The sequence below is a fragment of the Mercenaria mercenaria genome, chromosome 10 (genome assembly GCF_021730395.1).
Source record: "Mercenaria mercenaria strain notata chromosome 10, MADL_Memer_1, whole genome shotgun sequence".
NCBI lineage: Eukaryota > Metazoa > Mollusca > Bivalvia > Venerida > Veneridae > Mercenaria > Mercenaria mercenaria.
In genome coordinates, this window is record NC_069370.1 from 27,021,499 (window position 1) to 27,309,856 (window position 288,358).

General features: G+C 36.3%; 3 protein-coding genes and 1 long non-coding RNA gene across 6 annotated transcripts; 2 read left to right on the forward strand and 2 right to left on the reverse strand.

Annotated features, from left to right (window-relative positions):
* Positions 1-8,157: 8,157 nt before the first annotated feature.
* Positions 8,158-226,509, forward strand: LOC123559584 (SH3 domain-binding protein 5-like). Of its 3 annotated transcripts, XM_053552560.1 has the most exons (8): positions 8,158-8,273; positions 58,124-58,186; positions 87,435-87,563; positions 176,843-177,004; positions 216,252-216,382; positions 217,749-217,814; positions 218,098-218,140; positions 223,743-226,509. In XM_053552560.1, exons 1-8 carry the CDS (start codon positions 8,196-8,198, stop codon positions 224,985-224,987), a joined length of 1,917 nt encoding a protein of 638 aa, XP_053408535.1. In that variant the 5' UTR covers positions 8,158-8,195; the 3' UTR covers positions 224,988-226,509. The 3 variants fall into 3 exon arrangements, with proteins under 3 accessions (XP_053408535.1, XP_053408537.1, XP_053408536.1); XM_053552562.1 differs by lacking the exon at positions 217,749-217,814 and having other exon boundaries at positions 8,159-8,273; XM_053552561.1 differs by lacking the exon at positions 58,124-58,186 and having other exon boundaries at positions 8,181-8,273.
* Positions 119,311-121,781, forward strand: LOC128559839 (uncharacterized). The gene is made up of 3 exons (XR_008372674.1): positions 119,311-119,560; positions 120,407-120,513; positions 121,101-121,781. It is a non-coding gene; the product is annotated as an uncharacterized LOC128559839 (long non-coding RNA).
* Positions 226,510-246,481: 19,972 nt separating the features above from the next.
* Positions 246,482-281,664, reverse strand: LOC123559583 (perlucin-like). Its single transcript, XM_045351523.2, has 5 exons — positions 281,504-281,664; positions 281,132-281,223; positions 252,318-252,408; positions 251,091-251,313; positions 246,482-246,570 (listed from the first exon to the last, which is right to left on the reverse strand). Exons 1-5 carry the CDS (start codon positions 281,547-281,549, stop codon positions 246,540-246,542), a joined length of 483 nt encoding a protein of 160 aa, XP_045207458.2. The 5' UTR covers positions 281,550-281,664; the 3' UTR covers positions 246,482-246,539.
* A 5,083-nt stretch (positions 281,665-286,747) lies between these two features.
* Positions 286,748-287,938, reverse strand: LOC128546374 (uncharacterized). The gene has a single exon (XM_053516835.1). The coding sequence runs from the start codon at positions 287,936-287,938 to the stop codon at positions 286,748-286,750; it is 1,191 nt and encodes a 396-aa protein (XP_053372810.1).
* Between the last annotated feature and the right edge of the window lie 420 nt (positions 287,939-288,358).

A 288,358-nucleotide genomic window follows, 5' to 3' on the forward strand; every position in this document is an offset into this window, starting at 1 on the left:
GTGCGTGTGTTGTTCGTTTTGTCCTGATGTGTAAGCTTTGTGTGTGTGTGTGTGTGTGTGTGTGGTGCACGCGTTTGCGTGCTGGGGGGTTCGTTTTGAGGAGGCTGCGCTTTTGGTACGTGGCATTCCCTGTTTGATATTTTTCTTTGTTTTCGAGAAATCACAAATTGTAACTCGAACGACGCTCGCTTTTACAGCTTTCTTCAACCAAAGCATTTATCTTTTCACAACATCCGGTTTTATTTATGTTTTAAAAATGTTACGCAACAAAAAAAAATGATTGGTCCAACTTGTTAGAAAGAACTAAAAGATTCTATTTAAGACCAATGTAATGTGACGACTGAATGCGTCATGCGGAATTCAGAGCTATTACTGTAAAGACGCATGTACGCGGCGTGCGGTTTCCAGATGTAGATAACAACACCGCCTAGAAGCGGCACGCAGTATTCAGACAACAATTGGTCGACGCATTAATGCGTCGCGCGGGCAGAATGAGTTAAGACTGAAGAAATCCTAGCAGACAGAAGTAACATAAGAACACATTGCTTTTGCCATTACATGACATAATATCTTTAAAATCATTCTTAAATATTATCAATCATGAATATTTTTTATAAAAGACTAATAGAGAATTAAAATAAACCTTCTTGACGCTGCCTTCGTTAATGCACGCCCGAAAGCGACAAGAAATACGGCAGTACACGGTATTTTCTTGGATCTAATTAAGTCATTTAATTATACATAAAAAAATTTAATGGCATAATGCCATAAAATCATTTTTAAATATCTCAAGGTTTGCCTGGCATTGCCAGTACTATTGCCAGGCAAACTACGCAACCTCACTACTCGAATCGCTTGATTCCTGAAACGACTCGATCCAATCTTTTCTCTCCTTTGGAATCAAGTGATAACACAATAAATTCGAGTAACCAATAGAATAGATCGGCGGGGTTACTTCTCAATACAAAAATTGTTATCCCCGCCAAAAGCCTCCTCCACCCCTAATACAAAGGTCAAAACCACAAACAAGAAAATGCCGAAACTCAAGAGTAGTGAAAGGCTCACTCTCCTTTACAATAATTGTAGGTCAATAATAAACAAAATCCAAGACCTACACCAGGTCATCCAACAGGTAACGCCAGACATCATCCGCTGCACTGGAACCTGGTTAAAACCAGAGATCCGTTCAGCAGAAATTTTCTCAGATACGCTCAACTACCAGGTCTTCAGAGACGACAGATTCTCAAGTCAGGGTGGGGATGACTGCCATATCAAAAACCTGACCTTAAATCAAATTGCAAACAATGCTGGGTTAAACAATATAAAAGGAGTACAAGATATGTATATATTGCTCCTTTTATAAGCCACATGGAAATGACCAAGAAGCCCTCCCTGGTTATCCCCAAAATCCTCGACTTATACGCAAACAGGTCAAAATGTATTCAAACATGAAAAAGAAAGGTAAACAATCAACCATTTCCAAGTATTTAAGGCCCTAAAATGTAGGATCCATTAGGAATTAAGAACCTCCTTTTGGTCTTATTTGGAATAGGTTATTTTTACTGGCGACTCCCAACCGGGTAAGAACAAAAAGTTCTACTCGTTTGTTAAACATAAGAAAACAGAGAGTTGTGGTGTAGCCCCCTTGAAAGTCTAACTCGTACCGACCCGATCACAAAGGCAAACATCCTTAATAAACAGTTTGAATCTGTCTTTTCAAAGCCCCAACCCCTAAGCCTGAAACAACTCACACAAAAAAACGAACCCCAAATCAGCACCAGAGATACCAACAATCCTCATAACTGTTGAGGGCGTGGACAAGTTATTAATTAAGAAAATATAAATATGTCCCTATACTTTATCAGTTAATACGAGTGCGTAGCACGAGTGATTTATTACTCGCATCCAAACGACTGCCCATATTTTATTAACTGATAAAATTATTGGACCATATTTGTTATTTCGATTTTAACCACGCAAATTCTTCGCATTTTACATCACTACATTTTAGCTCGATATGTCATTCGGCTGGCCTTATGCTATTATTAAAAACTCCCCACGAATGGAAAGTGTTGCATAAAACGGAATTTTCTGATATTCAGTAAATTTTAATTAAAGTATTAAGTAGTTACTGCTGTGAAAATGCTATTTTCAATAACATCTAAGGTCGAATTATACAGAAATCAGAAGTAAATACTTCATTCGAAGTTTATATATGCAGTTTCTAAAAATAGTACACGTCACCTACATGATGGCACTGAAACATACACGCCAGAACATTGCGGCAAATAAACACGTAAACACTTGAGTCTGGAAGATTGGAACATGAATTATAATTTATTTACTGTCAAAGTAGAATCTAGTTGACATTTGTGGTGCCTACAACGCAGAAATTGCAAACTACGCACACGACCAGATATAGATGCACTGATGTTGAAGTTGAAACTTACCGGGCTGAAACAATTGCTTACGGTAAAAATATAAACAAATAAATTCATCTGTTAGAAATTGTTTGTTTCAGAAAATTTGATGTAGTTTTTATTACTACTACTTAACACTGAAAAAGTCGAGTATTTAGTCGGCATATAACGGAAGCAGAGTAGAATCTCACAGTCATGTTACAATCGATGGGTGGAATGGACAGCTATATTTTATTGTAGATTCATGTATAGGCGATTTCGCTATATGTTTATATAGCAACTGCTGCGGATCGTCTTAGAATGGGGAAGCTAAAAAATTTCAGCTCAGACAGAGATGTTTATATGCTGTTACGGATCTCTGAGCTGAAACGAATCCCGTATTGAAACCTAACCAGGAATTGTGCCAGAAGTCTGCCACGCTATAATTTCATCAAATGAAATGCAATGGACTCACCTTTTACTTTAAAATATTTCCATTCCATTTTTCTTTTGATCTGGCACAAAACAACATGAAACATAATTTGAACACAAGTTATACATACAAGTTTCAAATTGGTACCCCTGTCTGCAATATTTTGTCCGCCATTGCAGTTGTCACCTGATCAGGGTACTCTTCATTTTGAAAACAAATAGGCGGTATAGAATCGTTATTTATTGACCTTTTCTGGGAACTTAAACCTTCTAAGGTATGTTTTTATGAATTTTATTGAAAATGGTTATGTTTATGATTAAATTAAATTCATAAATAGGTAAAATTTTGATCTTGATTTTCAAAAATAACCACGTGCTCTGAACTGTTGCATGACGTCATCAGTTTCTCATGAGAGACTGTGTGAGATGTTGCGGTCTGATACTGGTTAGTAAACCAAATGGGGTTTCGCCATAACTTAATGGACGCGTTATAAGTTATGGTAGCCAGAACTAAGAATGGGGCTTAATCCAAATAAAGCCTCTGCTCATAATGAAATTTACCCAAGATTACTAAAACAGCTTCACCAAGAGATAGCCCCAATTATTACAAAGATATTCCAACTATCTCTTGAAATAGGTCAAGTCCCAAATGACTGGAAGAGAGCAGTCGTTGCACCAGTATACAAGAAAGGTCCCAAATCCAAGGCCAGTAACTATAGGCCCATATCGCTAACATCTATTGCCTCTAAATTAATGGACCATACACTTGTCTCAAATATCATGTCCCACTTTGCCAGAAATAATCTTAGCCAGTATCAACATGGATTCAGGTCAAAGCATAGCTATGAAACACAACTTATAAGTTTCAAACAAGAGGTATTTGACAATCTTAAGAATGGCCAACAGACTGGCGTCATCGTCATGGACTTCAGTAAAGCTTTTGACAAGGTTGATCACCATAAATTGATTCATAAGCTCGAACCTGGGAGTCTACCATAAGCATCCAGTGGATCAAGTCATTCCTCAAGGACCGTTCCCGAAGGGTAGTTGTGGATGTACTCAGATGAACTTCCTGTGCTTTCTGGGGTTCCGCAAGGATCAGCTCTTCCTAGCCTACATAAATGACCTCCCTGAGTCCATCAAAAGTAAGCCACGACTTTTTGCAGACGGCACTACTGTCTATCTGACGGTTAAATCCTCGCTTGATCCCAATCCCTACAAAATGATCTCAATTCCCTAGAAGCCTGGGAAAAGGACTGGTCAATGGACTTCAATCCGGATAAGTGTGAGGTATTGAGGATTACTCGAAAGAAAAACATATCATCTACAATTACACACTCCATAATATAGCAAATAACTCACTTAAATTCATCAAAAGAAATGTCAAAACAAACAAAAGAAAAGTAAAAGAAACAGATTACAACACATATGTCCGCCCGCAGCTTGAATACTGTTCCTCTATATGGCACCCTTGGTAAAAATCCCTCACATACAAACTTGAACGAGTACAACGACTATGGTCAAACAAGCAGTGTCACCCAAAAGCTTAAAGATCTCAACTGGCAATCCCTTGAACAACGCCGCATCAAAGATTCCCTCATTATATTTTCAGTCATTTCATTTTCTTACAATATTTTTTTTTCAGTTACTTATGCACAATTTTATTTTTTTTCAGTTACTTATGCACAATTTGTGATTTCTATCTCCTTAAATGTAAGGACACTTCATTTTTAATAGTTATAACTCTTTTCACATTATTTAATTGTTGTGCAATTATACTTTTAGATACCTGTTTACAAACAGCTTGTTTGATCAATTAACGCTCTGTCTTCATGCAGTTGTAACAATTTCATTGATAACATAACAACATTATAATTTCATTTAATTTTATTAATAAATAACAGAAACATCACTTTTACACAATATAAACATCAAATAATTTCACAACATATAACATTCTAAAACTAATGGTTTACAATATTCTAATTAAAATCTATGCATGTAAAACAATATAATGAACATTATAATTTAATAATGTTTACCAAATTAACTTAAATAATATGTATTTACATATATAATTTTTAAGGAGGGTGTTTTGACCTGGTAATTTTTGGAAGGGGGGCGTTTTAAACCAGAAAAGGGGGACGTTTTGACCAAAATGGGAAGTGTTTTGACTAGGGGACGTTTTGACTAACATCCCTTGTTTTCATATGTAAAACCCTGTTCTTGCAGCGCTATCAGCGCTTTGATTAATCTTAGTAATTGTAGTTCTTTTTAACTTTGCACCTAATGAGCTAGTTCTGGCTAACATAACTTAACTGACGCTGTTTTTATTTTCTGATGGTCGCGTCCGTTAAGAGTTCCTTACAGCATATAAACATCTCTGAGCTGAAATTGTTTAGCTACTAATGAGCTTGCATGCTCATCTTGTAACAGTCTGTCCCAGACAAGTGCCTCCCAATTATAATCAGAATTGATTGTTGGGCAGTAGATTCTACACAGTAAATGTAGATGTAGGGTATCATCAGTCACTTTTCTTATTAAGAAATAACTTAGAATACAAAAATAAACCTTCTTGACGCTTCGTGTTAGACCCGATATTTAGTGCTATCTAACCTGTACGGACATTAAGGTCACAATAGCTTAAATAGTTTTCCCTATATATTCTATATAAAACTGACCTTTTTCAAAGAGCTACCAAACATAGCTAGACCCATTTCAGAGAACAAATCCTTACCTCATTTTAAAGAGTTATGATAAAACTGATATAAAATGAAGAGAAAAGTAGGGGTCATTTATCTTCTAAGAGAGATTTCTCTGGTCACATTTACTTACTGTAAACTGACATCAAAATCACACTGCTGTGAACTGGAAGTACTACTCATACTAAAATTGAGCTTGACTTCACCAAATACAACCTGCTCTCCCATTTTTCCTACCAAAATGTCAACAATACATCCACAATGAAATTTAAACAAAAACTAGCCTCAATTTAGACCTCTGTTGCCATGCCAAGTGAAAAATTAGTGTTGAAATACCTGGCAGCCATATATCTGGGGAATGAGGAACGGTTAATGATTCTACATGGCGGGTGTTTTAAAATTCCTAGCTCCGTACTTCCGGTTGAGGCTAAAACATAAACATCAGAACAAAAAGTCGACCAGACGCTCGGCTGTTATCCATCCACTTTTTTCAAGTGAAAATTAGGGAAATAAAGTGGTGGTTGGGAGACACATTCCACACCACCTGGGTATGCATCTATGTTCGCACTATACATATATGCTACGAAATTGGATTTAAAAATACAAAATGGATGAATGGCAGAGTTCAAAGTGAGGGCCGGTTAGGCTAATTTTGGTATATAAAATTTGGGTGATTTGGCCAATTTTCACTACATCTGGCATGGAAAGCGACAGGTGCATAGGACCGGAGAGTCGTCTTTATGTAGTCTATAGTATCTGCAATAGTCCATAGTAGTTTCAAAGAAAAATAAGCAAAAACGAGATTTCTATGGATATCTACATCTACATCTACATCGGTACAACCAACAATCGATTTCCGATTATGACCGGTCGGCGCTGTCAGAGAAACAGTTGTTAAAGAAATTTAGTATATTACAGTATTAAAAGTAAAAGATAAAAGGACAGTATGCTACAGTTAAAATAGGACAGAATGGAAGAATTACATAGTGACCGCCGCCAGCCTCTCTGTAAAGATGCTGAGGCTGGGGCTAGCTTTGACTGATGTGGGGAGGGAGTTCCGGAGACGGATGGTTCTATGGAAATAAGAGTTAGCAAAGTATTGAGTGCTGGAATAAGGGATCAAGTAGTTCAGATTTCTAATGGGGGTCAAGTAACCTTGGTCAATAGCAACAGTCTGGGTCCTTACTTTGTAAAACAAAAGTAATGAACAGTTTAACCTACGGTACTGGAGAGTTTTCCATTCTAAGGATTTCAACATTTCAGTAACACTGCTTGTATAGTTGTAATCATTCATAACATACCTAGCTGCTGACCTTTGGACTCGTTCAAGTTGATGGGTGAGGGTTTTCTGCCAGGGATGCCACACAGTTGAACAGTATTCTAGCTGGGGGCGGACATAGGTGGTGTATGCAGCTTCTTTGACCTTTATGCTATCTGTCTTGACATTTCTCTGAATAAATCGAAGGGAAGAGGTTGCCTTAGAAGTTATGTTTTCTATGTGTTGTGACCAGTTCAAATCATTGGAGATAGTTATTCCTAGGTATTTAGATGATGAGGTGGACTTTAACTCTGTATTGTGTAACCTGTAGGGATATATAAAGGGATTTCTCTTCCTACTTACTCTAAGGACTTCACATTTGTCGGGGTTAAATTCCATTTGCCAGACTCTTTCCCATGTTTCTAATTTATGGAGATCTTCTTGAAGGGCTATGCTATCATTATTTGATTTGACAGTGAGGTATACGATGGTGTCATCTGCAAACATACGGGTTTTACATTTGACTGAGTCAGGCAGGTCGTTAATGTATACAAGAAAAAGGCATGGCCCAAGGACAGACCCCTGTGAAACTCCAGACAGGACCGGAAGTTCGCTGGACAGGTGACCTTCGACTGCGACCTTCTGAGTACGATTAGAGAGGAAGGATTTGACCCAATTAGTTATTTGGGGACTAACACCTAGGGATTGTAACTTGTAAATTAGCCTCAAATGGTTGACTTTGTCAAATGCCTTAGAAAAATCCATTACGATGACGTCAGTTTGTTGGCCTTGATCTAAATTACTATAAAGCTCCTGGGTAAAATTAATAATATTTCAACACTGGTACCCACACGTCAATGTGGAATTCGCAAATCTGCACTCCCCTGCCACCTTAAAAAAAAGAGTAATTTTACCGAAATAAAGATAAAGGCTGCGACTAAATACAGAGTTGGTGCGCCCGTGATATATTACAGACTCCGGTATATACCGGATTAACTGAATTTGAACAAAAACACCTTAAATATATATATTTTGTAACCATGGTGATTCAAACCATAACCTTTAGTCAGTATATTATGCACATTATACACTAAATGCGTGCGGACATGCAAAAAAATGAGTATTTTTGCCGTGCGTTCCATTTGATAATAATTCCGCGCATGCGCAGAACGGCTGCGCCAACTCTGCAATGAGAAACATTCAAAGATAAAACGTACAAAACAATTGTTAATCTCTATTAAATTGCAAATTATAAAAATTAATATCTTGAAGTGAAAATTCAGTATAATAGTAAAAAGACCTAAATATTTTAATTTTATGAAATATGTGATTAAAATTAGTTATCAATTGTTATTTTAGCATCCTTTTTTTTTCATTTAGAGATTTAAAAACAAAAGAAGGAAGATGGCCGACTCAGAAGGTCGGCTGTCACCTTCTTGTCTTGGAGAAATTGAAGATGAAACGCTAGATCCAAGGATACAGGTATTTAATTTTGCGGTCATATAAGCTGTTTATACATTTTGCAGTCTTGCCACAGACTTACTTTTTCTCAGTTTTCTTTACCGTCGTTTATATTAGCAATGCAAAGACATTTTTATAAATCAGACTTTTCCACTTGAAATGACATTTTTTCATAAGAGTATATACCCAAGAACAACATGGAAGTAAAAAAAAATAATTTACCATAAAATTAAGAAAAAATATGTTCATGCAAATATGGGCGTTTTTAAGGCTCATTAAGCCATTTTTAAAGCTTTTAGCCTGAAAAATGACCTGATAACAAAAAATGACATTTTATTAAAAATCTGACACAAAAACAATAGCAACTGACTTTAGTAGTATCTATAGTATGAAAAGGCACCAAAAGTCTATAACCTCAAGCTTTTTTCTGTTATTCCTTGGTAATATTAGTATAGATTCTGGTCATAAACATAGGCCTATTCACAATAGTATGTCATAAACAGTCATGTAATTCCAAATGCATGAAAAACAAGAGCTGTCTCTGTTGATGACAATTGTTTCCAAAGCATGCCTAAGAATTATAAGTTGTCTGTGCAAAAAAGTACACATCATCTCGTGACCTTGACCCTGAACCCAGAGACACGGGTCGTAAGCATGACACACCTACTCAATTTGTAAACATTTGCGTCAAATCATTTTTAACCCCTTTGATAAATGGCAAAGTTAAGGATCAGACAAGGAACACCACTGCCTTCTAAATGTGACCTTGACCTTGGAGTTAGGGGTCTTGGTCTTGCACAAGATACATCATCGCAATATAAGAAACATTTGTACCAGATAGTTTTAAAAATCCTTCATTAATGGTAGATTACAGACTGGGCAAGAATTAGATCGTGTTAACCTTTAAACTGTAAGTGTGACCTTGACCTCTGAGCTAAGAGTCTGGGTCTTGCACATGACATGTCATAGTGAACATCTATGCCAAGTTGTTTCAAAATCCCTTAATGGTTTGCAGAGTTATGGATCAGACCCGAAACAGACACTGTTAACCTTTGACCTCCATGTGAGACATTGACCTTGAAACTAGGGGTCTGGGTCTTGGGCATGACACATTGTCTCATTATGGTGAATATTTATGCCAAGTAACTTCAAAATCCTTTTGCAGATTGCAGAGTTACAGCTAAGAGAAGAATTGATACGGACGCACACATGCACAGACACAACGCATAAAGACAATGCGTTTTAATACACCCACCTCCGGGGTCATAAAAAAGCATAATTTACTTCACCACTAGCTATGAATAGCTATGTTGATTTTTGTGTACAAAAATCTAATGAAACATTCACAGCTAAAACAAGTATAAAGTCCACTATGCAGTACAGAGGGGTTCCCGTTCATGTAGTTATCCATGAGAAAAAAAGAGAGAAAATATATAATCTTGTTCAATGTATTTACATGCAAACCTGTCTTTAAAGACCACCCTTGGAACTATCAAAAGAGCCATTTATTGCAAATAAATCAAATGCTGTTTCCATTATACAATATTTTAAAATACCGGATAGTAATAATATTCAAGGAGACTGCTAGAGTAGTCTTTCTGGAAAGGTGCTATTGTTCAGGTGGTATTTAGCACAGGTTTGTCTGCAACAATGGTTTTTGTCTGAAACTGATGAAAAATTCATGCATTGTAACATGAATTTAAAACTAAACTTAAACAAGTTGAACAGCAGGGAAAATGTAACGGATGACCCGAGAACTATGTATAATTGTATATTTTAATATGGCTTTATGATATTTCATCTTCTTATGCTATATTTTGATTCTAACATATCTTTATAGACTACAGCTTTCCTTTCACCATTCAGCAGTATAGATGAAGATTCAAACACTTGAACATTGATAGGACTTTAGTACTTAGTTATATTCAGAAAGTATGTTTCACAACCGGCTACATTACTGGACCATTCTAGATTCCTGATAAAGCATACCAAGAGAGTTTATGTGTGAATGACAAAAGCAAGGGCTAGCTCAAAGAGCTAAGTGAAACATGCAAAAATCTACAGTTTTGTGGCCTGGGTCCAAGTACTTTCAAAATTCAAGTTCAACCTTTTCAAGTAAATAAATAAATAAAAGTAATCAAAGCTTGTCACTAAGATATTAAGTGAGTCCTGCTGCACAGATCAGACACCCAGGTGACCCATTCCAGTCAAGTGGGTCACTGACACTAAGTGACACTGACTGGACTTGAAACAACATTATTTTCACTCAAAATGGTAAAATTAATGGTATAAAGCATCTATGTGCCATAAATTTATGAGTTTAGAATAATTTTCCATGATTTATGCATTGCTAAAACTGTCTTAGCTTTAAAAACGTCAGCAACGTTTTTCTGTTACCTACGGCGTTGTTTTTTAAATAGCTGGGTACGAAAGGTTTTGGTTACGAAACAAGTCGGCAATTTCTAGCGTCATTTTGTTGCACTCTCACTTATTTTGTAGAATTTCTATTCACTTTTTGTAATTTATGAATGTACGACTTCAACAACACACTAACAACTAATTGTGAATGGTGTAAAATACCTCAAAATCGATTCAAGGTTTTTGCAATTATCGTACCCGGTACGAACAAGTGCGCGTTTTACGTTCGGAAAATCAAGAGTTGCCGTTCATGGCTTTCTGCACATGCTTCACAAAATGACCAAATCATAATAGTTTACGGTGGTTTACTTTGGATAATAGAGGTATTTTAAGTAAAACAATGATCAAACTACCTCACAAAGGCAGAATTTCTCGCGAAAGGCACCGTTTTTACAAATTCCGGACCTTATGAAAATTTCAATCCATGTTTTGTTTATGTTTTCGCGCAATAATTTAAAAAGGCGTACCATTTCCCATTGCGGACTTCTTTTTTCTCCATATATGGCACAGTGGTTCCCAGCTATTTGCTTGTTTTAATACCGAAATCGACCGTAAGAAATGATACCAAATATGAGGTCAGCCAAAAATAGTACGGGAAAATAGTACACCAGCGCCACCTAGCGGAGGTTGCATTGCTATTTATATGACTGAAAAAATGTTGAAAAAGACGTTAAACCCAAACACAAACACAGTTTTCTGTCGTTATACCGGAACACACACACAGTTTTCTGTAAAATTTATTCGTGCAACTGCCTTCATAATTTTGTTCATTTTGTTTTGGAAAGAGTAGACACAATCAAATATTTTACTTAATTAATATGAATTAAGGCATGGCCTTTAATGGGGATTTATCCTACAAATTAACTATTCACTACTCGAAAGAAAGTTAGACTTCGCGAGAACCTATCAAGCTGTTGTTGTTGTTTTTCCTTTATGTCAATTTTCAGCTGACAATAGACTCTGCGTATATATTCTTCTCTTTGTGGAATAATTTCTCTGAGTAAACTTAACACTTTATTAGTCACTTTGTGAAGTTGGTCGCTTTAGATTTACTTAACCGAACGCCTAGCCTGCATTCTAGTCATCCGGTAACCGGACACCGGACGACTAGCATTTCCCCTGGCGATTTTCTAGTCGTCCGGTAACCGATTTCTTAGTGAATAAGTAGTGTTCTGGTCTAATTGTACCTGTTATTTATTTAAGATATCAATACCTGTCTGCAAACAGAAATTTGAAAGTGTATTTTTAATCTTCTCGAGAAATTTACTGCCTTTTCAGCCGATAAAACAGAAGTTTGCAAAAATCAATAATGACGAAACGAATAGAAGCGGATGATTGTGTCGTTGTCATCTCGCTCTATTATTAGATGAGCACTGAACTATGCATTGTGCATTATAATGTTTTCTATTTGTTACTCTTTTTTAATTAAGAAATTTTATTATAAGTGTATGTCTGAGACATTGATAAATAGATGTATCTTTGGTATATGAAAAATGTTTGCATACAACAGTATAACAGTATGAGAGGTTCTTCTTGGCGTATGTTGTAGTCCTTAGAAGGACTTTTGTTGTCCTTAAAAGGACAGTTTATTAGTCTTAAATGTAATAAAACAGATAGCGGAACACATCTGCAATGCTACTGGCAAAGTCGTGTTCATGACATGGTCCGGGAGGTTGGTTCCGTCTTTCTGGTCCATGCTGTCATTGCCTATTAGTGAATCACCGTGGTGCCATATTTCACATAGGTGTAACTTAAACAGAATTTTGTTAAGGTGCTTGCATTTAGAACTTGTTATAGCGCCGGTGATGTCTTTGGAACAGCGAACCGAATACAACCAGTCTCACTCCTCTCGATGTCAACTCGTTGTAGATGTTTAAAAGGGATTTCATCAGCTTCTTGTTGGTAAGTGATATCATGTCATCCTCCCCGACTTGAATAGAAAAGATGTCATATTTAGCTACGTGAGTTTGCTGAAGAAGTATTTGAAGTCGCTTCACACCTAGATCACCATTCCTGTATGCATGTCGTCTGGAATCTGTCAAGTATTCCATTTTCTACAGAGACGTTTTATGAAGCTGTGTCCGAAGTATGGACCTCTTTCGCCGTATTTATTCAGCTGACCAACAGTAGCTTTCTGTGAACGTCATAGTTATGAATAATTAAGTGTTGTTTTTTTTTTTGTTTTTTTTTTATTCATATTTATTTGTTCTGCGCTGCGTAGTTTTGACCGTTTCCGGTCAAACTAATCAATCGTAGGCCCAGCGAAATTTGAATTCGGAGACTTGAACTGAAATACATGTCGATGCCTGGATATATTCTGAAATATTTAAAATGTGATTTGTATAAAAGGGGGCCTTAATTCAAGGCCCAGATGTAATTTTATAACATGTCTAGGTATTGGTGAAGGTGTTTAAATTTGTTTTTGTAATGTTTTTACTACAATTGGATCTATACCATGAAATTTTCTGCATTGCCAAAGAATTTATAAAAAATTAATTATGTCGTGAATTTGTTTGTTGGAATCATCTAAGAGAAGACCCGTGGTTTCATACCTGACTTATACACAAAGCATCTAAGGTCAAGACTGCCACTTCTCATGAACTACGCCTAAGCTCTGCTTTTTATGCCCCCAAAGGGAGGCATATAGTTTTTGAACCGTCTGTCAGTCTGTCCGCAATTTTCATGTCCGGTCCATATCTTTTTCATCCATGGATGGATTTTCAAATAACTTGGCATGAATGTGTACCACAGTAAGATGACGTGTCACGCGCAAGACCCAGATCTGTAGCTCAAAGGTCAAGGTCACACTTCGACATTAAAGGTCATTTTTCATGAAAGTGCATTCGTGTCCGGTCCATATCTTTGTCATCCATGGATGGATTTTCAAATAACTTGGCCTGAATGTGTACCACAGTAAGACGACGTGTCACGCGCAAGACCCAGGTCCGTAGCTCAAAGGTCAAGGTCACACTTAGACGTTAAAGGTCATTTTTCACGATAGTGCATTCGTGTCCGGTCCATATCTTTGTCATCCATGGCTGGATTTTCAAATAACTTGGCCTGAATGTGTACCACAGTAAGACGACATGTCGCGCGCAAGACTCAGGTCAGTAGCTCAAAGGTCAAGGTCACACTTAGACGTTAAAGATCATATTTCATGATAGTGCATTGATGGGCGTGTCCGGTCCATATCTTTGTCATTCATGCATGGATTTAAAAATTATTGGGCATGAATGTGTACCACAGTAAGATGACGTGTCGCGCGCAAGACCCAGGTCCGTAGGTCAAAGGTCCTAAACTCTAAGATCGGCCATAACTATTCATTCAAAGTGCCATCGGGGGCATGTGTCATCCTATGGAGACAGCTCTTGTTATTCTAATAATGATAATAATAAAACTGTTAAAACTATTTAAAACTTATAAAAACAGGACTTATTTATATGTCAATTCGATAAATATGCTTAACCAGTCTGTGTATTTTAACAATACCGTTTTACAGTTTTACTCTATATTTTTAAATACTTGTCATTTTGTCATTTCTTAATGTTTTTTTTTCTGATCTGTTATTTTGCAATTTCTTGCCAAAAGTCTAAATTTAATGATTGTAGCGGTATAAATTACTTAACCTTTTAAACAAAATAGTTATTTACGATCGGGCTGTGTGAAATTTTACAGTAAGTTTTATTTAAAATCAACCGTTTTTATATAATTTTGCTTCATTTTATGTGAATATCTCACTAGACTAAAAATGCCCTAGAATTCTAGCTATATATGTTCTTTATCAATATTAAAAGTTTGAAGCAAAAGTTATTAATAATAAAAGCTCTACTCGCATAAATTTCCTGTGTACGTGACATCTAATTTTCGCGTTAGAGTTCTTAACTGAAATAGAATAGTTTTAAACTTTAAAGTGGATGTATTACAGTAAGTACGTTATGCAATAGTTTTCAGAGTATTTAAATCAAACATTTTGCTTGATATTTAAGTAAAACCTGATTGTTCGAGACAAACCGAGTAGTGTTCCTCTATGATGAAAGTAATGTTTATGATAAATAGATATGTTTGAAAGTAATGCTTACTAGTAATGATAGTGAAGTTTGAGGTTTTGAAAACAAAATCATATTCACCTTAACTTAAATATTTATGTTTAAAGTCTTTGCATTATGCATTTTAAGTTTAATTTGCATTTTAAGATACGGATTTGGAAATCTGTAATTCAATAAAAAAAAAACACTGATAATGTCATATTTTGTTTTTACTTTATTTTTGTACATTTGTGTACCATTCTACCTCACAGCGCAAAACTCACAAAATATGTTTTTACCAAAATTTTCAAGCTTCATTAGCAGTTTTCAGGATGTATTAACTAAAATATGAACAGTGCGGCAATGGAAAATAACATTTGCACTCATGTTCTTTTCACGACCACTGAACTGCAATACGAATTTTAGCTTGTGGCACAATGTCCATTCCTGATCCAGAAAACCCGTTACTAGCAAAAAATGTTATATACGACATTGAATTGGCACTTTTATTTTTACTCATTTGTTCTATTCTGATTGGTTCATATTGAGATTTTCTGTGTAGCAGATTCTTTAATGCTTATCATTAAGGATGATATGAATTAGCAACGAAGTTGCACTTTTCCTATCTTTATTCTTCCTTCAATCCTCTTTGTAAGTTTATGCTGTTCCCGTCAAGATCCATTAAATGGACCATTGATTTCATAACATACATTGAAAAATATAACGCACATTCCTTGAGAACATAGGAAAAATTTGTGCTACTAAATGCGATTTCAAACAACCCTGTATTGTTTCTTAGAACACATGATAATGATAAAGATTTCACATTGTTGCTTATTCATACAATGGTTGTATACATTTTAAACATGTTAAGGGATTTTTTTTCATTTCTCTATTGGTGATTTTCGTTGTACATTGCAATGCTACGAACGTATGTTTCACTAGTATTTTTTTTTATGCCCCCGAAGGGAGGCATATAGTTTTTGAACCGTCTGTCGGTCTGTCAGTCTGTCGGTCTGTCCGCAATTTTCGTGTCCGGTCCATATCTTTGTCATCGATGGATGGATTTTCAAATAACTTGGCATGAATGTGTACCACAGTAAGACGACGTGCAGTGCGCAAGACCCAGGTCCGTAGCTCAAAGGTCAAGGTCACACTTAGACGTTAAAGGATAGTGCATTGATGGGCGTGTCCGGTCCATATCTTTGTCATCGATGGATGGATTTTCAAATAACTTGGCATGAATGTGTACCACAGTAAGACGACGTGCAGTGCGCAAGACCCAGGTCCGTAGCTCAAAGGTCAAGGTCACACTTAGACGTTAAAGGATAGTGCATTGATGGGCGTGTCCGGTCCATATCTTTGTCATTGTTAGATGGATTTTCAAATAACTTGGCATGAATGTGTACCACAGTAAGATGACGTGCAGTGCGCAAGACCCAGGTCCGTAGCTCAACGGTCAAGGTCACACTTAGATGTTAAAGGATAGTGCATTGATGGGCGTGTCCGGTCCATATCTTTGTCATCGATGGATGGATTTTCAAATAACTTGGCATGAATGTGTACCACAGTAAGACGACGTGTCACACGCAAGACCCAGGTCCGTAGCTCAAAGGTCAAGGTCACACTTAGACGTTAAAGATCATTTTTCATGAAAGTGCATTGATGGGCATGTCCGGTCCATATCTTTGTCATTCATGCATGGATTTTAAAATAACTATGCATGAATGTGTGACACAGTAAGACGATGTGTCGCGCGCAAGACCCAACTCCGTAGGTCAAAGGTCCTAAACTCTAACATCGGCCATTACTATTCATTCAAAGTGCCATCGGGGGCATGTGTCATCCTACGGAGACAGCTCTTGTTTTACATATTTTAGTATGATATGGACCTCCTTTTCGCTGTACATTGTAGCAGATTCTTTAAATGACTTATTTGTAAAATCTATGAAATTATTTGATCACGGTATAATTAATTTTCTGATACACATTTAAACTCTTTCTGTATGTTCACATGTTTATTGTTATACAAATCATCAAACTGCCAAACCCTACACATCATTATTGATTCATTCACTGTTGCTATGCATCGAACTGTTCAGTGACAATAATGCTAACATCTTGTACAGTGCTCCAGCTAGGATTAGAAAAGGGCAGGGTGCTGGCACTGAAAAGGGCACTTCTGGGGTGGTGGTCGGTCCGGGACCGTGCTCCTTCGGGAAAAAAATATAACTGGTCCATGCATACAGTGCATTTTAACATACTTTAGGCATGGAATTTGGCATAATTTAGGCATGTTTTTGGCACACTTTAGGTATGGTCTTTTAAAAGGCTATGTCTGTCATCTCTAATGCACCTATTTATTAACTAAAAATTCTGCTGTTTGTATTTTACTTGGCATTGATTTTCAACTTGTAACATTTCTTTGTAATTGCATACTGAATAACAATATCAATTTGTTAGGCCTATTTTACTTGTTACAATTTCAGTACACATCTTCTTGATGTAGGCTACTTGATATTTATAAATTTATACGTGCAACATATATACAGAAAAAAGTTTAAACTTCCACTTAAATAAATGAAATCAGGCAAAGTTTTTAACTTACAACAGTCTAAAAGCAAGTTTAGCACTTGTACTAGACATATTCCGGGTATCCAAAATTTTATATCCGGATATGGTTACACTTTTTTCTAAAAGTTGTCGAATGTCCAGTTTAAACAATATTTTTGAAAAATTATTATGATGCAAAGACAGTTTAACAGCATTTTACAGTATCTGACATTAAAGTGTACCCTGTCATTACATCTTATTAAACTAATTTCAAAGAAATCTTCATGAAAAATCGGCAAATTCACAAAGCAGACGACAACCTACTTTCGATTTCAAAAACTTGTAAAACGATAAAATCAAAATATTTTCCAATTTAAATTTGATTGTGATCGATTTTTATTAATTAGATTTAAATGTCTGTTGTCTGGACTTAAGTTTCAGTTGTGTATAAAGGGGTATTTACGACTATATTACCGAAAACGAATGTACACTTTGACAGGTGGCGCGAAATGATAATGATTTCAGACTGGTTTGCAAACTGTTTTAACTCAAAGGTTCAGTGATTTTAATGCTAGTGGAGCAGTCTAAAATATCATGGTCTGCCTCGGGCACGATTACAGCAGGTAATTGTTTAATTGTTTGCTAATTATGTCAATGCCCCCCGGCGTGTATCACTCGATAAAAAGGGGGCAATAAAGCAGTTTATTATAATCACTGAGGCAAAAAAAGGGAAGTTTGGCTAAAAAAAGAAATGAATGGTTGTAAAACGGGCAAAGTGCCTGGCAGGGCAACAGGGCGGAACGAATTTCGGAACGGGCGATGCGCCCTGCTGTAAATAGCTAGCAGGAGCACTGTTGTATTTTTGGACCGATTTTATTCAATGCAATTTTCCATTAGTTATTTTTATTAAATCAATGTCCATGTTCCAAATCGATACCGATTCCACATAACAAAGTTTTTTCATTGTCAAAAGTTCAAAAATTACTAAAGAATAACATAAAGAAACAACATGATAATCATTTCATCAGTTTAAATAGGGACATGTAAGTAATCGGGATAACAATTATGAAAAACAAGATTTTTACTTATAATAAACTTCTCACAGTTTGGAATTAAATCGTTATGCCTATTCCAAAACAGTACTAAACACTCTCTAACAGCAAGATGAGAACGACACAATCATCCGTTTCTATTCGTTTCGTCATTATTGATTTTTGCAAACTTCCGTTTTATCGGCTGAAAAGGCAGTAAATTTCTCGAGAAGATTAAAAATACACTTTGGTATGTTTTCAAACAAATTTCTGTTTGCAGATAATGTATTGATATCTTAAATAAATAACAGGTAAAATTAGACCAGAACACTACTTATTCACTGAGAAATCGATTACCGGATGACTAGAAAATCTCCAGGGGAAATGCTAGTCGTCCGGTTACCGGACGACTAGACACTTCCTTTACTTAAATCTTCTAGTGTCTTTAATAAATTGCTGAAACAGCTTCTGAATTTCTGTCCCAAACTTCCTCCTCCCCGCTACATTGCCTGTCAGAACTTTCAGATTTATCATAATCATAATTTAATTTTGTTCATTGTTTTTTTTAATAGACGAACTTAATGTAGGGAGAGAGAGAGTGATATCTAATGAGGCTACGGATCCATGGTAATGTGGTTTAAAAGGATTCACCAAAAAGAGTCATACTCCCAATCTCTGGACGTCAATCTAAAACTTTCCTTCTGTAAATACTGTGTGAAAAGACAAACTACATTTCTGAAATTTTATTTAAAGTGCATGTAATTTACATAAGCCTCTAAGTGTTGAAATCTATTCTCATATGTTATGAGGAAAATATGCACACATTTAATAAAGAATTATTCGACAACAGAAAACTTAAGACATGAAACGCACGTGTATTGTTTTCCCGCCAAAATGTAATACAGAGTGCATCAGCAATAAATTCATTTTTAGTGCTCAGAATTCAGGGTCTTTGTTTACCGTCTGTATATCAAGTCATGAAACGTGAGATTCTTAACTATTTTCATATTAACATCCAATAAATAGATGAATTTTGCGCGGCGACAATGGATAAAAATGACGGCATCCATAACGTTATCGGTGACAGCGCCTACGAGTTTAATTGGGAGAGGTGTATCGAATGAAAAAGACAGGTTATCCTTCTCATGACCAGAAATGGACAGGAAATATTAGTTCCCGCTGTAAATTCTCTTTTGATTTATATTGTAACACTCCTGTGTGTGTGTCTCTCTGTCCTCTCTCTCTATGTGTATGGTATAAATGGTAGCAGTAGCGTGTACAGGGACAGGGATGAGGTGTCTCTAAGACAGAAATATCAACCTGGGAAAATCCGATGCAAAAAGTTAACATTGGCCCCTGTGACCTTGACCTTTGACCTGGTGACCCCAAAGTCAGTAGGAGTCGTGTACTGAATAAGTACTATCAGCATGTGAAGTTTGAAGGTCCTGGGTGCAGTAGTTCACGAGTAAAGTGCCTTCATGCAAAAAGTTAGCATTGACCCCTGTGACCTTGACCTCTGACTTGGTGACCCCAAAGTCAGTAGGGGCCGTGTACTCAATAAATACTATCAGCATGTGAAGTTTGAAGGTCCTGGGTGCAGTGGTTCGCGAGTAAAGTGCCTTCATGCAAAAAGTTAACATTAGCCCCTGTGACCTTGACCTTTGACCTGGTGACCCCAAAGTCAGTAGGGGTGGTGTATTCAATAAGTACTATCAGCATTTGAAGTTTGAAGGTCCTGGGTGCAGTGGTTCGCGAGTAAAGTGCCTTCATGCAAAAAGTTAACTTTGGCCCGTGACCTTGACCTTTGACCTGGTGATCCCAAAGTCAGTAGGGGTAGTGTACTCATTAAGTACTATCAGCATGTGAAGTTTGAAGGTCCTGGGTGAAGTGGTTCCTGAGTAAAGTGCCTTCATGCAAAAAGTTAATGTTGGCCCCTGTGACCTTGACCTTTGTCCTGGTGACCCAAAATTCAGTAGGGGTGGTGTACTCAATAAGTACTATCAGCACGTGAAGTTTGAAGGTCCTGGGTGCAGTGGTTCGCGAGTAAAGTGCCTTCATGCAAAAAGATAACGTTAACCCCTGTGACCTTGACCTTTGACCTGGTGATCCCAAAGTCAGTAGGGATGGTGTACTCAATAAGTACTATCAGCATGTGAAGTTTGAAGGTCCTGGGTCAGTGGTTCGCATGTAAAGTGCCTTCATGCAAAAAGTTAACATTGGCCCCTGTGACCTTGACCTTTGACCTGGTGACCCCAAAGTCAGTAGGGATAGTGTACTCAATAAGTTCTATCAGCAGATGAAGGTTGAAGGTCCTGGGTGCAGTGGTTCGCGAGTAAAGTGCCTTCATGCAAAAAGTTAACATTGGTCCCTGTGACCTTGACCTTTGACCTGGTGACCCCAAAGTCAGTAGGGGTGGTGTACTCAATAAGTACTATCAGCATGTGAAGTTTGAAGGTCCTGGGTGCAGTGGTTCGCGAGTAAAATGCCTTCATGCAAAAAGTTAAAAGTTAACGTTGTGACTAACGAACTAACTAACGAACGGAAGGACAGTTAAAAACTAATATGCCTCCGTTTGGGGGCATAAAAGACAAAACAAAAAAAACCCCCTACCTACCTACTCACACTAAAAAGGTCAAGGTGCTGCGGGGGCATTTGTCACCATTAGTGACAGCTCTTGTTTTTAGCTCACCTGTCACATAGTGACAAGGTGAGCTTTTGTGATCACCCTTCGTTCGTTGTCTGTGCATGCGTGCGTGCGTCAACAATTTCTTGTCTGCACGATAGTGGTTTCATTTATGATTTTATTTTAACCAAACTTGCACACAACTTGTATCACCATAAGATCTCGGTTCCTTTCTTGAACTGGCCAGATCCCGTTATGGGTTCCAGAGTTATGGCCCCTGAAAGGGCCAAAATTAGCTATTTTGACCTTGTCTGCACAAAAGCAGCTTTATTTATGATTTGATTTTTACCAAACTGGCACACACCTTGTATCACCATAAGATCTTGGTTCCTTTCTTGAACGGGCCAGATTCCATTATGGGTTCCAGAGTTATGGCCCCTGAAAGGGCCAAAATTAGCTATTTTGACCTTGTCTGCACAATAGCAGCTTCATTTATGATTTTATTTTAACCAAACTTGCACACAACTTGTATCACCATAAGATCTTGGTTCCTTTCTTGAACTGGCCAAATTCCATCATGGGTTCCAGAGTTATGGCCCCTTAAAGGTCCAGAATTGGCTATTTTGGCTTTTGCAGCCATATAGAGACTTCATTTATGGTTTTATTTGATACAAACTTCCAAAATATCTTCAACAGCAATAAATCTTGGATTCCATGACAAATCAGATATAATCGTAGGTTCCAGAGTTATTTTATATCTGATTACCTCCCCTGATTGTAATCAAAATGGATTTATATCATTAAGTACTTATAGGACTTATTTGAAATTCCATAATTGTCATTAGTTGGACTGAGACAATCAGGGTAGATAACTATGGACTGATTTTATGTCAAATTACCACCCTTTATTTCAAATTAAAATGGGTATATCTCCGTAACTAATGAAGATACTGATCTGAAATTTCATTTATGTCAACAGATTTATTTGGTAGATCCATCTTTTGCTCACTTACAATAATTTTTTTATGCCCCCGAAGGGAGGCATATAGTTTTTGAACGGTCTGTCAGTCTGTCGGTCTGTCAGTCTGTCCGCAATTTTTGTGTCCGGTCCATATCTTTGTCATCGATGGATGGATTTTCAAATAACTTGGCATGAATGTGTACCACAGTAAGACGACGTGTTGCGCGCAAGACCCAGGTCCGTAGCTGAAAGGTCAAGGTCACACTTAGACATTAAAGGATAGAGCATTGATGGGCGTGTCCGGTCCATATCTTTGTCATCGATGGATGGATTTTCAAATAACTTGGCATGAATGTGTACCACAGTAAGACGACATGTCGCGCGCAAGACCCAGGTCCTTAGCTCAAAGGTCAAGGTCACACTTAGACTTTAAAGGATAGTGCATTGATGGGCGTGTCCGGTCCATATCTTTGTCATCGATGGATGGATTTTCAAATAACTTGGCATGAATGTGTACCACAGTAAGACGACGTGTCGCGTGCAAGACCCAGGTCTGTAGCTCAAAGGTCAAGGTCACATTTAGACGTTAAAGGATAGTGCATTGATGGGCGTGTCCGGTCCATATCTTTGTCATCCATGGATGGATTTTCAAATAACTTGGCATGAATGTGTACCACAGTAAGACGACGTGTCATGCGCAAGACCCAGGTCCGTAGCTCAAAGGTCAAGGTCACACTTAGACGTTAAAGGTCATTTTTCATGATAGTGCATTGATGGGCGTGTCCGGTCCATATCTTTTGTCATTCATGCATGGATTTTAAAATAACTACGCATGAATGTGTGACACAGTAAGATGACGTGTCGCGCGCAAGACCCAGCTCCGTAGGTCAAAGGTCCTAAACTCTAACATGGGCCATAACTATTCATTCAAAGTGCCATCGGGGGCATGTGTCATCCTTTGGAGACAGCTCTTGTTTTAATTACTTCCCTTTTACGTTACTATAAATAGCTTATTTTTAGTAACTTTTTAGCTCACCTGTCACAAAGTGACAAGGTGAGCTTTTGTGATCGCGCGGTGTCCGTCGTCCGTCCGTGCGTGCGTCCGTGCGTCCGTCCGTAAACTTTTGCTTGTGACCACCCTAGAGGTCACATTTTTCAGGGGATCTTTATGAAAGTTGGTCAGAATGTTCATCTTGATGATATCTAGGTCAAGTTCGAAACTGGGTCACGTGCCTTCAAAAACTAGGTCAGTAGGTCTAAAAATAGAAAAACCTTGTGACCTCTCTAGAGGCCATATATTTCACAAGATCTTCATGAAAATTGGTCAGAATGTTCACCTTGATGGTTTCTAGGTCAAGTTTGAAACTGGGTCACGTTCCGTCGAAAACTAGGTCAGTAGGTCTAAAAATAGAAAAACCTTGTGACCTCTCTAGAGGCAATATATTTCACAAGATCTTCATGAAAATTGGTCAGAACGTTCACCTTGATGATATCTAAATCAAGTTCGAAACTGGGTCACGTGCCATCAAAAACTAGGTCAGTAGGTCAAATAATAGAAAAACCTTGTGACCTCTCTAAAGGCCATATTTTTCATGGGATCTGTATGAAATTTGGTCTGAATGTTCATCTTGTTTATATCTAGGTCAAGTTCGAAACTGGGTCACGTGCCTTCAAAAATTAGGTCAGTAGGTCTAAAACTAGAAAAACCTTGTGACCTCTCTAGAGGCCATTTATTTCATGAGATCTTCATGAAAATTGGTCAGAATGTTCACCTTGATGATATCTAGGTCAAGTTCGAAAGTGGGTCACGTGCTGTCAAAAACTAGGTCAGTAGGTCAAATAATAGAAAAACCTTGCGACCTCTCTAGAGGCCATATTTTTCATGGGATCTGTATGAAAGTTTGTCTGAATGTTCATCTTGATGATATCTAGGTCAAGTTTGAAAGTGGGTCACGTGCCTTCAAAAACTAGGTCAGTAGGTCAAATAATAGAAAAACCTTGTGACCTCTCTAAAGGCCATATTTTTCAGGGGATCTGTATGAAAATTGGTCTGAATGTTCATCTTGATGATATCTAGGTCAAATTTGAAACAGGGTCATGTGCGGTCAAAAACTAGGTCAGTAGGTCTAAAATTATTAAAATCTTTTGACCTCTCTAGAGGCCATATTTTTCAATAGATCTTCATGAAAATTGATCTGAATGTTCACCTTGATGATATCTAGTTCAGTTTCTTGGTCACGTGCGGTCAAAACTAGGCCAGTAGGTATAAAAATAGAAAAACCCTGTGACCTCTCTAGAGGCCATATTTTTCATGAGATCTTCATGAAAATTAGTGAGAATGTTCACCTTGATGATATCTAGGTAAAGTTCAAAACAGGGTCACGTACCTTTGAAAACTAGGTCAATAGGTCAAATAATAGAAAAACCTTGTGACCTCTCTAGAGACCATATTTTTCAATGGATCTTCATGAAAATTGGTCAGAATTTTTATCTTGATAATATCTAGGTCAGGTTCAAAACTGGGTCACATGAGCTCAAAAACTAGGTCACTATGTCAAATGATAGAAAAAACGACGTCATACTCAAAACTGGGTCATGTGGGAAGAGGTGAGCGATTCAGGACCATCATGGTTCTCTTGTTTATTATTGGCTGTAGGGAAAAACCGAGACCACTTTTCTGTGGTACAACATAGATGGTACCTCCAACTTTTAGGTGCATTTTGACATATCTGTACCTTGTAAAATTTCTTTTTTCTTTTTGGTTAGATTTCTTCCCTTTGTTGTTCCTGTCCTTTAGACTTAGATATTTTTCTGAGGACCTTCTTGTCCTCAAGTGCAATGGTAACAGGTGAGCGATATAGGGCCATCATCGCCCTCTTGTTTTGTATGTTGTACAACACCTGCATGTTCTTTTTAACACTCTGGTATCAGGGTGCATGTACCACGTGACTTTTTCGCTAATCTGGAGTGCCAAAAAAAATGGCGGATACCTCGGTTAAAGTGACATTTTCTTAAATATCTTTTCATCAACCTGTTCAAATAAAAGGAAACATAGATGAGTGCCGTCTCATATGAAAATCCAACAGTCGGCTACAAGGTTTTTGTTTCTAAGTCCGTTCGTTTTTAGCTCACTTGTCACAAAGTGACAAGGTGACCTTTTGTGATCGCGCGGCGTCCGTCGTGCGTCCGTAAACTTTTGCTTGTGACCACTCTAGAGGTCACATTTTTCATGGGATCTTTATGAATGTTGGTCAGAATGTTCACCTTGATGATATCTAGGTCAAGTTCGAAACAGGGTCATATGTGGTCAAAAACTAGGTCAGTAGGTCTAAAAATAGAAAAGCCTTGTGACCTCTCTAGAGGCCATACTTGTGAATGGATCTCCATAAAAATTGGTCAGATTGTTCATCTTGATGATATCTAGGTCAAGTTCGAAAGTGGGTCGCGTGCCTTCAAAAAGTAGGTCAGTAGGTCAAATAATGAAAAAACGTTGCAACCTCTCTAGAGGACATATTTTTCATGGGATCTGTTTGAAAGTTGGTCTGAATGTTTATCTTGATGATATATAGGTCAAGTTTGAAACTGGGTCAACTGCGATCAAAAACTAGGTCAGTAGGTCTTGAAATAGAAAAACCTTGTGACCTCTCTAGAGGCCATACCCTTGAATGGATCTTCATGAAAATTGGTCAGAATGTTCACCTTGATGATATCTAGGTCAGTTTCGAAACTGGGTCACGTGTGGTCAAAAACTAGGCCAGTAGGTATAAAAATAGAAAAACCTTGTGACCTCTCTAGAGGCCATATTTTTCAATGGATGTTCATGAAAATTGATCTGAATATTCAACTTGATGATATCTAGGTCAAGTTCGAAACTGGGTCACGTGCGGTCAAAAACTAGGCCAGTAGATATAAAAATAGAAAAACCTTGTGACCTCTCTAGAGGCCATATTTTTCATGAGATCTTCATGAAAATTAGTGAGAATGTTCACCTTCATGATATCTAGGTAAAGTTCAAAACAGGGTCGCGTACGTTCGAAAACTAGGTCAATAGGTCAAATAATAGAAAAACCGTGTGACCTCTCTAGAGACCATATTTTTCAATGGATCTTCTTCAATGAAAATTGGTCAGAATTTTAATTTTGATAATATCTAGGTCAAGTTCAAAACTGGGTCACATGAGCTCAAAAACTAGGTCACTCTGCAAATAATAGAAAAAAACGACGTCATACTCAAAACTGGGTCATGTGGGAAGAGGTGAGCGATTCAGGACCATCATGGTCCTCTTGTTTTAAATTTTAGTGTTTTTTTTTTTTTTTTTTTTTTTTTTTTTTTTTTTTTTTGTTAGCTCACCTGTCACATAGTGACAAGGTGAGCTTTTGTGATCACGCAGCGTCCGTGCGTACGACCATCTGTAAACTTTTGCTTGTGACCACTCTAGAGGTCACATTTTTTGTGGGATCTTTATGAAAGTTGGTCAGAATGTTCATCTTGATGATATCTAGGTCAAGTTCGAAACTGGGTCACGTGCCTTCAAAAACTAGGTCAGTAGGTCTGAAAATAGAAAAACCTTGTGACCTCTATAGAGGCCATATATTTCACAAGATCTTCATGAAAGTTGGTCAGAATGTTCACCTTGATGATATCTAGGTCAGGTTCGAAACTGGGTCACGTGCCTTCAAAAAGTAGGTCAGTAGGTCTAAAAATGGAAAAAACCTTGTGACCTCTCTAGAGGCCATATATTCCACAAGATCTTCATGAAAATAGGTCAGAACGTTCACCTTGATGATATCTAGGTCAAGTTCGAAACTGGGTCACGTGCCGTCAAAAACTAGGTCAGTAGGTCTAAAAATAGAAAAACCTTTTGACCTCTCTAGAGGTCATATATTTCATGAGATCTTCATGAAAATTGGTCAGAATGTTCACCTTGATCATATCTAAGTCAGATTCGAAAGTGGGTCACGTGCCGCCAAAAACTAGGTCAGTAGGTCAAATAATAGAAAAACCTTGTGACCTCTCTAGAGGCCATATTTTTCATGGGATCTGTATGAAAGTTGGTTTGAATGTTCATCTTGATTATATCTAGGTCAAGTTTGAAAATGGGTCATGTGCCATCAAAAACTAGGTCAGTAGGTCAAATAATAGAAAAACCTTGTGACCTCTCTAATGGCCATATTTTTCATGGGATCTGTATGAAGATTGGTCTGAATGTTCATCTTGATGATATCTAGGTCAAGTTCGAAACAGGGTCATGTGCGGTCAAAAACTAGGTCAGTAGGTCTAAAAATAGAAAAACTTTGTGACCTCTCTAGAGGCCATACTTTTGAATGGATCTCCATAATAATTGGTCAGAATGTTCATCTTTATGGTATCTAGGTCAAGTTTGAAACTGGGTCACGTGCCTTCAAAGAGTAGGTCAGTAGGTCAGATAATGAAAAAACGTTGTGACCTCTCTAGAGGCCATATTTTTCATGGTATCTGTATGAAAGTTGGTCTTAATGTTTATCTTGATGATATATAGGTCAAGTTCGAAACTAGGTCAACTGCGATCAAAAACTAGGTCAGTAGATCTTGAAATAGAAAAATGTTGTGACCTCTCTAGAGGCCATACCCTTGAATGGATCTTCATGAAAATTGGTAAGGCTGTTCACCTTGATGATATCTAGGTCAAGTTTGAAACTGGGTCACGTGCCTTAAAGAATTAGGTCAGTAGGTCATATAATAAAAAAACCGTGTGACCTCTCTAGAGGCCATACTTTTCATGGGATCTGTTTGAAAGTTTGTCTGAATGTTCATCTTGATGATATCTAAGTCCAGTTTGAAACTGGGTCAACTGTGGTCAAAAACTAGGTCGGTAGGTCTTAAAATTATTAAAATCTTTTGACCTCCCTAGAGGCCATATTTTTCAATGGATCTTCATGAAAATTGATCTGAATGTTCACCTTGATGATGTCTAGGTCAGTTTAGAAACTGGGTCACGTGCGGTCAAAAACTAGGCCAGTAGGTATGAAAATAGAAAAACCTTGTGACCTCTCTAGAGGCCATATTTTTCATGAGATGTTCATGAAAATTAGTGAGAATGTTTACCTTGATGATATCTAGGTCAAGTTGAAAACAGGGTCACGTACCTTTGAAAACTAGGTCAATAGGTCAAATAATAGAAAAACCTTGTGACCTCTCTAGAGACCATATTTTTCAATGGATCTTCATGAAAATTGGGCAGAATTTTTATCTTGAAAATATCTAGGTCATATTCAAAATTTGGTGACATGAGCACAAAAACTAGGTCAGTATGTCAAATAATAGAAAAAAACGACATCATACTCAAAACTGGGTCATGTGGGAAGAGGTGAGCGATTCAGGACCATCATGGTCCTCTTGTTTTTTTAGCTCACCTGTCACATAGTGACAAGGTGAGCTTTTGTGATCACGCAGCGTCCGTCGTCCGTGCGTTCGTTCGTCCGTCCGTAAACTTTTGCTTGTGACCACTCTAGAGGTCACATTTTTTGTGGGATCTTTATGAAGGTTGGTCAGAATGTTCATCTTGATGATATCTAGGTCAAGTTCGAAACTGGGTCACGTGCCTTCAAAAACTAGGTCAGTAGGTCTAAAAATAAAAAAACCTTGTGACCTCTCTAGAGGCCATATATTTCACAAGATCTTCATGAAAATTAGTCAGAATGTTCACCTTGATGATATCTAGGTCAAGTTCGAAACTGGGTCACGTGCCTTCAAAAACTAGGTCAGTAGGTCTAAAAATAGAAAAACCTTGTGACCTCTCTAGAGGCCATATATTTCACAAGATCTTCATGAAAATTGGTCAGAACGTTCACCTTGGTGATATCTAGGTCAAGTTTGAAACTGGGTCATGTGCTATCAAAAACTAGGTCAGTAGGTCAAATAAAAGAAAAACCTTGTGACCTCTCTAGAGGCCATATTTTTCATGGGATCTGTATGAAAGCCTGTCTGAATGTTCATCTTGATGATATCTAGGTCAAGTTCGAAACTGGGTCACGTGCGGTCAAAAACTAGGTCAGTAGGTCTAAAAATAGAAAAATTTTGTGACCTCTTTAGAGACCATAGATTTCATGAGATCTTCATGAAAATTGGTCAGAATGTTCACCTTGATGATATCTAGGTCAAGTTCACAATTAGGTCACGTGCCATCAAAATCTAGGTCAGTAGGTCAAATAATAGAAAAACCTTGTGACCTCTCTAGAGGCCATATTTTTCCTGGGATCTGTATGAAAGTTGGTCTGAATGTTCATCTTGATGATATCTAGGTCAAGTTCGAAAGTGGGTCACGTGCCGTCAAAAACTAGGTCAATAGGTCAAATAATAGAAAAACCTTGTGACCTCTCTAAAGGCCATATTTTTCATGGGATCTGTATGAAAGTTGGTCTGAATGTTTATCTTGATGATATCTAGGTCAAATTCGAAACAGGGTCATGTGCGGTCAAAAACTAGGTCAATAGATCCAAAAATAGAAAAACCTTGTGACTTCTCTAGAGGCCATACTTTTTAATGGATCTTCATAAAAATTGGTCAGAATGTTCATCTTGGTGATATCTAGGTCAAGTTCGAAAGTGGGTCACGTACCGTCATAAAGTAGGTCAGTAGGTCAAATAATGAAAAAACATTGTGACCACTCTAGAGGCCATATTTTTCATGAGATCTGTATAAAAGTTGGTCTGAATATTTATCTTGATGATATATAGGTCAAGTTTGAACTGGGTCAACTGCGATCAAAAACTAGGTCAGTAGGTCTTGAAATAGAAAAACCTTGTGACCTCTCTAGAGGCCATACCCTTGAATGGATCTTCATGAAAATTGGTCAGAATGTTAACCTTGATGATATCTAGGGCAAGTTTGAAACTGGGTCATGTGCCTTAAAAAACTAGGTCAGTTGGTCAAATAATAAAAAAAAAACCTTGTGACCTCTCTAGAGGCCATACTTTTCATGGGATCTGTATGAAAGTTGGTCTGAATGTTCATCTTGATGATATCTAGGTCAAGTTTTAAACTGGGTCAACTGCTGTCAAAAACTAGGTCAGTGTGTCTAAAATTATTAAAATCTTTTGACCTCTCTAGAGGCCATATTTTTCAATGGATCTTCATGAAAATTGATCTGAATGTTCACCTTGATGATATCTAGGTCAGTTTCGAAACTGGGTCACGTGCGGTCAAAATATAGGCCAGTAGGTATAAAAATAGAAAAACCTTGTGACCTCTCTAGAGGCCATATTTTTCATGAGATCTTCTTGAAAATTAGTGAGAGTGTTCACCTTGATGATATCTAGGTAAAGTTCAAAACAGGGTCACGTACCTTCGTAAACTAGGTCAATAGGTCAAATAATAGAAAAACCTTGTGACCTCTCTAGAGACCATATTTTTCAATGGATCTTCATGAAAATTGGTCAGAATTTTTATCTTGATAATATCTAGGTCAGGTTCAAAACTGGGTCACATGAGCTCAAAAACTAGGTCACTATGTCAAATAATAGAAAAAACAACGTCATATTCAAAACTGGGTCATATGGGAAGAGGTGAGCGATTCAGGACCATCATGGTCCTCTTGTTTGTATTTTGGTACAGAAATAAACGAACTCTTGGTGCAAAATTTATCGCCCCCAGGTGCGCTTAAAAAGTAAGTAAAGTTTTTTCTTGACGAAAGTCCTCACCTGATGGAACAACTTATTTCGAGCCGAGCTCACGGCAGGCGTCATTTACCTCCCCAGCATCCAGTCTAGACTGGTACTGTTGGAAACAGTACCAAATTAAAGTAAATCACCCAGTACTGAACACTAGTCGGAATATCAGCCGCAACCGGAAATCGATCCGGGTCCGATAATCGAACGCGGATCGCTGGCGTAGTCCAAACTGCCTAACCACTGTGCCACTGACTCCCTGATTAAACGGGAGGATACGGAATGTCAATATGGTAGAATAGTCTTGTCCTTGTGTCCGATTCTGGGGTTGCGCACACTGATGACCAATATTTTAAACAGACATTGCAACCCAAATTTTACCAGATGATCATTATATATTTATATTATTAAACATATTATGGACATTATGGATTTCTTTCGCTGGTTTTAGTCATTGCATTAAAAGGATGTTTAACTTTTATAAATAAAATTTTAGGTAAGAAAATTTTGTTTGTCTAATATTTTTGACATGTTTATTGTGCTCTTTCCAAATGACTTGTGCAGTGTCACTGCAGTTTTATCCTCGGGACAGATTAAAAAGATTATGCAGTGACAAAAGATTGAAACTAAAATTAATATTTGTTTGCAAAATTGTTCGAGAAATTATGACAGAATGATATCATTTTACGATCAATCCCATCATTGATACTACAGCTTGTTTGTGAAGTTTGACAACTCCATTATAACAGGAATATAATTACATTTCCCCTCACTTTTTTGTTGGTAAACAATTGCTTCACATACTGTCTGAACATAATTTATAGGAACAGAAAAATATCCAAGAAATTTTCTATCCCAGATGTTTTACGTACGAGAAAAATAATTATTTTTGCAAATCTAAAACTCGGGGAAAATACGTCTGCAGTCTGCACAGAGAACACATCGTACCACGTTTCGTCCAAGTTTTTGCATGAATTTTTTGTAGTATACCAGGAAAACAGCAGGATGTTCGGTAGACCCGAGGTTCTGGGTTTTGACTCGCAATTATCGAGAAAAACTGGTATTTGACCTGCACAAAAAAATGCCCCGTGTGTCGGCGTGACCCGAGGAAATTTTCTTTTATAAATGCGTCTCAAGTTAGATAGTACTGCCCATTGTCAATCAAAATCCCGGTGAATTTCAATATTGTTCGCTGCCATAAGCGGAAGTATGGCAGTAGGCGGAGCTTGGTATATTAATTAGCTTCTGGCAGATGTCAATCATGCCACGCGCCGACTGACACGTGGCCTTTTCGCGGTTTGTATTTAGTACAGTAATGTCAGTCATTATCAAAGGTATTTATTGATCAATGTGTTAAAGTTAATTGATAAACAATGCATAGAAGAGCAGCCTATTATCTTGTTTGTGTCACTTGTTAATTAGCGGTATACAGAAAGCGTAACATTCACATGTTTTGTTTCTTATCGGTCATATTGATCATTCATGTAGTTCAACCTCAACGAACACTGTCTAGCAAAACGTTGTGATGCTAATAATTACCCAAAAGAAATAACAAAACAGGAAAGATCAAAAACACGGCACCGATAAAAAAATTTTTTTTCGAGTCGCGGTGATTTTCTGAGTCGGTCGTGTTACCGCAAACAAACTATTGTGACAAGGTGAGCTTTTGTGATCACCCTTCGTCCGTCGTGTGTCCGTGCGTCCGTCCATCTGTCAACAATTTCTTGTCAGCACGATAGTGGTTTCAGTTATGATTTTATTTTAACCAAACTTGCACACAACTTGTATCACCATTAGATCACGGTTCCTTTCTTGAACTGGCCAGGTACCATCATGGGTTCCAGAGTTATGGCCTCTGAAAGGGCCAGAATTAGCTATTTTGCCCTTGTCTGCACAATAGCAGCTTTATTAGCTCACCTGTCACAAAGTGACAAGGTGAGCTTTTGTGATCGCGTGGCGTCCGTGCGTAAACTTTTGCTTGTGACCACTCTAGAGGTCACATTTTTTGTGGAATCTTTATGAAAGTTGGTCAGAATGTTCATCTTGATGATATCTAGGTCAAGTTTGAAACTGGGTCACGTGCGGTCAAAAACTCGGTCAGTAGATCTAAAAATAGAAAAACCTTGTGACCTCTCTAGAGGCCATATTTTTCATGAGATCTTCATGAAAATTAGTCAGAATGTTCAACTTAATGATATCTAGGTCAAGTTCGAAACTGGGTCACAAGGGGTCAAAAACTAGGTCAGTAGGTCTAAAAATAGAAAAACCTTGTGACCTTTTTTAGAGGCCATATTTCTCAATGGATCTTCATGAAAATTGGTCAGAACGTTCACCTTGATGATATCTAGGTCAAGTTTGAAACTGGGTCACGTGGGGTCAAAAACTAGGTCAGTAGATCTAAAAATAGAAAAACCTTGTGACCTCTCTAGAGGCCATATTTTTCATGAGATCTTCATGAAAATTGGTCAGAATGTTCACCTTGATGATATCTAGGTCAAGGTCGAAACTGGGTAAAGTGGGGTCAAAAACTAGGTCAGTAGGTCTAAAAATAGAAAAACCTTGTGACCTCTCTAGAGGTCATATTTTTCAATGGATCTTCATGAAAATTGGTAAGAATGTTCACCTTGATGATATCTAGGACAAGTTTGAAACTGGGTCATGTGCGGTCAAAAACTAGGTCAGTAGGTCTGAAAATACAAAAACTTTGTGACCTCTCTAGGGGCCATATTTTTCAGGGGATCTTCATGAAAATTGGTCAGAATGTTCATCTTGATGATATCTAGGTCAGATTCGAAACTGGGTCACGTGCGGTCAATAACTAGGTCAGTAGATCTAAAAATAAAAAAACATTGTGACCTCTCTAGAGGCCATATTTTTCAAGAGATCTTCATGAAAATTGGTCAGAATGTTCATCTTGACGATATCTATGTCAAGTTCGAAGCTTGGTCACGTGTGGTCAAAAACTAGGTCAGTAGGTCTAAAAATAGAAAAATCTTGTGATGTCTCTAGATGCCATATTTCTCAATGGATCTTCATGAAAATTGGTCAGAATGTTCAGCTTGATGATATCTAGGTCAAGTTCATAACTGGGTCATGTGCGATCAAAGACTAGGTCAGTAGGTCGAAAAATAGAAAAACCTTGTGACCTCTCTAGAGGCCATATTTTTAACGAGATCTTCATGAAAATTGGCGAGAATGTTCACCTTGATGATATCTAGGTCAAGTTTAAAAGGTTTAAAAGGGTCATGTGCCTTCTAAAACTAGGTCATTAGGTCAAATAATAGAAAAACCTTGTGACCTCTCTAGAGGTCATATTTTTCAATGGATCTTCATGAAAATTGGTCAGAATTTTTTATCTAGATGATATCTAGGTCACATGTGCTCAAAAACTAGGTCACTATGTCAAATAATAGAAATAACGACGTCATACTCAGTTCAACACTGGGTCATGTGGGGATAGGTGAGCGATTCAGGACCATCATGGTCCTCTTGTTTATGATTTGATTTTTACCAAACTGGCACACAACTTGCATCACCATAAGATCTTAGTTCCTTTCTTGAACTGGCGAGATTCCATTATGGGTTCCAGAGTTATGGCCCCTGAAAGGGCCAACATTAGCTGTTTTGACCTTGTCTGCACAATAGCAGCTTCATTTATTATTTGAATTTAATCAAACTTGCACAAAACTTGTGTCACCATAAGATCTCGGTTCCTTTCTTGAACCGGCCAGATCCCATAATGGGTTCCAGAGTTATGGCCGCTGAAAGATCTTGCTTCATTTCTTCAACTGGCCCGATTCCATTATGGGTTCCAGAGTTATGGCCCCTCGAAGGTCCAAAATTGGCTATTTTGGCTTTTGCAGCCATATAGAGACTTCATTTATGGTTTTATTTGATACAAACTTCTAAAATACCTTCAACAACAAGAAATCTTGGATTGCATGACAAATCAGATCCAATCATAGGTTCCTGAGTTATTTTATTTCTGATTACCTCCCCTGATTGTAATTAATCAAAATGGATTTATATCAGTAAGTACTTACAGGACTTATTTGAAATTTCATTATTGTTATAAGTTGGACTGAGACAATCAGGATAGATAACTATGGACTGATTATTTGTCAAATTACCTCCCTTTATTTCAAATTAAAATAGTTATATCTCCATAACTAATGAAGATATTGATCTGAAATTTCATTGTCAACAGATTTATTTGGCAGATCCTTCTTTTGTCCACTTACAATATTTATTTTTTTAGCTCACCTGTCACATAGTGACAAGGTGAGCTTTTGTGATCACCCTTTGTCCATGCGTCCGTCCGTCCGTCCGTCAACAATTTCTTGTCTGCACGATAGTGATTTCATTTATGATTTTATTTTAACCAAACCTGCACACAACTTGTATCACCATAAGATCTCGGTTCCTTTCTTGAACTGGCCAGATCCCATTACGGGTTCCCGAGTTATGGCACCTGAAAGGGCCAAAATCAGCTATTTTGACCTTGTCTGCACAATAGCAGCTTTATTTATGTTTTGATTTTTACCAAACTGGCACACAACTTGTATCATCATAAGGTCTTGGTTCCTTTCTTGAACTGGCCAGATTCCATTATGGGTTCTAGAGTTATGGCCCCCGAAAGGGCCAGAATTAGCTATTTTGACCTTGTCTGCACAATAGCAGCTTCATTTATGATTTTATTTTAACCAGACTTGCTCACAACTTGTATCACTGTAAGATCTTGGTTCCTTTCTTGAACTGGCTAGATTTCATTATGGGTTCCAGAGTTATGGCCCCTGAAAGGGCCAGAATTAGCTATTTTGCCCTTGTCTGCACAATAGCAGCTTTATTTATGATTTGAATTTAATCAAACTTGCACAAAACTTGTGTTGCCATAAGATCTCAGTTCCTTTGTTGAACCGGCCAGATCCCCTAATGGGTTCCAGAGTTATCAGGGTTCCAGATAATTTTTTTGGCCTATGAGTATTTACTCATCATAATTCTTGCGAATGAGTAAAATGGTAAAATCTGAAATTGACTAGGAGTAATTTTACTCCTGAAAATTTGTAAATGAGAATAAAAAATCTGTTTTAATAACATATTTATTGGGTGTAACACCCATGAATTTGTTTACAGTTCAGTTTTAATTCAGCATTCAAGTTTTTGCTGCTTTTTCTCCATTGGCTTGCTTTGGCGGCTTCATGCTAACTGCCAAATCCAATAGATTATTCAATATACCTTTAAAGATGTTTTGGGAATCATTTTTTGTTGGTTTAAAGATTGCATAGCACGTTTGTTTACTTCATACATTCTTAGAAAGAGACATTTTGTTGTTTACTCCACACCGGAAGTTGAGCCCGCCCGCTTAGCTCAATAGGTAAGAGCGTTGGTCTACGGATCTCGGGGTCGCGAGTTCGATCCTCGGGCGGGGCGTATGTTCTCCGTGACTATTTGATAAACGACATTGTGTCTGATATCATTAGTCCTCCACCTCTGATTCATGTGGGGAAGTTGGCAGTTACTTGCGGAGAACAGGTTTGTACTGGTACAGAATCCAGGAACACTGGTTAGGTTAACTGCCCGCCGTTACATGACTGAAATACTGTTGAAAAACGGCGTTAAACCCAAAACAAACAAACAAACAAACACCGGAAGTTGATATTTTAAATTGACACCGCTTTAAAATACAGTACCTTACCATCAAAATTAATCCCCAACAATTTGATTTACGCACGCATTGAGTGTATAATGTAGTTTAACCTAGGTTTATAGAGTGCCTGTGTACGTTCAATGTGGCAGAATGAATGCCGATCATGCTCTGTTATGTAAAGTATCCAGATTCAGATTTTGTTTACGCTAGTAAAAAGTCCTTGCATGCGTTTCTGTAATTTCATGTACGTTTCTATACGCTAAAAATTTAGCAGATATGCGTATATGCATTATTTCAAAGCGTAATTTACGCTAATACGCATCTTATCTGGAGCCCTGAGTTATGGCCCCTGAAAGGGCCAAAATTAGCTATTTTGACCTTGTCTGCACAATAGCAACTTCATTTATGATTTGATTTTAACCAAACTTGCACACAACTTGTATCACCACAAGATCTTGGTTCATTTCTTGAACTGGCCAGATTCCTTCATGGGTTCCAGATTTATGGCCCCTTTAAGGCCAAAATTGGCTATTTTGGCTTTTGCAGCCATATAGAGACTTCATTTATGGTTTTATTTGATACAAACTTCAAAATATCTTCAACAACAATAAATCTTGGATTCCATGACAAATCAGATCAAGTCGTAGTTTCCAGAGTTATTTTATATCTGATTACCTCCCCTGATTGTAGTCAAAATGGATTTATATCAGTAAGTACGGACGACGGACACTGCGCGATCACAAAAGCTCACCTTGTCACTTTGTGACAGGTGAGCTAGAAAAACAAAAGAAAGAAACAATTAACTGGTATAACTGGTATTAGTGTTATTTCTACAATGACGCAGCGGGGCGCCCTGCCCTGCCCTTTTTAATTGCCGCCACGCTGCCCTTGATCTTCTGCTAAATCCCACCCTTTATCCTTTAGACATGCCTCGTTGATTTTTTGATCAGCAAATTACGTCACAGCGAGTGCACACAGGTAACGAGAATCAATGAGGTGTGCGCCAATTAATAAGTTATCCGTAAGCGACCAGCTGATTACCGAGCACGTGAAAAGCGCCCTGACCTCTCAGTCCAACTATATATCAGGCGTGAAAACATGATGTAATGCCATGAAAATCTCGGGGGAAACTATACCATTTGATCTCCGCTTCAAATGTCATGATACCGACACTACTTTTAGCTCTTTGAGGGGGTGTTAATTGATGATGAAAACAAGGCAAATTACTTAGTTTATCAACAGAATAATTACCGGTAATCATTAACGTTTTTTTTTTCGCTTTCAACACGGGTGGATGGGGGATGTTACCCGATGACGATTATTGTGATATTTTTGGGACACTTTTCAAAATAATTATTTTTCGGGAAATAAGTCTTGGGACAGTGAAAAAAATAATTATTTTATGCTGTCCCAACACTTGGGGAAAATACGGTATTGCATAACGGAAGCAGCTCTCACAGCGAGAGAGGACATAAACAGGACACATGGGGTATTTTTTACAGTAAGGCATATATTTTCTGGACTCAAAAGGGCACAGGGCGCTATTAAAAACGGCATGGCGCTTTCAGAAAGGGGTAGGGTACCGCGCCCTTCTATTCTGCGCAAGCTGGAACAATGTTATAGCCAACATTTCTTTCCAAGTGTAAAGTTCTAGTCAATGAATTCATTTTTTGAGAAAGTAGTTGCAATGTATGTGAAAGACTGTGGAAGGGAGATAAGCAACACATGCTTTTCTATGCCTTTGAATTTGAACCTCAAACTTTTGTTCAAAATTTACAGACAGAACATTGGTAAACTATACGCAAAAAAGAAAGCAAAAAAAAAAAGCAAAAAAAAAAAGCAAAAAAAAAGAAGCATATGGCGGAGTTTGAACTCCAGACCTCGCGTATATGAAGCATGTTAGCTAACCACTGGATCACATGGAACTAGGACATTAAATGTGAAAATTATTAACCAGGTTTTCGTTAAAACCTGAGTTATTAGATTGGGGTATCTCGTTGGTCGGGCGGGCGGGTGGCGGCGTCAAACTGGTGTTTCCGGTCAATAACTTTTGTTTCGGTAAAGATATTTGAATAAAACTTGGTGTGTATGTAGCTTATATCAAGACAAAGGCTGGGATTGATTTTGGGGTTTCTGGGGTCAAGGTCACTGTTACATAAAATAGAAAAAGGGTTTCCGGTCAATAACTTAACTTAGGAATGAACTATCATGATGAAACTTGGTGTATAGAAAACTTATATAAAGTTGTAGCTTGGGATTGATTTTGGGGTTTCTGGGATCAAGGTCAAGGTCATTGTTGCTAGAAATAGGGTTATGGTTAGGGTTAGGTTAGGGTTAGGGTTGTGCTTTAAAGTGGTGCACTGTGATTCAGTATACTTTTTTATTCTTATGAAAAGTGTTGAAAACCTAGTTTTGTGGCATTGCCGTGTTTCTTGTGTTTATAAATAAATTTTGTTACGCCAGCGTGTTTGGATTCATTTTACATTGAGATTTTTATAACTACTGGCTTTTCTACATTAAAAAATTAAACTGGCGATGATTTTGTTATTCAAACACTACTGTAATGTACATTTTTATTCAACATTGGAAACAATACAGTAAGTAGGACGCTTGAATCATCAATAAAAACGTTACACAAAGAGACCGAATAACACCGATTCCATTAATACTGCGAATTTTCAACTCGTTAAAATACGATAGAATAAGAAGAATATGTTTTCTTTTTCATATATCTGTAACCAGGGCTCCAGAAATTTTGAGAACTCAATCGGTCCGAAACGAAAATCACGACATAGGCGCTACCCCACCCACCATATTACCAATATACCATATTTGTAAAACGTGATAGAGTAAAGAAATAAGTATGTCATGCATTAAAAATGATTTACCTGTCACCGCGAGTTGCAATACAATGAAAACAGTTATTCAGTGTTGTATGTGATCGTTACTTTGTTTATATTTCAATGTTTTTCCGAGAATATACTTGCAAGGATAAAATTGCTGAGGCATTGTTTTCTTGACACCGTGTACCTAACTAGTGTAGAAGTCAATGCTCGGGACTTCGGTACCATTTTATTTCACTGGCGTTGTACTTCTGTAAGCAACTACATTTTATAAAGTTATATGTTCTGTTCTGATGTACAAAAAATTTCATTTTGAAACGTTCTTTTAAAGACCGATTTGAAAAATAGCGCCACTCCGGTTTTCTTTATCATTCGGGTTTGCCAGTCCATTTTTTTTTACAGTCTGGTTGCAATGACGATTTTCTGTATTTGTTTCAACTGGAGTCCCAAATGAATCATGTAATTTTTACAAATCAAGTAATTATAAAAATTATTTATATCGGTTTCCTGTGTGATGTCTCATTAAATGCAGTGATCCAGTCAGAAGCATTTGGAAACCAGTCAAAAATGTTTAATGCATTGCAGTCGGCTGCCTGCAAACATTAAAGAATGTGCCGCGCGAGCACTGTTGTGTCACATGCTAATTACGGACCGATTACCAAGGATACAATCAGACCATTTGACACGTTTATTGATTATCTGAGTGTGCGACCAACAATTTCCTGCTTGGCAAGTGATCCTGTATTGAGATTTCAGACTGAAATTGATACTTTTCTCCATTTTTACGGGACCGATTCTTTCCGGTTTTTATGCCCCCGGCATCTACTGATGCAGGAGGCATATAGTGATTGTCCTGTCCGTCTGTCCGTTTGTTCGTCCGTCCGTACGCGGTTAACCAAATGGGACCGTTTCGTCTAGCATCAATACCCCTAACTAGAATGACTTGATACTAATGCAGATGTAACCTGTGACCATTCCTCATCTTCAGACATCACCTGACCTCAGTTTGACCTTGACCTCATTTAGGACTTAGGTTGCTTTATATGGGCCATCTCTTGGTTAACCAAATGGGACCGTTTCATCTAGCATCAATACCCCTTACTAGAATGACTTGATACTAATGCAGATGTAACCTGTGACCATTCCTCATCTTCAGACATCACCTGACCTCAGTTTGACCTTGACCTTGACCTCATTTTGGACTTAGGTTGCTTTATATGGGCCATCTCTTGGTTAACCAAATGGGACCGTTTCGTCTAGCATCAATACCCCTTACTAGAATGACTTGATACTAATGCAGATGTAACCTGTGACCATTCCTCATCTTCAGACATCACCTAACCTCAGTTTGATCTTGAACTTGAACTCGTTTTGGACTTAGGTTGCTTTGTATCAACAAGGATGCCACTGGGGGCATCAAGCTTTTATTGAACGCAGCTTCTTGTTCACTTCACAACTCGGTCTGAAAAGTCAAAAATAGGTCCAAAACTGACAAACCAGTAAATTTCCGGAGCCCTGTCTGTAATGGTAATGGGCGCCGGTATCTCTGCTTATGATTGTTCATAAGCAATTTTATTTTATCGAATGTCGTCCTTAAAATTATTTACTGCGAACGTTGCGGCGCAGCAGTTCCGGGAATTATGGGTAGAAAAAAACGACAACAAAAACGGTGAAGGTATAGAACATATTCCCAACTCGAACGGTATATAAGTTTACTTTGACATATATATATTATATCATTTATATGTAACAAAAAAAACTATTCACTACTCAAAAGAATTCGCGAGAACCTATTCACTTGAAAAGTCTACATTTAGTGTCATCATACCTGTAACAGCGAATTCATACTTTGCAAAATTTACGGGAAGCCGGTGTCTTGGTGATGCATTACTTATTCCCCTTTGTTCCTTTTATACGGGTTGCCGAAAAAATGGAAAAATGTAATTTACCAAATAATTTCAAAATATTTTTTCAAAAATAACTGAATACTGTTTGATGATTTGTGTCACATGGGGAAAATCCGAAAACCCGGAAAAAATTTAAATGAAAAAACTTGACAATTGCTATATTTTACAAAGGGGCGATAACTTCCTTTGGTTTACTTCCTTTACTTATAACACTTTAGTTTCCCATTTCGTACCGTTGACTGTAAGGTCTGAAGCATTCCGAAAAATATGAAGAAAAGTACTCGGGTAAAAACGCTACTCTGACATGTGCAGAAATTCGGACATCTGTAGTTGAAATGGGGCATTATTTTTATTTGTCAAAATGGGACTAAACAAATTTTTTAAAAATGAACTTATTAAGTGCAGGGTTATCATGAAAAATTTTTGAGTGTGTATGAAAATTTCTAGGGTACGGATCCGTCCCTCTAGATTTATTCTAGAGCTTGGGACCTACCCCTAGAAAAACCCTGTTAAGGTTTTGTCTAGGGGAAAGATTTTTTTTTTTCCAGATGTTGCGTGTTATTTAATTTTAAAAAAGTTGAAGTAAAAAATCAAATAGATTTAACAACATTAACTAAAAACTTTAAATCTAAATTTTTCATAGATCCCAGAATTCCCTGATTGGAACATTTCTTTCGAACCAAACCTAACCGAGTAACCCAAATAAAAAACGAAGATCGAACGGGCACAAAATTATAACCCAAGTGACTTGAGATATTTTTTGCTGACCTTTTAAAATAACGATATTTTAGTTTTTAGTTTTCCGCACATTTGGCGAAAAAACTTAAAAATTTCACATTTTTTCATTTCCTTCAACCAGTCCTTAATGATCAAAAACAGACGGTTTTCCATGGGGATTATTATACAATAACAAAAAAAAAGGGGTTTAACAGCTTAACCAATTTTATTGTTTCTTTTGAAATTTTCAAATAGTTTGATACTCGTTGATTTTTATTAACAGGTTTTTTTTACAAAAATAATCACGGGGAATGATTCTCCCCTTTTTGGGGGCCGAATTTTTACATTTGGAAGAATAAAGTAAATAAAAAGAGAAAAAGGTGCGTAAACCATTTGATTTAGTTGCCGCTTTTTTATTGATATTTATTTTATTTTTTTAATTTTTGCACTGACGCAGTTATAATCAATGGCGATTTTCTAGCTTTTCGGTGGGGAAAACCCTAAGGGGCCCCGCCATGCATTATTTCCACGACGGGCACCTGGTAAACCAGACTTTTTTGTAAGCTAGCTGGGGACTTCCCCCATTGAAAAATTTTAAAGCTCGGCAGAAAATATAACAAACAGCATAAGCTGTATTTTTCCGTATTTAATTACCGCAATTAATGATGGTACAAACCCATAATCTAAGGGAATTTAAATTTTACACGTTTATTAAAAACACCATTTTTAATGACGGGCATTATTATACTTTAAAAAAACCGCGAAGAGACCACGTTTCTTTGACGCGTGGCTGATTGACATTTTCATTGGGATTAACAACAAAGCTCCCCCTACTGCCAAACTTGGCTTGTGCCGGGAACAATATTTATATTCCTAGGATTTGATTGAAAGGGGGAAACTTTCGAACAAGGACACATCGGCCCAAACCGGTGCACGAGGCAATTCAATGGGCAATACGATTTTTCTTTATTTTCGGGGTCAAAACCCCGAACCTCAGGTCAACCCCCAAGCCCTGAAAAATGTCTTCCCAATTTTTTAGTCGAAACAGGACTTATAACTATCGTAACATAAAAGAGTTTCAAGTTCTATCAATTAGAAAAAACTCGATTCATTCCTTGCTGTTTGGGAAAGGCATTTTTTCGTCAGACTTTTTAAATTAATGCAAAAAAGATAGTTAAATTCGGACACTTTGTTTTTTTCAAAATTTTCTTTATTTCCCTGTTTCTTTTTTTTATAAAACATTTTATTACTTTTCTAATTATGGTTCAATAAGATTTTATATGGAACTTTGTTAAAAAAAATGAAAATCATGATTGCACCCAAAGGGTTTTAAATGACCTGCCTTTTGATACGCGGAAATTCGTTAGGATGTTGTTATCACTGACTAAAGGTAAACGTAAAAGGTGTAAGAAAGAAATGCAGGTGTGTTATTAGATAAAGCAAAAAGGGGGTAAGACACTAAAAATAAGCCTTTTGGCCCGTAATGGTGGGAAATTTGTTTTGATAAACATGTTTTTCTGTAACGTCCGGGGTTCCCACGATTTTCCCATTTTAAAGGATTTACCCTATTATTTATGTAATCGATTGATTAATAAAAAGTTCTTTTTCGCTGTGAAGGAAGTATTTCCGCCAAGCCTGTCCGGGAAAGGGGGCACTTTTTTTTCAACTTCTGAGCAACGATTCAAATTTCCCGAGTAGACAAAATACCCCCAAAAGCGTGCTGACAAGCTACCACAGGTTTTTACGGAGTACTCTTATTTTTATTTAATCAATTTTAGCTAGTAGATACATTTTTATTTTCTCAATGGAACGTTTCATTAGACTGAAAATTGCGAAAAATATTATTTAGAAATATTGCTTTACCATTCATGACACAAGGGGTGATGAACAACACCTCCATAGAAAAAAACCACCTTTTGCAGCTTTTGCATTCAAACATAGTTATTCTTTTGGCCTTTTTTAATCACGGGCCACTCCAATCCACCACCTCTTTCGCGGGTGCCATGAAATTACTGCACGCACCTGCTGAGCGCATACCTACTGCACATTTTGAAAAATTCTGAGAACCGAGTACCCCGGCTGTGCAAAATCAAGCCGCCCTTGAAGAAACTTTTAAAATCCATCACCAAATTTGAAAGTATACTTGCGTTACCGTAAAGCTCGATTCTTGGCAGGCCCTTTTGGGGCCTATAGATCTTTCTCCATTTAATCCCTTTAAAATCTTTTTGTGCTGGTAATAATAAACCTTTAATGGTAAATGGGCCATTCAACGTTCATCTATAATGCTTGGTGCCAAAAAATAGTCGAAAAAATAGAGTGTTTTCAATTCTAAAATGGACTTTGGGATAGATTTTTTAGGTCCGTCTAAAGCATTCTAAACAGTCGGGAAAAGAAAGTCCATACAAGTTGACCATTTCTCTGTTCGTTAGATAAACTTAATGCAGAATGCAGTGGAAATTGGTCAAAGAGTGTGTTTGAATATGGCTTGACTGGCCTACAATTATGTTCCAGATTGAAAATACTAAATTTCAAGATAATCCATATGACATGAACATTCATGTAGGTTTAAGGACATTTCTTAGATTTTTTCCCTTCAATTTTTACATCAATTAATTCATTTAGTATGTCAACATGTTCTTTGTTACGGTAAAGAGGAATTCACCTATTAAAATTGGTATTCATATGAAGTAAATTTCATGACACATTAACTTTACTTACAATTTTTTTATATTTTTATTTGTATTTTTTTACTTCTGCAAATATGATATTACATGACTAATACGAATTACTTTTTAAAATACTTCTTTCATTTCTGAGAAGATGCCTTGTGTAATATACTAAAAATGTAAGTTTATCTAAAATATACTAAAAATGTAAGTTTATCTAACGTTTTAACCTATGGAAAACTTTTTTTTTTTTTACTGTATATGTAAGTGGCTTACATCATACATAACAGAACGACTAAATAACCAAAAAAAAAAAGAGATCCAGTAAGTAATTAAGAGGTCATTAACTACGCAAAATATTGCGCAGTAACAACACCCAGATGTTTTTTCTAAAGCTGCTTTGCTTTATATAATGACCCTTGTAAGTTTTTGGAACTGCAACAGCTATTTCGATGATACCTTAAGTTATATATATTATCTGGACAAAAATCACTCATCAGTTTTAACATTGGGAGGGACTGCTTAGAAACTGATATCTCAGTTTAATACCGTGTTCACACTAGCAGAACGGTTTTATTTTAATCAGGCACTAATTGGCTATAATTGGTATTTGACATTCAAAACCCATCAAAATAAATCTAGTTTGCGCCACACTAAGCAAAGAAATTGTTTAAATATATACAATGCAATGTTGGGGATTTTAACAAATATCTTGCAATAAGCAAACAAGTTACAAAGAATTGAGGCTAACAGAAACAAAAAAGGGTCATCAATATTTAAACTTATGTGTTCTCTAAGAATTTCTGTTCATTTCATTTATTGTCCATTTTGACGTCACATGACCCATATCGCAATTTAATGTCTCTGTTTCAACAACAGTCCAATTACTTTGCCACCCAAAGCATCAATTGTTGATACAAAAAGAAACACATGTATTCTTCCTCCAAAAGGTAAGATCTGTGATTTGGGATTGTAAAACCCATTTAAATAACCCACATTTGCGTTCACATTGTAAAATAATATAGCATTACTTTTTAATGTAGTATCAAAACCCCTCCCAGGTAGTTTTAATGCTACATTACAGAAACCACTTGACCTTTACAAAATTCACGTTTACACCACAAAATAGTGTGGACACAAACGATTTAAAAAATAACCCCAAGTAATGTAGGATTAAAAACGTAGTCTGAACACGGTATAAATGCTTAAAAAGCAGTAGGTTTTACACTTCCTGTTTCCAGTAATTTAAAAGACATCTGACCTTTAAATAGCTGACTACCGTTCTTGCAACATCGATAAATGATTGAAGCGTCTGCTGAAAGCTTAACTTGCAGAAAAGTTTATTTTACTTATGCAAAATGCATGTCACTTTTGTTCCTTTTGTTCTGTAAACCATTCCACAACATAACGTCTGAAGAAGGTAGAAATGCTGTATTGACAGAGGAAATTTCTAACTGTAAGATTTCAAGATAACTCAATCTAACTCATTTTCCTTCAACTGACTTGGAGTTTTTTAGTTGTTTTTTGTAATAATTATAAATACTGTCGACCATTTCATTTTATATGAATATCTAATATCAAGCTTTATAAGGAAGTCATAGTTCAAGATATCATTAAAGCTGTTGTTTGTGGTGTTTTCCTTCTCAGAAGAAACACTGAAAAGAAAATCCCTTCCCTTACAGAAGAAAAAGGCCTGCTGCGTACTCTTGCTGTGTACCCGTCTCTAGATTTGCCATGGAATTCTATGGAAATCCATGGAAAATATTCCATGGAGTATTCGGACTACCAATTTAAAATAATTTTTTTATGAACAAAAATAGAAGAAAAAAAATCCGTGGAGTTCCAGGGATTTCAATGAATCCCCAATTTTCCATGGAAATCCATGGCTTTCCAGGGTTTACAACACAGATGACCGTGGAAACCAGCAAAAATCCATGGCAATCCGTGGAGTATTCGGATGGCATGCCATGGCAAAAAACGGGGAAATCCGCGGAAATACCAGGGAACATTGTTGGTGACAAACTGGACTGAATGAAAATCAGAAACCATAATGTATGTCACATCTTAATTTATAATTTCATAAGAGTCTGTAGTATAACAAAACTGCTTATGAAATTTTGACATTTCTTCTCTGGGCGATAGAAAAAATAACAAACAATATGGAGCAAAATGTCACCAGTTTCTTTTCAGTTTCACTGTCATTGTATATATCAATGTTTTCCACTGTTTGTCATAATGCAGTATAGTCGGTATAAGATATCCATCATTTTCAACTGAATGTAACTATTGGTTGAGAAATTTTCTGTCACTGTTGGCCCCCAAATCATTTTTAAAATACCATGTATTTTCATTAACTGCCACAAAGCCACCCATTTGCCATCAGTTGCCTCACTCGATTAACCTGTTGAATAATAAACCAAGAATATTAAACCAAAAAGCAGTTTCTTCAAAATTTTGTCCTTACTTCATAATTTCAAAATTAAATGATTCAAGAAGTGCTTCTTTATTATACAGGCAATACTGCAGATTTAAGCAAGTAATAACATTACTTATTATTTTTTCAAGAAAATGTATTTTTCAGTTTGATTTCAAATGTGGGTTTAAATAAGGTTCCATAAAAAAAGGCATGCAGACAGATATTCAATGTTTTGGGTAGTGATCAATAGGTTCAACTTTCATTACTATTATTGTATAAATGGTGACCTAATTGAAATTCAAACCTGTTACCTGCACTAACACCAATGTGTGTTGACTGCCAAGTGATAACTTAATTTGATACTTTTTTAATCATATAAAAAAATATTGGTCTGGACTTGATATAAGGGAGATAATTATAAAACCGTCGTGGGTTTTTGCTGGAAATTATAAAGTTGATCCATTCAGTCGTGTTCAGGGAAAATTGTCAGTTGCCCACTTTCAATCAAACATAGAACAATGGTAGTGTGTACATGTATTTCATAGACTAAAGTAAATACTTACACGTCTTTTAATTGTTGGGTGGAGTCTCCTTTTAACACAATACATTGGGTCACTAAACTGAATTATCTCCATTCATTCATTCATTCATTCATGTATGCTGTTTATATACTCCTGAAAAACAGATATAGTTTAAAACCTAGATGTCCCCTAAAAAAAGTTGGTTTATTATTTATTAGGTATGTCAATGACCTGAAATTAAAACTATACACATGAGAATAATGGGCCAAAAATATCTTATCAGCAGCTTTTTTACAGATGTGGCAAATGAGGTTACATTTTCAAACAGCATAAATACCTGCACATTTAACAAAATTTCTAACTTTACCCTTGGGTAAGATTATAAAAATTTGTTTTTGAATTTTTGGGACACATTTAAAACATACAAATTTTGTATTACATACAATTTAAGTATATAATGTTAACTTTTTATTTTATTTAATTTCATGGAAAGTTTGATATTACATTAACAAAATATCTTTTTCTAAAATAACTGCCTGAACATCTTAAATATATAAAATTTTGTACTAGTATTCTGTAAGACTCCCTTAAATGAACACATACTCTGTACATTAATTATAACCAAAATTCATTTACTTGTACATTCCATTTAATTAAAGTTAGACATAGATTTTCATAAGTAGGCTCCTTAATAATTTAATTTTGGAGCCAAGGGGTCAACATCAACTTCACTGACAGATTCTCCCTTTTTTTTTAAATTTAAAAATCATATTAATATTGAAAACAACTAGGGAAATTGAATATATCAAATTCAAAAGAAAAAGTAATAGTACCTAAATAACAAATAGCTCTTAATATGTGTATTATTGCTGAATTTTTTGAAAAAAATGTTAAACAAAGCACTTTCAATAAATGCAATATCTTCGATTAAAAACAATAAATAATCCATAAACATTATTTCTTTCTACTAAAACATAATTTCATTACCTTAACATAAATGTTGCAACAAACCCAAATAAACCAGTTTAATAACAGGGTTTAAAAAAAAAAATAATTCTCTGAATTACTTAGTAAACAGGTCAGCTGACTGGGAGCATTGTTTACCCTGTAATACAGCAGTGCCACCTGGGAGATAACTCTACTGGCTTAAATTTTAATTGAACCCATTGAATAATTTCATTTAAAAAGTGTCCAATGTTCCTTTTAGTAAAAATTAAAAGCAGATAAAGTAGAAAATTGCAGCTGCTTAATAGAACTTTGCAAAAAGCTGTTAAATAAATGAACAAAAATATATATGAAGCAAAATCATTTGTTGCATAACACAATGAAAGCTAAGCTGCCGCTTCCAGTTTGAATCCATTTACTAGTTTGTTACATTGCTATAGGTACTCACATTGCTGTTGGAAAATCATGAATAAATTTATGAACTCACCTGGTGTATTCCCTTTTTGTTATTGTTAACTTCCAAGCTGCATGTAAAAACAGTAAAATAACTCCACTCCATCCTGCTCTCAAACAAAGAACTTCCTGTGTAGATTTGAAATTTTGATATTCTTGGGCAAATTGTCATTTACAGTCAGCTATTTGGGGGATACATCTAGGATGTTAAAAATATTTTTGTACCACAGGTTGATTTTATTCCATTTTCATACTCATATTTTTGAAGTTTTACCCTGATATTTAAAAAGAAAAAAGTTCAGGGATTACTTTTTGAATACATTTACAGCCCCCCGAAGTAGTTCACCCGACTTTATTTTCATTGGTTGATCTCTTTTATGAGTTTCTAAATATAAAGCAGACAAGACTTATCATGCAGTCTGGGATAATCTCCTGTTGTGAGACAAGCAACAGGTACACTACAGAAATTTAAAAAAACCAAATAATTTATTACTTGATTAATCAAATTTAAGAATCCCTTGGCCAGGTTAACTTAATGAATTTTGGGGTAAAGAAATTTTAATATTATATATGTAACTACTGTTAGTGCTGTTTCTTTTGGTGTTATTCTAGGAGAAAAAGTCATGATATTTCATAATTTTTTTAAAGATTAGTTTTAAAATGATCATCTGCAAGGTGAGTTTATATGACAAGTTTCATTACACTAAATGTTTTTACAGTAAACCTGCTTTAGCAGTCACCTCTATTAAGCAGCCAACCTGTCTTAGGCAGCCAGTGTTTTCATTTCCCAAAATGGTCATTCAAAGCTAAAATTACCTGCATGAAGCAGCCACCTGCCCTAAGCAGCCACTTTTTCCTACTGCCTTGGCTGGCTTCTTAAGACAGGTTTTACTGTAATCCATTAGTTTTTTTACCTATCTAATTAAGTTAGTTGTATTAATGGTCATAAAACATACTAATCCATTAAAATATTCTATGTTCACAAGAAAAATACCTCCCAAAAATTCTAAGTCCACGTTCACATCAATTTCCATCACAGAAAATTTCTAATTATTTCTATGCTATTTCCATCCCAAAATTTTACTAAGTCCAACTTTCCATGGCACAAGCCCCCTGTTTCCCCTGGAAATTTATCAAAATTTCAGCTGTAATCCATGGAAATCCATGGCAAACTTACTGTTCCATTTTAATTCCATGGGAAAAATTCAATATTCCACAGATTTCCATGCTAATTGTCACGGGAACCTCCATGGAAATTTCCCTGGCAAAAGCCTTATTAAACCCTGGCAAATCTAGAACGGGTACATACAGCGTAATGATGCGTACATGATGTGTACTGAAATCAAAGTAAAGCAGAAAACACCGCACATACACCGATAGTACGTTTGTATACACTTTTGAAAAAGCAAATGAGCTCTGCCGCGTACTACTTGCTGCGTACATGCTGTGGACTACATAGTACACAGGATGTACGCTGGAGGAATTTAGTATGCGAGAAATAGTACGCAGCATGTACACGGCACATACACTTTTCACATCAAATGAGCCTGCGGTGTACTACCCCTGCGGCGTACATGCTGTGTACTCCTGGTGTAAAATGCTGTGTACTCCTGCGGCGTACATCTGTGTACTTCCTGGCCCGAGTCCTGCGGCGTACATGCTGTGTACTTCTGCTGCATACATGCTGTGTACTCTTGTGGCGAAACTGCTGTGATAATGTAAATTCCTTACCCCACCAACTTTCGTATGCAAATGCTGATCATTTGGACAGAAAAAAACAAAAAAAGATAAGTGACATGCATCAATAAGTATTTACCCTTACCAAATAATGTAGATTGATGTTTTCAAATAAATTAGTATGCTTTTTCCCCCATCCACTTTTCAATGAAATAAATCAATTTTTGTACATGTAATTTGGTAAACATTTGAAGAAAATGGCGTAACTGCATCAAGGGGAAACAGCTTTAATGCAACTTAATATAATGTTTTTGATTTATTAATAGACATGTGTGCGTAGTATGTATTTATTTTGATTAAAATCCATCTGAGAACAATCTAGGACTGGAATTATATAAGCATTTATACACTTTTACGTCCATAAAAAGTAGCGCACCAAAAAATTTTGATTTTATTTTTTTCCAATGGGGCAAAGCGCAATTAGCCAAAAACGTTCTGAAAATATACGAGCGGCAAATCCGATGAACAACTTTTTAATTTGGTGAGGCCTTAATGAGTTAACATAATGACATTAAAGCCCTTTATAAAACATGATAGAGTGGTGTTTTGCTTAAGAGTATTCAAATAACAGTGAGAGCTATTAATTCTTCTGGGGCCTCCGTGGCCGAGTGGTTAAGGTCGCTGACTTCAAATCACTTGCCCCTCATCGATGTGGGTTCGAGCCTCACTCGAGGCATTGAATTTCATGTGAGGAAGCCATCCACTGGCTTACGGAAGGTCGGTGGTTCTACCCAGGGTGCCCGCTCGTGATGAAATATGCACGGAGGGGCACCTGGGTCTTCCTCCACCATCAAAGCTGGAAAGTCGCCAATGACCTATCATGTGTCGGGGCGACTTTAAATCCAAAAAAAATAAATAAAAATATTAATTCTTCTCATTCGGGGCGCTGTTGCGGCATTATCTTGGTAATTATTTCATGTATAACAAAATTATGCAACGAAGTTCAAATAAGGCTTTTCAATTATCCAAGTTAGAAAGCTCCAGGTTAATCAAAAGAAAAAGAATATATTTTTACACTGCATGAAAGGTGCAGCCAGAATCACTAAGATGTAACTTCACAAATGAACTTTGCAAATAGTTTTGGCAAATTTTTATTGTTCAGAATCCCGGGTAATCTGAACAAATTCTATGCTATTAAGATAAAAGTTACTCGGAAATAAATTTCCCTTGCTTCCAAAAAAAAAAAATGTACAAATCCTTCCTGCATGAAGTCCCTCCCGCGATAGAAGTTTCCCTTCAGACTTTAACTTAAAAAAAAAAAACAAAGGGTATAAATGCCAAAAGAAACTGTACAAGCTTTCCCGCGTATATTAAGTGTATTGCACAAATTCAAAGTATCTGCGGTGACATGCAGTGTCTATTTTCTTGTACAAGTCCCTCCTGCGTACAGCAGTTTTACTCCTTAAATTTTCAGAGTCTGTGCTGCGTACTTGAATGTACTATGACCTCCTGCGTACATGCTGTGTACTATACACGGCATGTAGGGCCATGCGGTGTATGTAAAATGTACTTCCTCGGCGTACTACTGTGTTCGCGGCATATACACAGCAAATACGCAGCATGTACGCCACAGAGGCTTGCTTCTGTAAGGGTTCTGTTTCGACAGATCTCGTGGAACAGGAATGGACTAGAATGTGACATAATTCTTTTTCCCTTGAGCAGATTCACATTGTGTCCAATTAACAAGACTTGCAGACGGCGATTCATGCTTTCTTTGTTGATTTCGATACATTTTTGAGCACTTTTTTAAAGACATCTGTCGTAAATCTGAAGAAAATGTTCAAGTGCAACTGTTAAACTTTCTGTTACAGGTGTTTTGGCAGTAAGTTCAAAACATTTTAGAAGTTTGGTTTATTATGTTTTGAGTCATCTGTTGACGTCATAGGGAAATTATATTTTGATGAACGTTCAGCTCCTTATCATAATATAAACCTGAAAATGAAAACAACTGACATAATACTTTGAAAACTAATAATGACATGTAGTAAGTAAAAAATAGACAGATCTTCAAAGAAGGTAAAGTGTTGAAATACTGCTCTGCACCAGAGTTCCAGAAGTGCTCCAGACCATAGCGTTTTTGTTTTCAGCAAGTCATTGCGAAAAGCATTTATGTTATCCAGACAAAAATCACTCATCAGTCTAACATTGGGAGGGACTGGTTGGAAAGTAGCGAATTGTAGCCTGAAGATAATTTGCAAATCATTTAGACCATTCTTAGCTCACCTGTCACAAAGTGACAAGGTGAGCTTTTGTGATCGCGCGGTGTCCGTCGTCCGTCTGTCCGTGCGTGTGTGCGTGTGTCCGTAAACTTTTGCTTGTGACCACTCTAGAGGTCACATTTTTCATGGGATCTTTATGAAAGTTGGTCAGAATGTTCACCTTGATGATATCTAGCTCAAGTTCGAAACTGGGTCACGTGCCGTCAAAAACTAGGTCAGTAGGTCTAAAAATAGAAAAACCTTGTGACCTCTCTAGAGGCCATATAGTTCACAAGATCTTCATGAAAGTTGGTCAGAACGTTCACCTTGATGATATCTAGGTCAAGTTCGAAACTGGGTCACGTGCCATCAAAAACTAGGTCAGTAGGTCAAATGATAGAAAAACCTTGTGACCTCTCTAAAGGCCATATTTTTCATTGGATCTGTATGAAAGTTGGTCTGAATGTTCATCTTGATGATATCTAGGTCAAGTTTGAAACTGGGTCACGTGCCATCAAAAACTAGGTCAGTAGGTCTAAAAATAGAAAAACTTTGTGACCTTTCTAGAGGCCATATATTTCACAAGATCTTCATGAAAATTGGTCAGAAAGTTCACCTTGATGATATCTAGGTCAGATTCGAAACTGGGTCACGTGCCTTCAAAAACTAGGTCAGTAGGTCAAATAATAGAAAAACCTTGTGACCTCTCTAAAGGCCATATTTTTCATGGGATCTGTGTGAAAGTTGGTCTGAATGTTCACCTTGATGATATCTAGGTCAAGTTTGAAACTGGGTCACGTGCGGTCAAAAACTAGGTCAGTAGGTCTAAAAATAGAAAAACCTTGTGACCTCTCTAGAGGCCATATATTTCATGAAATCTTCATGAAACTTTGTCAGAATGTTCACCTTGATGATATCTAGTTCCAGTTTGAAACTGGGTCACATGCCATCAAAAACTAGGTCAATAGGTCAAATAATAGAAAAACCTTGTGACCTAACTTGAGGCCACATTTTCCATGGGATCTGTATGAAAGTTGTTCTGAATGTTCATCTTGATGATATCTAGGTCAAGTTTGAAACTGGGTCACGTGCCGTCAAAAACTAGGTCAGTAGGTCAAATAATAGAAAAACCTTGTGACCTAACTAGAGGCCATATTTTTCAATGGATCTTCATGAAAGTTTGTCTGAATGTTCATCTTGATGATATCTAGGTCAAGTTCGAAACTGGGTCATGTGCGGTCAAAAACTAGGTCAGTAGGTCTAAAAATAGAAAAACCTTGTGACCTCTCTAGAGGCCATACTTGTGAATGGATCTCCATAAAAATTGGTCAGAATGTTCACCTTGATGATATCTAAGTCAGGTTCGAAAGTGGGTCACGTGCCATCAAAAAGTAGGTCAGTAGGTCAAATAATGAAAAAACGTTGTGACCTCTCTAGAGGCCATATTTTTCATGGGATCTGTATGAAAGTTGGTCTGAATGTTTATCTTGATAATATCTAGGTCAAGTTTGAAACTGGGTCAACTGCGATCAAAATCTAGGTCAGTAGGTCTTGAAATAGAAAAACCTTGTGACCTCTCTAGAGGCCATACCCTTGAATGGATCTTCATGAAAATTGGTCAGAATGTTCACCTTGATGATATCTAGGTCAAGTTTGAAACTGGGTCACGTGCCTTAAAAAACAAGGTCAATAGGTCAAATAATAGAAAAACCTTGTGACCTCTCTAGAGACCATATTTTTTCCAATGAATCTTCATGAAAATTGGTCAGAATTTTTATCTTGATAATATCTAGGTCAAGTTCAAAACTGGGTCACATGAGCTCAAAAACTAGGTCACTATGTCAAATAATAGAAAAAACGACGTCATACTCAAAACTGGATCATGTGGGAAGAGGTGAGCGATTCAGGACCATCATGGTCCTCTTGTTAAGTGAAATGCTGCGTGCCATAGCACAGTATTTTGTTACCAGCGAAAAACGCCTTTGCACTTCTTGCAAAAAGTATCAAATCAAGAGTGTCTTTTAAAGAAGAAGGCGTTCGTGTTTATTTCATGAAATTTCATTTAGTATTAACAAAGTTATGACCAAAAATAATACCTGAAGTGAGCCGATTTGTTTACAAAGCGGGCTCCGTACCTTACCTTCTGGTCACGTTGGTTCCCCACAGTGAAAGAGCAATGCCAAAAATCAATAAAGGAAAATATGCCGACACTGTCCCTTTGAAGTTTAGCTGCCATGTGCTGGTGTTTATTTCAGGCTATTCATCAAAATTGTCAATATCATTGCGACAGTTAGTTCTGTTGTCTTCCGACTTCGGAGCAAACAACTTACCAACTCAATCCAAGCCAAATGCATGTACTTTTTTATTATCAGCAATTAGCGCCTTCTCAACATGTCATTTGATCTGAATGCCGGTTTACATTTACAGACGGTCTCTTTATCAAACACGATGCTTTCACACTCAAACATGACATCTAAAGAAATGCCGACAGTCTTTAGGAGGCTGTCAATCATCAAGTGTTAAACCGCTTTGATTAGATACAGGACAGAGCTAATCACATCATTACTGAAATTACGTCATGGTTTATTGATTTTGTTGTCCTTCGAAATTTCGGAAGTTTTTTGTACGCCTTTGACTCTGCTGAATGTACATAAATATGGCAGAATGTTACTGAAAAGTGTGCACAATTGACATATATTGGATATAGGGATTTTAAAGGTAAAGTCATCCTGTGAAATTAACTCAACCAGTCGGGTGTGAAGGTTGGATTTTATACTTGACCGATCTGCAAATCACTCGACTCGGGCTTCGGGCTGGCGGTTTAAGTCGAAGACTGGTTATGGGACTTTGATTTTTGTCTATATACATACAGTCAGCATAATTATGCAATCTTGTGTGTGTCAAATTGCAATGTACAGTGTCAGTGCAAGTGGGGGGTACATTCATCAACCTCAGTGATAGCTTTATTTATTTTTTTTTTTTTTAGCTCACCGGAGCCAAAGGCTCAGAGTGAGCTATTGTGATCACTCGCCATCCAGGCTTATGTCAGGTGTCTGCTGTCCGTCCGTCCACACTTTCCTAAACTTTCTTAAACAACATCTCCTCCTAAACAACCTGGCCAATTTTGATGAAACTTCACAGGGATGTTCCTTTGATGGTCTTCTTTAAAAATTATTCAAAGAATTGAATTCCGTACAGAACTCTGGTTGCTATGGCAACAAAAAGGAAAATTTTAAAAGTCTTCTTGTCCAAAACCACAGGGCCTAGGGCTTTGATATTTGGAATGTAGCATCATCTAGTGGTCCTCTATGAAGTTTGTTCAAATTATTACCCTAGAGTCAAATATGGCCCCACCCTGGGGGTCACATGGTTTATATTGACTTGTATAGGGAAAACTTTGATAATCTTCTTGTACAGAACCATATGGCTTAGGGCTTTGATATTTAATATGTAGCATTTTCTAGTAGTCCTTTAACAAGATTGTTCAAATTTTTTCCCTGGGGTAAAATATGGCCTCGCCCTGGGGGTCACATGGTTTATATACCGTAGATACCCATGTATAATGCGCAGTTTTTTGACCCCCGGAACCACCCCCGAATCGTGGGTGGGCATAATACACAGGTATAGACAATTTTCCAACTTCAAAACAAGTTTGTTACCAATGTTCGCCATTTTGGTAAAGGGAAACTACTCCCTGCGCTTACTGTCTCCGCTAAAATCTAAGATTGCCGTTACGTTCCGTAAAAGATCGAATTGTTTATTTTTCTTTCAAAATTAATTTCATATAAATTTAAAAGTATTTTGACGAAAGAAATGTTTACAAATCACAAAAATTATGATAGTAATTAAAGATCGATAATTATCTTTAACCGAGATCAAACTCTGAACAACATAACTGACACGAGGTGACACGTTAGTTGCCGGTAATTACTGGCTTTATGATCCTGACAAAAAGACTATCACACCTTTTGTTATCAGTTTGAATTGAGAAGCTCATGTCATTTTGAAAGATACCATTCCGAAATATTGAATCAGCTGCTATTTATTTATTCAAAATAGTGAATTAAAAAAGGTAAAACAACAAATGTAACAATAATTTACTGGTTTTATTTTCGAGAAAACAAAAATCGATAGTACCGTGAGACCGATGCTGCTCTCCGCCGCGGAGATAAAATCTATTATCGGTGTCGATGTAAACTCTACTTTCGTTTTCCATCCACCTCAAAATTGACCAAAATTTTTTATTTATTTTTTTAAACAGGATTTTTGACTAAGATCGGGGGTGAGCATTATACACGGGTGCGCATTATACATGGGTATCTACGGTAAGCTCCTTTAGGGAAAACGTTGAAAATCTTCATGCACAAAACCACATAGCCGAGGGCTTAAATATTTGGTATGTTGCATAGTAAAGTAGTCCTTTACAAAGACTGTTCAAATTATTCCCCTGGGGTTAAAAATGGCCCTGCTTTGGGGGCACATGGTTTAAATATACTTGTACAGGGAAAAACCTTTTAAAACATTTTTGTCTTATACCATAAGGCCCAGAGCTTAGATATTTATTGTGTGGCATGCTCTAGATTGATCAAATCATGACAAACTGGGTTCAGTTAGGCCATGCCCGGGTTATCCCTTGTTTTACGTGGACATTTGTTGTTTTGAAGCAGTGGTAAAGAAAATTGCACCGCAAGTATAATGTTTGATACAGATTTTAATACTCATCTTGAATAGTCTTGATCATGACCTGATTAAGATTAAAAGTCTTAATCATGACCAGCCCCAAGTGGTTCTGGGACGGTCTGTGTATGAATAGAATTGGAACCACCCTTACCCTTGCATGATCATAAGAGGCGACTAATAGGGTCTTAACACTTGGTTTTGCTGTAAATCTGTGATTCCAGCAGGTATGCAAATTTTGATTCCATACCGCATGTTTTTATTTTGATGTAAATGAGATGTGAAACCAAAATTTGTAGTCCTGTTTGGCACCATATAACCTATAATACTGTGTTGGTGCGTGGTAAAACCCAAATAAAAAAAAATCATGACCTACTGACCTACTTTCTTGTTTTTGAAGGTACAGCTTAGAAATTTGGACCACTTGTATAACTTTAGATACAGATTTCAATACTCATCTTTAATATTTTTAACCCTGACCTACTTTTTTTTTTTTTGAAGCTACAGCAAAGAGATTTGGACCACTTGTATAATTTATCATACAGATTTCCGTAGTTATCTTGAATTATCTTTACTGCTCACATACTTTTTTGTTTTTTAAGCTTTAACAAAGAAATTTGTTCAAGCAAGCAACTAAACTCAGGTGAGCGATATAGGGCCATCATGGCCCTCTTGTTAAAAAAAAAAATTCTTTATTAATATGCACATGTTTTAATCTATATTAAATGATATCTTAACATTACTTCCCTCAAGGTCATTGTTTTAATATTTAAATTCTCATAATTGTTAAGAAATGATACAAAAACTACTATTTTGTGCCTACCAGTACATTTTCAGATCTTTCTCAGTTTCTTGGATATATTATATAATGGCATACGAATTTTGCAGGATGAGTTAGAAAGACTGAACAGAGCATCAGAGGAGATCAACAGACTGGAACTAGAACTTGATGTATGTACAAAGAACAGAAATATGGAGACTATTTAGTTTTTTGGCATAAAGATTTGGTCTTGTCTGTGCGTCCGTGTGTCTGAAAAAAGTTTGTGACGCGCCTAGCTCAAAAAGTATTTGATATAAATTGATGAAACCCTGCATGAGTCTTTATCAAGATATGAACTTGCGCACCTCCTAATTTTCGTCTGCCTCTGCCCCCTATATTCAGAGTTATGGCGCCTGAAATAGTAAAAAAGCACATTTTCACCTTGTGACATGCCTAGCTCAAAAAGTGTTTGATATAAATTGATAACACCTTGCATCATGATACGGAATTGCGCACCTCCTATTTTTCGTTTGGCTCAGCCCCATATTTCCAGAGTTATGGCCCCTAAAATAGTAAAAAATGCACATTTTCACCTTGTGATTCTCCTAGCTCAAAAAGTATTTGATAGTACATGAAAACTTGCATGAGTCTTTATCATGATATTAACTTACGCACCTCCTATTTTTTGTCTGGATCAACCAAGGTCGATACATTGTCTGGAGCATTGTTTCTTCATGCATGGAAGGTTTTTAGATTGTGATTGCTCACTGTCTGGCGTTTGTCCGTCCGTTGCCATCCATCCACACTTTATTTTAAACAACATCTCCTCCTTAACCACCAGGCCAATTTTGATGAAATTTAACAGGGATGTTCCTTGGATAGTCTTCTTTTAAAATTGTTCAAAGAATTTAATTCCATACAGAACTCTGGTTGCCATGGCAACAGAAAGGAAAAACTTTTAAAATCTTCTTGTCCAAAAGCACAGGTCAGAGAGCTTTTATATTTGGTATGTAGCATCATCTAGTAGTCCTCTACCAAGATTGTTCAAATTATCCCCCTAGTGTCAAATATGACTCCACCCGGGGAGTCACATGGTTTACATAGACATATAAATTATGGAAAACTTTGAAAATCTTCTTGTCCAAAACCACAGGGCCTAGGGCTTTGATAAATGGTATGTAGAATAATCTAGTAGTCCTCTACCAAGATTGTTCAAATTATCCCCCTAGGATCAAATATGGCCCCGCCCTGGGGGTCACATGGTTTGTTTAGACTTATACAGGGAAAACCTTTGAATATCTTCTTGTCCAAAACCACTGTGCCTAGGGCTTTGATATTTGGTATGTAGCATCATCTAGTGGTCCTCTACGGAGATTATTCAAATTATCCCCCAGGGTCAAAATTAATATGGCTCTGTCCTGGGGGCACATGGTTTAAATAGACTTGTACAGGGAAAAACCTATAAAAAAACTTGTCTTAAACCATAAAGCCCAGAGCTTAGATATTTAGTATGTGTTATGCTCTAGTGGTTTTCTACCAAGATTGTTCAAATCATGACCCTGGGGCCAATATAGACCATGCCCAGGTGGTCCCTTGTTTTACATAGACTTATTTGATTTTGAAACAGTGGCAAAGAAATTTGGACCACAAGCATAATGTTTCATACAGATTTCAATATTCATCTTGAACCGTCTTAACCCTGAACTACTAATCTACTGTCTTGTTTTGAAGCTACAGCAAAGAAATTTGTACCACCAGTTTAATTTATAAACATATTTCAGTAGTTATCTTGAATAATCTTTACCATGACCTACTCACCTAGTTTTTGTTAGTGAAGCATAAGCAAAGAAATTTGTTCAAGCAAGAAGCTAAACTCAGGTGAGCGATATAGGGCCATCATGGCCCGCTTGTTTAAGCTCACCTGAGGCAACGGCTCATGTTGAGCTTTTGTGACCGCTCTCCAGACTGGTGCGTCGTGCGTCGTCTGTCATGCATGCGTCAACATTTTCTAAAAAAAATCTTCTTGAAAACCACTGGGCAGAATTACACCAAACTTCACAGGAATGATCCTTGGGTGGCCCCCTTTCAAAATTGTTCAAAGAATTGAATTCCATGCAGAACTCTGGTTGCCATGGCAACCAAAAGGAAAATCTTTAAAAATCTTCTTGACCAAAACCGCTAGAAAAAGTAAAGCTATTGCACTTGCCCAGGCATTGCCATCGCCATTGTGTGAGTTATGCCCCTTTTTAACTTGTCTTGTCCGTGCGTCCGTCCGTCTGTCCAAAGTTCGCGACGTGCCTAGCTCAAAAAGTATTTGATATAAATTGATGAAACCTTGCATGAGTCTTAATCATGATATGAACTTTGGCACCTCCTATTTTTCATTTCGCTCCACCCCCTATTTCCAGAATTATGGCCCCTGAAATAGTCAAAAATACTCATTTTCACCTTCTGACGCGCCTAGCTCAAAATGTATTTAATATGAATTGATTAAACCTTGCATGAGTCTTAATCATGATATGAACTTGCACACCTCCTGTTTTTCATTTGGCTCCACCCCCTATTTCCAGAGTTATGGCTCCTGAAATAGTCAAAAATGCACATTATCACCCTTGTGACGCGCCTAACTCAAAAAGTATTTCAGATAAATTGATTAAACCTTGCATGAGTCTTTATCATGATATGAACTTGCGCACCTCCTATTTTTTCATCTGGGTCTGCCCCCTATTTCCAGAGTTATTGCCCCTAAAATAGGGGAAAAAAATAACATTTTCACCTTGTGATGCACCTAGCTCAAAAAATATGTCATATAAATTGATTAAACCTTATATGTGTCTTTATCATGATATAGACTTGTGCACAGCTTATTTTTTGGCTGGCTCCACCCCCTATTTTTTAAATGTTATGGCCCCTGAAATAGTAAAAAATGCACATTTTCACCTAATAATGTGCCTAGCTCAAAAAGTATTTGATGTAAATTCATGAAACATTGCATGAGTCTTTATCATGATGTGACCTTGCACACTTGGCATTCTTCTTGAGAATATTAGCGCTTATTACAGAGTTATGCCCCTTTAAATAGCCAAAATAGTGGATTTTTTGTTTGTGATGCTTGTAGCTCAAAAAGTATATGGCCTAGAATAATGAATCCCTTTTCATAAAATGTTTGTTGAGGCTATACCCCCTTAAGACTGCAAACATTTGAATTACTGACAAATGTCAGGGATCAAATTTAACTTTTTTCCCCACTAGCAAATTTTTGCTAATGCCATTTCAAACTTTTGTCACTAGCAAAATGATGGGTTCCACAATTGGAGGTCAAAGGTCAACAGGGCTTTTTTCCTGTCCGGACAATAAATCTACCATCCATGAAGGGATTTAAATATTACTTGGCACAAATGTTCCCCATGATGAGACGTCATGTCCTGCGCAAAACCCAGACCCCTAGCTCAAAGGTCAAGGTCACAATTGGAGGTCAAAGGTCAATAGGGTTTTTTTTCTGTCCGGTCCAGAACTCTGTCATTCATCAAGGGATTTTAATATTTCTTGGCATAAATGTTCCCTATGATAAGAGGACATGTCATGCACAACACCCAGAACCCTTGCTTAAAGGTCAAGGTCACAATTGGAGATCAAAGGTCAGTGGGACATTTTTCCTCTCTGGTGTATAACTTTGTCATGCAGAACAGGATTTGAATATTACATGGCACAAATGTTCACCACTATGAAACGGAGTGTCATGCACAACAACCTGGTACCTAGGTGGAAGGTCAAGGTCACACATAGAGGCCAAAGGTCAGATACTAGAATGACTTTGTCCGGAACATTTCTTCTTAATTTATAGAAGGATTTTGATGTAACTTGGCATAAATGTTCACTACCATGAAATGGATTGTTGTGTGCAAGAACGAGGTCCCTAGGTCTAAGGTCAAGGTCGCCATTAGGCCACACCAAACTGACTACCTGTTCATTGGATTTCCCGCACCAATTTGACGGGAAATGAAAAAAAAAAAAATTAATTTTTTTTGACGGCCCGCACCTGGCGTATTTTAAAAAGTTAAACAATTTTCAAAAAAATTAATGTACATATTGACTGCAGATTTATTGAAAATATAGTGTATATGTAAATTTGGTAAAAAAGTAGAATGTGTCTGTAGGACACAGGGTGTGCCCCCCATTGGTGCATTTGTCACAAATAAGGGGCAATAATTCAGATGTTTGCAGTGTTAATGGGTTTAGCCGAAACAAACATTTTATGAAAAGGATTCATTATTCTGTACCATATATTTTTGAGCTATGAGCATCACAAACAAAACAAGAGTGCCAGAATGTCACAATATACGCCCGTCACAGGCCTCGATCTTAACCTACTTTTGCTGGTAGCCAGCAGGGCTACCAACTTGTGAAATCAAGTAGCCCGACCAGGTTTCTGGTAGTCCCGTTTTGGAAAAGAGAAAAATATATTACAGTCTTAAATTCACCTTAATTTTTTTTCAGCAATAAATTGTCCTTTCGGGCAAGTAAGTTAAGAAAACCATTTGCCAGAAAACATTTTTAATTGCCCGAAATCATTTTGTTTATAAATATGATGTATTTTAGTTTATGCTTGATTCAACATTCAGTTATTTGAATGGTAGGCAACAAACCTACCCACACTATCCATGGGCAGGCTAAGCCAACGTAAGTGGATAACCATGTTACAATATTCAAGTAACTAGCAGACAGAAATTATGGGAGAAAACTGTAGAAAAAAGTAAGACCTATACCAGTATCTAGTTATATGCCAGGCGTGGGGTGCAAATTTGCACTACCCATTAAAACTTACTTTTTTAACCAGGGCCTTTAAAATCTTTAAAATATAGTGTAGCTGTTCAAATTTAACTGCAATAATGGATCAGCCTGGTTAGGCCCCCCCCCCCCACCCCTCACAAAAAAAAATGTGTTTCTGGTGGCATGGCCAAAAAAAAGTAGGGTCGGTAGGTCGGTATTTGTTTTTTTTTGCATTATGATCAAGTAAATGTAGCCTATTATCACAGTTCAGGGCGACGTGGACACAATAATCATCATCAACCCACCCGTGTTTAAAGCGAAAAAAAAAAAATATTAACAATTATCGGTAATTATTCTGTTGATAAACAAGTAATTGGCCTTGTTTTCATCATCAATTAAAACCCCCTCAAAGAGCTAAAAGAAGTGAGTCGGTATCATGGCATCTAAAGTGGAGATCAAAGGGGGTTTAGTTGCCTGAGATTGTCATGGCATTGCGTCATCTTTTCGCGCCATGTGACACATCACTGTCTGATCGTACAGCCTCGGTTCTTTAAATTGCTGAGAAGAAATCAGTAAAAAAGTATCTTCTTTAATTTTTTTAAAAGCGAATGCGCAATATCCCGTATAAACTGACAGGTAAATGTGTCAAACGATAATAGTAGATATCCTACCTCTGTGACCTATTTGCCCTCAAGGAATTTACGTTATTGTTTGAAAAGAATATCTGACATAGTGTCGAGTCAAAAAAGACATGTACAAAGATTCATTTACTTATTAAACTTATTAAAAACCACAGCAACATCATACTGCTTTATTTTAAAACAATCATTGCTTTTATTTACGTTCACGAGGTTCCGTAACCTATACATCCGCACTTGCAGAAATCTGTTTGCCAAAAATCGTTTTACTCGATGTATTTAAATTGCTGCCGCTTTTTCATTATTTAAGATTTTTTAATTCCGTTTTTTAGCTCATCTGATTTTTTGAAAAAAAATGATGAGTTATTGTCATCACTTGAGCGGTTGTCGGCGTCGGCGTTGCCTGGTTAAGTTTTATGTTTAGGTCAGCTTTTCTCCTAAACTATCAAAGCTATTGCTTTGAAACTTGGAATACTTGTTCACCATCATAAGCTGACCCTGTATAGCAAGAAACATAACTCCATCTTGCTTTTTGCAAGATTTATGGCCCCTTTTGTACTTAGAAAATATCAGATTTCTTGGTTAAGTTTTATGTTTAGGTCAACTTTTCTCCTAAACTATCAAAGCTATTGCTTTGAAACTTGGAATACTTGTTCACCATCATAAGCAGACCCTGTACATCAAGAAACATAACTCCATCTTGCTTTTTGCAAGATTTATTGCCCCTTTTGGACTTAGAAAATCAGTTTTCTTGGTTAAGTTTTATGTTTAGGTCAGCTTTTATCCTAAACTATCAAAGCTATTGCTTTAAAACTTGCAACACTTGTTCACCATCATAAGTTGACCCTGTATAGCAAGAAACATAACTCCGTCCTGCTTTTTGCAAGATTTATGGCCCCTTTTGGACTTAGAAAATATCAGATTTCTTGGTTAAGTTTTATGTTTAGGTCAACTTTTTCTCTTAAACTATCAAAGCTATTGCTTTGAAAGTTGCAACACTTGTTCACCATCATAAGCTGACCCTGTACAGCAAGCAACATAACTCCATCCTGCTTTTTGCAATAATTATTGCCCCTTTTGGACTTAGAAAATCATTTTCTTGGTTGAGTATTATGTTTAAGTCAACTTTTCTCATAAACTATCAAAGCTATTGCTTTAAAACTTGCAACAGTTTTTCACCATCATAAGTGGACACTGTACATCAAGAAACATAACTCTATCCTGCTTTTTGCAAGAATGATGGCCCTTTTTAGACTTAGAAAATCATGGGTAGGACAATATTTCTATTACACAAAAAAAATCAGATGAGCGTCAGCACCCGCAAGGCGGTGCTCTTGTTGTACTTTCTTGTCAAAAGTCTGAATTTTATGACCATAGTATGTATTATTTATTTACTTTTAGAAATAAATAAATAATTAAGATCGCACTGTTTGAAATTTTACAAATAATTGTATGAAACTTCGATCGTTTTTATAGAATTTTGCCTACATTTCTGTCGACATCTTATTAAAATCATTATAGAATTCAAACTGTATTATTTCTAAAGCGGTGCTGAAAATTTGAAGCGATTATATTAAAAAATGAATGCACTACAAGTGTTTTTTTTGTATATGTGTCGATAAACATTTAAGTAACAGCGATACGATAGGTCGCACGTGCTCGTGGAATGGAAAATTACTGGCATGACGTTTTGATATCTTTACGATTCGCGGGTAAATTCCAGTCAATCCAGGTAATTTTTAGGGATGTAATATCTGAATTTTGTAAAGTTACTTTATATATTGTAAATCTGAAGTCATCAATTCATGCATAAATATACCAAAGCTTGTATTTAGGATGTACATTTCAGATTCATGAAGTTCTTTTTGTAATTATTGTGAAAATTAAGGGATTTAAATTTCGGAAAAATGGCTGACCGGTGTTATGCGGACCGAAAATATCGTTGTCATTTAAAAGGAAACATCAGGTAAATCGGTGAAATTTCACGCTTTTATTATTAACATGTTTGAAAACTTAGTAGCCCGAAGGACTACCCAGCTTGGGAAATTCGGTAGTCGGTCTGAAAAACTGGTAGCCTCAGGCTACCAGGCTACCGTCAAGATCGAGGCCTGCGTCACAGCAAATTTCTTTACTCTAGCACCTGTATTTGCAAATGGAATTTTAATTTTGTGGTTGTTTAGTAATCATTGTAAGTCATTTGTTTTTCTAAGTCCACAAAAAAACTCCTTACCAGGTAGAGATACATTAAAATACACCTAAAATTTGAAAGTAGCATCTATGTTGTACCACAGAAAAGTGGTCTTGTTTTTTCCCTACGGTCAATTATAAAAAAGTTACAATATAAGTTATTTATAGTAACAACTAAGGGAAGATAATCTTAAAAAAAAATCCAAAAAAAAAAAAATCCAAAAAAAAATTGTAAGTCCACACAAAAATCTTTACCAGGTAGATCTAGAGATTGGTCAAAATACACCTCATAATTGGATGTAGCATGCATGTTGTACTACAGAAAAGTGGTCTCGATTTTTCCCTACGACTAGTAATGAAAAAGTTACAATATAAGCTATTTATAGTAACAACAAAGGGAAGTAATTCTAAAGAAGGGAACTGCGCATGACACTTCGTCTCATGATGGTGTATAATTGTGCCAAGTTACATCAAAATCCCACCATGCATGAAGAAGAAATGCTTCGGACAAAGTCATTCTTGTATCTGACCTTTGGCCTCTAAGTGTGACCTTGACCTTTGACCTAGGGACCTGGTTCTTGCGCACGACACTCCTCCTCATGGTAGTGAACATTTGTGCCAAGTTATATCAAAATCCCTCTATGCATGAAGAAGAAATGCTCCGGACAAGGTTTTCATTCTTGTATCCGTTGACCTCTAAGTGTGACCTTGACCTTAGACCTAGGGACCTGGTTCTTGCGCATTGACACTCCGCCTTGTGGTGGTGAACATTTGTGCCAAGTTATATCAAAATCCCTCCATGCATGAAGAAGATATGCTCCGGACAAAGTTTTCTTTCTTGTATCCTTTGACCTCTAAGTGTGACCTTGACCTTAGACCTAGGGACCTGGTTCTTGCGCATGACACTCCGTCTTATGATGATGAACAATTGTGCCAACTTTCATCAAAATCCCTCCATGCATGAAGAAGATATGCTCCGGACAAAGTCATTCTTGAATTTGACCTTTGACCTCTAAGTGTGACCTTGACCTTAGACCTAGGGACCTAGTTTTTGCGCATGACACTCCGTCTCATGATGGTGAACAACTGTTTCATCAAAATCCCTTCATGCATGTAAAAGATATGCTCCGGACAAAGTCTGTGGACGCCGCCCGCCCGCCAGGGGCGTTCCCATAATACGTCCCGTTTTTTCAAACGGACGTATAAAAACCACTATTTTGGCTATTTCAAGGGCCATAACCACTCTGTTATAAGCACAAAGATTCTCAAGAAGAATGCCAAGTGTGAAAGGTCATGATAAAGACTCAAGCAAGGTTTCATGAATTAACATAAAATACTTTTTGAGCTAGGCACATAATAAGATGAAAATGTGCATTTTTTTTACTATTTCAGGGGCTATAACTTTAAAAATAGGGGGTGGAGCCGGCCAAAAAATGAGAGGTGTGCAAGTTTATATCATGATAAAGACTTTTGCAAGTTTTCAAACATTTATATTAAATACTTTTTAAGCTAGGTGTGTCAAAAGGTGAAAATGTGCATTTTTATACGCCCGTTTGAAAAACGGGACGTATTATGGGAACGCCCCTGGCGGGCGGATGGGCGGATGGGCGGGCGGGCGGGCGGGCGGCGTCCACAGACCTTGTCCGGAGCATATCTTCTACATGCCTGGAGGGATTTTGATGAAACTTGGCACAGTTGTTCACCATCATGAGACGGAGTGTCATGCGCAAGAACCAGGTCCCTAGGTCTAAGGTCAAGGTCACACTTAGAGGTTAAAGGTCAAATTGAAGAATGACTTTGTCCGGAGCATATCTTCTACATGCATGGAGGGATTTTGATGAAACTTGGCACAGTTGTTCACCATCATGAGACGGAGTGTCATGCGCAAGAACCAGGTCCCTAGGTCTAAGGTCAAGGTCACACTTAGAGGTCAAAGGATACAAGAATGAAAACTTTGTCCGGAGCATTTCTTCTTCATGCGTAGAGGGATTTTGATATAACTTGTCACAAATGTTCACCACCATGAGGCGGAGTGTCATGCGCAAGAACCAGGTCCCTAGGTCTAAGGTCAAGGTCACACTTGGAGGTCAAAGGATACAAGAATGAAAACTTTGTCCGGAGCATTCTTTCTTCATGCATAGAGGGATTTTGATATAACTTGTTACAAATGTTCACCATTATGAGGCGAAGTGTCATGCGCAAGAACCAGGTCCCTAGGTCTAAGGTCAAGGTCACACTTAGAGGTCAAAGGATACAAGAATGAAAACCTTGTCCGGAGCATTTCTTCTTCATGCATAGAGGGATTTTGATATAACTTGGCACAAATGTTCACCACCATGAGACGAAGTGTCGTGCGCAAGAACCAGGTCCCTAGGTCTAAGGTCAAGGTCACACTTAGAGGCCAAAGGTCAGATACAAGAATGACTTTGTCCAAAGCATTTCTTCTTCATGCATGGAGGGATTTTGATGTAACTTTGCACAATTATACACCATCATGAGAGGAAGTGTCATGCACAGTTCCTTTCTTTAGAATTACTTCCCTTTGTTGTTACTATAAATAGCTTATATTGTAACTTCTTCATAACTAGTCGTAGGGAAAAATCGAGACCACTTTTCTGTAGTACAACATGCATGCTACATCCAATTTTGAGGTGTATTTTGACCAATCTCTACCTGGTAAAGATTTTTGTGTGGACTTACAATTTTTTTTTGATATTTTTTTTTTTTTTTTTTTTTTTTTTTTTTTTTAAGATTAACTTCCCTTAGTTGTTACTATAAATAACTTATATTGTAACTTTATTATAATTGACCATAGGGAAAAACCAAGACCACTTTTCTGTGGTACAACATAGATGTTACTTTCAAATTTTAGGTGTATTTTAAGGTCTCTCTACCTGGTAAGGAATTTTTTGTGGACTTAGGAAAACAAATGACTTACAATGATTACTAAACAACCACAAAATTAAAATTCATTTGCAATACAGCAGCTAGAGTAAAGAAATTTGCTGTGACGGGCGTATATTGTGACATTCTGGCACTCTTGTTTACTATTTTAGGGGCCATAACTGAAAATAGGGGGCAGAGCCAGGCAAAAAATAGGTGTGCAGGTTCAAATAATGACAAAGACTCATACAAGGTTTAATCAATTTATATGAAATACTTCTTGAACTAGGCATGTCACAAGTTGAAAACATACATTTTTGACTATTTCAGGGGCCATAACTCTGAAAATAGGGAGTGGAGCCAGACAAAAAATAGGAGGTGCACAGGTTCATATCATGATAAAGACTCATACAAGGTTTAATCTATTTATATGAAATAGTTTTTGAGCTAGGTGCGTCACAAGGTGAAAATGTGCATTTTTGACTATTTCAGGGGCCATAACTCTAAAAATAGGGGGCGGAACCAGACGAAAAATAGGAGGTGCGCAAGTTCATATCATGATAAAGACTCATGCAAGGTTTCATCAATTTATATCAAATACTTTTTGAGCTAGACATGTCATAAACTTCGGACGCACGCACGCACAGACGCACGGACAAGACTAAATCTATATGCCCCCCTACCACTCATGGGGGGCACAAAAAATGTTTCGTGATGTAGTCAAAAGAAGTCCAAAGTATACTAATTTTTCAGTGTCTGGTGCATTTTCTTGTAGAACAAGTGCTTTAACCACACTCACTGCTAAAATGCACTCTGAATAAAATGAAACAGTTTTCATGTTTATATTCAAACCATAGTAAGAACAGAAAGTAGAAAATTCAGTGTCCAAACAGAAACAATTATGCATCCTTTTTGAAGTAGCAGACCACCAGAGAGAAATTTCAAATACTCCATATAATACCATCAACTTAGATATTTGACATGTAGCATTGTATAGTGATCCTCTTCCAAGTTTGTTTTATTCAGGCCCACCTTCACAATTGCCCTTGCTCTGAAATACACTGCTATTGTACTTTTCAAGTTTAAAACTTTTTAAAACTGCTTTTTTTTTAGCGCTAGAATAACACTCATATAAAACTCTTAGAAGTCACATTTTCTACTTGATCTTCATAAAAATTTGTCAAAATGGTTGTCTCAATGAAATCAAGGCCAACTTAGATTCTAACTTATCAGGGGTTAGAATTAGGTCAGGTGAGTGATACAGGGCCTTCAGGGCCCTCTTGTTTATTTTATTTCATTTTTAATTTTCCATCAATATTTATAATCAACATGTGAAGTTTTGTACCCTCACCCCTCGTCCGGTCAGCCCCGCTGCTCTCCAAAAGAAAGCATTCATTTTCTGTTAAAATGATTTTGACTAATGAAATTATTTGCTTCTAGGTAACATCCTTAACTTTTTAAAACTGCTTTTAAGCTCACCTGAGCAATGCTCAGGTGAGTTTTTCTGATCGCTTGATGTCCGTCGTCTGTCGTCCGTCGTCTGTCAACATGTGAAGTTTTGTACCCTCACCCCTCATCCGGTCAGCCCCGCTGCTCTCCAAAAGAAAGCATTCATTTTCTGTTAAAATGATTTTGACTAATGAAATTATTTGCTTCTAGGTAACATCCTTAACTTTTTAAAACTGCTTTTTAGCTCACCTGAGCAATGCTCAGGTGAGTTTTTCTGATCGCTTGATGTCCGTCGTCTGTCGTCCGTCGTCTGTCAACATTTAGCTTGTGTATGCGATAGAGGCTGTATTTTTATGCCCCCCTTTGAAAAAGGAGGGGTATATTGTTTTGCAGATGTCGGTCGGTCTGTCGGTCGGTCGGTCGGAATGTAGACCTATCCGTTTCCAGATGATAACTCAAGAACGCTTTGGCCTAGGATCATGAAAGTTGATAGGGAGGTTGGTCATCACCTGCAGATGACCCCTATTGATTTTGAGGTCTGTATGTCGAAGGTTATGGTCACAGTGACCCTGAATAGTAAAATGGTTTCCGGATGATAACTCAAGAACACTTGGGCCTAGGATCATGAAAGTTGATAGGGAGGTTGGTAATGACCAGCAGATGACCCCTATTGATTTTGAGGTCAGTATGTTAAAAGTCAAGGTCACAGTGACCCTGAACAGTAAAACAGTTTCCGGATGGTAACTCAAGAACACTTGGGCCTAGGATCATGAAAGTTGATAGAGAGGTTGGTAATGACCAGCAGATGACCCCTATTGATTTTGAGGTCAGTATGTTAAAGGTCAAGGTCACAGTGACCCTGAACAATAAAACAGTTTCCGGATGATAACTCAAGAACGCTTAGGCCTAGGGTCACGAAAGTTGATAGGGAGGTTGGTCATGACCAGCAGGTGACCCCTATTGGTTTTGAGGTCAGTATGTCAAAGGTCAAGGTCACAGTGACCCTGAACAGTAAAAACAGTTTCTGGATGATAACTCAAGAACGCTTAGGCCTAGGGTCACGAAACTTGATAGGGAGGTTGGTCATGACCAGCAGGTGACCCCTATTGATTTTGAGGTCAGTATGTCAAAGGTCAAGGTCACAGTGACCAGGAACAGTAAAATGGTTTCCAGGCAATAACTCAAGAACGCTTGGGCATAGTGTCAGGAAAATTGATAGTTAGGTTGGCCATGACCAGCATTGATTTTGAGGTCATTAGGTCAAAGGTCAAGGTCACATTGGCCAGGAACAGTTAAATGGTTTCTGATCTTCTTGTCCAAAACCATAGGGCCTAGGGCTTTGATATTTGGTATGTAGCAAAATCTAGTGGTCCTCTACCATGATTGTTCAGATTATTTCCCTGGGGTCAAATATGGCCCCACCCCTAGGGTCACATGGTTTATATAGACTTATATAGGAAAAAAATTTGAAAAACCTCTTGTCCAAAACCACAGGGCCTAGGGCTTTGATATTTTGTATATGACATCATCTAGTGATCCTCTACTAAGATTATTCAAATTATTCCCCTAGGGTCAAATATGGCTCTGCCCTGGGGGTCACATGGTTTACTTATACTTAAATAGGGAAAAACTTTGAAAATCTTCTTGTCCAAACCACAAAGTCTATGGCTTTGGTATTTTGTAATGTAGCATCATTTAGTGGTTCTCTACCAAGTTTGTTCAAGTTATCCCTCTCGGGTCAAATATGGCCCTGCCTCAGAGGTCAAATGGTTCATATAGACTTATATAGGGAAAAACTTAGAATTTTCATGTCCATAACTTACATCATTCAAATTTGGACCACATGTATAGTTTTGTGTGGCAAGATGAACCTTGACATGAGTTGACCTTGATCTTGACCTAGTGACCTACTTTCACATTTCTGTACCTACAGCCTTCAAATTTGCACCACATACATAGGTTTGTGTACTGAAAAAAACTTTGACCTTGTTATTGACCTAGTGACCTACTCTCACATTTTTGAAGGTACAGGTTTCAAATTTGAACCACATGCATAGTTTTTTGTTCCAAAATAAAATTTGACCTTGATTTTGACCTAGTGACCTAGTTTCACATTTCTCAAGCTACAGCCTTCAAATTTGAACCACAAGCTTACTTTTGTGTACTGAAATGAACTTTGATCTTGAGATTGACCTAGTGACCTACTTTCACATTTCTGAAGGTACAGGCTTCAAAGTTTTACCACATGCATAGTTTTGTGTTCCGAAATAAAATTTGACCTTGATTTTGACCTAGTGACCTACTTTCACATTTCTCAAGCTACAGCCTTCAAATTTGAACCACATGCATAGTTTTGTGTACCGAAATGAACTTTGATCTTACGATTGACCTAGTGACCTACTTTCACATTTTTGAAGGTACAGGCTTCAAATTTGGACTGCGTGCATATTTTTGTGTTCTGAATTTAAATTTTACATTGATTTTTATCTATTACCTAATTTCACATTTCTCAAGCTACAGCCTCCAAATTTGAAGCACATGCATAGTTCTGTTTACCGAAATGAACTTTACCTTGAAATTGATCTAGTGACCTGCTTTCACATTTCTCACGCCACGGCTTTCAAATTTGGACCACATACACATTGTTTTGTACCTAAATGAAATTTGACTTTGATTTTGACCTTGAGCTAGTCTTGAAATTTGGAACATTCAAAAATGGCTCAGTGGATGGCGCCAAGATCAATCTGTAATCTCTTGTTAGGTTAATAGGTTAAAGGTCAAGGTCAGATTAAACCAGAATGGTAGTACTTTTGTTTACAGTAAGCATATAATTTCTGTTCCTTGTGCAATTACTAAATGCATCAAGGGGGGCATTTCGTGTTCGACGAGCTCTTGTTCAATTAATCTTCATGAATATTGGTCAGAATGATAACCTTGATGAAATCGAGGCCGAGTTCGAAAATGGGTCATCTCGGGTCAAAAACTAGGTCACTAGGTCAAATCAAAGAAAAACCTTGTGTATGCGATAGAGGCTGTATTTTTCAGTCAATCTTCATGAATATTAGTCAGAATGATAACCTTGATGAAATATAGGCCGAGTTCGAAAATGGTCATCTCAGGTCAAAAACTAGGTCACTAGGTCAAATAAAAAAAAAAACCTTGTGTATGCGATAGAGGCTGTATTTTTTAATTGATCTTCATGAATATTGGTCAGAATGATTGCCTTGATGAAATCGAGGCCGAGTTCGAAAATGGGTCATCTCGGGTCAAAAACTAGGTCACTAGGTCAAATCAAAGAAAAACCTTGCGTATGCGATAGAGGCTGTATTTTTCAATTATTCTTCATGAATATTGGTCAGAATGATAACCTTGATGAAATCTAGGCGGAGTTCGAAAATGGGTCATCTGGGGTCAAAAACTAGGTCACTAGGTCAAATCAAAGAAAAACCTTGTGTATGCAATAGAGGCTGTATTTTTCAATTGATCTTCATGAATATTGGTCAGAATGATTGCCTTGATGAAATCTAGGCCGAGTTCGAAAATGGATCATATCGGGTCAAAAGCTAGGTCACTAGGTCAAATCAAAGAAAAACCTTGTGTATGCGATAGAGGCGGTATTTTTCAATTGATCTTCATGAATTTTGGTCAGAATAATTACCTTGATGAAATCTAGGCCGAGTTCGAAAATGGGTCATCTGGGGTCAAAAACTAGGTCACTAGGTCAAATCAAGGAAAAACCTTGTGTATGCGATAGAGGCTGTATTTTTCAACTGATCTTCATGAAATTTAGCCAGAATGATTACCTTGATAAAATCTAGGCCAATTTCGAAAATGGGTCATCTGGGGTCAAAAACTAGGCCACTAGGTCAAATGGAAGAAAAACATTGTGTATGCAATAGAGGATGTAGTTTTCAATTGATCTTCATGAAATTTGGTCAGAGTGATTGCCTTGATGAAACCTAGGTCTAGTTTGAATATGGCTTATCTGGGGTCAAAAACTAGGTCACTAGGTCAAATTAAAGAAAAATCTTGTGTATGCAATAGAGACTGTTTTTTTCAATTGATTTTTATGAAATTTGGTCAGGATGATTGCCTTAATGAAATCTAGGTCGAATTTGAACATGGGTCATCTGAAATCAAAAACTAGGTCACTTGGTCAAATCAAAGAAAAAACTTGTGTATGTGATAGAGGCTGTATTTTTCAATTGATCTTCGTGAATTTTGGTCAGAATGATTGCCTTGATAAAATCTAGATAGAGTTTGAACATGGGTCATCTAGGGTCAAAAACTAGGTCATATCTAAGAAAATGCTTGTTTTATCGCAAGAGACCAATTTTTTGGTCCAATCTTAATGAAAATTGGTCAGAATATTTGTTTCCATGAAATCACTAGGTCAAACATGTTTTACACTGTTATGGTGTGTTTCTTAGGTGAGCGACCTAGGGCCAACTTGGCCCTCTTGTTTTTTTAGCGCTAGAATAACACTCATATAAAACTCTTAGAAGTCACATTTTCTACTTGATCTTCATAAAACTTTGTCAAAATGGTTGTCTCAATGAAATCAAGGCCAACTTAGATTCTAACTTATCAGGGGTTAGAATTAGGTCAGGTGAGCGATACAGGGCTTTCAGGGCCCTCTTGTTTATTTTATTTTATTTCATTTTTAATTTTCCATCAATATTTATAATCAACATGTGAAGTTTTGTACCCTCACCCCTCACCCGGTCAGCCCCGCTGCCCCCCCTTCCCTTCCCCCCACCCCTGAAAAAAAAAAAAGCATTCATTTTCTGTTAAAATGATTTTGACTAACGGAATTATTTGCTTCTTAATAACATCCTTAACTTTTTGCCGCGTAAACTTTTTTGCCATTCCTTACCACAAACCCTTTGGGCGGGGGATACCAATTCATTGAATTTGCTTGTTGCCCTAGGTTCAAAAGTGTGTGTGTGACGTATGTAATATAGGTTAACATAGAAGAAACCTAACTCTGTACTTATACAAGCATACTTGAAGCCTTGTACACAGGTGAGCGCTTTAGGGTCAGTGACCCTCTTGTTTGGTTAAAATTTCATAAAACTTTTACTGGCAAAGCGTTAGTTCAGAGTGAAGCACTGAGAAAAGAGTGTGCTGTCTTACGAACGACTCTTGTTAGCTCACCTACCACATAGTGACAGGGTGAGTGTTTGTGATCGCATTTTGTCCGTTGTCCGTTCACAATTTCTTGTGAACATGATAGAGACCTCAGTTTTGCAATCAATTTTAATCAAACTTGCACACAACTTGATTTGGCATAATATCTCAGTCCTTTCGAAAACTGGCCAGATCCCATCATGGTTTTCAGAGTCATGGCCCCTTAAAGGGCCAAAATTGGCTATTTTTGGCTTGTGAACACGATAGAGACCGCATGTTAAAATCAACTTTAATCAAAGTTGCACACAACTTGTATTGGCATAATATCTCGGTTCCTTTTGAAAACTGGCCAGATCCCATCATGGGTTCCAGAGTTATGGCCCCTTAAAGGGCCAAAATTTGCTTTTTGAGTCGGCTAAACGCTGAAAGCGTTTGACGAGTCCTTGCTATCGCTCGATTTCTCATTCTCATTAAATGGCCTCACAACACAGCGAATTGATGTACTTCCATTAGATTGTCTCTAATTTCAAAGAGTTCATTGATCAGATGAAGTTCAGTTATGTCAATCCAATTTGCTATGACCAATATACGATGTAATCTGTCAAATTTATGAAGTGTAATTGTGCAATACTCGAAAAAAGCCAAGTATTTTCTTCCGCGGTAACTCATTAAGCATAAACACGCATAGCGATTCTGCGGGATTTGGTAATACATTTGCGCATATGATTATGGTGACTAATTTTATGCCCTTTTGTCACAAAATAGCAATTATGATGTTCACAAGTTCAAATAAAAACTGCATATTAACTTATTAGCCAAATTATTCATTTGCTACCCTGTCCGTTTCAAAAAATAATCTTTAAAATCATTCTGCAAATAACAAATTTATTGCGCTGTGCATTTCATGAATTGCGCAGGCTTACCAAGCTTGCGTAACATCCAGCGAAAGACACAATATAGTTCCAGAACATAGTGTTAGTATTTTATTGAGTCGGGTACCTCTGAAAGCATTGGCATGTCTCTTAACAAAGAGTTTACCACATCGATGAAATTAAATTGACAGCTTCATTTTAAATGGCCCGAATAAGATATGTACAGTACGTTAATTCTTCCGCGAGACTTCGCGGATGAATCCTAATTACATTCTGGGCACTTGTCGGCGAACATGGGTTGAATTTTGCAGTCAGTAAGCGGATAAATTATCGGGAGAAGAAGCTCTTACTGGTTTGTTTAATTATGTCTCCCCCAGGAGACATATTGTTTTTGCCCTGTCAGTCCGAAGAGGTCATGAAGAGTAGATGACCCCTAATGATTTTGGGGTCACTCCGTCAAAGGTAAAGGTCACAGGGGCCTGAACATGGAAAACCATTTCCGATCAATAACTGGAGAACCACTTCACCCAGAATGTTGAAACTTCATAGGATGATTGTACATGCAGAGTAGATGACCCCTATCGATTTTGGGGTCACTCCATTAAAGGTCAAGGTCACAGGGGCCTGAACATTGAAAACCATTTCCGGTCAGTAACTTGAGAACCACTTGACCCAGAATGTTGAAACTTAATAAGATGATTGGTCATGCAGGGTAGATGAACCCTAACGATTTTGGGGTCACTCTGTGAAAGGTCAAGGCCAAAGGGGCCTGAACATTGAAAACCATTTCCGGTCAGTAACTTGAGAACCACTTGACCCAGAATGATGAAACTTCATAGGATGATTGGTCATGCAGAGTAGATGACCCCTAACGATTTTGGGGTCACTCTATTAAAGGTCAAGGCCACAGGGGCCTGAACATGGAAAACCATTTCCAATCAATAACTTGAGAACCTCTCAACCCAGAATGTTGAAACTTCATAGGATGATTGTTCATACAGAGTAAATGACCCCTATTGTTTTTGGGGTCACTCCGTTAAAGGTCAAGGTCACAGGGGCCTGAACATTGATAACCAGTTCCGATCAATAACTAGAGAACCACTTCACCCAGAATGTTGAAACTTAATAAGATGATTGGTCATGCAGGGTAGATGAACCCTAATGATTTTGAGGTCACTCTGTGAAAGGTCAAGGCCACAGGGGCCTGAACATTGAAAACCATTTCCGGTCAGTAACTTGAGAACCACTTGACCCAGAATGATGAAACTTCATAGGATGATTGGTCATGCAGAGTAGATGACCCCTAACGATTTTGGGGTCACTCTATTAAAGGTCAAGGCCACAGGGGCCTGAACATGGAAAACCATTTCCAATCAATAACTTGAGAACCTCTCAACCCAGAATGTTGAAACTTCATAGGATGATTGTTCATACAGAGTAAATGACCCCTATTGTTTTTGGGGTCACTCCGTTAAAGGTCAAGGTCACAGGGGCCTGAACATTGATAACCAGTTCCGATCAATAACTTGAGAACCACTTGACCCAGAATGTTGAAACTTCATAGGATGATTGAACATGCAGAGTAGATGACCCCTATTGATTTTGGAGTCAGTCAATTATAGGTCAAGGTCACAGTGGCCTGTTCATGTAAAATCATTTTTTGGAAATAACTTGAGAACCACTCGACCTACAATGTTGAAACTTAATAGGATGATTGGACATTCAGAGTAGATGACCCCTATTTTTTTTGAGGTCACTTGATCAAAGGTCAAGGTCACAGGAGCCTGAACAGTGACTTGAGAACCACTAGGCCCAGAGTGTTGAAATTTAGCGGGATGACTGGACATGCCAAGTAGATGATCCCTGTTGCAGCCAACCATCAGTGTCTCTTTGGCTTTCGCTCCTGACCCCTATTGACTTTCTTCCTATAGGACTTTGCATTTGGGGAGACATGCGCTTTTTTACAAAAGCATTTTCTAGTTACTACTGATTTTAAAAACGACTTATTTCTTATTTTTCGAGAAATAAACAAATCGGCGAAACATTAAATTGTAGTTTCGTGTAGTTTTCAAAATCGAAAGTAGATCGTCTATGTTAGACTGCTTTGACGAAATGGAACAATTTTTTATGAAATGATTTAAATAAGAGGTAATTTCACCGTAAACTTCAATGTCAGATACTGCCAATTGCTGCTAACCTGTCTTCGTATCATAACAATTTGTAAAACATATTGTTGAAACTGGAGATTTTGGTTGTTGTTGTTTGGCGGTATAAAGAAAAGTGTAATCGTAAACGGATATAATATTTTGGGTAAATATCGAGCTGTGTTATGAAATTCTAACATTCAAGTAACAGACATGATAGATATTATTTAACAGAAATGATTCAAGAATTTATTTTTATAACACGTACATAGAATCTATATCAGACTTATATTCTAGTCCTGATGCATGACCTAAAAGTAAAAATATGAAGTGACAGTCATTCATACTTTGGATATTGTAATACTAAAAAGAATCTAGGTTATATTTAGAATTTGAAACATAAAGTTTTCAGTTAGAAATCGCACCAAAGGCTGTATCAAGGGTCTGCATTTTCAAAATTTTCTTGTGGTGATACCCCTTCCCTACTTGCAAGAGTGGGTATCCTCCCACACCCTTCTCCCATATTGCCACTTTACAGTTTGAAACATTTGCCCTTTTACCACCTGCCACAATGCCCATTCCAAAATCTGACTGCAGTTCAAAGCGGGAAGGAACACCCCTCCCCACACCCACTCTGCTACCAACCACGTAAAAATGGCTCGAACATTTTTCAGCCCAGACTGGGCCTGTCTGTCTACATGAATCAAAATGGCTAATTGAAAGTGCATAGACTTGGGGACTACTGACATGGTTTTGAAGGGGTTAACAGGTCTGAAACAGAATAAATGATGGTTTTAACTAAAAAAGAACTGCATTTATTAATATCGGTTATCTTTTCCGAAATTGGTAGCTAATCGGAGTAACTTCCTTTAGTTTCGAATGCGCAATTTTCCTGTCAGTGTAAACATTCATGACACTATATATTGACACTCAGCAACATTTACATATCTTTAAACGCAAAAGTAAGTATACTTTAAATTCACATCCCTTATAATATGATTGAACAATACCTAGCATGTGACACGGTTATCGCCAGCCCATTATCTGTAAAATATCTGAACAGTTCTTTCGTCCATCCGTTACAAATTGTATGTGGCAATCCGCGCTATAAAATTTCAATATATAAATTGTCATATTCAAATTTTATCATGTGCGAATATATACCAGCCGATAATTGCCTGTTTTGGTAATGCCGGAGGCAAATGTTTACTGGAAAAATATTTATTATCAAGGGCAGTATCTTAGTGTCAGCTGTCAAATTGTAGTTTGTACTTTCAACATTTTTATTTTTGCGAACCACTCTTCAATTTTAGAGAAATATATTGGGTTTAAATACTTGTATAATGTCAATCAAAGTTTTACTAGGCATCGACTGAATGTCCATTTCATCTATTGTAACAAAATCTCTGTTCAGTTTGGGGAAAAAAGCTAAAAACAAAGTGAAACTGATAGACTATACTACCGGTACATCAATCATTAGCCGACTCTCAGGCCCTTCATGCCTTTGATTTTGGCTTGTGAACAAGATAGAGATCACATTTTGCAAATTTTGAAAATAAACTATGCGATTTTATATTTCATTTGAAGTGTCTATGTCAGAGTGTTACAAAAAGAAGCTGTGGTTATAGCAAATAAGAGCTTCTCATACATCAGTTGTAAAATAATTCTATTAATTATTACAAAAAATAAGTGGTGATGTATATACCGGTAGTAAAGACGGTAAAATAATATATTATTGACTATTTGAGTTTCAAATTTATAATTTTTATAAAAGGTAAAAAAGTAATTGGGATATGTTAAAATATTTTGTTTAAATAGATATATAATACGTACAAATTCCATAAATATGTAACATATAGTAACATATAAATATATAAGAAAATATAATTCTTTTGTAACGAAAATTAATAATTTTCGTCAGAGAAATGCTGAGGGTGACATAATTGGTTTCAGTAGAAACTGTGCTGCATACTTCTGCTGGTGCATGACCCGTCATTACAGAGCCAGGTATGTTGAAGCAATACTTCAGAATGCAGACATGAATAGAGAAGACCTGTCCGAACACAAATAAGTATAACCTGCTCAGATACATAGGAGTGAAGAAGAAGTTATTAAGGTTATAATGGCATAGAATCCTTCACGAACCCATTCCATGCTGAAAAAAACTAATATGAACTTTACTGTTTGTTGTCTAGTATTCCTGCGAAAGCAGGAGTCACTCATGACCTTAAGGCAACTGAAATAGATGAAAAGACAATGGATAAATTTATCAAAAGAAGATTGATAGAAAAATCAGTTCCTTTCTGTGACCCCATAAATGAAAGCAAACTTAAAACATTTGCCACAGCTGAAGTACAAGGAAAGTAACCAATTTCTAAAACAAAATACCACAGATAAGAGCAGAACATAACGTGTATGAACAATTGGTACTTTTGGCTGTTGAGCATGACACAGGTCTAGAATTGACACTTTCTTTTCCTCTAAGACCTGTCCCCTGGCTGTTATAGCTACTACAGATGGAATGCCAGTGAAAACAGACATTTAGTCAAAACTACTTCACGATGTAGAGGCTAACCAGCCGTCCAAAGAGATGACGTTGTTTTGGTGTTTGACGGTTACGCCCTGCTGCAAAACGTAGTAACCATCCCTGCAACATTCCAAGACCTAGCCAAAACTGTGTTCAGTCAACTACCAAAGACAGCTCGAAGTGTTGATTTTGTAACTGACACTTAAGTCCTCAGTTGATCAAATCATATGAGCGTTGATGACGTAGATCTGGTCCAAAATTCAAACTGTCAGGAGACAAATCCAAAACACCATGTGACTGGAAAGCATTCTTGTCAAATAGTGAAAACAAAACACAGTTGATCAATCTGATTTTTGAACATTGAAAATGTGATTCTTATGCACCAAGTTGAAGGGAATACTATTGTATTTTGTCAATGGTGAGAAGTGTTATTTACTCACAAATGAAGATGGGAACAAAGTTCAAGCTCGACTTTATGTACCACTGTACTCTACACAGGAAGAAGCAGACACAAGAATAATGTTCACTGCTTAGACATCAGTACTACTAGCACTACACGAAAGACGACAATCAGAGTTAGATCCTTAGATACAGACGTGTTTGTGTTATTGGCAACAAATACGAAGTACTGTTTTATTTGACATGAGGAAAGGCAACAAGGGACACCTTTTAAATGCTCACAACATCTATAAAAGCAAAGGAGAAAGAATCTCCTCAATTTTGTCTGCAAAACACTGTCTGACTGGTGGACACAACAAGTGCTTTTGTTCGCACAGGGAAAGTAGCATCGTTCAAATTAGTAGAGAAAAAAACGGATATGTTGCAACATTAGCGGAAGTAAGTCATACACACCACTGTTCTGATGACCTCTTCAACAGCATTGAAAATATTGTCTGTCCAATCTATGGATACAAAGACTTCAATAACATCAACAAATATGTGACATGTTTCTTGAAAAGTATCAAGTATGTGCTGGCAATGTCCTGAGTACATATAATAATTTGGACATGAATCTATTGCCACTGTGCCATTGCTACTTAAAATGCACATGAAACGTGTGAACTATCAATTGTTCTTTGGATTCATACTCATGAGAACTACCCAATTCTACCAAAAGGATATGAAAGTGGATGGAAATCTGGATCAGAACATTTGTTGCAATATGATTGGTGTTCCGACAGTACCTCAAGAACTAGCTGAAATTATTTGTGACACACCAGCAACATGTGACGAGGATGACTCTGATGATGACTATGAAGAAGTAGAGATGACCAATATAATTGACACCATAATATACGAAACAGACAGTGATTATGACGACTTAGATGACTGAAAATATAAAACTGAAAAGAACTGTTATTAGCAGTAAATACTAAATTGCTTATTACAAGGTAGCAGAAGAATGATTAATGCTGCAACTTAATTTTTTCTCATTTCTGATTCATGTGAATTGATTTGGTTAAGCAGATAAGCAGTTGTAAGCATATATTTTTCAGTTACTAAAATACAAATTCAGTAATGTATCGTAACTTAGGTTACAATGTCAGTGCTGTGCTACATGCATTTTTATATGAAACTAATGCAAACTTGATAAGATACTCACATAATCTAAGTCTAAACATCATTATGAGGATTACATAAACAATCTATTGACTGAGAAATGAAAAGTTATATCGTGAATTTTAGTAACGTATATAATAATGGTAACGTACTTGTTCTTAAAACTATTGAACGATAAATTCTTAAATAATATGGATATGAAATTAATATATTTTAGACATATCAGATATTTTCTGACAATTAAACCTATTGAAATAATTGATATGAGTGTTTTTTTCTTAAACAAATGGTAACGTAAATAACAAAATGAAATGATCGAATGAGAGAACAAAACTAAGCAGGGAACATTGCCAACAACATATTTTGCATATCACTGAACACACTTGCTAATGATTTTGGTTGTTTCTACAACATAAATAAAAATCACCATATTCCAGATTTATCATGTATTAAAAAAATGTTAAGGTAACTTAAATAACATGCTGAAATTCATAGAGAACCCGCTTGCCAGATGGCAGAATTCAGAAGTATGATCTACAGGCAAGGGGCTTCAAAAATAATGGGGTCTATAAAAATTCCTAGATGGGGGAGGGTTTCACCTTCCAGCTGTAGGCTTATTTATTGCATTAATTAAGTTTTTATCCAAACATAGCAGTTATGTAAGGAAACAATGTCAATCTATTTGATACTAACAGTTTCAAACACAAGCTTTCATTAAACCTATCAATAATCCTGTGTTTCATGTTTTAGTTGAATCTGAAGCTTAGTTCATGGAAGAATATTTGAAGTACGGTAAAAGTTATAATATAATATAAAATAATTGCAGCTTTCTTCCTCCTCTAACACTGTGTATTGACTTATCCAAATGTGTGTTGTCTGAAATACCCTACAGTTTTCGCCAATAGCGGATGTATTTTTGCAAGTTTTGCAAGTATTTAATTGAAATAGCCTAGCTACTCCATGCTGGTTATGGAACAGACAATATAAATTGTTGAACATGTTCTGCCAGCGACCTTTTAATTTCGTTTCAACTGAACAGACTTGTCAATTTCTGCTGACTGATTTTGTTTTAGTTGATGTCAAAATTGATTACATTTAATATAAAACTTTGTTAAATTGTTATATAAAGTATTTGAGTGTGTTGTATTTCCCCTCAACATAAAATGTGTTTTGCAAAAAATTGTTGTGCACAATTTGACAGTAAGTGGTGGTAAAATGAGCCGATTGTTTGTAAGACTGTCCGTATACACGTTCCGCAACTACACTGGGACCCCGTTACAACGCTGTCGTCGGGGTCCAAGGTTCGAGACCCGCGGATCTAGCGGGGTTAAATTTATAACGCAGGTTGATCGTATCAGCGGTATATGCAATACCCCACCCACCGGTAACGTATTTTGGACGCTGTTTTATTAGCTCACCTGTCACAAGGTGACAAGGTGAGCTTTTGTGATCGCGCGGTGTCCGTCGTCCATCCGTGCGTGCGTGCGTCCGTCCGTAAACTTTTGCTTGTGACCACTCTAGAGGTCACATTTTTCATGGGATCTTTATGAAAGTTGGTCAGAATGTTCATCTTGATGATATCTAGGTCAAGGTCGAAACTGGGTCACGTGCCATCAAAAACTAGGTCAGTAGGTCTAAAAATAGAAAAACCTTGTGACCTCTCTAGAGGCCATATATTTCACAAGATCTTCATGAAAATTGGTCAGAATGTTCACCTTGATGATATCTAGGTCAAGTTCGAAACTGGGTCACGTGGGGTCAAAAACTAGGTCAGTAGGTCTAAAAATAGAAAAACCTTGTGACCTCTCTAGAGGCCATATTTTTCATGAGATCTTCATGAATATTGGTCAGAATGTTTATCTTGATGATATCTAGGTCAAGTTCGAAACTGGGTCACGTAGGATCAAAAACTAGGTCATTAGGTCTAAAAATAGAAAAATCTTGTGACCTCTCTAGAGGCCATATTTCTCAATGCATCTTCATGAAAATTGGTCAGAATGTTCATCTTGATGATATCTAGGTCAAGTTCGAAACTGGGTCACGTTGGGTTAAAAACTAGGTCAGTAGATCTAAAAATAGAAAAACCTTGTGACCTCTGTAGAGGCCATATTTTTCATGAGATTTTCATGAATATTGGTCAGAATGTTCACCTTGATGATATCTAGGTCAAGTTCGAAACTGGGTCATGTGCGGTCAAAAACTAGGTCAGTAGGTCTAAAAATAGGAAAACCTTGTGACCTCTCTAGAGGCAATATTTTTCAATGGATCTTCAAGAAAATTGGTCAGAATGTTTACCGTGAAGATATCTAGGTCAAGTTCGAAACTGGGTCACGTGGGGTTAAAAACTAGGTCAGTAGATCTAAAAATAGAAAAAGCTTGTGACCTCTCTAGAGGCCATATTTTTCATGAGATCTTCATGAATATTGGTCAGATTGTTCATCTTGATGATATCTAGGTCAGGTTCGAAACTGGGTCAAGTGGGGTCAAAAACTAGGTCAGTAGGTCTAAAAATAGAAAAAACCTTGTGACCTCTCTAGAGGCCATATTTTTCAATGGATCTTCATGAAAATTGGTGAGAATGTTCAGCTTGATGATATCTAGGTCAGGTTCGTTACTGGGTCATGTGCGGTCAAAAACTAGGTCAGTTGGTCGAAGAATAGAAAAACCTTGTGACCTCTCTAGAGGCGATATTTTTCAATGGATCTTCATGAAAATTGGTGAGAATGTTCACCTTGATGATATCTAGGTCAAGTTTAAAAGTGGGTCACGTGCCTTCAAAAACTAGGTCATTAGGTCAAATAATAGAAAAACCTTGTGACCTCTCTAGAGGCCATATTTTTCAATGGATCTTCATGAAAATTGGTCAGAATTTTTTATCTTGATGATATCTAGGTCACATGTGCTCAAAAACTAGGTCACTATGTCAAATAATAGAAATAACGATGTCATACTCAGTTGAACACTGGGTCATGTGGAGATAGGTGAACGATTCAGGACCATCATGGTCCTCTTGTGTTAATAAGAAATAAGAATCGTATAAACGGGACATTTATTTACCTTAAATGCTACTGAAAATTACATTAAAAGAATTATAATGCTGTGTCATCTTCTCATTTTGTCGTGATTATAAAAGAAAATTTGATTTGTGTATCCCGGAAGTAAACATATATAACGCTGTGTGAGGAATGCGCGGTCGTGAGAATTACATATGCACTGCAATTGCACTGGGGGTTTATGTAACTAAAAGAGAATCGCGGACAGTCTTAAAAAAAAATAATTTTGAATAGATTTACATGAAGGAAATCGATAAATAAGATAGAAATTTTTTAAATCAGCGTCGTTGATATACGATATTAAAAAGGGAGCACATTCTCAGTAAGGCTTTCAGTGCCTCGAATCTTCGTTATTTCCGATGAATTGAGTGTGATGATTACGAAAAACGGCTGCATTTTATTACAAAAATTTGATTTTTTATTCACTCAAGTGATCTCGTCATCTGCTTAATTGGTGCAAACTTAAATGGTTTGATAGTTGACTGACCAATGTTACACGCTTGTTATGCAAACAATCTAATATTGACACGGTACTGATTGCATAATTGTCACATGTCTACATGTATTGAAACTTAAACAAAGGCGATACGCAAACAAGTAAGCAAGCAGACGATTATTGATTTTTGTGACAGTTGTCATGGAAAGGTGTTAAAGTACACAGGTACTTGTAGTTTTAACGCTGGTTATGATCAAATTAAGTAGCATCCGCGGTTTTTTTTTTTTTTTTTTTTTTTTTTTTTTTTTTTTTTTACCCTCTAAAATTTGGGCGCCAAGGCCATACAGCGTTATACCGAGGACCGCGGTATATCGAGAAGCGTTATAACGGGTTTCGAGTGTATAACAGTATCGATTTTACTTCCAGCATGATCAAAACAGGTAATTCTCGGCTGGTTATGTTTGAAGGTGATAAGACGTGTACATGTATAACAATTTGTTATTGAAATTTTTTAGCTGGGCGCTAAGATATTTTAGCTGGGCGTAGCGCCCGGCTGAAAAGGCCTGTGGATAACTATGAACACACCCTTAAAACATGCATGTTTAAATAAAATAATTGTGTGATGGATGGAATTTCATAATTATTAAGTTATAAGCTCGCCTGAGTAATGCTCAGGTGAGTTATTGTGATTGCTGGACGTCCGGCGTCTGTCTGTCTGTCGTCTGTCAACATTTAGCTTGTGTATGCGATATAGGCTGTATTTTTCAACTGATCTTCATGAAATTTTGTCAGAATGATTACCTTGATGAAATCTAGGCCAAGTTCGAAAATGGTCATCTGGGGTAAAAAACTAGGCCAATCAAAAGAAAAACCTTGTGTATGCGATAGATGCTGTATTTTTCAATTGATCTTCATGAATTATGGTCAGAATGATTACCTTGATGAAATCTAAGCCGAGTTTGAAAATGGGTCATCTGGGTTCAAAAACTAGGTCACTAGGTCAAATCAAAGAAAAACCTTTTGTATGAATAGGGGCTGCATTTTACACCAGATCTTCATGAAATTTGATCAGAATGTTTGTCTGGATGAAATCTTGGTGGAGAATGAATATGGATTACCTAGGGTCAAAAACTAGGTCACCCGGTCAAATTAAAGAAAAACCTTGTGTACACAATAGGGGCTGCATTTTACACACGATATTCATAAAATTTAGTCAGAATGATTGCCTTTATGAAATCTAGATCAAGTTAGAATATGGGTCATCTTGGGTCGAAAACTAGGTCACTAGGTCAAATCGAAGAAAATCCTTGTGTATGCAATAGAGACTGTATTTTTCAATTGATCTTCATGAAATTTGGTCAGAATGATAGTGTTGATGAAATTAAGGTCAAGTTTGAATACGGGTTATCTGGGGTCAAAAACTAGGCCGCTAGGACAAATCAAAGAAAAAAGGTTTTGTATGCGATAGAGGCTGTATTTTTCAATTGAGGTTGATGAAATTTGGTCAGAATGATTGCCTTGATCAAATCTAGGTCAGGTTCAAATGTAGGTCATCTTGGCTGAAAAACTAGGTCACAAGGTCAAGTTGAAGAAAATACTTGTTTACACTTAAAAGACTATTTTTGGTCCAATCTTAATGAAAACTGGTCAGCGTATTTGTTTCCATGAAATCACTAGGTAAAACATGTTTCTCAGGTGAGCGACCTAGGGCCATCTTGGCCCTCTTATATTATATATGACATCTGTACCAGAAGTAACAATGATAATGAAATTCGAATTATACCTTTCAGGATGCAAGGGCATCGTTCAGGCAAGCATTGACAGATTCTACATACAAACTTGATGCCCTTGCCAAGAAACTTGGATCCTGTGTTGAGAAAGCCAGACCATACTATGATGCTAGGCTTAGATCTAAAGAGGTAGTTTATAATTCTTCATAGATTTGTTGCCATTGAAATACAGGGTGCAGTACAAGGTTCTGACCCACACCTTTAAGGCTTTACACCATCAGCCCCCTGCCTATATAAGGGATATGATAGAAGTGTATAAACCGGTAGGAAACCTAAGATCGCAAGACACGCTGTCACTGGTTATGCCAAAAACTAAAGCCATATTGTACGGCAATGGCAGCTTTTTGTTCACTGCTCCAAAGCTTTGAAACTCCCCGTCAAGATCAGGGAAGCTCACACGCTAGCTGCTTTCAAAAGCCTGCTAAAAACCCACTTCTTTGTACAGCATTTCTTTAAAGTTCCATTATTTCTCAAAATCAGAGATTTTTAGTGCATAAAATTAACATCTGTTTGTGTCTACATGATGGTTTTAGAAGTCCTGTTCAACTGCGCAACAATAGGTTTACTATCTCCTATCTAAAAATTCTAGTAGTTTCATACAGACTTGTGTTTTTAGCTCACCTGTCACAAAGTGACAAGGTGAGCTTTTGTGATCGTGCAGTGTCCGTCGTCCGTGCGTGCGTAAACTTTTGCTTGTGACCACTCTAGAGATCACATTTTTCAGGGGATCTTTATGAAAGTTGGTCAGAATGGTTATCTTGATGATAACTAGGTCAAGTTTGAAACTGGGTCACGTGCAGTCAAAAACTAGTTCAGTAGGTCTAAAAATAGAGAAACCTTGTGACCTCTCTAGAGGCCATATTTTTCAATGGATCTTCATGAAAATTGGTCAGAATGGTCACATTGATGATATGTAGGTCAAGTTTGAAACTGGGTCATGTGCAGTCAAAAACTAGGTCAGTAGGTCTAAAAATAGAAAATCCTTGTGACCTCCCTAGAGGCCATATTTTTATTAGCTCACCTGAGCAATGCTCAGGTGAGTTTTTCTGATCGCTCGATGTCCGGCATCTGTCGTCTGTCTGTCAACATTTAGCTTGTGTATGCGATAGAGGCTGTATTTTTCAACTGATCTTCATGAAATTTTGTCAGAATGATTACCTTGATGAAATCTAGGCCAAGTTCGAAAATGGGTCATCTGGGGTAAAAAACTAGGCCAAATCAAAGAAAAACCTTGTGTATGCGATAGATGTTGTATTTTTCAATTGATCTTCATGAATTATGGTCAGAATGATTACCTTGATGAAATCTAAGCCGAGTTTGAAAATGGGTCATCTGGGTTCAAAAACTAGGTCACTAGGTCAAATCAAAGAAAAACCTTTTGTATGCAATAGGGGCTGCATTTTACACCAGATCTTCATGAAATTTGATCAGAATGTTTGTCTGGATGAAATCTTGGTGGAGAATGAATATGGATTACCTAGGGTCAAAAACTAGGTCACCCGGTCAAATTAAAGAAAAACCTTGTGTACACAATAGGGGCTGCATTTTACACACGATATTCATAAAATTTAGTCAGAATGATTGCCTTTATGAAATCTAGATCAAGTTAGAATATGGGTCATCTTGGGTCGAAAACCTTGTGACCTCTCTAGAGGCCATATTTTTCAATGGATCTTCATGAAAATTGGTCAGAATGGTCACATTGATGATATGTAGGTCAAGTTTGAAACTGGGTCATGTGCAGTCAAAAACTAGGTCAGTAGGTCTAAAAATAGAAAATCCTTGTGACCTCCCTAGAGGCCATATTTTTATTAGCTCACCTGAGCAATGCTCAGGTGAGTTTTTCTGATCGCTCGATGTCCGGCATCTGTCGTCTGTCTGTCAACATTTAGCTTGTGTATGCGATAGAGGCTGTATTTTTCAACTGATCTTCATGAAATTTGGTCAGAATGATTACCTTGATGAAATCCAGGCCGAGTTCGAAAATGGGTCATCTGGGGTCAAAAACTAGGTCACTAGGTCAAATCAAAGAAAAACCTTGTGTATGTGATAGAGGCTGTATTTTTCAATTGATCTTCATGAATATTGGTCAGAATGATTGCATTGATGAAATCTAGGCCGAGTTCGAAAATGGGTCATCTCGAGTCAAAAACTAGGTCACTAGGTCAAATCAAAGAAAACCTTGTGTATGCGATAGAGGCTGTATTTTTCAATTGATCTTCATGACATTTGGTCAGAACGATTGCATTGATGAAATATAGGTCAAGTTCAATTATGGACCATCTGGGTCAAAAAGTAGGTCACTAGGTTAAATCAAAGAAAAATCTTGTGTATGCGATAGAGGCTGTATTTTTCAACTGATTTTCATGAAATTTTGTCAGAATGATAGCCTTGATGAAATCTAGGTCAAGTTCGAATATGGGTCATCTTGGTTTACAAACTAAGTCACTAAGTCAAATCAAGGAAAAACCGTGTGTATGCAGTAGGGACTGCATTTTACACTGGATTTCATAGAATTTGGTCAGAATGGTTGGCTTGATAAAATGTAGATCAAGTTCGAATATGGGTAGTCTGGGGTCAAAAACTAGGTCACTAGGTCAGATCAAAGGAAATACTTATTTATACTCAAGATTTTTTGTTCCAATTTTAATAATTGGTCAGAATATTTTTTTCGATGAAATCATTAGGTCAAACATGTTTACACTGTTATGGTGTGTTTCTCAGGTGAGCGACCTAGGGCCATCTTGGCCCTCTTGTTCAATGGATCTTCATGAAAATTGGTGAGAATGTTCACCTTGATGATATATAGGTCAGGTTAGAAACTGGGTCACGCGCTGTCCAAAACTAGGTCAGTAAGTCTAAAAATAGAGAATCCTTGTCACCTCTCTAGAGGCCATATTTTTCATGGGATCTGTATGGAAGTTGGTCAGAATGTTCATCTTGATGATATCTAGGTCAGTTTTGAAACTGGGTCACATGCCATCAAAAACTAGGTCAGTAGGTCTAAAAATAGAAAAACCTTGTGACCTCTCTAGAGGCCATACTTTTCATGAGATCTTCATGAAAATTGGTCAGAATGTTCACATTGATGATATCTAGGTCAGGTTTGAAACTGGGTCACGTGTGGTCCAAAAATAGAAAATCCTTGTGACCTCCCTATAGGCCATATTTTTCAATGGATTTTCATGAAAATTGGTGAGAATGGTTACCTTGATGATATCTAGGTCAAGTATGAAACTGGGTCACATGCAGTCAAAAACTAGGTCAGTAGGTCTAAAAATAGAGAAACCTTGTGACCTCTCTAGAGGCCATATTTTTCATGGGATCAGTATGAAGGTTGGTCTGAATGTTCATCTTGATGTATCTAGGTCAAGTTCGAAACTGGGTCACGTGCAGTCAAAAACTAGGTCAGTAGGTCTAAAAATAGAAAAAACCTTGTGACCTCTCTAGAGGCCATACTTTTCATGAGATCTTCATGAGAATTGGTGAGAATGTTCACCTTGATGATACCTAGGTCAGGTTCAAAACTGGTTCACGTGCCTTCAAAAACTAGGTCATTAGGTCAAATAATAGAAAACCTTGTGAACTCTCTAGAGGCCATATTTTTCAATGGATCTTCATGAAAATTGATAAAATAATAGAAAAAACGACGTCATACTCAGTTCAAAACTGGGTCATGTGGGGACAGGTGAGAGATTCAGGACCATCATGGTCCTCTTGTTTTATATTTTCATCGAGCCGATTTCCATCAAGTACCGATTGCCTCTGTGATGTGAACTTTAATTGATGCAAATGAAAAGTGCGTACCCAATATTGATGATGTAGTAAACACCAGTAAACAGAAGTTTATTGTGAATTTGTTGTGTTTTTACAAAAACTAATGGTATTTAAGATATAATTACTGTTCAATGGCTATTTACCATTTTGCATCATGATAACAATATGCCGCATAAGGGTTTGACTTATCGGACAGAGTAAAACATTTGGTGCTCGATCCAATATTATGATATCATCAGTGGTTATAATAAAAAAACTTGCTCTAAAAGTCAACTGCCGCGGTTTTTGTCAGGCTGCGGGTTCGCTCCCAGCTGTAGAAATCTTTTTTTTTTAATTTTTAATTATTTCCTTATTCATTTAACGATATAATCTCAAGAATAAAAAATCATTCAAGAAAAAAAGAAGAAAAAACAGAGATTTTCCTCAGCAGGGAGCAAACCCACGGCCTGGACACAAAGTTTCCTGAACTAGCACCTTAGCTCTCTCGGCCACCTTGGCAGTTGACTTTTAGAGTGAGTATTTTTTGCTGGACTATACGAAGTATGGAGAGCTGTCCTACTCGACCCGGCGAAGGCATTGGCGTCGGCGTCCTTCCGCATGCGCACTTTGGTTAAAGTTTTGATGCATTTTCACTTTATCTCTGTAATTACTTGATTGATTTGTTTCAAACAAAGTTATTCCTCATCATCACCCACATCTTATGGCACAAGGGCTATAACTCTCACACCAATATTTCATGAATTATCCCCCCTTTTTACTTAAAATTTCAGGTTAAAGTTTTGATGCACTTTCACCTCTACTTCAGTTATTACTAAATGGATTTTTTTCAAATTTAAAATAGTTGTTCCACCTTACCACCCACATCATATGACACAAGGTCCATAACTATGGTACCAATATTTCATGAATTATGCCCACCTTTTACTTAGAATTTCAGGTTAAAGTTTTCATGCACTTTCACTCTTATATCAGTTATTACTAAATGGATTTGATTCAAACTTAAAATAGTTATTCATCATCATTACTCACATCATATGACACAAGGGCCATAACTCTTGCACCAATATTTCAAGAATTATCTCCCCTTTTTACCTAGAATTTCAAGTTAAAGTTTTGATGCACTTCCACTCTATCTCAGTTATTGTACCCCCCGACAACAAAGTTGTAAAGGTGGGGGGGCGGGGGGGGGGGGGGAGGTTATACTGGTTTCAGGTTGTCCGTCTGTCCGTAGACACAATCTTGTGTGCACCATCTCTCCTTATCCCCTTGACACAATTTAATGAAACTTCACACATGTGATCAGTAACAATAGTAGTTGTGCATGGGGCATGTTAGGTTCTTTGAGAGAAAAAAATTGCAGAGTTACGGGACTTTGTTTTTTGTTACTATACTATATACATAGACACAATCTTGCGCGCACCATCTCTTCTCATCCCCTTGACACAATTTAATGAAACTTCACACAAGTGATCAGTAACAACACTAGTTGTGCATGGGACATGTTAGGTTCTTTCAGAAAAAAAAATTGCAGAGTTACGGGACTTTGTTTTTTGTTACTATACTATATACATAGACACAATCTTGTGTGCACCATCTCTCCTCATCCCCTTGACACAATTTAATGAAACTTCACACAAGTGATCAGTAACAACAGTAGTTGTGCATGGGACATGTAAGGTTCTTTCAGAAATTTTTTTGCAGAGTTACGGGACTTTGTTTTTTGTTACTATACTATATACATTGACACAATCTTGTGTGCACCATCTCTCCTCATCCCCTTGACACAATTTAATGAAACTTCACACAAGTGATCAGTAACAACAGTAGTTGTGCATGGGACATGTAAGGTTCTTTCAGAAATTTTTTTTGCAGAGTTAAGGGACTTTGTTTTTTGTTACTATACTATATACATAGACACAATCTTGTGTGCACCATCTCTTCTCATCCCCTTGACACAATTTAATGAAACTTCAGACAAGTGATCAGTAACAACAGTAGTTGTGCATGGGGCATGTTAGGTTCTTTCAACAACAAAAATTGCAGAGTCATGGTACTTTGTTTCTTGTTAACATACTATGTACATACAGTCTGCATATGCAATCTTGTGGGCACCTAATCTTCTGAACCTTTGCACACAATTTAATAAAACTTCACACAAGTGATCAGTACCAACCCTAGTTGCCCGACAACAAAGTTGTAAGGGGGGGTATACTGGTTTCAGGTTGTCTGTCCGTAGACACAATCTTGTGCGCACCATCTCTCCTCATCCCCTTGACACAATTTAATGAAACTTCACACATGTGATCAGTAACAATAGTAGTTGTGCATGGGGCATGTTAGGTTCTTTGAGAATAAAAATTGCAGAGTTACGGGACTTTGTTTTTTGTTACTATACTATATACATAGACACAATCTTGTGCGCACCATCTCTTCTCATCCCCTTGACACAATTTAATGAAACTTCACACAAGTGATCAGTAACAACAGTAGTTGTGCATGGGACATGTTAGGTTCTTTCAGAAAAAAAATTTGCAGAGTTATGGGACTTTGTTTTTTGTTACTATACTATATACATAAAGACACAATCTTGTGTGCACCATCTCTCCTCATCCCCTTGACACAATTTAATGAAACTTCACACAAGTGATCAGTAACAACAGAAGTTGTGCATGGGACATGTAAGGTTCTTTCAGAAATTTTTTTTGCAGAGTTACGGGACTTTGTTTTTTGTTACTATACTATATACATAGACACAATCTTGTGTGCACCATCTCTCCTCATCCCCTTGCACACAATTTGATGAAGCTTCACACAAGTGATCAGTAACAACAGTAGTTGTGCATGGGACATGTTAGGTTCTTTCAGAAATTTTTTTTTGCAGAGTTACGCGACTTTGTTTTTTGTTACTATACTATAGACATAGACACAATCTTGTGTGCACCATCTCTCCTCATCCCCTTGACACAATTTAATGAAACTTCACACAAGTGATCAGTAACAACAGTAGTTGTGCATGGGGCATGTTAGGTTCTTTCAACAACAAAAATTGCAGAGTTATGGGACTTTGTTTCTTGTTAACATACTGTGTACATACAGTCTGCATATGCAATCTTGTGCGCACCATCTCTCCTCATCCCTTTGACACAATTTAATGAAACTTCACACAAGTGATCAGTAACAACAGTAGTTGTGCATGGGGCATGTTAGGTTCTTTCAACAACAAAAATTGCAGAGTCATGGTACTTTGTTTCTTGTTAACATACTATGTACATACAGTCTGCATATGTAATCTTGTGGGCACCTAATCTTCCGAACCTTTGCACACAATTTAATGAAACTTCACACAAGTGATCAGTACCAACCCTAGTTGCCCGACAACAAAGTTGTAAGGAGGGGTATACTGGTTTCAGGTTGTCTGTCTGTCCGTAGACACAATCTTGTGCGCAGCATCTCTCCTCATCCCCTTGACACAATTAAATGAAACTTCACACAAGTGATCAGTAACAACAGTAGTTGTGCCTGGGGCATGTTAGGTTCTTTCAGAAAAAAAAATTGCAGAGTTACGGGACTTTGTTTTTTGTTACTATACTATATACATAGACACAATCTTGTGCGCACCATCTCTCCTCATCCTCTCATCCCCTTGACACAATTTAATGAAACTTCACACAAGTGATCAGTAACAACACTAGTTGTGCATGGGGCATGTTAGGTTCTTTCAACAACAAAAATTGCAGAGTTATGGGACTTTGTTTCTTGTTAACATACTATGTACATACAGTCTGCATATGCAATCTTGTGTGCACCATCTCTCCTCATCCCCTTGCACACAATTTAATGAAACTTCACACAAGTGATCAGTACCAACCCTAGTTTTGCATGGTGCATGTTACGTTCTTTTAGATAATTATTCTGCATAGTTATGGGACTTTGTTTTTTGTTACTATTCTGTATACATACAGTCTATATACATACAGTCCACATAATTATGCAATCTTGTGTGCGTCAAATTGCAATGTACTGTGTCAGTGCATGCGGGGGGTACATTCATCACCTTTAGTGATAGCTCTAGTTACTAAATGGATTTGATTCAAACTTAAAATAGTTGTTCCACCTTATCATATGATTCAAGGTCCATAACTCTGGTACCAATATTTCCTGAATTATGTCCCCCTTCTACTTAGAATTTCAGGTTAAAATTTTGATCCACTTCACTCTATCTCAGTTATTACTAGTGATGAAAATCGGACAGCTGAAGCAGAATCGATTAAAGGATCCGATTCTGATCTCTGATTCGATTAATCGAAAGAATCGGAACCGAAAGATCAATAAAGACTTGTAATGTGGCAATATGGTAGTAACAGCAAACCTTTCTCAAGACTTTCAGATTATTGTGTGACTACTTTATTACTTTTTATGAAGTATTCTATGACACAGCTGCTGTACTGTACAGCCTTTAGCAACTGTTGGGCAATTATGGCCCAGCTGTTCGAATCTTTAACCGGCTGTTAACCTATCTGCTGGTTAGATCTTGATTCAAAATATTTGTCTTGATGGGATTTTTTTATTTCTCTATAAAAGCAGTCCTTAACTCAAAGATTTCAAATTCTTCTAAAATGTTGACATATAGCCTTAAAAGTTAACCAACCGATAGCTTGACAAGCTGTTCAAAGGTTCCAACAAATAAGTCCAAACTGCGATCTGGGAGGAACTATTGGACCAAATGCAAAAGTAACTAGAATTCATCTTTTCTCTATGACTCAAGGCCTGGGATTAAAGTCATGCTAGATGCACTGCCAAATTTGACATAGAATATATACTTGGGACATTGCTGTCAGGTCTGGAATTAGTTTATCATCTTTTTTTAAGTAAATCCACTATTTTGTATTGAAGGAATAATAAAAACTTGCCAAATAAAATCTGAAATTATTTCCAGTTAGAAAAAAAGTGGGTGGGGTACTTTTGTTAATGTACGCTTTAAAGCATATTTTGCAAACAGCTCTAGTAATATCAAAGTTTTCCTTAAAAGGAGCCAACACCCGGCATTCAGGCTTCATGCAGAACCCAAAATATTTCAAGGCGTCTGATTTTTTACTGCCAGGGCAACACAATTTTTAGCTCACCTGTCACAAGGTGACAAGGTGAGCTTTTGTGATCACGCAGCGTCCGTCGTCCGTCCGTCAGTCCGTCCGTGCGTGTGTGCGTGCGTAAACTTTTGCTTGTGACCACTCTAGAGGTCACATTTTTCATGGGATCTTTATGAATATTGGTCAGAATGTTCGTCTTGATGATATCTAGGTCAAGTTCGAAACTGGGTCATGTGCAGTCCAAAGCTAGGTCAGTAGGTCTAAAAATAGAAAATCCTTGTGACCTCCCTAGAGGCCATATTTTTCAATGGATCTTCATAAAAAGTGGTCAGAATGTACATCTTGATGATACCTAGGTCAAGTTCGAAACTGGGTTACGTACCATCAAAAACTAGGTCAGTAGGTCAAATAATAGAAAATCCTTGTGACCTCTCTGGTGGTCATATTTTTCATGGGATCTGTATGAAAATTGGTCAGAATGTTCATCTTGATGAAATCTAGGTCAAGTTCGAAACTGGGTCACGTCCGGTCCAAAACTAGGTCAGGAGGTCAAATAATAGAAAAACCTTGTGACCTCTGTAGAGGCCGTATTTTTCATTGGATCTGTATGAAAATTGATCAGAATGTTCATCTTGATGATATCTAGGTCAAGTTAGAAACCGGGTCAACTGCGGTCAAAAACTAGGTCAGTGGGTCAAATAATAGAAAATCCTTGTGACCTCTCTAGAGGTCATATTTTTCACGGGATCTGCATGAAAATTGGTCAGAATGTTCATCTTGATGATATGTAGGTCAGGTTCGAAACTGGGTCACGTCCGATCCAAAAGTAGGTCAGTAGGTCAAATAATAGAAAAACCTTGTGACCTCTGTAGAGGCCATATTTTTCATGGGATCTGCATAAATATTGGTCAGAATGTTCATCTTGATGATTTCTAGCTCAAGTTCGAATTGGGTCAACTGCGGTCCAAAACTAGGTCAGTACGTCTAAAAATAGAAAATTCTTGTGACCTCCCTAGAGGCCATATTTTTCATGGGATCTTCATAAAAATTGGTCAGAATGTTCATCTTGATGATATCTAGGTCAAGTTCGAAACTGGGTCACGTGCCATCTAAAACTAGGTCAGTAGGTCAAATAATAGAAAATCCTTGTGACCTCTTTGGAGGTCATATTTTTCATGGGATCTGCATGAAAATTGGTCAGAATGTTCATCTTGATGATATCTAGGTCAAGTTCGAAACTGGGTCACGTCCGGTCCAAAACTAGGTCAGTAGGTCAAATAATAGAAAAACCTTGTGACCTCTGTAGAGGCCGTATTTTTCATTGGATCTGCATGAAAATTGATCAGAATGTTCATCTTCATGATATGTAGGTCAAATTTGAAACTGGGTCACGTGCAGTCAAAAACTAGGTCAGTAAGTCAAATAATAGAAAAACCCTGTTACCTTTGTAGAGGCCATATTTTTCATGGGATCTGCATGAAATTTGGTCAGAATGTTCATCTTGATGATATCTAGGTCAGGTTTGAAACTGGGTCACATGCGGACAAAAATTAGGTCAGTAGGTCAAATAATAGAAAAAACGTTGTGACCACTCTAGTTTTTATTGTTATGATCATGACAGCGTTCTCCATTTTTAAGAGCAGATATTTTGAAATACTAAACCAAAGATTATAAAAAGGCAAAAGTATTTAAGCTAAACAGCGAGAAGTATCTGAAAAAGTCCTGAAAGCGGGATCAGCGACTAGAATCGATTCTTTTTGGTCAGAATCGATGTCGCCGACTTTGAAACTTTGGCGATGATTAATCGAACATCGTCGACAGTCGGAACATCACTACTCCTGTGACAGCTCTTGTTATTATAACCACTGATGATATTGTCCGTGTCCAGGCTGTGTTGGTAAATTTCTGTGTGTGCAACATCAAGCTCGGATCTATTCTTGTATTCCTTGGACAAGTAATTTGTGTTGAAATGCTCAGATTAAGTTGTTTTTTGCTCACCTGTCATGTAGTGACAGAGTGAGCTTTTGTGATCACCCGTCGTCCATCTGTCCACAGTTTCCTTGTGAACAAGATAGAGACCACATTTTGTGTTTGATTTTTTAGCTCACCTGTCACGTAGTGACAAGATGAGCTTTTGTGATCGCCCTTTGTCCGTCCGTCTGTCGTCCGTTCACAATTTCTTGTGAACACGATAGAGACCACAGTTTGCAATCAGTTTTAATCAAACTTGCACACAACTTGTATTGGCATAATATCTCAGTTCCTTTCAAAAACTGGCCAGATCCCTTCATGGGTTCCAGAGTTATGGCCCCTTAAAGGGCCAAAATTTTTGGCTTGTGAACATTTTGCAATCAACCTTAATCAAACTTGTACACAAGTTGTATTGGCATTATATCTCAATTCTTTTTGAAAAATGGCCAGATCCCATCATAGGTTCCAGAGTTACGGCCCCTTAAAGGTCCAAAATTTGCTATTTTAGCTTTTGCAGCCATATAGAGACTTCATTTATGGTTTTATTTGATACAAACTTGCAAAATATCTTCAACAACAATCTTGGATTCCATAATGAATCTGTCAGATTCAGTCATAGGTTCTGGAGTTATTTTATATCTGATTACCTCCCCTGATTTTAAGCTAAATGGATTTATATCAGTAAATCCTTATAGGACTCATTTGAAATTTCATAATTGTCATTAGTTGGACTGAGACAATCAGGTTATATAGATAACTATGGACTGATTTGTCAAATAACCTCCCTTTATTTCAAATTAAAATGGGTATATCTACGTAACTAATGAAGATACTGATCTGAAATTTCATTTATGCCATCAGATGGACTTGGACAATCAGTGAAGATACGTATTGACTGAATTTATGACAAATTACCTCCCTTTATTTTTTATGTAAATGAATATACGTTAGCAGCTTCTAATGAGATTGGTTTTAAATGTTATTTAAGTCTTCCAGGGTAAGGAATAGTAATGCTAGTACAAAAATGTAGCATTTGAGCTTAGGAACCTCAAACTTGGTATGGAGATTGGCCCTGACTAGTATGTGACCCATAGGTCAAAAGGGACTGTTACAAGAAAATATTTATCCTGATGATATTTAATGTGTATGCTTATGTGATCTATGTCAAAACTTGATCTTATCATTAAGAGCAATGGTACTCAGGTGAGCAATATAGGGCCATCATGGCCCTCTTGTATCAAACTTGCACACAACTTGTATGGGCATAATATCTCGGTTCCTTTCAAAAACTGGCCAGATCCCATCATGGGTTCCAGAGTTACGGCCCGTTACCCGGCTGGGAAAATTCCAGAGGTTTCCATGGAATGTCTGTGATTTTCTATGGAAGTCGGGACTCCAGAGTATTTGTACAAACTTTTCGGAGCTGGATATGGAATACTGCGGAAAAATGTCCAGGAATTTCCAGAATACTTTCCATGGACAATTTTCCGTAGTGATTCCACGGACATCCGTGAGCAGTTTTCCGGAGTTATTCTGCAGTCGTCCAGGAAGTTCTGCTGACAGTATTATTCAATAGCAATAAATGTGATTTATTGGACTTTTTTGCAGTACATGTATAGTGAGCAATAACAGTTCAGTACAGGCAATATGATTTTATTGCATGTGATCACTTTTGCAGTTTCAAGCACTATATGATATATATGAACAAGGAAAATGAATCTTTGCCAGTAAAAAGTGACTGATTAGAATATTTTTAAGCATATACAGTGAACAAAGATTAGCTACACTTAAATAGTGATGAAGTCATTCAAAGAAAGTACCTAAAGTTATCTGTTTTCAATATGCATATTATTTATAAAATCTTTGTGAAGCCTTTGGTTACTTTAGCATTCATTGTTTTATGCTATGTAATGCCTGATAAAACAAGATACATGCATGTGTTAATTAGCATAATTATACCCCCACCAAACATGTTTGAGGGGGGTATATAGGAGTCAGTTTTGTCGCGTCCCGTCCCGTCCCGTCGCGTCCCAAAATCTATTATCTCAGTTATTACCAAATGGATTTGATTCAAACTTAAAATACATGTTCCATCTTATCACCCACATCATGTGACACAAGGTGCATAACTCTTGACACCAAGTTTTCATGAATTATGTCCCCTTTTACTTAGAATTTAAGGTTAATTTTGTTGTATTTTCACTATATCTCAGTTATTACCAAATGGATTTGATTCAAACTTAAAACAGATGCTCCACCTCATCACCCACTACATGTGACATAAGGTGCATAACTCTGACACAAATTTTTTTATGAATTATGCCCCTTTTTACTTAGAATTTAAGGTTACTTTTGATGTATTTTCACTTTATCTCAGCTACTACTGAATGGATTTGATTCAAACTTATAATAGATGTTCCACCTCATCACCCACATCATGTGCCCACATCATGTGACACAAGGTGCATAACTCTGACACCAAGTTTTCATGAATTATGTCCCCTTTTACTTAGAATTTAAGGTTAATTTTGTTGTATTTTCACTATATCTCAGTTATTACTAAATGGATTTGATTCAAACTTAAAATAGTTGTTCCACCTCATCACCCAGATGATGTGACATAAGGTGCTTAACTCTGACATAAATTTTTTATGAATTATATCCCCTTTTACTTTAAATTTAAGGTTGATTTTGATGTATTTTCACTATATCTCAATTATTACAAAATGGATTTGATTCAAACTTATAATAGATGTTCCACCTCATCACCCACATCATGTGCCCACATCATGTGACACAAGGTGCATAACTCTGACACCAAGTTTTCATGAATTATGTCCCCTTTTACTTAGAATTTAAGGTTAATTTTGTTGTATTTTCACTATATCTCAGTTATTACTAAATGGATTTGATTCAAACTTAAAATAGTTGTTCCACCTCATCACCCAGATGATGTGACATAAGGTGCTTAACTCTGACATAAATTTTTTATGAATTATATCCCCTTTTACTTTAAATTTAAGGTTGATTTTGATGTATTTTCACTATATCTCAATTATTACAAAATGGATTTGATTCAAACTTAAAATAGATGTTCCACCTCATCACCCACATCATGTGACACAAGGTGCATAACTCTGACACCAATTTTTCATGAATTATGCCCCTTTTTACTTAGAATTTAAGGTTAATTTTGATGTATTTTCACTATATCTCAATTACTACTGAATGGATTTGATTCAGACTTAAAACAGATGTTCCACCTCATCACCCACATCACAAGGTGCATAACTCTGACACTATTTTTTTTTTAATTGTGTCCCCTTTTACCTAGAATTTAAGGTTAATTTTGATGTATTTTCACTATATCTCATTCTGATTGGCTTAGAGCCAAAGGGAAGTAACCTTTTTTAACCTTTGTACTGAGTTTCTTCCCCTTAAATTCCAGGAATAAGTCTATTTTTAGAAATCCTATTTTTAGATTTTCAATATTTTAGGTATTTTTCTAACTTTTTTTATTATAAGTCCTATGTAAAAAGTAAAAACATTTTTCCGTGGTAACATTGGTCGGTAAGACACTTTTTTGTATTCACTTTTAGTGTATCTCTAATATTAGAGATTTAATATATTTACTAGTATTACTATACTAGTATTATACTAGTATTACTTATATGTGGAAGCCCAGGATGAAGTACTCCAAAGTAATTTTAAGATTCTTTATGGTTGCCATTCTTCTGTGACAAGACCGTATGGTGGGGGTATGAGTCACTCCTGTGACAGTTCTAGTTACAAATGTATGTATTGTTTCATTGGTCAGTTATGTAAACAAACTTACTTGAGCAATTTATAGAATCCTCAATATTAACTTTGAACTGAATTACCTCACTTAATAAAGTTTCACTAATTTCTACACAACTTGTTAACATCAGACTTCCAGTTACAAATTTTGAAAATTTCACTTTGTAAGGTCAGTTGATCTAATTGGCTAAACTTGGTCACATGGTATTCCCAGTCTGATGCTAATTGTTTTCTGATGTGTTTAAAATCCCTTAGAAAATGACAGAGTCATTTTCCAGAGTTAAGGTGGTTCGCAGGTTTCCTACAAAAATTTCAAAGTGTAAAAATTAGCCTGATATTATGTCTGTATATACTAACATCTCCTGTCTTTCATTTGGAGAAAAAATAAAATCGTTTGACATTTCCTTTAAGGAGCGCCACCTGGCAGCACATGTCGCGGGCTTAGCGCAAAACGGTTGTAACTGACATTTTTCACAAAAATCACTTTTTTACATATTTCAACCTATTTTGCATGTCTACATAATCCTGTAAAATATTAGGTTTGAATGCTGAAGATTTATGTGTTATTTTATTTTTTTGCCAAAAGGTTGTATCTGCAAGTGCGGTTTTGTTTTTGTGCAAAACGGTTGTAACTGCCACTTACAACTGTTTTGCACAAAAATGTATTATAAACAAACAAGTAATAAGGGAACTAAATTATGTTGATGACATCACCAGTGACATCATTTGTTTTGTTTGTCTGGTGGGTGTTAGAGGGGGTCCAATTAATGCAATATGTAATACATAATAATGGAAATATTACAATGTAACTATTCTAGCTGGGTTTATTGCACCTTATTAGTTATGTTCCTATTTAGTTGTTAACATTTTAGCGAAATATTGATGCAGAACAAAAGTAAATATAATATGACATTGGAAAAACAATTACATATAGCTTTCTACTGTAAAGATATCTCCTACTCAATATATTTATATTCAAGATGTGGTAGCATCATAGTAAATACAAGGGCGTATCAATGGGAATTAGATCACACACACTATTTTTTTTCAGCAAAGTTTGCATTTTTCACTTTGAAAGTCCATTCTTTGAGGTTTTTCGGCATGCTAGGCCCATCTACCTGCATTTCCGTACAATAAAACAGTTAGATATTACAAAATACAGGGTGGTGGTCTAGTGGATAAGTTGTCGTCTGCTCAATCCAAGGGTCATGGGTCACGACCATGACTTCTCATATGACACCTGTACTGGTTTTTCCAGGAAGCGGACTCGAGAGTGGTTCAAATAAACTTGAAGCTTTCATCACAACTGAGCTAAAACAAATTATTATAAACTAAAATACAGAAGTACAAGAGGGGGTAAATATAGAGTTAACTCAGTATGGGATATCAATTTAGGAACCATTTGAATAATTTACAAGTACTGACTGAAACAATCACAATTAAGGTTCAGATATTTTTACAAACATTTCAAACTGTACCAAATGGTTATTCGTTTAAAATGTTGTATGGTGCAGTGGCAGCCTTGGAGAAGCTGTGGCTCTCATACATAAATCTGAATATACTTTTCCTGTTATTGCATCTACTTGTGACAAAGATTTTAAGCAATTTGAACTCATGAATTGTAATTTGAGTATCAGTGGATTTTCTGCACAAGTGAAAGTGATATATAGGTCACCACCAATGAAACAAAATGGTTTACAAACTAGTATGTTTCTATAGGAAGAATGCATGGTCTGCTTTTCTGGGCAGATATGCTACAGTTAATAATGATGTCATCATTGTGGGACACATGAATATCTTGATATTCTATCAGATATCGATAGAGATGATGTCAGATTTACCAGTGTACTTCAGTCACGTGGCATGCATCAACATGTGATTGGGCCTACCCATGCCCATGGCCATACATTAAATGTTGTTATAACAAGGGATAGCAGCAGAATAATACTGGGTGTCAAGGTCATCGATCCAGGTCTTTATGACGATAATGGTAATACGGCACAAGACCATTATGGCATTATTATTATTATTATACTAGATTTATTCATTTCAATGCCTGTGCCATAAAACCAGCACTGGTTGGAAGATGGTTTCTTTTTATGAAATTTATAATGCTCTGTTGAAGTATGTTCTTTCAGACAAGGTATCTCAGCGTCCCTTGTACTAAATACATTTCCAGAAGGCACAGACCTAGCTGTTTGTGGTTTACAGACGAGCTTCATGGGGCTATACATTAAAAAGGCAAGCTTGAGCCGAAATGGAATAAATGTAACATTAACAGTCAACCATCCATGTGCTACTATAAATACATTCCTTATTCAGGCCAGACTTAACTTCTTTGATAAGGTAAAGTCATGTGGCACTGACCATAAAGGTTTGGCCAAGATAACCAAACGCCAGGAGACAGTCAAGATGCTGCCTGTGCCCCCAACACATCGTCAAAGGAACTTGCGCAGAAGTTTAGTGACTTTCATTGATAAATCGAAAACATTTGGAGTGACATTATTTCCCGATTTAGCAGACTTTACATGTTCAGAGCATCAGGAAGTAGAAAAATGTCTTATAGATTTAACTGCTGCAACAACAGAAGAGGTAGTACAAATCATGCAAAAATCTCCAAACAAATTCCGTGAACTCGACCCTTTACCATCATGGCTTTTGAAAAAAATGTTTTAATGAGCTCTTGCCATCGATAACAAACATCATAAATACATCAATGGAATTAGGTTATATACCAAAAGAATTTAAGAGTGCAAGGATAAGACCTCAGCTTAAGAAACCAGGTCTTGAACCAAGTATTCTCAAAAGCCTGTGTCTAAGCTCCCTTTCATTAAAAAAATCTTAGAAAAGGTAGTAGATGTGCATCTTCAGGGGCACTTGAGTGAAATTAAGCAATATGAGGGACTGCAGTCTGTGTATATAAAGTTTCATTCACCTGTGTCAGAATGGTATCTTCACATCTCTTGACCAAAAATCTAAAAAGTCTTTGTGCTACTTATCTGTCTACAGCTTTCGACATGAATGACCATCACACACTGTTACACAGACTTGAATATCAATTTGGAGTCACAGACAAAGCACATGAATGGATGTCATCATATCTAAAAGACACTATCAAACTGTGTGGTTGATTCCGAGTTGTTGACACCTTTAATGATGAAGTGCAGTGTGCCCCAAGGATCAGTACCTTTTCAAATAAACTCCAAATCGCAGCAAATAACTTCTTGATTTAACAATTTTTCTGGGGGAGGCCCCCTATACCCCCAGACCTACCCCACACATTGTTTCAAACCTCCTACACACACCCACTTCCAGAATTTCTGGAAATACAGCCAGGATTTATTTAAAGGGTGTAGACTTTCGATTTTGAAATGATATATTGCAGATGAAGCTTTTCAACAGAAAAAAATCCCTACAGTCTTAAAGACGATCTACTTGCATGTTGTTGTTTCAAATATTGAATAAAAAACAAATCATTGCATTAATTTAAAACAGTTGATTCAATATCAAAGTGCACTGACTTATTAATGCGATTATTGGACCCTTCCATCCTTATATATTTAATAAGTCCATTTGACATATATTAAAGTTATTTTTATCTGTCAAATGCAGCTTTTTCTATAGGAACAGTGTAAATCCTGATTACACACCACATTCTTTGTCATCTGATCAGATTGTACACTCTTTGCAGATGCCCTTTTTGATTGATGCTAGGCAAAAATGGATTCTGGATAAATATAATTTTAATCAGCTATCATATTAACCGTAATTATGCTAATATAATTAAGTTAAATTAAATATAGCTATAAATGTTTATTTCTGTTGCAAAGGTTGTTTCACAGCATAAAAATACTAAAGTTACAATATGGTGTGTTTCATATTCATATTGTTTAGTCAACAAAAACAGCACTAACTGGTAGTTAGGTAAGTAAATCTGAAATAAAAAAATATATTGATTACTCAGAATTGAAAAATTCACATAAATTATTGAAAAAAAACATCATTTTCATTTCAGATACAACCGTTTTGCATTTAAATATTTTCCCAAAATCTCTACATTTTAAGTGCAAAACAGTTGTAACTGACAGATACAACCGTTTTGCACTGAAACATTTTTCCCAAATCTCTGCAATTTAAGTGCAAAATGGCTGTAACTGACATTTTAACAAATATTTCTTTTTTAATGCAAGAACAGAGCTAGTGCTGATAATATGTTAAACAAAATGCAAAAATAGGTTTCCATGCAATAAAACTTGGTTTGAATGATGAAAGTTAAAAAAATTATTAAGTTTTATTGTCTTCCTGTAAAATTTTCAAAATTGCAGTTACAACCGTTTTGCGCTAAGCCCGCGATGTATTTTTCAAGGGAAATCGCCGTTTTTCTGTCATAATCGCATTAAAATTAATGTTATAACATTTTTGAAACTCAGGAATACAGCTAAATTCAGCGCTATTGTTACATGTTGCATTTTATAAAGAGATATCCATAGTAGGGGTGGGGAAAAATAGCAAAAATATATAATGTATTTCATGACCGTTTAGCCGTAATAAAATATAACGGAACGGTCAAAGTTCTTATATATATATTCTTCTTTAATCATTTCTGATTAAGAAAATAAAATAAAAAAAGGGGGGTCTTCGTGGCAGATTTTTTTGTAAATTTACTTTTTATTTATTTTGGTAATCTAAATATTGTGACTTTGATACACCAATGACAGCGTTAACGTCGCGCAAACGCTGAATTCATTATGTCTTTCATTGATATATACAGGACCTTCAGAGTTCACAAAAATCTTTAGAATCGTTTTTTTTAATATATTCACATGATGTACATTGTTGCATATTTTACAGTCAAAGTATATTATCTAGTAATATATGTCAGAGTCAGTTAAAACTACTTGCCCACAGTTTGGGTGAAATTTTTCAACATGATCATGTCCACCAAGTTTGGCTCAAAATGTGAATATGTCGCGCTAAAACATGTACTATAACTATTGAATATGATATCAATGGTTTAATCTTGCATAACTTGCGTATCTGGCTCCGTATTCAAGGGTAAGTATAGTGGTGGGGGGTAGAAAAAAATCAGTTTAGCCACTATGAATTAAAAGGAAGCAGTCAAAATACTATATTTTCAAATATAGGATTCTTTAATTATTCCCCGACAAGAAAATAGAATAAAAGGAGTGATCATCACGACACATGCTTTGCAAATTTACATTTTACCTTTTGTTAGCTCACCTGTCACGTAGTGACAAGGTGAGCTTTTGTGATCGTCCGTCGTCCGTTCACATTTTCTTGTGAACACGATAGAGACCACAGTTTGCAATCAATTTTAATGAAACTTGCACACAACTTGTATTGGCATAATATCTCGGTTCCTTTCGAAAAAAGGCCAGATCCAATCATGGGTTCCAGAGTTATGGCCCCTTAAAGGGTCAAAATTTACTATTTTTGGCTTGTGAACACGAGAGACACCACATTTTGCAATCAACTTTAATCAAACTTGCACACAAGTTGTATCGGCATAATATCTCAGTTCCTTTCGAAAACTGGCCAGATCCCATCGTGGGTTGCTGAGTTATGGCCCCTTAAAGGGTCAAAATTTACTATTTTTGGCTTGTGAACACGAGAGAGACCACATTTTCCAATCAGCTTTAATAAAACTTGCACACAACTTGTATTGGCATAATATCTCAGTTCCTTTCAAAAACTGGCCAGATCCCTTCATGGGTTCCAGAGTTATGGCCCCTTAACGGACCAAAATTTGCCATTTTTGGCTTGTGAACACAATAGATACCAAATTTTGCAATCAACTTTATTCAAACTTGCACGCAACTTGTATTGGCATAATATCTCAGTTCCTTTCGAAAACTGGCCAGGTCCCATCATGAGTTTTAGAGTTACGGCCCCTTAAAGGGCCAAAATTTGCTATTTTTGGCTAGTGAACACGATAGAGACCACATTTTGCAATCAACTTTAATCAAACTTGCACGCAACTTGTATGGGCATAATATCTCGGTTCCTTTATAAACTTGCCAGATCCCATCATGGGTTCAAGAGTAATGGCCCCTTAAATGTCTGAAATTTGTTATTTTGGCTTTTGCAGCCATATAGATCCTTCATTTATGGTTTAATTTGATACAAACTTGTAAAATATCTTCAACAACAATAAATCTTGGATTCCATAATGAATCTATCAGATCCAGTCATAGGTTCCTAAGTTATGGCCCCTGATTGACCCATGAAAGAGCCAAAATTTGGTAATTTTTACCTTGTGAAGACGATAAAAGTAACATTTTATATTTAATTTTAACCACACTTACACACAAGTCACAATAAGATCTGGGTTTCTTTCAAAATCTGGCTAGATTCCGTCATGGGTTCTAGAGTTACTGCCCCTGAAAGGGGCAAAATTTTCTATTTTGGCCTTTTCAGCCATATAGAGGTTTCATTTATGCTTTGATTTGATACAAACTTGCACAGAATGATTATCTTGATGATCTCTAGGCCTGGATCGAAACTAGGTCATGTCAGGTCAAAAACTAGGTCATCAGGTCAAAGCTTGTTTACACCCTAGGGGACACATTTTTTATTCTATCTTCATAAATTTTGGTGAGAATGTTTGTTATCATGTAATCTTGGACAAGTTCATATCTGGGTCATGTGGGGTAAAAAACTAGGTCACAAGGTCAAATCAAAGTAAATGCTTGTTTACACTCAAGATGCCACGTTTTTTGATCCAATCTTACTGAAAATTGGTCAGAATATTTGTTTCCATGTAATCACTAGGTAAAACATATTTACACTGTTATGGTGTGTTACTAAGGTGAGCGACCTAGGGCCATCTTGGCCCTCTTGTTTTGGCTTTTGCAGCCATATAGAGACTTCATTTACGGCAAACTTGCAAAATATCTCCAACAACAATAAATCTTGGATTCCATGATGAATCTATCAGATCCAGTCATAGGTTCCTAAGTTATGGCCCCTGATTGACCCATGAAAGAGCCAAAATTTGGTAATTTTTACCTTGTGAAGACGATAGAAGTGACATTTTATATTTGATTTTAACCACACTTACACTTAAGTCACAATAACATCTCACTTCTGCCTGGATCCAAACTGGGTTTTGTGGGGTCAGAAAGTAGGTCATCAGGTCAAATCAAAGGAAAAGCTTGTTAACAACCTAGAGGCCACATTTATGACCCTATCTTCATGAAAATATATATCTTGCAATGTTGCTTTTAATTGGATGTTGGTGTCGTGTAAAATAGGAGATGTGCAAGTTTACATCATGATAAAGACTCATGCTAGTTTTTAGCTTACCTGAGCCAAGGCTCATGGTGAGCTTTTGTGACAGCTCAATGTCCGTCCTCCATCCTTCAACATTTTCTAAAAAAATCTTCTTCTTGAAAACCACTGGACAGAATTACACCAAACTTCACAGGAATGATCCTTGGGTGGTCCCCTTTCAAAATTATTCAAAGAATTTAATTCTATGCAGAACTCTGGTTGCCATGGCAACCGAAAGGAAAACTTTAAAAATCTTCTTCTCAAAAAGCAGAAGCCCTAGAGCTTAGATATTTGGTGTGAAGCATTGCCTAGTGGACCTCTACCAAGTTTGTTCAAATCATGACCCGGGGTCAAAATTGACCCCACCCCAGGGGTCACTTGATTTTACATAGGAAAATCTTCAAAAATCTTCTTCTCAAAAACCAGAAGCCCTAGACCTTAGATATTTGACATGTAGCATTGCCTAGTGGACCTCTACTGAAATTGTTCAAATCATGACCCCGGGATCAAAATTGACCCTGCCCCAGGGGACACTTGATTTTACATAGGAAAATCTTCAGAAAATTTCTAAAAATAAACCAGAAGGCCTAGAGCTTAGGTATTTGACATGTAGCATTGCCTAGTGGACCTCTACAAAGTTGTTCAAATTATGACCCCCGGGGTCAAAATTGACCTCGCCCCAGAGGTCACTTGAATTTACATAGGAAAATCTTCAAAAAATTTCTAAAAATAAACCAGAAGGCCTAGAGCTTAGATATTTCACATGTAGCATTGCCTTATGTGGACCTCTACAAATGTTTTCAAATCATGACCCCCGGGGTCAAAATTGACCCCACCCCAGGGGTCACTTGATTTTACATAGGAAAATTTTCAAAAATTTTCTAAAAATAAACCAGAAGGCCTAGATCTTAGATATTTACCACATGTAGCATTGCCTAGTAGACTTCTACAAAATTTATTCAAATCATGACCCCCGGGGTCAAATAAACCCTGCCCCATGGGGTTACTTGATTGTATATAGAAAAATATTCAAAATTTTCTAAAAATAAACCAGAAGGCCTAGAGCTTAGATATTTGACATGTAGCATTGCCTGATGGACCTCTACAAAATTTGTTCAAATCTTGACCCCCCAGGGTCAAATTGACCCAGCCCCAGGGGTTACTTGATCTTAGATATTTGATATGTAACATTGCCTAGTAGTCTTCTACAAACTTTGTTCAAATCATGACCCCTGGGGTAGAATTGGCCCCACCCCAGGGGTCACTTGATTTTACGTAGGAAAATCTTCAAAAAATTGCTAAAAATAAACCAGAAGGCCTAGAGCTTAGATATTTCACATGTAGCATTGCCTAGTGGACCTCTACAAATCTGCTCAAATCATGACCCCCGGGGTCAAATTGACCTCACCCCATGGGGTTACTTGATTGTACATAGAAAAATCTTCAAAATTTTCTAAAAATAAACCAGAAGGCCTAGAGCTTAGATATTTGACATATAGCATTGCCTAGTGGACCTCTACAAAATTTGTTCAAATCATGACCCCTGGGGTCAAAATTGACCCCGCCACAGGGGTCACTTGATTTTACATAGGAAAATCTTCAAAAAATTTCTAAAAATAAACCAGAAGGCCTAGAGCTTAGATATTTGACATGTTGCATTGCCTAGTGGACCTCTACAAAATTTGTTCAAATCTTGACCTCCCCCAGGGTCAAATTGACCCAGGCCCAGGGGTTACTTGATTGTACATAGGGAAATCTTCATAAATTTGCTAAAAATAAACCAGAAGGCCTAGATCTTAGATATTTGATGTGTTACATTGCCTAGTAGACTTCTACAAACTTTGTTCAAATCATGACCCCCCAGGGTAAAATTGGCACGCCCCAGGGGTTACTTGATTGTACATCGGAAAATCTTCCAAAAAAATTCTAAAAATCATCAGTTTGACATTTGAAACATGTAGCTCATATTACCCAGGTGAGCGATCCAGGGTCATCATGACCCTCTTGTTTTAGCTTAAAACAGTATTTTATCCTAGGGTCACTTAAATACTTTTAAATATGTATGTATGTTTGTTTTGTTTTATCTATATGTTTTACATTGAATTTCATGATTTTTTGTTAATGTGGAATGTATTTTTTGTTTGTGTTGATTGCATAAAATTTTGTTTGTATTGCTTGCAATTTATTCTTTAAAGCACTTTTAAACGTGTTCATGTGCATGAAAAGAGTGCTGTATAAATGTGGTATAATAAATAAATAAATAAATAATAGACAAGATCACCTTTCATAGTGATGTAGAACTTAATTTAGTCTAACACTTTGGTTTACTGTTGGATTAAATTATTAGTACCCTACTGGTTGAAAATAGGGCTTTTTTCCTGTCCGGTCCAGAACTCTGTCATCCATCAAGGGATTTTAATATTACTTGGCATAAATGTTCCCCATGATGAGACAATCTGTCCTGTGCTAGAACCCTAGCTTAAAGGTCAAGGTCACACTTGGAAATCAAAGGTCAATGGGACTTTTTTCCTGTCCGGTCTATAACTTTGTCATGCAAAACAGGATTTTAATATTACATGGCACAAATATTCCCCTGGATGAGACAATGTGCTATGTGCAAAACCCGGGCCCTTAGCTGCAAGGTCAAGGTCACACTTGGAAGTCAAAGGCCAAAAGGGCTTTTTTCCTGTCTAGTCTGTAACTCAAAAGTGATTTTAATATTACTTGGCACAAATGTTCACCACCATGAGACTGCGTGTCATGCGCAAGAACCTGGACCCTAGGTCTAAGGTCACTGTCACACATAGAGGCCAAAGGTCAGATACAAGAATGATTTTGTCCGGAACATTTCTTCTTCATGCATGGAGGGATTTTGATGTAAATTGGCCATTTAGTTCACTACCATGAGACAGATTGTTATGCGCAAGAACCAGGTCCCTAGGTCCAAGGTCAAGGTCACACTTAGTTGTCAAAGGTCAAATTCAAGAATGACTGCCTGGAGCATTTCTTCTTCATGCATTGAAGGATTTTGATGTAACTTGGCACAAATGTTCACCACTATGAGGCACCCTTGTTTTTAGAATTATGTCCCTTTGTTTTACTATAAACATATAAATATTATTACTGGCCGTAGGGAAAAATTGAGACCAGTTTTCTGTGGTACAACATGCATATTACATCCAATTCTAAGTAATAGGTGTATTTTGACCTATCGCTACCTGGTATAAGAGTTTTTTGTGGACCTATATTATATAGAATTATACACACCCATGTTTGGTGGGAGACATATTGATTTACTTCTGTCTGTCTGACACAAAGCTTGTTCACACTCTAAGTCGAACATTTCTCAACCGATCTTCACCAAACTAGAACAGAATGTGTTTGACCATAAGACCTCAGCCAAGTTTGATAACTAGCCAAATCGGCCAAGTCACTTCGGAATTATGGCCCTTGAATATAATTACCAACAACTTCCAGTGAAGCATTGTAGACCAGTTACTCCACTCCACTACCACCGATACAGCATTGTAGACTGGTGCAGCATTGAAACTTGAACAAAATGTTTTTGACAATAAGATCTCAGCCAAGTTTGATAACTAGCCAAATCGGCTAAGACAATTCAGAATTATGGCCCTTGAACATAATTACCAACAACTACTGGTGTAGCATTGTAGGCCAGTTACTCCACTCCACTACTGCCAATACAGCATTGTAGACTGGTGCAGCATTGTAGGCCAGTTACTCCACTCCACTACTGCCAATACAGCATTGTAGACTGGTGCAGCATTGTAGGCCAGTTACTCCACTCCACTACTGCCAATACAGCATTGTAGACTGGTGCAGCATTGTAGGCCAGTTACTCCACTCCACTACTGCCGATACAGCATTGTAGACTGGTGCAGCATTGTAGGCCAGTTACTCCACTCCACTACTGCCGATACAGCATTGTAGACTGGTGCAGCATTGTAGGCCAGTTACTCCACTCCACTACTGCCGATACAGCATTGTAGACTGGTGCAGCATTGTAGGCCAGTTACTCCACTCCACTACTGCCGATACAGCATTGTAGACTGGTGCAGCATTGTAGGCCAGTTACTCCACTCCACTACTGCCGATACAGCATTGTAGACTGGTGCAGCATTGTAGGCCAGTTACTCCACTCCACTACTGCCGATACAGCATTGTAGACTGGTGTAGCATTGTAGGCCAGTTACTCCACTCCACTACCACCGATACAGCATTGTAGACTGGTGCAGCATTGTAGGCCAGTTACTCCACTCCACTACCACCGATACAGCATTGTAGACTGGTGCAGCATTGTAGACCAGTTACTCCACTCCACTACTGCCAATACAGCATTGTAGACTGGTGCAGCATTGTAGACCAGTAACCACTACCGACACAGCATTGTAGACCAGTTACTCCAACATGTGAATACCAATAGGCCACAAACAGTATACAAGACAGACTTACTATTCAGATGATTAGGCAGTTGTGGGAGACATGCACTTTTCTCAAAAGCATCTTTAGTTTTTTAAATATTTTTTTAGCTCACCTGCCTGAGCACAAAGTGCTCAAGGTGAGCCGTCTTGATCGCCCTGTGTCCGTCGTCGTCGTCCGTCATCAACAATTTGACTGTTAACACTCTAGAGGTCACAATTTTGGCCCAATCTTAATGAAACTTGGTCTGAATGTTACTCTCAATAAAAACTGGGACGAGTTCGATATTGGGTCATCTGGGTTCAAAAACTAGGTCACCAGGTCAGATCAAAGGAAAAGCTTGTTAACACTCTAGATGTTTCTAAGCAATCCCAGGTAATCCAATAATCTTGTAGTCAGTCAAGTAAAACCAGGTAAAATCGATAGGGTCATTAGATTTAACATATTATTTTCTTATTATTTCCCAAAATACCACAGTAAAACTTATATATAATTATTCAGAAATAAATTATCTTTCAAATGGTATAATTCTTAATAAAATCTGCAATCTCGCATCCAATTGCGACAGGCTTATAATTCTTGAAGTGATATTATCCAATCACAGAAAAGAAAGGGCCACGTTATGGCGTTTGTTTGAAAAAAATCGGCCGGAAACTGTTTGTTTAAAAAATCGTCCAAGATCACCAGTTCTTACAGAAAAACTACAAGGTTTGTATTGTCATAACGAATATCAAAATAAAGTGCATTTTCTCAGCTTTAAAATGATGCTAAATTTATTGAAATCAGTTTAAGATTTGACCCATCGCAATTACGTTAGAAGTTCAATGGTATTGTGGTCCAATAATGGCAGACGCGGTAAACAATGCGCCGCCATCTTGAAATCGCAATCGGTGAAACTACCTTAATTAAGTCGCCAATATGAAGTTAAATTTTGACACGAAAGTAATGAAATAATAAAATTTGAATGAACACCAGATAAATAATCAGATTAACCCTTTACCACACAGAACCTTAGCCAGTTTAACCTTCTTTACACAACACTGATAAGGAAAAATCAATAATCAATACTCCATATATGGCTGATAAGCCTGACAGTCTTATCTGAACAGGGGAGTTGGCATTTTTATGTGATTACACACACCTATGTTAAAAATATGATTATTTTAGTATTTTCTATTAGTTTCACAGTTTTGGTGTCAATGTAAAGATTTTTGGAAATTAAATTCTCTTTCCAATGGTACTAAATTCATAACTGTAGCTCTCTTTGTTGCAAGCATATAGGGAGCTAAAGTGAGAGAAATGTATTTTTGGGGCATATTTTTAGCTCACCTGTCACAAAGTGACAAGGTGAGCTTTTGTGATCGCGCGGCGTCCGTCGTCCGTCCGTGCGTGCGTGCGTGCGTCCGTAAACTTTTGCTTGTGACCACTCTAGAGGTCACATTTTTCATGGGATCTTTATGAAAATTGGTCAGAATGTTCACCTTGATGATATCTAGGTCAAGTTCGAAACTGGGTCACGTGCCATCAAAAACTAGGTCAGTAGGTCTAAAAATAGAAAAACCTTGTGACCTCTCTAGAGGCCATATATTTCACAAGATCTTCATGAAAATTGGTCAGAATGTTCACCTTGATGATATCTAGGTCAAGTTCGAAACTGGGTCACGTGGGGTCAAAAACTAGGTCAGTAGGTCTAAAAATAGAAAAACCTTGTGACCTCTCTAGAGGCCATATTTTTCAAGAGATCTTCATGAATATTGGTCAGAATGTTCACCTTGATGATATCTAGGTCAAGTTCGAAACTGGTTCACGTGGGGTCAAAAGCTAGGTCAGTAGGTCTAAAAATAGAAAAACCTTGTGACCTCTCTAGAGGCCATATTTTTCATGAGATCTTCATGAATATTGGTCAGAATGTTCACCTTGATGATATCTAGGTCAAGTTCGAAACTGGGTCACGTGCCGTCAAAAACTAGGTCAGTAGGTCTAAAAATAGAAAAACCTTGTGACCTCTCTAGAGGCCATATTTCTCAATGGATCTTCATGAAAATTGGTCAGAATGTTTAGCTTGATGATATCTAGGTCAAGTTCGAAACTGGGTCACGTGGGGGTAAAAACTAGGTCAGTAGATCTAAAAATAGAAAAACCTTGTGACCTCTCTAGAGGCCATATTTTTCATGAGATCTTCATGAATATTGGTCAGAATGTTCACCTTGATGATATCTAGGTCAAGTTCGATACTGGGTCATGTGGGATCAAAAACTTGGTTCAGTAGGTCTAAAAATAGAAAAACCTTGTGACCTCTCTAGAGGCCATATTTCTCAATGGATCTTCATGAAAATTGTTCAGAATGTTCACCTTGATGATATGTAGGTCAGGTTCGAAACTGGGTCACGTGGGGTCAAAAACTAGGTCAGTAGGTCTAAAAATAGAAAAACCTTGTGACCTCTCTAGAGGCCATATTTTTCAATGGATCTTCATAAAAATTGGTCAGAATGTTTACCTTGATGATATCTAGATCAAGTTCGAAACTTGGTCACGTGGGGTTAAAAACAAGGTCAGTAGATCTAAAAATAGAAAAACCTTGTGACCTCTCTAGAGGCCATATTTTTCATGAGATCTTCATGAATATTGGTCAGAAGGTTCATCTTGATGATATCTAGGTCAGGTTCGAAACTGGGTCACATGGGGTCAAAAACTAGGTCAGTAGGTCTAAAAATAGAAAAACCTTGTGACCTCTCTAGAGGCCATATTTTTCATGAGATCTTCATGAAAATTGGTGAGACTGTTCACCTTGATGATATCTAGGTCAGGTTCGTAACTGGGTCATGTGCCGTCAAAAACTAGGTCAGTAGGTCTAAAAATAGAAAAACCTTGTGACCTTTCTAGAGGCCATATTTTTCATGAGATCTTCATGAAAATTGGTGAGAATGTTCACCTTGATGATATCTAGGTCAAGTTTAAAAGTGGGTCACGTGCCTTCAAAAACTAGGTCATTAGGTCAAATAATAGAAAAACCTTGTGACCTCTCTAGAGGCCATATTTTTCAATGGATCTTCATGAAAATTGGTCAGAATTTTTTATCTTGATGATATCTAGGTCACATGTGCTGAAAAACTAGGTCACTTTGTCAAATAATAGAAATAACGACGTCATACTCAGTTCAACACTGGGTCATGTGGGGATAGGTGAGCGATTCAGGACCATCATGGTCCTCTTTTTTTGTTTTGTATTTGTTTCAAATTTATTCTTAGGGTGTAATATTAAATATTTTAAACTGTTGTAATAATTCAATAGTTAAGTATCAATATTTTTATAAATATTTTATTTTTAAATGAATTTGGTAAATCTATAAGTGAAAGGAAGACACAATAAATATTTTTTTATATATTATTGCCAGAGCCTTCAGATATGAAGGGACAATGATTTTTAAAATTATGTCTATTTTTTGAAAAATTATATCTATTTTTGAAGGAAAGTTTTTTTGTATACATTTTTAAAGAAAATTTAGAAAAAGAGTTTATTTACTAGAATTTAGAAATAAGACGCATTTGGGCAAAACAATTAGGTGAAAGGTCAAACTAACTGTACATAGTATTGCATAGTCTATAAGTTTCAATTATTTTGTATTTTCAAATAAATTTAAAAATGGTCAGGGGTGAAATGAAGACAAAACAAATAATACTTTTTTACATATATCATTACAAGAGCGTTCAGTTATGGCTGGATAATTATCATAGAGTCTAAATATCATGTTTGGTAATTTTTGAAAATATTCTTTTTATTTCAGTTTTCTTTTTCAGTTTATTTTTATTTTTGAAATGAAAAACAAATGTAAAAAAAAATGTATTTTTTAGAATTTAGAAATTATCCAGCCACATCCAGGCCACACCACGAGGAGGCGCTCTTATCATGGCCCGCCCCACCCCCATCTTCTCTAGTCGCTAAATTCTGAGTCGTAGTTGGTAAAACAGTTCTGTTGTCGTTGTTACGTGTTGTGGTATCGAGCATGGTAACCCTCCTGACAAAGATGAACATTGCACACAGCACAGCCGTACACTCCCGTCTCTAGATTTGCCATGGTAATAAGGCTTTTGCCATGGAATTCCATGGAGTTCCGTGGCAATTAGCATGGAAATCTGTGGAATATTGAAGTTTTCCATGGACATTGAATGGAACAGTAAGTTTGCCATGGATTTCCATGGATTACAGCTGAAATATTGATCAATTTCCACGGAAACAGGAGCTTTTGCCATGGAAAGTTGGACTTAGTAAAATTTTGGGATGGAAAATAGCATAGAAAATAACTTAGAAATTTTCTGTGATGGAAATTGATGGGAACTGTGGACTTAGAATTTTTGGGAGGTATTTCTTGTGAACATAGAATATTTTAATGGATTAGTATGTTTTATGACCAATAACTACAACTAACTTAATTAGATAGGTAAAACAACTAATGGAATTACAGTAAAACCTGTCTTAAGAAGCCAGCCAAGGCAGTAGGAAAAAGTGGCTGCTTATGGCAGGTGGCTGCTTCATGCAGGTAATTTATAGCATGAATGACCATTTTGGGAAATGAAACACTGGCTGCCTAAGACAGGTTGGCTGCTTAATAGAGGTGACTGCTAAAGCAGGTTTTACTGTAAAACATTTAGTGTAATGCAACTTGTCATATAAACTCACCTTGCAGATAGATTCATTTTGAACTAATCTTTAAAAAATTACTGAAATATCATGACTTTTTCTCCTAGAATAACACCAAAAAGAACAGCACTAACAGTAGTTACATATATAATATTACAATTCTTTACACCAAAATTCATTAAAAGTTACCTGGCCAAGGGATTCTTAATTTGATTAATCAAGTAATAAATTATTTGGTTCTTTTAATCTTCTGTAGTGTACCTGTTGCTTGTCTCACAACAGGAGATTATCCCAGACTGCATGATAAGATCTTGTCTGCTTTATATTTAGAAACTCATAACAAGAGATCAACCAATGAAAATAAAGTCTGTGAACTACTTCTGGGGGCTGTAAATGTACTTCAAAAAGTAATCCTGAACTTTTTTCTGTTTAATATCAGGGTAAACTTCAAAAATAATGAGTATGTAAATGGAATAAAATCAACCTGTGGTACAAAAATATTTTTAACATCCTAGATGTATCCTCCAATAGCTGACTGTAAATGACACATTTGCCCAAGAATATCAAAATTTCAAATCTACACAGGAAGTTCTTTGTTTGAGAGCAGGATGGAGTGGAGTTATTTTACTGTGTTTACATGCAGCTTGGAAGTTAACAATAACTAAAAGAATACACCAGGTGAGTTCATAAAATTTATTCATGATTTTCCAACAGCAATGTAGAGTACCTATAGCAATGTAACAAAACTAGTAAATGGATTCAAACTGGAAGCAGGCAGCTTAGCTTTCATTGTGTTATGCAACAAATGATTTTGCTTCATATATATTTTTGTTCATTTATTTAACAGCTTTTTTGCAAAGTTCTATTAAGCAGCTGCAATTTCTACTTTATCATGCTTTTAATTTACTAAAAGGAACATTGGACACTTTTTAAATGAAATTATTCAATGGGTTCAATAAAATTTAAGCCAGTAGAGTTATCTCCACAGGTGGCACTGCTGTATTACAGGGTAAACAATGCTACCAGTCAGCTGACCACTGTTTACTAAGTAAATTCAGAGAATTATGTGTTTTTAACCTGTTATTAAACTGGTTTATTGGTGTTGCACACATTTATGTTAAGGTAATGAAAATTATGTTTTTAGTAGAAAGAAATAATGTTTATGGATTATTTACTTGTTATTAATCGAAGATATTGCACTTTATTGAAAGTGCATGTTTAACATTTTTTTCGAAAATTCAGCAATAATACACATATTAAGCAGCTATTTGTTATTTAGGTACTATTACTTTTTCTTTTGAATTCTGATATATTCAACTTCCTAGTTGTTTTCAATATTAATATGATTTTTAAATTTAAAAAAAAAGGGAGAATCTGTCAGTGAAGTTGATGTCTGACCCCTTGGCTCCAACATTAAATTATTAAGGAGCCTACTTATGAAAATCTATGTCTAACATTTAATATAAACTGGAATGTACAAGTAAATGAATATTGGTTATAATTAATGTACAGATGTATGTGTTCATTTAAGAGGAGTCTTACAGAATACTAGTACATAATTATATATTTAAGATGTTCAGGCAGATTATTTTAGAAAAAGATATTTTTGTTAATGTAATATCAAACTTTCCATGAAATTAAATAAAATAAAAAGTTAACATTATATACTTAAATTGTATGTAATACAAAATTTGTATGTTTTAAATGTGTGCCAAAATTCAAAAACAAATTTTTTATATAATCTTATCCAAGGGTAAAGTTAGAAATTTTGTTAAATGTGCAGGTATTTATGCTGTTTGATATGTAACCCTCAATTTGCCACATCTGTAAAAAGCTGCTGATAAGATATTTTTGGCCCCATTATTCATCATGATGTATAGTTTTAATTTCAGGTCATTGACATACCTAATAAATAATAAACCAACATTTTTATGGACATCTAGGTTTTAAACTATATCTGTTTTTCAGGAGTATATAAACAGCATACATGAATGAATGAATGAATGGAGATAATTCAGTTTAGTGACCCAATGTATTGTGTTCAAAGGAGACTCCATCCAACAATTCAAAGACGTGTAAGTAATTACTATAGTACTATGAAATACATGTACACACTACCATTGTTCTATGTTTGATTGAAAGTGGGCAACTGACAATTTTCCCTGAACACGACTGAATGGATCAACTTTATAATTTCCAGCAGAACCCACGACAGGTTTTATAATTATCTCCCTTATATCAAGTCCAGACCAATATTTTATATAATGATTAAAAAAGTATCAAATTAAGTTATCACTTGGCAGTCAACACACATTGGTGTTAGTGCAGGTAACTGGTAGAATTTCAATTAGGTCACCATTTATACAATAATAGTAATGCATAAGTTGAACCTATTGATCACTACCCCAAAACATTGAATATCTGTCTGCATGCCTTTTTTTATGGAACCTTATTCTACCTACATTTGAAATCAAACTGAAAAATACATTTTCTTGAAAATATAATAAGTAATGTTATTACTTGCTTAAATCTGCAGTATTGCCTGTATAATAAAGAAGCACTTCTTTGAATACCATTTAATTTTGAAATTATGAAGTAAGGACAAAACTAATGAAGAAACTGCTTTTATGGTTTAATATCTCTTGGTTTATTATTTCAACAGGTTAATGCAGTGAGGCAACTGATGGCAAATGATGGCTTTGTGGCAGTTAATGAAAACTACATGGTATTTTAAACTGATGGTGGCCAACAGTGACAGAAAATTTCTCAACCAATAGTTACATTCAGTTGAAAATGATGGCATATCTTATACCGACTATACTGCATTATGACAAACAGTGGAAAACATTGATATACTACAATGACAGTGAAACTGAATAGAAACTGGTGACATTTTAGCTCCATATTGTTTGTACTATTTTCTATCGCCTAGAGAAGAAATGTCAAAATTCATAAGCAGTTTTGTTATACTACAGACTCTTATGAAATTATAAATTAAGATGTGACATACATTATGGTTTCTGATTTTCATTTCAGTCCAGTTCTGTCACCAACAAGTTTCCATGGTATTTCCGCGGATTTCCACAGTTATTTGCCATGGCATGCCATCCGAATACTCCACGGATTGCCATGGAATTTCGCTGGTTTCCACGGTCATCTGTGTTGTACCATGGAAAGCCATGGATTTCCATGGAACTCTGTGGCATTCCATTGAAATCCATGGAACTCCACGGATTTTTTTCTTCGTATTTTTGTTTCATAAAAAAATTATATAAATTGGTAGTCCGAATACTCCATGGAATATTTTCCATGGATTTCCATAGAATTCCATGGCAAATCTAGAGACGGGCTGTCTCTCGCCTCTTCTTCAGGACTCGAGTGTGGTACTTGCAGGTCTTCACTTTACCAGGTAATCTGCAGCTGATGTGGGCGTTCATGTTCTCCCCATCAACATTCACTGGCTGATCTCGCATCTCCGGCTGTGGTGAACGCTTCCTCTTTGAAAAACCTCCAATGAGCTCCTTGATCAACTCCATGCGAAAGTCTAGGTGGGCGAACCTCTTCTTCTTGACCAGACGTCTGGATGTGGTCTTGTAAAGAATGAAGGCATTGACGATAGACGCATTCAGTAAGAACCAGAAGATGTACCGCCAAGCTTTCTTCCCGTTTCGCCCTACACTGTACTTCATGCGAAGCTGGTCATGAAGGTCCACACCACCCATGTACTTATTGTAGAGGTTCACACTGTGTGGTTGTCGTAGGTTCAGAACGGTTGGTCCGACGCGTCGCTGTGCATCCATGACTTGCCTCGGGTCACTGAGGGTGAAAAGATGGTGGACAAGCCTCTTATCCCGCCACACACTGGCTGTCAGGTTGCTGGCGCCCTTCTGCAGAACCTTGAAGTCTCCGCGCTGTCTGATGGTTGCCGGTTTCTTCAGCTCGGTAGGGAAGCCCTTCCTGCCAGTTCGCACTGTACCGCAGGCGTACAAACCCTTGGCTAACAAATCTTCCATCAGCTTGATTCCGGTAAAGAAGTTATCGAAGAAAAGCCAGCGAAAGGAACCCTGTAGGTGGTCCGACAATCTGGTAACCACGTTGTAACCTAGCCCATGTTCTGTGGTGTTGTTCTGACGACCGAGATAAATGTCAAAGCGTGACATGAAACCATTTCGTGCGTCAGACAACACCCAGACCTTCACACCTCTCTTGATGGGCTTTGCAGGCATGTACTGGCGAAACGATAACCTGCCGGTGAACGCTACCATGGCCTCGTCTAAGGACACTTCTCGTGGTAGTGTGTAGTAGTCCCTGAAGGTATCGGATACAACGTCGATTACAGGCCTCACCTTGAACAGCTTGTCATAGCCAGGCTCCCCTCTCTGTGGCTCGGACGCTTGATCTGCGGCATGAAAGTACTGTAGAATCTTTCTGAATCGGTTGCAGGTCATTATGGCAGCCACTCCAGCATTCCCTACCAACCTATCCGACGACCAGTATAGATCCAGACTTGGTAGCTGGTTAATGCCCATGAGGATGTTCATCGCGATGAATGCCCGCATCTCTGTCAACGTCACATCATGCCAGTTCTCGTCTGGCCCTTCTCCAGGTTGGTTCATTTTCCAGACTGCGTAGGCGTTTGTATGCTCGACAAGCTGTGCCAACAACTGCACCGGAAACAGGAGCCAAAAATACTGAAGGGGTGAGGCGGTGTCGGGATCAGAGTCCGGAGGGAGGTTCGGACCTGGTGTCTCGGTGAATGGCTCAATCTGAAATGAGAGAAAGTAACACTTCTGTCAATTTTCTGTTATTTCTTTTATTCATAAAATTGATTTTATTTATTTATTTTTCATTCATTTGTATAACGAATAAAAATGAATGAAAAATAGATAAGGGAGGATATTATTTATTTATTATTTATTTTATATTTCATAAAATAAATAATAAATAAATAATTTTCTTCCTTATTTATTTTCATTCAATTTATTCTTTATAAAAATGAATGAAAAATAAATAAATAAAGTCCGTTTTATGAATAAAAATAAATGTATTTAATTTTATTATTCTTTATAATTTATTATATATTAATCTTTTATTTATTTTTATGTTGTCAAATTACATTATTATAATGTTTTCAATTATTTATTGCAAAATAAAACTTCCGAAACTAGTCTTTTTTTTTTTTTCTTGCCACCTGTTTTCAATTATTTATTGCAAAATAAAACTTCCGAAACTAGTCTTTTTTTTTCTTGCCACCCATGCTAGTGAACCCAAAAAGTACTGCCTCGATAAATTTTTATGACTGAAGTTTGTTGAAACCCCAAAAATATTTTTCATTTATGAAAATAAAACGCACCGTCGGTTGTCTAAAGTTACTGCACCAGTCCCCAACGGGTTCTGGCTCATTATCAGACTCGGAAGCGGAGTCTTCAAATGAAGAAAACCCAGAAAACTCAGAGTCATCACTATCAAAATTAAACTGGAAAGCAGAGCTTTCAGAATCAGAATCGGACATTCTTGTAACAAGAAAGTGCTAACGATATAACAAATGTGAAAATATGCTAATCGGCAGGTGTTCTCAAACGAACTGAGATAACGATCTAAGAGATTTTTTTACTAAGAATTTTTCATGAATTTTCACAAACATTTTCATTGGCCGTTGTAGAAATTAATATTCATAAAAACGGAACCCGGTGGTTGCATTGGCTAAAACATTTGACCAATGCAGAACCGCCTGTCCATCTGTGGTTTTATTGCCCGACCCGTGCCAACCCGAGTCCCCTCTTACATAATAATTAAATCAGATTTACGTAATTTATTGCTGATCAAAGGTCGGCACATCGCAGGAGACTTCCGCTGCAATAAAAATATTGGGGTGTCATAAAATTTTCGGAAGCCGCGGTCCTTGTGTTTTCAGAGATCTAAGGCCATAAAGTACACAAGCCGTCGTATAAACAAGCTGCAACCAACTTGTTAATTACATAAATCACGCATGACCTTCATGACCCGTACATATCTAAAAATATTTAGTTAAATTTACTACAGGCAGGTTATTTTATTTTTAGAACGAGGAAAATTCTGCGCACTAGCTATTTACTACTGTAATTTTCCATGACGTAGCGTCGTGCGCTGATAGGAAAATACCCAGGTGTCTTTGGATGCAAGTAACTCGATAAATTTAAATAGTAACCCCATGATGTTTTACGAAAATATTGATGATGAAATCCCATACTTACCATTTGTAAACATCCGGAATTGATTTCTTTAGGAAAAAGGTAAAAATAAAGCGATTGATTATGAGCCACGGGATAATACGATTCTGTTCAAATGACCGTTAATCGGTATTACACGTTTCTATCGGGTAACCGATAGACGCGGGTCAATACGTTTCTGTTCGGTAATCGATAAATACGGGCATACACGTTTCTGTGTGGTAAAGGGTTAACTCGAAAATTATGTCGTTGTAATAAACAATTTGACAGGAAAAAAGCTGAGAATGCACAACCTTTTTTCGAATAATTCCCTGACATAAAAGTTTTCACGAACGCCTCAAGTTTCACTTCTTTTTGCTAACAATACCTCTAATTTCTTGTCAAAATATTATAGAAGACATAAATTTGATATTAAAGAATCTGTTTATTGAAAAAATTATGATGAAAAAGAAATAAATCTCACCGATTTTAATGAAATTTGAAGGTATCCGAAAATGAACCGACGAATTATTGCAATTAAATTTCATGTCCGCTTTTCAGATACTGACTGAAAAACTGGTTTTATTTTACATTTGTTAAATATTTTCACGGTTAATTGTACTTTGACAGTGATGAAATTAAATTTATACAAGCTTTTTAATTCTGTTCTTTTTATACATTGTCAGGTTGTGCAGTATTGATACTGACATCATAATGACTTAAACATCAAATTGTTATGGCAGGGCAGTACTCTGGCCCATTTTGTGAAGAAGCAGGACTTCTGTCTGCAAATTTTATCCAAAATGTGATAGAACCAAAACCTGAAGGGACCCTCAAACATTGCTATATTATTGAGCTGAAGAAATTTGCTGATGCATCAGAACTCACCCATCTTATTAGCTGGCTAAATCAAATTGACAAAAAGACATGTAAAATTAAGCAAGTCACTCTATCTGTCCTCATTAAATTTGTTATTGAAACAAACAAAAAGTTGCTGCACAAAAAGGAAGTAGCCAGATTCAAGATGTCGAACAAGTACCAGAATTCTCCGTTCATTCATGTGTCTATCTCGCTATCGGGAAACACGATAACCAAAGTTAACGATAATGAGGCTAGCCTTGAAAAAAGAAAAACTGAAAGTGAAACGTCCGATCCAAAGAAAGTTACTTCGAAACAAGACGATAATTCAGAATTAGAGAAATGTGAGCAAAGAACCCATAGTTGAGGAATTAAAAACAAAGAACATGTTACAGTATGAAATCAGTAAACAGCAAAAAATGCTTGGTGAACTGAAATCACTTGTAAGTTCTGAACGCGAACAGCTTGGGCAGTTGAAGTCGACAAAAGGACATTTTTCTATCCGAAACGTAACAAAGAGAGATGCCTTTGCTGCTAAGAATAGAAAACTACTCCGAGAAGCACAGGCTACTATTGCAAAACAGAAGAAACTGATAGAAAAAATTGAAGCACGAAACTTAAAACTTTGTCAAGAGAATGAAAAACTGAAACATGAGTTATTGAACAGTTGTAATGAAAGTAACTGTTATGAACAATCAGACACTCACTCTTTTGAACACCAGATGAAGAAGAAAATGCTTGAAAATGAAATGTATGTGGAAAATTTGTTGACTGAAAATGAAAACTTGAGAAAAAAGGTCAGCCGGCAGTTGTCCGATAAAAATAATGCCAAGAGGTCCGTAAGGTATTTTAAGAAAAATGTCAATACACTTCGCAATGAAATTAAAAACAAGAAATCAAATTAAAACCTTGACACAGACTGTCGCGGAGAAACAGAAAGAAATTGATCAGCTGCAGATTGAAAATGTGTATTTGAAAGATGATATGATAATGAGTATTTGAAAGATGATAAGCCCCATGTGGTTCTGGGACGATCTGTGTATGAAAAGAATTGGAACCACTGCGCCTTACCCTTTCATGATCGTAAGAGACAACTAATAGGGTCTTAACACTTGGTTTTGCTGTAACTCTGTGATTCCAGCAGGTATGCAAATTTTGATTCCATACTTTATGTTTTTATTTCTATGTAAATGAGATGTGGAACCAAAATTTGTAGTCCAGTTCGGTGCCATATAACCTATACTGTGTTGGTGCGCCGTAAAACCCAAATAAATAAATAAATTGAAAGCTGATAAGAAACGAAAGTATGATACAAAGAACTCTGACGGGTCTTTCAATGATAGTATAAGACTGTGTGTAATTGAATTAGCTGGACTTGAAGTAGCAGTTGAGAAAGTCTCCCCAGTAATTCAAGTTATTTCCAGGCACATGTTTTCTCGTGAAATAAGTAAAACTGACTTCCCAACTAGCTCAACTGTTCAGTCAATTGTTGATGAGGGTCACTTTTTAGCAAAGACTTATATTTTAGCAGTTATTGATGCTGCTGAAAGTTTCGGTTTGAACAGAGATGGAACTTCGAGAAAAAAACAGAAGATAGTTGACACGTCGGTAACCTTAGACACCGGTGATGTGATGAGTTTGGGCTTCACTCGTGTTGCACATGAAAGTGCTAAAACAATGGACAGTGTAACTAAGAACAGCATAGATGAACTGTCCCAGTTGAATAGTACATTTTGTTCAGACAAAAGTGATCTAGCAAATACTAATGAAGAGTACATTAGAAACACCCTGCATAAACTCGCCTTCAGCATGTCCAACAGAGCGAGCAATGAAAAACTAGCAGATAAACTTCTGGATGAGTGGAGAGATGAAGTTCTGCAAACCTGTGAAAATGGAGACAAAACAACTGCCAAACACTTCCATTGCATGGCACATGTATTGTTGGGATTCCATACGCATGTACCAACGTTAAGTTTAGTTCAAGAAAATGGTCCGCTAGGACAAAAGCCTTCCTGCATTTAGTTATTGGCGTTCGTCAGGCACAGTGGTTGAACGTGTAGTACGCGCAACTTCAGAGACATTTGGTCCTGCCGGTGACCATCTGGGATTGAGAGACAGATGGGAAGCGCATTGCAGTCAAAAGGGTGTCAAGTCTGTCCTAGGTAATTATCGTGACAACCAGTTCACTGGTATATTTCAAACTTCGGCTGAGGTGCTAGTCCATGCTGATGAGATGCTTGATGTGCTCAAAAATCCAAACTGAAAGCTTCAAGCGGTAAAAGCAGACCTTCAGTGTGAAAAAGTAAGAACTCTGCAGGTTTTTTTTCGGCCGTTTTTATAGCCGTTATTTGGCTATATTCCCATTGCCAAAAAGTATGCATTTTTCCCAAAATTAATGCAAAAATTCCAAATCTACATTCTGAAAAAAATTTCATCAAAATTGCACAAAAATTGACCAAGTTATGGACAATTTCGTAATGGAAGTATGTTAAAGATGTTCTGCAATGTGAAACAAGTGTATGAGAAAGTGCTTACACACATCTTTACTATATCCTATGGGACTAAATATTTCCCAGTTTGGAACATTTACGCGTCAAAATTCCCAATTCTGGGGGTATAGGCTGTTCCCAAATTAGCTAGAAAAAACCCTGGACTCTCCTTTAATGTTTTGGTCTGTTTTATGTTAAGCTGACAGGACCATACTGGAACCTTGTTATTACTTCTGGTGCAGTGCCTTACCTTCTCTTGTACAGTCATATCCAAGCTGTTGCCACATACTTGAAATCCTGTTCTAAAAATCCAGCCACACGCCTAAATCCAGAAGGACACTGGGAAACAAATGATGCTCATGGTATAGCAGACATTCCCTACAAGCAGCGTTTCATAGAAACTGTTTTTAGAGTAAATGACCAGACCAAAGAACTGCTTTATCAAATGATTAAAACTGTAAGTACAGCAATGCTTAAGTGTATAGAGAAACAGTTAATTGACTTTCTACCAGGAGGGCAGTTCAGTGAAAAACCCTGTCAGGAGGACCTCAGAAGAACGAGTTATGCCTGCTCGACAAACCTTGGATGTGAACACCATTTCGGTGACCTGGACAGCAGTCAGAAGCGACGTCCCAATGCATCCATGCATCACCATTCAACTGTACAGCTCTTGAAAAGAAACAGAAAGCCCATGATTGGATGGCTTGTAGAAATGTCTGAGTCTGAAAGGCAGCTTGTTTTGAAAAAAGCATGACAAGGTGGACGAAATCTGAGAAAAATTCACATGCAAGTGGAAAAAGAAGTGATAGATGAAATAAGTAACGACATGATCAATGAAAAAAAAACAAGCAAAAATAGAAAGCGAAATGTAGAAACTGAATGTGAACAAAATTTTGTTGATGATGCGGATGAGATAACCAAGGACTTGCTTCCAATTCATGAACCATATAATGAAAATGAAAATGTAATTGTAGCATAACCAGTGGTACCCTGGATGTGTTCAAAAATCCGCAGAACAGCAAATTATAGTTAAGTTCATATGCCCAACACGAAAGCCAGGGCATTTTGTTTGGCCCACGAGAAAAGACATACAGACAGTATGTAACGAATTTGTCATTAAAAGAAATTTTGTCCCAAAATGTCTGAACTCTGGGAGTCTGTGGAAAATTGTTGACTTTGAGGAAGTTGAAAATTTATACCAAAAATATTGTAAGGTTTATTTTCAATGTCAAGCTAAGTATAAGCAATGAAACAAAAGGAAGTGATAGTTATAATATTTCCCGAGTATCTTTTAACTGAGAATTGGTGACCTTGGTCACATTTCCATGTAGTGAAAAATGCCATTTTTTCAGTGGTTTTGAAATGATTGTTATGTCACTGTGATATATTTTATTAGCTCACCTGTCACATAGTGACAGGGTGAGCTTTTATGATCGCATTTTGTCCATCGTCAGTCCGTCCGTTCACAATTTCTTGTGAACACGATAGAGACCACATTTAGCAATCAATTTTAATCAAACTTGCACACAACTTGTATTGGCATACTAGCTTAGTTCCTTTCGAAAACTGGCCAGATCCCATCATGGGTTTTAGAGTTATGGCCTCTTAAAGGGCCAAAATCTGCTATTTTTGGCTTGTGAACATGATAGAGACCACATTTTGCAATCAGCTTTAATCAAACTTGCACACAACTTGTATTGGTGTAATATCTCAGTTCTTTACGAAAACTGGCCAGATCCAATCATGGGTTGCAGAGTTACGGCCCCTTAAAGGGCCAAAATTTGCTATTTTGGCTTTTGCAGCCTAATAGAGACTTCATTTATGGTTTGATTTGATACAAACTTGCAAAATGTCTTCAACAGCAATGGATCTTAGATTCCATGATGAATCTGTCAGATCCAATCATAGGTTCTGGAGTTACGGCCCCTGATTGACCCCTGAAAGAGCCAAAATTTGTTAATTTTTACCTTGTGACACGATAGAAGTGACATTTTATATTTGATTTTAATCACACTTACACACAACATCACAATAAGATCTTGGTTCCTTTCCTGGCTAGATTCCATCATGGGCTCTGGAGTTACTGCCCTTGAAAGCAGCAAAATTTTCTAGTTTGGCCCTTTCAGCCATGTAGAGGTTTCATTTATGCTTTGATTTCATACAAACTTGCACAGAATGATTATCTTGATGATTTTTAGGCCTGGATTGAAACTGGTCATGTGGGGTCAAAAACTAGGTCCTCCAGTCAAATCAAAGGAAAAGCTTGTTAACAAACTAGAGGCCACATTTATGACCTTATCTTCATGAAACCTGGTCAAAATGTTTATGTTGATGATTTCTAGGCCAAATTCGAAACTGGGTCATATGGGGTCAAAAACTAGGTCACCCGGTCAAATCAAAAGAAAAGCTTGTTAACACTCTTGAGGTCACATTTATGACCCTATCTTTATGAAACTTTGTCCGAATGTTTATCTTGATGATTCCTAGGCTAAGTTCGAAACTGGGCCTCATGGGATCAAAAAGTAGGTGACACGGTCAACTCAAAGGAAAAGCTTGTTAACACTCTTGTTCATTTGATGTGCATGAAACTTGGTCAGAATGTTTGTGTGCATGAAATATCGCATGAATTTTTATCTGGGTCATGTAGGGTCAAAAACTAGGTCACCAGGTCAAATCAAAGGAAAAGCTAGTAAACACTTTAGAGGCCACATTTATGACCATATCTTAATGAAACTTGGTCGGAATGTTAAACTGTTCTGTGTTTCTTTTAAAAGGCTCTTACAAATAAGTATAAAATAAAGGTAAAAAACTTAATTTGAAAATTTAGATGTGGTTGCTACTAGAGGCCACATTTATGACAATATCTCTATGAAAATTGGTCAGAATCTTTATCTTGGTGATCTTTAGGTCAAGTTCAAATCTGGGTTAGGTGGGTTCAAAACTAAGTCACCAGGTCAAGCAAAAGCTTATTAACACTCTAGAAGCCACATTTATGGCCCTATTTTCATGACACTTGGTCAGAATGTTAATCTTGGTGATATTTAGGTCAGGTTTATATCTGGGTCAGGTGGGGTCAAAAACTAGGTCACCAGGTCAAATCAAAGGAAAAGCTAGTTAACACTCTTAGAGGCCACATTTTTGACCATATCTTAATGAAACTTGGTCGGAATGTTAATCTTGATGATCTGTAGGTCAAGTTTAAATCTGGGTCAGGTGAGGTCAAAAACTAGGTTACCAGGTCAAATCAAAGAATAAGTTTGTTTACACTCAAGAGGCCACGTTGTTTGGTCCAATCTTAATGAAAATTGGTCAAAATATTTGTCTCCATGAAATCACTAGGTAAAACATGTTTACACTGTTATTATATGTTACTCAGGTGAGCGACTTAGGGTAATCTTGGCCCTCTTGTTTATTAACATGTGAGTTTGTATAAAAGATAAATTATGTTATGAGAAAATCATATAATGATGCATCAAATTTTTAAACGCAAAATACATTTAACAAATTCAAAGTAAGTTAATGAAAACATTTCAGCAACATTTGTTAACTTATTGTACTGTCACTGTGATATATCTAACTTATTGAATTTGTTTTATGTTATCATTCACATCATGTTAAAATAAGCATTGTCCTGTTGATTTCTCATTGATTTTTATGTATGTTGTAAATGTACGAATAAAATTTAAAATAAATACTTGTCATTTTGATGTGAAAATGTCAGATTAACCAGTTAGGTATGAGTCAGGGTAATAAAATAACAGCAGGAATGAAATCAGCATGAAATTTTACATAACAATGCAAATTTTTAGGAAGATATCTCCATGAATAAGAAAGTTATGTTAATTAACTAAAAAATCAGGAATTTTCGGTTCCTTCGATTGACTGCGAAAATGCAGAAATTCTTTGAAAAAGATGACAAAATTTTGTCGAAAAATTGAACCTTAAATTTGCCATAACTTTTGTTTCAGTTAAGATATCTTCAAAATGTAAACTGTTCTGTGTTACTTTTATAAGGCTCTTACAAATAAGTGTAAAATAAAGGTGAAAAACTTAATTTGAAAATTTAGCTGTGGTTGCTACTAGAGGCCACATTTATGACAATATCTCTATGAAAATTGGTCAGAATCTTTATCTTGGTGATCTTTAGGTCAAGTTCAGATCTGGGTCAGGTGGGTTCAAAACTAAGTCACCAGGTCAAGCAAAAGCTTGTTAACACTCTAGAAGCCACATTTATGGCCCTATTTTCATGACACTTGGTCAGAATGTTAATCTTGGTGATATTTAGGTCAGGTTTATATCTGGGTCAGGTGGGGTCAAAAACTAGGTCACCAGGTCAAATCAAAGGAAAAGCTAGTTAACCAGGGTTCGCACAGGCCTTGAAAAGTCCTTGAATTCGATGGTAGTCCTTGAAAATGACAAAAAACCCTAAAAAACCTGGAAAAGTACTTGAATTTTGAAAAAAAACTTCTTGAATTTGACCTTTCACTCCTTGAAAATATTCTTTCATTGCAGGATCGGGTCACTCTTATGCTATTATAGTGGTCTACGGCCACACTTTATCGATATTTACAGAGTGCTATTTCTACTGTATCACTGTTTGCATGTTTCCGTTTAAAAAAGTACGGGGAATAATAACTCGTAATTTTTAGCTATTTGCGAGTGTTTCCAGTGAATTAAAATGAGTAAGAAAAATAAACATGTTTACTCAAGTAAGCGGGAGACAAAAGACGAATATAAACAGTAGCTGAAGCCCTATAGAGCAGACAGAACGAAGTGTATTTGTATGTCGTGTGACAAAATTTTGAGGTATCATTAGTAGGAGTGCGCGAAAAAATCACAAGAAAAGCGATAAACCTCAGCAAAATAGTGTATCACGTCAATCTATTATAATAATCGAATTACGTCATTTTCACAGGTGTGAAAAGTGATGGTTGTTTTATTTTTGCATTACATAATAAAAGTTGTTCAGATTAGGTCGTGGTTTTGAAAAAAATAGTGCTTGAAAAATTGTAAAAAGTCCTTGAAAAGTACTTGAATTTTGTCTCTGATATTCTGTATGAACCATGTTAACACTAGAGGCCACATTTATGACCATATCTTAATGAAACTTGGTTGGAATGTTAATCTTGATGATCTATAGGTCAAGTTTAAATCTGGGTCAGGTGAGGTCAAAAACTAGGTCACCAGGTCAAATCAAAGGAAAAGCTTGTTAACACTCTAGAGGCCACCTTTATGACTGTATCTTCATGAAACTTGGTCAGAAGGTTAACCTTGATGATCTTTAGGTCATGTGGAATGTGACCAACTGACCTACTTTCTTGTTTCTTAAGATACAACCTTGAAATTTGGATGATATGTACAGTTTTGCACACCAATTTTAAAACTGACTTTCAGTGACCATGAATGTGACCTACTGACCTACTTTCTTCTTTTTAGCTCTTTTTGTGATCGCTCGATGTCCGGCGTCTGTCTGTCTGTCAACATTTAGCTTGTGTATGTGATAGAGGCTGTATTTTTCAACTGATCTTCATGAAATTTTGATAGAATGATTACCTTGATGAAATCTAAGCCAGGTTCGAAAATGGGTCATCTGGGGTCAAAAACTAGGTCACTAGGTCAAATCAAATAAAAACCTTGTGTATGCGACAGAGGCTGTATTTTTCAATTGATCTTCATGAAATTTGGTTGGAATGATTGCCTTAATAAAAACTAGGTCGAGATTGAATATGGATCATCTGGGATCAATAACTAGGTCACTAGGTCAAATTATAGAAAAATCTTGTGTATGCAATAGAGGCTGTATTTTTAGCTCGACTATTCAAAGAATAGTCTAGCTATTCTACTCACCCTGGTGTCGGCGTCGGCGTCACACCTTGGTTAAGCTTTTGCATGCAAGTACATACAGCCATCAATTAAAGGCATATAGCTTTGAAACTTATTTTTTCTATTTCTAGGTCAATTACCAACCTCTCTGGGTCAAGTCCCATAACTCTGACATGTATTTTGAGCAAATTATGCCCCCTTTTGGACTTAGAAAATTTTGGTTAAAGTTTTACATGCAAGTTACTATCTCCAAAACTAATGCAGATATTGATTTGAAACTTCACATGTGTCTTCAGGGTTATAAAACTAGTTGATAGCAGCAAGTCCCATAACTCTGACCTTCATTTTGGCCAAATTATGCCCCCTTTTGGACTTAGAAAATTCTGGTTAAAGTTTTGCGTGCAAGTACATACAGCTATTTCTAAAAGGCATACAGATTTGAAACTTATTTTTTCTTTTTCTAGATCAATTACCAACCTCACTGGGTCAAGTCCCATAACTCTGGCATGTATTTTGAGCAAATTATGCCCCCTTTTGGACTTTGAAAATTCTGGTTAAAGTTTTACATGCGAGTTTCTATCTCAAAAACTAATGCAGATATTGAATTGAAACTTCACATGTGCCTTCGGGGTTATAAAACTAGTTGATAGCAGCAAGTCCCATAACTGATATGCATTTTGGTAAAATTATGCCCCCTTTTGAACTTAAAACTCTTTTGATATTTAACCTTTTTGGGTAATATTTTCCTGCTTCTGGGACAATATTTCGAATAGTCGAGCTTGGCTGTCTTACGGACAGCTCTTGTTCAATTGATTTTCATGAAATTTGGTCAGAATGATTGCCTTGACGAAATCTAGATCAAGGTTGAATATGGGTCAGCTGGGGTCAAAAATTAGGTCACTAGGTCAAATCAAAGGAAAACCTTGTGTATGCAATAGAGGCTGTATTTTTCAATTGATCTTCATGAAATTTAGTCAGGATGATTGCCATGATAAAATCTAGGTCAAGTTTGAATGTGAGTCATCTTGGTTAAAAAACTAGGTCACTAGGTCAAATTAAAGAAAAACCTTGTATATGCGATAGAAGCTGTATTTTTTAATTGATCTTCATGAAATTTGGTCAGAATGATTGCATTGATAAAATCTAGGTCCAGTTTGATATATGGGCCATCTGGGGTCAAAAACTAGGTCACTAGATCAAATCAAAGAAAAACCTTGTGTATGCGATAGAGGCTGTATTTTTCAATTGGTCTTCATGAAATTGGACAGAATGATTGCCTTGATGAAATCTTGGTCGAGTTTGAATATGGGTCATCTGGAGTCAAAAAGTATGTCACTAGGTCAAATCAAAGAAAAACCTTATGTATGCGATAGAGACTGTATTTTTCAATTGGTCTTCATGAAATTGGACAGTGATTGCCTTGATGAAATCTTGGTCGAGTTTGAATATGGGTCATCTGGAGTCAAAAAGTAGGTCACTAGGTCAAATCAAAGAAATACCTTATGTTTGCGATAGAGACTGTATTTTTCAATTGATCTTCATGAAATTTGGTCAGAATGATTGCTTTTATAAAATCTAGGTCAGGTTTGAATATTGGTCCTCTGGGATCAAAAACTAGGTCACTAGGTCATATCTAAGAAAATACTTGTTTAAACTGAAGAGTCCACATTTTTGGTCCAATCTTAATAAAAATTTGCCAGAATATTTGTTTCCATGAAATCACTAGATCAAACATGTTTACACTGTTATGGTGTGTTTCTCAGGTGATCTCGAGCGACCTAGGGCCATAATGGCCCTTTTGTTTAAGATACAGCTTTGAAATTTGGATGACATGTACAGTTATAGCACACCGATCTCAAAACTGACTTTCAGTGAATTTGGATGACATGTACAGTTTTGCAGACTGATCTTAAAACTGAATTTCAGTGACCATGAGTATGACTTACTGACCTACTGTCTTTTTTTTTAAAATACAGTCTTGAAATTTGGATGACATGTACAGTTTTGCATACCGATCTTAAAACTGACTTTCAGTGACCATAAATATGACCTACTGACCTACTTGCTTAATATTTTAGCATCAGTTTGACATTTGAAATATGTAGCTCATACTACTCTGGTGAGCGATCCAGGGTCATCATGACCCGCTTTTCCCTTTGTTGTTGTTACTATAAATAACTTATATGATACCTTTTTTGATAATCAACCAAAAATTGCCATTTGAAAACAACTAGGTTTTTATTTATACAAATTTCACCCAGTCCAATCGTTACTTTGAAAAACCGGATCAGTAACGCATGATCTCGGATCAAATACACAGGATTTGGTGACTTGGTAAGTAAATCAATTTTTTCTGTTATTTATAAATTAGTGACAAGGAAGACATATAGCGCAAGATGTGCTCCTGACATTGCGGAATACTTGTTGCTACTCAATTTCCTGCAAATCTAAGCACTTTTTTCAATTACCCCGGAAAACCATGCGAAAATAGCAGGTAAACAATGACGTGACTCGAAAAAAAACATTATTACCAGTACGCTTTCGGGGAAAAATACAACATTACCACTTCCTTGATATCACTGATACATTCCTGTAAAATTTTTGTGTCATAAATGATGAATTAAATTTCTTGGATGAACGACATAAGGTAATTCATGACCGAACTGACCGGTAACACAGGAGCTAAAGGATCAGCGACTGCAAAATGCAGTAACGTAGGAGCTTCGGATTTTTCTTCTGTGCTCGTTTTCATCTATTTTCAAGGAAAAGAGACCTTTATTCACTTAATTTATCTATCAAAAACAGTGATTAGTGTTGTCGTCAGTTAACATTCCGGTATAAACAGTGGTGTATTGCCATTTCAGTTAGTTATTTCAAACCATTTTGATACTTCATTCTGCACAAACTCTGTGTACTAGTATAGTTGTTACGATAGGCACTCGCTCTCAATAACATTTTAAAAGACATAAAACGCATTACATCCCATGTATGAGATTTTTAGAACCAGTTCAGATAAATAATACAATCAACATCAAAATTTGAAATCTGAAGTATACTTAACCCTTAGACTGCTAAATTTCTCAAATGGACTGGTCCATCATTCAATTTGGGCCATACCATTTAGTATTCAAAGGGGTGATCACTGAAAATTTATTGACTGAATAGCGAACAGTGTAGACCATGATCAGCCTGCACGGATGTGCAGGCTGATCTTGGTCTGCACTGGTCGCAAAGGGAAAATAGCTCGCCGCCAGCAGGCTAAAGGTTAAATAACAGCAACCAAGATTTAAGATGTACGAGGGATGTTCGAAATGAATTGCTTATTTCTATCTGGAGACTTCAAATTTCAAGTTAGCCCAAAAGGGCTCATTTCATGCCCTCGAAGTACTCCCCGTGGCTAGAAATGCAAAGTTTCAGCCGATGTATCCACTTCTTGAAGGCGTCACGGTACGCTGATTTGGGCACAGTAATAAGGTACTGATGAATGGCAGATCCAAGTGCCTGTAGGGACTGGTATTTCCGCCCAGCAAGGAATGATTTCAATTTCGGAAACAAAAAGAAATCACATGGGGCAAGGTCTGGGGAATACGGGGGTGAGGCAAAACAATTACTTTTTCTTTCTTCAAAAACGCCGTAACTGTTGCGGAGGTATGAGCGGGGGCATTGTCATGTAGAAGACGGACATGTTTAAAACCAGTGGCAGGGCGTGTCTGATAATACTTTTTCAGTTTCTTCAGTACTACGTCTTTGTAGTACTTTCCGGTGATCCTTTTGCCTTTTTTCACCTGCACTTTTATTGCGACTCCTTCACCAGAGAAGAAGATTGCATACAAAATCTTCTTTGCACTCAAAGAACGTTTGGCAATTATTGGGCGTTTGCTGTGTTTAGTGGCCCAGATCTTATTGCTAACCTTTCTGACGGGCTCAAAATAATGGATCCAGGTTTCATCACCTGTGACAACATTGGCAAACTGCTTTTTGTCATATTTTGGAAACATTTGAAGCAGCTTTTTGGCCACTTTAACCCGTTGCCTCTTTTGCTCATCAGTCAACAGATGTGGCACCCATCTAGCAGAAATCTTTCTGACTTTCAAATGCTTCTTCAAAATAAGGTGAACCGTTGATAGTGATATGCCTACCTTTCGTGCAATATCACAAACTGTAAATCTGGCATCTCCTTCAATGATTTCCTTTATTTTGGAAACGATTTCTTTACGAGATGCAGATTTTGGCCTACCTGATTCCGGTGCATTTTTGATGGACTCTACACCAGACTCAAATTTCTTTTCCACTGCCGAACTGTGTCGTAAGACACACAACAAGGTCCATAAGCAGTAGAAAGTTCAGTCATCAGCTGCTTCAAAGAACAACCAAGTTTTGAGCGAGCTTTGATGTAAGCCCGTATTTCATCTTTCTTGTCGACGCTTCTACCAACCATTTTTACTACAGTGGTCAATGATTGCGTGTATTCAAATGGCAAATTTTATGTCTTACACTTAGTCTAACATGTACATTTATACACCGTTGTGTAGGTATTGAATAACCATATACAGGTAGGTATTGGTTTTTATCGTGCCCCACGTGGATATCGAGCTAAGGACAATAAGCAGTTCATATCGAACACTCCTCGTAAGATTTATTATGCACACAGAGAACACATGGACGTGTAAATGTTCAGTTGTTAAAGTTTCAAACAAAATCGTTCCTTCACCAAAATTTGACTAAGCACCTTTAAATTCTACATTTCTTTAAAATGAAATTATCAAACACCACTTCTTGAATAATGGAGCATGGAGACCACAATTACAGATATTTTTGCTGTAAAATTATGTCATTAAGAAAGATCCCTCAGCAAAAGTATTCCTTTCTATTTATTTACAGTAAAATAGTTTTGTTAAGTGTTTTTGTACTCCCCAACAACAAAGTTGTAAGGGGGTGTATACTGGTTTTAGGTTGTCTGTCTGTCCGTCCGTCTGTCTGTCTGTCCGTCCGTCTGGCCGTCTGTCCGTAGACGCAGTCTTGTGCGCACCATCTCTCCTTATCCCCTTGACAGAATTTAATGAAACTTCACACAAGTGATCAGTACCAACAGTAGTTGTGCATGGGGCATGTTAGGTTCTTTAGAAAAAAAATTTGCAGAGTTATGGGACTTTGTTTTTTTGTTACTATACTATATACATAGACACAATCTTGTGCGCACCATCTCTCCTCATCCCCTTGACACAATTTAATGAAACTTCACACAAGTGATCAGTACCAACAGTAGTTGTGCATGGGGCATGTTAGGTTCTTTTAGAAAAAAAATTGCAGAGTTATGGGACTTTGTTTTTTTGTTACTATACTATATACATAGACACAATCTTGTGCGCACCATCTCTCCTCATCCCCTTGACACAATTTAATGAAACTTCACACAAGTGATCAGTAACAACAGTAGTTGTGCATGGGGCATGTTATGTTCTTTCAGAAAAAAAATTTGCAGAGTTATGGGACTTTGTTTTTTTGTTACTATACTATATACATAGACACAATCTTGTGCGCACCATCTCTCCTCATCCCCTTGACACAATTTAATGAAACTTCACACAAGTGATCAGTAACAACACTAGTTGTGCATGGGTCATGTTAGGTTCTTTCAGCGACAAAAATTGCATAGTTATGGGACTTTGTTTCTTGTTAACATACTATGTACATATAGTCTGCATATGCAATCTTGTGCGTGCCTTATCTACCAAACCCATACACACAATTTAATGAAACTTCACACAAGTGATCAGTACCAACCCTAGTTGTGCATGGTGCATGTTACGTTCTTTTAGATAAATATTCTGCATAGTTATGGGACTTTGTTTTTTGTTACTGTACTGTGTACGTACATACAGTCTATATACATACAGTCCACATAATTATGCAATCTTATGTGCGTCAAATTGCAATGTACCGTGTCAGTGCATGCGGGGGGTACATTCATCACCTTTAGTGATAGCTCTAGTTAGATATAACTTTTTATGACATAAGTCAAAATCTCGTTGAAGGTAGTTCTGCACGTTTTATAAATCGGAATTAATAGAGTAACATAGAATAAAAGCATGGACTCGGCATACGGAAATGAAAATTGTTTTATGCATTAATTTTAGGCAACTCGTGGGTAAATTTCGTTACCTTCTTTTTTGAAGATAAAATATAAAAAAAAAACTATCGTCACGTTTAAAAAGTCCAAATGATGTCTTAAAATCAGTGTGTAATGTGCTGATTAATTTTTGGCAAATATGTCAAAACAAACGACTTTGAGAATCTACATTGAAGAAAATTTTCTATTATTTTTTTTCCACAGATGCCCATTATGAAAACTTGTATGAGGTTAAACGTTTTCAAATCAGTCCTGCAAAAAATCAAACACACGACTGTATCTTTTTTATTTGACGAATATTTAAGTATATATATTTTGAATTTTAAACATAAGGATTCAGCAATTTCTACAAAGTAAAACGTGTAGAACTACCGTAAATAATTTTACCTGACAACATTAGAATAGTAAAGCTGAATAGTTATAGACTAGAAACAATGTATTTATGAAAAATGGAAGAAGCTATGCTTCTTAGTAATACACACATTTTTATGAAAAGATAGATATGAACACTTGTCAATATTCGGTCAACTTGTAACATTTTTAGCCTACATTAAAATGATCTTAAGACAGCAAACATCTTATGAAAATTTAGCATGGTAGAAACCTCACTGTGAACATTCCTGAAAGAGGTTTGCCATAGAACTACATTGGTTTATTTATTTCATTTTATTATTTTTTTGGTTTGATGCCCCGTGTGGGGTAACCCCGTTTATTATCACCGTAACTGGTATTATAGGGGTCGGAGAACCATCCGCCTATTAACCTTACAATATCCAAAAACATTTAAACATTTCAATAGATAGTAAAAGTTATTACATACATACGCAGTACCAGACACAATGTCATATCAACAAACATTTGATGATATTTCTAATTTTAAGATAATAAATGGACCTCAAACATTCTGTATTAAGAAAAAAAGGGGGGAAAAAAACTGACAAAAATATAAGTGAAAAAATCTGAAAAATGTGCTGCCCTTTTCCTACTATCACTGGATTTTACATCTTAACTACAATGGTTTATAAGCTGTAAAACTAACAACACTTTTTCTTGTGATCAAGAAGCCTTTTCCTGTGAGAAGGCATTACACATAGAGCACGAGTATCTTTCTGGCACATGCATGTACTTTTCATGTTCTTTTAAGGACCTTCTTTCTTTAAATAAATGCCCACATGTGCTGCATGTATGCGACACTCGCCTAAATGGATCGCTGCATACTTTCTTATGTTGTTCCAGCTGTGAAAAACATTTGTGGCACATTTGACATTCCTCTTTTCCAATCGCGTCTTCTTACCCCAGTGAAAATGATCTGTGAAATTTCACTGATATTTCAATAAAATATCAGTGAAATAATAGTGAAAGATTTTGGCAAATTATCAGTAAAATTTTGGTGAAATTTCATTAAAATTTCGCCAAAATAACAGTAAAATTTTGGTGAAATTTCACCAAATTTCAGAAATATTTTGCCAAATTCTTTCGGTGAATTTTGGTGAAATTTCACCAAATTTCAGAAATATTTTGCCAAATTCTTTCGGTGAATTTTGATGAAATTTCATTGATATTTCTGTGAAATTTCACCAAATTTTAGAAATATTTTGCCAAATTCTTTCGGTGAATTTTGGTAAAATTTTATTGATATTTCTGTGAAATTTCACCACATTTCATCAGTATTTTGCCAAATTCTTTCAGAGACATTTTGTCAAAATTTCGCCAAAATTTCACAGAAATATCAATGAAATTTCTTGCAAAGAATTTGGCAAAATTTCAAGGCTGTATCTTAAAAAAGCAAGAAAGTTACTAAGGTCTTGGTCAAAGTCAAGTGACCCCAAATTACTTGGGGTCATCAGTTAATTGTACTTGAATAGTCTAGGAAAAAAGATCAGAAAATTTTTGAAGTATTATTTCCTATGTAATTCATATAACAAGTGACCCTCAGGCTAGGGCCTCTTTTCATTCCAGAGGCATATAATTTGACCAAATTTGTTAGAGAACCACTAGGCAATGCTACATACCAAGAATCAAAGGCTTAGGCCTTGAACTTTCAGACATGAACATTTTTAGCTCGACTATTCGAAGAAATGTCTAGCTATTCTACTCACCCTGGCATCGGCGTCGGCGTCGGCGTCACACCTTGGTTAAGTTTTTGCATGCAAGTACATACAGCCATCAGTTAAAGGCATATAGCTTTGAAACTTATTTTTTCTTTTTCTAGGTCAATTACAAGCCTCTCTGGGTCAAGTCCCATAACTCTGACATGTATTTTGAGCAAATTATGCCCCCTTTTGGACTTAGAAAATTTTGGTTAAAGTTTTACATGCAAGTTACTATCTCCAAAACTTAGCAACAAGATTTTCAAAGTTTTCCCTATAGGGAAATATGACTTGTATATATATGTCTATGTGACCCCCAGGGCAGGGCAATATTTGATCCTAGGGGAATAATTTGAACTATCGTGGTAGAGGACCACTAGATGGTGCTACATGCCAAATATAAGCATGGGTGAAAGTTTTCCGTATTATGACGGAATTCCGTATTTTGGACCTTCCCAAAGGTCATTTTTCCAAATCGTGTAAATCCGATGAGATTTCGGGGGGGGGGGGGGGGGGGGGGGGGAGTGTCAAGTCAACTCGTCCCCTAGACATTGTTCCAGTGCGGTCGTCTATCAATGGCAAAATAATGACGTCCATATTTTCCAGGATGCTAAAAATAGCGCTGATTGCAACAATTGCATCGTCCTTTTCCGTTAGGAATACCGTATGTAACATTAATGGATAACCGAAAATAACCGAACGCTGGCGATTATTCATCCAAAAATAGACTGCAGATCGGTTATTTCCGCGGATAAGACTGAAGATTCTAATTGAAATTTCCGTGTGTAACCATTTGTAACCGATGGTTAACGAATCATTTCAACACGCGTGATACTTTATGACGGGTATGACTGAATAGCGAAATCTAGTAGATTTCGTGAAATCTAATCAATTTAGCGAAATCTAGACATAAAATGTAAACTAATGAATATTTTTAAAAATCCTTTTAAGCTTTTGTTAAAAGTGTAAATCTACGTTTGCATGCCAATTTTAAAGAAAAAATATTTATATTTAGGGTGGGTTTGAAGCGAAAAACGTATACGGGTCTAGATTTCGCCCGATTCTACATGCGCGGAAATCTCAAGTGTCAGGCAAAATCAAGATATAAAATCTAAAGTGATGAATTTTCTTTCTAAATCTTTTTAGGCTTTCATTAAGAATATATTTATAAGTTTGCATGTCAATTTTCAAGAAAAAATATTTATATATAAGGTGGTTTTGAAACGAAAAACGTATACGGGTGATGATTTCGCCAGAGTTTATATGGGCAGAAATTTCAAGTGGCAGGCAAAATCTAGACATAAAATTTAAACTAATGAATATTTTTAAAAAATCATTTTAAGCTTTTATTAAAAATATAAATTTACGTGTGCATGTCAATTTTCAAGAAAAAATATTTATATTTAGCGTTTTTTTTGAAGCGAAAACGTATACTGGTCTAGATTTCGCCCGATTCTACATGTGCGGAAATCTCAAGTGTCGGGCAAAATCAAGATATAAAATCTAAAGTGATGAATTTTCTTTCTAAATCTTTTTAGGTTTTTATTAAGAATATATTTATAAGTTTGCATGTCAATTTTCAAGAAAAAATATTTATATATAAGGTGGTTTTGAAACGAAAAACGTATACGGGTGATGATTTCGCCAGAGTTTATATGGGCAGAAATTTCAAGTGGCAGGCAAAATCTAGACATAAAATTTAAACTAATGAATATTTTTAAAAATCATTTTAAGCCTTTATTAAAAATACAAATTTACGTGTGCATGTCAATTTTCAAGAAAAAATATTTATATTTAGCGTTTTTTTTGAAGCGAAAACGTATACTGGTCTAGATTTCGCCCGATTCTACATGTGCGGAAATCTCAAGTGTCGGGCAAAATCAAGATATAAAATCTAAAGTGATGAATTTTCTTTCTAAATCTTTTTAGGTTTTTATTAAGAATATATTTATAAGTTTGCATGTCATTTTTCAAGAAAAAATATTTATATGTAAGGTGGTTTTGAAACGAAAAACGTATACGTGTGATGATTTCGCCAGAGTTTATATGGGCAGAAATTTCAAGTAGCAGGTAAAATCAAGACATAAAATTGAAAGTGATGGATATTTTTTGAAAATCCTTCTAAGCTTTTATCAAGAATATATTTCTATGTGCGCATGTCAATTTTCAGGAAAAAGTATTTATATTTAGTATGATTAATAAACGAAAAACTTATACGGATGTTGATTTCGCCAGAATTTATATGCACTAAAATCTCATCTGAGAGGCAAAATCAACTCTTTAAATTTTAAGGAATGAAATTTCAGTCGTGTAATTTAAATATTATTAAAAATATCGCAGTTATAGTCGTGACCGATTTTAAAAGTCTATGAGTGTATTATCAGTACACTAATATTTAAACATCACTTGGATTTGAAATTAAGATTTCAACATGACGAAAATAATCCCAGATGTATCTAAATAATGCGATTGTGTTTTACGCTCGTTCCAACAATTTTCACGGAACTGCAATCCGTTGATATACAGAGACTATAATTTTCTACAAAAATTTGATTTCTGTAAGTTAAATATTTCTAATCTTACCTCACAGAAGATACAACGGTCGTCACACTGGTCGGCATATACAGTGGATTAGTTGATCAAATTAAATTTAATCCAATTAGTTAAGCGGGGGTAAACGATAATTTAATTAAAGGTGGTTTTCTCACACGTTTAAAGAGGTGCGAAATGCAGCAGGTAATCATTCGGTCAAAATTGTGCCGATTTATATCATCCGACAATTATTAGTTTATTATGTAACAAACTGTAATTATTTAGACTTGCAATTTATTTTTCATTAACACATTTTCCATATGAAAACGTCTTTCTAAGAATTAAATTGAAGTTAAATGTTTAGGATATGGCCAATTTTCTTAATGTCATTCGTATATGCATTCTTTCCCCAATCATTGTTGAATACAATCTCTTTCAGGTATTAAAAAATTTAGATGATGATTGATAAATATGACATGTGCAAACATAATTATATTCTCAATAACGGCTCAACACGATTTTAATAAATAATACAAACTTTTAATTTTTCGAGTTGATTTTTTTTCTTTCGCGCAGAATAGGACGAAATCAACCGCTTTATGACCTCCTTTTACGACAACCAAAAACCCGTTCATTACTGCTACTCGGAGGCAGAAATTTCAAATGTTCACAATATCGAAGAAATTGACCGACCTGACCGTCATGAAGTTTCTACCAACGGATTAAAACACCAAAGAGATTGAGAAACAAGCCAAGAACACAGTTTAACGGCGATGGCAGTTGTTCGAGTTAGATTCTGAGGGGTTGAAAATTGAAAAAAATGGTCTGATAGATAGATATTTGCTGTGTTGCATATATTACAAATCCAATGGAAAGAAAGGCATCAGACTTCACTGCGAGGACGCCAAACACCAGAAGAAACACTCGAGTTGTGAAAACGGGGAATGAGGTGAAGTTATTTTTCATTATCTGTTTATAAATGCTTAATCTATATGGAAGAGGTACTAACTCACAAGCATCCATGACAAGTATGCCTCAAATTCAAATAAAAATAAGGGTATTAAACATACCCCTAAAGGCTGAAACAGAGTCGTTAACAGTGTTACCTGAACTTCATACCTTATTTTATCCTTAATTCTGGCAATTTTGGCATGGATGTGACCCCACCCTCTTCCTTTCTTCTGTCTTCTTGCTTTACTGGCCATATACACTGTTGCTTGCTGGGACTGGTCTGTTAATTCTGAGTAAATATTAGTTTAACTTGCCCTAAAATTATGAGCCCAGCAGCAAAGTGTCAGTTTAAACCAAAGAAGCCAATGTATTAGGGGAACGCATGCCCAATTTTTAAAAAAAATATATATGGTCTAAATTTGGAATTTGTCTATGGCTCTGCGGTATAGACTAGTTTTGTATGTCATTTAATAATGGGTCCATTTGTTTACTTTCAGGTTCTTCTAATGGTACTAAGAACACTGAATCTATGCAAGACAGGGTGGATAAACAACACTCCATAACCAGTGGCACATACATAAACACACATAGCATTGCCAGAAGTTAATCGATGACCTAAGGAAAAATCTTAAAGGAGTCTGGACATATCTTATCACTGTATACCAATAAGGCAACAGACAATAACAATGATAAGAATTTGAATGTAATTGCATTGTATATTGTGAAATGATGTGGAAATAATAAGTGGAAATAATAAAATTACAAATTAATTTTTGAAAAATAAGGTCTTGAATTGTTGCTTGCAGAAGTCTCCAAAACTGAAATACAGAGGACTCTACTTATCAGGGAAAGCTTTGTACAGTACTTGGAAATTGCTGTATTTCAGGAGCTTCCGGGGGCCTCCGGCCCTCTGGACCCCTAGCCAGGGCTTTGCCCTGGACCCACCGGGGGCCCTATCAGCCCCCAGGCCCCCAGATTTTTTTTCAGTATTTTCACTTTCTCCAACTTTCACCCATGTATAAGCCCTATGAACTGAGGTTTTGGACAAGAAGATTTTTAAAGTTTTTCCTTTTGGTTGCCATGGCAACCAGAGTTCTCCTTGATTTTCAGTTCTTTGAATAATTTTGAAAGGGGCTACCTAAGGATCATTCCTGTGATGTTTATATTAGTCTCACACTTGTCTTCTTTTTTTCTACATTTCCACACCCACTTGTTTACATCAATGTTTTCTAAAATTTCAGCATGGTTTGAAAAGCTTTAAACACTTATTTAAACAATTATTCTGCAATTTTTCTTCCACTGTAACCATGTTCATGTAATGAAAATACGGTATTTTCCACAGATGGAATCAAATCTTCTATCAATGTGACTTTGCAGACGAAATATGTAATCACCAGTTAATTCCCTTGGTGCTAATATAGATTGTAACCCTGAAAAATTATCCTAACCTTATTGCATTTCAATTGAAAGAAAACAGGCTTTGAATTTGCTGTCCCCTATTAATTAATAACTTGGTGACCATTTTAGGACATTAATTTGGCACATAAGTGTACATAGTAAGGCTTTACTTCTAAATAATGATGTATTACTTCATCAGATTTTCTCACCAAAATTTTGCTCACAAAAATTTGACAATCAAAATTTCACTGAAAAATACATTTTGGTGAGAAATGAATTGCACTAAATTTCATTGAAATTTCAGTAAAATTTTAGTGAAATTTCACCAACATTTTATCATTTTGTTAAATTTCACCCGTTTCAATGAAATTTGGTGAAATTTCACTGAGATTTTGGTGACATTTTCACTGGGGTAGGTTACTTGAAGAGTGGAACATCTTGTCATAGATGGAGCATGAATGGCCTTCATGATTACTGTGGACATTCTTTATATGATTATGTAATGCAGGCCATGATCCAAGAGAGTTCCACGGTGTGGACAAATAACGGGGTTTCCAGTATCATGAACATTGCCCTCATGTAGTTTCAGCTCGTCAAATCTGTGGAATGTTTTGCCACATTTGCTACACCTGAGAGACATGGGCTGCTGTGTCTCACCTCACAAATAATTTTGAACTGTGCAATGCCGCCACACACTTTTTCAACCGTGTCATATTTGAATGTCTATAACTTTTTGAATACTGCGCTAAAATTGTTGGTTAAAAGTTGCACAATATTCAGAGCAAACATTATTTTAAAGGTTGCCATTAATAGTATAGCCGTAAGTTGAAAAGTGAATTAAATATATCACTATAAACTTTCGTTTTTACGCATTTTTCAACAAAATCACACTTTTAACTCGCCATAGCTTACTCAGTATACGTTACTTTTAAAAGGGAATCACATGACATGTTCTTTGTTCATGCTACTTTTTTTTTTCAAGCTTGCTTGCAGTGAGCTCGATATAGTCGCCACTTTCGGTGTATATGCGTGCGTGTGTGCGTCTGTCCGATTTTGTCCAGACCATAACTTTGACATGAATGGACCAATCTTGTTTAAATTTGGCATGAATGTTTACCTCAATCAGAAGGCATGTCATGTGCAAACCCCATGTTCCTATCTCAAAGGTCAAGGTCACAGTTGGAGGTCAAAGGTCAAATTGAAGTTTGTCCAGAGCATTTCTTCCTCATGCATGGTGGGATTTTGATGTAACTTGGCATGAATGTTCACCATTATGAGATGGAGTGTCATGCGCAAGAACCAGGTCCTAAAGTCCTAGGTCAAGGTCACAGTTGACAGCTGGCGGTCTCGACATTCTGCCCGTGGGCATACTTGTATAGAAATAAAGATCTTTAACATGGTTTGTACCAGCCGATTCTAGGATCGAAAATACTTACCCCAGTATGGATGCCGGCAAAAATATCGGAGAACTGTTTTGTCCGCCACAAACTGTTTTGCTCGCAACCGGTTAACGCGTGTGTAGTTTAATGTCAGTTTTGCTGCAGTGATATAGTTTGTTCTGAATTTGCTGTACAAAAGCAATACACATTTTGTGTTTGCCAATTAGTTCAGACCAACGTACTTTCAGTCTGAAACAGTACAATCGGTTAAACATACTGGTCTAAAGGATATAATATCTCCAGGGTAAGAACCATGTGAGAATAATCGAGAAATAGCGGATTATTGTACGCCAATATTTTTTTTTTTTGAATTTCATTGAATTAGTAGAGGAGGCTTTTTTGTGAGATAGAATTCCATTTCAGAATATAAAGTAGTCCCAAGTCACAGCATTATAATTCTGATCTCGGGAAAAATCTCTCGAAAAAAACATGACCTTACTATGAAAGCCTGTTGCACCATGCTACTTGCCAAATGCTATATGCCAAATATTATATTATGAATGCCAATTATAAAGCTTTAGTTCTAAGATTTTTCGTAATCTAAAATGAGCTTTGTTGTCTTTGGACATTTTTTACTTCATATAGTATACATACAGAACAGAATTTAGTATAGGTATGCCTTTTACTGTCAAAAATATATCTTTGCATTTGCATCCCAGTGTGACCAAGTTTCTGCCCTTGCATACATGACGTTTAGGCAAAATGAATTACATAATTGTAACACAATGATAGCTCGCACGTCAGTTTTCAGTTAATTAATCATTAGGGTTATTATAATTTTGTTATTGTTTGGGTGGAAAATTCTAAAGATTCTTACAAATACTACTAATTTTGTTAACATGTTTAGGTCGTTGTTGGTGTTTACTACTCTAGCAAATTTTATAGTAACATCGGAATGTTCTATACATTAAGTTTTGGCCTAAATGACTTTGTTTACTATTATAACCGATCAGATATTGCTAAATTCTCAATAGAAATTGATTTGGTCAGCCTTAATTACCTTGTTTTTGTTTTCAATGGAATTTTTCATTAATTGGTCAGAAATGTTAATTACTTTGTTTACCTGTTCAGCATATTGTTGTTGTTTACAATTTTAGCAAAGTGAATCACCGTTGAATGCTATTAAATTTGACCGTAATTATTTTGTTTGTTTCAGGATCAGTCATTTACTTACGAAAATACCCAATGCTGATTGATTCTACATCTGTTGTTTACTGTTATATGAGTACATAATGGGCGTTTTGATTGACGTGTTTTTGAAATTGCTACGAATATTTGAAATACTTGTAAACATGTTATTGTGATGCAGTTCGTGAGAAAGGTATAAATACTCAGAGAATTAGAAGAGAGAGGATGGAGAAGGGAGGGAATACTGAATTAAGAAGAGAGGAAGAATCAGGAGGATAGAATTAGAGGAAATAGCCGGGGAGCCAAGGCATGAAAAAATGGATTTACCTGTCCGGTCATGCTATAGTCAGTTTCTGTACATATTATGAAAATACAAAGTCTCGCAGATCAGAAAAATCGGGCCTGCAAAACAAAAGCTCTTGCAAAATTTGAGAATATCAAGGGGAGATAACTCTGTATATTTGCAGTTTTTTTAAGATTCAAATCGTGTTTTTACTAACAAAATATGGCACCATGTTTCTAAAATCAGTTCAAATATATATCTTTTAACATTGCTTTTAGGCATAAGGCTTATGCTTGAAAAATACGCAAAATGTACTCATTTTATGTATATTTTATTATAAGATTTGGAACCTAAAATACCAGAGAATAAAATAAAAATATTTAACCTAAAATTTACAGTAAGAAGAAGTAACCTTTAAAATGGTCTTATTTCTCAAAGTCATTTATTAATACCGCTGCGAAACAGTCTGTTAGAACAGAAAATCATCTAGATACTCTAGTTAAGGTTTGGCTAAGAAATACACAAATCCGGGGTATATTATGTACCCCACCCACTTTATATAAGGCAAAAAATGTATAATAAAAATATTCGACCAACAACCAAGAAGATATATTCTTTTTATCACGTATACAATATAATTTATATTTTTGACCATATAAAGCTGGATGAGGGGTATTTAAAAGATTTTAAACAGAAAAAGGGGGTAGGAAAACCTATGTATTTTACAACCGATAATTAGAATAAACAACCCGTTATTAAATACGAGCAACACTAATGAAAGGCGATGAAACATTTTCTTGCAAACTATTCATTTAGAAAGTAATTTATTCAAATACTCTTTCTTGCAATCTAGTTCGGTTTTGGGTAAGAAATAAGCTAATACGGGGTATTTTATGTACCCCACCCACTTTATATAAGGCAAAAAATGTATAATAAAAAATATTCGACCAACAACTAAGAAGATATATTCTTTTTATCACGTATACAATATAATCTATATTTTTGACCATATAAAGCTGGATGAGGGGTATTTAAAAGATTTTAAACAGAAAAAGGGGGTAGGAAAACCTATGTATTTTACAACCAATAATCAGAATTAACAACCCGTTATTAAATAAGAGCAACACTAATTAAAGGCGATGAAACCTTTACTTACAAACTGTTCAGTTGGAAAGTAATTTAATTAAATACTCTTTCGTGCAATCTACTCCAGGCGTGGCTAAGTAATACGCAAAACCGGAGTATTTTATGTACCCCACCCACTTTATATAATGCAAAAAAATGTATAATAAAAATATTCGATGAAAAATCAATGAGATATATTCTTTTTATCACATATACAATATAATTTATATTTATGACAATTTAAAGATGGATGAGGGGTATTTAAAAGATTTTGAATAGAAAAAGGGGGTAGGAAAACCTATGTATTTTACAACCGATAATTAGAACAAACAACCCGTTATTTACCATTTGATAAATACAAACATCAATAATAAAAGGCGATGAAATCTTTACTTACTAACTGTTCATTTGAAAGTAAATAATTTAAATTATCTTTTGTGCTATTTTGTCAAAATTGTGAAATTGTAGGGGTATGAACATTACCCCACCCATCTAAAACTATGTATAAAATGTGATTGATCGATCAATACAGGTTTTACAAATTAACAAAGTATAAATGCTTGCTTTGGGGTTGTACACATCTGTTTTTACCTTTCTCATGATAAACAGATTGATGGAATGTAGTTCTGATGTGTTTAATGTAATGTAGAAATTTGACATAATGTGTAACTTAAATGTTTATAAAATGAGACATTTTGAATAATCTTTACTATTCAAAAGATTTTAAAACTAATTAATATAATGATAATTCATTATATCACTATTTAAGAAATTTTACAAATCGTACAAAAAAAGTCGTAATTAATTCCCCCAAACATATATAATTCAAATAGATTCTGGTTGAATTCTTCATGTGAGGAAGCCATCCAGCTGGCTTACGGAAGGTCGGTGGTTCTACCCAGGTGCCCGCTTGTGATGAAATAATGCACGAAGGGGCATCTGGGGTCTTCCTCCACCATTAAAAGCTGGAAAGTCGCCATATGACCTATCATGTGTCGGTGCGACGTTAAATCCAAAAAAAAAAAAAAAAAAAAAAAAAATAGATTCTGTCAGAGTTTTAGCTCACCTGTCACGTAGTGACACAAAGGAAGCTTTTTTGATCGCCTTCGTCTGTCCATACGTTTGTGAACACGATAGAAACCACATTTTACTATTGATTTTAATCAAACTTGCGGGCAATTTGTATAAGAGCTAGGAGACGAGGGAGGAAATCTACTAACCACCAGGAACAAAAAAAAAGGAGTCAATGCAACCTTTCAAGGTTATGCATTGGAATGCAGAAGGACTCCTCAATAAGAAAATGAATTAGAGAACATATTGTTTGATAAGGACATTCAGGTCAGCTGCACCGCAGAGATTCACCTAATACCCCAGTCACACATACGGCGCGGAAAGCTACGTCTAGCCACGAATAAAAACGTAGTAATCCGTATCTATCCGTATTGATACGTACCTGAGACGTACCTAAAAGTAGTAATCCGTATCAATTCGTACCAATCCGTATGGCTCAGGTACGGATCGATACGGGTTACTACGTTTTTATCCGTAGCTAGACGTAGCTATTTGCGCCGTATGTGTGACTGTGGTATTAGCGAGGATAAATCCTTCAGTGTTAAGTGGCTACCAGTGCTTCCGTTGTGACAGGTTGGGTAGGAGCAAGGGAGGAATCCTAACACTGATGAGAAACAACATAGCAACTTGTACTGGTATAAAATCTCGCTTTAAAAACTGGCCAAATCCCATAATGGGTTCCAGAGTTAGGGCCCCTTAAAGAGTCAAAAGTTTCTGTTTTGGCTTGTGAACAGGGTAGAGACCACATTTTGCAATTGATTTTAATCAAACTTGCACATATATTCTATTAGCATAATATCTCGGTTCATGTCAAAAACTGGCGAGATCCCATAATGTTTTCTAGAGTGGTGGCCCCTTAAAGGGCCAAAATTTGCCATGTTGGCTTTTGTAGCCACACAGACACTTCACTTATAGTTTGATTTGAAACAAACTTGCGAAATATCTTTAACAGCAATAAATCTTGCATTCCATCAGATCAAATCATAGGTTCCAGAATAACGACCCCTATTTGAACCCCGAAAGTCTCAAAATTTGTTAATTGTTACATTATGAACACGCTAGAAATGACATTTTATGTTTGACTTTAACCACACTTACGACTTAAGTCACGATACCATCTCGGTTCAGTTCGAAAACTGATTTGATTGACCTTTTAGCCATAAAGAGGTTTCATTTATGCTTTGATCTGACACAAACTTGCAAACTTGATAATATTTAGACCAAGTTTGAAACTGGATTATGTGGGGTCAAAAACTAGGTTACCAGTTCAAATAAAAGGAAAAGCTTGATATCACCGTAGAGGCCACATTAATGATGCTATCTTCATGAAATTTGGTCAGAATGTTTGTCTTGATGATTCCTATGCCAAGTTAGAAACTTGGTCATATGTGGTTAAAAACTAGGTCACCCGCTAAAATCAAACGAAAAGTCTGTTAACATTCTTGAGGTCGTATTAATTACCCTATCTTCATAAAACTTGGTCAAAATATTTAATTTGATGATCCCTAGGCCAAATGTAACCGGTGAACGATATACATGACCCTTTTTTCTCAGAAAATGCTAGTATAAATCTTAGATAATCTAAATTATAAACTTACTGAATGGCTTGTTTGTCATTACTTATAAATTACCTAGTATATTGCTCTATGTCTGGATGACAAACAACAAATAGTTTTGACTATTGATAGGCAAGCCCTTCAATTAGTGATTTTATACATGACATTAGAATTAAACATTTGTTGTATTTTTTCACGAATTGAACAACAAAGTGCCATGAACCAAGTATTTATACAGAGTCATATCATTTTAGATAACATTTACTGGTTTGGCACTTAAGGCTATAATAGTAATTAGAATTTTATTTATATGCGGTCCATCTGGAGCACAATTTTAGTTACACATTCCTGCAGTACTAACGACAAATAGTTACATCGTACATGCAATTTAAGTAGACATTAACACAATACTTCATAATATCATGCGTAACTATTTTTTCGATCTGTATATAGAAATACTTGTATCAATTTAAACTTCACGGCTACACCACAAAAATGATTTTATCTTGTACTATAACTTGCACTGGCAGTGTAAATGGTAATACGTTATATTGTTTTAACTTTAAATATGTGATTTTAGACTGCAACAGTTCAGTATGTCTTTTTCGCAACTTATACACTAGTATTAATCAAATTATTTTTTATTCTGCGACACTTTTGAGGCATTGCATTACACCAGCAGGATACAGTGTATTTTATATTAGATTTGGCGCAGATACAATATCGTAAGCATTTTCCATTCGTGCCTTTACAGAATAAAGTCTGGTTTCCGCTCAATGACGTTAAAAATCAGCTATCATTGAATTTAAAAGAATTATTTTCTGCGGTCAGTAAATGAGCAATATTGTTTTGCGACAATTGATCAAGGAAAAGGGTCACAATTACCTAGTTCAAGTCTAATATGATTACCACTCAGTAAATAAGGAACGTTTTGTCCGTCGATCCCCTTAAAATGTAATGTTTGTAGTCTGTAGAAGACACCTGATGTTAATAAGGTCAATGTTATAAAATTAGAACTTACAATCCCCTTTGCCTTCAACAAACCATCACGGGGGCATATGTTTTTTACAAACACCCCTTCTTTATATCATATTTTATACAACTTCTAAGTTATATGAGCCGCACCATGAGAAAACAAACGTAGTGTATTTGTGACCAGTATAGATCCAGAAAACAAACAAAGTGCATTTGCGACCAACATCGATCCAGACCAGCCTGCGCATCCGCGCAGTCTGGTCAGGACCCATGCTGTTCGCTTTCAAAGCCTATTGCAATTAGAGAAACTGTTAGCGAATAGCATGGGTCCTGACCAGACTGTGCGGATGCGCAGTCTGGTCTGGATCGATGCTGGTCGCAAATGCACTATGTTGGTTTTCTCATGGCGTGGCTCATATTTAGTGCAAATCCCCTCAATAATAATTCAAAGATATGTTTTAAAATTAGTGAAGAGTAACTGCCCTTGACTTTTCATTTATCAGTTGGATAAGTTTTGCAGTCACGAACTTTCCAAATAAATCAGCATTTAACTATAATCGTTTGAAGAGAACAACGGACTAGCAATATGGTTTTCCGTGCATTTACACTATTTTTGCCCCTATGGTATAATCATTTGCCTTATTCAAGGTGGGTTGGTGTATAAATTACTTCTGTTTTAAGCTCACCTGTCACAAAGTGACAAGGTGAGCTTTTGTGATCGCGCGGTGTCCGTCGTCCGTCCGTCCGTCCGTCCGTCCGTGCGTGCGTCCGTAAACTTTTGCTTGTGACCACTCTAGAGGTCACATTTTTCATTGGATCTTTATGAAAGTTGGTCAGAATGTTCATCTTGATGATATCTAGGTCAAGTTCGAAACTGGGTCACGTGCCTTCAAAAACTAGGTCAGTAGGTCTAAAAATAGAAAAACCTTGTGACCTCTCTAGAGGCCATATATTTCACAAGATCTTCATGAAAATTGGTCAGAATGTTCACCTTGATGATATCTAGATCAAGTTTGAAACTGGGTCACATGCCATCAAAAACTAGGTCAGTAGGTCTAAAAATAGAAAAACCTTGTGACCTCTCTAGAGGCCATATATTTCAAGAGATCTTCATGAAAATTGGTCAGAACGTTCACCTTGATGATATCTAGGTCAAGTTTGAAACTGGGTCACATGCCATCAAACACTAGGTCAGTAGGTCAAATAATAGAAAAACCTTGTGACCTCTCTAAAGGCCATATTTTTCATGGGATCTGTATGAAAGTTGGTCTGAATGTTCATCTTGATGATATCTAGGTCAAGTTCGAAACTGGGTCACGTGCGGTCAAAAACGAGGTCAGTAGGTCTAAAAATAGAAAAACCTTGTGACCTCTCTAGAGGGCATATATTTCACAAGATCTTCATGAAAATTGGTCAGAACGTTCACCTTGATGATATACTGGTTTCGAAGCAGTTTCCGTCATAAAATGAAGGTTTTTAAAATATCTTTTTTCTTGAACGTTTCAGTTCCGTAAAATGCTCCCAAAGAGAACACCTTAGCTCTTCTGCTTTACGAAAACATGAATATCAATAGTGTCTAGCGCACGTGATAACACACAGAGGGGCTCCAAAAGGGGTGAATAAATAGAGCTGAATCGGTTGACTACAGAAGCAGTTTCCGTCATCAATTTTTGTTTTAATATTTATGTACAATTTTACAGTGAATACGACTAGAAAAGCACCATCCGTGTTTTTTTTAAATCTTTCTGGTGAAATTAATTAATACAATTTTAAGAAATTTGAAGGTTCATGTGTTAAATTAGGCTTGTTGAAAATAGGAGGTAAAAAAAAGCAAAACCTGAGACTCGAACTCGCGATCTCATGCTTGTGAAGCCGATGTTCTACCGAGCACAAAATGACTCATTTTTATCTTTATTATGTATTTTTGGTAAATCATCTGGTTTCGACTGCCAAAAGGAGGAACTTTCAACTTAATTGGGGATTACAGAGGTATTTTTTGCGCATGCGCATTGGTTGCACGTGAAATCCCCCATGTGCGGAATGTAAACAAAACAATTATGGAATGAACAATTCGAGTTTTCTTGGAAAGTTTTTACCCTTTGTTGCTGAAATTTCACAGAGCTCTGGATTGCAGGGTAGCGTTGTGGAAACAATCTCGACTGCATTGTGAAGAATGTCACGAAACGTAAAATAACGCGTTGACGGATACTACTAGCCGACGGAAACTGCTTCGAAACCAGTATAGGTCAAGTTTGAAACTGGGTCACGTGCCATCAAAAACTAGGTCAGTAGGTCAAATAATAGAAAAACCTTGTGACCTCTCTAAAGGCCATATTTTTCATGGGATCTGTATGAAAGTTGGTCTGAATGTTCATCTTGATGATATCTAGGTCAAGTTCGAAACTGGGTCATGTGCGGTCAAAAACGAGGTCAGTAGGTCTAAAAATAGAAAAACCTTGTGACCTCTCTAGAGGCCATATATTTCACAAGATCTTCATGAAAATTGGTCAGAACGTTCACCTTGATGATATCTAGGTCAGGTTTGAAACTGGGTCACGTGCCATCAAAAACTAGGTCAGTAGGTCAAATAATAGAAAAACCTTGTGACCTCTCTAAAGGCCATATTTTTCATGGGATCTGTATGAAAGTTGGTCTGAATGTTCATCTTGATGATATCTAGGTCAAGTTCGAAACTGGGTCACGTGCGGTCAAAAACTAGGTCAGTAGGTCTAAAAATAGAAAAACCTTGTGACCTCTCTAGAGGCCATATATTTCATGAGATCTTCATGAAAATTTGCCAGAATGTTCACCTTGATGATATCTAGGTCAAGTTCGAAAGTGGGTCACGTGTCTTCAAAAACTAGGTCAGTAGGTCAAATAATAGAAAAACCTTGTGACCTCTCTAGAGGCCATATTTTTCATGGGATCTGTATGAAAGTTGGTCTGAATGTTCATCTTGATAATATCTAGGTAAAGTTCGAAAGTGGATCACGTGCCGTCAAAAACTAGGTCAGTAGGTCAAATAATAGAAAAACCTTGTGACCTCTCTAAAGGCCATATTTTTCATGGGATCTGTATGAAAATTGGTCTGAATGTTCATCTTTATGATATCTAGGTCAAGTTTGAAACAGGGTCATGTGCAGACAAAAACTAGGTCAGCAGGTCTAAAAATAGAAAAACCTTGTGACCTCTCTAGAGGCCATACTTTTGAATGGATCTCCATTAAAATTGGTCAGAATGTTCACCTTGATGATATCTAGGTCAAGTTTGAAACTGGGTCACGTGCCTTAAAAAACTAGGTCAGTAGGTCAAATAATAAAAAAAAACCTTGTGACCTCTCTAGAGGCCATACTTTTCATGGGATCTGTATGAAAGTTGGTCTGAATGTTCATCTTGATGATATCTAGGTCAAGTTCGAAACTGGGTCAACTGCGGTCAAAAACTAGGTCAGTAGGTCTAAAATTATTATAATCTTTTGACCTCTCTAGAGGCCATATTTTTCAATGGATCTTCATGAAAATTGATCTGAATGTTCACCTTGATGATATCTAGGTCAGTTTCGAAACTGGGTCACATGCGGTCAAAAACTAGGCCAGTAGGTATAAAAATAGAAAAACCTTGTGACCTCTCTAGAGGCCATATTTTTCATGAGGTCTTCATGAAAATTAGTGAGAATGTTCACCTTGATGATATCTAGGTAAAGTTCAAAACAGGGTCACGTACCTTCGAAAACTAGGTCAATAGGTCAAATAATAGAAAAACCTTGTGACCTCTGTAGAGACCATATTTTTCAATGGATCTTTATGAAAATTGGTCAGAATTTTTATCTTGATAATATCTAGGTCAAGTTCAAAACTGGGTCACATGAGCTCAAAAACTAGGTCACTTTGTCAAATAATGACGTCATACTCAAAACTGGGTCATGTGGGAAGAGGTGAGCGATTCAGGACCAACATGGTCCTCTTGTTTTTTTTTGGATTTGACAAACTTGCAAATGAAAGTTACTAATAATTCAAATGAGATAGTAAAAAATTAAAGTTTAAATGTAAAGGTTTCAGTACTTTTCGGTAGTGTTGCTTGCATTTTATCACATCACAATGAACAGGTTGTTAATTCTAATTATTGGCTACTGTTTTTAATCTAAAATCTCTTAATTACTCCGAATCTATCTTTAAGTTGTCAAAATATAGATTATATTGTATACGTGACAAAAAGAATATCTCTCCTTTATTGATGGTCGAATATTTTTATTATACTTTTTTTTGCATTATATAAAGTGGGTGGGGTACATAAAATACGGATTTGCGCTTTTTGTCGCCAACCCTAAACTAGATTGCACGAAAGAGTATTAAAATGAATTTCTTTTCAGATGAATAGTTTGCAGGTAAAGGTTTCATCCCTTTCATTAGTCTTGCTCGTATTTATCAAATGGTAAATAACAGGTTGTTAACTAATTATCGGTTGTAAAAGACATCATTTTCATATCCCTATTTTCTATTAAAATCTTTTAAATACCCCTCATCCATCTTTAAATTGTCAAGAATATGCATTTCATTGTATGCGTGATAAAAAGTATTTCTCTCCTTTATTTTGGTCGTATATTTTTATTATGAATTTTTTGCATTATACAATTATATAAAGTGGGTGGGGTACCCCCTTTTTCTACTTAAAATCTTTTAAATACCTATCATCTAGCTTTATATGGTCAAAAACATAGATTATATTGTATACGTTATAAAAAGAATATATCTCATTGATTTTTTGTCAAATATTCCTATTATATATTTTTTTGCATTATATATAGTGGGTGGGGTACATAAAATACCCAGGATTTGCGTATTTTTTAGCAAAACCTGAACTAGATTGCATTATAGTGTATCTAAATAAATTATTTCCAAATGAATAGTTTGCAAGTAAAGCTTTTTTCGACTTCCGTTAGTGTTGCTCTTATTTAATAACGGGTTGTTTATTCTAATTATCGGTTGTAAAATACATAGCTTTTCCTACCCCCTTTTTCTGTTTAAAATCTTTTAAATACCCCTCATCCAGCTTTATATGGTCAAAAATATAGATTATATTGTATACGTGATAAAAAGAATATATCTTCGTGGTTGTTGGTCGAATATTTTTATTATACATTTTTTGCATTATATAAAATGGGTGGGGTACATAAAATACCCTGTATTAGCGTATTTCTTAGCCAAAACCGAACTAGATTGCACGAAAGAGTATTTGAATAAATTACTTTCTAAATGAATAGTTTGCAAGAAAAGGTTTCATCGCCTTTCATTAGTGTTGCTCGTATTTAATAACGGGTTGTTTATTCTAATTATCGGTTGTAAAATACATAGGTTTTCCTACCCCCTTTTTCTGTTTAAAATCTTTTAAATACCCCTTATCCAGCTTTATATGGTCAAAAATATAGATTATATTGTATACATGATAAAAAGAATATATCTTTTTGGTTGTTGGTCGAATATTTTTATTATACATTTTTTGCCTTATATAAAGTGGGTGGGGTACATAAAATACCCCGATTTTGTGTATTTCTTAGCCAAACCTGAACTAGACTATCTAGATGATTTTCTGTTCTAACAGACTGTTTCGCAGCGGTATTAATAAATGACTTTGAGAAATAAGACCATTTTAAAGGTTACTTCTTCTTACTGTAAATTTTAGGTTAAATATTTTTATTTTATTCTCTGGTATTTTAGGTGCCAAATCTTATAATAAAATGTACATAAAATGAGTACATTTTGCGTATTTTTCAAGCATAAGCCTTATGCGTAAAAGCAATGTTGAAATATATATATTTGAACTGATTTTAGAAACATGATGCCATGTTTTGTTAGCAAAAAAGCGTTTTGAATCTTAAAAAACTGCAAATATGCAGAGTTATCTCCCCTTAATATTCTCAAATTTTGCAAGAGCTTTTGTTTTGCAGGCCCGATTTTTCTGATCCGCGGGACTTTGCACTTTCATAATATATATAGAAACTGACTATAGCATGACCGGACAGGTAAATCCTGTTTCTAGACACTTTTCGCACTTTTGGCTCCCTGGCTAAAAAGAAATGTTTCACAAAACTGGAATTGGTTTATTGAACAGTAATAGTTCAGTTCGGTTAAGTTCAGTTTTGGGCTCGGGTTAATGAGCGGGTTAAAAAATTGTGGAAGATTTAGAATTGGTTATTATGTTATAGAACTTTTTGGCTTAGAAGTACAAATTATTTAAAAGTTGACGCGGAAAAAAAAAAACTGTTTAAGATGCTGATGTATTTATACCTTGAGCGATTCTTAGTACTATGCCCCAACGATAACTTGATATTTACAAACATGACTATAAATAGATTAAAATGGAACATACGGAATTCAACATTTTACTAACATGTTACAATCTAAATATTTCGAGGTTTTGTACCAGTTAAGAATTAGCTCAGTGGTAAAGCATACAGTCCATGTTCAACAGATGTTTTGCCGTGTGGGTTCGAAACTCAGCATCAACATTTATTTTTTTTTCACTTTTGAATAAAAATTAAGATTCCTTCATGAGCTCTGTGACAACACGACAGAGGTATCTAAAGGCGAGATGGCAGATCGGAAGGTGTATTACATAACAAAGATGATATTATTAAATGCACTAAGCCATGCAAATAATGAACATACTAGTGTCTTATATAAAGACATATATACAAATACAAGTATGCCCACGGGCAGAATGTCGAGCCCACCAGCACCTTTGACCTCTAAGTGTGACCTTGACCTTGGGACCTGCTTCTTACGCATGACACTCCGTCTTATAATGGTGAACATTGATGCCAAGTTACATCAAAATCCTACCATGCAAGAAGAAAAAATGCTCCGGACAAACTTTAATTTGACCTTTGAGATAGGAACATGGGGTTTGCGCATGACACGCCTTCTCATTGAACATAAATGCGAAATATAAACAAGATGTCAAAGTTATGGTCCGGGCAAAATCGTACGGACTCACGCACATACACCGAAAGTGGTGTCCATCAAAGAAAGAAACAAAAATACGGGAAACAAAAATGAAAAAAAATCTAAAAAAAAAGAAACACTCGTGAGGATTCGAACCCACAAAACGATCTGCTTGCACCCAATTATTATCTGCCTTTCGCCCAATTGAGCTATGTTGCCATATACTTAGTGGGTATTTGAAATGAAAGAAATACTAATATTTACTTGTCAAGTAATGTGCAAGCATTATGAATGGTTATTTCATCCGTTATCATGAATTAGACTCGTCCTCGCGTTTCGGCGGGAACCACGTTATCGTTGGGGATTAGTATAGTTAATCTTGTAAATAAACCCGTGTGTGTAAAAAAAAAAAACTGCTGACTTTCTCAATCTTTGCAACCTGTGTGGTGTTACATAATTTTCTAAATAAATCAATAAATCGCTGCTTGGACCGGAACGTTAACTGACGACAATACTTATCACTGTTTTTGATAGATAAATTAAGTGAATAAAGGTCTCTTTTCCTTGAAAATAGATGAAAACGAGCACAGAAGAAAAATCTGAAGCTCCTACGTTATTGCATTTTGCAGTCGCTGATCCTTTAGCTCCTGTGTTAACGGTCAGTTTGGTCATGAATTACCTTATGTCATTCGTCCAAGAAATTTAATTCATCATTTATGACACAAACATATTACAGGAATGTATCAGTGATATCAAGGAAGTGGTAATGTTGTATTTTTCCCGAGGGCGTACTGGTAATAATGTTTTTTTCTGAGTCACGTCATTGTTTACCTGCTATTTTCGCATGGTTTTCCGGGGTAATTGAAAAAAGTGCTTAGATTTGCGGGAAATTGAGTAGGAACAAGTATTCCGCAATGTCGGGAGCACATCTTGCCCTATATGTCGTCCTTGTCACTAATTTATAAATAACAGAAAAAATTGTTTTACTTACCAAAAGTCACCAAGTCCTGTGTATTTGATCCGAGATCATGCGTTACTGATCCGGTTTTTTAATCCAAGTGTTTTGTTATAACATATTGTATATATAGTTCAATTTTGTTTATACATCATTGACAGATATCAGTTCATTGTTATACTGCTGTAGAGAAAATTAAGGTGCCTTCCAGTAGGGGACTTTTTATTGCATGGCAATACTTCATTCACTTGTTTTTTTCTGATGCATATGTTTCTGTTAAGGCATATTGAATAAACTGACAGTCAGAATTTATTATGCCCCCCTTCGAAGAAAAAAGGGTATATTGTTTTGCAGATGTCAGTCGGTTGGTCGGTCGGTATGTAGACCAATCCGTTTCCGGATGATAACTCAAGAACGCTTGCAGGGCACTCGTTTGGCCATTTTTGAGGCCGAATATGGGTACCATTCCCCTCCTAAAATAATATGTTTTTTTCCCCTTTCTCAGAAGAAAATTCCCCTGATGATAGGTTGTTTGACACAAATAGATATGAACTCTTTCTTTTAATATTATATAGTGCCTCTAAGGAAGATTACTGTTGCAATATAGTCACATTAGTTAGGAATGATTGAAAACAGTATTAATAAGTGTGAAAAGTAGTTACATATACATGGCTTAAACTTCCCCTTTTCGTCTTAAAATGTCGAAAAATTCCCCTTCCTGAGGGTATGGGTACCTGTCCCCAAAAGTTGTCTAGTGCCCTGGCTTGGGCCTAGGATCATGAAAGTTAATACTAAATAGGGAGGTTGGTCATCACTAGCAGATGACCCCTATTGATTTTGAGATCAGTATGTCAAAGGTCAAGGTCACAGTGACCTGGAACAGTTAAAAGGTTTCAGGATGATAACTCAAGAACGCTTAGGCCTAGGATCATGAAAGTTGATAGAGAGGTTGATCATGACCAGCAGATGACCCCTATTGATTTTGAGGTCAGTTGGTCAAAGATGAAGGTCACAGTGACCCGGAACAGTTAAACGGTTTCTGGATGATAACTCAAGAATGCTTGGGCCTAGGATCAGGAAAATTGATAGGGAGGTTGGTCATGACCAGCAGCCCTTCTGTAAATTTGCCACCATTTTACACTGAAAAATCATTGGAAAACAGTGGAGAATTGGAACAAGCCTCTTTAAGTGGAAACTGATGGAAAACTTTGAAAAAAATAGAGGATGGAAAGGTCAGTCAAAATTTTCCACCATTTTCCATCAGATGCCAGTATCAGTGGAGAATTGGAACATTTTTCACTATTTGCCATTAAAGTTTTTCACTGTTTGCCACTGTCACATATTGATGTAGAAACTGCCATCGTTTTCCATTGAATGCCACTATCAGTGGAGTATTGGAATGTATTTCACCATTTGCCACTAAAATTTTCCACTATTTGCCACCATAACTGTTGTGGCAATCAGTGTAAAATATGCCACTGTTTTTCTTTTAAATGCCACTGTTTGCCATGGATATTTCTCCATCATTCTCCTAACCAGCATGAAGAATGCCACTGTTTTCCCCCATTTGCCATTAAGTCCATGAGGTGTATACCATCACTGCATGTGTTTGAAACATGATCTGAAATAAATAATGAAAGAAACGAATATAATCATTAGAGCAGCTTATGTAATTTTTCCTTTTGAAACTGTCAATTAATTCACATCATTTTCATGATATTATTAAAGCACTTAATTCAACTTTGCTCATTAGACTTAAAAATTCTTGAAGTGAATATGCTTAGATGAAAGAAATTTGTTTTGTATTAAGGTAGATGTTTACTAGAACTGTTAAGTAAAAAGATGTTACAAGAACATTCCTTACAGTAAACAGTGTTCAGTGAGTTTTGTGCTTAAAGTACCTGCAGACATACTTACAAATGTTTACACATCAATAGGGTTTCTCTGTGAAGCACCATTCATTCTGCAATGTGTAAATCACTGAAGCCTGAAAATGTCTCAGGCCTCATAATTTTATCCATGTGTGTTTTGGCATATGTCAGGTACTGCATATACACACCTGATACTTTATCTGAAAAGTAATTATGATAAATGAATTAAAACCTTTTTTTATGTTTATTATTGATTTAGTTTGTGTATAAACTGACAAGAGATGAATTACTGAAGAATAATTTAATTTTATCAAGTTTATTCTGAAGCTTCCTGAATGTTATAAAACATGTTTTAATAGAAAATAAGTAAATAGATGTACTTACCTAGTGTCCATTTAAAAGTTATTTTAGCAGCATAAAATGTTTAAATTCCAGCTGCATGTGTAAAGGAATGTCTCCAACAAAGAAGTTCCTGTTTACTTTTAAACTTTTGATATTCTTGAGCAGCTTTCTATTTTGCTATCTGTTGTTGAAGGAATCTCCACTAGAATGTTTTAACAATTACTTATATCTACTAAATAGAGAATATGTTTCATTTGTCTGTTTTTACATATTTAAAAGGCCTTTGAAATAAAACAGGACTGTTGGGATTACTTTGTATGTTTTGGCTCCACTACATATCTTTAGTTGACGCCGCCTGCAGCCCAGAAGGCGGCGTCTAGTATATGGGATACACTTTTATTTTGGACCCTGTAAAGATGGTAATGAATAGTTTCGAAGTGATAAACTGAACACAGTGAATAGTTTGTAAAAGGATCAACGATATTGCACAATAGATTTTAGTGAATAAACAAAAAATGGCAAAAAGAAAACATAAAAAATGTATGTAATGCAACTTATTATGTGATTTAAAACAATGCTATCTGTCTTTCCTCTCCTTATTTGTAGAGCAGAAAATATTTTTTTATTTATAATTTCGTCAAAATGTTGATCCGATTTATTGATAAGGGAGGTTACTCTGTAAGTCAAGTTTTCTATTTCTGATCTTAGCATGACCTACTTACCTATCTCATTTTCTATAAATAGAACACACCGCAGATATACCATACTGCAACGCATGAATCGCCTGGACAGGGGAGTGTTCATGTATTTTACAAATAACCTTTCAGTAAACTTCAAAGAGAATATTAAAAAATAAAACTACGGAAAATTACAATTTGCCTGCATAAAATTCCTTGAAAAAAAAGTATTAACAAACTAAATAAAGGAAACAATAAGCATATATATGTTGAAATGAACGAAGGAAGTGCCGCTGTTAACTTATTTTTAACCTTTTGCCTTATTTTCTTTGTTGATAGGTACAGTGATGTAATTTCAGAATGCGCACATTTTTGCAAATTCCTATTTCTTTTTTTTTTTTTTTTTTTTTTTTTTTTTTTTTTTTTTTTTTTTTTTTTTTTTCATTTTTTTTTTTTTTTGCTTATGTGTCATATACTCATTGTTTACAGATATACACTGTCAATTAAAGTGTGCAATAGGCTAAAGAGCATTTGGCTGAATTTGTCAGTGACAAGTTAATACTTCTTTAAATGTGGTTAGATAGAAATATCAAAAGCCATGGGACCATAACTTATCAAAGCATCAGTGACTTTAAAATAGAATTCCTTGTGGAATTTATATTTTCATTGATTTTATATGACTAGTCAGTTGCTCTGGTTGTATTATATCTAAAAATTGTTACTTGCTTCTTTTTTCTTTTTCTTTTACTTTAATAGGTAGTTTTTGTATCTGTCCATTCCTGACTAAAAAAAAAAATTTCATTGACATATTTCCTACACTTTGGCAGTGGGTTATTATGCTTGCTAAATTTCTTGTAATATTAGATTTGAATCTAGACACTGACATATTCCTAGTAACCATACGGTTCAACGAGGACTTCAAGTTTATCGTTCGTCCGGAAAAAAAATGAATTCTATGATATTCCAAAAATATGTAAGAAAGATTCATGCTTTCTGAACAGGGGCAATATAGAGATTATTCATGTTATATCATTCTTTTCTTGGACAAAATGTTTGGTTGTTTTGGCAAGGGAAACAGTAAAATGCTGTGTATAATCTGCATTCTGAAATCTATAATGTAGGTGACTAAGGTCTATGAAACTAGAAAACACTCATTACATTACATGATAATAAAAATAATAGTTTCTGTGAACCACAACTTTGAAATAATTGTCTTTCAACATTTCCTCATTTCCCAACAAACTGCATTTCTGTGAAACTTCATACACACACTTCTGCATATAAGAATTTTTCACAGGTGCTGACCTTAGTTACTTTAATTTTGTATGTAAAGGGACCACGTACTCGCAATGTCAATGTCATTGCAAGTAGAGGGTTTATATTGCATGGTAATACTTTTCTATCATGTTTATTCTTCATGTTTTAAACAGTTTATAACATATATTGTTTTATATTGTGCTAATGTTGAATTAACTTGTAGCCAGTCAGACTAATAAAGTAATGATTAAGTGATTTCTCATATTGCAATAAATGTACTTCAGACACAAAACTTGGCGGTGTCTTTGATATGTAACCAGGCTATAAAATCAGCCAAATTCTTTCATAAAATTTTAATGATAAATTAAAATTTTATTATTTTAATTTCAAATCTTGAGAATTAAGTAAAAAATTTTGATTATAAAACAGATTTTGCTTTTAGCACTTTGCATTATGGGCTATTGTTAACAAACACCTTGGCTTCCTTGGCTGATTAAGTGTGAAGCCCAAGCATGTTCTTAAGTAAATGATTTCACCTTTTTGTTACAATAATTTTCATTGGTTTAAATATAAAATTACTTTTTAAATTTCATTGGCTAATATGGTTAACCTAGAGATTGTCCTTGGAAACTTATAATTTGTTTTCCAACTAAAAATCAGTCTTCTTTGTAATTTCGAGCAAGCAACATCGCTAAACTAAATTGACAGTATAGAATACAATTTTGGTGCTTGTCTTGGTTGTGTTTATCTTTAACTTATTTTGAACATAGAACTTTGATAACATTTAATTTTGGAATACTGGACTATACTAAAATATTGAAATAACATTACATAAGCTACATATTGGTGTCCATATAAAATAAAAGAATCAACTACTGAACTGAAACATGGAGTTTATCATTTGTGCAACCATACAGGGGCAATGACCCCACTCTAAAATATCTGTTGACTGATTGGTGTTCGGTGGTCAGTTACTGCTTGAGCATAATTTCCCCGCAACCATTTGAAGCCGCCGAACCGACGGTCACAGATGCTTGCATCAATGAATTTCCTTGTTTTCATTGGTTGAGAGTTCTATTTATAACACAGCAGCATTCCAGAGTTAACCCTTTATCTCTGCAGTGTATTTTTGTACAATGTACAGGTATCAAGGCCATGCTGTGAGAGAACAGCCCCTATAATAAATAGTGCCATTCAACAAATAGATTCTCAGTAACATGCAAGAGGAACTCAATGTTACAAGTCTTTACTTAAATCTAATGTTTCAGCTTTATCACTACACAAATGATATCAGCACAGAAATTTCCAGTCTCAGAATGAGAGAAAAATTCTGAGTGTTTTCCACTGATTTACACTCATAAAAATGGCTAAGTTCGATTTTCCACTGATTTCCACTACAGTTCTGTGGCATTTGCTGGAACTTATGTTGTCATTTGGTGGCAAATAGTGGCAATGTAAAGAAAAGGTAACAATTTTCCATCAAATGCCAGTATTGTCCATCATATTTTCCATCAGATGCCACTGAATGCCATACAATGCCAAGAAAAATAATAGAAAATGATGGAAATTGGTGGCATATTTACAGAAGGGAGATGACTCCTATTGATTTTGAGGTCATTAGGTCAAAGTTCAAGGTCAGTTGGCCAGGAACAGTTGAATGGTTTCAGGACAATAACTCAAGAACGCTTGGGCCAAGGATCATGAAAGTTGATAGAGAGGTTAATCATGACCAGCAGATGACCCCTATTGAATTTGAGGGGAGTAGGTCAAAGGTCAAGGTTAAAGTGACCCGGAACAGTTAAACTGTTTCCAGATGATTACTTGAGAACGCTTGGGCCTAGGATGACAAAACTTGATAGGGAGATTGGACATGACCAGTAGATGACCCCTATGTATTTTGAGGTCAGTAGGCCAAAGGTCAAGGTCACATTGACCCAGAACAGTTAAACACTTTCCGGACAATAACTTGAGAACGCTTGGGCCTAGGATCACGAAACTTAATAGGGAGGTTGATCATGACCAGCAGATGACCCCTGTTGATTTTGAGGTCAATAGGTCACATTGAACTAGAACAATAGAACTTTTGTTTACAGTGAGCAAATAATTTCTGTTTCTTGTGCAATTACTGAAGACATCAAGGGGGGCATTTCGTGTTCTCCAAGCTCTTGTATCAATAAAATCTGTAAAAAGACCTGGGGCCACTATCTTGAAAACTTATTCGTATTGTAAGTTAAGGTATGATTTACGATAAACCTAAGGTAAGACTAAGGTAGTGTTTATAATTCAGCTATCTCCAAACACCTCTTAACGCCCTCGTAAAGGGTTCTTAACTTAAGGAATTGTTAGTTAGTTACGATATCATAAGTCGTGGATAATCCATTTAGTGACGTCTTTTTCGACCAACTGCACGTGTATCTGATAGCCCACAAGCTGTCTGTTGCTAAACATAATAGGAAATATATCAACATTTAGTGAATTTTATCCCTTGTCAACGGTATAATGCCTACTAAAAAGTATTTATATTACATCAGACTTTATTCCGTAATAAAATAAAAACAGTTGTCTAATATTTATTCAGCGATGACTTCTAAAATGTAGAGTTATGCTCAACTTAAACTCTAAACACTTGGTCACATATACCAAGTCTTGTAAGGAACGTATGGTATTATTTTAGAGTAGGGTATTTTAAGAACAAATTTCATACATAATTGTATTCAAAGAACCTTTCTACTTAACATCTTTTCAACTGTATCGACTTTGCCTTAAAATACCCAACATCAGCACAGAAGTGTTGTCAAAACAATCTACTGCACCGATAAGACAAAGAACGCTGTTGGAGTTTGCACTAAACAATGAGAATTTTTCTGTGATAAAATTAGTCAGTTAACTGCATTAGTATCCCTGGGTTCCTTACAAGTCTTAAGCTGTTCTCCACAAATGCCTGGCAACTCCCCCTCATAAGTCAGAGGTGGAGAATGAATGACCTTAGATATATTGCCAATAATCATGGAGAACAAGAACGCCTCACCAGGTATTCGAACCTACTTTGAGATCATGTGTGTTCTATGTATTATACTAGCAGGGTTCGACACTAACGGTGTCCCGGGGGCCCGAGGATCCCAAATTTTAAGGAGGAACACCAACTTCTAAAAGCTGGGATTCCGGCTGGATACCTATTTTTTTTGTCAATGATATCCAAAAAGTAAAAGATAAATACCTGTTTGAAAAATATTTTAATTAATAATCAATCGCTTTATTTTCGTTCTTTACCTAAAGAAACAAATTCCGGATGTTTACTAACTCAAAATATGGGATTTCGTCATCATTATTTACGTACAAGATCATGTGCTTACTATTTAAATATATCGGGTACTTTTCAAAGAAAGACACCGGGGTTTTTTCCTACATGTGCACGACGCTACGTCATGGAAAATTACTGAGAAAACTGCTTGCAACTGGCCGGTTAGCGGGACTTTCCTCGTTCTAAAAATAACAACCATTTAACATCTAAGTATTTTTAAATGTGTTAGGTCATGAAGGTCACGTGTGATACACGCAGATTTCCCCTGAACAACAATTTGTGTTTACGATGGCTTGGAATTTATAGCCTTACACAAAGAAGTATAAAATATATTTATTTTTATAGCTCTTTGCCTTACATAACGGGAAGTGTTAATCAAAACAGAAGGACCGCGGCTTCCAAATATTTTATGACACCCCAAGAGTTAATTGCAGTGGAAGTCACCCGTGATGTACCGACGTTTGATCATCAAAATATTACTTAATATTATCTAAAGATATTTTAATTTTTAGCACAAGAATACTGTAGTCGGTTACGAGTCTCGATCTCAGCGATCTTTTTGCACTTTCAGAAATTTTACGATCCGTTATTTTTGTAGTGTTATTCAGTTTGATGGTTGTTTTTTTTTATATATATATAAATACTTACCGATTCCGATTCGGAAGATAAGTCTATTAACTATAAATCAAACTTTCAAACATCAAAATGAAAGTAATCCAAAACAGAATTTTATGCCTAAAAATATAATTCCCTCACTTTAACACTTTATATCTTCAAACCTCAAAGAGAAACTACAATCAATTTTGTATCATCGGAAATATAAATGCCAGGTAATATTAAGATTTTATATTTTAAAATATATGAAGAGAAGTCAAGAATTTCAAGAATTTTTTTTTGATATTATAATTTTTAGTGGTTGTCACAACAGACTTGACAATGATTATATCTATAAGATACAAGTGTCTCCAAAGTCGAGACCTTGTCTTGACATTGGCAAACATGTAAATTGATATCAGTTTGGATATATCTTCTGTAGGAGTTAAGGTGTCAGCCACTCAATACAGAGGTTGCGGGTTCGAATCCCACTGGGGTCACGACCGTAACTTCTCATAAGACACCTGTTGTGATTGTTTTTATGTATCATATTATGAGGGATCCCAAAGCCTGAGGAGGACCCCCAGATTTAAAAAGTAGAGATTCCTTCGGGAACCTTGTTCAAATAAGTTAGGGTCTAACCCTGATACTAGCTGAGCAGGGATCTGCGTGTAGCGTTCAATTTTAAAAATAAATTTATCACATGTTTGACATCGAGGGAGTATAATTAAGCCATTACATAAAAATGATAATACACCAGTCGTCCGTTGGTCAAATTGACTTGTTTATAATAGTTAAGGAAAGTTACTAAAAAATTTTAATGTTTCAACAGGAAAAGCTAGTATGTGATAAAAAGAATATTTCATTTGTGACTTTACACATTAATTTTATTTGACTCGTTGAATAAAATTGATAAAATGCTCGACAAAGCCTCGCATTTTATCATTTTATTCAACTCGTTTAATAAATTCAATATGAAAAGACACTCATGTAATATCCTCCGTATATCTTTAATCTATACAGACATTTCAGCCTGTTTTTAATCTTGCTACTTTCTCAGGAGGCGACTCTTATTGTGAAATATTTACTGTCAAATAAATCGGACAGAAGTGGCTCTTTGTAACTATACATATTATAGTCTTACACAATGCAATTCCTTTCATTATGGGTCAGTTTAGAAAACGGTGACGGAAACATAATTCAGTATCACCAGTTATTACAGTTCACGGGCTATATGTCTTAAGATTCCAGGAATTCTATGATAGAAAATTTCAACTACATGTATATCAGTGATATAAACGCAACATGTTTCATACTGCTCTAAAGCTTTATAATGTTTGTGTTTTTAGCACACCTGTCACAAAGTGACAAGGTGAGCTTTTGTGATCGTGCGTTGTCCGTCGTCCGTAAACTTTTGCTTGTGACCACTCTAGAGGTCACATTTTTCATGGGATCTTTATGAAAGTTGGTCAGAATGTTCATCTTGATGATATCTAGGTCAGGTTCGAAACTGGGTCACTTGCCTTCAAAAAGTAGGTCAGTAGGTCTAAAAATAGAAAAACCTTGTGACCTCTCTAGAGGCCATATAATTCACAAGATCTTCATGAAAATTGGTCAGAACGTTCACCTTGAAGATATCTAGGTCAAGTTGGAAACTGGGTCACGTGCCATCAAAAACTAGGTCAGTAGGTCTAAAAATAGAAAAACCTTGTGACCTCTCTAGAGGCCATATATTACTCAAGATCTTCATGAAAATTGGTCAGAACGTTCACCTTGATGATATCTAGGTCAAGTTTGAAACTGGATCACGTGCCTTCAAAATCTAGGTCAGTAGGTCAAATAATAGAAAAACCTTGTGACCTCTCTAAAGGCCATATTTTTCATGGGATCTGTATGAAAGTTGGTCTGAATGTTCATCTTGATGATATCTAGGTCAAGTTCAAAACTGGGTTACGTGGGGTCAAAAACTAGGTCAGTAGGTCTAAAAATAGAAAAACCTTGTGACCTCTCTAAAGGCCGTATATTTCACAAGATCTTCATGAAAATTGGTCAGAATGTTCACCTTGATGATATCTAGGTCAGGTTCGAAACTGGGTCACGTGCCGTCAAAAACTAGGTCAGTAGGTCTTAAAATAGAAAAACCTTGTGACCTCTCTAGAGGCCATATATTACGTAAGATCTTCATGAAAATTGGTCAGAACGTACACCTTCATGATATCAAGATCAGATTCGAAACTGGGTCACATGCCATCAAAATCTAGGTCAGTAGGTCAAATAATAGAAAAACTTTGTGACCTCTCTAAAGGCCATATTTTTCATTGGATCTGTATGAAAGTTGGTCTGAGTGTTCATCTTGATGATATCAAGGTCAAGTTCTAAAGTGGGTCACATGCCATCAAAAACTAGGTCAGTAGGTCAAATAATAGAAAAACCTTGTGACCTCTCTAGAGGCCATATTTTTCATGGGATCTGTATGAAAGTTGGTCTGAATGTTCATCTTGATGATATCTAGGTCAGGTTTGAAAATGGGTCATGTTTCTTCAAAAACTAGGTCAGTAGGTCAAATAATAGAAAAACCTTGTGACCTCTCTAAAGGCAATATTTTTCATGGGATCTGTATGAAAGTTGGTCTGAATGTGCATCTTGATGATATCTAGGTCAAGTTCGGAACAGGGTCATGTGCGGTCAAAAACGAGGTCAGTAGGTCTAAAAATAGAAAAACTTTGTGACCTCTCTAGAGGCCATACTTGTGAATGGATCTCCATAAAAATTGGTCAGAATGTTCACCTTGATGATATCTAAATCAAGTTTGAAACTGGGTCACGTGCCTTAAAAAACTAGGTCAGTAGGGCAAATTATAAAAAAACCTTGTGACCTCTCTAGAGGCCATACTTTTCATTGGATCGATATGAAAGTTGGTCTGAATGTTCATCTTGATGATATCTAAGTCAAGTTGGAAACTGGGTCAACTGCGGTCAAAAACTATGACAGTAGGTCTAAAATCATTAAAATCTTTTGACCTCTCTAGAGGCCATATTTTTCAATGGATCTTCATGAAAATTTATCTGAATGTTCACCTTGATGATATCTAGGTCAGTTTCAAAACTGGGTCACATGCGATCAAAAACTAGGCCAGTAGGTATAAAAATAGAAAAACCTTGTGACCTCTCTAGAGGCCATATTTTTCATGAGATCTTCATGAAAATTAGTGAGAATGTTCACCTTGATGATATCTAGGTAAAGTTCAAAACAGGATCACGTACCTTCGAAAACTAGGTCAATAGGTCAAATAATAGAAAAACCTTGTGACCTCTGTAGAGACCATATTTTTCAATGGATTTTCATGAAAATTGGTCAGAATTTTTATCTTGATAATATCTAGGTCAAGTTCAAAACTGGGTCACATGAGCTCAAAAACTAGGTCACTATGTCAAATAATAGAAAAAACGACGTCATACTCAAAACTGGGTCATGTGGGAAGAGGTTAGCGATTCAGGACCATCATAGTCCTCTTGTTTTCTAACACCATTTGATGAATAGAAACCGCCAGTGAACATATACAGCAATTACTTTGGTAAAAGCCAAGTTTTCATCAATTTATATGAAATACTTCTTGAACTAGGTGCCTCACAAAGAGAGAGTGTGCATTTTTCGACTCTCTCAGGGGTCATAACTCTGGAAATAGGGGGCGGAGACAAACGAAAAATAGGAGGTGCGCAATTTCATATCATGATAAAGACATGCAAGGTTTCATCAATTTATATGAAACACCTTTTGAGCGAGCAGCATCACAAGGTGAAAATGTGCATTTTTAGCTCACCTGAGCACGAAGTGCTCAAAGGTGAGCTTTTGTGATCGCCCTGTGTCTGTTGTCCGTCGTCCGCACATCGTCGTTGTCAACAATTTGACTGTTAACACTCTAGAGGTCACAATTTTGTTCCAATCTTAATGAAACTTGGTCAGAATGTTACTCTCAATTAAATCTTGGATGAGTTCCATATTGGGTCATCTGGGATCAAAAACTAGGTCACCAGGTCAAATCAAAGGAAAAGCTTGTTAACACTCTATAGGTCACAATTTTGGCCCAATCTTAATGAAACTTGGTCAGAATGTTACCCTCAATAAAATCTTGGACAAGTTTGATAATGGGTCATCAGGTCAAAAACTAGGTCACCAGGTCAAATCAAAGGAAAAACTTGTTATCACTCTAGAGGTCACAATTTTGGCCCAATCTTAATGAAAGTTGGTGAGAAAGTTACCCTCAATAAAATCTTGGACGAGTTCAATATTGGGTCATCTGGGATAAAAAACTAGGTCACCAGGTCAAATCAAAGGAAAAGCTTGTTAACACTTTAGAGGCCACATTTATGACTGTATCTTCATGAAACTTAGTCAGAATGTTAATCTTGATGATCTCAAGGTCCAGTTTGAATCTGGGTCATGTAGGGTCAAAAACTAGGTCACCAGGTCAAATCAAAGGAAAAGCTAGTTTACACTGTAGAGGCCACATTTATGACCATATCTTAATGAAATTTGGTCAGAATGTTAATCTTGACGATTTAAGGTCAAATTCAGATCTGGGTCAGATGGGGTCAAAAACTAGGTCACTAGGCCAAATCAAAGGAAAAGCTTGTTAGCACTGTATAGAGGCCACATTTATGACTGTATCTTCATGAAACTTAGTCAGAATGTTAATCTTGATGATCTTTAGGTCAAGTTCAAATCTGGGTCATATGGGATCAAAAACTAGGTCACCGGGTCAAATCAAAGAAAAGCTAGTGAACACTTTAGAAGCCACATTTATGACCATATCTTAATGAAACTTGGTCAGAATGTTAATCTTGATGATCTATAGTTCATGTTCAAATCTAGGTCAGGTGGGGTAAAAAACTAGGTCACTAGTTCAAATCAAAGGAAAAGCTTGTTAACACTGTAGAGGCCACATTTATGACTTATCTTCATGAAACTTGGTCAGAATGTTAATCATTATGATCTTTAGGTCAAGTTCGAATCTGGGTCATGCGGGGTCAAAATCTAGGTCACCGGGTCAGATCAAAGGAAAAGCTTGTTAACAGTCTAGAGGCCATATTTTTGACTGTATCTTCATGAAACTTAGTCAGAATGTTAATCTTGATGATCTTTAGGTCAAGTTCGAATCTGGGTCATGTGGGTAAAAAACTAGGTCACCGGGTCAAATCAAAGGAAAAGCTAGTTAACACTTTTAAGGCCACATTTATGACCATATCTTAATGAAACTTGGTCAGAATGTTAATCTTGATGATCTTTAGGTTAGTAGGTCAGGTGAGCGATACAGGGCCTTCATGGGGCCATAACTCTAGAAATATGGGGCAGAACCAGATGAAAAATAGGAGGTGCGCAAGATCATATCATGATAAAGACTCATGCAAGATTTTATCTATTCATATCAGATACTTTTTGAGCTAGGCGCGTCACAAAATTCTGACGGACGGACGACAGGACGCACAATACCAAATCTATATGCCCCCTCCACTCTGTTGTGGGGGCACAAAACCTGTGCGTTTTCATCTATCAAAACAGATTAAAAGCATTAAATTTATCCATCTATACGAAATAAATTCATGTTTGTTGACACGACCGGATGAAAAGACAACTTCAATAAATATATTTCCGCTAGTTTCAGCCAGGTACAATAAGAAACAAACAGATTCAGCTTCAGATAGGTCGAAAAATGTAAGTTTTTATACGTTACGAGAATACTTAGGGGTGGATTTTTCAGCCACAACTTACGAGGACATTTACGAAGTGTTGTTAATAACAAGGCTTTCGAGACAGAGGAAATATCTGCTACGAATACCTTACGAACCCTTTATGAACATCTTAGGACTTAAGGTACCTTCGAGATAGTGGCCCCTGGTGTGTATTCCAATAAGCTGAGATGTCACACGCATATGCATTGTATTTCAGGCATTATGTGACTGAAAATTTGTTGAAAAAGACGTTAAACCCGAACACACACACACAAACTGAAAAAAGTATGTTCTGTTAGTAAAAATTAGTCCACACAACAGGGAATTGAAGTGTAAACTTTTCCATGGGACCTGTTGAATTTAAAAGTATTAATGAAATTTTCAGTATACTTAAACTGTTATCCATTTGGTTTCAGTTTAACACAATTCATTAGTTTACTGTTTTAGAGAATACTAATTGCATAGATATATGTGGAAGCCTAAGGTCCACATTTATCAGATTTCAGATGGTATCTGTTAAAACTTCAGCTCAGAAAGTGCAGATGTAGAACTCTGGAATTCAAATTAAATAATTTCAGATAAAATTTTCCAAAAAGATCAACAGCTTAATATTCTGAAAAAAAAAAAAAACCACAAAAAACATGAGAAGATAACTTTGTCTGGTAAATCATTACTATAATATTTTGATGCGGTTGTTGCAGGTACATGTTGAAACACAGAAAGCCGCATACATGTTTGAGCGCGCGTGTAGTATGCACGAGGCTGCCAAGGAGATGGTTCAGCTGGCAGAGCAGGGCTATATGCAACGTGAAGACTCAGGGGACCCAGCCTGGCAGGAGATGCTCAATCATGCTACTATGAAGGTTAGAACGTTTGATCTTCAGTACAGAAGAATTGGTTAAATATGCATTAATTTCATGTCTAGGTACATGTACATACAGTCACATGTTTTAAGCAGTCAGTGAAGGAAGTGACACGAACTGGCTGCTTAAGATAGGTTGCTGCTTTAGAAAGGTTGATATTGGACCCTAAAATCAATTTTGTAAGTTTGCTGACTGGCTGCTTAAGGCAAGTAGCTGCTTGATACAGATGTCTGCTTTATCAGGTTTTTCTGTATGAAACATTTTGTCTGTCTTTGAAATATAAACAGTTCTTTTAACAAAACAGGGTTAGGAGAGCTTTATTCAAAGAAGAAGAACACTTACTTTATGTCGTGAGTAAATCAATTATTCACTTTCATGTTCCTAACTACAAAAACAACAAACAAAATATAGGATACATGTCTTAGTATTTGACAGCTTTCCAATGTACAAAAAATACGAATATATTGGTCTTGTAAATGTCAGTTGGTACGATGTTGTGCGATGTGGTAATGATCGACCGGTAGAAGTTATCTTTAGTTATTCGGTTATCTTTATCTTTGTACACCACTCCGCCTGAAAACATAGATTTAAGGCAAACATACAATCAGATGTTCATGAAAATCTAAACAGTAAAACTGGGTTTTCTATTATGTCCCAAATGAAATGGAAAAATGTAATAACTTGAACTCATCTAGAAATAGTTTAACAGCATATAAGATGGCCACTCCGGTCTCTCTCAGCTAATTGTAACAACCACAAAATAAAAAAACAAAAGTTGTTTAGCATGTAAAACATAACATTCTTTCAAGTTAGCACCCAAATAAAATGAAAACTAGCTCAAAGAAGAGCTGTCTAAGACAGCAACGCTCGAGTATTCAACAGAATTGTCATTTGAATGAATACAAAAGTCAAAAAAGGTGCATTATCCGTGTTATATACACAATTTAAATTGAAATTCAGACAACAGATATTTAATTTCAATCAATAAAAATCACAATCAGTTTTTGATAAGAAAACATTGGCTTTACTTATTTAGCTCGACTTTTCGTAGACTTTGCACTCGCCACAACGTCGGCGTTGGTTAAAGTTTTGATAAAGTCAAATATCTCTGTTACTGTTAAAGCTTTTGACTTGAAACTTAAAATGGTCATTTACTATCAAAGTCTACACCAGGAGAAACAATCCCTGTAACTCTGATTTGAATTTTGACAGAGTTATTCCCCTTTTTAACTTAGAATTTTTTGGTTAAAGTTTTTGATAATGTCAAATATCTCCGTTACTATCAAAGCTTTTAATTGACTTGAAACTTAAAATAGTTATTTACTATCAAAGTCTACACCAGGAGAAACAATCCCCATAACTCTGATTTGAATTTTGACAGAGTTATGCCCCTTCTTACCTTAGAATTTTTAGCTCACCTGTCACGTAGTGACAGGGTGTACGTGACAGGGTGAGCTTTTGTGATCACCCGTCGCCCATCGTCTGTCCGTCCACAATTTCCTTGTGAACACTATAAAGACCACATTTTATATTTGATTTTAATCAAACAAGCAATTTTAAGAATGTTGTTTCTAATGATATAACAGCTTTAAAACGTAAACTATTTTATAGTGCAGATTCTCCTATTAGAATTGATAAATCCAATTAATACATCCTTCTCCGTAAACCTGAGTTACAAACATGTACGAAAGGAATCATCAGAAGATTTCTCTATGTACCTTTTAGTCCAGCATACTAAGTGGCCTATGATGTCATCGTCGTTATAGTATATTTACGTTTTGCATAAGGAAATTTATAGTACTTAACCCTTAGCCGGCTAAATTTCTAAAACTGACTGGTCCATCATTCAATTTGGGCAATACCATTTAATATCCGAAGGGGTGTTCACTGAAAATTTACTGACTGAATAGCGAACAGTGCAGACCATGATCAGACTGCACAGATGTTCAGGCTAATCTTGGTCTGCACTGGTCGCATAGGCAGAATCACTTGCCGCCAGCAGGCTAAGGGTTAAACCTACACCTTGAGTCCTGATGAACAGGTTTTGGCCACTAATTACATCCCTGAAGTTTGTATTTTCAAAGTTCGCATAGATGATCAGCAAGATTATGATGGATTCCTTAATTGCATATACAACCACATTAATCTCGTTTCATAGATAATTTAGCCTCTTTTACATGTACCAATACTAATTTATTTTATCGTATAACTTCAAGTCTAACTGATATTTTACCCCGCGTGAAACGATACTGCGACAAAGTATGCAAACTCTGAAAAAAAAATCATAGAAAAATTAAAATCCAACAATTACAATGTGTGCTGTGAGTTGTTTTTCATGATTTCTTTACTCTTTATACCTATTTACCTAATAATCTAATGAACGACAAAGGAACTGCTTAAATTAAACGATTTTGATGGATTTAATTTCAGTTAAGCTAAATTTTCTCTTTTTTATATTGCTATTTTTTCATGTGAATCTGTGAAGCAGTTTGTTTGTCAAACCCTCTCCTTATTGAAAAACATTGATGTCCGGTTAGGGAATGCATTTTTACGAGATGTAATAAGTAATCCGTGCGAACCATTTCTGCCTAGCTTGTCGCAGATATTTTTCGTATGATTTAGAAAACGTTATACACAGTCAGGTGTGGTTACTGTATCAACAATAATTCGCCCATTCTTGGTGATGTTTTCAAATACGGAAAATCAGTTATTGCTCAAATAGTTGACATTTTTATGCCACGGAGGTACAGTTATTAAATGTAGACTGCAATACTGCATCACTTGGGATTGGCATACATGTATCTCCATATTTAAAATTGATTTAAGTACACTGATTTACCCAAGCTTTTATTCTATTTAGATGGGGTGTAATCGTCATATCTTTGCAAGAGCGACTTTCAAGAATTCACTGAACGTTATCAATATGTCCTTTTGCAGAAATACCACTATTATCAACTGCGAGAATATTCTACTAAATGTCAGTATCGTAATTCAGTGTGTGTTTTTTACGTTTAACAGCAATTTAAAACACTTCTGTTACTAAGTGTATCAAAACAATAGTTATTTATCAAATTCAATGGAAATTTTCCCAAATGTATTTGGTAAAATGATGAAATGTTTTATCATATGTGGTTTTGACCCACTTATTTCGAGATATATTGCATATTTGGTGTTCATTCCTTTGTCAGCTGGATGCTAGATTTTCCTATTTGATCGTGTCTAACGAAAGATGTGGACGACGCCATGATAGCCACTAATACTGAGCTGCTTTGATATGTTTTTGCTTTCCTGATTAGCCGGATCCTTAATAATATTCTGTTGGTGTTCTGCTTTCTGCAACGGCATGGAGAACATGCGCAAATGGTTTGTTAAAAGCTTCAAGAAGGTCCATTGAAAGTATAGAACTCAACTAATCAAAATAATAGAAGACTCGGTTTGACTATGTTTGTTGATGAGAAGTTTAGAAAGGTGAAATACCCTTACGCCCTTTAGCATCAGCTTAAGCGGAATTCTATTGTGATAATATTAAATGAACTCCATAAAACTAAAGGACCAGAGGTTTTTCATATAGATATTTACCCAATCATTTTTGTTTTTCACATAACGTGCCTTTAGTTTCCCTTTCGTGAATTAGACATTCAGCAGTCAAGGCCTTAATTTTATGTATACTGTTCTATCACATTGGAATATTGGATATAGAGTGTGAGCATTGTTGCCAAAATACTGTTTTAAGCACACCAGCGTTGTTTTACAACTGACCGTTTCAGGCGTTGCCGCACTGCGTTCTTTTCCTTTATATTATGTTTTGTGCTTTCTGTCTATATGCTTTACTTTGTTCATGTATTTATCATGTTCTAAACTATACATACATTGCTGCAGTGTTACGGTTTAAAGAGGCGTTGCAGTGTATATCACATATTGAATCTTTTGAGAAATACTTTCAGCTGCAGAGAAGGAATGATGAAAAAAGACAATGAAATGACTACCCCATGCCACTGATGCCCTTCCTTCTGCAATTAGCTGAACGTAATTGCGGAAAGCCCATATTAAACTCAGAACGTTTTAAGTGTAGGGGTAATGAATAATACTGTTTTTAGATAGCTTTGTTATTGCAGGGCTGAAGACGAATTAAGTAGAACACTTTCAGTGTTGATGTCAAGTATAAATGAATATAATTAACCAGTAATTCAGAGTAATTAAGAAAACTATCATGAATTTAACACTTGCATTAATTAAAAAAAATCTGTTAAACTTCTACAGGCATAATCGTCTTGATCATGCTTAAATCTAATCAAAATGAACTTGCAAACAATGCATGTAATTTGCACATAATCTTCTAATAAGAGCATAGACAACTATTTATGCTGACATTGATTAGTACTGCATTTCAAATTCCTTTCCTTCTAAGTACTTATTAAAATCAGACATTGGTAACATATATTCCCTTATTATATGTTATATTTCTTTTAACTTTCGGAAGTTAACTTATTTCAAATTCAACACAATAAGAATAGTCGAAAATAGTTAATATCAAGAGGTAGAAGCAACGTGTAAAAATGCATTGTAAATTAAGTGGGTGGGGTACAAATTAAACAGTTAAAATAAATTGAATATGTTGTTTCCTGAGAAAGTGTAAATATAGATAATTGAAATGTCCCATTGGTTTGTTTAATGACATGATATTCGATATTATAAGCAATTTTACTGATTTTTTCAGAAATTATTCAGCAGTATTATTTTCGTAATCGGCCGCCATATTGATGACGTCATTTCCGGATCCAGTCGCGGTCCCCAGAAGAGATACATACATATTGTTTTTATCTTAGACCAAGGAATGATTTAGTATATTTGGCTATATTTCTCAACTACTTTCGAGTGGGATTACAAATGGCCGTGGACTATTGGATTCCATGATGAATCTGTTAGATCTGTCAAAATAATTTCTATTATTGAATTATATTGACTTTCAGTGATTTTTAGCTCATCTGATTTTTTGAAAAAAAAATGATGAGTTATTGTCATCACTTGAGCGGTTGTCGGCGTCTGCGTCGGCGTTGCCTGGTTAAGTTTTATGTTTAGGTCAGCTTTTCTCCTAAACTATCAAAGCTATTGCTTTGAAACTTGGAATACTTGTTCACCATCATAAGCTGACCCTGTATAGCAAGAAACATAACTCCATCTTGCTTTTTGCAAGATTTATGGCCCCTTTTGTACTTAGAAAATATCAGATTTCTTGGTTAAGTTTTATGTTTAGGTCAACTTTTCTCCTAAACTATCAAAGCTATTGCTTTGAAACTTGGAATACTTGTTCACCATCATAAGCAGACCCTGTACATCAAGAAACATAACTCCATCTTGCTTTTTGCAAGAATTATTTCCCCTTTTGGACTTAGAAAATCAGTTTTCTTGGTTAAGTTTTATGTTTAGGTCAGCTTTTATCCTAAACTATCAAAGCTATTGCTTTAAAACTTGCAACACTAATGTTCACCATCATAAGCTGACCCTGTACAGCAAGCAACATAACTCCATCCTGCTTTTTGCAAGTATTATGGCCCCTTTTGGACTTAGAAAATATCAGATTTCTTGGTTAAGTTTTATGTTTAGGTCAACTTTTTCTCTTAAACTATCAAAGCTATTGCTTTGAAACTTGCAACACTTGTTCACCATCATAAGCTGACCCTGTACAGCAAGCAACATAACTCCATCCTGCTTTTTGCAATAATTATTGCCCCTTTTGGACTTAGAAAATCATTTTCTTGGTTGAGTATTATGTTTAAGTCAACTTTTCTCATAAACTATCAAAGCGATTGCTTTAAAACTTGCAACAGTTTTTCACCATCATAAGTGGACACTGTACATCAAGAAATGTAACTCTGTCCTGCTTTTTGCAAGAATGATGGCCCTTTTTAGACTTAGAAAATCATGGGTAGGACAATATTTCTGTTATACAAAAAAAATCAGATGAGCGTCAGCACCCGCAAGGTTAAATTGTTAAATATTAATTGCACTAGATGTAAATGCATATATTTGTGTTTGTAAAACCTTTATGTATCGAGAAAGTGAATAAAAGGTGTAACCCTTTTTGGGGCCTCAAAAAAAAAGATAAAAAAAAAAGGTTTCAAACTGATGAGAACTGGTCAGAATGTTTGTCTTGATGACCTCTAGATCAATTTTAAATCTGGGTCATGTAGGGTCAGAAACTAGATCACCCGGTCAAATCAAAAGAAGAGCTTGTGAACACTCTAGAGGCCACAGTTGTGACTCAATCTTTATGAAACTTGGTCAGAATGGTTGTCTTAATGATCTCTAGGTCGAATTGGAAACTGGGTTATGTGGGGTCAAAAACTAGGTCACTAGGCCAGATCAAAGGAAAATCTTGTAAACACTCTAGAGTCTGCAGTTTAAGTTTGAAACTCATGAGAAATGGTCAGAATGTTTGTCTTGATGACATTTAGGTCAAGTTCAAATCTGGGTCATGTGGAGTCAAAAACTAGGTCATCAGTTCAAATCAAATGAAAAGCTTGATAACACTCCAGAGGCCTTGTTTATGACCCTATCTTCATGAAACTTGGTCAGAATGATGATCTTTAGCCCAAGTATTAATTTGGGTTCAAAAACTAGGTCACCTGTTTAAATCAAAGAAAAAAGCTTGCGCATGCAATAGGGGCTGTATTTTTCATTTGATGTACATGAAACTTGGTCAGAATGTTTCCCATGCAAAAACAAGGCCTTTGCAGAATATATTCTTTATCTTTGCCAAATATTTGCCATAACCTTTGCAGAACAGTTGCAGCACATGACTGCTGAATATATTCCACAGACGAGTAGAAATGGAACGAAACATGCAACTATTCTGCAAAGCTTTCGCAAATATACACTACGCACACAGAATGCAAATACTTCGCAAACAATTTACAATTCGCAGCTGAAACTTTGGCAAACACATCGCAAAGTGATAGCAAAGTATTTGCAACTTACATGCAAACAATATGCAAAGTATTAGCAAATACGTAACAAATAGCAAAAAATGAATTTCTGAGGTTTAAAGAAAAGGACTTTGTTTAATATCTGAAAAACAGATGTAAAGTCACAAAACCATTTGCAGTTTAAATAACTATTAAAAGTCAATCATTGCAGTGATTATTCATTAGTAACAATAACTAAAATCATGTAACAATGTAAGTTTTAACAATTGCATCAGTAAAAAGTGTTTTATATAACTATCATTGATTAACATTATACCTTTCCACATGCTGCAATATTCTCTGGTTCTTGGAAGTCTTATTGCTTAATAACTTGGTAATGCATTATCCTTATTCAACAAAATTTATATCCAGAAAAAATAATTAGAATATAATGGTCTGTTTAACACATGTTTGCATCAACAAAATATTTCTACTAACTGATGTGTAAACATTTCCTCACAATATTTTCAAAATTCCTGCCATTTGAATATAGACCAATCAGAAAACAGAACAGTTAATTACTTCCTGTACCTTATTAAGAGTCTACCAGGAAAGCAAATTCATCTATGTTTACTATTTGCAAATGCTTTGCTCTTTATTTGTGTACAAAGTGTTTATTTGCAATATACCTTTGCTAACTAAATGAGCTAAGTGTTTGTTTGCAGATGCTTTGCTGTCTGCTAATTTAATAAAGTATTTGTTTGCAAAACCTTTGCAGTCTGTAATTTATCTAAGTGTTTATTTGCAAACCCTTTGCTTCACTGTGATATGTTTTGCAGACTGTTTGCAAAAGTCTGATGCAAATACTTTGCAATCACTTGGAATATGGTTTCTGAGAAAACAAATATTTAAAATATATTCTGCAAATACATGACAAAGGGTTAAATGTGTATGGGTTGTCTGCATGAAATCTCACATGAATTTTTATCTGGGTCATATGGGGTCAAAAACTAGTTCACCAGGTCAAATCAAAGAGTAAGCTTGTTTACACACTAGAGGGCACATTTTTATTTTATCTTGGTCAGAATGTTTGTTAGTATAAAGTCTTGGATGATTTGAAATCTTGGTCATATGGGGTCCAAAACTAGGTCACTAGGTTAAATCAAAAGGAAAAGCTTGTATATACTAGAGGCCACTTTTTTGCTCCAATCTTCCCGAAACATTATCAGAATTCAAATCTGAGTCATGTTGGGTAAAAAACTAGGTCACTAGGTCAAATAAAAGAAAATGCTTCTTTACACTCAAGAGGCCACATTTTTTGCTCCAATCTTAATGAAAATTGGTCAGAATATTAAATTTTGTCTCCATGAAATCTCTAGGTAAAACATGTTTACATTGTTATGGTGTGTTAGTAAGGTGAGCGGCCTAGGGCCATATTGGCCCTCTTGATTCTTTTAATCGCAACTGTATTTTATTTTTGTCTGCCGACCCATGCAAAAACAGGGCCTTTGCAGAATATACTTTTTACCTTTGCCAAATATTTGCCATAACCTTTGCAGAACAGTTGCAGCACATGATTGCTGAATATATTCCGCAGACGAGTAGAAATGGAACGAAACATGCAACTATTCTGCAAAGCTTTTGCAAATATACACAACGCACACAGAATGCAAATACTTCACAAACAATTTACAATTCGCAGCTGAAACTTTGGCAGATAAATCGCAAAGTGATAGCAAAGTAATCGCAAAGTGATAGCAAAGTATTTGCAACTTGCATGCAAATAATATGCAAAGTATTCGCAAGCATAAAATGAATTTCTGAGGTTCAAAGAAAAGAATTTTTTTAATATCTGAAAAACAGGTGTAAATTCACAAAGCCATTAAAATTTTGCAGTTTAAATAAATATTAAAAGTCAATCATTTCAGTGATCATTCAGTAACAATAATTAACATCATGTAATAATGTAAGTTTTAACAATTGCTTGAGTTAAAAGTGTTTTATATAACTATCATTGATTAACATTACCTTTCTACATGCTGCAATATCCTCTGGTTCTTGGAAGTCTTATTGCTTAACAACATGGTATTGCATTATCCTTTTTCAACAAAGTTTATATCCAGAAACTATAATTAGAATATTATATAAATAATCTGTTTAACACAAGTTTGTAGCCTGGCTCCCTGGCTGCATGGTTATTTTTATATAAATACTGGAAACATTTTGTAAGAAAATTTTACGCCTCTAAAATAGCACAATTTTTTCTGACGGCTGAACCATGTTCGGAGCCAGGGGCAATAAAAAATCTCAATGTAGAAACAACCTTCTGGAGTTACTTCCCTCTTAATGAAGAAAACTGATATATGTAAATAAGAACAAACATAGGGACGGGAGCCAGTCTAACAAGTTTGCATCACCAAAATATTTCTACTAACTGATGTGTAAACATTTCCTCACAATATTTTCAAAAATCCTGCCATGTGAATACAGACCATTCAGAAAACAGAATGGTTAATTACTTCCTGTACCTAGAGTCTACCAGGAAAGCAAGTTCATCTATGTTAACTATTTGCAAATGCTTTGCTCTTTCATTTCTGTACAAAGTGTTTATTTGCAATACCTTTGCGAAGTAAATGAGCTAAGTGTTTATTTGCAGATGCTTTGCTGTCTGCTAATTTAGTAAAGTATTTATTTGCAAAACCTTTGCAGTCTGTAATTTATCTAAGTGTTTATTTGCAAACCCTTTGCTTCAGTGTGATACGTTTTGCAGACTGTTTGCGAAAGTCTGATGCAAATACTTTGCAATCACTTGGAATATAGTTTCTGAGAAAACAAATATTTAAAATATATTCTGCAAATACATGACAAAGGGTTAAATGTGTATGGGCATTGCATAGCAATTTTGAAAGCTGTCTGTTGTTAGGTGACCGGAGACTGACTACTATTTTTAGCTCACCTGTGGCATAGTGACTTAAAAGAAAGAGTGGGGCCTCCGTGGCCGAGTGGTTAAGGTCGCTGACTTCAAATCACTTGCCCCTCATGGATGTAGGTTCGAGCCTCACTCGGGGCGTTAAATTCTTCATGTGAGGAAGCCATCCAGCCAGCTTATGGAAGGTCAGTGGTTCTACCCAGGTGCCCGCTTGTGATGAAATAATGCACGGAGGGGCACCTGGGGTCTTCCTCCACCATTAAAGCTGGAAAGTCGCCATATGACCTATCATGTGTCGGTGCGACATTAAATCCAACAAAAAAATGAAAGAGGGCCATCTACCTGTAAAGAGAACAAAAGAGAATAATAGTGTCAATCCGTTAACAATAGATCTTAGGGCCAGGGCCCCCTATACAACTAAAGAAAATAACAAAAGAAATGACCCCCTCCTTCATTTCGGTCGTCCGTCCATCCACAATTTCTTGTGAACACGATAGCTTTTGCAGCCATTATAGAGACTTCTTTTATGGTTTGATTTGATACAAACTGCAAAATATCTTCAACAACAATAAATCTTTGATTAGCCCACCATCATCAGATGGTGGGCTATTCAAATCACTCTGCATCTGTGGTCCGTCGTCCTTCAGTCCTTCCGTCCATCCGTTAACAATTTCTCGTTGTCGTATCTCCTCAGAAACTACTGGGGGAATTTTGACCAAACTTTGTCAGAATGATGTATTGGTACCCTAGTTGTGTCCCCCTGAAAATCAGACTGGTTCAACAATTTTTGAGTGAGTTATGGCCCTTTGTTTATTGTTTTAATTAACCCCCACCAAACATGTTTGGAGGGGGGCTATATAGGAGTCAGTTTTGTCCCGTTCCGTCCCGTCCTGTCGCGTTCCGTCCCGTCGCATCGCGTCCCGAAATCTATTTCTATATCTATCTCAGTTACTACTATATGGATCTGATTCAAACTTAAAATAGATGTATCACCTTATCACATCATGTGACACAAGGTGCATAACCTAACACCAACTTTTCATGAATTATGCCCCCTTTTACTTAGAATTTTAGGTTAATTTTGATGCATTTTCACTATATCTCAGTTATTACTAAATGGATTTGATTCAAACTTAAATTAGATGTTCCACCTTATCACCCACATCATGTGACATAAGGTGCGTAACCTAACACCAACTTTTCATGAATTATGCCCCCTTTTACTTAGAATTTTAGGTTAATTTTGATGCATTTTCACCTATAATATCTCAGTTATTACTAAATGGATTCGATTCAAACTTAAAATAAATGTTCCACCTTATCACCCACATCATGTGACACAAGGTGCATAAATTTGACACCAACTTTTCATGAATTATGCCCCCTTTTACATAGAATTTAAGGTAAATTTTGATGCATTTTCACTATATCTCACTTATTACAAAATAGAATTGATTCAAACTTAAAATAGATGTTCCATCACCCACATCATGTAACACAAGATGCGTAACTCTGACACCAATTTTTCATGAATTATGCCTCCTTTTACTTAGAATTTAAGACTAATTTTGATGCATTTTCACTATATATTATTCTGATTGGCTTAGAGCCAAAGGGAAGTAACCTTTTTTAGCTCACCTGAGCACAAAGTGCTCAAAGGTGAGCTTTTGTGATCGCCCTGTGTCCGTCATCTGTCGTGGTCCGTCCATCAGTCGTCCGTCGTCAACAATTTGACTGTTAACACTCTAGAGGTCACAGTTTTGGCCCAATCTTAATGAAACTTGGTCAGAATGTTACCCTCAATAAAATCTTGGACGAGTTCGATATTGGGTCATCTGGGGTCAAAAACTAGGTCACCAGGTCAAATCAAAGGAAAAGCTTGTTAACACTCCTGAGGTCACAATTTGGGCCAAATTTTAATGAAACTTGGTCAAAATGTTACCCTCAATAAAATCTTGGACAAGTTCGATATTGGGTCATCTGGGGTCAATAACTAGGTCACCAGGTCAAATCAAAGGAAAAACTTGTTAACACTCTAGAGGTCACATTTTTGGCCCAATCTTAATAAAACTTGGTCAGAATGTTACCCTTAATAAAATCTTAGACGAGTTCAATATTGGGTCATCTGCGGTCAAAAACTAGGTCACCAGGTCAAATCAAAGGAAAAGCTTGTTAACACTCTTGAGGTCACAATTTTGGACCAATCTTAATGAAACTTGGTCAGAATGTTACCCTCAATAAAATCTTAGACGAGTTCGATATTGGGTTATCTGGGGTCAAAAACTAGGTCACCAGGTCAAATCAAAGGAAAAACTTGTTAACCCTCTAGAGGTCACATTTTTGGCCCAATCTTAATGAAACTTGGTCAGAATTTTACCCTCAGTAAAATCTTGGGCTGGCTAACAGAAGGTTGGTGGTTCTACCCAGGTGCCCGCTCGTGATGAAATAATGCACGGAGGGGCACCTGGGGTCTTCCTCCACCATTAAAGCTGGAAAGTCGCCATATGACCTATCATGTGTCGGTGCGACGTTAAATAAAAAAAAAAAAAAAGAAATAAAAAATAAAATCTTGGACGATTTTGATATTGGGTCATCTGGGATCAAAAACTAGGTCACCAGGTCAAATCAAAGGAAAAGCTTGGTAACACTGTAGAGGCCATATTTATGACTGTATCTTCATGAAACTTAGTCAGAATTTTAATCTTGATGATCTTTAGGTCAAGTTCAAATCTGGGTCATGTGGGGTCATGTGGGGTCAAAAACTAGGTCACCGGGTCAAATCAAAGGAAAAGCTAGTTTACACAGTAGAGGCTACATTTATGTCCATTTCTTAATGAAAGAATTGTCAGTGTGTTAATCTTGATGATCTGTAGGTCAAATTCAAATCTGGGTCAGGTGGGGTCAAAAACTAGGTCACCGGGTCAAATCAAAGGAAAAGCTATTTAACACTTTAGAGGCCACATTTATGATCATATCTTAATGAAACTTTGTCAGAATGTTAATCTTGATAATCTTTAGGTCAATAGGTCAGGTGAGCGATACAGGGCCTTCATGGCCCTCTTGTTTAACTTTTGTACTGAGTTACTCCCCATTAAATTCCATGAATTAGTCTATTTTTAGAAATTCTATTTTTAGATTTTCAATATTTTAGGTATTTTTCTAACTTTTTTATTATTAGCCCTGTGTAAAAAGTAAAAACATTTTTCTGTGGTAACATGTGTCGATAAGACATTTTTTTGTATTCATTTTAGTGTATCTCTTATATTAAAGATTTTTGAGTCGGCTAAATGCTGTCAAGCGTTTGACGAGTCCTTGCTATCGCCCGATTTCTCATTCTTAAATGGCCTTACAACACAGCGAAGTGATGTCGTTGCATTAGATTGTCTCTAATTTCAAGAGTTCATTGATCGAATGAAGTTCATTTATGTCAATCCTATTTGCTTTGACCAATATACGATGTAATCTGTCATATTTATGACTTGCAATTGTGCAATACTCGAGTAAAGCCACGTATTTTCTTCCGCGGTAACTCATTAAGCATAAACACGCATAACGATTCTGCGGGATTTGGTAATACATTTGCGCATATGATTATGGTGACGAATTTTATGCCCTTTTGTCACAAAATAGCAAATATGATGTTCACAAATTCAAATAAAAGCTGCATATTAACTTATTAGCCAAATTATCCATTTGTTACCATGTCCGTTTCAAAAAATAATCTTTAGAATTATTGCGCAAATAACAAATTTATTGCGCTGTGCATTTTATGAATTGCGCAGGCTTACAAAGCTTGCGTAACATCCAGCGAAAGACAAAATATAGTTCCAGAACATACTGCTAGTATTTTATTGAGTGTGTACCTCTGAAAGCATTTGAATGTCTCTTATCAAAGAGTTTACCACATCGATGAAATTAAATTATGACAGCTTCATTTTAAATGACCGGAATAAGATATGTGCAGTACGTTAATTCTTCCGCGAGACTTTGCGGATGAATCCTAACTACATTCTGGACACTTGTCGGCGAACACGCGTGACCTGTTTATAACAACGCTTCTACGACTTTGCGTGGGTTGAATTTTGCAGTCAGTAAACGGATAAATTATCGGAAGAAGAAGCTCTTACTGGTTTGTTTAGTTACTACTGATATTAAAAATGATTTTATTTCTTATTTTTCGAGAAATAAACAAATCTGCGAAACAATAAGTTGTGTTTTCTTGTAGTTTTTGAAATCGAAAGTAGATCGTCTATGTTTGGCTGCTTTGACGAAACGAAACAACGTTTTTATGAAAAGATTTAAATAAGAGGTAATTTAACCGTAAACTTCAATGTCAGATACTGCCAATAGCTGCTAAATGTCTTCGTATCATCACAATTTGTAAAATATATTGTTGAAACTGGAGAAAAGTGTAATCGTATCCGGATATAATATTTTGGGTAAATATCGAGCTGTGTTATGAAATTTTAACATTCAAGTAACATACATGATAGATATTATTGTAACAGAAATGATTCTAGAATGTATTTTTATTACACCTACATATAATCTATATCAGACTCATATTCTAGTCCTGAGGCATGATCTGAAAGTAAAAAGATGAAGTGACAGTCATACTTTGGATATTGTAATACTAGAAAGAATCTAGGTAATATTTAGAAATTGAAACAGAAGATTTTCAGTTAAAATCGCACCAAAGGCTGTATCAAGGGTCTACATATTCAAAAATTTCTTGTGGTAATACCCCAAACCCTACTTGCAGGAGTGGGTATCCTCCCACACCCTTCTCCCATATTGCCACTTTACAGTTTGATACATTTGCCCTTTTACCACCTGCCCCAATGCCCATTTCAAAATCTGACTGCAATTTAAAGCGGAAAGAAACACCCCTCCTCACACCCGCCCTGCTACCGACCACGTAAAAATAGCTCAAACATTTTTCTGCCCAGTCTGGGCCTGTCTGCCTACATGAATCAAAATGGATAAATGAAAGTGGATGGACTTCGGGATAACAGACATGATTTTTAAGGGGTTAACAAGTCTGAAATAGAATAAATGATAGTTTTAACTAAAAAAGAACTGCATTTATTAATATCAGTTACACTATATATTGACACTCAGCAACATTTACATACATGTATCTCTAAACGCAAAAGTAAGTATACTTTAAATTGACATCACTTATAATATGATTGAACAATACCTAACATATGACAAGGCTATCGCCAGGCCCATTATAATATCTGTAAAATATCAGTTCTTTCGTCCATCCGTTACAAATTGTATGTGGCAATCCGCGCTGTAAAATTTTAATATTATAAATTGTCATATTCAAATTTTATCATGTGCGAATATATACCAGCCGATAATTGCCTCTTTTGGCAATGCCGGAGGCAAATGTTTACTGGAAAAATATATAAAGTCATGGGCAGTATCTTAGTGTCAGCGGTCAAATTGTAGTTTGTACTTTCAACATTTTTATTTCTGCGAACCACTCTTCAATTTTAGAGAAATATATTGGGTTTAAATACTTGTATAATGTCAATCAAAGTTTTACTAGGCATCGACCGAATGTTCATTTCATTTATTGTAACAAAATCTCTCCTTAGTTGGGGAAAAAAACTAAACACAAACTGAAACTGGTAGACTATACTGTCAGTACATCAATCATTAGCCGACTCAGGCCCTTCACGCCTTTGGTTATATTTACCTCATCCCTCATCCTGGGCACATAATTATACTAGTATTACTTATATGTGCCAAGGAAGCCCAGGATGAATAACTCAAAGACGGGTAAAAGTTTGTTTTAAGTATTAAGTTTTTTTAGCCCACCATCATCAGATGGTGGGCTATTCAAATCACTCTGCGTCCGTGGTCCGTCGTCCTTCCGTCCATCCGTCCGTCCGTCATTCCGTCCGTCCGTCCTTCCGTTAACAATTTCTCGTTATCGCATCTCCTCAGAAACTACCAGGGGGATTTTGACCAAACTTTGTCAGAATGATGTATTGGTACCCTAGTTGTGTCCCGCTGAAAATCAGACTGGTTCAACAATTTTTGAATGAGTTATAGCCCTTTGTTTATTTCTATAATTTACATAGATTTATATAGGGAAAAACTTTGAAAATCTTCTTGTCCAAAACCACAGAGCCTAGGGCTTTGATATTTGGTATGAAGCATCATCTAGTGGTCCTCTACCAAGATGATTCAAAGTATTTCCCTTGGGTCTAATATGGCCCCGCCCAGGGGGTCACATGGTTTATATGGACTTATATAGGGAAAAACTTTGAAAAACCTCTTGTTCAAAACCACAGGCCCTAGGGCTTTGATATTTTGTATGTGACATCATTTAGTAGTTTTCTACTAAGATTTTTCAAATTATCCCCCTAGGGTCAAATATGGCCCCACCCCGGGGATCACATGGTTTACATAGACTTATATAGGGAAAACTTTGAAAATCTTCTTGTCCAAACCACAAAGACTAGGGCTTTGGCATTTGTAATGTAGCATCATCTAGTGATTCTCTACCAAGTTTGTTCAAATTATCCCCCTAGGGTCAAATATGGCCCCGCCCTGGGGGTCACATAGTTCATATAGACTTATATAGGGAAAAGCTTTTAAAAACTTCTTGTCAATAACCTACAACATTCAGATTTGGACCACATGTATGGTTTTGAGTGGCAAGATGAACCGTGACATGAGTTGACCTTGATTTTGACCTAGTGACCTACTTTCACATTTCTGTAGCTACAGCCTTCAAATTTGGACCACATGCATAGTTTTGTGCACTGAAAAAACCTTTGACCTTGACATTGACCTAGTGACCTACTTTCACATTTTTGAAGGTACAGGCTTCAAATTTGGACCACATGCATAGTTTCGTGTTCTGAAATGGAATTTGACCTTGATTTTGACCTAGTGACCTACTTTCACATTTCTCAAGCTACAGCCTTCAAATTTGGACCTTAGGCATAGTTTTGTGTACCGAAACAAACCTTGACCTTTACATTGACCTAGTGACCTACTTTCACATTTTTGAAGGTACAGGCTTCAAATTTGGACCACATGCATAGTTCTGTGTTCCGAAATAAAATTTGACCTTGATTTTGACCTAGTGACCTACTTTCACATTTCTCGAGCTACAGCCTTCAAATTTGGACCACTTGCTTAGTTTTGTGTACCGAAATGAACTTTGCCCTTAAGATTGACCTAGTGACCTACTTTCACATTTCTGTAGCTACAGGCTTCAAATTTAGACCACATGCATAGGATTGTGTACCGAAACAAACTTTGACCTTGACATTGACCTAGTGACCTACTTTCACATTTTTGAAGGTACAGGCTTTAAATTTGGACCACATGCATAGATTTGTGTTCTGAAGTGTAATTTGACCTTGATTTTGGCCTAGTGACCAACTTTCACATTTCTCAAGCTACAGCCTTCAAATTTGGACCACTTGCATAGTTTTGTGTACCGAAATAAACTTTGACCTTAAGATTGACCTAGTGACCTACTTTCAAATTTCTCAAACTACAGCCTGCAGACTTGATGCACATGCATAGTTTTGTGTACAAAGAACTTTGTCCTTGAAATTGATCTAGTGACCTACTTTCACATTTCTCAAGCTACAGCTTTCGAATTTGGACCACATGCACAGTGATGTGTACGGAAATGAAATTTGACCTTGAGCTATTCATTAAGACTTGAAATTTGGAACACTCAAAAATGGCACATTGGTGGGCGCCAAGATCACTCTGTGATCTCTTGTTTACATTTGATATTATTCTAAGTATTTTTAAAAATTCTTATGGTTGATGGTTGCCATTCTTCTGTGACAAGACCATATGGTGGAGGTATAAGTTACTCCTTTGACAGTTCTAGTTTACATAGATTTATGTAGGGAAAGCTTTGAAAATCTTCTTGTCCAAAACCACAGGGCCTAGGTCTTTGATATTTGTAATGTAGCATCATCTAGTGGTTCTCTACCAAGTTTGTTCAAATTATCCCCCTATGGTCAAATATGGCCCTGCCCCAGAGGTCACATTGTTCATATAGACTTACATAGGGAAAAACTTTTAAAATCTTCTTGTCCATAACCTACAACATTCAGATTTTGACCACATGTTTAGTTTTGAGTGGCAAGATGAACCTTGACATGTCTTGAAATTTTGGAAGATTAAAAAATGGCTCATTGATGGGCGCCAAGATCACTCTGTGATCTCTTGTTCCATGATGAATCTGTCAGATCCAATCATAGGTTCCATCATAGGTTCTGGAGTTACGGCACCTTAATGACCCGTGAAAAGCCAAAAATTGTTAATTCTTACTTGTGAAGACATTAGAATATACACAACTTAAGTCACAGTAAGATCTCGGTTTCTTTCGAAAACTGGCTAGATTCCATCTAGAGTTACTGCATCTGAAAGGGGCAAAAGTTTCTATTTTGGTACTTTCAGCCATATAGAGGTTTCATTTATGCTTTGATTTGATACAAACTTGCACAAAATGATTATCTTGATGATCTCTAGGCCTGGATCAAAACTGGGTCATGTCAGATCAAAAACAAGGTCATCAGGTCAAATCAAAAGAAAAGCTTGTTAACAAACATTTATGATCCTATCTTCATGAAACTTTGTCAGAATGTTTATCTTGATGAGTCCTAGGTCAAGTTTAAAATTGAGTCATATGGGGTCAAAAACTAGGTCACCTGGTCAAATCATAGGAAAAGCTTGTTTTCCCTCTTGAGGCCACATTTATGACCCTATCTTCATGAAACATGGTCAGAATGTTTACCTTGATGATTCGTAGGAAAAACCTTGTGTATGCGATAGAGGCTGTATTTTTCAGTTGATCTTCATGAATTTTGGCCAGAATGATTACCTTGATGGAATCTAGGCCGAGTTCGAAAATGGGTCATCGGGTCATCTGGGGTCAAAAACTAGGTCACTAGATCAAATCAAAGAAAAACCTTGTGTATGTGAAAGAGGCTGTATTTTTCAACTGATCTTCATGAAATTTAGTCAGAATGATTACATTGATAAAATCTAGGCAGAGTTTGAAAATGGGTCATCTAGAGTCAAAAACTAGGTCACTAGGTCAAATCGAAGAAAAACATTGTGTATGCAATAGAGGTTGTATTTTTCAATTGATCTTCATGAAATTTGTTCAGGGTGATTGCCTTGATGAAATCTAGGTCGAGTGTGAATATGGTTTATCTGAGATCAAAAACTAGGTCACTAGGTCAAATTAAAGAAAAACCTTGTGTATGCGATACAGGCTGTATTTTTCAATTGATCTTCATTAAATTTGGTCAGAATGATTGCCTTGATAAAATCTAGGTCGAGTTTGAATATGGGTCATCTAGGGTGAAAAACTAGGTCACTAGGTCAAAGTAAAGAAAAATCTTGTGTATGCAATAGAGACTGTATTTTTCAATTGATTTTTATGAAATTTGGTCAGGATGATTGCCTTATTGAATCTAGGTCGACTTTGAATATGGGTCATTTGGGGTCAGAAACTAGGTCATTTGGTCAAATCAAAGAAAAACCTTGTGTATGTGATAGAGGCTGTATTTTTCAATTGATCTTCATGAATTTTGGTCAGAATGATTGCCTTGATAAAATCTAGGTCAAATTTGAACATGGGTCATCTAGGGTCAAAAACTAGGTCACTAGGTCATATCTAAGAAAATGCTTGTTTAATCCCAAGAGGCCAATTTTTTGGTCCAGTCTTAATGAAAATTGGTCAGAATATTTGTCTCCATGAAATCACTAGGTCAGACATGTTTTACACTGTTATGGTGTGTTTCTTAGGTGAGCGACCTAGGGCCATCTTGGCCCACTTGTTGATTATTCATTTTTGTTACTCTTAAATTTCCTTTTCACACCAGACATTTTTCTTTTTCTTTCACTAATTTTGTCATCTCCACCATCAAGTTGCTCTCCATAATAACTGCATCGATAGTAATAATAATCACAGTCTAACCCCTACCGTAATAGAAGTCAAATAGTATTACTTCTCAAGCGGTGTTGAAAAATTGAAGCGATAATGTTTAAAAATGTATGCAATATGCGCGTTTTTTGTGTAAGAAATGGCGATGTAAATTAGATATTACGATAGGTCGCACGTGCTCTTGGAATGGAAAATTACCGGCATGACGTTTTGATATCTTTACGATTCGCGGGTAAATTCCAGTCAATCAAAGTAGCAACTGAACCATCTCAAAGTTTGTTGATGTTTTTCGAGATGTAATTTCTGAATTTCATTAAAGCTACGACATAAAAACCACTCGCCCGATCTGTCGAGTATACAACGAGGTCCACTCGCCCTATCCAGACTTTAATTCGCCAATGTGAGCGGGCGAGTGGAATTTTACACCCCTGAAACCATATGATGGAAGTTGATGAAACTTGGCCTGAATGTTCCTTGGGTGGTCCCCTTCAAAAGTTGTTCAAAGAATTTAATTCCACACAGAACTCTGGTTGCCATGGCAACCGAAAGGATAAACTTAAAAAATCTTCTTGTCCAAAACCACAAGGTGTAGAGCCTCGATATTTGGCATGTGACATCATCTGATGGTCCTCTATGAAGACTGTTCAAATTATGCCCCTGGGGTGAAAAGAGGCTCCGCCCTGGGGGTCCCAAGTTTTACATGGATTTATGTAGGAAAAAACTTGATTCAGTAGTTATCTTGAATAATCTTTACCATGACCTTCTCACCTGGTTTTTTTTTTTTTTTTTTTAAGTTTTAGCAAAGAAATTTGTTCAAGCAAACAATTAAACTTAGGGGAGCGATATAGGGCCATCATGGCCCTTGTTTATAATTGACCGTAGGGAAAAACCAAGACCACTTTTCTGTGGTACAACATAGAATATTACTTTCAAATTTTAGGTGTATTTTAAGGTATCTCTACCTGGTAAGGAGTTTTTTTTGTGGACTTAGGAAATCAAAAGAATTACATTAATTACTAAACAACCTCAAAATAAAAATTCCATTTGCAAATACAGGACGCTAGTGTAAAGAAATTTGCTGTGACGGGCATATATTGTGACATTCTGGCACTCATGTTTTTATTATGTGAACAAGGAAAATGAATCTTTGCGAGTTAAAAGTAACTGATTAGAATATTTTTTAAGCATATACAAACTTGTGAACCAATTAGTTACACTAAAAAAGATAATAGGTTAAGGGTAGATTTCTCAGAAGCACAGAGCACAACAAACACAGCCTCAGAGCCACGCATTTGCAAAGTAGGCCCACAACAAAAAGAAGCTGTAAAGGAAAAATATTATAGACTGGTTAAAACAATGATGAAATCATTCAAAGAAAGAACCTAAAGTCATCTGTTTTAAATATATATGCATATTATTTATAAAATCTTTGTGAAACCTTTGGTTACTTTAACACTTGCTGTTTTATGCTATGTAATGACCAATACACAAAGATACATGCATGTGTTTAATTTCACTGGTCATTTATGTAAACAAACTTACTTGAGGAATTTATAGAAACCTCAATATATTAACTTTGAACTGAATTACCTCACATAATAAAGTTTCACTAATTATGTCGCCCACTACATAATGGTGTGGGAGATATATTGATTTACTGCTGTCCGTGTGTGTGTCCGTGTGTCACAAATCTTGTCCGCGCTCTAAGTTGAACAGTTCTCATCCGATCTTCACCAAACTTTAACAGTTAATGTTTTTACTAATAAGTCCTCGGCCAAGTTGGATAACGAGCAAATTCGCCTCAGGCACTTCAGAATTATGGCCCTTGAATTACAGAAAATTGGCCTTTTTACTCTTGTCCGCGCTCTAAGTTGAACAGTTCTCATCTGATCTTCACCAAACTTGAACAAAATGTGTTTGCCAATAAGTCCTCGGCCAAGTTCGATAACTAGCCAAATCGTTCCAGGCACTTCAGAATTATGGCCCTTGAATTACTGAAAATCACTCTGTACACACTTGTGCGCACTCTAAGTCGAACATTTCTCATCAGATCTTCACCAAAATATTAATAAAATTTCCTCGGCCAAGTTCAATAACTAGTCAAATCGGCCCAGGCACTTCAGAATTATGGCCCTTGAATTACCAAAAATTACTCTGTACACAGATGCCAGTGATACATGTATAATGGTGCATGGTTGTCTCAGATACAGAACTATTCAGATGATTAGACAGTTGTTGGAGACATGCGCTTTTCTCAAAAGCAGCTCTAGTTTCTACACAATTTGTCCACATCAGACTTCCAGTTACACATTTTGAAAATTCCTCTTTGTAAGATCAGTTGATTTAATTGGCTGAACTTGATCACATGGTATTCCCAATCTGATGCTAATTGTTTTCTGATGTGTTTAAAATCCCTCAGAAAATGAGTTATTTACGAGAGTTAAAACAACCAGAAATTGTTCTAAGTGCTACATTTCCACAGTGTCCATGAACATTCCATGAACATTTTGAAAGATGTCAAGGGTGATTTCCAGAAACGTCCGTGGAAAATATTTGCAATCACTCTGGACATGTTATATAACAGGTGACTTTTCTGTACTATTTTGGATTTGTCCGCTGTTTTTCCAGTTACTCTGGACTATATACAGCCGGGTAAGATCCGAAAAAATTTGTGTGATAAAAAGGTCATTTTAATGCCATTTGGTCAAGGTCACAGTTACTAAAAATAGATTTTTTTTCTAAAGATAGCTTTTTCCTCTAAGTGATCATCAAAAAGGTGATTTCCGCTTTATAATTTTAGTTTGGACTTACTTACTGCCACGAAACTTTGTGTACAGCAAACTTATCTGAAAATTACCTTTAAATGGTATTTCGGGTCACTGTTACTAAAAACAGAAAAATGGCTTCCACTGACAATATCTTTAGTTTGGGTACACTTCCTGTCAGTGTACTTGGTGTGTAGGTAGCTTTTATCAAACACACAGGGTTGGGAATGTATTTGAGGTCACTTGGATCAGGGTCAAGGTCAGTGTAGCTGAAAATAGAAAAATAAGGTCATATTTGAAATAGAAAATAGATTTTTGTGCTGTGGAATGGAAGGGTGTTGGTTCAAATCTCACCGAGATCCAAACATTTTTATGCCCCCAAAGGGAGGCATATTAGTTTTCAACTGTCCGTCCGTTCGTTCGTGTATGTGTATCTTCGGGTTTAACGTCTTTTTCAACAATTTTTCAGTCATATAAACGACGGTGTCTACTTGTAGCAGTGAGCACAATGCCCAACTTTATAGTGCTGCCTCACTGGAATATCACACCGTAGACACGTGGCATGATACCCCACCCAGTCACATTATACTGACACCGGGCTGACCAGTCCTAGCACTATCCTCTTAATGCTGAGCGCCAAGCTCGTTCGTTCGTTAGTTTGTTCGTCACAACGTTGACTTTTTGCATGAAGGCACTTTACCACTGCACCCAGGACCTTCAAACTTCACGTGCTGATAGTACTTATTGAATATACCACCCCTACTGACTTTGGGGTCAAAGGTCAAGGTCACAGGGGCCAAGGTTAACTTTTTGCATAAAGGCCTTTTACTTGCGAACCACTGCACCCAGGACCTTCAAACTTCACATGCTGATAGTACTTATTGAGTACACCACCCGTACTGACGTTAGGGTCACCAGGTCAAAGGTCAAGGTCACAGGGGCCAACGTTAACTTTTTGCATGAAGGCACTTTACTCGCGAACCACTGCACCCAGGACCTTCAAACTTCACATGCTGATAGTACTTATTGAATACACCATCCCTACTGACTTTGGGGTCACCAGGTCAAAGGTCAAGGTCACAGGGGCCAACGTTAACTTTTTGCATGAAGGCACTTTACTCACAAACCACTGCACCCAGGACCTTCAAGCTTCACATGCTGATAGTACTTATTGAGTACACCACTCCTACTGACTTTGGGGTCACAGGGGCCAACATTAACTTTTTGCATGAAGGCACTTTACTCGCAAACCACTTCACCTAGGACCTTCAAACTTTATTTGCTGATAGTACTTTATGAGTACACCAACCCTACTGACTTTGGGGTCACCAGGTCAAAGGTCAAGGTCACAGGGGCCAACGTTAACTTTTTTGCATGAAGGCACTTTATATGCGAACCACTTCACCCAGGACCTTCAAACTTCACATGCTGATAGTACTTATTGAGTACACCACCCCTACTGACTTTGGGGTCACCAGGTCAAAGGTCAAGGTGCTGCGGGGGCATTTGTCACCATTAGTGACAGCTCTTGTTTTTAGCTCACCTGTCACAAAGTGACAAGGTGAGCTTTTGTGATCGCGCAGCGTCCGTGCGTGCGTCCGTGCGTAAACTTTTGCTTGTGACCACTCTAGAGGTCACATTTTTCATGGGGTCTTTATGAAAATTGGTCAGAATGCTTATCTTGATGATATCTAGGTCAAGTTCGAAACTGGGTCACATGCGGTCCAAAACTAGGTCAGTATTTCTAAAAATAGAAAAACCTTGTGACCTCTCTAGAGGCCATATTTTTCACAAGATCTTCATGAAAATTGGTCAGAATGTTCACCTTGATGATATCTAGGTCAAGTTTGAAACTGGGTCACGTGGGTTCAAAAACTAGGTCAGTAGGTCTAAAAATAGAAAAACCTTGTGACCTCTCTAGAGGCCATATTTTTCATGAGATCTTCATGAATATTGGTCAGAATGTTCACCTTGATGATATCTAGGTCAAATTCGAAACTGGGTCACATGGGGTCAAAAACTAGGTCAGTAGGTCTAAAAATAGAAAAACCTTGTGACCTCTCTAGAGGCCATATTTCTCAATGGATCTTCATGAAAGTTGGTCAGAATGTTCACCTTGATGATATCTAGGTCAAATTCGAAACTGGGTCACGTAGGGTTAAAAACTAGGTCAGTAGTTCTAAAAATAGAAAAACCTTGTGACCTCTCTAGAGGCCATATTTTTCATGAGATCTTCATGAATATTGGTCAGAATGTTCACCTTGATGATATCTAGGTCAAGTTCGAAACTGGGTCACGTGGGGTCAAAAACTAGGTCAGTAGGTCTAAAAATAGAAAAACCTTGTGACCTCTCTAGAGGCCATATTTCTCAATGGATCTTCATGAAAATTGGTCAGAATGTTTACCTTGATGATATCTAGGTCAAGTTCGAAACTGGGTCACGTGCGGTCAAAAACTAGGTCAGTAGGTCTAAAAATAGAAAAACCTTGTGACATCTCTAGAGGCCATATTTCTCAATGGAACTTCATGAAAATTGGTCAGAATGTTTACCTTGATGATATCTAGGTCATATTCGAAACTGGGTCAAGTGCGGTCAAAAACTAGGTCAGTAGGTCTAAAAATAGAAAAACCTTGTGACCTCTCTAGAGGCCATATTTTTCATGAGATCTTCATGAATATTGGTCAGAATGTTTGCCTTGATGATATCTAGGTCAAGTTCGAAACTGGGTCACGTGGGATCAAAAACTAGGTCAGTAGGTCGAAAAATAGAAAAACCTTGTGTGATCTCTCTAGAGGCCATATTTTTCATGAGATCTTCATGACAATTGGTGAGAATGTTCACCTTGATGATATCTAGGTCATGTTTAAAAGTGGGTCACGTGCCTTCAAAAACTAGGTCATTAGGTCAAATAATAGAAAAACCTTGTGACCTCTCTAGAGGCCATATTTTTCAATGGATCTTCATGAAAATTGGTCAGAATTTTTTATCTTGATGATATCTAGGTCACATGTGCTCAAAAACTAGGTCACTGTGTCAAATAATAGAAATAACGATGTCATACTCAGTTCAACACTGGGTCATGTGGGGATAGGTGAGCGATTCAGGACCATCATGGTCCTCTTGTTTTCTTTTTTTTTTTTTTTTCTTTTTTTTTTTGGTGACAAAAAGGTTATTTTAATGCCATTTGGTAACTAAAGATAGAAAAGTATGGTCATATTATAATAAAGAAAAAATAAAAGATTTTTTTTCAGTTTGATCGTCAAAAAGCTGGTTTTGAGTTTATAACTTAAAATTAAAGAACTGCCTTTGGATTGTATTTTGGGTCACTGTTACTAAAAACAGAAAAGTTGTTTATGCTAGGAACCTGTTGGCGTGATGCAATAGAAAGCCTGGTTTTGGTGGAATTTCTATGCTTCTTGTTTTAGTTGTTCCTGAGAAACTTTCTAGTTAAAATTTTTGCATGCAAGTACATACAGCTATCATTTAAAGGCATATAGCTTTGAAACTTATTTATTCTTTTTCTAGGTCAATTACCAACCTCACTGGGTCAAGTTCCATAACTCTAACATGTATTTTGAGCAAATTATGCCCCCTTTTGGACTTAGAAAATTCTGGTTAAAGTTTTACATTCTAGTTACTATCTCGAAAACTAATGCAGATATTGAATTGAAACTTCACATGTGTCTTTGGGGTTATAAAACTAGTTGATAGCACCAAGTCCCATAACTCTGACCTTCATTTTGGCCAAATTATGCCCCCTTTTGGACTAAGAAAATTCTGGTTAAAGTTTTGCGTGCAAGTACATACAGCTATTACTAAAAGGCATATAGATTTGAAACTTATTTTTTCTTTTTCTAGATCAATTACCTACCTCACTGGGTCAAGTCCCATAACTCTGATATGTATTTTGGGCAAATTATGCCCCCTTTTGGACTTAGAAAATTCTGGTTAAAGTTTTGCATGCAAGTACATACAGCTATTACTAAAAGGCATATAGATTTGAAACTTATTTTTTCTTTTTCTAGATCAAATACCTACCTCACTAGGTCAAGTCCCATAACTCTGACATGTATTTTGGGCAAATTATGCCCCCTTCTGGACAGAAAATCCTGGTTAAAGTTTAACATGCAAGTAACTATCTCCAAAACTACTACAGATATTAAATTGAAACTTCACATATGTCTTCGGGGTTATAAAACTAGTTGATAGCACCAAGTCCCATAACTCTGACATGTATTTTGGGCAAATTATGCCCCCTTTTGGACTTAGAAAATCCTGGTTAAAGTTTTGTGTGCAAGTACATACAGCTATTACCAAAAGGCATATAGCTTTGAAACTTATTTTTTCTTTTTCTAGGTCAATTACCAACCTCACTGGGTCAAGTTCCATAACTCTTAACATGTATTTTGAGCAAATTATGCCCCCTTTTGGACTTAAAAAATTCTGGTTGAAGTTTTACATGCAAGTTACTATCCCCAAAACTAATGCAGATATTGAATTGAAACTTAACATGTTTCTTCGGGGTTGTAAAACTAGTTGATAGCAACAAGCCCATAACTCTGATATGTATTTTGGTCAAATTATGTCCCCTTTCGAACTTAAAACTCTGTTGATATTTAACATTTTGGGTAATAATTTCCTGCGTCTGTGACAATATTTCGAATAGTCGAGCTTTGCTGTCTTACGGACAGCTCTTGTTTTGTTTATGTTCATTTATAGCTCACCTGAGCACAAAGTGCTCAAGGTAAGCTCAGTTGTGACCAGTCATTGTCCGTCGTCTGTCTTTGTGTGTTGTCCGTCAACATTTGCCATGTCAACACTCTAGAGGCCACAGTTTTGACCCAGTCTTTATGAAAATTGGTCAGAATGTTTTTCTTGATGATCTCTAGGTCAAGTTTGAAACTGACTGGGTCATGTGGGGTCAAAAACTAGGTCAGTAGGCCAGATCAAAGGAAAATCTTGTTAGCACTCTAGAGTTCACATTTATGACCCTTTCTTCATGAAACTTGGTCAGTATGTTTATCTTGATGATCTTAAAGCCAAGTTCGAAACTGGGTCATGTGGGGTCAAAAACTAGGTCACTAGGACAGATCAAAGGAAAATTTGTTAACACTCTAGAGACCACATTTTAAATATTAAGTTTGAAACTCATGAGAATTGGTCAGAATGTTCACCTTGATGACCTCTAGGTCAAGTGGGTCATGTTGGATTAAAAACTAGGTCACCAGGTGAAATCAAAGGAAAATCTTGTTAACACTCTAGAGGCCACATTTATGACCCTATCTACATGAAACTTGGTCAGTATGCAGGCTTTCAAGTAGTCCTACTTTTTCTTACTTTTCTTACTTTTTAGAAAATCTACAATTCCTACTTTTTTTGCCCCCCCCCCCCCCCCATGAGTGGTGGGGGCATATATATTTGGTCTTGTCCGTCCGTCTGTACCAAGTTCAGGACGCGCCTAGCTCAAAAAATATTTGATATAAATTGATGAAACCTTGCATGAGTCTTAATCATGATATGAACTGTGCACCTCCTATTTTTCGTCTAGCTCCGCCACCTATTTTCAGAGTTATGGCCCCTGAAATAGTCAGAAATGCACATTTTCACCTTGTGACACGCCTAGCTGAAAAAGTATTTGATATAAATTGATTAAACCTAGCATGAGTCTTTATCATGATATGAACTTGCGCACCTTCTATTATTTTTTATCTTGATCTGCCCCCTATTTCCAGAGTTGTGGCCTGGAATAGTCCTGAAATAGTCAAAAATGCACATTTTCACCTTGTGACGTGCCTAGCTCAAAAAGTATTTCATATAAATTGATTAAACCTTGCATGAGTCTTTATCATGATAAGAACTTGCACACCTCATATTTTGTGTCTGCCTTCGCCCCCTATTTCCAGCGTTATTGCCCCTGAAATAGTCAAAATGCACATTTTCACCGTGTGACGCGCCTAGCTCAAAAAGTGTTTGATATAAATTGATGAAAACTTGCACGAGTCTTTATCATGATATAAACTTGCCAGCTCCTATTTTTTGGCTGGCTTCACCCCCTATTTTTAGCTCACCTGAGCATGAAGTGCTCTAGGTGAGCTTTTGTGATCGCCCTATGTCCGTCGTCCGTCCTCAACAATTTGACTGTTAACACTCTAGAGGTCACAATTTTGGCCTAATCTTAATGAAACTTGGTCAGAGTGTTACCCTCAATAAAATCTTGGGCAAGTTCGATATTGGGTCATCTGGGGTCAAAAACTAGGTCACCAGGTCAGATCAGAGGAAAAGCTGGTTAACACTGTAGGGGTCACAATTTAGGCCCAATCTGAATGAAACTTGGTCAGAATGTTACCCTCAATAAAATCTTGGACATGTTTGATATTGGGTCATCTGGGGTCAAAAACTAGGTCACAGGTCAAATCAGAGGAAAAGCTTGTTAACACTCTAGAGATCACAATTTTGGCCCAATCTGAATGAAACTTGGTCAGAATGTTACCCTCAATAAAATCTTGGACGATTTAGATATTTGGTCATCTGGGGTCAAAAACTAGGTCACCAGGTTAAATCAAAGGAAAAGCTTGTTAACACTCTAGAGGTCACAATTTTGGCCCAATCTGAATGAAACTTGGTCAGAATGTTACCTTCAATGAAATCTTGGAGGAGTTCGATATTGGGTTATCTGGGGTCAAAAACTAGATCACCAGGTCAAATCAAAAGAAAAGCTTTTTAACACTGTAGAGGCTACATTTATGACTGTATCTTCATGAAACTTGGTCAGAATGTTAATCTTGATGATCTCAAGGTCCAGTTTGAATCTGGGTCATGTATAATAAAAATCTAGGTCACCACGTCAAATCAAAGGAAAAGCTAGTTAATACTCTAGAAGCCACATTTTTGATCATATCTTAATGAAACTTAGTCAGAATATTAATCTTGATGATCTATAGGTCAAGTTCATATCTGGGTCCGGTGCTTTCAAAAACTAGATCACTAGGACAGTTCGAAGGAAAAGCTTGTACTAACACTCTAGAGGCCACATTTATGACTGTATCTTCTTGAAACTTAGTCAGAATGTTAATCTTGATGATCTTTAGATCAGGTTTGAATCTGGGTCATGTGGGTTTAAAAACTAGGACACCGGGTCAAATCAAAGGGAAAGCTAGTTAACACTTCAGAGGCTGCATTTATGACCATATCTTAATGAAACTTGGTCAGAATGTTAATCTTGATGATCTTTAGGTCAATAGGTCAGGTGAGCGATACAGGGCCTTCATGGCCCTCTTGTTAATGTTATGGCCCCTGAAATGGTCAAAACTGCACATTTTCACCTAATAATTTGCCTAGCTCAAAAAGTATTTGATGTAAATTCATGAAACTTTGCACGAGTCTTTATCATGATGTGACTTTGCACACTTGGCATTCTTCTTGAGAATCTTAGCGCTTATGGGCGTTGAAATAGCCAAAATAATGGATTTGGTCTTGTCCGTGCATCCGTGCGTCTGTGCGAACACACGATTGGTACCTTAGGTGGTAGGAGGTGTGGCCTTGGACAATAGAAATCCTTTGTATTCATTCCGTAACCACTTAATATGACGTTTAGTTTTGAATAAAAAGTTTGCGTTAATCTTGTCTCATGTAAAACCCAAACGATAGAATTTGACAAAACACTAACATGATCATGAAAACTTTATTTTCTGTTGATTGAAGGAATAAAATTATGGGGTCACCGAATTCATTTTCGCGTAATAATACGTTACGCTACCCCTACCCCCCAAATCACAAGAAAGCACAATTGAGTATTTTTTCATGTATCTCCTCCTTTTAGGATAAACTCTACTATTTTATTATGTCTCCCCCAGGAGACATATTGTTTTTGCCCTGTCCGTCCGTCCGTACGTCACACTTCATTTCCAAGTAATAACTGGAGAACCATTTGACCTAGAACCTTCAGACTTTATAGGATTGTAGGGCTGCTGGAGTAGACGACCCCTATTGTTTTTGGGGTCACTCCGTCAAAGGTCATGGTCACAGGGGCCTGAACATTGAAAACCATTTCCGATCAATAACTAGAGAACCACTTGAACCGGAATGTTGAAACTTCATAGGATGATTGGTCATGAAGAGTAGATGACCCCTATTGATTTTGGGGTCACTCCGTCAAAGGTCAAGGTCACAGGGGCCTGAACATTGAAAACCATTTCCGATCAATAACTAGAGAACCACTTGAACCGGAATGTTGAAACTTCATAGGATGATTGGTCATGAAGAGTAGATGACCCCTATTGATTTTGGGGTCACTCCGTCAAAGGTCAAGGTCACAGGGGCCTGAACATTGAAAACCATTTCCGATCAATAACTGGAGAACCACTTGACCCAGAATGTTGAAACTTCATAGGATGATTGATCATAAAGAGTAGATGACCCCTATTGATTTTTGGGTCACTCCATCGAAGGTCAAGGTCACAGGGGCCTGAACATGGAAAACCATTTCCGATCAATAACTGGAGAACCACTTCACCCAGAATGTTGAAACTTCATAGGATGATTGTACATACAAAGTAGATGACCCCTATCAATTTTGGGGTCACTCCCTTAAAGGTCAAGGTCACAGGGGCCTGAACATTGAAAACCATTTCCGGTCAGTAACTTGAGAACCACTTGACCCAGAATGTTAAACTTAATAGGATGATTGGTCATGCAGAGTAGATGACCCCTAACGATTTTGGGGTCACTCTGTGAAAGGTCAAGGCCACAGGGGCCTGAACATTGAAAACCATTTCCAGTCAGTAACTTGAGAACCACTTGACCCAGAATGATGAAACTTAATAGGATGATTGGTCATGCAGAGTAGATGACCCCTAACCACTTTGGGGTCACTCTGTTAAAGGTCAAGGCCACAGGGGCCTGAACATGGAAAACCATTTCCAATCAATAACTTGAGAACCTCTCGACCCAGAATGTTGAAACTTCATAGGATGATTGTTCATACAGAGTAAATGACCCCTATTGTTTTTGGGGTCACTCCGTTAAAGGTCAAGGTCACAGGGGCCTGAACATTGATAACCAGTTCCGATCAATAACTAGAGAACCAATTGACCCAGAGTGTTGAAACTTCATAGGATGATTGAACATGCAGAGTAGATGACCCCTATTGATTTTGGAGTCAGTCAATTAAAGGTCAAGGTCACAGTGGCCTGTTCATGTAAAATCATTTTTTGGAAATAACTTGAGAACCACTTGACCTACAATGTTGAAACTTAATAGGATGATTGGACATGCAGAGTAGATGACCCCTATTTATTTTGAGGTCACTTGATCAAAGGTCAAGGTCACAGGAGCCTGAACAGTGACTTGAGAACCACTAGGCCAAGAGTGTTGAAATTTAGCGGGATGACTGGACATGCCAAGTAGATGATCCCTATTGCAGCCAACCATCAGTGTCTCTTTGACTTTCGCTCCTGACCCCTATTGACTTCTTGCCTATAGGACTTTGCATTTGGGGAGACATGCGCTTTTTTACAAAAGCATTTTCTAGTTTTTCCTAGTAAAATTAAATCAAAATAGCCTTTAAAACTCTGTTACATTAGCGAAATATTTTTCTGTGTAGAACTCTGATTTTAATGTTTATATATATTTGATATATGAGAATGCGACAAAATCAACACCCCATTACCCTTTGCGCTGAATTACATTGCTCTACTCCTACCCCAGATATAAAATGCGTAATTAAATGGATTTTCTGATTCTCGTGATCAAGACAAACTCATCTTTAACCTATTTAAGTAGAATTTAATCAAAAGAGGCCTTTACAACTAATTATGATTTCATTCAACGTTACAAGTGAAATGATTTATCTCGCAAGTTAATGATAATGCATGAAAAGTAATGTATCGATGCACATTAAATTGTTAACATTTACAAAAACAAGTTTAAAAAAAACACGACAGAATAAAGTGAAAATCCTTTATTTGAATTATCTCAACCTTTTAATGTTAACAAGTACCAGTATAGAATTCCATCACATGCCGCTATTTCCGTGACGTATTATCTTTGCGTAAAAAATTGTTACATAAAGAATTTTATGCATCTAATAGAACTGAGGCAAACAAATATAGGCCTACATTATTAATGTATGTCATAAACATCTTATTAGTTAATATAGGTGTATTCTTAATGAAGCAGATTCGAACAACAACCAGTCTTCAGAAAATAATACAAGGGTAAACAGAATCTGGCCAACCTCGGCACAGTACGAAAAAAATAAAACGTAGGTGAAAATGAGAAATATTCATTTAAATATAACACATAACTCGGAAAAAAGTGCTAAAACAACTTTTTAAAATTTAGAAAGCCTGTATGTGATTATAACATCATGTTCGAGTAAACATTATTCTACCTAACTTTATTCCAAATTTTACGTTTTGGAAATATTTCGATTATTTGGAGAGTAGTCGGACACACCGATTTCGAATAAAGTAAATCCTCCTCATAACCGTGGGAAAACAGCATATTTGTTGTAAGGAGGCTGTTGTTCTGAAAAGATTAATTTATTTAGCAACTTGGCTAGATAGAAACAACATCCTTTGCAAAGAAGTTTTAGCTCTCCGGAGATGTGTGTACAGATGTTATCCTTGTATTCATAGACACATAATAGAAACATATTCCATACATAATACTGTTTCCTAATATTAGAAACATAAGAAATACGAGTAAAGAAAACATTCCATGACATAAAAATAGAAAGAATATTTTTTAGCTCTGTTTTTCTACGTTACTGCGGGCAGTTAACCTAACCAGTGTTAGTGGATTCTGTATTCCCAACAAATAACTTCTATCTTCACCATATAAATCAGAGGTGGAGGACGAATGATTTCGGACACGTGCCTTCTATCAAATCCTCATGCCCTACCAGGGGACCTAACACGCAATCCATAGATCTGCGCTCCTACTGAGCTAAGCGGATGGGGTAAAAGAAAGAAACCAGCGGTTGTGACTGACACCCGCTGTAACTCAACGAAACCTGTCCTATATCATGAATACTGAACTTGTAGAAGTTATGATTTATTTCCAATAGCGTCTGTGGTATAAAATTTCACAATAATGAAAAATTAACTCTGACCCGTAAAAACCAAATTCCACCATCAAATTATGCGAACATATGCGTGGAGTGGGTGACATGACAACTTATCTTCTGGTCAGACGTTACTAGGGTGGTGAAGTAAGAAACAAATTGTAAAAATGTAAGACCTTGGAATGTGCGTGCATGCGTGTTTGCGTACTTAGGGAGGGTTAGGGATAATATTAAGAAAAACAAGATACAAACAACCTTTACTCCCTTGGAGGGGCGGTTGAGTCAAGGGTCATACGTCTGAAATCACAACCTTTAGAATATTTGAATCTGTTGTATAATATTGATCAATGATATTGTACAATAATAATGCTTTCTGTTTGTGTTTCAAGTGTAAAAAATGCCAACAATAAACACAATTGCATATGCAAATATTCTTCATGTTAGCAGTGTTTTAGAACGGAAAACGTGTTTATTAGTACTTTGAATAAGAAATATTTGAATAAAAAAAGCTTTATCATATAGAAAGTGTATTTAAAGCGACTTTCAAAATTAACATAATCAGTATTTTAAGCAAAATTGTCGTATTGGCGTATGTAATACATTCTGCATTCAAACCATTTCTCAATGAAGTCGCCAATTTTACAGTTATAAGGACCTCTTTTGAAAGGAAAACTCTCTTTCTCACGTTCCATGATTCGTTTCACGCCTGTAGTGAATAACTGATGAATGAGAATGTAAAATACTAAGGTTTGAAAACAGATATATCGGGAAAGACAGTCAAACTAAGCTATGTTGTTATTTGGGGGTAGGGGTAGCGTAACGTAATTTTACGCGAAAATGAATTTGGTGACCCCACATTTTTTTCCCTTCAATCGACAGAAAATGAAGTATTTATGATAATGTTAGTTTTTTGTCAAAGTCTATCGTTTGGGTTTTACATGAGACAGGATTAACGCAAACTTTTTATTCAAAACTAAACATCATATTTGTCGCTCTGACATCACTTTAACGTAAATATCGGCTTCAACGTTAAAATGATCTCCACAATTTATACACCATTTCAAAGACATTTTTAAATGAAAATATGATGAGAAACAAGCAAATCGATACTTGTTGACTGAACAGAACAATTTAAGAAAACAGTCTGACTGACGTGAAATTATGGTTCATCAAAAATGGACGTCAATGGTCGTGTTTGAAGGTTTGTAGAGAAAAAAGTTACAGAAATATCAAAAAAGTAAAATACGCATCCTATGAGGAATATGCTGAATTTTATATTAAACAAAATTTTGAAACGGAACCGAAGAACTTCAAATTAGGCGCGTTCCACCTTAAGTGGTCATTCTGTTGTTTTCAAACAATGGAATGACCACCTAATACATGGATCATATGGGAGTTCGTCCGTCCGTCCGAAGTTCGTGACGCGCTTAGCTTGAAAAGTATTTGATATAAATTGATGAAACCTTGCATGAGTCTTTATCATGGTATGAACTTGCGCACCTCTTATTTTTCGTCTGGCTCCGCCCCCTATTTTCAGAGTTATGGCCCCTGAAATAGTCAAAAATGCACATTTTTACCTTGTGACACGCCTAGCTCAAAAAGTATTTGATATAGATTCATGAAACCTTGCATGAGTCTTAATCATGATATGAACTTGCGCACCTCCTATCTATCATCTGGGTCCGCCCCCTTTTTCCAGAGTTATGGCCCCTGAAATAGTCAAAAATGCACATTTTCACCTTGTAACATGCCTAGCTGAAAAAGTATTTAATATAGATTCTTGAAACCTTGCATGAGTCTTAATCATGATATGAACTTGCACACCTCCTATTTTTCATCTGGCTCCGCCCCCTATTTTTCCATCATCATAATGGTGGGCTATTCAAATCACTCTGCGTCCGTGGTCCGTCCGTCCGTCATTCTGTCCGTCTGTCCGTTAACAATTTCTCGTTATCGCATCTCCTCAGAAACTACCAGGAGGATTTTGACCAAACTTTGTCAGAATGATGTATTGGTACCCAAGTTGTGTCCCCCTGAAAATCAGACTGGTTCAACAATTTTTTAGTAAGTTATAGCCCTTTGTTTATTTCTATAATTTACATAGATTTATATAGGGAAAAACTTTGAAAATCTTCTTGTTACAAAACCACAGAGCCTAGGGCTTTGATATTTGGTATGAAGCATCATTTAGTGGTCTTCTACTAAGATTGTTCAAATTATCCCCTTAGGATCAAATATGGCCCTGCCCCGGGGGTCACATGGTTTACATAGACTTATATAGGGAAAAACTTTTAAAATCTTCTTGTCCAAACCACAAAGCCTAGGGCTTTGGCATTTGTAATGTAGCATCATCTAGTGGTTCTCTACCAAGTTTGTTCAAATTATCCCCCTAGGGTCAAATATGGCCCCGCCCTGGGGGTCACATGGTTCATATAGACTTATATAGGGAAAAGCTTTTAAAATCTTCTTGTCAATAACCTACAATATTCAAATTTGGACCACATGTATGGTTTTGAGTGGCAAGATGAACCTTGACATGAGTTGACCTTGATTTGACCTAGTGACCTACTTTCACATTTCTGTAGCTACAGCCTTCAAATTTGGACCACATGCATAGTTTTGTGCACTGAAAAAAACTTTGACCTTGACATTGACCTAGTGACCTACTTTCACATTTTTGAAGGTACAGGCTTCAAATTTGGACCACATGCATAGTTTCGTGTTCCGAAATGAAATTTGACCTTGATTTTGACCTAGTGACCTACTTTCACATTTCTCAAGCTACAGCCTTCAAATTTGGACCACATGCATAGTTTTGTGTACCGAAACAAACTTTAACCTTTACATTGACCTAGTGACCTACTTTCACATTTTTGAAGGTACAGGCTTCAAATTTGGACCACATTCATAGTTCTGTGTTCCGAAATAAAATTTGACCTTGATTTTGACCTAGTGACCTACTTTCACATTTCTCAAGCTACCGCCTTCAAATTTGGACCACATGCATAGTTTTGTGTACCGAAATGAACTTTGACCTTAAGATTGACCTAGTGACCTACTTTCACATTTCTGTAGCTACAGGCTTCAAATTTAGACCACATGCATAGGATTGTGTACCTAAACAAACTTTGACCTTGACATTGACCTAGTGACCTACTTTCACATTTTTGAAGGTACAGGCTTTAAATTTGGACCACATGCATAGATTTTTGTTCCGAAGTGTAATATGACCTTGATTTTGACCTAGTGACCTACTTTCACATTTCTCAAGCTACAGCCTTCAAATTTGGACCACTTGCATAGTTTTGTGTTCCGAAATAAACTTTGACCTTAAGATTGACCTAGTGACCTACTTCCAAATTTCTCAAACTACAGCCTTCAAACTTGATGCACATGCATAGTTTTGTGTACAAAGAACTTTGTCCTTGAAATTGATCTAGTGACCTACTTTCACATTTCTCAAGCTACAGCTTTCGAATTTGGACCACATGCACAGTGTTGTGTACTGAAATGAAATTTGACCTTGAGCTAGTCAATAAGTCTTGAAATTTGGAACACTCAAAAATGGCACATTGGTGGACGCCAAGATCACTCTGTGATCTCTTGTTCTTTTAGTGTGCATGAAACTTTGTCAGAATTTTTGTCTCCAAGAAATCTTGGATGAGTTTTTAGCTCACCTGTCACAAAGTGACAAGGTGAGCTATTGTGACCGTTTGATGTCCGTGGTGCGTAGTCATCGTCAGTCGTCCGTCGTCAACAATTTCTAAAAAAATCTTCTTCTTGAAAACCACTGGCCAGAATTACACCAAACTTCACAGAAATGATCCTTGGGTGGCCCCCTTTCAAAATTATTCAAAGAATTGAATTCCATGCAGAACTCTGGTTGCCATGGCAGCCGAAAGGAAAAACTCAAAAAATCTTCTTGTCCAAAACCACAGGGCTTAGGGCTTTGATATCTGGTGTGTAGCATCATCTAGTGGTCCTCTACCAAAATTTTTCAAATTATCCCCCTAGGGTCAAATATGGCCCTGCCCCGGGGGTCACATGGTTTATATAGACTTATATAGAGAAAACTTTGAAAATCTTCTTGTACAAAACCACAGGGCCTAGGGCTTTGATATTTTGTATGTAGCATCATCTAGTGGTCCTCTACCAAGATTATTCAAATTATCCCCCTAGGGTCAAATATGGCCCCGCCCCGGGGGTCCCAAGTTTACATAGACTTAAATAGGAAAAAAAAAATTTAAAATCTTCCTGTCTGAAACCACAACACTTAGACCTTTGATATTTGGTTTGTAGCATTGTCTAATGGTCCTCAACCAAAATTGTTCAAATTGTACCCCTTGGGTGAAAAGAGGCCCTGCCCTGGGGTTCCCAAGTTTTATATAGACTTATATAGGAAAAAGCTTTAAAAATCTTCTTGTCTGAAACCATACGACCTAGGCTTTTGATATTTGGTATGATGCATTGTCTAGTAGTCCTCTACCAAAATTGTTCAAATTATGCCCCTGATGTTAAAAGAGGCCCTGCCCTGGGGTCACTTAGTTATTATGCGAGTTATATAGGAAAAATACTTAAAAAATCATCTGATCCTATTTCCATGACTGTTTAATTATAATTACCTGATGACCCCAAGTAATATGATGTCACTTGACTGTGACCTTGACCTACTGACCTACTTTCTTGTTTTTTAAGATACAGCCTTGAAATTTTGATGACATACACAGTTTTGCACACAATTCGTAAAACTGAATTTCATTGACCATGAATGTGACCTACTGACTTTCTTAATATTTTATCATCATTTTGATATTTGAAACATGTAGCTCATATTACTCAGGTGAGCGATCCAGGGTCATCATGACTCAGGTGAGCAATCCAGGGTCATCATGACCCTCTTGTTATTTGAGTCACTAGTGATCAAAAACTAGGTCAGTTCAAAGAAAATGCTTTATGAAACTTGGTCAGAATATTTGTCTTGATAATCTCTAGATCAGGTTTTTATGCCCCTGTCCGTTCGTTCGTTCGTCACAACATGAACTTTTTGCATGAAGGCACTTTACCCGCGAACCACTGCACCCAGGACCTTCAAACTTTACATGCTGATAGTACTTATTGAGTACACGACCCCTACTGGCTTTGGGGTCACCAGGTCAAAGGTCAAGGTCACAGGGGCCAATGTCAACTTTTTGCATGAAGGCACTTTACTCGCGAACTACTGCACCCAGGACCTTCAAACTTCACATGCTGATAGTACGTATTGAGTACACGACCCCTACTGACTTTGGGGTCACCAGGTCAAAGGTCAAGGTCACAGGGATCAATGTTAACTTTTTGCATGAAGGCACTTTACTCGCGAACCACTGCACCCAGGACCTTCAAACTTCACATGCTAATAGTACTTATTGAGTACACGACCCCTATTGACTTTGGGGTCAAAGGTCAAGGCGCTTAGTGACAGCTCTTGTTTTAAACTGGGTCATTTGTGATCAAAAACTAGGTTACCTGGTCATATCAAAGCAAAAGCTTGTTTACTGTATCTATGACACCTTTAAGTTAAGTATAAATATGATATTCTGTTTATAAACATGGTATGTATATATATATATTTATTTATTTATTTATTTATACAGGTGAATGATGCGGAGATGGAGAGACTGGAAAGTGAGAAGGTCCACTTGAAGACAACACAGAAATTCAATGAAGCTGAGGAACATGTTCTCAAATTGCAGAAAGAACTCAAACGATCTATCAATAAATCTAAGTAAGCATGTATCAAGTATAGCATGTTTAAAGGTCCATTACTAAGGGAAAGTGAGTTGGCAATTTTTTTCATAGCCAGTGCATAGACTTCTGCAGGACACTAAATAATGAAGATTGGCAGGTCAAAATTTACAGAAGATCTTTGGAACTCAAAGAAATGTATGTGTATTATGTTGAAATTTCAATGAATCGATAGAATGACCCCCAGGTCTTTTTAACTTTCTTCATAGTTCATAGAAAAATAATTGTACATATACTGCGATTTATTTCGAATTTCTACATACCAACTTTCATTTTCCAATAAAATAAAATAGTTTCTGTGCTTTTTAAAAGAAATTAAAATGTTCACTTTCCTTAGTACTGGACCTTTAATATGGCCTGAAAAGTATGAATTTATGTTTTGACTAAGAAACCTTATTTTTAAAAAACAAATTCTTTTTATGCTGTATGGTTTGTGTAGAAATACCAAAGTTGGTTATAAATTCAATGAAATGACCATTTTTTATGAAAGGAAGTTTGCTTTGTCAAGAGTATGTGTATATTTTACCATTACTGTGAAGGTAGAAGGTAGTTGTAGGTAATAATAACTAATTATATGTGCTTAGATCATGGCATGTTTATCCTGCATTTTGCCTGAAATTCTTTTAATATGTGTTGTTTTTCTTAAGGTCTTTTAATTGGCAAGGATTTTGCCAGGCATCATATCAAAATATTAATGCAAGTTGTTGATATCCTTATAGACTTAAAACTGTTGTCAAAATTTAATTACACAGGTTATATATGGCTTTTTTGTGTCAAATCAAAGTTAAATCCAGCAATAACACAGAGTTATTAATTATACAAAATAAGATATAACCCCTATTGTTTTATATGTTCAAAATCTTATATATAATTATGTTTCTGTTGGTTAACAATGTCATAGGTTAAATGTTTGACTACAGCTACTGGAATATGAGAAATAGTAGACTATTCTTGTATTGCATGTGCAAGTTTTACTGTCAAATTCACCAAAGCTTGTTTTAATTGATTAAAGAATTTTTAAAGCATTTGGCATGTCTGAAGCATGATGTTACTTTCATTTTATTTCTAAGTAATTTATTTGAGCATAATCTCCACATTTTTCGTATTTAGTGATTTAAGTTTTATTTTTACATAATATTATGTTTATACAGAACTTTTTAAATCAGAATATTAGTTATAAAAATATTTTGACAGATGAAATAATGCTATGATTAGATCCTCATTCAAACATTTACAAAAATTATTTTAGAAAAAAAGGAGAAATTTTGTTTATAAATTATAAGGACACAGATGATATTATGATAAAAATGTATAGCTAATATAAAATGTGTTAATCTTTCCCCCAGATTGTCGATCCAGTGTAGTTTTCTCAGACTTTCAGACATTGTTAACCAATATGAAATTGAACTCTTGTAAGTTGTTGGTAAAATTATTGTTGTCCTCTTCTTTATTTTTAATACTTTTTTCCCCTGTTAAAGATAAATGTACTTTTCCATTTTCAAAGGTCAGCGGAATATTTATAGTTAATTTGTAATTTTATATAATAAAACAAAAACAGGTGTATTTCAGTTTTACTGACTATGTTAACTATCCAGGTTCTGGCTATCCCGTTTTGCTTAAAACGGAATGTGTTTGCATTGTACACCAGATTTCCTGACAATGTTTTTCAAAGAGTATGATTTTTTAATATTGCAGGCCATACTTTGAAATGAAAGCCAAATTCAACCAAATGATGGAGGTGAGCATGTTTTGACCATTTTAACATATTTAGCTCACCTGTTATCAGGGTGAGCTGTTGTGATCGCTCACCGTCCGCCGTCTGTCCACACTTTCCTTTAAACAACATCTCCTCCTAAACCACCTGGCCAATTTTGATGAAACTTCACAGGGATGTTCCTTGGATGGTTTTCTTTAAAAATTGCTCAAAGAATTGAATTCCATACAGAACTCTGGTTGCCATGGCAACCAAAAGGAAAAACTCTTCTTGTCTGAAACCACAGGTCATAGGGCTTTGATATTTGGTATGTAACATCATCTTAGGTGGTCCTGTACAAAGATTGTTCAAATTATCCCCCCTAGGGTCAAATATGGCCCCGCCCTGGGGGTCACATGGTTTATATAGACTTATATAGGGCAAAACTTTGAAAATCTTCTTGTCTGAAACCAAAGGGTCTAGGGCTTTGATATTTGTTATGTAGCATTGTCTAGTGGTCCTTTACCAAGTTTGTTCACATTATCCCCCTGGGAAAAACTTTGAAAATCTTCTTGTCCAAAACCACAAGGCTTAGGGCTTTGATATTTGGTGTGTAGCATTGTCTAGTGGTCCTTTACCAAGTTTATACATATTATTCCCCTAGGGTCAAATATGGCCCCGCCCCGGGGGTCACATGGTCTATATTGACCTATATAGGGAAAAACTTTGAAAATCTTCTTGTCCAAAACCACAAGACCTAGGGCTTTGATATTTGGTATGTAGCATCATCTAATGGTCCTCTGCCATATTTGTTCAAATTATCCCCCTAGGGTCAAATATGGCTTCGCCCTGGGGTCACATGTTTTATATAGACTTTCATAGGGAAAAACTTGGAAAATCTTCTTGTCCAAAACCACAGGGCCTAGGGCTTTGATATTTGGTATGTAGCATCATCTAATGGTCCTCTACAAAGATTGTTCAAATTATTCCCTGTGGGTCAAATATGGCCCCACCCTGGGGGGGGGGGGGGCACATGATTTGAATAGACTTGTACAGGGAAAACTCTTTGAAAACATTATTGTCTTAAACCATAAGGCCCAGAGCTTAGATATTTAGTATGTGTTATGCTCTAGTGGTTCTCTACCAAGATTGTTCAAATCATGACCCTAGGGTCAGTATAGGCTATGCCCGGGTGGTCCCTTGTTTTACATAGACTTATTGGTTTTTGAAGCAGTGGCAAAGAAATTTGGACCACAAGCATGATGTTTGATACAGATTTCAATGTTCATCTTGAATTGTCTTAATCATAACCTACTGACCTACTTTCTTGTTTTTTAAGGTACAGCATAGAAATTTGGACCGCGTTCATAACTGTTGATACTGATTTCAATACTCATCTTTAATATTCCTAACCCTGACCAACTTTCTTGTTTTTGAAGCTACAGCAAAGAAATTTGGACCACCAGCTTAATTTTTAAATAGATTTCAGTAGTTGTCTTGAATAATCTTTACCATGACCTACTCACTAGTTTTTGTTAGTGAAGCTTAAGCAAAGAAATTTATTTAAGCAAGCAACTAAACTGTGGTGAGTGATATAGGGCCATCATCGCCCTCTTGTTTATAAGTATCCATCATTGAATTGATAATGAATAATAAATGCATTTATGATATGTAGGAGATATTTCATTTCTAAATTCTTTTTGTAATCAGTACAGTGTGTGCTTTGTAACCTAACTGAATAAAAAAAAATGCCTTTATGGTCAATTTAAGAGAAAGAGAAAGGTTTTAGTGATAGAGTGATTTCAAATAGAACCATTTTTAGCTCAACTGAACTTTGTTCAGGGTGAGCAATTAGTATAGGTGGATGGTCTATCATCCTGTATTAATATTTTAACTTAAAACATCTTCTCCTCTGTAACTACTGGTCAGATTTACACCAATCTTTGTCAGTAGCATCCTGACATGGACCTCTATCTTTATCAAGTTTGTTCAAATGGTTTTCCTTGGCCCCTTGTAGGGCCCCCAAGAGCTAAAAATAGAAAAACCTATAAACAGCTTCTTCTCATGAACCACTTGATGGATCATCATGAAACTTGCTCTGTAACATCATTATAAAGGCCTCTCAAAAATTTGTTCAAGTGGGGGCATTTGGCTCCTTAACTTCTTCTCCTGAACCACTTGATGGATCATCAAATTTAGTGTGTAGCATCATTATAAGGTATTCACCCAAATTTATTAATATAAGGTCCTCCCATTAATTTGTTCAAATGGGGGTGATTGGCCATTTGAGGTTAGTAGGTCAAAGGTCAAGGTCACAATGACACAAAAATGATCCCTAATGATTTTTAGGTCACAGGTCAAGGTCACAATGACCCGGAACATTTTTAAAACGGTTTTCGGAAAATGACTTCAGAACTCTTTGGACCAGGATAACGAAACTTAATAGGCAGGTTGGTCATGACCAGCAGATGACCCCTATTGATTTTGAGTTCCAAATGTCAAAGGTCAGAGTGACCCGGAACATTGAAACCTTTTCCAGACAATAACTTGAGAACACTTGGGCTGAGGATCATGAAACTTCATAGGGATGTTGATCATGACTAACAGATGACCTGTATTGATTTTGAGGTCAGTAGGTCAAAGGTCAAGCAAGTTCAGCTTTGACATTGGCTTAGTTCTGTGACAAGGCCATATTGTGGGGGTATAATTTGTTACTCCTGTGACAACTCTAGTTATTTAAGGTCCTCAACCAAATTTGTTCAATTGTGGATAGTTAGCCCCTTTTAAGGACTGCTAGAGCTAGAAATAGAAAAACTTTTAAATGACTTCTTCTCATGAACAGCTTGATGGATCTTCATCAAACTTGGTCAGTACAATCATTATAAGGTCATCTCCATATTTTGTTCATATTTTGCCCCTTTTAGGGGCCACTAGAGCTAAAAATAGAGATGCCTTTAAATGACTGTATCTGAGCACGAAGTGCTTATGGTGAGTTACTGTGATCACGCTGTGTCCGTCGTGTGTGCGTGCATGCATTCGTCATCAACAATTTCTTTAAACAACATCTCCTCCAAAACAGAATGGATTTTGATGAAACTTTACAGAAGTGATCTTTGGTGGCCCTCTTTCAAAAGTGTCAAACAGTTCCTGTTCATTGAACATATGGGTCACTTTGGTTGTAAATAGGTTTTCAACTGTCAGACTGTAAAAATCTTCTTCTCTGAACCAATAATAGCTGCAGCCTTGATATTTGGCTTGTGATATCAGGGTTTGACTCTCTACATAAGTATTCAAATTATTGCCCTAGGGTCAAAAATGGCAACGCCCACAAGTGTGAGATGTATATACTGTATAGTGGGTTATATTCGCGGAGGTTTAATTTTCGCTATATTCACGGTCAACATTGACAACACGAAATTTAAACACCGCGATTATTTACTACCGTGAATATACACGTTTCACCAAGGGACACCACTCAAGTACAAACTTTACTCGTTCTTACATTTTTACTTCGCCTGACAAACAAAAAAATTCTTACATATGATGAACAGTTGATTTTATCAAAAAGAAAATCAGTATGATAGATGGGGCACAACAACAGAAACACAAATATTATACATGTAATCAATTAATGTCATTCACCAAATACTCCCTTTTTCGGTACTTGCCTCGATCCTATTAATATAGAAATTATGCACATGAGAAATGAAGTTGTGAAAAACATCGTATTGTTATATAGCTGTTATACTTTACAAATCAATTTTTGATCATTTTTGATAATTGCATCTTTCGCTATTATACTTCGCTTAATACAATCACCGTAGTGTACAAACAACTTCCTATTCATAGTATTGTCTGTTTAAACTGATGATTAAAGTAGTTATAGATGTTAAATAATGTTTTTATCACAGCATAAAGGATTTTCAGTATCAGTGTTAAAAACATACAAATTGTGCGCGGAGCAACCAAAATAAATAAGATAACAACACAAACATGTTCATCAAAATCACGAAAATTGAACAAATACATGTTTAGCAGATGCTGTGAGATAATTTTTTTTCTATTCATTTTCTTTATAATTGATAAATTAAATATAAACTTGGGGGTTTGTATGAATACGTCGTAAGAAGCTACCTACCATTTGTTTCGATGCATGATAAATATTAGTATTCAATGCATTACAGGACTAAATACCGCCAAAGTGTTGAATTATCATTTATTCAGTTGACAACGACAGACTTATTCGCGTGTTTATTGTTATTTGCATGTCTAAGAAAAATGATCTCCCTTTCAGTTGTTTACAACTAAGGTTTTTAATTGGCGGTCGAAGTAGTTTTTTAATTCGCGGTCGAAGTAGTTTCCGCGAAATTAAGACACCGTGATTTCAAAACTCTTCAATAAACGAAAACATTTGGCACCGTGAATATAACCCGCTATACAGCACTATATGCTTATATATAGGAAATTTTGGAAATCTTCTTCTCTGAAGTCATTATAGCTAGAGCTTTGATATTTGGTTTGTGATATAAGGGTTTCACTCCCTACCATAATTGTTCTTATTATTGCCCAAGGGTCAAAAAAGGCCACACCCCTGTGTGTGAGTGACATGTACTTACTATAAGCTTTTATATAAGAAACTTTGAAAATCTTCTTCTGAATCCATAATAGCTAGAGCCTGGATATTTGGCATGTGATATGAGGGTTTGACTGTCTACTGTAATTTTTCAAATTATTGCCCAAGGTTCAAAAATGTTCATGCCCATGTGTGTGACATGTATATAATATAGGCTAATATAAAAGAAACTTTAAATATCTTCTTCTCTGAATCCATAATAGCTAGAGCTCTGATATTTTGCATAAGGTATCAGTGTTTGACTCTTTATTATAACTGTTCATATTATTCCCATAGGGTAAAAAATGACTAAGCTCTGGAGTGTTACATGAATTTACTGTAGGCTTATATAATAAGAGACAAAATCTTCTCTGAAGCCATAATGGCTAGAGCCTTGATATTTGGCATTTGATGTCAGGGTTTGACTCTCTACCATAATTTTCAAAGTATTGCCCTAGGTTCTTCATCTTCTTCTTCATTCGCCGTACACTGTCAGACCATTAACCTTGATGAAACTTGTGGTTTGCCGCAGATCCTCAATGCTTCCGTACAGTTTGGATTGAGGTATCTATCGGCAAAGTCGCAGCTCGCTCCTGGTCATGCCTTTTACATTTCTGGAGTATTTGCTCCGTCGTCTGATCTTCCTCACCACATGGACAAACCTCTCATGAACAGTTTGATGGATCTTCATCAAACTTGATCTTTCACGTCATCATAAGGTGTCCTCTCCCAAATGGTTCTGCTTGGTCCCTTTTATAGGACACCAGATCTAAAAGTAGAAAAAAATTCTTCATCTTAAAGTTTGTTCTAATGGTTATGCATTTTGGGCAGTCACAACAAAATATAGAAAGAAAAAACATTTAAATAACTTTTTTTTTAATGAACTTCTGAAAAACTGTTCGCCAAACTTGGTCAAAAGCAAGATCAGGTGGTGAAGGTCCTCTTCAGTTGAGCAATTTAGGCTCATTTTGGCCTCTTCTTGTAGGAATTCTTAATTGAATATTCAATACACATGTTATGTTAAATTTATTTTAGGAAAGAAAGAGAAATGTAATGATGTTAGAGGAGTCAGTGTCTAATTCTAAAAAGACGTATTCTGACGCTCTTCGTAATTTGGAGGAGATCAGTGAGGCAATCCATCAAAAACGTCTTGAGATGCGTAATCAGGCTGAACTTGGAATACGTGGTGCTGGTGTAGGGTCTGAGTCACCGTCACCACCTCCAATGAGGGGTAAAGTCCATGTGTCTATTGATGGTAAAACAACACACTTAGCAAGTAGTTGCAGTACAGGTAATAGTCTGACTACTGCAACGTCTGCCCAGTTTAGTGTTAGCGATTCATCTAGTCAGGAGTTCAGGCCCCCCTCAGTAATTTATTCCTCTCCTGAGAAGGCTCGACGGGAGAGTTATCGACAGGCAATCGAAGAACGACAGTCTATGCACGGTGATCTTGAAAATATCACAGAAGACTTTAGCGTGAATCTAGATGACGAATATTTAGCTTTACCAAGTAATTCATCTGAAAACATTTCTAATAAAGATGAATCTGACAGTATTTTTGATAAAGGTCAAGACAGAGCTTCAGTACAGGACTCTGTGAGTATTGATACAAATAAATCAGGAGGATCATCTCCCTTGTCCTCTTCTCTTGGGAAGGGCAAAAAGTCGTCTGCCAAATTGAAAGGTCTCATTTTAACCCCAGTAGGGGCTGGGTTGGACCCTCTACAGGCCAATCTTAGAATCACAACAAAACATGTTGCAAGGTCAAGTACTGAACCAATTAGACCTATGTCATACCCATACACTCATAATACTGATAATAGAAATAGAGTTGTCCCACCTGTTGTCAGCTCTTCAACCAAAGAGGAAAAGAAAGTAGGAACGGAAGAGGAAATTACAACACCAGGGTCAGAAAAATCGTTCAGGAGATTGCTGAAAGTTCCGTCCATGCAGGACTTTGATGAGGGATCTGTTTCAGACACTGAAAGTATTACCAGTGGAACCATGCTCGATGATGATCAAGTAGAGTTTCTAACGATGGATTTTTCAAAATCTAGACTGGATGCTCTGGAGGAAAACCCAGACTTCCACAAATATCGAAGGTTCAGTTTACCGCCATCACTTACTCAAGTAGATACTTTTGTGAGACAGTTCTCAAATGAAAATGATACTGTCAGTAAAAGTCCAGAAGAAAGGGACGTTTTAGACATATATGATGTTGCTAATAATACTCTCATAGCTGAAAGTACAGTAAATCCCGAGACTGTGGTTGAAGTTTAGGATAATTAAGCAGTTTATGCAGCAATTTATTGTCTTATATTTTTATGCTACCCGAAGGGCGAGCATATAGTTGCCACTTTGTCCGTCCTTCCGTCTTTACCTAGTTTTTTTTAATAATCTCCCTTTATTATACAAAATAAGACTTGTCCGGAGCATTTCTTGAAAAGTATTAATGGCATATAAGGCTTGTCAGGAGCATTACTTGAAAAGTATTAATGGCGTTTCATTGAAACTTCACAAAATGATAGATGCCATTTTTATGCCCCCCTTCAAAGAAGGAGTGATATATTGTTTGCAGATGTTGGTCTGTCGGTCGGTTGGTCTGTATATAGACCAATCCGTTTCCAGATGATAACTCGAGAACGCTTGGGCCTATCATGAAAGTTGATAGGGAGGTGAGTCATGACCAGCAGATGACCCCTACTGATTTTGAGGTGAGTAGGTAAAAGATCAAGGTCACAGTGACCTGGAACAGTAAAATGGTTTCCGGATGATACCTCAAGAACGCTTGGGCCTAGGACCATGAAAATTGATAGGGAGGTTGGTCATGACCAGCAGATGACCGCTACTGATTTTGAGGTGAGTAGGTAAAAGATCAAGGTCACAGTGACCTGGAACAGTAAAATGGTTTCCGGATGATAGCTCAAGAACGCTTGGGCCTAGGACCATGAAAATTGATAGGGAGGTTGGTCATGAGCAGCAGATGACCCCTATTGATTTTGAGATCAGTAGGTCGAAGGTCAAGGTCAGAGTTACACGGAACAGTTAAATGGTTTCCGGATGATAACTCGAGAATGCTTGGGCCTAGGATCATGCAAGTTGATAGGGCGGTTGGTCATCTAGATAGCATATGACCCCTAATGATTTTGAGGTCAGTAGGTAAAAGGTCAAGGTTACAGTGACCTGGAACAGCTAAACCATTTCCGGACGATGGGGAACGCTTGGGCCTAGGATCACGAAACTTGATAGGGAGGTTGATCATGACCAACAGATGACACCTATTAATTTTGAGGCTAGTAGGCCAAAGGTCAAGGTCAAAGTGACCCGGAACAGTTAAACAGTTTCAGGACGATAACTTGAGATTGCTTTGGCCTAGGATCAGGAAACTTAATAGGGAGGTTGATAATGACCAGCAGATGATCCCTATTGTTTTTGAGGTAAGTAGGTCAAAGGTCAATGTCACATTGACCCAGAACAGTAGATCTTTTGTGTTCAGAGACCAAATAATTTCTGTTCCTTGTGCAATTACTGAGTGCATCAAGGGGGGCATTTTGTGTTCTACGAGCTCTTGTTTTTGTTTCTAATACATTATTTTCCATATTGGGACAAGCACTTGCATCGGGGAGCATCATTCGGTTTTATGGATTCCTTGGAATCTTATTCAACAGCTGAAAACATCTATGATGTTACATCACATTTTGACTGAGGTGTGGGGATGTGAGTGGAATGGACAGAAGGTTGAAGGTTTTCCTACAAGTCTATGTCAGCATACTATCAAAATATATTTCTACAGAAAAAGAGATCTTGCTTTATTTTAACAAAATCACATAGTCTTTGCTTCTTACATAAAATTTTAACATGAATTTTTAGCTCAACTGTTACAGTGGAGGAACTGTTACACAGGACTCGGTAATGGTGGATATCATGTTACAGAGTAAGGATGCTGCTGCTACAGTTTTCCCAGATAACATTACAGCATATGAAGGATAATAATCGCTGGCGGTGGTTTGTTAAAAAAAGAAATGTCAAAAATGTTTTGCTTTTTTGCAAAAATATAAAATGTATTTCTAGATCAGTGGTATGTACGTCATTTGAGACATGGCTAAACATGAAAAAGACAGTTTATTAGCTCACCTGTCACAAAGTGACAAGGTGAGCTTTTGTGATCGCGCGGCGTCCGTCGTCCGTCGTCCGTCCGTCCGTGCGTCCGTGCGTCCGTAAACTTTTGCTTGTGACCACTCTAGAGGTCACATTTTTCATGGGATCTTTATGAAAGTTGGTCAGAATGTTCACCTTGATGATATCTAGGTCAAGTTCGAAACTGGGTCACGTGCCATCAAAAACTAGGTCAGTAGGTCTAAAAATAGAAAAACCTTGTGACCTCTCTAGAGGCCATATATTTCACAAGATCTTCATGAAAATTGGTCAGAATGTTCACCTTGATGATATCTAGGTCAAGTTCGAAACTGGGTCAGGTGGGGTCAAAAACTAGGTCATTAGGTCTAAAAATAGAAAAACCTTTTGACCTCTCTAGAGGCCATATTTCTCAATGGATCTTAATGAAAATTGGTCAGAATGTTCACCTTGATGATATCTAGGTCAAGTTCGAAACTGGGTCACGTGGGGGTAAAAACTAGGTCAGTAGATCTAAAAATAGAAAAACCTTGTGACCTCTCTAGAGGCCATATTTTTCATGAGATCTTCATGAATGTTGGTCAGAATGTTCACCTTAATGATATCTAGGTCAAGTTCAATACTGGGTCATGTTGGATCAAAAACTAGGTCAGTAGGTCTAAAAATAGAAAAACCTTGTGACCTCTCTAGAGGCCATATTTCTCAATGGATCTTCATGAAAATTGGTCAGAATGTTCACCTTGATGATATCTAGGTCAAGTTCGAAACTGGGTCACATGCGGTCAAAAACTAGGTCAGTAGGTCTAAAAATAGAAAAACCTTGTGACCTCTCTAGAGGCCATATTTTTCAATGGATCTTCAGGAAAATTGGTCAGAATGTTTACCTTGATGATATCTAGATCAAGTTCGAAACTGGGTCACGTGGGGTTAAAAACTAGGTCAGTAGATCTAAAAATAGAAAAACCTTGTGACCTCTCTAGAGGCCATATTTTTCATGAGATCTTCATGAATATTGGTCAGAATGTTCACCTTGATGATATCTAGGTCAGGTTCGAAACTGGGTCACGTGGGGTCAAAAACTAGGTCAGTAGGTCTAAAAATAGAAAAACCTTGTGACCTCTCTAGAGGCCATATTTCTCAATGGATCTTCATGAAAACTGGTGAGAATATTCAGCTTGATGATATCTAGGTCAGGTTCGTAACTGGGTCATGTGCGGTCAAAAACTAGGTCAGTAGGTCGAAAAATAGAAAAACCTTGTGACTTCTCTAGAGGCCATATTTTTCATGAGATCTTCTTGAAAATTGGTGAGAATGTTCATCTTGATGATATCTAGGTCAAGTTTAAAAGTGGGTCACGTGCCTTCAAAAACTAGGTCATTAGGTCAAATAATAGAAAAAGCTTGTGACCTCTCTAGAGGCCATATTTTTCAATGGATCTTCATGAAAATTGGTCAGAATTTTTTATCTTGATGATATCTAGGTCACATGTGCTCAAAAACTAGGTCACTATGTCAAATAATAGAAATAACGACGTCATACTCAGTTCAACACTGGGTCTTGTGGGGATAGGTGAGCGATTCAGGACCATCATGGTCCTCTTGTTTAAATCTACGATCAAACGTTTTATGCAAAATTCAAAATTTTGATAAGGAATTGAATAAAAGATATTTCAACCATATTTATGCCCCCCTTCGAAGAAGGAGGGATATATTGTTTTGCAGATGTCGGTCTGTTGGTCGGTCGGTATGTAGACCAATCTGTTTCTGGATGATAACTCAAGAATGCTTGGGCCTAGGATCATGAAAGTTGATAGGAAGGTTGGTCATCACCAGCAGATGACCCCTATTGATTTTGAGATCTATATGTCAAAGGTCAAGGTTACATTGGCCAGGAACAGTTAAATGGTTTCTTGATGGTAACTTGAGAACACTTGGTCCAAGGGTCATAAAAGATGATAGAGAGGTTCATCATGACCAGCAGATGACCCCTATTGATTTTGAGGTCAAAGGTCAAGGTTACAGTGACCCGGAACGTTTAAACCATTTCCAGACAATTACTTGAGAACGCTTGGGCCTAGGGTCATGAAACTTGATAGAGAGGTTGATCATGACCAGTAGATGACCCCTATAGATTTTGAGGTCAGTGGGCCAAAGGTCAAGGTCACATTGACCCGGAACAGTTAGACCCTTTCTGGACGATACCTTGAGAACGCTTGGGCCTAGGACCACGAAACTTAATAGGGAGATTGATCATGACCAGCAGATGACCCCTGTTGATTTTGAGGTCATTAGGTCAAAGGTCAAGGTCACATTGAACCAGAACAGTAGAACTTTTGTTTACAGTGAGCAAATAATTTCTGTTCCTTGTGCAATTACTGAAGGCATCAAGGGGGGCATTTCGTGTTTGACGAGCTCTGGTTTATGCTCATTTGCATCAATAAAAAAAAACCTTCAGGCATGCACTTATAATTCAAGGTAGAAAAATTACTGTGGGTGTAATATTTTGTGGGTTTATAAAATGTTACAGTTTAGCATGATATTTATAGGTTATTAGCTTTGTATAGGGAAATATGCACGAGTTCTGCAGCGGAAATATTGCGCGACTTTAAGAACGCAATATTCTTTTACTAAAGAACTAGTGCTAATTTCCCGATGCAAAGATATTAACCTTTTTATTAGCTCACCTGAGCTAAAGGCTCATGTGAGCTTTTGTGACCACTCAATGTCTGTCGTGTGACGTGTGTCCGTCATCATTTTCTAAAAAATCTTCACCTTAAAACCAGTGGGCAGAATTACACCAAACTTCACAGGAATGATCCTTGGGTGGTCACCTTTAAAAATTGTTCAAAGAAATAAATTCCATGCAGAACTCTGGTTGCCATGGCAACTGAAAGGAAAAACTTGTTCAAATTGTGCCCCTGGGGTGAAAAGAGGCCACACCCCAGTGGTCACAAGTTTTACATAGACTTATATAGTAAAAACCTTTAAAAATCTTCTTGTCTAAAACCACAAGACCTAGACCTTTGATATTTGGTATGTAGCATTGCCTTGTGGTTCTCTACCAAAATTACTCAAATTATGCCCCTGGGGTGAAAAGAGGCCCTGCCCCAGGGGGTCTCGAGTTTACATAGACTTATATAGGAAAAAAAACTAAAAATCTTTTTGCCTGAAACCACAAGGCCTAGGCTTTTGATATTAAGTACATTGCCTTTCCTAGTGTTTCTCTACCAAAATTGTTCAAATTATGTCCCTAGAGTGAAAAGAGGCCCTGCCCTGGGGGTACCAAGTTTAACATAGATTTGTATAGGAAAAAAAAAATCTTCTTGTCTGAAAGTTCAAGGCCTATACCTTTGATATTTGGTATGTAGCATTGCCTGGTGGATCTCTAACAAGTTTGTTCAAATTATGCCCCTGGGGTGAAAAGAGGCCCTGTCCTTGGGGTCACTTGTTATAATTATGAATTATATAGGAAAAAATACTTCAGAAATTATCAGATCATATTTCCTAGACGATTTAATGATAATTACCTGATGACCTCAAGCAATTAGGGATCACTTGACTGTGACCTTGACCTACTGACCTACTTTCTTGTTTTTTAAGATACAGCCTTGAAATTTGGATGACATGTACAGTTTTGGACATCGATCTTAAAACTGACTTTCAGTTACCATGAATGTGACCTACTGACCTACCTTTTTAATATTTTAGCATCAATTTGCCATTTTAAACATGTGGCTCATATTACTCAGGTGAGTGATCCAGGGTCATCATGACCCTCTTGTTACATAAGTATATACACGTTTAAAAGTAAATGTTAATGTTATGAATTTGTTGAAATAGCCTGAATAAGATTAGCAATGCCGAACTAAATATAAAAGAATTAATGCAACGACACACATAAAATTACGTCACGCACCCGATACGAAATTCAGGAGTCAGTGTATGGAAAAGTATTGACGTTTCCTGTACCATTGTAATTTAACGGGGAATAGAAATAGAGTATGTAATTAAGTTACAGTTGTGGGGTGCTACATGTGGATGCGTTACAGAGTTAGGATGATACTTTTTGGAATATGTTTAGACAATATACAACACCAGAGTAGTGCATAAAATTTCAACATCATTAATAATATGTTTATTTTTAGCTCACCTGAGCAATGCTCATGGTGAGCTATTGTGATCATGCTGTGTCCATCGTGCATCCGTCCGTTGTCAACAATTGTGTTTAAAAGACATCTCCTCTAAAACCACTGAATGGATTTTGATGAAACTTGGCATGGATGTTCCTTGGATGGTCCTCTACCAAAGTTGTTCAAACGGTTCCATCTTCAAACGACATCTCCTAAACCGATGGCGTGGTCACTTTTCCCTATATGTATATAGTGGAAATTAAATGAAACTGCTGGCTCAATTTTAAGCTCACCTGTCACGAAGTGACAAGGTGAGCTATTGTAACCGCTTGATGTCCGTCGTCCATCAACAATTTCTAAAAAAATCTTCTTGAAAACCACTGGGCAGAATTACACCAAACTTCACAGGAATGATCCTTTGGTGGCCCCCTTTCAAAATTTTTCAGATAATTGAATTCCATGCAGAACTCTGGTTGCCATGACAACCGAAAGGAAAAACTCAAAAAATCTTCTTGTCCAAAACAACAGGGCCTAGGGCTCTGATGTGTAGCATCATCTAGTGGTCCTCTACCAAAATTGTTCAAATTATTCCCCTAGGGTCAAATATGGCCCCGCCACATGGTTTATATAGACTTAGATAGGGAAAACTTTGAAAATCTTCTTGTACAAAACCACATGGCCTAGGGCTTTGATATTTGGTTTGTAGCATCATCTAGTGGTCCTCTACCAAGATTGTTCAAATTATCCCCCTAGTCCCAAGTTTTACATAGACTTATATAGGAAAAAAAGTTTAAAAATCTTCTTGTCTGAAACCACAACACATAGACCTTTGATATTTGGTTTGTAGCATTGTCTTATGGTCCTCAACCAAAATTGTTCAAATTGTACCACATGGGTGAAAAGAGGCCCTTCCCTTGGGGTCCCAAGTTTTTTATAGACTTGTATAGGAAAAAGCGTTAAAAATCTTCTTGTCTGAAACAATACGACCTAGGCTTTTGATATTTGGTATGATGCATTGTCTAGTAGTCCTCTACCAAAATTGTTCAAATTATGCCCCTTGGGTTAAAAGAGGCCCCGCCCTGGGTCCACTTAGTTATTATGTGAGTTATATAGCAAAAATACCTAAATAATCATCTGATCCTATTTCCTAGACTGTTTAATTATAATTACCTGATGACCCCAAGTAATATGATTTCACTTGACTGTGACCTTGACCTACTGACCTACTTTCTTGTTTTTTAAGATACAGCCTTGAAATTTTGATGACATACACAGTTTTGCACACAAATCTCAAAACTGAATTTCATTGACCATGAATGTGACCTACTGACTTTCTTAATATTTTATCATCAGTTTGACATTTGAAACATGTAGCTCATATTACTCAGGTGAGCGATCCAGCGTCATCATGACCCTCTTGTAGAATAATTTTACACAAATGGTCCTTGTGTGACCCTCTACCGAGATTGTTCAACCGATACATCAAAAACAGGGTTCCCATGCTTCCTGGAAAACTGGAAAAGTCCTTGAATTTTTCATTCCATTTTCAAGGCCTTGAAAGTACTTGAATTTTAAAGAAAGAGCAAAAAAACCTGGAAAAAGTCGGGAATTTTGTTCTTTCTGTATGCTCACAATATTGCCAGTGTACATAAAAAGCAAACATATTTAAAAAGAGAAACACCGGCATTGCTATCCCTGTTCTTGAAAAATTCGTGTCTTCAACTCTTCACATCAGTTGAGATTTTAGTAGTGTTACATCTACTTAGTCCATACGGAGTTGTTTTTCCTGGTAAAGTGTCTGGTGATTAAGATGAAAGAAAAATGTGGCACACTTTGAAAAATGATTTCTTTCCTACAACGAAGAGAAATTGGCAAAGCTAGTGTAAAATACTACCGCAAAAGTCTGAAAATTGACAATAAATCGGTATTGCCAGATGACTGCATTGTCCGTGTTTATAATCTGACTGAAATACATATGACAGATTGCAGAACACCCTTAAAATTGAATCACAAGGTAAAGAGATGCTTATCAGAACAAGAAGTCAATCTAAAAAGCAACCTAATGACAACTTTGAAAAGTCCTAAACGCTTGGTGAAAATTGAGTCCTGTTTTTTAGTTTAATTAAATTTACATGTATTATACCCCCACTGATGAAGTTCAAAGGGTGTATATTGGAGTCTGTCCATCTGTCCATTTATGTCTGTCCATGATTCTTGTGAACCTAACTCTAAACTATTTGAAGGGTTTTGTTGAAACTACAGACTGGCAGTATATGACATCAGGATGTTCATATTACAAGATAATCTAGCAAAGGGGAGATAACTCGGACCTAGATATTTTCCATTATGTCTCTTAAACAGTACTACTTTAACCAAGCGACAGTGAGCGAGGCAGAAGTATTCATCCCCTTTAGGGATAGCTCTAGCTTATTTTCTTAAAGTTCTAGCACCTATTAAAGATCTTAGAAGCAGTGAAAGAATTTCACTTCTGACGGGACTTGAACCTACAATGTCTGGATCAGGTTTGGGCGCTCTACCTTTGAACCACAAGGCGCTCTATTAGTCCTTGAATTTTGTGAAAATGTCCTTGAAAAGTCCTTGAATTATTTCCATGGAAAAGAGTGGGAACCCTGCAAAAAACATGGCCGCAAGGAGCGTGGTCACTTTTCCCTGAATGTATATAGTGGAAATTAAAAAAATCTTCTTGTATGAAACTACTGGCCCAATTTTAAAATAATTTTACACAAATGGTCCTTGTGTGACCCTCTACCAAGATTGTTCAAATTATACCCATTCGTCAAAAAACATGGCCGCCAAAGGGCTTGGTCACCTTTCCATATATGTTTATAGTGGAAATTTTAAAAATCTTCTTGTGTGAAACTGCTGGCCCGATTTTAAAATAATTTTACACAAATTGTCCTTGTGTGACCCTCTACCAAGGTTGTTCAAATTATACCGATTCGTCAAAAAACATGGCTGCCAGAGGGCGTGGTGACTTTTCCCTTTATGTTTATAGTAGAAACTTATGAAGTCTTCATGTATGAAACTGCTGGCCCGATTTTAAAATAACTTCACACAGATGGTTCTTGTATGCCCTTCTACAAAGATGGTTCAAATTATTCTGATTCTTTAAGAAACATGGCCACCAGAAGGTGTGGTCACTGGTGTTCTTATTATAATATGTATCAAATGACGTACATACCTTTGATCTAGAAATACAATTTATATTTTTGCAAAAAAAGAGATAAATTTTTGCCATTTGTTTTGTCCTATAATCCTTCATATGCTGTAATGTTATCCGTGAAAACTGTAGCAGCAGCATCCTAACTCTGTAACTTGATTTTCTCCATAACTGAGTTCTGTGTAACAGTTTCTGTGCTTGTGGTGAGCTATTGTGATCACTTTGTGTCCGTCGTGCATCTGTCTGCATTAACAATTTCTTTGAACGACATTCCTCCCAAGACCACTGAATGGCTTTTGATGTAACTTGGCCTGGCGGTTCCTTAGGTGGTCCTGTACTAAAGGTGTTCAAACGATTCCACTTGGTTGCACATAGTATATGTGCTTTCATAGCTGAAAGTAGAGACATCTTCAAATGAAATCTCCTCCTAAACTGCTAGTCCGATTTTGAAACTATTTCACACAAATACCAAGATTATTCAAATTATTCTGATTTGTCAAAAAAACATGGCCCTCTTTGGGCATGGTCTTCCAAGAGTGTTTAAATTATTTCAGATACAAGAGTAACTTGTCCGGAGCATTTCTTCTTCGTGAATGGAGGGATTTTGATGTAATTTGGCACAATTGTTCACCATAATGAGACAGAGTATCATGCGCAAGAACCAGGTCCCTAATTTAGAATTACTTCCCTTTGTTGTTACTATAATTAGCTTATATTGTAACTTTTTTATCCCCCGACAAAAGTCGGAGGGATATAGTTTTGGCATTGTCCATCCGTCCGTCCGGAGCTGTATCTAGGAAATGGTTGGGAATATTTATATAAAACTTCATATACATGTTCACCACAAGATTCATTCCTCTTGACCTAGAACAATGAAACTTAAACAGAATTTAGATCACCATAATGTGGTTTTGTACACACAGTTTCGTTCAGATTTATTCTGTAAATTAAGAGTTATTGCCCTTTAACTGTATAAAAATTCACATTTTTGTACATAACTTTAACTTACCATTTGGTAGAATTTCATTAAATTTCTTTCATTCTTTTCCATGAACATTTATTGTAAACGTGAAGTTGTGTACCCACACCTGGTCACCCCCTTACCTTGATCACACCCCCCCCCCCCCCCCCCCCCCCCCCCCCCAAAAAAAAAAAATTCATTCCTCATTTTGGATTTTTTTCAAACAAACTTCATATACATGTTCACCACAATGAGTTCTTGCAGCCCATCAAGTTTCAGTCAGATTGCCCAAGTAACACCAGTGTTATGGCCCTTAGAAATTTCTAGTGTTAGGTAACTATATAGGGTACTATAAATATGGCAATTTCTGCATCATAACTTTTGATATATTTGACCTTGAACTATGAAACTTAAACAGAATTTAGAGCACAATAATGTGGTTGTGCACACACAATTTCATACGGATTTCTTTTGTAACTTCAGAGTTATTGCCCTTTAATTGTCTAAAAATCCACATATTTGTACATAACAAACTTACCATTTGGCAGAATTTCATTAAATTTCTTTCATTCTTTTCTATGATCATTAATTATAAACATGTGAAGTTGTGCACCCACACCTGGTCACCCACTTGCCTTGGTCACACACCGTCACCCGCCGAACTCCCCCTGCCCCCCACCCCCAAAAAAAATTTCATTCCTTATTTTAGATTTTTTTTTCAAACTTTCCATGAATATTTATCAACATGCAAGTTGTACCATTCCCCCACCTCGCTCCTTCACGCAGTCATGACCTTCACTGATCATGTATCCTCTGCCCCACCCAACTTCGCCCATTTTTTTTTAGCTCACCTGTCACAAAGTGACAAGGTGAGCTTTTGTGATCGCGCGGCGTCCGTCGTCCGTCCGTGCGTGCGTGCGTCCGTGCGTCCGTAAACTTTTGCTTGTGACCACTCTAGAGGTCACATTTTTCATGGGATCTTTATGAAAGTTGGTCAGAATGTCCACCTTGATGATATCTAGATCAAGTTCGAAACTGGGTCACGTGCCATCAAAAACTAGGTCAGTAGGTCTAAAAATAGAAAAACCTTGTGACCTCTCTAGAGGCCATATATTTCACAAGATCTTCATGAAAATTGGTCAGAATGTTCACCTTAATGAAACCTAGGTCAAGTTCGAAACTGGGTCACGTGGGGTCAAAAACTAGGTCAGTAGGTCTAAAAATAGAAAAACCTTGTGACCTCTCTAGAGGCCATATTTTTCATGAGATCTTCATGAATATTGGTCAGAATGTTCACCTTGATGATATCTAGGTCAAGTTCGAAACTGGGTCACGTGGGGTCAAAAACTAGGTCATTAGGTCTAAAAATAGAAAAACCTTTTGACCTCTCTAGAGGCCATATTTCTCAATGGATCTTCATAAAAATTGGTCAGAATGTTCACCTTGATGATATCTAGGTCAAGTTCGAAACTGGGTCACATGGGGGTAAAAACTAGGTCAGTAGATCTAAAAATAGAAAAACCTTGTGACCTCTCTAGAGGCCATATTTTTCATGAGATCTTCATGAATTATGGTCAGAATGTTCACCTTGATGATATCTAGGTCAAGTTTGAAACTGGGTCACGTGCGGTCAAAAACTAGGTCAGTAGGTCTAAAAATAGAAAAACCTTGTGACCTCTCTAGAGGCCATATTTTTCAATGGATCTTCAGGAAAATTGGTCAGAATGTTCACCTTGATGAAACCTAGGTCAGGTTCGAAAGTGGGTCACATGGGGTTAAAAACTAGGTCAGTAGATCTAAAAATAGAAAAACCTTGTGACCTCTCTAGAGGCCATATTTTTCATGAGATCTTCATGAATATTGGTCAGAATGTTCACCTTGATGATATCTAGGTCAAGTTCGAAACTGGGTCACGTGGGGTCAAAAACTAGGTCAGTAGGTCTAAAAATAGAAAAACCTTGTGACCTCTCTAGAGGCCATATTTCTCAATGGATCTTCATGAAAACTGGTGAGAATGTTTAGCTTGATGATATCTAGGTCAGGTTCGTAACTGGGTCATGTGCGGTCAAAAACTAGGTCAGTAGGTCTAAAAATACAGGTTCCTAAGATGTGCCCAGTTTCACTATCCAGCATCGAAATAGCTGTCTCCTGTGATAGCTCTTGTTTATCTTGGTCACATGGGGTCAAAAACTAGGTCACTAGGTCAAATCAAAGAATAAGCTTATTTACATTCTAGGGGGCTTGGTCAGAATGTTTATCATAAAGTCTTGGATGATTTTAAATCTTGGTCACACGGGGTCAAGAACTAGGTCTAAGGTCAAATCAAATGAAAGCTTGTATATGTTACGCGCATATAGCCAATCTGCGCGTTTGGTAAATCGCGCAGCGCAAATAACCAATTTGCTATTAGCGCAACGATTTGTCAATCGGCCAATCTTATTTACATTTGTTATATGCGCAGGTTTACTGCCTTGCGCTTTTGGTAAATGAGTCTGCGCTTATAACATATGGATGATATCTCCTGATAAAATTTCGTAAGAGGGCTTGTACATAAAATTGTTTAATGATAAAATTGAGGAAATCAGGCATGCGTGAAGGTGTGAATTGGCTTGGTCGTTGTGCTTAAGGTGAAAAGAAGAAGAAATATTTTTTTAAGTAGATCAGTATATTTATGCGGTAATTTAAAGGAGATGTGCACGTCCCTGGTAATTTAAAGGCAAAGAAAATCTCCTATTCCCCACAAATGCCAGACATCTTAATCCCCAATACAATAAACAGGATCCTGCCTGGTCCGGTCTGATAAGGGTCCATAAAACCCTGTAGTATGTCAGAGGATCATAAATTTTATTGATATGTTCAGATAATTGGTTGTTTTCTGTGTTTTGCATTTTATTGATTGAAATGCAGCTTTTTTTTCTCAGAATATACACAAAATTATTTTAGTTGATAATATATTAATTGTAATTGCTCAGTTATGTTGAGTAATGGCCTGACTAATTAAATTATAACTCTTACAGCAAAGCAATGTCTCACCCTTTTAGAAAACTCTCACCTTTATTTAAGAAAAAATAAATAATTATTTAAAACTGAATAAGAGAAATGACAAGTATTTGTTTATTCAATTATTATGATCTTTTTATTTAAGTAACAAAATAAAACCAGAAAAGTTGATATTCAGGTTATCAGAGTAATGTCCAAATTTTCTATTAGCGCAGGACACACATCTTGCGCAGATAACAAATGTAATATTCAGATTATCGGAGTAATGTCCAAATTTTCTATTAGCGCAGGACACACATCTTGCACAGATAACAAATGTAATATTCAGATTATCGGAGTAATGTCCAAAATTTAATTTTCTATTAGCGCAGGACACACATCTTGCGCAGATAACAAATGTAATATTCCGTTCTTGTTATGATGGAAATCAATCATTTTTCTACCTATTTTCCACTATAAAAACGTTTAAAAAACACAGTACATAAATAGTATGTTTTAGAAATGAAATATATATTTGAAATATCGGTCTCATTTTAGGATTTGCTTGCTATAAGCGCGCCCAGGTTACAAATGTAAAATTAAATTCAGATTTGCAAAAGCTACAATTTTAGTCTGTAATTGTAAAACAAAGTTAAAGTTAATATAGTTTATGAAAGATATTTAAAGTATCGGATCTGTAAGAATCTTCTTTTAATTCTGTCTCTTTTTATGTTTTTTTTTATCTTAGCCATGTCACGAGATATGCTCACGTTAGTAAAAAGAATTGTGATATTTCAATATAATAAAATGTGCTGTGTGTTCGAGTGAAGTAAAAATAATACAATTATAAAGATACCCTAAAACATACCAGAGGACAACGTGTGCTAGCCGGAGGAAATCACACCTTCACGCATGTTTGAGTTTTATTGCATGTTGTATCAGATTGGAAATATTGAAACCTGGTGACCGAAAGCTGTGAATTTACTGATGTAGAAACAAATTTATGACACATAATTTAAATACCAAGATATTTAGCATTTGACCTTTATTAATTAATCAATTGACCAACTGCACGATTTAACAAACACGAAAAGCATATTACTGATATTTAAAGTTACATTTGTTATTTGTGCTGCGCGTTTGGTAAATCGCGCAGGTAAATTTATCCTGCGCAACGATTGGTAAATGGTCGCGCAGATAACCAACGTACAAAAATTTGTTATATGCGCTGCACGTTTGGTAAATCGCGCAGATTGGTTATTTGCGCTTAACATATATACTTAGCCTTTAATGAGGATTTTTTATAGATTTAGATCAATATGCAATGATGAAATATTAATGTAAAAGGTGAGCACAGTACATATTTAAACGGACGAGAAATAAAACGAAGGCGTTGGTGAAGTATTTTCTATACTAATTTAAATCAAAAAAAGAATTTAATTTAAATCAAAAATAGAAACCTGTTGATAATTATCTAATAATAACAATCTTACATAACTGAAAACAGAAATAAAAGATTAGAAAAACTTAAAACCCAATCATTTCTCAAGGGACTTGAACTCACGGCCTAAAAAATTGCATATTAAAATCTGTAATATAATTCTACATTTGGACTGTTTCACGTATCTTTCTAGTCTGAATGAGTGAACTCTTTTCTTTCTAGTGATCTCTTGTCTTGTTATTTATCACAAATGGACACAACTATAGCATAATATCTTATTTATCTTTCACATTTAGAAGATACTTTCTAATTTCGTTGCTGTTGTGACATTCATATATCTTCGCCATTGACCCGTCGCGAAACCCATGATATACACATGTTTCAGTGAAATTGCAATCGTTTCAGAAATGTTTTAGCATCTGTAAGAAGCACATGAATAAATTTGCTTAAGAACATTATAACTTCTGTTTCGTAATATCTTTTCTGAAAAATTTGTTTTATTAGATATTATTATTTTATACCTGTTAACACTGTGGGGAAACGGACAATGGATATAGATCAGAAAATGATAAATCAATCAACGTTTGATTCCGACATACAGTAATTTTTTTTTTTTGTATTTTATGGTTATATTTTTATCAGAATTGAAGAGTGTCGAATATCTTGACCCTATGCAATATACATCTATGATGGAAATGTGTCTCCTCTCTTATATAATAGCACAATTCTCGCTGAAAGTTGCATGATTGCCCTGAAATGTCCAGTAAGGTGGTAGGATTTCAAACATAAAACAACAAATAGAAAATAAGAATAAAAACTGAATCGAGCGATTTCATTGTAATTACATTGTCCAAGTATTGTGTAAGATATCAATACGATATGTTTTGTTGTTACGGAGATATTCATACTTGTAGATGACCTGAAATTGTACTGGGGATAGGCGAAGCAAATAAATAACTGCACAGAGGATAGCTATTAAGTGGACTGATGTATTTTGAATATTGAGACTGTGATAATGATTACGGCTTTTTTCCTCTACGTAAAGTCGGGGGATATAGTTTCTTTGTTGTCCATTTCGAGGGATGAGAGCTTTTTTTTATCTGTATGTTCTTAAAAACAGTTTCACTCTGACTTCCCGGTATGTTCGTCTGTCTTTTCGTCCGCTTGTCTGACCCAATTCGTACATGTGACGCTTTTTCTAAGACCGTGCTGTGCGTTTTTGGTCTCTTGGGTTGTTACTTAGAACAGAAAAATGGTCTCTGCTCTTTAACTATAGTGAGAAATTATGTATTTTATTTATTTCATTAATGTCTCATCACATGTACAGCATATATTAAATCACATAGTAAAACAACAATGTACATATGCCGCTCTATACAGAGCTATAAGAGACAGAATACATATATACATATTAACAATGTGTAAAGTTAGGGGAATTAACTCCTGATTTTATTATGATAATTGATAAGTCAACCAACAATTCCATTTTACTATGTTCCTTTTATTTCTATGGTTCTAAGATATATATGTAATGTTCATGTCCATCATAATAAATAACAAAATATATTTCCAAAACCTTATTTAAATCTTTCACTTCATTATCTCATTAATAATATTTTCTGCATAGTTTCTTAATTTCCGATCTAACTCCAAATTTTGACCTAAACAGTTCTAAACCTAAAAGTATTCTGACCTAAACAGTTCTTAGTCTTCAAATCTTCTGCCCACAACAATTTACAAACTTGAGCAGCTTCTGAACGTAGCCACACCTACAGGTATCATATTTCACAGGGCTGACCCTTTTTTAACCAATCAATGCCTTTGTAAAAGAATAGATAACTTGTCAATATTCATTAATTAGGTTACTAATGATGATTCCATCTTTTCCCACCAAAACTAAAGATCAAAGGCACTTTCACCTATGTGTGATTTTTGACAAGTAATACCGTAAGAAATTGCAGTATGTATATCATGCTGCTTTCTAGACAAAACCAGCATGCACATTATGTTATATCAAAGACAACCTATGTACACTTAATTAGCTCACACCTTGCCTAATATCTATACTTAATTCTGTCCAGACCATAATAAATATGCAGCTGCTGTGCATTCATGATTTGACCTAACAACTACTTAAAAATTTATCAAATATTAATAATGCATAATATCAAATTCATCAAAAATAATATTCATAGTCATAACTCAGTGACAAATGTTCCAGATCTTTATATAAAATACGGACTTAAAACATCACTCTTTATAAAAAGGGGTGAATAGTTACACTAGACTAAAATAAACTAAAACCTAGTCGCATTATGTACCAGAATTTATAAATATTGTTTTTAAAGTTCTTTATAACGAACAAGGTACGGAAGGTATTTACAGATAAGAAAATTATATCTATTTACAAAATAAAATACTTTTCCTTCATTTTAAAATATAAAAGCAGGTTCCAGCAGTGTGTCTAGCTACTTCATTATTGTTGAAAAGACATATAAACTTGTCAGAGTCATTCATCTGTTCAAATGTGGCAAAAATATCTTTCGCAGCATTGTATAACTTATCTCTTAACTACTTACATAACGGACAGTAAAGTATTACATGTTTTTCATCTTCCACACAATTCTTACAATAAAAACAAGTTCTTGCATTAACATCTAAGTTCTCATATCTACCAGTCTCCAATTTCAGTGGAGCTACCCCACATCGAAACTTTGCCATATGTATTGCGACCAACCTTGATATTTAAGTAGCTTGTATATAGATGTTGATTTTGGAGAGCATGGATTAAAGTCATTCTTAATTAAAGTAGAACTACGGTTTTCCCTGAATAATTTCTTTTAAAATCGAGGTGCTTTTAACCAGAATATGTTTCAGCTTATAATTTCAGTAAAAAGAAAATAGTGAAATCATATTGTACAATAAAAATGCACCGTAAACCCGTTCTGTGGGAGATTCCCTGTATTTGTTTCTTTTTAAAGAAATTATATCCGTCAGTGATACTTCTCTGAAAGTACCAGCAATATGAAATGTTTGCTTAATCACCTATGCAGCCATAATAAAAGTACTGTTTATCAACCTTTTCCGTAATAAAGTTTTGCCTTGATTTCTTTATACCATTGATATTATATATCATTTTCAAGAACAGCGATGACTTTATTGATGAATAGATTGTTTTGAAAGGATACCTATGAAAAAAACGATAAAAACAACGTTACCATTTTGCCAATAAAATTAACACATTTAAAATACAGTATATTGTTATTCTGAAAGTAAAGTAATTTTGAGGGTAATTGAACAATAGTCGAAAGAATTCCTACAGTTTTTTTCCTTTCATAGATTTTTTTCAATCCATGAACCGTGAAATAGTTTCATTTCTTATATTTACATTATATTTCCTTTCCATTTGTAAACAAGATAATATTATAAATTGCACATATTTTGCGGCATTTAACATTAAAATCAGCTTCCCGGCCATTCTGTTCACCAGATGGAACAACTGCGACGTCATCTAAGGAACGTTGTCCCTGACTATACGCGGACGTCGTCAAAACAGCGGTCGGTTATAACTAAGCAGCGATGACGTAACTTTCGCGCCCTTCCTTTTGCTGTAAACGTCATAATTTTTAACGGAAAAGAATAGGGCGAATGTAAATATATTCACATATATAATGAACAAATAAAAACAATGGGTCACCAGACTTGTTTTTGTGAAAAATTGTTTTGAACACACCCACTGTTGCTGAAACTGCTATCGATTTTTCAACATTTTCATAATTTTCTGCGTTTTTTTTGTTGTTGTTGTTTTTTTGTTTTGTTTTTATAAATACCAACCAAAATATGCATTAAGACAGCACAATAAGGTTTATTCTTTTTACAGATTTTATTATATACTTATTTGACATCATAGTCATATTTGTAATACTATATCATTACAATTATGGGTACAACTGAAAAAAAAAATCTTATTTCATATTCACTTCTGTGAACTTTTTTCAATGAAAAATACCCATAGTAAAGAATATATTTTTTTTTAATTTTGAAAAAACTATTTCATAGATTTTTTTCCTGTTTTCCTTGTATATAGATAATTGTATTTTGAACATAAAAATGGCCAAAAATGTATGGGTCACCAGGCTAAATTGTATGTTAAGACTGCTTGAATACAACACCTGTTCGGACGAAATATGGAGCGAACCTGACCAAATTGATTATATCTGCTAGAAGTTAAAAAAAAAGTTTTTATTCTTTCTTAATCATTTCTATAATTGAATACCAAAATGATCTGAAAGGAGATATTGTCTTATCAATACAAAATTCATTATATGAAAAATACTGTCTTTGTACTAAAATGCGCTGTCAAAACACAGCCACAAATGGCATGTTGCATGATATTTGTCAGACATAATTCATGTCAATACAACATAAACCAGTATCAACATTTGATTACTGATAAAACTTATTAGAAAATGTTATTTTATTCAAGATTCCTCATATTTAAGATTGTCTGTCACATGTTTCAACAAATGTTGACTTTACTTCAATATTCCATAGATAGTGTCGGCTGCGCAGAAAGATGCGCATAAAAATCTATAGGAGTTCCCTTTAAAGGCTGTTGCCCTGGCCCTATCCGCCTCTGATAAAATATGATACATCTTGCTACAACTTGCACACCATTTGAATACTAGTGGTAGACGTAGCCTACGTATGATAAATATTTCTAAAGACTGGAGTAAACGAAGAAGTTCGAAATAGACATATATTATACATAAACAGTGTTACTATCTTTTCTACTATTCGAGATCGCTGCCGCGTCAGTAGGGACTTAATGGATCGAGCTAAAATCATCATCAAATACAAAACGATTATTGTTGCTAAAGCAACAGATTCCAAATATGACTGAAAATTAAAGAAAGCCCGTAGTACTAACTACAAGTTATAACGACCCATTTAGGAAAAATGCCTGTTTGTTTTTTGTCAAGAAAGGCAATCGCAAATATTAGTTGCTGAAAGAGGCTCTGTGCGTGAAAAATTACAGATGGCAATAAGAAAAATCTTACAATATTTCATAAACGTCTAAAGTCCGCAAATAACGCAAAATATGCCAAGCTATTGTCAATGAAACGAGTTCCTCTACAGGTAAATTCTTTGGGGAAAATGACACTCATCCCTCAGGATTTAATTTACAGGATCAGTAACGGTTACTGCTGATAATTAAGATTTACTTGGGAAGCCCATACCTATTTCATTGCACGTTTTCTTTGTTGGTTGATTCTTGGTCCTTCCGCGGAAAGCGAGAGTCATTGATAGTCACTTTCTTAACTCGTCACAGAATTGTATATGCTCGACCCTTACATGAACAAATCTACTGCAGCTATTCGTGATCATAACTTATAACATTTACAGGTTGCACTCGTTGTAGTCATTAAAAGAACAAGATGTACAGAACTAAAATATTTCTTACACGGGTTATATATTTAAGTAAACTCTTTAAACCCATTAGATTCAGATAGCTAATAAAGCAACCGTCCTCTATATATGGGTGCCTATATTCCAAAAAACTTTGTAAGTGGTCGCCATATGTTCTTTACAAAGATACACACTTTTGATAGCAAAATTGTAAATAATTGTTATACCAGACCTTGACCATTGATAAAATTATCCCAGAACCTTCAAGAGTTACTCAGTATGCCAGACGTTGACAAATGTTTCATCACACAGTCATCATGAAAGTTTCCTTCTCGCAAATTGCTTGCCAATGACCGGCATATTCTTAAATGACGGTAACATTTGAAACTATGGACTAGTAAAGTTTGTTAAAGATTCCATTATTGTTCAGTATATATATAATAATATCAACTGGTTTATTTGAATGTCCCTGTTTTTCATTAACTTCAAATAATTGTAGAATGTTCCAATGTTAAATGAAATAACTTTTATAAATTAAATTCAAACATACATTTTGAGACGGTCCTCCGACGAAACCGTCTGTGGTAAAATTATACAAGTTACATGTTTGAATTCAATTTATAAAAGTTATTACATTAAAATATCTTGTGTTTGGAACATTCTACAATTAAGTTAATGAAAAACACGGACATTTTCCGTACGGAAAAGTACGGAAATACAGCTTTTATCTTTAAATACGTACAGACGGACGAACAGATATTGTCTTTTTGTCATAAACATTCAGATTTTGTCATTTTCTTTCAAAACAAGTTTTTATTTGCAGTTATTTACCCAAAATAAATATTTTATAAGCACTTTTTACTTATTTTACTGCAGATATTTTAAGCCAAAAATGGCAAAGTTCAGCAAATGTTCCCGACGGCGTGCCCGTCGGGGAAGAACATTGTTTTAAATATTCGATTAGGCAATACTACTTATTAAAAGAAATTTCACCTTACTTTTAACGCCTACCCTTTCACCGGTAGACGGACGACATGCGATACGACATTATGAAAATGTCGCTTCGTATTGTCGAGTTACACTTCGCGTGTCGTGTATCGTTTGGAATTGTCGTGTGTCGACCCTCACCCAAACCTGCGACACGCGACATACGATACAACATTTGGAAAATGTTGCTTCGCGTTGTCGAGCGTCGTTTGTGCTTATCGCATGTCGTTTGATAATGTCGCCGTCGCGTTTGCAGGGTCGACACACGACAATGAGAACAATGCGATATGATGCTCGACAACGCGAAGTGACATCGCGATATATCGTGCCTTTGAAAGGCGACATTTCAAAGTGGATATTGCGACATTGTCGTTTGGGATTGTCGCCGTCGTTTGCGATTGTCGGGTGTCACTTCGTAATGTCGCTATGTCACTTCGCGTTGTCATGTGTCAAACCCACAAACACGACGGCGACATTATCAATGGCCCCAACAGGATTCCGTACTTTTTATCATACCACCAGTAATAGCTTTCAATGTCATTAAAATAATGTATAGAGAGTGGAAGATTATATTTATTTCAATAATGTCTCAGCAAAAAATGAAATGTGAATTAACCCACAATATTTTCATTCGTGACGCCTCTGAAAAAGAAAGAAATATGAAAGCATATTGTATTCTAAAACAATGTCATATTAAACTATTTTAAATCTTTATTTTGCATGTGACCAAGCCACATCACAATCTGTAATTTTACTCAAATTTTACATTTTGCATAAAAAATAATTAAACAAGAGGGTTCTGATGACCCTGAATCGCTCACCTGAGTAATATGAGCTAAATGTTTCAAATATCAAACTGATGCTAAAATATTAAGAAAGTAGGTCAGTAGGTCACATTCATGGTCACTGAAAGTCAGTTTTAAGATCGGTGTGCAAAACTGTACATGTCATCCAAATTTCAAGGCTGTATCTTAAAAAAAACAAGAAAGTAGGTCTGTAGGTCAAGGTCACAGTCAGGTGACCCCTAATCACTTGAGGTCACTAAGTAATTATAACTGAACAGTCCAGGAAATATGATCTGATATTTTTTTAAGTATTTTTCCTATATAACCACACCCGTTAACTGGTTCCGAGCAAAACAGTTTGTGGCGGACAAAACAGTTCACCTATATTTTTGCCGGTATCTGCATTGGGGTTAGTATTCTCCATCCAAGAATCGGCTGGTGCAAAATATGTTAAAGATTTTTATTTCTGTAAAAAGTAGCATGAACGAAGAACATGCCATGTGCTTCCCGTTCAAAACTAACCTATATTTAGTAAGTTATGACGAGTTAAAAGTGTGATTTTGTTGAAAAAAATGTGAAAACGAAAGTTTATCGCGGTATATTTAATTCACTTTTCAACTTGGGTCTATTGTATTTACGTCAACCTTTATAATAATGTTTGCCCTGAATATTGTCCAATTTTTAAGCGACAAAACGCGATATTCAGCGAGTTATAGACATTCAAACATGACATGGTCGAAAAAAAGTGTGGCGGCATTCCACAGCTTAAGGTTATATGTGTGGCGAGCAAGAGCAGTCCTGTGTCTTTTTTTATTTTACTTTAATAAATGGTCTAAATAGTGATATCCAGCTCGTAAGTCTTGAAAAACAACGTTTGTAATAAGACAACAGCAATTTACACTAATTTATATTAACAAAGCATACTAGTATATTAGTCATACAACCGTCTAACAATGTAATATATCATCAACACTTCTTCATACATTTTAAAATTATGTTTACAGTGGTACGGTAGTTTGATGTGATGCCTTCCCATTTAGGAACCTTCCACTTACTTTATTATATCATTTGTGATATTTCTTTCAGGATCACAATGCATATAACTGCAATATAACAGCTGACATTTATAGGCACTTAATTCAGCACCTCTGTAATAGCCATAGGTTTGACACGTTCAAGTACAAACAACTTGAGCTTGACTGTCGTACAGGAAAAACTAGATATCGAACAAAAGTATTTGAATGTATTAAACCTGTGTCACATATAATTATTATCCGTTGATGAAAACAATCAGTTAAACATATCTCTTCTTGAAGAAAACAACACTCAAAATTCTTTTTTATCTGAAGTAGCAGAAGACAATCTTTCACTAAACGTTGACGAAAACAAGGAATTAGGAAACACTTCAACATTCAAATTAGAATTTTTCAGAAGAAACAGACCCACCTGAAGTAAATTTAACTGATATTTATGACAATATACCTGATGTAATAGAAACATTACATGAACATGGTCAGTTAGAATTATATAAAAAAAAATGGCTAGACGCTAGTAAACAGTTCCCAATGGAAAACATATGTTATTTGTTGTTCCTCGATTTTGTAGAATGGTTTTCGAAATCCTCTTCATCTCGGATGAGATATATGCACGAATTTTTACAAAAAAGTTTTGGAAAGTTGGTTACAAACTGTTCCATGGGAAATTGTTGCGTTTCATGGCTGGTCCCCGAAATATAGGTGAAGTTTTAAGTTGACAGCAAGTTCTTGGTGATTGTTCTACACAAAACTCAAGTATAAACTTTGCAGTGCCTTATAAACCAGTCATAGCCCAGGACGCATTGGAACCAATACTACTAGGTATTTTTGTAGACACTATGAAGATGTTTGCAAACTATGTAGGGGAAAACCCTATCAAAACTGGCATAGACGGAAAGAAAATTGCACGGGGTAAAGGCAAAACAATGGGAAATATAGACTGCTGGTGGTTCGAGCCTGATTCAACACTGACTGACAGAAAAGCCCGATTAAAATCCAAAAATGTGTTCTTTTTACAAAATACATGTGCTGGTTTAATAGTGCCAACTATGGACTGGTGATGTGTATAATCATTTTAGGCGTATTTTACATGACCATATGCATACGAATTGCATCATGTCATCCCCGCTGTATTTTCTGAACATTGCTGTGCTAGTACCATTTGTTTTTGTCAGATTTCAACGAGTAACAGGCTTGATATCACTATTTAGACCATTTATTAAAGTAAAATAAAAAAAGACACAGGTCTGCTCTTGCTCGCCACACAAATAATTTTGAGCTGTGCACTACCGCCACACTTCTTTTCGACCATGTCATGTTTGAATGTCTATAACTCGCTGAATATCGCGTTTTGTCGCTTAAAAATTGGACAATATTCAGGGCAAACATTATTATAAAGGTTGACGTAAATACAATAGACCCAAGTTGAAAAGTGAATTAAATATACCGCGATAAACTTTCGTTTTCACATTTTTTCAACAAAATCACACTTTTAACTCGTCATAACTTACTAAATATAGGTTAGTTTTAAACGGGAAGCACATGGCATGTTCTTCGTTCATGCTACTTTTTACAGAAATAAAAATCTTTAACATATTTTGCACCAGCCGATTCTTGGATGGAGAATACTAACCCCAATGCAGATACCGGCAAAAATATAGGTGAACTTTTTTGTCCGCCACGAACTGTTTTGCTCGGAACTGGTTAACGGGTGTGAAAACTGATATAACAAGTGACCCCCAGGGCGGGGCCTCTTTTCACCCCATGAGTATAATTTGAACAATCTTGTTAGAGATCCACTAGGCCACTGGCACCAGATCAGAAAGAAAATGCCTCCGTACGTGTTACACCCTACCCCTAAGTATTCTATAAGAACCATGGTCATGAACGGGAAAATATACTAACCCATTTCAATCGCGTATTTCATACCTAAAACACGCAGGTCAGTAAATGTGTACTACTGATATTAAACAAGCGATAATTTATCTTCAATCGTGCACCAGTCACCTTGTCTCAATATTCCATATTGCAGAGATGCTCCGTATATTTTATGCTTTAGTCAACGTTACAGAAAAAACTTGCGTGAACTTCCCTAATGAACATCCGGTCTAGAGGTCACGAATGATGAATGAAATTCATCTTGTATATGGTTTTGAATTTGAAATCATACTTAGTTATACATCTATTCTGTGTTTATTTAATTCATTTTGCACATTTATGCTGCATATAAACATTTTAGCGTACACGTGTAGTAAAATGACGACTGACATACATTTTCACATCAGCCAATCAGAGTGTGTCTATAATCTAGAACGGAACTTCACCAGAGAAGTTCAAGCAATTTTTTTGTGTACCTGTGAAAAAACTGTAAACTACACGTTGTTTTTCTAAGATAAGAACTATTGAAGAAATGTGACCGGTACACAACGGAAGATAAATTACCACTTGTTTAATATCAATAGTACACATTTACTGAACTGCGTGTTTTAGATATGAAATACGCGATTGAAATGGGTTAGTATATTTTCCCGTTCACGACCATGGTTCTTATAGAATACCTAGGGGTAGGGTATAACATGTACAGAGGCATTTCTTTCTGATCTGGCGCCAGTGCACTAGGCAATGCTACATACCAAATATCAAAGGTCTAGGCCTTAGACTTTCAAACAAGTAGTCTATGTTAAACTTGGGACCCCCAGGGCAGGGCCTCTTTTCTTCCCAGGGTTATAATTTGAATCTTGGTAGAGGACCACATAGCAATGGTTCATACCAAATATCAAAGGCCTAGGTCTTGTGGTTTCAGACATGTATTGTTCTTAGTATCTGTTTTCCTAAAATCCACCAACACTAAATAAAATTTTATACTCCCTCCTCTTTTAATATTTTAGTATCTCCATAAAACCCAGACCATTCTTACACCGCCCCTCAGTTAGTTTTGTAATTTCTAGTCATAATTCTCTGTGTTTCTTTATATTGTGTGCACCCACAAACTTACTAAAAGGTTAAAAGATCTGTGCATTTTTTCTATCACATTCACGACATTCAACAATACAACTAACATAATCAGATAAACAAACAGACAAGCAAGAAAAAAATCACTGTGGGGTACCGCCCATCCCAAACACGCAAAGAAGTAAATAAATAATTGAAACATGCACTCGATGACAACATTACTCTTACATTTGCCAGTCGACAATTCATTTTGTAAACTTTATATACTAATATATAGAATGTCTCAACATCAGTTTTAAGGTACACCTAATGTGTACGCTGAACTTTTATCTATTTTCCATGAACAACATAAACGTTATGTAATCGCTTGTGCTGTTTGTATGGCACTTACTCAGATTTACATAATGCATAGTTCTGGACCTCACATCTATTGTCATCCCATTTCAGGTCAGCATTGTTGAAGACAGCCAGGCAATGTTGTCCTCCTAAATTGTCGGGTTCCTTTGGTGCCCAGTTGAAAAAGGTCAGAGGCTCTAACGTTTCTGGCGCAATCCACAGTCCTTCCTGTAGTAAATCTGTGCCGCCTATCCATATTTGACTCGTTGATATAGTACCTTTAAATATAATCTAATGAAGAAAGAAATATTGACATTTAGATTTCAATTTGTGTAATTAAATTTGTTAACGGATCAGTGTATCTGTACATAGTTTCACTTTTTACGTATCTTTTAATTATCTTTTACTACCAAAACGTGAAATAACACTTACATTCTATCTTGTATTTTCGCTGAGTCGTTTTGATTTAGATATCTCCAATGGCGAATATTTGCGTTTCGCCTTGTGGACACAAAATTGAAGTGGGAATTTGAAAACGGAAGTTCGCGGATATTAGAAAACGAGTAACCGATAAAATGTTACATTGAATAATTGTGCTTTGATAACAAATTACGTAATCTAAGATGTCACTTGTTGTTCCTTCTCTTGAGAACGAATATCTTAATTCGGTAAGTCACACTTGACTGAGCTACTGATATCGAAAGCTGTTGTAATTACAAGCTGGCCAATTAAACTCCGTGACCTTAGAAATAACCTCTGACGTTAAACTATTCTTTCTCAATTGAGGCGACTCTCTGACTGAACGCGTTCCATATGGATTACATAATACTAAACCCGAGGATGATTGATTGATTCCTTTATTTCTTCCATTCTTGAAGAACATAACATATGTACATTCAGTCGACCAGATAGACATATATCAGCAAATTTAAATGTAAACAACCAAATATCATCGTTACCTTCAAATGCATGGTTAATATGTGAAAACAAACCCCATTGCGACCCTCTAATGTATGCGCAACAAATTCACACATCGAATCATAATGGATTGACCGGGTCAATGTCTTATTGCCGTATTTACTCTACTGAAAGTGGTAACAGATTTAATTTGTTGTTGGATTTAACAATTTATGTTAAATAACTTACCTGACATTTTTTGGCAGTAATAAAACAGACATTGCAACCAAAATTTTACAAGATGATCATTTTATATTTATACAGATGTGCCCTAGAAGGAACTTTTGCTATGCTTTAACTTTTTTTAAAACATTCCTTTACTCACTGTGTTCTCGTTTCAGCATCCCCTCTACAAAATTTGATTCATCAGCATCTTCTATAACTGCCAGGGAACCGCCTAACGTTTTGCAGTATTGCTAAAATTGAAAAAGAACACATTTCAGACAGTTTGTTTGCAAAAAGGAAAGAAACAGGTCACCTGACACTGACTGAGCCAAGTTCAATTCCATGAAAAGCGGCGTATCTTCCCCAAGTTCTACCATAAACAAGAAAACAATGGGCACTGTGGCACCGTTAAACGTCGCAACACCGCTAAATGTCACAATCACCGTTAAATGTCGCAATATTGACGTTAAATGTCGCAATGTTGACGTTAAATTCGAAAAAAATGTCGCACCTTTAACGTGAAATGTAGCAAAAATTTGCCCACTGTTACATGTTGCAACATCAACGCTAAATGTAGCACAGGAAAATAAGGTAAGTTCAACTGTCTTTACTTAGAGACAAGATTGAATGAGTGCATGCTTGCATGCATGAGTATTCAATGAGGGCTGAAATGGCATAACGTTCTGAACTGCACGTTTGCTTTTCAATGGTCTTACGTACATTATATATTTTATATCTAAAGGTTTGAGCACTAACGCGGTACTCGCCACAGTACTAAAATTAATTCTATGTTCATCAACCTCGCGCGTCGTATTGCATATCTTGCGTCGACCTGGAAGAATTTCATTACACAACAGATTGGAATCCAGAAATAGAAGATGGGGTGGGGGCACCAGTTTAGAACAAAGGCGTCACCGGCGAGAGGGTGTCTCTGTCCGTATTTTTTTTGGGGGCAGGTGGGGGGGGGGTCGGCGGAGGGGGGAGGAAGTTTTCTATGTACAGTATTTTTTGTCTATTTTTTGAGGTATTGGAGGGGTACTCACCCTCATTTTAGGGGGGTCAGGGAGTCCTTCCCCTGGAAGATTTTAAAAAACTGTATGACAAAACTTCTGTAGGTAACTATCGCCCAGTTTCAATTCTGAGTATTGTATCCAAAATTTATGAAAAGGTTGTATACGACCAAGTTGAATCATACTTCAAGGTAAACAAATTATTGTACAAATTTCAGTCTGGGTTCAGAAGTGGTTTCTCAACAGACACATGTCTAATTCATTTAACAGATTATATAAGGATGGAGATGGATAAAGGTCATGTAGTAGGTATGATTCTATTAGATCTCCAAAAGACTTTCGACACAGTAGACCATTCTATTCTTCTTATGAAGCTTCGTTCAGCGGGACTTGGTGATGACATTTTAAAATGGTTTCAGTCATATCTTTCAGGAAGACAACAGCTGGTGGATGTCTCTGGTACTCATTCTGCTTCTGCTCCCATTACATGTGGAGTTCCACAGGGGTCCATACTAGGCCCTCTTTTATTTTTAATTTACGTCAACGATATGTCAGCTGTGGTTAAAATCAAGCTTTTGTTATATGCAGATGATTCTGGTATACTTGTTTCAGGTAAATGTAAGTCATCTGTAGAAAAATCTTTGAAAGATGACCTGCATCTTGTCAGTCAATGGTTGGTTGTCACTTCATTTAGGGAAAACTGAGTCAATCTTATTTGGATCTAAACATAGAATAAGGTCAAATCCAACTCTTGATATTACATGTAATGGTACAACTATTGAACCAACTTCTACTGTCAAATATCTTGGTGCATCCCTTGATCAGACCCTATCTTTCGATTCAATGGCTTGTTCCATATTAAAAAAGGCTAACGCAAGGTTAAAATATCTATATCGGAAGAAACATTATCTTACTCAACACACCAAGAAAGTTCCTGTCATGGCCCTAATCCAATGTCATTTTGATTACGCCTGTTCTATATGGTACCATAGTCTGACTCAGTTACTTAAATCCAAGCTCCAAACCACACAGAATAAGTTTATGAGGTTTGTTCTGGACCTTGATGCTAGGTCGCACATTGGCCCAGAGCACTTTAAATCTGATTACTAGTCAACAAACATGTAGACCAGATTATCCTGTGTCATGTTTTTAAGATAAAAAATGGGTTAGCCCCGGACTACATGGGAGACAGTTTTATCCCACAGGATACTGTTCATTCGTATAGGACAAGGTTAAGTCACAAAGGTGCTTTAGCTGTTCCAAAGGTCAAAGGTTTTGGGTTAAAGTCCTTTTTCTTTTCTGGTATTTCCCTATAGAATAAGTTGCCTGCTAGTATAGCACATACTGAGAAATTACCTGTTTTTAAAACGTTAGTATTTACTAGACAGTTTAGCATAATTACTTTAATGTGTTTTGATAACTATTAATGTGTTTTAATAACTATTCTTATGGCCTTCGATGTATGAACATTTTAATTTAAGCTCGCATTTTACTTTTTGATACAGTTGTGCAATTCCATCTAGTCACATAATTCTTTATTTGATATAGCTGTGTAATTTCCATCTAGTCACATACTTCAATTTCCATCTAGTCACATAATTCTGTAAACTCTGTTATGCCTCTCTATGTCATGCCACCAACACAAAGGACCACAATGGAAATAAGAGTTTTCCCTTTTTTGTGTAATCCTTGGTAACGGTGTGCCTGTCATGGCTATTTTTAATTTCATGTATGCATTATGTTATTATGTTGTAATTACTATACATGTTGTTTTTAATTGACCATGTATGTGCACTCCTTACCGAAATAAATCTATCTATCTATATAATGCTTAGCTCTAGTGCATTTTTTGTTATAAATTTTGATGTCTGGGAGGGGGTACCCCTGCATTTTAGAGGTGGGGGACAGGGGGTCTCTCCCCCTGTTAATTTTGAAATACAGGTATGAAATTGTGGCCTCTGGTGCATTTTGTCTTAATTTAAAAGTAATGGAAGGGGACTCCCCGCATTTAGGGGGAGGGGCAGGGGTTTCTCCTGCGAAATTTTGAAATATAGGTATGCTGGCCTATGGTGGGCAGTTTGGGGCTAAATGTTGAGGAAATATTATTTCAAAATAGTTGCGTGCAACTTTGAAGAGTATAGGTAACCTTTCAGCCAACTGTAGGAAGGAGACGGGGCGGGGGCTCGAGCCTGGCCACGATCCGGGCCTGTTACAAAACATGATGTTCAACAGTGCGACGTGCGACACACGACGAGCGACAATACGACGCGACATCGTGACATCAATGTCGCGCGTCGTGTCACATGTCTTGTTTCGTATCATACTGTCATGCTTCGTGTCGCATTGGCATGTTTCGAGAGCATGACATGTTATCACGACTTCACGACATCAAATCTCGATTGCACGACAACTCTTTTCGAGAGTACGACTTCTTATCTCGAGTTCACGACGTCTCATCTCGAACAAACGTAATCTTATCTCGAGCGCTCGACATCTTATCTCGAGCTCGCGACTCCCTAATTTTGATCGCATGACATCTTATTTCGATCACTCGTGATAAGTGTAAGAGCAACATAAGTGTGCGCCCTATACATACAACCGTACAAATATTTGTTTTAAACAGTTGCCGACAACTTACCTTCACGTAACCAAATATAACAAGAGATAACAAGAGCAACGCAATGCGGAGCAATATATGCCCAAAGGTATGGCCTTTTACACTTAAGTGTGACATTGACCTTGCAGCGAGCCATCCAAAACATTCACTCTGCACGTCGATGTGGTGAAAATTTGAGCTAAATTTCTTTAAAATCCATCAAGCAGTTCAAAAGTTACAGAACGGACATGAGACAAAGTCATATGAACTTTGACCTTTAAGTGTGGTCTTGACTTTGAAGCGAGCAATCCAAAACATGCATCTGCACGTTGCCTCGATGTGTTAAATACTTGTGTCAAATTTCTTCAAAATCCTTCAAGGGGTCCAAAATCTACAGAGCGGGTGTGCCGAATTTGCTAACGGACGGACGGAAAGACGAACGGACGGCCACCGGGGTTATAATACTTCCCTTCGGGCGTATAAAAATCGAGTGTGAGACAAAAACCTGTAAATGTCACTTATTATGTACCCGCAGCCGGTTACCTAAACACTACGTTTTATACCAGTGCACTGTAAAAAAAGATTTTCTATTAATCAGTCATGGGTTCTATTTCTTTGTTAGAGGTTTACATAGCCTGGATTAGTCTCATTCTCTCTGCCCACATTATCCTCCTTTCTCCGCCCCCACAAACATAAAACCCCTCACATCCCTCTCCCTCTTCTATTTTCTATTAACTGTCTTTCTATTTGTGTCATAGATTTCTGTGTCATCATTCATCCCGTTCCCCATCCATACCTAACCCCTACCAAAGCGTATTTAGTTATTAGAAACTTCATAATATTTCTGTTCTAAAACACTCAACTGGCCCTATATATAACAAAATAATTTCACAGATATTTTTCTTGTGCGACTATTCAAGCAAGGTGTGGGAACTCGGGTGAGCGATCTAGGGCCACATAGGCACTTTTGTTTCTATACTTATTATGTATAACATAAACCTGTTAATTCTTCTTCCTTAAGTTTAAAAAAGTATACAAGAATGTATGAGTATGATTTCCGTCGGGCTTAAGCTAACATCATATTAATTTATAATTGAAGATCCATAAAATTTTGAAATATACACAAAGAAATAGAGGATATTTGTTTGTTTCAGTGTAATATCAGTTTTATTTCACTCGTGAGCACCAAAAAAGTCATTTTCACTCGTGGCTCGATATTTCACTGACACAAACAAATTTTCTTTTTATTTTATGTGTAAAACTCTTCTTCTGTTGCGTAATTTATAAGATGTTGAAAATCACGGGAAAGGTCAGCAGAAAGCATGACACAAATGACGTCATTTTAATTAGTTAAATATTAGATTTCTAATTTTTTGGCAGAGATATCCAAACACCTTTAGTCATACAGACCCAAACTAAAAAAAAATAGTCTGAGAAATGGAACACTATTATATTGCAGCCCCTCGAAGCCTATTCCAACTGAATAATATTATTCAAACAGTCTTAAAACAGATAGCAGCGTAAACAATGCCATAAATAATTTTTTTCAAGAAAATATGTATGAGCACGATACTGCTCAATTCCTTTTTCAGCACTGAATTTCTTAAGTTTGACTGACATTTTCTACGTTTTTGACAGCATGTATGCATGTATTTAAGACTGAATAATATATAGCTCGAGCGGTTATTCGCCGCCCATCGTGTATAAACAATGTTCAAAGACGGTTTTGCTTCGATTCTTATGTTTTTTTTATTTTAAAATGGACCATATATAATCGGGTAGGACGGCAGCAATTAAGAAGACGCAAAATCACAAACCATTATTTAGGAGAAAGCAACAGTTATAATTACGTGTGTAAGCGTCCGACCCAATACGTCTGCCATGCCCGAAACAATTAATTCAATATAAATGAAAACTAAAACACAATTAAATGGGAAAAGGCTGCGACTTTATGTAAAGATGTATACTGTAAATTACTTAATTTCATTTACCATAAAAGCGAAAACTTTTAAGGAAGAAAACATAAATGAATAGATAAATCAATTTAATATAATTTGTATCCCAGAGAAAGAACAGTTATCCCGAGCGACTGATTTGCCAAGGAGACACAGTACAGAAGTGCGTTACTGATAAAACAAAACAGTAAAAAGAAAAACCAAAATATCACTGTATTATCTTATTATAATGCCAATATATAATATAATGATGCCGTTATCATAAGACGCATGCCACGATCGAAATCGTATTAAAACTTAAATTCAAGCCTTTTTGTTACGAAAAACGATTTCGATTGTATATTTCTCAAACGGAATATGAGCTGCCCACAATCCCTCCTCCCTAATTATTAACTCGGACGGGAGGAAACGTGTCTCCGTAGACAAATGTGCAGCACATTGAAATGCTAAGACTATCCCTCGAAATATTGAACAACGGAATTAATTCAAGCATGCTGAGATATATACCAAACCTGTACCGGTTGCGACACTATATGCTTTAATTTTAAAATAAATAAATATTTTAAAATTTCTTTTTCAAACAATTAGATAAATATTAGATTTCTAATTTTTTCCAAACACCTTTAGTCATACAGACCCAAACTAAAAAAAAATTAGTCTGAGAAATGGAACACTATTATATTCAGTAATCAGTTTACAAAATACTCATAAGAAGTCCCAGTATAGATAGCACAGTCACGTGATCTAACTTTTCAAATAACTTTTGTATATGCATAAGTTTAAAAAAAATGTTTGTTTTTCGTGAATATAGAATATCTCACCTCATGACCTTACGCGCTCGTGAAAATTTTTGAAATTTTCTCACTTCTTAGTTAGATATATTCAATATTCACTCAAAAAAAGAAATATGCTCTATGTTGCGCTCTTTCTTAGTCGCAGCAAAAAACATTGACGTCACCGCACTCTTCATTCTAGCGTAAGAGTGTTAACAGAGAAAGGTATATTAGAATGCATGATACGCATGATACGCATGTTACGGACGGGGGACAGTGACATTTAAGTATACCCCTACACTACCACTCACTGATCATATATATAACTAAGGTCTCGAAGATAGCACTGGGAAACGTAAAGTCAACTAGGGAAATACTCGCAATAAGGAGGTCAAGCAAATACTAGCGACTTTATCAAAGACTTTTTAACAGACCATTTATTGGTCAAAGTAGCTGATATCAGACTGAGTCACTGCATGAAAATTCTCACAACTTTGGCAATACCGTAAAGCTATGACGTCAATTAATGACAATAATGACGCCGGAAACACCTCCAGTTTTGGAATGAGTATTTTTGTATTAAAAAAAATATTAACTAACTAATGTTAAAAACAGTATTTTTCCGTAAACTAGTTTCTAAGTTCTGTTAAAGAAAATTTTGACCAAGTAAGTTATTTATTGCACCTACTTATTAAGCACGCAATCCTCGATAAGTATTGTATTTATTGGTTTGTACCTAGACCAGCCGAAAGATTGCAAACAACCTAGCATAAAAGTGCAGACCCATGAACGAGACTACAACGCCGACATACTACGTCAAGGCTGCCTACATTGCGTTCCTTAAAACTATATAAATTATGGTCAGCCCTCCTTAGCTGGAAAGTACGAAAAACCAAACAAGGCTAGAAGACATACTTCACTGCACAGCGTATTTTCACACGCATGAGTATTCAATTTAAAATATTAATTTGAGAAATACTATATTACTCGAACACATATGTTTTGGTGCTCCTCTACTACCCACCGGGGCCTCTGTGCCCGAATGGTTAAGGTCGCTGACTTCAAATCACTTGCCCCTCATCGATGTGGATTCGAGCCTCACTTAGGGCGTTGAATTCTTCATGTGAGGAAGCTGTCCAGCTGGCTTACGGAAGGTCGGTGGTTCTATCCAGGTGCTCGTGATGAAATAGTGCACAGAGGGGCACCTGGAGTCTTCCTCCATCATCAAAGCTGGAAAGTCGCCATATGACCTATTATTGTGTCGGTGCGACGTTAAACCCAACAAAATAAATAAATCTACTCCCCATCAAATTAAATCATAATTTTGTGAAAACGTTTTAAAAATCGTGACATAATTAATGCAAACTTAACATGTTTCTTCCTGTCAGAGTTTCTGGCAGTTTAACAGAACATTTTCTAAGAGCACTAACACCTAAAATGTTTGTCCATTTAATACAGTAGACAGTACATATGCACAATAATCTCAATAATCATTGCTATTGTCATAACTACTTGCATTCTCAAAGAATGCTTATAGTCTTATAGGTTTTATCACTCAACAAAATTGACCAGTAATTATATAACTTTTTGTTGTATCTTGTTTGTATGAATTATATTCCGCTATTGTCCTGTTTGCCAAAGAAGGTATGCGTCTAACACAGATCAATCATGCAAGGAGCCTGAAAAACAGATGGATAAGAAGCAGCAAAAATCTCCGATTCATGACAAACTATCTATAACTTTAAAGAATAACATAAAATATGGGGACGGTGGGTGGGATAAATTCGGTGACATTCTATGTTGCTCTGCTGCTTACAAGGACAAACATTTTATATACCGATGGAGCTAAAAGTGTGCCTATATATCCGGAAAAGAGGCGTAGAAGCATTTGATGGCATTTTTTAACTCGGATAATTCGCTCACTACCCTTGGCTCAAATTCGAACTAATCGTCAGGTCCCCGGCACAATATCTATATAATTATCTATATAATGTTTATTTTTCGTTTGCTCGTACTCTTTGTGTTTGTTCGAACACATTTTGCTTGTCCCGTCGAGTTCGAGCTACAGAATTAAATATGACGTAAAAAATAGCAAACTTGGTTTGATTAAGTCTGTTCTCTCAAGCATTATCTAAAATAGCATATGCTGTCAATTAAAACGCATGTGCTGTAGTAATTTCAGGAATGAATGGGCGTTGAGAAATACTATGTAAATGAAGCGATACTAAAATTTAAATATAGATATTAGATAACTGCAAATGTTACTTCCATTAGCATGAAAATGACAAACGTCATATCTTTGAATCAGCTAATATTATTTCTTAACAGTTTCTCCGTGGCTAACGAACTTTACTTTGCAAGATACCTACAAAGGAAAAGTATTTAAAACCTCACTGATTTTGTCTTTTTGGGCTCATGCTGATATATAACAATTTATTCACTAGACAAACTATTTTGGTTTTCATAAACCATTCTGTAACCTAAGTAACAACTCAGTACAAAGTTACAAAGAACTAACTTGAATCAGCAATGTTCAAGGTGATCAAGTTAAGAATAGAACAAATTTTCAGCCTAATGTTTTCTGTTTACATATTAAACTGAACTGGGGGAAACTGTGGAAACATACATTCCATACTCAGATAAGATGCGTATTAGCGTAAATTACGCTTTGAAATAATATCAGCATATATACGCATGTGCGATCATTTTTAAGCGTATAAAACATATAAGAAATTACAGAAACTCCTGCAATGACTTTTTACTAGCGTAAACAAAATCTGAATCATCTAAAGGCTTTACATAACAAAGCACAGTCAGCATTAATTCTCCAACACAGAACGTACACACGCATTGAATGGTACTTTATAAGTTAAACTATATTATATTTTCCAATGCATTCGTAAATCAAATAGTTGGGAAACAATATTGATGGTACGATAGTGTATTTTAAAGCGGTGTCGATTTAAAATATCAACCTCCGGTGTAGAGTAAACAACAAAATGTCTCTTTCTAAGATTGTAACAAACACTACGCATCTTTACCAACAAGAACGATCATTAAAACATATTTAAAGCTATACTGAGTATTCTATTGGATTCAGTAGCGGTGTTTTAAGCCAAAGTAAGCCAAGGGAGAATAAAAAGCAAAAACTTGAATGCTGAATTGAAACTGAACTGCAAACAAATTCATGGGTGTTACACCAAATTAATAAATATGTTATAAAACCGTTTTCTTTTTTCTTACATTTACAAATTTTCAGGAGTAAAACTACTCCTAGTAAATTTCAGATTTTACCATTTTACTCATTCACAAAAATTATGATGAGTAAATACTCATAGGCCAAAAAAATTATCTGGAGCCCTGCATACTGTGGGGCAAATGTTCGCAATATTCAGCAGCAGAATCTATATTTTCAGGGAAAATGTGTAGTGCTATAAATATGATTTGTTCCCAACAAACTTTGTATGTCCAGTCCGTAGAACAATGACAGAAAATAAAGATTGTAATTTCAAATTGTAACACACTGAAACATTGGTCTAAGTAAAAGTGTTGTCAAGTGACACCTGATATTGTCGTACAAAAGAACGATGTATGGTGTGTTTGTTTCACTGTTATAGACTTAGAAGGTAATGGATCTAAGTTTTCCCGTATATGAAATTTTAAAGTGTTTATGCAATTACAAGGACACTTGGCATACCTATATTGCACTGTAACGGTAATTTTAAGCACATCGTTTCAGCATGTACTTTTGCGCTGCGCCTAAGCATTTGTAGTCTCTAAATTTCTATTTTGGAAGATTTTGCTACAATGTACGTAGTTTAAAGGTTTCCTGTGTGACTGTAAGAAGCAAGAATTATAATGTACAAATAGTACTGCAGTTATGTTTCTTTTTTCTAGAAAAAATGTATGTGAAAATAAGCTGAAGAGAAACATAAGCTGAAGAGAAACAAATAGTCAAGATTTTGAAGTAAAAGAAAACAACTCACCGGGTTATTCTTTTGAGTCTCAGAGCTGCAAAAGGTGACAAAGCACTTTAGTCTACCATTCCGAGAGACACGATGGCTGCTGGATCCGTAACTGCTGAACTTGTGCCTAGGTCGCGCAGTTTGCTCCGTGTTTCTACCGGCTTATGGAAAATTTATCGCACCGAAATAATCTGTACTTTTACTTGCTGTTAATAGATCTGTGGTGAAATTACACTTTGACTGGAGAACCACGTGGTCTGCACTATAATAAATTCAGTGGTGAAATTCTATGTTGCTCCGTCACAAAAATTGAAATGGCAGAGAGTAAACGTTTCGAATCCAAAAGACGAAATTCACTTAGTACCCTTAGATTCAAAAAATTTTGGCACGGCCAGGCTTACATGTAGCGAGTCGTAATATTACACTTCCCTAATGAGCAGAATCAGGGTGGCCATTATATAAATTGTGTGCAGGTTTTGTGCTTTTAATAAATGACAAAGTTATCAAAACTAAAGTTTTACACCATCCATTAAAAATGACATGCCAAAATCAATTTTGCACTTTTTGAACAGCCTACAATGATCCCGTTGCAGGAACAATGTCCAATTTTTTCGCATTTCTCAATTGAATAGTCCCTACTGAACTACAGGATATTAATGGAATGGGGGCCCATCCATCTCGTTTTTTCACAAAATAGCAAAAATGTTCCCGAGTATCAATCAACAAAAACGGAACCCTTCTATGATTTGAATTTCCCGCGCCAAGGTGACTCATCGACTCATACAAAGCTAGCAGCAGTTAGTTTTACAACTGACATCAGAATTTTACATGTATCATCAGTTTAAATTTTCTAAAGAATTAACAATCATTATCTCTCACTTTAATTTACAGACATCCAAAATCACGAAGTTCTAAGTATTACAAATATTGACGGAGGCCAAAATTCGAAGTGTAACCTGCTACCTGATTGTAAAGCCAGCCCAATGCCAAGGGCCAATCTACATTCGCCCACGAATAAATATTACGATACAATTGTTTTCGTCATGACCTCCCTATATGGGACAGGGTTTGCAGGGGTCCTGCTTCACACCCTGGTACCGGCGCTCCCAAGTACAGGTGGCACTCACACATACAGCGCTCGATAAGCGATTTTGGAGGAGCGGTGGTGTAAGTATTTCTTGTTGTATCTCCGGTAATTCAAATTGTTTTGGTAAAATGAAAGATATCTGCGCCCTGGTGAATAATTGATGACTATGTTCTGTGAGTGTCACAACATTTCATCTTGAAATAAACAAACTACGGCGAGTTAAACGTGAACGTTTGACTCAAAAATGTCAAATGTAAAAAAAATACACGTAAAATACTCAGTAAATACACCAAATGTATTATTTTTGATACAGTATCGTATAGTCATATCTTCCTACAATAACCAGTTCCAATTCCAAGACTTAATTTGTTATATTTAAAGAATTACTCGTGTTTAAAGATGGTAAGGGATTTCAAAACGGCACTCACATGGCACAGGTGTGTATTTTTTTGACGCTCGCCAAGTACAGCTAGAGAAAGGTCTTCAGAAATGTGGAGAAATCGTCAGCTCTAAGGCAAGTACAACGGAAAAGAGATGAATCGGACTGGTTAGTTATGTGTGGTAGAGATAACACCACCAAGAACAGTCTGATGTTGGATTAAACAGTAGTTAATGGAACTAGTCATCACGTCTCATGTCTGCTATTAAATCGGAATGACTCACATCAATTCATGAGAGAGCCAAACAAGAACTCATTAATTGATAAATTCCTTGAATTAATAAGATATTAAAATATGAGCGTCTTTTGAACCTAACAGACATTTTAACAAAATTCTTTAATGGCTGATATATGCCATTCCGTCTTTCCGCTAATTTTGGGCGCCGATTTATAACGTAAATATCGACTTCTCGCTCAGCGCCCCCACTAATTATCATGTTTTCAATCCACGCTCCCGCCCTTTCTTATACCTAGTATTTTCTCTATGGAGAATCGCAGACCAAAAGTTTAGATTTAATATGTAAATCGTTGGGGGGGAGTCGAGCGAAAACTGGCTGATCAGCGGGCTCCGAGCAAGGAGTTGAGGTTTGAAAGGCATAACATTGGTGGGCACCCGGGCACCCAGCCGCTTTACATCTTGAATCTCACTCAACGCCAGCACCCCCTCCCCCCTCCCCATAATCGTGTTTTCGGTCCGCACATGTTATCGAATTTTTGCTCGCTAAACACTCCGCGTTTAACTTTTTTTAATTCACGTGTTTTCGCTCGACGGGGTCGCGTGGCGAATTGATGAAATGGTATAAATCAGCCACCGTAAAAATCTTCCATTTCTCTGTTATGAGTGTTTACTGAATCTTAAATCTAATAATACAAGTAAAATATTGTTCGTAAGAAGTTCAACATTTATTATACATTCAATGTAGGCGTATGGTAAGTTGTTAAAATTAAAATAAAGAAAAGAATAGAAAACTTGTCAGTCCGTTATAAATGAGTTTTACTAATTCTATAATCAAACATTTATTCCACACCCCAACAAAAAGTCTCTCTCTCTCTATATATATAAGTCACGTGGTATGGTTAAGATGGCGGGTGAAAATTTTTGAAAAGGATAATCAAATTTTGGATATTTTAATCTTTGGTGAATTTAAATACCGGATATTGTTTGAATATTGTTGTGATTATTCAAATAGGATATGTCTACGAACGTTCAGTTTGCAAGCACACCTCGAGTGCCAAATAACACTTTTGTGACGCATAATAGATATGCAGCTCTGCAAGAGTGGGTGGGATGTGATCAAACACCAATAAATAAAGAAAACCGCCAAAAGCGACAGTTGAGCACTTCACAAAGTATGTCTCAAAATAACAGTACAACAGGTAATAATAGAGATTTTCAACTTACTTCGACCCGGACTGCGGACAGCGGACTGCGTACTTACAGTAGGGGTTTTCTCAAAATATTTTAAGGTTCGCAAGAAAGAAAACATACCTATGGTATATATGTTTCTTTTACCTATATGTATTGTACCTTTGCCTTAACTGTAGAAATAAGTGTATTGTAACAATCTGTTAATACATACATACGTTTGAAAATATATGGATAGTGAACAGGATACATTTAACACAAGGAATAGAAATTTTCAGATGTCATATTCTATTAATTTTTCATGACATATTTTAAAGATTCGGCTCCATAGATGTCTACATGTAGGATGCCTCTAGATTCAGCTAAATACTCTGTCCTATATTACTTACCTTTAGCAGGTTCTTCAAATATCCGTATGCTTTAACATTTGAGCCGCACCATGAGAAAACCAACATAGATCCAGACCAGCCTGCGCATCCGCGCAGTCTGGTCAGGATCCATGCTGTTCGCTAACGTTTTCTCTAATTGCAATAGGCTTTGAAAGCGAACAGCATGGATCCTGAGCAGACTGCGCGGATGCGCAGGCTGGTCTGGATCCATGCTGGTCGCAAACCCACTATGTTGGTTTTCTCATGGCGTGGCTCATTTTGTTTTGATATTTTGAGATGAAACATTTCTGGCGTTACTTATCCTCCGACTCGAACGACACGACATGTGAAGTTTCAAACCCACTGTACTACGATAATACTTTACCTTAATATGTTCATGCATTAAAAAATACAACTTGAAACATGGATTTGAAGATAACGGCGATTCCTATAAGAACAGTTTGGTTTGTTCATTTGTTCCATCCATACTATTCCTAGACTTGTTTTTCCTAGCAACAAGAAAAAAAAAACGCAGTACAAAATATTATTGAAAAAAAAAATCATCCTGATTCGTCCGTTTAATTTTTGTTGCATAGTACAAATACTGTGTCCTCGTAGACTTCTGTACGGGAAAGGTCATTGGTTTTCATTAATTTGATATTTGTATCTAATATTCCATAAAACAAAAGTTTTAATGAAATATCTTGAATGATTTAGTTTAACACTGTAGGGATAACGCATGTTTTTTCGTGTTATAACGTCTGCAGAATCCCGAGGGATTGGTTGGTACCCGAGCCCATAGTGCGAGGGTACCAACGTATCCCAAGGGATTCTGAAGATGTTATAACACGAAATGAACATGCGCTAACGCTATTCTAGCATAAAAAGCGAAAGAAAACACTAATAAATGAATACATTCTCCCTCGGCGTCATAATTCCATGAAACGCGCGGGAACGTCTGCGTGTTTTTTTCACGTTGACGTCATTTCCGTTTTAATTATCCGTTTTGGGGCCGTAATGCGTTTACGCTTTGCCACGGAACGCGCATATATAAAAAGGTGTTATAACAGCACGTGAGCGCGAGAATCTCTGTTAACACACGTTTTCTCTCTTGTTAAAACACCCCCGAAAAGTGACAAGAACAGAAGTTTTATGCTAGAATTTGTCTAAACATACAGGAAGTTCTCATACATGTATCTTTCATCCCCGTCGAAACGAGATCCGATACATTACCATAATTCAGCGAAGACATCCTGAATTAGTTATGTATCAGTATGTTTGAAAATAAAAAGAAAAAGGAAATAGCCACTTCGTATTTTCATAATCTGATATCAGAATTTTGAATGTTAAAATTTAAGTTTTAAATTCATGACTATTCAGTATGGATTTTCAGTCTCAACTGGAATCTAATCTTTAAGTACCATTAAAACTAGCTGTCAAAATTTCAATCTAAAGCCCAGCTGAGACCGAAAATTGTTTTGTGAACATGGGGCCTGGGAAGCGGCCGAGGTCAAAATTCCGATCATTTTCCAAAAATGTTTTATGGCCAGTACATGCATAGAATTGTCAACGAACTTATATTTTTGACTTAGCCAACTCCAATGACACCATTTGAGCAATTCTGTGTGGTCATTTGATATATACAACCGGCTTAGTAGTCGAGACTAGCCTTTAATCATTATTGACAAAGCCTTTTTAGTCGAGTACCTTTTCGAACACATGCATATATGGTATGTGTAGATACTCAGCTTCAGGGAACTTGGACTAAGATTTAAACTCATGAAAACTCAAGGTCTATATTGGTTTAAAAATTCACTATGTAGCCATCATGTATATCATGATAAGGTGACCGGGAAAACTGAATGAATTCAGTACCGTGTAAAACTGATTTTTTAGGGTTTGAAATGGTTAAGAATATACATGTATGATACCACGTGCGACATTTTTTACCGCGGTGCATCAAAATGTCACGCATCGTATCGTGCATTTCAGCGTCGCGAGTGCAATAGTATGAAACTCCAAGTTTCCAAAATGTACATTCTTTGATACCAAATATTCAATTAAGTAATAACTTGTAACATATGATGTTGTGATTCCCTACGCATAGGAGTCCCCCGATCTAAAATATGTGAACCTCTTGCGGCGCAGGGGTAGCGTGTCCGTCTCCTCACCAGGTGGTCATTGGTTCAAATCCTGGATTATAGGTTATGTTGATCGTTGAATCAACAGCCGTTTTCGCTACTAGCGAACACTGGCTACAACCTCACGAAATTGACAGCAAGCATATAAATAAGTTGCAACACTTCAAATAAAAAAGAACATACAGATCCTCTAGCTTCTTGTTCATAAATACGGTAGTCGAAAGATTTGAAAAGATACATTAATCAAAAAGCGATACAAAAAGGTAAAAGGTTTTTTTAAATGCGCCCACGCTGTTAAGAATGCTTGTAAAAGGGATATTAATAAATCTTATAACTGTCTTTTCTCAGATATTTTCAATGGAAACAGTATTACGGCATTAGAACCGGATGCTAAAATATGTCACTGTTCAGTTATGCATATCTAACTTAAGTGCAGTTTGAGAAAACCCCTATAGTAAGTCCGCAGTCCGTGGTCCGCAGTGCGCGTCGAAGTAAGCTGAAAATCTCTAATACAACCCCCACTTCGTTTTCTACATTGTCTGTGGATGACAAACTATCGCTCATTTTTGATAAACTGGAGAAACTTGAAAAAAGCAATGATCAAATAATACACTTGTCCTCAAATTTGAGCCATACAACTGCACGGGTGGATCGAGTAGAACGTTCATTATGTGACAACGATTTGTTTATGAAGCAGTTGGCATATCATAGCATTGATCTTGAAGCTAGGTCTAGACGTTGTAATTTAATTTTTTACGGACTGCATGATGTGAGAAACGAGGATACATATGAATTACTGCGAGAATTTATGTTGGACTATTTTGACCTCGATCTTGACGATGTCTGCATACAAAGAGTGCATAGGTTAGGGTCAATAGCTAGGGCAAGATCATATACACAGTCGCCAAAAAGACCAATTATCGCGGCATTCCGTGATCAGTGTGACCTAGAAAAAATCATGCAAAATGCGCATAAACTATATGGAACACGTTTACGGAATAGATCGCGATTACCCTAAAGAAATATCACAGGATAGAAAAAGCCTTTGGAACTATCAAAAAGAAAAATACAAAGGTCGCGAAAAGGTACAAATTTTGTACCCTGCAAAACTGGTTGTAAATGGCAAAGTCGTAGCGGACGAATTCCCAGATTGGCATGTCATACTCGATATAAATCGGCTAGACAGATTTAATCGCCCAGACCACAACAAAAGTGTCTATTCAGTAGACACTAATGTTGATAACAGTTCACCGTCACAGCGAAGCGATCCGCCGAACTCTGGTAATCAGCCCCAGACGACAAATCGTATTGTCAACAATAACACGTGCTGGACAGGTATTTCGCCGAACTTGGTATCATCACCTGATTTGAATGACCAGGATTATCCACAGTTACCTCATTCATCCAATCAAAAACCTAAACGCCCGGGTGACGTCAACACAGGTAATCGAGAGCATTCACGCATGAATACTGATTAGGGAGACGGGGAGAGACAGTCATTGTGTTTTACTTTATTGAACATTCAGTGTTTAATATCGAAAAATGTAAACAAATTAAAACAGTATGAACTAATGCAAATATTTAAAGACAATCATTTCATATTTTTGACTGAGACTTGGTCAGATGAATATATTGATATGGACTATCCAGGGTTTATATATTATTCGGTTCACCGCAAGGAAAAATTACCAAATACCAAACGCAACTCTGGTGGTTTATGTTGTTACATAAAAAGTACATATTCCAAATTTGTATCATTATATAAAAGTGACAGTGACGATATATTATGGCTGAAATTTGCTAAAAGCCTATTTAATTTACAAAATGATTTGTATGTTTGCTTATGTTATATTATCCCAGAAGGTAGTAGTAGAGAGATTTTTGTAGAAACGGGTGTTTATGACAGAATTTTGACTGATATGTTAAAAATCATTAACGAAACGGATAACTCTTGTGTGTTCCTATTACTTGGAGATTTGAACAGTCGTGTTGGTAACTTACATGATTTTGTTGAAAATGATGATTTAGATTTAAATGTACATATACTACCGGAAGATTATATACAAGATATTGATATTAAAAGGGCTTCTCAAGATACAGTCATAAATAGAAATGGTAGGCTTCTTATCGACTTTTGTAGAGAAAGCGGCTTACGCATTATGAACGGACGGATAGGTCATGATGCCGGCGTTGGCAGCTACACTTATGTTGGTAGCTCTGGTTGCAGTCTTGTTGACTATATAATTTGCAGCCAGTCGCTTATTGACTTATTTGTTTCTTTTAATGTACATGAGCCTAATATATTATCGGATCATTGCGCATTGTCGTTCAGACTAAATGTGTTAAATGTAGGACAGGAAACAATTTCTCAGTCTGATGAACACGACAGGATTAAATTTTTGTATAAATGGGACGCGAGTAAGGTCAATGATTACAAACTCAAATTGAATTGCGATGATGTAAAAATACCAATTGATGCTTTGACAGAAACCTTGGATGGTACCGTTAGCTCTTCAGATATAAATCAAAATTTGTTTCAGTTCAGTAAAATAATGGACACTATTTGTTCACCGCTGTTTAAGAGAACTTTAAACGTTAAACCTCACATTTATACCGAAGTAAATAGGCCAAGAGAGGAAAATCCTTGGTTCGATGATGAATGCGATTCAAAAAGAAAGCAGTTTTATGCAGATCTAAATAAATTCAGATGCAACCGGAATGAAAATAACAGAATAAATCTATGTAAATCCAGATCGGAATTTAAAAGAATAATTAGAAATAAAAAATATATGTATAGGAATAAAAACACGAAAAAATTGACTGAGGCTAGGTTTAAAAATGCTAAACTGTATTGGAAGTTGTTGAAAGATGTAAGCTGTAACAATAAAACAAATATAAATGTCAGTAAATTTGCGGAGTATTTTAAATCTATTAACAACCCCGAGGATCACTTTTACCAAGCGGATGAGGATATATTATATTTTAATGAACGTTTTCTAGAAGGAGAAATGCAGGTTATGTTTTCAGAATTAGATGAAGAAATTACTCTTAGCGAAATAAGTAAGGCTATAAAGCAACTTCGATCGAACACTAGTGGTGGGCCCGATTCATATCTAAATGAATTTTTTATACACGGAACAGACACATTAACTTTGTATTTTCATCGATTGTTTAATACATGTTTACGTACAGGTTATTTTCCCGAAACTTGGTCAGAAGGTTTCATCGTTCCTTTACATAAAGGGGGTGATATGAATGACCCTGCGAATTATAGAGGCATAACGTTACTTAGTACTTTGGGGAAACTTTTTACACGAATTTTAAACGAAAGATTAAATAACTGGGCTGAAAAATATTTCGTATATATTGAAGCTCAGGCGGGTTTTCGAAAAGGAATGAGTACTGTAGATAATATATTTATTCTTAATTCACTAATAAGTCATTGTTTTGACAAAGGAGATACACTTTTTTGCGCATTTGTGGATTTCAAAAAGGCCTTTGATTTTGTTGTTAGGGATATTCTTTGGTTCAAACTTATCAAATATGGTGTACGCGGTAATATACTTAATGTTATTAAATCTATGTATAACAATGTTAAGTCAAAAATAAAAAGCATGGAGTCGTTAAGTGAAAGTTTCTCCTGTTCGCTAGGAGTTAGACAAGGGGAGAGTTTATCTCCCTTTCTATTTAGCATATATTTAAATGATATTGAAGAGACCTTTTTACTGAAAGGCATTGAAGGGATAGACATTGGTAGCATAAAAATTTGTTTATTGTTATATGCAGATGATATCATTTTATTTGCGAAAACAGCACTTGATCTGCAAGAATCTTTAAACGTTTTAGCCGAATATTGTGATAGATGGAAACTAACTGTTAATACAGAAAAGACAAAAGTTATGATTTTTAGAAAAGGGGGAAGGCTAAGCCAAAATATCAATTTCAGATATAAGAATATTCAGTTAGAAATAGTGAGTAAATTTAAATATCTTGGTATCTTATTTACCTCAGGTGGCTCTTTTAATGAGACTGACAAAATGCTTTCAGGACAGGCACTTAAGGCAATTTTTAAAATGAATAAATATCTTTACAAGTTTACAGATATAGGGCCAAAACATACATTAGATCTTTTTGATAAACTCATCATTCCAATTTTGAATTATTCAAGTGAAGTTTGGGGTTTTAATAAAGGTTTACAAGTAGAACGAACACATCTAAGCTTCTGTAAAAGGTTACTAGGGGTAAAAATTACCACACAGAACAGTTTTATTTATGCGGAAACAGGTAGATACAACTTAGAAACAGACAGACATTATAATATTATAAAGTATTGGTTGAAAATTAGCAATTGTGACCAGGTTAAATATACTAAACAAGTATATATTTCTTTGAAAAATTGTATAGATCTAAATCCTCGCAAAATAAACTGGGTCTCCAAGGTGAAATTTTTGTTATCAAAATTAGGATTCTATCATGTTTGGCTTGCTCAGAGTGTAGGAGACACAAAGGTTTTTCTTAATATTTTAAAACAACGTCTAAGGGACATTTACATACAGGATTTGAACACATCTATAAATGAGTCCAGCCGAGCACTATTTTACAAGAATATATTTAATTTCAGTTTCAGTAATTACTTAACAGTAATAAATATAAGAAAGTTCCGAATAGCATTAACAAGACTGAGGTTGTCATCGCATAGATTGGCTGTTGAGACTGGTAGATGGAGCCGTCCAAATAATATACCTTATGAAAATAGAATTTGTACTAACTGTCACATATTAGAAGACGAGTATCATTTTGTCATTGAATGTCAGGAGTTTGTAGATTTAAGAAAACAGTATATCAGGAAGTATTTCTGGCATCATCCAAGTTATCTTAAATTTTTGCAATTATTTAATAATGAAAATAGTAAAGATACTCGTAATCTCGCAACGTATATCTTTAAAGCTTTTGAAAAAAGGAGGTATCTAAATAGATAAATTCTAATGTTTAAATAGCTAATACACATGCTGGGGTTATCAAAATTGTCTCTCCCAAAGCTGTGTTATTACTGATGCCTATGAATTACTGATACAATTGTTAAACTTGTATTTACATATCTGCTATCTTGCCATACATGTTATATTTATTACTTTGTTTGTATATTGAAGATATGCTGATGGATCTTGTTTGATTTATTGCATAATAAAGATTCTTCTTCTTCTTCTTCTTCTTCTTCTATATATATTTCATACGGATGCTCATAGCATTATACTGGTACTCAAAAACGTTGAGATTGACCTGAAATATTGTTTAGTAACGGCGTTTAAAGGTGGTCAATCACATTTAATCAACATTTAATGACATTTTTTACTTTTTGTATATTCTGGTAGAGAATTATTTAAGGAACAAAAAGACCGATTACATAGAGTTAGATTCCTATCTGAAATGTGTATTTTATTATTTTTATAAAATTTTGTAATTACTCCCCTTTAAATATGAAAGTATATAAAAAGCTGGGTACTTCTTTTTATTTCGATACAATGTCTAGTTTTACATTTGCATTTGATAGACATATCAACTATAGAACAATCTAAACCAAAATGCAAGTTTTAAAACTGTGTGTAGCTTCTGAGTTCATTTATTTCCAATCTATCTTGGTTGCGCAACCAAGATAGGCAAAGGGAGGTAATAATAATTTTCAAACTTGCGTTCCTAATGAATTCCATCTAAATACATAATTTTTAATGCAAATAGTTTACAAATATATTACAATATGTCTAATATTTATACATTTCCTTAGGCAAAGTATGTTTATCAAATTTATACTTATGATAAAATAACTTTATCTTGGTTGGGCAACCAGGATAGGAAAATGAAATTTTAAAAATACCTCCAGTGAAAATCTAATTTGTATGAAGTGTTAAGTGAACATAAATGAGTGTAAATGATCAGATGCTAAAGTTTCGAACAAATCCGTTACATGGCCAAAATCTGAGTATCCACCTTTAACCAAACGCATACGCACGCACAAACGCACGCAAGCACACACATATCTTCTTGCAAACCTTACCGTCCACTGATCCCACTGAGAATGTTTTGAAGCACGTTTTTCATTTTTCAACGAAATCCTAGGACATATCAAATTTCAGCATTTATCAGTTTTCAACAAGCTTTTTCATAAAAAATAATGTTAAAATATTGTCGCCGTAAGTTTTAACATAAAAAGGTCGACTTCTAGAGTCAGTTTTTAACGGTATAAAGATTTATGATCATACAGACACAACACTGAGAGTAAACAACAACAAGGTCTACATTTCTGAAGACTTTTCTCTAGCTGTACTTGTTGAGCGCCAAAAAAATTAACACCTGTGCCATGTGAGTGCCGTTTTGAAACCCCTTACCATCTTTAAACACGAGTCATTCTTTAAATATAACAAATTAAGTCTTGAAATTTGAACTGGTTATTGTAGGAAGACATGACTATACGATACTGTATCAAAAATGAATACATATGGAGTATTTACTGAGTATTTTACGTGTTTTTTTTGACATTTGACATTTTTGAGTCAAACGTTCACGTTTACCTCGCCGTATTTTGTTTATTTCAAGATGGAATGTTGTGACACTCACAAAACATAGTCACCAATTATTCATCAGGGCGCAGATATCTTTCATTTTAAGAAAAGTTTTGAATTACCGGAGATACAATAAGAAATACTTACACCACCGCTCCTCCAAAATCGCTTATCGAGCGCTGTATGTGTGAGTGCCACCTGTACTTGGGAGCGCCGGTACCAGGGTGTGCTGCTTATATAAGTTTTATAAGAAAATTTATTATGCGTTATTGTAAAAGTTAGATCAAAAATGATAGAACTGTTTCTTCGCGCATATATCACGGGTGGTAAACGCACAACCCAATTCCCGCTGGGAATACGCTTAAAATGGGTTGCGCGACGTCCGGTGCTAGTGTTGCGCGTAAAAATAGACGAAATTGAGGTATGTGAAGTCATGATTTTGCTTAGTATGAGACAAGAATAATTTTTCTCGAAAAAAGGAAAATGCTATTCGACACAAATATGATGATACATCATATAAAATATCTGGTTTGTAATTTATGATTCGGCTCTATTATCACAAAAACCCTGGCGACACGAAGCGTGAAAAAAGTATGAAATCAACAGAAATGGAAGTTTCTGACCTCATATGCCTTATCTGAGGACATCTGATGCTTTTTATGATAACTCAACTGTTATGAAATAACGAGTATCAAAATAATTTGCTTTAAATCCTGCTCATGGGGACATAATCGACAAAAAATCATCGGGAATGGGGTTGCGCACCGGGAATGGAGTTGCTCGTATACATCATAATGTATATAATGTATACGCGCAGCTTCATTCCCGGGGCGCAACCCCATTCCCGATTGTTTTTTTGCCAATCTTTCCCCCAAAAGCAACATTTCATTCAAGTGTATGTAATATTCATGACTGTCATACACGTATTTGATCATTAGAAGCGTCACATTTCAAGAAAGAAGGCAAAAGAGTTAGAAAATTTGCATTTATCATGATTCCTAACTTTTTTGACAGATCCAGCCAGCAGAGTTTTCATATCAGGGCTAGTTCTTAAATTAATAACTTGGTATTTCAAACATATCATCTTTATTCACTTTTGTGTCGAATAGCATTTTGCTTTTTTCGAAAACACTCGTAAATGTGTCATTACTTACAAAAACAAAAACCCACCTACCTCGATTTTGTATATATTGATGCGCAACACCAGCACCGGACGTCGCGCAACCCATTTTAAGCGTATTCCCAATGGGAATTGGATTGCGCGTTTACCACCCGTGATATATATCGTCACGCTTTTTCATTTATACACTCCAGGACCGGAAATGGTAATACGTCTTGCAGAAGAGTTCAATTTGGGCGAAAATGATGGCGAATAATTTTGCAAAACGAAAAACCAACTCACTATGTCACTGCTACTAAACCCTAGCGCCCACCGCCAAAAGGTGGAGAAAAGGAAAATAGCTATCGACATTTCGGTGGTGCAGCTATTGCTGGTTTCAACATGTAAACAGGTGAGTAAAATTTATATTTTACGTTACATTTTCGTTGATAAAATATATTTCAAAAATCGGCGAATGCAGTTCCGCGTAAGAATATTTTTACTATAGGTTGACTGAAATTTCGTTAAGATATTATGTAAATTGTGGTGTCAAGAGCTTTTCTCCTGATTCCGACGTTTGTAAATTTTGACATCTGTATGCATTCCAATAAAATTTCGATGTATAGACACACTATATGGACATTATCGTGCATGTAAGTGGTCTAAATGTGTATGATACTCACACAGACTGACATTAGTATTAATAAAATCGCCCGTAAAAGAAATACACTAGCATTTTTAAAGTGGTAGCGGCCGACACCTTATCCACTAGACCACCGCTCCCCTACCTTATTATTATTAATTTTATTATTATATTATCGTTATTTTATTATTATTTTATAGATTTTTTATTTTATAGATAATAAATAAAAATAATAAAAGATATAGTAATAATATTAAAAATATTAATTATAATGAAACTCAGGTAAAGTAAAAACTCAATGACCCTTGTTTATTGGAACCATGCTGTGACAGTCATTAGCCCCCAACTGTGCTAATGAAGACAGAAATCCCTTGGCCCACTGCCAAGATCTAGGCCTTTAAGACATTAAATTTGAAAAGGTAAATGACAATCCCTATAATCATACCTTGTTTCTCATGAATAAAACTACTTCTTTGTAGTCAGAAACGTTCTAACGCTAACCGTCCGCCACAGCGCTACCACATCTTGTATAGCGCCATCACAATCCAGAGTTCGTGGGTTCGAACCCCACTGGGGTCACGACCATGACTTCTCATATGACACCAGTACTGGTGTTTCCAGGAAGCGGACTCGAGAGTGGTTACAATAAGCTTCAATCGATTTAAAACATATTAGTATAATAATAATAATAATAAAATTAATAATAATATTATTCCACATTCACCGAAGGAAAATTAATTTCTTTCAACTCCACTGCACACATCTTCAAGTTCTAGTTGGGACCCATACTGTGCTGATTGCTCTCTAATTGGCTACTGTTACATTATGAGCGCTATCAGCAGCAGATAAGATGGGAATTGTATCTTGGGGGGTGGGGGGGGGGGCTTATATTGTAGTGGATCTAGGCCTTTAAAGTTATTTTAAAATTAAGGAAAACATGTGTGTGATTAATGGTTATATGATATAATCACATAATAAAACTTTTATATATTCAAGTATCATGCAGACACTGTTTATCATTTGCAGATGGGAAGTCTCAAACGAAACTCCTTACAACTATAAAAAGAACAATATCTTGCAAAGCCTTTTTCTCCGAAGAGATTAATTTAAATGAATTATCCCATTTCCAATAATCCCACTGAAGGCAAGATCTACAACAAGTACAAATACTCCTCTAAAATACCGTCACTCAAAAAGGATTTAATTTGTTCACCTATTAAAATATAGGTTATAAAACTAAAATCACATTCCAAATAAAACAAAAGTTTTGACAAGTCAGTCACTTTCAAATCAAGAAACTGTATTAATTTAGTGCACGTGAAGACTATCATTAATTAAGCAGATAAGTCGATTGATTCCTTTCTTTTTAACAAAGAGAAAGCCATTCGGAAGGAAGTATTAATAGACTTTCTGGAAATGTTTGGAAAGATTTGTAAACATTTAGTTTCTGTCTTAGAGTAGTGGCAAGGAAAATTCCACATGTTGATGTAACATGTATACATGTTGTTGCTAGATGTAATAAAATTATTCAGTGCAGATGGAGTTTAGCAAGTTAGATATATATGACGATAATTTTCTCGAGATATTATGTGGTGGACACTTTTATTTCGGAAAGGCTACTAATGTTGTCTTTTTGTGTTTTTATTGCTTGGCAATTTGTTGGTTATATGAGAAATAAAAGTATTCAATTTGTTCAGATTTTAAACAAGGTAGACGTGTAAGTTGGTAGCCGCAATTGTACAGAAAACACATATCATAGCTACGGCGCCACCACTACTGTATAGCGCCATATCACTGATGTGACCACCAAAAATACTTGCATATTTCTTTTAAGGGAGATTTCATTACTGCTTATGTTTGCCTTAGTGTAACATACATATTTAAACCATTTACATGCGCGATAATGTTCTTATAGTGTGTCTATGCATCAAATTACAGCTCGAATACAAACAGATATCAAAATGTACGAATCAGGAGAAAAACTCTTGATGCCACAATTTTTATGATATTTTAACAAAATTACAGTCATCCTGTAGTAAAGGTGTTCTTTCACAGGCATACATTCTCCGATTTTTGAAATAAATTTCATCAATAAAAATAAAAGACAAAATGTAAACATTTACAATTGCTGATAGCTGCACCATGGAAATGTCGATAGCTCTTTTCTTTATCACCACATTTTTGGTGGTGGCGCTAGGGTTTAGTAGCCGTGTATGTGTGTAAAATTAATCAAGACAGTTGTGCAATGTGACATTTAGTTTTAAACAAAGTTGTAAGTGAACTATTTGATCAAATTTGAAAGCACTATTTCTAGATGCAATACAAGGCAAAAATATCACGTCGACGTGACAATTTAAGCATTGTTAGTCATATTAGACTTGTACGGATTATGACGAGGGCGTTAGTGAACAGCGGACTCGGTATTAAAACAATGGGGGTTTTCTCAAAAGTTTGTACGCATACTTGAACAAGCTAGGCCAGATAAAAATATGATACTTATATCCCTCTTTATTTCGTATTTTCTTCTCTTAAATTAAACGAAATCGGAAATGTTTTTGGACTTTGTCTTCCTTATAAACCGCATATTATTAGTTGCTAGGGCTGTATCGTGTGTCTTGAGCTGCCCTTGTATGACCAACCATTTACTGTGTGGTCCCGCCTAGGGTCTTAGTTCTGAGCATGCTCCCGGATCAGCACCATGAGGTTCTTTTCTCATGGTTATTATCCTATGTATCTAATTATGGTGTTGGTGCGCAAAAATCTTCTAACTAAACGGGACTCCAGATGCCAATGTAACAATTATCCTAAAGCCAGTTTTACATAAAGGGCAAAGAATGAGAAACAAAATGAACGCAGTTTTAGAATGTCACGTGTCAAAAAGTGAAAAATCACGATTTTACTGCGTTTCTTATGACATAATTGATGAAACATTCACAGGTTTTTGTCTGATTCTGTATCGAAATAGTTTGACCGTGTGTCGTTTTGATTTCTTGTACATTCCCAAGAGTGTAGATTGTGTTGATTCTGAAATCTTATCCTTTCGGAAATAAGATTTCAGAATCAACACAATCACATTTTTCAGAAATTTTGATTTCCAATGACATAAAACACTAATAATTAGGGATCAGTGACTATAATACACAATGCAATTACATCTGGTACTGCCTGGTTGACCATATCACATGTTACAAACAACTTAATAGCACCTGTTTGTATTACTTCAGTAATTTATAACAAAATTCATTTTTCTGAAACTAGGTATAATAAATGTTTTATCAGCCCATTGTTGACATCTATACATTATTGGCATTGGAATGTAGCCTAATGTGTCTGAAAATTGTGTCAGCTGACTCGGATCATTCTTACACTTCTTTTCTTTTACAGCTTATTATACTTTTTATAGTAATACTTTTTACTACTTTTTATCGGTTGTAAAAGCGTGTAAGTGCTTATGTTCATCAGTTCTAGTTGTGCTGACATAAAAAAGAATCGAAATAATATATCCCATTTAGTGATTTGCTCTTGAATAAAATCATTGTTTGTCGTTCAGATGCGTACTATTATATCACGAGGGCGCAGCCCGAGTGATATAACTCCTTCGCATCTGAACTCCAAACAATGATTTATTCAGAGACAAATCACCAAATGAGATATATTATTTCTTAAGTATATAACAATTTAAATGTCATCAAATCATCGGATGAGGATGTAATGCAGTGATTTGGAATTCACTAATTATGTGACATTTAATTTAAGGGTTACCTTATATTGTTACCCTTGCGGTTAAATGAATCTAATTTCAGGATATGATCGTTGTTATGTTTTATTATAATAAAATAATCATTAAACAGTGTGTAAAACTTTCATTCAAGTCTGTCAACATTTGACAGAGATAAAAGGGAAAAAAAAACAGGTTTGAAATTGGAAAAGTTGTTGAGTATTAACATAGGCACCATTTCGCTATCTTTGTTAGTATTACACTTAAGTTCAGTTTTGACATTTGACATGTCTGTGTCCTTGAAATGATATTAAATACGAAAGTACCAAAATATTTCTGCAGTTGATCACCAAATAAAGATTAGCAAAAATGTCAAGTATAACACACTAAATTACCATCACATGTCACTTTTCCCCTCTATGATATACTAGTAATATACTAGTTATATATAATACTTTTTGATATTGTTAACAATTTTATAAACAAATACTTAAGGGCGTAGATCTGCCTAGATTGCAATATAAAAAAGGTGCCTGAGCGTTAACTGTTGTTCACTCTGGTGTTTATGAGTGTTTCGATAGACCACGGGAAGGCACACTATCTCTTAATGATATTATAATATGACGTTTACATTTACTTTCAACCGAAGTGTCTTAAAATAAAAATATTTTCAAAAGTATACTTACTTTGGGACCATGGAATCCATTAAACATATGTGTAATAGAGTTCCACTTAAGCCGGTGCTAGAGGCGTGACAGGTGTTTTACATTTCATTACCACTCATGAACAGACTCAGTCAAACCAAGTCTGCTATTATTCTTCTTGGTTGCTTCCAAAAGATCTTTTTACAGATTTTATTACAATGATTGTTCTGTTCTTAAATTAGCGTAAGTCTTGTATGGTTCGAAAATTACTAAATGTAATATAAAACAAAAAACAATTTACCTTATCAGTATATAACTTCGAACATGTGGAAATAAAATAGCTGGTCTCTAAACAACATGAATAATGTGCCTTGTTTGTGAATTTTAAAATCTGCTAAAAACCGTTAGTGTAAAAAACCGTTAAAGTATTAGTCATATGAAAGGTAATTAACCTAACAAAATGTTGGTGGTCCCTAACATACTTGAATAATATACATTTTGTTTGTATTTCCTAAGCAACGGTATAAGTCATCATAAATCTTTAAACTAAGAAGATTATGGCTGCACTAAGGTAACATAAATAACAGCTGAAATAATTCATGTCCATACTTACTTGAGCCTCAGCCCATGATGCTTTTAAGGGAAGCAAAGCATAGCAATACTCTCCGTGAGAAGAGTACCCATCTTTACAATATGCCCCTTCGGCTGGAAAAATACATAAAATATATCCAAGATAAACTATGTATAAATGTTTTTTCTGACCATTTATTTTTACTTTTCCGAATATTAAAAACCAGAAATTACACACGTGTATGCCCAATTCTTTAAAAATATAATAGAGAAGCATAAACCTGACAAATCATTTTTGAAGGCAGCGGAAAAAAATGAGGTATGATTACCTCCACTTCATATATTGGTAAATTCACAACAAAAAATGTGAAAAAGTAGTTTGTTTTTCTTAAAAATACATTAACATGCAACCTACCTGAATATATGGCGGAAACAAGAAGCAATGTGTATAAAATCCCCATTATAAGTAGGCGAGTAGCTCAAAACGAAGATATTAAATTTCGTTGTAAACCGATTATTTATCTGATAAGAAAACGTGTTCCATAAAGAGTTCGTAAGATAATCTTTACGAACCTTATACGATATTGGCAAACATATACTTTGTTAGCGTGTGGAATTTTTAGGCTATTAATACCACAAATCGAAAGTCACAAAGATCAACCGAGTGCTGAGACCGACAACATAAATCATTTCATGCGCAATTCAGATAGTTTCGTCATGTATATCAGTTTTACCGCGGATTTGTTTAAAGATTGTTAAACTCATCTGTTCAATAAAAACCTTTTTTTCAACCATTTTGTTTGATTCTGTAAATGATTATGTCATGCATCTCACTGTTAATTAATCTAGATAACATTAGAAAATAATGCATAATCACACCCGTTAACCGGTTGCGAGCAAAACAGTTCGTGGCGGACAAAACAGTTCTCCCGATATTTTTGCCGGCATCTATATTGGGGTGAGTATTTTCGATCCAAGAATCGGTTGGTGCAAAATATGTTAAAGATCTTTATTTCAATTAAAAGCAGCATGAACAAAGAACATGTCATGTGATTCACGTTTAAAAGTAATGTTTATTAAGTAAGATATGTCAAGTTAAAAGTGTGATTTTGTTGAAAAAATGCAAAAATGGAAAAGCCGTAAGTTGAAAAATCGAAAAAATGTGTGGCGGCATTGATGTAAAATACGCGTAAATTGATTATATACATCGCCAGTCATATGGAAACTATTTATACAATATATTTAAAATGAAGACTTGGAAAAGAAACATATTTTTGGATTTTCATGTAATGCTATGCGGCAGTACCATACCAATACTTTGCTGAGAATAATCTACTGTGCCCTCTAAGAATCATAAAGTTAAGATAAACTCATGTAAAACTTTCCAGTTTAGCCCCGAGTATTAAAACCTAAAATCCCCAAACACAGTTACCATTTTTAAAAAATATATAAATACCGCAAATCATTTTTAACTTGGCGGAAAAATTTGGGTAGATTCCTCCACTATACGGTGAAATGCTACCTTAAAATTCGTTTTTATAACTCTTTAGTGATACCATACAGGAAAACAAAAGCTGTGTATAAAAATCCATAAAGTAGATGAAAAACACATTTACACTTTGTTCTCATACCAATTAAACAACATAAAACGGTCCTAAGTACTAAATAATCTTTTCATTACTACATTTGGCAAGCAGTTCTTTGGTAGTTAAATAGGCCAAATGCCAAAATGTGTAAAGTCCCCTCCCAAGTGCGCCGCAACTGAAAAATTACATGGAATAATAGCTTCTGTAGTAATATTTATTTATCCCAATTGAAAATTTCAAAATTTTTTCAATAAAAAAATAAACCATTTTTGTTTGACTGAAAATATTTGCATTAATGATAAATCTAAAAATTAAAATTCCACATTAATTTAAAAACAGTTGGGGTGGGGGGAAAAATTTTTTGTGGGCGCAAATTGGGTTTTTTTCAAACCGGGAAAATTGAAAGGGCCTTTTTTATTCACTGAAAAAACGTCAGTGATCCGAAAAAAATGTTTTTAGTATTTCGTTAAAAATATTTTGTCCCAAAATATGGACCCCTGTTTGAAAAATAAAAAATTATGCGAATTGTTTAAAATTGGTTTATTTTATAACACCCAATCCATATTTTACTATTTACAATAAATTTTAATATGATTTAAAAGAAGATATTTTTGGTTTTCAAATGTTATTATCCCCATAAATAAATTCATAAAATTTAAACATGATAAATAATCAACTGTTTGGGAATCAAAAGAAATCAAATATTAATTGATGGATTAAACATCGTGAGTAAAACTATCTCAGGTGCTACCATAGAGAAAAGATGGAAAATCCAAGCGGCAGTTCCCTAGCCAATTAAACAACTATTCACAGCGCGTCCCTGTACAAATATTTTTCTCATTTTTGTTACCGTATTTTTATCTTAGGCACGCCCCAGGGACTAGATAATTAAAATAGCGGGGAAATGCCTAATATGTTAATCACCATCCCAAGCGCCCCAAATGAAACAAATTACGGGAAGCGCGGGAAAAACCTACCTTTTTCGCTCTTAGGGCTTAACCCGTACGCCTGATATGCTATCATAATTTTTGAATTTCGGAGATGGTGATTTCACCACAACGACTGAACCTACCCAATTAGGTGATAACCATAGACAAGGGAGGTAATCTGTGGTGTGTGTAATTCTAAAATTGGTCCTGCTAGGTGTACACCATAGACCGACTCTTTCAAATTTCCTATTAAAGTAGGGCCAGGGTCCTGCCGCCTAGAATTTTCCGCATCACAACATACACATTTTACTACTTTAGATCCCTCATTTACAAATTAAAGAATTCACAACACACTAATGTCTGCTACTGTTCTAAATGACACTTTTCCAGTCTACAGTTTTGGCAGCAGTATTTCTTTGGTAGCTCGCCTGTGAATGTGTCGACTGTCTTCACTATGTGGTTGCTGAATACATGAATAATACTTCTGTAGTAATATTTAGCTTTACCTCCCAACTCCCAAACGAAACATACAAAATTGTTTGGCAGTATCACAGAACAAATTAACATTTCATATTAGCACATGTATAATTTGCATTAAATGATAAATCTATATTAAATTCCACATATTTAAAACAGGGTGCGGTGGGTCGGGTAATTATTGTGGAGCAGCAAGATCTGTGTTTTATTATCAACCGGAAATGGAAAGGCCTTTGTTGTGTCAGCGTGATAAATATCGTCACGTGATCCGAAACAAAATGGCCGCTTATCGTACTTACGTACTCACTATTTTCGTACCCAAATATTTTCGACCCCATGTTTGCAGCAAAAATAAATTAAATATGCTGAATGCATAATTGTGCTTATTGTTAATGACAGCAATAACAGACTAATTTCTACTTTCACTAATAAATTTAATACTGACTAGAAGGATATATTGTATATGGCATCAAAATGTTATTATGCATATATAAATGTATATTCATAAAAAACCAATTAAAACATGATAAACATAATCACACATGTAAATTGAATAATGTACAACGAGAAATCAAATAAGACTAATTGATGGATTAAACGATCGTGAGTAAAACTTATCTCTAGGTGCTACCATAGAGAAAAGATGGAAATCCAAGCGGGCAGTTTCCCTAGGCCAATTAACACTAATTCACAGCGCGTCTCTGTAACAAATATTTATTCTCATTTTATGTTACCGTGATTTTAATCTAAGCAGCGCCCCCAGGGACTAGATAATGTAGAAAATAGCGCGGAAATGCCTAATATGTTAATCACCATCCCAAGCGCCCCAAATGAAACAATTACAGGAAGCGCGGGAAAAACCTAGCCTGTTTTCGCTCTTAGGGCTTAACCCGTACCCTGATATGCTATCAGTATTTTGAATTTCGGAGATGGTGATTTGTCACCACACGACTGAACCTACCCAACTAGGTGATAACCAAAGACAAGGGAGGTAATCGGGGTGTGTATCTAAAATTGGTCCTGCTAGTGTCACCATAGACCGGACTCTTCAAATTTCCTATTAAAGTAGGGCCAGGGTCCTGCCGCCTAGAATTTTCAGCCACAGCAAAGACAACGCATTTAAAGAAGTTTGTCTTAATTGCTTTGTCTTTGTCCCCAAAATTCTAGGTCTCAGTTCCAAAGTAACGAAGTGTATTTGGACTGTCAATAAAAGTAGTCAGTGCTTCCGAAAGTGTTAACGAACATGTTTTCCCCCCACCACCGACAGATGAGTGCCATCCTGGAGAAAAAAACCATGGGTTGGGCCCGATCATATTTGGTACAACAAAGCAGCCTCTCCAGTAGCACACACTGGCCTGGCGACCTGCACGGTTAACCCGCTTGCGTTTATTATCAGCGCTATTGGCATCTTCCCTGTTTGCTCCCCGCCAGGCTAACCGTGGCAGTATGTCTACCCATACAATACGAGCCTGTTGAAACACACTAGCAATATATGCGATGTCGCGTTCAACGGCAAATCTGAGTTCGCATCAATTCGAATCTATGGATATCATTCCCACCCAAGTTAATAACAATAAATTTTGGCGGTAGGTAAAATCTTCTGTTTGCAATTGGAAGTGTCTTAAAAGGTTACCCCATCTCAATGCCCGGATTTTCCAAACCAATACAAACCTTAAAACCCGTGCACTTCAAGTCCAAGATGGCATCTACCGGTGGTGTGGCACGCTCTCCTGCCTGTTTATAAACAATGGAGTCGCCAAAATATCCAAACACCTGTAAAAACATCGTAAGTATGAATATGTAGTTTTATACTAGATTCTTTCTAATGTATGACCTATAAGCCGCTGACCTCCAGCGACCCATTTTCTGTATGGCTTCGTCAGGGTAACCCTGTACAGAAAGTTCGGTGGCTCTACCTATGCGAAAGCTGTGAGTTTGAAATGTACAGTGTGATAACCCTATGGCGCGTATAGCTTTATGTAGTACTGCTGAGAACTGAGACCGCGTCAAGTTGGAATTGTTACGTTGCCTAAAGAAAACCCTCTCCCTGTTTTTGCCGTAGCCTCATATAGCTATGTATTGCTTTGACCGGGCACACAGCAGCCATATCTTCTTTCGGGATTCTAAGTGTCACTGGCTTATCGTTTGTCTTTGATCGCTTAATAGTAAGTCTCAGTGAGGCATTTCCGTGCTCCAATTCAATATCATTTACAGACAGGGCCAAAACTTCACTTATACGAAGTAAACCATAATAAGCCAAATTGTATGCAGCCTTAAATAAAGCTGCTTCATATGCAGAGTAGCACACTGACTCGAGTTTCGGTATTAATTTACAAAAAATGTTATGCGTAATTGGTGCCCGGCGATCTCTTGCTGGCCGTGATCTTTTACAGCCTTCTAGCATTTTACGTATTATAAAATGTTCTAGCGGGTCTTTCCAACTGTTAATTTTGTGATAGAAACTTATCCCTGCTAGGTATGTGGAGATAGAGGCTGCTGCACACCCCCTGTCAAAGCAATCAGCCACAAATAGGATTACATGGTTTTTTGGTATGGGCCAATTTGACGGTAAGCTATGGGTTGCCCTAAAATTCTCGAAAACCCGTATAGCCGTTTGATACGCCAATTTGGTATTGGCAGATATGCTTGCATTTATAAGTTTACATGCTACATTGCCCATATGCTCCAGATCTCGTCTGGAACTGGCTGCGGGTCTACGTCTGCATTCGGTGCTACTTGGCGAAACCTCTGAAATTGGAAACGAGAAAGCGAGTCGCAAATATTGTTGTCAGTACCTGGCACATGCTGTGCTTTAATAACAATGTTATGTTCCAAACATGTAAGGGTAATTAGGCGCAAGACAACCATTACGTTCTTGTTGCGAGACGTCATGGAATTGACTATATCCACCACAGCTTTGTTGTCACAGTTAAAGCACAACTTCGAACCAGATAAATTCTTGCCCCATATCTTAAGTGAAACAAAGATTGGAAATATTTCCAGGAATGTAATATCCTGTGTAAAGCCAGATGTGTGCCACTTGGTGGGCCATTTAGCGCATGCCCATTGTCCCGCATAGTAGACACCGAAGCCGAGACCTTCTCCCTCAGCGCTGTCAGAAAATAATTGTAACTGATTATTTGTGGACCAGAACTGCTTATGGAAGACTGAGACCCCATTGAAATCTTTGAGGAATGTTAACCACATTTGAAGGTCGGCCTTCATTGCTCCACTTACCCTTAAGTGATGATGTGGTTTTGACAGGCCGCAAATTGCATTAATTAAACGACGACAGAATGGTCGGCCTGTCACGACTGCCCTGCAAGCAAAATTCAACAAACCTATTACTGATTGCACCTCGCGGAGTGTTACCCTTGATTTGAACAGAATATGTTCAATCTTGATAACTGCTTCCTTGACTTTGTCCATTGGTATGCGTACCACCATGTTAACTGAATCAAGTTCAAGACCAAGGAAACATAGAACTTCAATTGGTCCCTCTGTTTTTTCTTCTGCCAATGGAACATTAAGTTGTCTCATGCATGAAATAAATTTGTTAAGCAAGTCCTGGGATTCGTTCGTGCTAGCCCGGCCACCGCCCAAAAAATCGTCCAAATAATGTAATACATGTTTTGAATTTGCTTTCTTCCGCACAAGGTACTCGAGGAAGGTAGAAAATTTTTCAAATGTGCTGCAAGATATACTGCAGCCAAAAGGAAGGCATTTATCAAAATAATAGTTGTTTTCAAATTTGAAACCTAACAGATCAAAATCCTTTGGATGAATTGGCAACAATCTAAAGGCATTCTTAATGTCCATCTTAAATAGCAAGGCACCAGGTCCCAGCTCTTGAACCATCTCAATTGCACGGTCAAAGCTGGTGTATTGTACCGAACATATTTTTTCGTCAATGTAGTCGTTGACTGACTCACCTGGTGGATATGAAAAATGGTGTATCAGTCGAAATTCACCAGGTGCCTTTTTAGGTACCAAGCCGATAGGGGAAACTCTTAATTGAGGAATAGGTCTATCGGCAAAAGGTCCTGCTATTCTACCTGCTTCAAGTTCCTTTTGCAACTTAATTCTTACAATTTCATTCTTATTGTTTATAGATTTTAAATTTTTAAATTCACATGCCTCTCTCGGGCCTGTATAGTGAATTGGAAAGCCATATTTAAAACCATCTAAGATAACATCGGCATCTTTATGTTTATAGGATTTAAGTTCCTGTTCTAAAATTTTAATATTGACCGGGGTGTGAGCCTAGGTGCATAAATT

What these genes read in the sequence shown, in the direction of transcription:
- LOC123559584 (XM_053552560.1), top strand. Translation starts at nt 8,196, where the DNA reads ATGGCCGACTCAGAAGGTCGGCTGTCACCTTCTTGTCTTGGAGAAATT. An exon ending in CGCTAGATCCAAGGATACAG is followed by an intron (nt 8,274 to 58,123) that starts GTATTTAATTTT and finishes CGAATTTTGCAG; the next exon opens with GATGAGTTAGAAAGACTGAA. An exon ending in TCAATCATGCTACTATGAAG is followed by an intron (nt 177,005 to 216,251) that starts GTTAGAACGTTT and finishes TTATTTATACAG; the next exon opens with GTGAATGATGCGGAGATGGA.
- LOC123559583 (XM_045351523.2), bottom strand. Translation starts at nt 281,549, where the DNA reads ATGGGGATTTTATACACATTGCTTCTTGTTTCCGCCATATATTCAG. An exon ending in GATGCTGAAACGAGAACACA is followed by an intron (nt 251,314 to 252,317) that starts GTGAGTAAAGGA and finishes TTATATTTAAAG; the next exon opens with GTACTATATCAACGAGTCAA. An exon ending in TATGCATTATGTAAATCTGA is followed by an intron (nt 246,571 to 251,090) that starts GTAAGTGCCATA and finishes TTTCTTTTTCAG; the next exon opens with AGGCGTCACGAATGAAAATA.
- LOC128546374 (XM_053516835.1), bottom strand. Translation starts at nt 287,938, where the DNA reads ATGGTTCAAGAGCTGGGACCTGGTGCCTTGCTATTTAAGATGGACATT.